General features: G+C 43.6%; 13 protein-coding genes and 1 long non-coding RNA gene across 25 annotated transcripts; 9 read left to right on the top strand and 5 right to left on the bottom strand.

The window, feature by feature from the left end:
- Positions 1–1,941: 1,941 nt before the first annotated feature.
- Positions 1,942–32,927, bottom strand: SBNO1 (strawberry notch homolog 1). 2 transcript variants are annotated; one of them, XM_056504566.1, is made up of 32 exons: positions 32,754–32,927; positions 26,323–26,456; positions 25,759–25,863; positions 24,576–24,885; positions 22,787–22,887; positions 21,574–21,670; positions 20,325–20,485; positions 19,220–19,353; positions 18,985–19,075; positions 17,876–18,037; positions 17,246–17,381; positions 17,061–17,166; positions 15,728–15,881; positions 15,457–15,639; positions 15,166–15,263; positions 14,376–14,527; positions 13,640–13,837; positions 13,197–13,367; positions 12,939–13,108; positions 12,072–12,203; positions 10,817–10,952; positions 10,280–10,392; positions 10,121–10,192; positions 9,574–9,673; positions 8,987–9,061; positions 8,594–8,740; positions 8,421–8,515; positions 8,197–8,289; positions 7,832–7,969; positions 7,231–7,307; positions 6,326–6,519; positions 1,942–5,596 (listed from the first exon to the last, which is right to left on the bottom strand). In XM_056504566.1, the coding sequence occupies exons 2-32, from the start codon at positions 26,452–26,454 to the stop codon at positions 5,454–5,456; spliced, it is 4,176 nt and encodes a 1,391-aa protein (XP_056360541.1). In that variant the 5' UTR covers positions 26,455–26,456; positions 32,754–32,927; the 3' UTR covers positions 1,942–5,453. The 2 variants fall into 2 exon arrangements, with proteins under 2 accessions (XP_056360541.1, XP_056360540.1); XM_056504565.1 differs by lacking the exon at positions 32,754–32,927 and adding an exon at positions 31,843–32,120.
- Positions 32,928–37,256: 4,329 nt separating this feature from the next.
- Positions 37,257–45,871, top strand: KMT5A (lysine methyltransferase 5A). The gene is made up of 8 exons (XM_056504562.1): positions 37,257–37,456; positions 37,765–37,859; positions 39,917–40,073; positions 40,903–41,119; positions 41,786–41,870; positions 42,227–42,286; positions 42,775–42,965; positions 43,672–45,871. The coding sequence occupies exons 1-8, from the start codon at positions 37,267–37,269 to the stop codon at positions 43,880–43,882; spliced, it is 1,206 nt and encodes a 401-aa protein (XP_056360537.1). The 5' UTR covers positions 37,257–37,266; the 3' UTR covers positions 43,883–45,871.
- Positions 45,872–47,015: 1,144 nt separating this feature from the next.
- RILPL2 (Rab interacting lysosomal protein like 2) lies at positions 47,016–51,654 on the bottom strand. The gene is made up of 4 exons (XM_056504564.1): positions 51,223–51,654; positions 50,166–50,320; positions 47,805–47,915; positions 47,016–47,336 (listed from the first exon to the last, which is right to left on the bottom strand). Exons 1-4 carry the CDS (start codon positions 51,652–51,654, stop codon positions 47,312–47,314), a joined length of 723 nt encoding a protein of 240 aa, XP_056360539.1. The 3' UTR covers positions 47,016–47,311.
- Positions 51,448–53,223, top strand: SNRNP35 (small nuclear ribonucleoprotein U11/U12 subunit 35). The gene is made up of 2 exons (XM_056504563.1): positions 51,448–51,730; positions 52,242–53,223. Exon 2 carries the CDS (start codon positions 52,245–52,247, stop codon positions 53,040–53,042), a length of 798 nt encoding a protein of 265 aa, XP_056360538.1. The 5' UTR covers positions 51,448–51,730; positions 52,242–52,244; the 3' UTR covers positions 53,043–53,223.
- Positions 53,224–54,049: 826 nt separating this feature from the next.
- On the bottom strand, positions 54,050–75,090 carry RILPL1 (Rab interacting lysosomal protein like 1). 3 transcript variants are annotated; one of them, XM_056504561.1, is made up of 8 exons: positions 74,554–75,090; positions 71,169–71,319; positions 66,046–66,164; positions 64,919–65,146; positions 62,099–62,271; positions 61,784–61,876; positions 59,388–59,467; positions 56,087–56,175 (listed from the first exon to the last, which is right to left on the bottom strand). In XM_056504561.1, the coding sequence occupies exons 1-7, from the start codon at positions 74,851–74,853 to the stop codon at positions 59,425–59,427; spliced, it is 1,107 nt and encodes a 368-aa protein (XP_056360536.1). In that variant the 5' UTR covers positions 74,854–75,090; the 3' UTR covers positions 56,087–56,175; positions 59,388–59,424. The 3 variants fall into 3 exon arrangements, with proteins under 3 accessions (XP_056360533.1, XP_056360536.1, XP_056360534.1); XM_056504558.1 differs by lacking the exon at positions 59,388–59,467 and having other exon boundaries at positions 54,050–56,175; XM_056504559.1 differs by lacking the exons at positions 56,087–56,175; positions 59,388–59,467 and adding an exon at positions 56,772–58,580.
- A 33-nt stretch (positions 75,091–75,123) lies between these two features.
- Positions 75,124–84,312, top strand: TMED2 (transmembrane p24 trafficking protein 2). Of its 2 annotated transcripts, XM_056504435.1 has the most exons (5): positions 77,669–77,893; positions 79,154–79,346; positions 79,736–79,756; positions 81,618–81,725; positions 82,840–84,312. In XM_056504435.1, exons 1-5 carry the CDS (start codon positions 77,714–77,716, stop codon positions 82,962–82,964), a joined length of 627 nt encoding a protein of 208 aa, XP_056360410.1. In that variant the 5' UTR covers positions 77,669–77,713; the 3' UTR covers positions 82,965–84,312. The 2 variants fall into 2 exon arrangements, with proteins under 2 accessions (XP_056360411.1, XP_056360410.1); XM_056504436.1 differs by lacking the exon at positions 79,736–79,756 and having other exon boundaries at positions 75,124–77,893.
- Positions 84,313–84,904: 592 nt separating this feature from the next.
- DDX55 (DEAD-box helicase 55) lies at positions 84,905–92,138 on the top strand. The gene is made up of 14 exons (XM_056504266.1): positions 84,905–85,052; positions 85,311–85,361; positions 85,450–85,536; positions 86,119–86,210; positions 86,313–86,375; positions 86,790–86,939; positions 87,406–87,595; positions 87,744–87,826; positions 88,182–88,313; positions 89,220–89,312; positions 89,887–90,001; positions 90,675–90,843; positions 91,197–91,489; positions 91,902–92,138. Exons 1-14 carry the CDS (start codon positions 84,945–84,947, stop codon positions 92,064–92,066), a joined length of 1,791 nt encoding a protein of 596 aa, XP_056360241.1. The 5' UTR covers positions 84,905–84,944; the 3' UTR covers positions 92,067–92,138.
- Positions 92,139–92,325: 187 nt separating this feature from the next.
- Positions 92,326–95,846, bottom strand: EIF2B1 (eukaryotic translation initiation factor 2B subunit alpha). The gene is made up of 9 exons (XM_056504269.1): positions 95,750–95,846; positions 95,565–95,666; positions 95,351–95,487; positions 95,158–95,274; positions 94,848–94,960; positions 94,167–94,235; positions 93,428–93,503; positions 93,108–93,233; positions 92,326–92,708 (listed from the first exon to the last, which is right to left on the bottom strand). The coding sequence occupies exons 1-9, from the start codon at positions 95,760–95,762 to the stop codon at positions 92,553–92,555; spliced, it is 909 nt and encodes a 302-aa protein (XP_056360244.1). The 5' UTR covers positions 95,763–95,846; the 3' UTR covers positions 92,326–92,552.
- GTF2H3 (general transcription factor IIH subunit 3) lies at positions 95,796–100,584 on the top strand. Its single transcript, XM_056504267.1, has 13 exons — positions 95,796–95,885; positions 96,020–96,099; positions 96,372–96,478; positions 97,023–97,186; positions 97,450–97,512; positions 97,748–97,777; positions 98,180–98,208; positions 98,294–98,368; positions 98,550–98,603; positions 98,825–98,893; positions 99,012–99,147; positions 99,230–99,266; positions 99,353–100,584. The coding sequence occupies exons 1-13, from the start codon at positions 95,876–95,878 to the stop codon at positions 99,420–99,422; spliced, it is 924 nt and encodes a 307-aa protein (XP_056360242.1). The 5' UTR covers positions 95,796–95,875; the 3' UTR covers positions 99,423–100,584.
- A 766-nt stretch (positions 100,585–101,350) lies between these two features.
- Positions 101,351–109,451, top strand: TCTN2 (tectonic family member 2). The gene is made up of 18 exons (XM_056504244.1): positions 101,351–101,495; positions 102,221–102,334; positions 102,627–102,700; positions 102,836–103,031; positions 103,241–103,341; positions 103,590–103,786; positions 104,018–104,141; positions 104,631–104,766; positions 105,337–105,402; positions 105,797–105,925; positions 106,180–106,257; positions 106,555–106,635; positions 106,949–107,060; positions 107,437–107,540; positions 107,932–108,082; positions 108,703–108,828; positions 108,917–109,005; positions 109,204–109,451. Exons 1-18 carry the CDS (start codon positions 101,414–101,416, stop codon positions 109,308–109,310), a joined length of 2,067 nt encoding a protein of 688 aa, XP_056360219.1. The 5' UTR covers positions 101,351–101,413; the 3' UTR covers positions 109,311–109,451.
- A 752-nt stretch (positions 109,452–110,203) lies between these two features.
- On the top strand, positions 110,204–125,626 carry ATP6V0A2 (ATPase H+ transporting V0 subunit a2). Of its 2 annotated transcripts, XM_056504243.1 has the most exons (21): positions 110,319–110,408; positions 110,795–110,997; positions 111,713–111,791; positions 112,772–112,869; positions 113,677–113,814; positions 114,124–114,224; positions 114,866–114,992; positions 115,904–115,986; positions 116,330–116,423; positions 116,735–116,947; positions 117,481–117,631; positions 118,059–118,198; positions 118,939–119,096; positions 120,014–120,104; positions 120,398–120,516; positions 120,945–121,155; positions 121,266–121,385; positions 121,876–121,995; positions 123,261–123,378; positions 123,786–123,957; positions 124,790–125,626. In XM_056504243.1, the coding sequence occupies exons 3-21, from the start codon at positions 111,776–111,778 to the stop codon at positions 124,890–124,892; spliced, it is 2,373 nt and encodes a 790-aa protein (XP_056360218.1). In that variant the 5' UTR covers positions 110,319–110,408; positions 110,795–110,997; positions 111,713–111,775; the 3' UTR covers positions 124,893–125,626. The 2 variants fall into 2 exon arrangements, with proteins under 2 accessions (XP_056360217.1, XP_056360218.1); XM_056504242.1 differs by lacking the exon at positions 110,795–110,997 and having other exon boundaries at positions 110,204–110,408.
- A 737-nt stretch (positions 125,627–126,363) lies between these two features.
- On the top strand, positions 126,364–175,848 carry DNAH10 (dynein axonemal heavy chain 10). Its single transcript, XM_056504241.1, has 77 exons — positions 126,364–126,875; positions 127,169–127,267; positions 127,728–127,843; positions 128,244–128,400; positions 128,699–128,856; positions 129,555–129,785; positions 130,386–130,576; positions 131,020–131,218; positions 131,893–132,087; positions 132,235–132,405; positions 132,998–133,177; positions 133,507–133,680; positions 134,306–134,487; positions 135,143–135,294; positions 135,665–135,829; positions 136,286–136,493; positions 137,374–137,530; positions 138,662–139,138; positions 139,294–139,452; positions 139,792–139,917; positions 139,997–140,099; positions 140,331–140,509; positions 141,123–141,334; positions 141,631–141,787; positions 142,220–142,453; positions 142,555–142,677; positions 143,394–143,627; positions 144,114–144,337; positions 144,826–145,095; positions 145,713–145,896; positions 146,162–146,296; positions 146,689–146,841; positions 147,397–147,585; positions 147,688–147,834; positions 148,398–148,589; positions 148,756–148,874; positions 149,029–149,187; positions 149,480–149,615; positions 149,731–149,853; positions 150,028–150,162; positions 150,452–150,665; positions 150,911–151,030; positions 151,944–152,089; positions 152,479–152,631; positions 152,916–153,176; positions 153,744–153,916; positions 154,287–154,380; positions 155,233–155,400; positions 155,689–155,877; positions 156,490–156,661; positions 157,533–157,736; positions 158,511–158,591; positions 158,995–159,192; positions 159,800–159,961; positions 160,336–160,510; positions 161,285–161,466; positions 161,663–161,799; positions 162,584–162,801; positions 163,141–163,362; positions 163,868–164,015; positions 164,782–165,061; positions 165,401–165,630; positions 166,082–166,355; positions 166,993–167,097; positions 167,581–167,735; positions 168,468–168,622; positions 168,836–169,019; positions 169,563–169,763; positions 170,839–171,048; positions 171,411–171,506; positions 172,125–172,296; positions 172,703–172,834; positions 173,177–173,388; positions 173,461–173,628; positions 173,840–174,017; positions 174,964–175,109; positions 175,550–175,848. The coding sequence occupies exons 1-77, from the start codon at positions 126,659–126,661 to the stop codon at positions 175,694–175,696; spliced, it is 13,584 nt and encodes a 4,527-aa protein (XP_056360216.1). The 5' UTR covers positions 126,364–126,658; the 3' UTR covers positions 175,697–175,848.
- Positions 175,849–175,954: 106 nt separating this feature from the next.
- Positions 175,955–190,708, bottom strand: CCDC92 (coiled-coil domain containing 92). Of its 7 annotated transcripts, none has more exons than XM_056504237.1 (7): positions 190,564–190,667; positions 186,052–186,108; positions 183,046–183,179; positions 181,810–181,881; positions 179,454–179,590; positions 179,098–179,139; positions 175,968–178,613 (listed from the first exon to the last, which is right to left on the bottom strand). In XM_056504237.1, the coding sequence occupies exons 4-7, from the start codon at positions 181,851–181,853 to the stop codon at positions 177,841–177,843; spliced, it is 996 nt and encodes a 331-aa protein (XP_056360212.1). In that variant the 5' UTR covers positions 181,854–181,881; positions 183,046–183,179; positions 186,052–186,108; positions 190,564–190,667; the 3' UTR covers positions 175,968–177,840. The 7 variants fall into 7 exon arrangements, with proteins under 7 accessions (XP_056360215.1, XP_056360208.1, XP_056360212.1 ...); XM_056504238.1 differs by having other exon boundaries at positions 181,810–181,876; positions 183,109–183,179; positions 190,564–190,656; XM_056504233.1 differs by lacking the exon at positions 183,046–183,179 and having other exon boundaries at positions 175,962–178,613; positions 190,564–190,705.
- Positions 178,106–181,002, top strand: LOC130259668 (uncharacterized). Its single transcript, XR_008841684.1, has 3 exons — positions 178,106–178,170; positions 178,555–178,674; positions 180,769–181,002. It is a non-coding gene; the product is annotated as an uncharacterized LOC130259668 (long non-coding RNA).
- Positions 190,709–243,793: the final 53,085 nt, after the last annotated feature.

The following is a 243,793-nucleotide window of genomic DNA, read 5'->3' as shown; positions in this document are numbered from 1 at the left end:
TTAGGGCAGGCAATAAAAACACCTCACACAACTCAGCTGAAATCCTACATGGCTTTGGGATTCTGTCACCTCAGACTGTTAAAGGTGGAGACTGAACAAGTACTAATAGCAGAGCCCTACTCAAAAAAATCAGAGTATCCTTTGTGCAGAGGCAGATTCCCAGTGAGTTATTGCAGGGCTGGGCTACAGGGAAGGTGCCGAGGCAGCAAACACCCACCTCCAATAAAACCCAATATGTCAATGACTGAAAAATAAATCAAATTACTTGGCAAATAAAAATGTGATTCTGTGACTGCAAGGAAGCTGGCATTTTCCTGGTTATCTTCTCCAAGCCAGCAAGAAGAGACATAAATATGTATGGCATTAGAAATGGCAGCAGAAATGTCTCTTTATCCTTCCCAGTACAAATTAGGTGTAGGAAAGCTAATCCTCCACAGAGGCTCTTCTCACTGAAGTGATGCCCTAAGCACAGCTAAGTTCAGAGGCACCAACCAAAGTCAGCCCTTACAAAATAAAATGTAACTCACGTTGGTTCAGGTATTGACACTGCAGGACATTGCTTAGATGTGAATATACTTCTGTATTTTGGTTTAGCTGCCTGTTTAAAGTGCACCAAATGCTTTACTTTGAGCTTCCACACAGACATCTCAGCATCCTTCACACACAGGGTGCCAAGTTCACAGAATCCTGGATAAAGCAGGGAAAAAAAAATTTCTTCCATAAGTTTTGGCCTCAGCTTAACCCTGTCCAGTTCTTATTCTTGAATCTTAGTGGTGCCTTAAACCTCTTTCACTCAAAAATTATTTTGGGCCAATAAAGAAATAGCAAAGCACATCAGATCCTGGAAGTTCTCTCCATGTTTTTTACACCTCACTCTTTTCAGCACAAGCTTTTAGGGGCAACCTGCCTGCAGCTGTTGTAAGTGGGGCCGAGAAACAGCACCTTGCAGCTTTTTCTTCCCTGTTTTTCCCAAGAAGGGAGTTGCTGCTTTTCATTCTACAGCCGAAGCAGCACCTGGGGCTGCTCCCAGGGCAGTGCCAGCCCTGAGGGTTCCCAGGTCTGGCTCTGGTTGTGTTACTTTGTCCCTCTGCAGCTCCCAGCACCACCACCCCCCCTCAGCTCTCAGCATTCCCCGTTTAAAGCTCACAGTGACCACAGAAACTACCAGAAGTATTTTGTTGCTATTTGCATCTGCACACTTCTCACCCTAACTCTGGTCAGCAGGTTTGGCAAATCACTGAATGCAGGGAACAACTGCAGGGCCACCGTCTTTCCCTGCAGCTGGGGAGGGGCCAAAGGCACAGGACAGCTGCTGCAAGCTCAAGGGCTAAGCAAGAGACAAATTTATGGGATTTCTTATCTCCAATTTCTATATAAATATATTATTCTTACCTGGCAATTAAAAATCTGCACTGTTTTTTCCCAAGGTAAGAAAGTTTCATTACGTTCATTTTGCACATTTAGACATGACAGAAAGCTCCAAGTTTTACCAGGAAATAACAAGTACAGTAGACACATCTTTTCTACTCTCAATCACTGCCATTCTAGAGCACTTCTAAGACAGTTCACATTTAAGATAAAAGCAGTAATAGACTTTGTATGTTAGAACTTAATTCTAGAACTAAGATTTTTGGAACTCACTGAATATACCAATAAGTGGAAGAAAATATAAACGTTTCTAGAATTAAAGCTCGAGTTCTGAAATACTGAAAAGACTGAAGGAAACAATCTGCATGAAAACTCAAATACTTGTTTCTGTGATACAGGCATTGAGAAGTGAACAAGCTTCACTGAAAGATATTGAGTCCATTTCTCTCAAGGGAATGCATTTTACACTAAAAATATAGAATAAACACATATAGCATCAGAAGGATCATGGGAGATAGATTGAAAAAAAAATGATGACAACACAGAACATCTACAATGTACACACACACCCTGGAAGGTTTATATATGCTCTATATATATTTCAAAGTACACACAAGCTGCCCATGTGGCAGGTTGAGAAAATAGGAATACATCTTGGGAAGGTCAGGAAGGAAAAAAACCACAGAGGAAAACAAGAGTTATTTACATTCAATAATTCAGTAGCCTTTAACACCTCTATATACAAACAGGCTCTATTTATGTACAGACTGCACTGGGAGCCGAGTGAAGTTATTCCAAACACAAAAGAAAAATACAAAACCCCTTGATAATTCACTTGAACAAGCGTTTACAGGTTGCAGAGATTTCTCCATTTACAAAGAAAATACTACACATGAACAGAGAACTTGCATCTTTGGGGAGCTTGAAGTCCTTACAGGAGGTGTTCCCAATGAACCACAGAGCCACTGGAAAAAGTGAACACTTGCAGTGCAAGGAGGTTTGGAGGGGTTATAATTGCATTTATCATGCCAGACATATCTTAATTATGAAACTAGTTAACAAGTCATAATTTAGTTGCTGTCAACGGACAGTTAGAAAAGAAAAACCAAAATTTGGGTTTTCAATTCCCAAATCAACTCAAATATGTACCTTCCCCTTCTGCAGCACAATTCCCAAATCCACACAGAAGGTGCTGCTGTTTTGCACATGGCACTGCCCCTGTTACCAGAGCCCTCTGTCCTTTATAGGTTTTATACTTTCATACCCATTTCATTTTCATACAAAGCAGTTTGTATTTCATTTTGTACAAAGCAGATCAATACCCCACAAGCAGGAAAATACAGAGACCACCTGTGCCTGGTAATTTATGATGCAATAATTGGTCTTTTTTTCTTCCCCAGGAGGATGTTTGTCTCACAAGCAGTGCTGCAAAGGGACACCACTCACTGCTCTTACCCCATCCAGGGCAATTTCTATTCCCTTTCTCCCCAAGCTTTATCAGCAACTCATGCAGGAGAGAAATACCAAAATCCACACCCCAAGCACCAAGTAGGAATTTTCAAGAGAGAAAAATGTTGCTGTGGCTTGAAGGCTGTTTGATGTTAAGTTTCAAGATATTACAACAGTCCAGAGCCATGGCTGCAGCTGTGTTAGTAAGTGGATGGCAAAGCCAAGGCAGTGATGGTGCAAGGAGCAGGCAAAGAAGAGCAAGTAGAGGAATGGATTTCTGGAACAGGAACAGTTCTTATGGATCTTGGAAGTACTGTCAGCTCTTCTCCCCCCTCCAGGGGACACAAGTCCATGGAAAGTTTAAAAGGTTGAAGCAAAATAGTATGGGGCTTGCTCATCAATACAGAGAATATCAGATTTGCTCATCCCAACAATCAATGCATAACCAGGCTGACAAGAGCACTTAGGAACTGAGTATATTTAAATCATTATTAAAAAAAACAATAATAAAAAAAAAAAAATCACTAATTGTGAATCTACCACTTCCAGAACTATTTTACTGAGAATCAAGCCTAAAATGTTATGTCACCATCTCAGATGGCAGAAGTTTCTACAGCAAATAACAATTCAGCAGCAGAGACAGGGCAGTCCCCACACAGCCTGCCATTACTGTCAGTTTGGTTCTGCTGCAGTAGTAATCTGTCAACACACTCCTCAAAATCCCAGCCCTGCTCCTGGAATGGGTGCCAATTACATCCCCTGGTGGGTACAGAACACAGGAACAGCCTCCCCCACACCCTGTGCTCTAGAGTTTGCCAGGGCATCATCAGCTCTCAGAGCTATGACAGATCTCAGGCTCCCTTCCCTTGCTCCCAGCAGACTGGAGATCCCCACACTGAGCACCTGCACTCCAGCTATTTACTGAGGTGCAGCAGGACATGGGGAGCAGAGGATTTATTCCAGATCTGCATTTCCAGTTATCCCAAGCATGAGCAGGGGATTCATCCCCCCTGATCAGTTCAGGCTGGGGCTGAGACCACACTGAGCTGCTGGCACAGGGAGCATTAACAGAGCCTCAGGAGCAGAAATTCCATGAGGGAAGCTCCTGCAGCCCTGCTCTTTGTGACCCCTGAGTGGCTCACCAAGTGCTTCAGAGGTACCACACCTGCAGCCATCCTGCTCTGGAACTGAGCCTTCCTTAAAATACAGAGGGAGCTTTAGACAGAGTTTAGTTCCTGCCTCATTAGCGAGTTCAGCTGAGAGATTGGGGCTGCAAGACAGAAGCCTGGTTAGAGCAGCCTGGAACATGCCAAGTCCTGTCGAATTCCAATTGTACAGACTTGTTAGTTTTTTTTGGAATATGGTGATTGCCTAAACAAGACTCCACTTCTTGTTAGTACAATAACTTTTATTTGACATCTACAAGATCATTATCTTGTAGTTTTTTGGACAGGTTTATACAATCTCAATTTTTCAATAGTGCAACCTGTGCAAGCAAGAAATGACAAACATTGTCCTTCACTTTCTTATAAACATCTACTATTATAGGCAAAACAAAACTTACCCATATTATAGATAAGTGACTATTCACATTTGTACATTACAATTTCTTTTAAACAGCTCCAGATAAACTCTACAATGTCTTACAACATATTAAACATAACAGAAACAGCACATACAGCGGAACCCTCAAGTGTTTCCCATTCTCTAATTTACAGCTCAAGTAAGGTTTCATCTTACAAGTGACAAATTAAATTATGTTAATGAAGTAAAAAATATAAGATTGTATGTGAGATGGAAGTGAATTTGCACTTAAGTTTCCATAACCACCTCAGATTAAGGAAATGCTTCAATTTAAGGAAAACAGGCATCCAGCCATCTTTGCAGTACACATTAGGAATACCATTAATACATTAAAAATGAACTAATTTTAATTTAAGATGTTTATCACAAAAAGAACATGTTGTAGACTCAAATATATAACTCCCAGGAGAGAACCAGAAAAAATGCAACACCTGGGTATAAACACTATAAAAATGCAATAACCAATGCTGTACAACTAAGATTGTGTTTCTCTCTGAATTCCTGTCTCGTGTGTTTATGCTGTCCATGCCCGTTTCCAAAGACATGCACTGTCAAACAGAAACTGGGAAGGAACCTGAATGCATGATGTGCAACCTCTAGGTTTCATGCTTTTATAAACTCAAATTGAAGAGAAAAACCCATATATATTTTCTATATATATACTCAATACATGCATTCGAGATCTCCCACAGCAATGGCATCGATGCACTGCGTTAAACCCTGAGCACTGTATGACAAGATAAAAATAAAGCCTGCTTGGGGATTTTCAAGCATTTTCAAACAAATTGTGGTTTGTAGCTTAAAAGGCCAAAAGTAAAAGCAAACAGGAAGCACTACAGAGAGCATAAGGAAAGACAGATGCACCACCATAAACAACTGCTGGCTTTCAGTTCTACCAACCTTTTTAGATCTCTTTATTCCCAAAGTATTTGAGACACAACTGAACTGAAAAAGTTATATTTCTTTGGAATCTGTCCCTGATTTTTATGCGAGTGATATGCTTTTACAGCCTTTTCCTCAAACACCAAAGTCAACACCTGCAGCTTGTCCTCTCAGGCATTGTTGAGGTTGGTGATGCTCTGGGGGTGGTGCTGCTGCCATATCTGCTGCTGCTGCACTGCGAGCTGCTGCGACTGGTCGGACGTCGACAGGAGGTTCACGAGGGGGGACACACAATTTGCAGGAATGATCAAACCTGAGAACAGCAACACATCAATGGTTTCATAACACCAGCATTGAGAGCTCAGGCTGATGATTCCACCCCTTAATTTATGAAGCAGGACAAAGAAGTTCTCATTTTGCCTGACAACAAACTTTATTCTAATGTTATCTACTGTCACCAGAATTCAGCTGTTTTTGCTTTTCTAGTCTCACAGAAGTTACATCACCATGAAAATTTAAACATGGAGAAACCTACTTCCAATATCCTGGAAAATTGGTACTAGAGGAGGAGCTGCCATGGTATTGGCACATCCCACAGGAAGTCTACACTTATATAAACATTTGGAGAGCTTGGTTTCTGAGGTCCCTGTTTTGAGGGCTTTGCTGTGAGGTTTAGCGAAACGACAATCGTCTTGAAGTAATTCTGCACATTTTCAGTAGCTCAAAACCCATGAAAACATATTTCAAAGACCTACTATCCATTGCCAAAAGTGGGGGGAAAAGTGGAGCCATTATGATGTCAAAGAACCTCGGCTGCAGCAGGCTGTGCATGCCATTTTTGCTGCAATCCAAAAAATTTAAAAGAATTGAGACTAAGTGCTCCAAAGCCTGGCTGAAAAAGAAACCTGCCTTCATTAACCTGCCTCAATATGTTGTATTGTAGATTTCTCCAGCTGCAGACAAGCCTGTTCTCTTTTAAAGATCTTTGTCCAAAGCCAGCCCCTGCTCCAAGGAGCAGCAGAGGAGCAGCCCCTGCACCCACCTACGATCCTCTGCCCATCCTCTGTCCTCAGGCGGACGATCTGCATTTTGACGTTGGTGCCGCTGACGGAGGCCAGGACTCCTTCCACCTTCGTCCACACGCTCAGCACGGAGCCACACAGCACGTAGTAGGTTCTGCAGCGCAGCCCCACCTCACACACCAGCCCCAGCCCTGCCTTCTTGCAATTGCCTCTCCTGCAGACACAGAAAAAAGCTTTCAAAGCCATTCTGCAAGCAAAAGGATCTCATTTTGTTAAAAATGAGACTCGTGGTTATTCAGTGTGTGCTCAGGAGTCGAGCAAGGGCTGCACATGCACTAAGGGGAGGATACTGTGAGCTTTGGGAAGGTTGGCCTAGTTAAGCCCCCATCTACAAAATGATTTAAAGCTCTGTCTGTGCAAAGATACCATCACTGAGGTCACCTGAGAGCTGGAGTGTTACAGGACACTGGTATGTGATCAGGGTATTTCAGAAGCTCCAATATTAATCTGAAACTTCTTCCAGTTATGCAGTTCCTCAGGAATTCAGCCATCAGCCGAGTTCAGACACACAGGAGGCAGCAGAGGAGCAGCTGCTTCTGACATCCATCTCATCTCTAAACATTTCCCCCTCAATAACATTTGAACTATCAGACTACAATAACAGAACAGATTAAGGCACTTCAAGCACAAGCTACTCCTGAGTAACTCTGAGTGTAATTTATACATTAACATTCATCTCATGGATTCGGACTTTAGGGCAAGTGCAAAGCTTGATGTTTTCACTCAGGAGTTGGGTCATTTGGCTGGTCATGGGGCAATTTCCCTCACATAAGAAACACAAGATTTTACAGGAGGGACAGAAGAACAGAAGCAGTGATAAACTAGTCCAAAGTGAAACAGGAGAAGTCAAAGCACAAACACTGACCAGTAGGCGTGGGTGCAGGTGTCGGCAGAGGAGTTGTACTGCTCCAGCCAGTGTGGCAGAGCATCCTCAGAGGGTACCTGGAAGAGTCATCCAAAGTGGGAATAAAGTAAAGCACAACAAAATTTACATAGAAATAATTTGGTTATTATCATGAGAAAAAAGGGAGCACCAACATCAGGATGGTGTAGAGAGGTACAGCATCCTACACTGTAATAATTTCAAACTATCCATCTCAGGAGCAAAATGCTTAAACACAGCAGAACCTCAGCTTTTTCAATAATCCACCTAATGTGAGTTTCCTTAAGTTCTTGCAAATTCAACACTTGCCAAATCCAAAGGAACCTCACCTTTCATTACCACACCACAGATAATTTATATTCAGAAAGTTCAGAAATAGATATAGGTATGCCAAAATCATGTAGACCTGCTTAAAGAGGCCCAAATAAAAGCTCTGCTCCGGAGAAAGAAGCCTACTTTTTGACTTGTGGTGTCAAAATTAGACATAAATAAAAAAAAAAAAAACAAAAAAAAAAACCAAAAAGCCCTTATAATTATTTTCAAACTTTTCTAAGTTAAAAACAAACATAACTTTAATGGTTACCTTCTTATATTTCTTTTTCAGGTCTGCACATGTTTCTAGTTTGAGTTGTTTCCCAGTATTTGGTCTGTATATCAAAAAAAGCTTCTTTTTAGGATTCACTTCTTTTACTAGAATTGCTGTTTTCTTGTTATTTCTTATCTGGAAAAAAAAATAAAGGTTTAAATAAGAGATATCAATTTGGGCTCATACTCCTATCAGAAAATATCCTGAGAGGGTAAAAGGTAGAATTTCATACTTAGTGTTAAAAAACCCTTAAAATTAATTTTAATTTAAGACTCAATGTATTTTGCAAAACTGAACAAATAAGTTTTTCACTTTAGCCCCCAAAACGTCTGAACATAATCCAAGAGATGGGAGAATCTTACCTGTAGTGATAAATAAAATCCATCATCTGGACCTGTCTGCTCTGCCCACATCTTTGTTGCTTCATCCCAAGACATTCCTCTCTCCACACTGATCTATAAGAGAGCAGTGCAGGGGGATTTGAGTGGGAACAGACTTCAAAACAGTTACACACATGGGAACACACTGTAAAAACTTCCTGGCAAATGTTATTAGCTCCTACAGAGATGATACAGGATTAACTTACTGTGTACAGCTCCACATGTCCAGAGGTAGAATATCCAGGAGTTAAAAACTTCTTAACATCTGCCTTCCTCACCTTCTCATCCCCAGAGCCCAAATCTGAAAAGGAAGGCAGAGTTTTATTCTGCTGCTCTGTTCTCGCTGAAGTTCAAGTACACTGTGAAATTATTTGCTCACCTAAGATGCCCATGTCATATCTTCCATTCTTTTTAGCATTTTGAATAACTGCATTTAATGTGTCAGAGAAGTACTGGAACAAAGCATTCTGCTGATGGACTTCCATACCAAGAATTCGATTCAGAAATTTCCCTATATTGTTGTAATCTTTAAAAAAAGAGTAAGAAATACATGTATTAGGTCAAAGATTAAGTTTGATAACCACAAGCCCTCAATCAGTATTCAAAGACTCTGACAAACACTATTTAAGCACATTCTTTTAGAAATGCAGAAAACATTAAGTTCTTCCAAAAAGTCACTTTTTAGATGCTTCAGTTCTGCTGCTGGGAATCCACTGTCATGACACAAGATGTTCCCAGGAACATTCTACAGATACATTGAACACCCAAGTACCTTTATCAAGTGTCAGTATTCCAGATCTGTCTTCCACATTTATCAAGCCCACGCCAATCAATCCCTGACGAACATCTAGGAAAGAGAAGGAAGTTAAATCATAGCTGCTCTGCCATCTAAAAATAACCCAGTCAAGTAACTGCTTGTTTAGCCATAGGATCTGATTCCAAAGCCTCTGACACCCCTCACTTGCCATTACTTGCAGTTTCTACCTAAGACATCAATAAGCAGAACACAGCTTTGCCTCCAGTCCCTGCAAGAAGCACAGGTAGGGGAAAGCACCAATGGCACCATGCATGAGAACAGTTCCAGCAGGTAACGGGAAAATGAAGATAAAGATCTGTTTATAATTCAGTGGCCAAGCAGATACAGAACATTCCTTACACTGAGAGTTCACAGATCTGGTTTCAAGTGTGAACTTCAACATTCAGGCAATGTGCACAGACTCCCACTGGGCGTTTACTCCCATCTGTCTCAGCTGATCATTTTAAATTGTAACAATGTTTTACAGCTCTCACAGTATTTCCATTTTTTGCATACTGGAGAAGGATCAAAAGGTAGCTATGGCAGCCAGTGCATTATCTTACCTTTGAAGAAGTCTCCAGGAAAATCAGGAGGAGGTGAGACCATTGGGGAGTCCAAGTTCACAATGGATTTCATAACAATCTCCAGAGCATTTCTGCCATACTGTGAAAGAAAAAAAAATTGCTCTATCAATGTTAGTGTTTGTACCTGAGCCCCAGGTACCAATGGTTTAACAGATATTTATAATTCACAATGAAAAGCTTTTCTGTGCAATAGTGAAGGGAATTGTTTATCACCTTTATGTAGTGTAGTTTATAACTGAAAACAGCCCAATCTTAATTTTTAATTAGAACTGCCAAATTAATCTTTCATTGTGGCCTAAAGGACACACACCATTTACTTAAGACTTTGATTGTTTGCAAGAACAAAAAAGTGATTTACACACGTGTGTTCCACATGGCTTCACAAACAGAATTAGGGTTACAGAGAGAGGCCTTCCATCAGAAAGTGGTACATTAAAGGTAAGGGTTAGAGAGGAACCCTCCTTAACAGGTCATTTGTGGAATAAGCACCACAGCGTAAGCTCTCCAACAGAAACAGAATTGTCACCTTGTTATCAAAATTGAATCTGCTGAGGTCTCGAGTTTCTGTGGCCCGTCTGTCCCCATGGGTGAGGGCTCCCTGTTAGGACAAAATACAACTTTTAAGAAAAAGAAAACTAAATTGCATTTTCTCAAAGGAAAGAGAAGACCTCTTGAAACATCTTACCAAACTCTCCAGTCTTTTTGCAACTATAGATGCAAATCTTTGCTCTCCTGCCAGTTCAGAAATGAGGAACACATACTCTGGAGCAGTCACTTGGTTGGATCTATGAGTTCTTCCTGGATAATTAAATAGAAGCATATTTATTAGATAAATTCTATTTCACTGAACATTTATAATAAAATATGAACTGTGAAGAGCAGGGAAAAAGGTATAACTTAATCCTGCTTAAAGTTAATTTCTGCTGTAATACAGCAAACAGAAGGTAGCACAAAAATACTCTAAAAGTTGTGGCAACTTCTATGTAGACACCTCATATGTGAATGAAACTCCAAAGCTGCAGCCTAGGCTCATTTGTGAGGTTTCTTTCAAAGCTTTCAAGATGATTAGTTATGAGCACAGATAAAGCTGATTCTGTTCATGGGTACAAGAGACTGGAGGGGTCCTTAGGAGGTTGCCTACTCAATCTGATTTTCCACATTAGCAGTAAGTTCAATTATTATTCTGAGTCTGCTGGGTAAGGGCACACAGTGAAGGATTTACCAAACTGCTGGATGGCTCTGTCTGCGCTCCACGGCAGCTCCAGGGTCATGTGAACCCTCCGCCTCTGGTTCTTGGCCCTGCGGTCTGCTTGCAGTGAGATACCAGAGCTGGCAGCCTCTGAGATGATGGCGATGTTCTTTGATTGAGAAAAGAGATGTGAGTTAGTAATAAATCCAAGATCAAGCTTCAGTTTCCAGATTCAAAAAAAACCCCCCTGGTTTTACAACTATTACCAAGCATGGGTCTGGAATGGTTTCACTGTCACAAGGCAGAGGGAGGGCAGCAAAGGTGTGGCTTTCTGTATCAGAGTTAGAAATGCTAATGAACTTTTCTGAATGAAAGGAGTGGGGGGTTTGCTTTACTTTTCAACAACTCCCTGTGCAAACAAAGACTTGCCATCCCAGAGGGCAGGTCTCCCTGACATTGGCCTATACGTCAGAAGGAAAAGGGAAGGGACACAGACTTGCTCCAACAGCAAACCACAGAAAAGACAAAACGTTGCTGCTAATGCCGTACAAGGAAGAGGATCCAGCCATTCCAGTGCCTGAATGCATTTGCCTTGAAAGAATGTAAATGTTTGGGCTGTGCACAAGTCACTTAGAGGAACCCCAGTCTTTACCCTCAAGTGTCACACAGGACTACACAAGTTCCACGCACAGTGACATTTACTCCATTTGCCCTCTTGTGGCAGCACCACCCAAGTGAACCACTGGGAAGAGCTTTCCACCCCCCTCCTCCTTTTATCAGAAGTCTACCATTGTTCAGGTCAGGATTTTCTTTCAGAGTGCAACATAAGGGACAGAAGCCACCACTCCTCCCAGTGTTACTTCTCAATCCTTGTTAAGGTTAACAGGCCCCACCTTTTCCCTTCACCCCTCACAGAAAGTTTTCATACAGTGGTCTTCCCCATTTCCCAATTTAATTATTTTCTCTTTTCAGTGACCCAGATCAATGAATCAAAGATATGAATCACAAATCTGCCTTTTAAACACGTACTTTGAAACAGCTTAAAGGTGCCAGCTTTCAGTTTGGCACATGGGTGCACACCAGGCACAGGCCTCTGAGGTGACCCAAACTACAGCCTGACCTCTAAACACACTGGACTGCTGAACACACGGATTTGAAAAACAAAACAGCAGTGAACTGAAAGTGCTGCTTAACTAGCACTTCCTGTACCTGCAAGTCACTGGTGAATAGCTTAGAGTTACTATGGCATCTGGCACATTTATCTGCAGTCTCTCTCTTCAAGGATTACCTTGTCTCCATCCATAAACCTCTGCTTTTCTGTGATGTTCAGGATTTCAACAGGCACATCGAGTTCAGACCTTGACTCGTAGGAGATGCTGCCATCATCATTGCTCACCACTCTCCCTTTGCGCCCTGTCATCTTTGGAAGGGAACACAAGCTCAGTGTGCCAATACCAAAACCACCCCAGCACCAAGAGCTCCAAGCAATATTATTTATCCATGTACCCACATTAAAATGCTCAGTAATTTACTCCAAGTGCAAAACTACACAGAGAACCTGGGTTATTTTTTGGCTGATGCCATTATCTGCTACGTGGAACACGAGAGAGCAAATCTATGTAGAAATGATGTTGTATTAATGCTACTGTTCATAAGGGATTTACCAGCAGCAAACTAAACAGACAGCTTAGGCTGCCACTGATCTTAACAGGGTCTTTGAAATCACACTGATGCTGCTACTTGATAGAGACAGGTAGCTTAAAGACACGTTTGTGAAGTTATTGAGAGATTAAGAACTTTTATGTGTTAATGGAAGCCTGATTAATTAATCTCCACTGCCTTGGAGGATGAACTAAAGCTCCTGTCTGTTTAATACACACCAGCTGCAAACTGACTACAGCCAGTCAGAGAAACAGATCACAGTAAAGCAAAAGAGAAACTGGCATGATTTATCCAACTAGAAACTATCAAATCTCAGAAATAATGTATCCACCCACTCAGAGCTCCCCCAGTATTCTAACACAATCTTCAAGTTTCTTTCATTCACAGGCATCAGCAGAGTAACCTCTGTTCTCACTCCTGAGATCACTGTCTAAAACTGATAAACAACCTTTTTAAAAACATACTTTTTTTCTATATGTGAACACCAGCCTACCTCTGCGACGTTTTCAGGACCACCCAGCTCATCTATAAGCTCATCCAGTGTATTAGGTGGAAGATCTTCAGCCAGCTTTTCCAGTTTATCCAGCAATTCTTTTTTCATTTGTTGGGCCCTTTCAACAGCATCCTGACTCGTTACAAAGCTGCTGTTTGTGTTACTGTTTGCTGAAAGTTAAGAAAGGCTCTTTGAGAGTTAGAATTTTATTGCCTTACTCCTAGGAAATGAATCAACATCAAAGAAAGCTGCTCTTACCAGACGTGTTGGTACTAGAAGTGGTGGTTCCAACAGTGGAAGTGAAACAGCTGGGTCGTTTGGATCCCAGACCAGAGGCTAGTAAGGCACTTTGAATAGAATCTGGGTCTATGCTTTTCTTCTTTTTCTTTTCTTTATTTTTTTTATGCTCTTTTCTAATCAACCAGGGATCTGAAGTTGAAAAGAAGTTTCAAACATTTACTAAGCAACCATCCATGCTTTTGAAACAAATACATTCTCATTGCATAAAGTGACTTACAGAAGTCTGAATTCCAGTGTACAAAAATCTAATTGAAGTTTCATATTCTGCTAATTGCAGTCTCACTGGAACTGAACTACATGCTTAGTAAACACATCTGTGGCTCACTGAAATGTTTGGGAAGACTTTCTGCTTACTCTGCAAATACAGCTACGTGCTTGATGAAACACTTAGACTGTCTTACCATCTTCATCATCTTCACTGGATTCATCTCTGAAAGGGTTGAAGTCATCATCATCTCCAGAGCTCAAAAATTTGGAGCTCTCATTGTCACTTTCTTCATTGTCTGAAGCATCAGACTCGCTTTCACTCTCATCAGAGCTGCTACCTGCAAGGCCACCTGTTTTGCGGGCTTTTTTGGCTTCTCTGCTTATTTCTTCACCTAATTCCATCATCCCAGAAGAAAAAGAAGTTAGTTTAAACCTTGTAGTCTACACACTTTGAGGTCTGTTTTACCACATAAACTACTCAACTTTTGAAAACAGAACTATTTAAAAGAAGCTAAGTTTTAAGCAAGACCTCTCTCCCAAGTTTTTTATGATCACCTACTCTTAAGATAACCAATTTGGGAAGTGAGTGGTATTAGGCTTCTCTTCATTGAGCCACAAGATAAAGAAAGTTATTTGAGTGACTACATCAGGAAGTGGTCTGACACAGGCAAGGCATTTTGGCATTTGCTTCCACAGCAGATCAACTCAAATTTGAGCAAAATTAAAACTTACAGGTTCTATTGCTTCAGCAGCAATAGAATATCTATTAATGGCAATCTCTAACAACAGCCTTAGCAGATGTGCAATACAATCTCTTTCATGGATGACTGCACAGATATTCCCTTTTCCCCTCCACAAAGTTCACACTACTTAGGCAGCTCTGAAGTTGCCATTTTCACTTTATTATTAGTGTAGGAACTTAAGCATTACCTTTTCGTTTCTTCACTTTGTTCTCCTTGCAAGGGCTGTCTCGGGGTGAATTGTTATTACTTTGAGCAGTCAGGTCAATTCCCAACAAGCTAAACAGCTTCTTCCTGTCAGGAGCTGGAAAGTGCTTTTCAATAAGAGACTGGAATACTCCTCTGTTTAAGAAAAAAAGGTTGCTTAGTGGAATTTGCATTTATTTAAAGTACAAACCTGTAACATTTAACAGCTTGCTTGACTTCTCTGAAGAATGACTTCTTGTGAGTGCAGTTGGGCACTTTCTGTATTATCATCCACATTACTGTATTTGTCACCTTCTTAAAAGTAGGAGACTTTTTTTACAGCACTGTTACAACTTGTTCAATTTGTTTTTGGTAACAAGTGGCACTACTACTGCCATTTTTTTTATTGCTCAATTTAAGTAAAAGATTAAGTTAATAAATTAAAAGCTTCAGCAAGGCAGCCTTGGGATTGGCTCTGGTTCATCTGATCAAAGAGGGAAGTCATGGTCTGTAACTTGCTCTGGTATAAATGCAGCAAGCACTTGGCAGGTGTCCCCATCCTCCCAGTTTGAGGGGAACAGTATGAGCTGTTCACACCTGAAAACATCACTTTGGAATGCCAAGAGAACCAGGAGCTGAGCAGTGCTGCCAGATTTTAGGTACAGGCAGCTTCAGTAAAGGATTCCCAGCCTGCACTGATACACATTTGACACACAGAAAGAAAAATGACTACACACACACTGAGCTGGATGAAGGTTAGTTTTGTAAAGAACAGTCTTAAAATTCAGTCTTACTTTGCTGTAGAAACAAAGTCATTCAGTTCCCCACCACCTTCCTCCAAAGCTTCCAATGTTCTTGCCTCTCCTGTCGACTGCAGGCCAATGACAACGCACTGAAGGACAAATGAACCAGGCACCGTCACTATGACTGAGTTTTAAGTTTATTTTGCCTGAATTTCTGCTCATTAGATACCATGAAGAACAAAATACACTCCTAATACGGCTGAAAACATTTGTATTACATATAATTAATCTAATAACTTGACATTTAAGACAAATGTTTAAAAGAAGTCTTGATCAACTCACTTTGCCATTCTTGATTTCTTCCCGAGCCAGCTGCACCACCCTCTTCACCTTTGAGGCTATGCAAAGGTACTTGAAAAACCTCTGGTGAGCTGACCAGAACTGCCCCCACATGGACTTTTTCATGCGCTGCTCTGCATCGATGAGATCGGCCGCTTGCTGAAACCTCTCTCGAGCACTGACCCACTAGACAAGAAGAGGAGCATTCAAATTTCAACCAGCTTCAACCTCTCAGAACTCAAAAGAGAAAGCAAATTTAACAAAGGGTTCTTACCAGTTTCACAGATTTATTGTACATTTTAACGTATTCCTGTGACAGCAGAACTTCGTCAATTTTGAAGGTTACACCTGAAAAACTCAACTGTCTGGCTATGTACATTCCTCTCAGCTTCATATCCATAGCAACTATTTCCATGGCACCAACACCTCTAAAATAAAGGAACAATTTAAGTCCATATTAGAATTTTCAACAGCAAGAACTTGTTAAAAAACACTTCAAAACACAACCCCATGTACTTTAGAAATGAACAGCTTACAAATGTGAAGGAATATGTTCTCAAAACAATTTGAAATTTAGTCTTTACATAAAACTGTATCCCTGCCTTGCAAATATTAAGGGTATCCCAAAAGGTAAAACTCAGTTACTTTTTTCCCAAATGACCTAGGATGAATTAGGAGACAGTAACTTACAAATTGTAACTGGATAATAAAGCTGGTCCAAATATTAGCAAATACTTGCATTCTAATTTTATAAACTGCTGATGATTTAAAATAACACATACCATTTAAAATTATTCAGATTTATGCTGATATGAAAATTATTTAATTAGTAAATAACTCTTCAACAGCAACACACCTTGAGAGCACAGAAGTCACCTGCAGAACAGCTGACTGCTACTCACAGGCTTGGGGCTCTAACTTCATTATTGCTTATTTGATATGCACTCAGTAATGAAGTGAGGCTACACTTGCAGAGTCCAGAAAAACACACATCATGTAGATGGTAAACAAGATGCATCCTAAGCCCTACTGTGGCATTTTGAAGCATTTAAAATTCTTTTTGAGTAGGCAAAGCAAGATGCTCACCCACCACAGAATGCGGCAGCAGTGTTTTCTACTGACCTCTCACATTCAGTATTATTAGTATGTTCTGAAACACCAAGTACCTTGTAACAGCACAAAGAATTTCCCTGAACTGGGTTCTTATGCCAGGAAGCACAAGATTTCCTCCTGTTAAATTGCCTAAGATGAATGCATAAACATTAGAGGCCTTCCACAAATAGTGAGCCATTAACTACACTGAGCATACTCACTATAATACAGGGTGTTTTCATGGGGAGCAGCAAAGTATTTTGCTTTCCTAACACCCACATTTTTGAGAGGCCTCTTTTCCCAGAAAGCTTTTAAAGCTCTCAAAATTTTCTGTGAACAAAGGCAACATCTTATTTTTCACCACTTATGATAAATTCTGTTTTTGCTAGATTTAGAAGCCAGAGTTCTTAGTGTGACAGGATATGTTTGCAAAGGACTAAAGTGAAGACAAGGAACTGGAGAGCACAATCAGCCACAAGCCTGTGCATTCTTGCTGTAGGTCTTTGAAATTTTACCTTCTTTCAACAGCCTGAATAAAATCACTGAATTCCCTAAATGGAGTTCCTTCCCCCCATATTCCAAGACGGTTCATGTATGCCATGTTTCTTGGCTCAGATGCACCTAAAAAGAGAAACATAAATCTGTAAGAGTGCCAGCAAAACCATCCAGCAACATTTAATACAAACCCAGCAGTATGTACCTGTGGCACTGGCATAAACAACCCTGGCTTTTGGAAGTTTATTTTGAAGTTCCAATACAGCCAGACCTGTTTTTGTTGGTTTTGATGAACCAACAGGACACAGATTCTTTGCTTTATGACACTCGTCAAATACAATCTGAACCATAATTAAGGAAAAGCTTTGTCCCATTAATATATAGAATGAGGAGCTAGAACAGATGGCAAGAAAATCTCCTACTTACAACAGGGGGCAGGTGGAAATTGTAAACTCAGGACACTCGCCATTTTAACTAACAGCTTTGAAAAAATACTTAAATAGCAAGTATTTAAGAACAAAATTGCCAACACTTCAGGTCTTGAAAATGCTGGTGATACTCCAAATACATATCAAAATAAGTCTGCAAAAAATATCAGTGTACTGTACTTAAGGTTCTCAAGGATAATAGTTTAATTGTATAGGTTTTATGTAGAAAAAACCAGAAACTTCACTCTTGTACAAGAGTTATGTGGCAACAAGTTGACGATGATGTTTGGCACAAAGTTTGTAAAACTGCAAGTGTAATGTCAGAGCAGCCACACAAAATTTTTAAAGATTTCAAAGTTCAAATAGCAATTTTGGTTATAATCAAATGAACTCCAGGAAAAGGATACAACTCCATCAAAGTCTTCACCACACCAGTGAAGAAGCTGCTTTAATCGGGTTTTGTATTTACCACCAGACTGACTCTCCCCAATAAGAGAAGAATAAGTAGCAAAGATAACACCTTTCTTCACACTTCCATTATGTTTGGAGGAAATCTTCCCATACTTGAACTGCAAGAAATAGAAATTACAGAAATTAACCAAGAGAGACCCCTCCTCAATCCCTCCTATCAGATGATTAAGGGATGCTGGTGGTCTTAACCCTAAATGTGTGAACACTTGGAGCCACCCAAAACCTCACATCACGAGCAGGGCACAGCTGATGGCAGCATGGTTAAAGGGTTATACAGTGCCTTACTTAAACACAGACTTAAGGAAGACTAAATCTGAGGCTTCAAAAGCTTAGCAGCCACATTCCTTAGCTACATGGTTTCCTTAATTTAAATGGAGTTCAGATTTTAGTTTCAATGTATCCCTTTAAGAGCCAATACCTCAAGCGTGATTTACAGTTGCTACCATAAATGATGATTTCTAAAGCCTTATTTTAGAAATTAAGAATTCACAAAGCAAAAATATCAACTTAAACCAAACTTCTAAGTTCAGTGAATTCAACCAGTAATTACACTTTATAATTTAAGGAGCTAATCCAGAGCAGAGGCAGTGTCTCCAAAAATAACTGCACACACCACTGCTGATTTAATAAATTACTGAGAAAGTCTATTATTCAAGTATTACACATAAAATGCATTACATATAAAATGTGCACTGAGAGATGGAAAGGAAAAAATTCAAACGCTACAAAGCTTTAAAAATGTAAAGAATATTTCAACTTCCAGAAAATACTCTACTAATAGTGTCAGTAGTGGCTTGAAGTGGTTTTTTTTTTTTTTTTTTAAAAAAGCATACATGCTCACTTAATCCTACAAGGGGCCTATTTACATGATTAACTTAAAGCTCTGTGTGGTTCTTTGTAAGATGTAGGCCTGTCAAACAAGATCTAGACAGCAAATTTATTGAAATTAGTACATTCTTGCTCTTAAACCAGTCAACATGCACAGCTCGTCACACAAGCGTACCTAAAGGTTTGCTCAACTGTACATAGTAAAAAGTTTCCACACCTTGTTTAATGAATGCACCAATATGTTTTTTGCTCCAATATCTCTCAAATCTCTTTCAGCATCATATTTCAGATCATTTGACACGCTAAACCTGAGGATACAAAACAAAGCACATTCTGTAAGTTACAGCATGTCCAAAGGCATTTGCTAAAACATTTGTCAGAAGACAGATGACCCTGAATTTAAGTCATAGAGTCACTGGAGTGTCTGCTCTAACAAATCCTGACACACTTACCAGACTGCTCTTTTTCTGCCTAACAAGTAATTTTCATAGATTATTCCAGCTATGGTCCTTCCTTTTCCTACACCAGCACCATCACCTATCAAGAATCCAGCTCTGTCTCCATTGGGCAGGAATGTTTCATGTTGCTGTAGGAGAAAGAATAAAAAGCTTGTACCCATTCTCCAGAACATATCACAGGGGATTGTCAGAAAAAGCAAACATAAGAAGCATCCTATTGGAGGAGACCAGTGGTCCAAGAAAACTCCTGGAAGTAGGAAGAGGGGATTTTATCTAGGGAGAGCACAGCACCCTAACTGCATTGTGTGATCCATTCTCCCTTTTCTTCCTCCAGCACCTAGAACTGTTCTAAACATCTGTCCAGTATTTTGTGCCTTTTCCTAACCCACTGATAGGCACCTGTACAGCCTTTTGGGGCAGCAAGACCCACACATCCTCAGCAGTGCAGTACTCTGAATTCATCCATTTTAAACCAATCTCCTGTCAGTGTCACCAAGCTCTGCTATGCTCTTGGTTTTGTGTGATGATCACTCACTTCTTGATTATCTTAACCCTGATTTCACTCCCTTTCCTTTCTCTTCTCTCCAGCCCCAGGTGTCCCAGCTGTGTCAGTCTCTTTCCATGAGGTAACTTTTCCCTCCTGTGGCCATTTTAGTTGTGCTCTAACTCCACTGCTTCTCTCCCCAGCACACAGAGCACTGCACACCTATCTGGGGTGGGCACACTGAAGTTTAACCAACAGCAAAATAACCCCCATCCTGTTCTCTATTCCCTTCCCAAGGATGCCAAACAGGGCTGGCTTTCTCTGCCTGCTGCTACTGCAGCCACTAAATTATTTCAGAGAAATAAAAATGACTAATACATTCTAAGACAGTTAAGAGATCAGCACTGTGGAAGTGGTTAGAGGAAGTTTTCCTAGGTGTATTACCTCACATTTATCTGAACTGAAGCTCACCTGCCATCTTCTTAATGCAACTCAAACCTTTAAGCTCTTATTATTTTATCTCCTTGTAAAACTGACATAGCTTCACTTGTCAGATTGCAGTTTTTCTTCTTAAATTCTCTGTTAGCTTTTAAGCTGTGCTGATGTCTGGCATACCTGGGCTGCATAAGTGATTGCTTCCAGCTGCAAAGCTGACAACCAACCACTGTCAATTGTTTCCTCTGATATTGATGTCTGGTACCACACATCAGGAGGAGTCACACTGGATAATGAGCTGGTTTCCACTACTGGGTCAGGATGACGTAGACCAATTTTTACTGGTGGAAAAAGAAGGGGAAGGAAGGCAGAAGATGAAAACAAAATACAAAGTTCTGTTGCTGCAGCACAAGTTATTGTATTTACCCAAACAACTTAAAACTGTGATTGCAAAGGCTGAACTCAACAACAAGCATGTTTCATTGCAACAATCTGCCAAGTGTTAAACTGCACTGCATATAAAGGAACACATTAATCTGAATTTGTAACTGCAATTTTAACCTTCTCTTCTCACCACCTTCTCACAATTTTTATGAGATTAGATAAAATTCACTTTAGAAAAAGTTATTGTGTACTTGACTTGTTTGAGAAAAACCAAAATCAGCCTGAACCTTGTCTCCCAAAAAGGCCAGAAGCAGCCTCAGGATGCTAGAATCACAAAAGCAACATTCTTTTCACTATTTATATAATGCCATTTTTGAGCAGAATGAGAGAAGAAAAGATTTAGAACAGGCATGGTCTAATTGCTGACAGATCTCATCAGCAGCAATAAAAATTAACCATTTAGCTACAAACTCCCTGCAAAATTTTTGCCTTCTTTTACAGCAGGTCACTGTATTTAGCAAACAAGATAACAGCCTGTTGTCAATGGGTACAACAAAGAAAAGAGAAAAAAGGGGAGATGGCAATTAACAGCAGTAAAAGATTCACTCAAAAAACAACCAACAGCCAGTTCTAAGTAGTCAGCCAGGAACAATGCAGGAAGAATGTACTTAAGAGGGATTTCACACCAAAAGACTCAAACTAGATTCCTAAGTGTAACAAGTGAGCACTGAAATCCTTTATAAAATTTCCTCTGAGGCACCTCTTAACAGAGGTAAAAAAAAAGCCTGATTTTGGTTCATCAGTCATATCTGTGAAACAAATACTGCTCAATGATACAATGAAGAATTCCTCTTCTGTTTAAAAATCCACTTATCTTCCACATCTAAGCACTAGAGAAGATAAACTTCCTAGGAAAACCCACAACATATTCAGGTCCTGTTAACTTCAGACAGGATCTATTTTCTGTGTTAGTAATTACACAAGAGTAAATAAATTAACTCTCAAAGCATTCAGCCTTTTGATGTAACAGAAGATCAGGTCATACATTTTATTGGCATATATTCAGCGTAGGTCTCTGCATGGCCCATTTCTTCCTCATCTTCTTCCTCAGGTTCCTCCTCTTCTTTTACTGCTGGCACTTTCTAGAATAGATAAATACCTGCGTTAGTCAAACAGAACACTGTTAATATTCCATCTCCTGGAAATTAACATGAGAAAGGAAATGAGGACACACTTGCACTTCACTTTTTTAACACATGTAGGGGACAAATCAGTGAATCACTGAGGAAACTAAACACAGATGTAAATTTCTTACACTCTGAACAACCCTCTAAAGACACAAAGTCAGGGAATTTCCTCTTCTTTGCAAGGGAATCAACTACTCCAAACTCACATAAGCAGAATTAAAAAGAAATTATTCCTACAGTATACTAAAACCAGACTATGACTTAAAGAAAATTGCCTTGAAAACATGAGAGCCCAAATGTTCAAGTACTCCCCTGGAGTCTCCTGCAGTTCCACATCCATGACACCATTACACAACTTGATAGTTAAATATTTCTGTCCAGTATTCTCTGAAACCTGACAGTTACCCATTTACTGCACCCTGACTGATAGAAATATTTATATATTTGTAAAGCACTTAACAGGTGAAAAATCAAATCTATTCTACAACTACTAATGTTTAATACAAAAGAAGTGATCTGAAAAACCCCTTTTTTATGGCAGTCACTGAGGAGCACAGCTCTTCCCAAACACCAGCCCGAGTTGAGCCGTCAGTGAAGATGCCAAAACTCAAGTGTTTACAGCATCAGAATGTAATTTTATTACATTTAGAAAATTGAATGATACTCAATTTATATCTTCAATTCAACTGCCCAGAAGGGCAGCCATGCTAGGGGGAAGTCTCTCAGTTTCCTCATTGCTAGAGATTTTAGAAGAAAATGTTTTAACCCACAGGAAATGCTATGCTTATCACCTTTAATCAGAGCCACACCCTTCTTGGCCCACACCAGCTTCTGCTAAGGACAGTAATTTCTTGAAATTGTCATTTACTATCTAAGCCTGCTCTGCACAGCTGTTAACTTCACTCATCTAACCAAGTTTCATCTTGTGGAGCAACTGACCTTTTGAACAAACAGATGTACTTGACACTTCCACCACACACAAGACAAGTATGAGTAACTCCTGAAACTGGTCACAACTGTTCATGGCCAGCAACACATTGGTTTGGCCAATGAATAATTTGTGCCACTTACCACAGTAGGAGAAAAACTTCTCATTTTAATGTCATTTATCCATATTCTTGCTACCTCTTTTGTGGAAGCCTCCTTCTTCACCGCACCATTGCTTAGGTCAGCTGCAAAAGAAAAGCTGTGCTTTACAGAATTCCCTCCAAATATCAACTCAGATTAACATGCTGGTCTATTAATGAGCTGGAAGAGAAGTTTAAGGTATTCAGGAGCACAGTGATGCTTTAAGAACACAATGTGTAACAGGATCCTTTAAGAAGACCATTTACTAACCTTCCTGTCTTTAGTCACATTTGCAAGAAATAAAAACAGGACTCAGTACACAACTAAAATAATTTGCATATGGATGGATGCAAAATACTGAAAGCAGCTGTCAAACTTCCATCATACCATGCATGTAATAAACTTAGCATAATTGCCCCTAAAAACAATTAGGGCACTTGCACAAATGTTTTCCTCAAAGACATTGCATAATTTAACTTCTTAATATTTTCCCATCAAGAACTCCTGCTGCCTGAATTATATGAAAAGACCATTTTCCTTTCAAGAGCTTCTATTTTCTACAAGTATTTGTCTTTTTTATTAATAAACTCAAGGAAAGATCCAGAAACACAGGAACACAAATAAGATTAGGAATGCAGTTCTAGAAGTTGCAGGAATCCTTTTCTCTTTATACAGAAGCTACAGATTCAACTGTGCCACTCTAACAGTTCCTGTGTGTTGATGTCACCCGTTCTGTGCTTCTCCGAGTTTTCACTTGGTTTAATGGGACTGACTTATCCCTTTCTGCTTCCTCACCTCCTTTACTCCCTGCCCCAACTTCAGTTCATGTCCCAACTTGGGTTTTGGCAGCCACTCCCTAAGAGAAAGCAATGACACAAGGAGGGACATATTCTGCTTTTTGTTTCAGTTCTAACAGACAGCTCCTGCACTGCACTCTCCCTGCATACAGAAAAATAGGTTATGCCAACCACACCTATAAAATCAGCAAAGCTTGTTTCAGAGACAATGAAAATCACAGAAATCCTGTGCCTGTGTATCTTTCAGAAAGAAGCAGGAAGAAAGAGATTTTCAAACTGAACTAGTCTGATCTCAATCTCATGCTAAAATCAGAACAACTTGAAAGAGTTTAAGTTTCACACATATACAGCTTTTTCTTTACACAAGTTGACCACATGTTAGAAATAACATACAAGAAAGTATTATGGAAGGAATCACAAAAATGAAGATTTGTGTGTGGTAATGGAGTACTTGTGGCATTTAACTTACTGCAACATTTCAGAAGTAACATGAAAATAAAGAACAAGTTTTAGACTTAATTTCTTAAACAAAAGATCTGATGCCTCCAATGAAACAGAGAGACAGATTTTCCTTTTGCAGGAGACACTTTACACGAACACCTTGTGTGCTACAAATCTAGTTTGGAAGGTGCTAAATAGAAAAAAGTACTAGTTTGCAGTAATTCCAAGTACACACTAGAACAGCAAGTGGAGACTTCAGTAACATAGCTAATAGACTTCAGTAATGTTCACAAATTCATTTTACCAGTTTTCCAGCTGCAAACTGTCATTTTCCTCATTCCATGCAGTAAATCAAGAGTTTACTTTTTTAGCTTATTTCATACTACTTCACCCTGAATTCTAACACTATTGCAGCTAGAATGAAATTTATCAGGTTTCCTGAACCACTCCATTTTACCAGGATATAGTACCAATCAATGAAAATCCACGATGTGCAAAGATCATTATTTTGCTATTTGTCTAAAATACTGTCATTACAAAGAAAGAAAACTCACTTGCTGCTGTTGCTACCGGTTGGGCAATATTAGGAGGTGGTTTCAATTTCATGAGTTCATTAAGACTATTGTTCTTGAGCAGATCTTTCAGCTGAATCTGGTCCTTGGAAGGTGCAGTGGTCAAGGCATTGCGAACTGCTGGTGCTGCCACCGAGGGCCGGGTGGTTGTGCTGGTCTGGATGATCTTTGCTACAGTGATCGTCTGCCTCGAGGTCGTGACAGGCGTCGTTTTTGTCACCACTATGGTCGTCCCCAGAGTTGGAAGCTGATTTATTTGATTCAGCACAAAGGTTGTGGTGGATGGTGGTTGCTGGCAACAAAGAAGCAGGGAAATTTTTAGACAGTAGTCAAAAAGAAAGAGAAAACTTTATTAGACTTCATTTAGCACACCAGTTTTTAGAAGACACTTGTAGTAAGAAATGTTGTCAAATAACATGCTGAAGATGCCAGAGTAATTAACTTGTACTGCAACAGTCTGAGCAAAAAGTATCTCTCAATACACTGTACATATTTCAGAAGGTTATTTTTAGATTTTAGTTTAAGGTAAAAAAAGGAAATAAAAAATAAATGAAAAATTCATCCCCCAGGTACAAGATACAACCACTACAGTTTCCCCCATGTCTGATAAAGTAGTCCAACCCACTGTAAGACAGACTCAGCACTGGCCAAGGCTCAGCCAGTCAGTGTCACTGGCACTGCCTGTGAGAAGGTATTTGTTTAATAACAGGCAAAAGCTGTTACACAACCAGCAGCTGGGACGGAGGAGTGAGAATATGGGAGAAAACCCTGCAGACACCAAGGTCAGTGAAGGCAAGGGAAAAGGTGCCCCAGGTTCTGGAGCAGAGACTCCCCCTGCAGCCCTTAAAGGACCATGGATGCCAGGAGTGAAGTTGAGCCCAGGACAAAGGAAAGAATGGGGAGAAGGTATTTTTAGATTTGCTCTTATGTCTCATTTTCCTTCTCCATTGTTAACTGGCAATGAATTAATTTCCTCGAGTTGAGTCTGGCTTGCCCATGACAAATTGCTGATCTCCCTGTCCTTATCTCAACCCACGAGCCTTTCAGCATCATTTTTCAGCTTTTGTGCAATTGAGGTGGAGTGATAAAGCAGCTTAGTGGGCACCTGGTGCCCAGCCCAAGTTAAGCCCCTTCCCCATCTAAATGCTAGAGCATCAGCTCTTACCCGGACATTTAATAAGGCTGGAGTAGACACAGTCTCAGGTTCTTGTTTCACCGCAGCTGCAGCCTCAGTCTCCAGGCCCAGTTCTAATGCACTAAGTGGTACTGACTGCAGAGGGAAGAAAGCAAACAAGTCAGCAGGAATAAAACCTTAGGGCTTTTGTTCCAGTCTGTGCCTCAAGTGGCTACACTCTGCCAGAGTGAAGGCCATCGTGGAGCTTAAACATGGCATTTTTCATTACACTTGTCATACATTTCATTGTAGAGTAGATAGTCCCCAATGACATGAGAGCTCTCCATGGATACCTGACATTCTGTCCCCATGTCATGAAGTCCCCATGTGCAGAATTAAGCATATTTCTGTTTGTACTGACCTCAAGTGTTTCAGATTGCTTTTTTGTATAAAAGTTTAAAATTAATTCACAAGTCATTTTCCAATCTCAGTACTACAAAGCAAGAAACTTAAAACTCCACATGCTTCAGCCATTTGCTATGGACCTCATCCCCTTTAACTCCCCCATCACAGCAAACCCAAGCTCTAACAAACCCCTATTGTTCTTGTTTTAACCTGCTGAACAGCTGGAGTTGGTGCTGGATTTGCAAGAACCACATCTGGAGAGTCAATATCAAAGAGATCATTTGGACTGATTCCACTCTCACTCAAAGCAGCAAGCAACAGATCTTGTCCTGGCTCCACCATCTCTGAAAGAAAAAACAAAAGAAATTAAACTGTAAATATAAGTACATTTAATTCTGATTTCCCACCCACCTCACACACAACCCCATTTCCTGGATTTAAGGGCATTCACAGTGCAGTCTCTTGTACACACAGTTTCACTTTCTAGATTTGCTCTGGTGCTTTGGTTAACTTGTAGGCTTTTCAACATACCCACCACATTTAAAAGCAGGGAGAATTAAATAGTCTACTACACAAAATGCTATCATACCCATAAACTTAAGACACCCTTTCTAGTCTTTAAGGCACCACATTTCAAGCATTACAAGGAATTCCAAGAGCAGAAATGGTGAGACCATGTTATGCTAACAATCTGTCTTTGTCAGTGAAACAACTACACTAAGGAAGCACAATTAAAACACATTTATTTTATCTTGTAAGAAGTTAGTGATAAAGAACTTGTAAGGAAACCTTTAATTTTTTACATTTTGCCCTTACATTAGGTTACATTCATTCACTGGAGAAATTTTGTTTTGCATAGTGGAGAGAACAAATGTGCCACTATTATAGTATGTAACTGCTTATTAAATAGGACACTAACATCAGGTCACAGACTCCTTTATGTGTAGGACAAGCAAAACTAATTTCAAAAAGCTATTCTAGACAGCATAAAAACTTATTAAAAAGCCAAATACTCCATATTTAAAGATGAAGAGAGAAGATAACACATTTTACTTGCTTAAGAAGGAAACCCATCTGCCCTAGTATTAAGATAAAAACTAAATGATTTCACAGAATTTTAACTGTTGCTTATACAGTCTAAAATGCACCTCAAGCAGATCTTAATTTCACTTACCCTCCACACCCCTTAACTCCCACTGGGAACAAAACATCGAAACCCAATGAAGGCAAACACCTACTCTAAAGCAGGTGAGAGAGGAAAATTTTGCTGGTATTTTAGATGTTCATTCACAAGACTCCAAAACAGCATTCCCTTGCTTATCCCTTCTACACGCACAGCTAAGCCAAATCCAGCTGGCTGGTCACACATATTCCTCAGCACATTTAGCAGAACAGGTAATTCTTGTAATAAGCTAAGCCTCAGGCACTCAGTTCTTACTCTTCCCAGTTTTAGTCTGTGCAATAGCAGGGAGAAACCTTTTGGTTGTGGTTTCATACTGAGATGGTGGCACCACAAGTGCAAGGTACTGGAACAAAGGGGAGATAAATTTTAAGGCAAAGACTTAAAAATTCTCCAAACAATATCAAAGCAAACAGTTGGTGAGATTGCTACTGAGCACACACAGCCTCATCAAACAGCACTTGTCAGAACCAGATTCTTCTTTCTTAAAGGCATTTGAGGTGAGCAAAAAAATTGGCAGAATGGCCTGGTTTGCTGCTATGAGGTACAGACAATATTAACAAGTATTAAGTCATCTAGCAGATTTAATTGATGTGGCAGCACCATGAAAGGATGTCACCACCCACTAGCCTGTCTCCCAGAACCCTGAATGGGCCAACAAAAGTGGTAAGAATTGACTTTCAGTTTCACCTTTCATTCCAGAAAGATGGTGCTTCCTCTCTCAATAAAGGGGACTATATGTATATGTACACACATTAATTAAGTAGGGCAAATACTTAATTTTCATCAGACTAAAATCTTAGCAGTGACCATCACATCTAAGTTTAGAAGCTTGCAGTATTATTTACTAACTAGAAATAGGTGAGGGGAGGAAGGATTAAGTCTGCAGATTAAATTTTTTGCTTATCAGTACTTTTTGTATTCAGAACTTGAAAGTAGCTACTGAATTTCTCTACAGAAGGGGAATGAACACAGGTCACCCCATCAAAACAGCTCCAAACCACTTTAAAATCATAACTTCACAATACCCATTTGGGAAAGAGGCACAAGCACCACCTTTGCTCAAAGGACAAATAAACTAAAATGTCTAAATGTACAACAGAAAAAAACATCGGTTAAGTAATTCTTTATCTGTATGGAGACCCCACTGCTAAACAAAGATATGACTAAAACTTGGTTGAGAGTTAAGGGACTGCACTGAATAGAGGCACAAAAAGGCAGAAAAAGGCTTTCAATTAGAAGAACTAAGAGAAAATGAAAAGACTGAAGAACTTCTAGTCTGCTCTCACAATATAGGAAAAGCTTTCTATGAAGTTGAGACTCAAAGCAAAACCAAAGTTTAAAGAAAAACCCACATCTTCCCCAGGCCACCCTACAATGGTGTCACAACTCATCACATTTGTTTCAAGTCCAGTTTAAAACATCCACGATGCCACTGACCTTGACATGTTTAACCTTTAAAAACATGATGGCTGAAAACTTAAAACTTTCAGAGTTCAGGAAAAAAAACAAAAACAATTCACAGCAGTAATGCTTTAGATGCTTATTTCAAAGTTTTCAGTAGATGATTGGTGATAGAAACTAGAAAAACAATTCCTGCAATTTCAGAGTAAATATCTCTAGTTTAGAAGCATCCCTTTCTAGTGGAACTGTTTTAATGTAAAAAATCTCCCAGCTGCACCTCTCTCCTGATACCCCAAATTTTAAGTCTTAAAAATTAATGGTTGCTCACAACCCACAAAAGGCTCAGTAAAACAACAGCAGTTGTTTGTCTAACAGTTTGGACAATGAAAGTTTGACTAGTTTCACTAATTTTGTTTCTGTACAGTAGGAACAAAGCTGAATTGTTTGAAACAAAAGGAATTCTGAACTTCTAGAATTTTTACATTAGAAGTCACTGAATACTTAGCATCAATTTTAGACTTTGTGCAACTTCCAAGCACCAATGCTGCCCACCCTCCTCATTTTAACTTAGCAAGGAAATTAAATGAGGAAGGAAAAAACACAGGAGAAGCTGCATTGTGATAACTTAGTTTATTTTCTGTAGCACATGCTGGTTAAGCTTAAAACATTATCAGGCTGAACCAGCTCCATAATCTTGCAAGGTAGGAGGCTCCTCAGTTAACACAAGTGAAAGTGACTTTATCAAGCTCTGCAGCTCAGCCTTGGCAATACTATATAAGGACCTGCTTGCCACATCTTCAAAATCTCTGAAAGAAAATACTTATTAAAAAGTTGTGAATATTACAAGCTGTTCCCTGAGCATTTCATCACTCAAAGAACTGTTTTGAGCATGTAGAATCTTGCAGATAAGACTGTCTATGTTTAGTGAGGTAGTCCAATGTCACTGAGCAAGAATCAGCCTATTAGATAAAACTAAAAGAATGTATTTATAAAATTTCCACAGTAGAATATTTTAATTACTTTATTTGCATTAAGAAAAAGCAAACTGCTGCTATTTCAAGAAGGGCTACCAAAACACACCAAACATTTCTCTAAGGTGCTCTCCTGAAGAAGAATATAGCTTAAAACTTTGATGAAGAGACAGTTGTGTGATCACTGCACATTATGTAAATAATTCCTGATTTAAAGATACAAAACCAGAATGCCATGTTTAATATCATGTCATGTATCCATGCCAACCTGGCTCTCTCTTCTTCCATTTTAGCTTTGGTACAAAGAAACAAAACAAAAAAAAAGAAGAAAAAAGATTCTAAAACACATGTCGAGCAACCTGCTCTGTTTCCCTTGAGAAAGACAATGGTAGAATCCCAAACAATGAAAAGCCTTTTGATTTCTAGGTCTGTGAGTTACACATTGCAACACTGCATGCCTGAAGTGCTTATTTTAAAACCATAATCAATTACAGTATCATAAATTGGTCCAAACCAAACATCACAATCAACCAGGCACTGCTATTCCCAAGCCTGTCACACACCTGGGCTCTGTGGTGCACCCAGCTCAGACCTGGCTGTTAGTGCTTGGCTGGGACACAAAAGCATTCAGCAACTTCTGTTCTTTTACTGGAAAGGTTTATCCCACTGCCTTTTTGAGGAATACCTATCACCTGAACTGTACTGGAATCCATTTATAATATCACACCAATACTGGAGTTGTAGAGACAAGGCAAATTTGCCCTGCAAATTCTCTGCCTGTCTAAACCACGAGTTAGTATTGACCTGAAAATTCCACATGTCCCTTTGCAGCCTCTCACAGCAGAGGTGTAAGGACTGCTGAGCCCCATCCCACCCAACAGGATTCTCTGGATATCCACATGGGTTCTGCTCATTTCACAGCTTTTGCCTCCAGAATGCAACCTGGGTAAAAAAAAACAGTAAAAAAAACCTCAACCAATCCAACCCCTTCTGGTCCTCTGCAAGCCACCATCCAATCAAAGAGCAAAACCCTAATTAATGAACTCACTCATCCTTCCATGCCTTAACCTCAAGACTAGCAGTTAATTTTGCATTTACACGTACAGAGGTGTTCTCACAAAAATCATAAGTTAACTCTAATCCTGGAAAAATCATTCCCATTTTCCCAAGGCTGGTTACCACTGAAACGTGAAAGCTTTCAAGGACATGAGGGACACTTCAGGGCACTGTGGGGTTCAACTCTGCCTCAAGGCTTTTTAATGACTGTTCTACAAATTTTACAGCTGTCATGTTACACAGTCTGGAAATGTGAAATTCAGAAGTTTTGAAGATACTAAAATACTTAACAATGCAATAATTTGGCATGAAATCAGCTTTCAGACTAAAAGGCTGGAAATGGTAATTAGGCCAGTAGTGAAAGTTCTTAAGTAAAAACTCAAAGAAATAAGAGCAGCATGTGAGCACCAGGATCCTTAGTTTTAGCCTAGGAGCCAGTTCCAGATGTGTCTCAAAGCACCATTACTATATCCATGTCCCGCTCCAATGGCTTTTAGAGTAGTTCTCAAGCCAGTTTTGAAACCAAAGAAATAGTCTGGACAAAAGAGACAAACTGCCCACATTTCATTTCTAAATAATGTTAAGATTGCATACAAATATAACATCTCATGGCTGTGAGGCAGATACAGAATACCAATTCAAATGTCATGCTGTTACACAATTTCAATTCTCGCTTTACAACATCAACTACAGATTTTCAATTTTGGAGGAAGGCAGCTTACAAAACATTAATGTACGTTTTTAAATAATTTTAATCCAGACACAGCCTTGGTAGCCTAAAGCCAAATAGCCTACCACTGAGTTAATTCCTAACTTTACACTGTGTCGTTTGATCACACTAATTTTATTTTTTTTTTTTAAGTTACTCTGGAGTTACCAAATATCAATTCAAGATTTGGATTTTTTAAAAAACATTTACAAAATTTGACCAAAGACTTACAACAGCCTACGAGTATCTGAAAGAAAGTACAAGAGTTCTACTTTATACTCTCAAACGCAGTGTGGAACCTGGTCAGCTAAAAATAATAAAGAAATAACCTAAAAAAAGCAGAAGAAAAACCCAAAAGGCCTCTTCCCCATCAGACTGTAGGGGCATTTCTACGTTAAACTATTACTCACCCTAGCAACCTCTGTTTGAGGTGCGCTCGTTAAGAGTCCCTGGACTTTGAGGCCGTGTCTGCCGCCGCGGTTCAGCTCCCCGGGAGCAGCGGGGCCCCGGAGGGCTCGGCCGGGCGGGGAAAGCCCCCGGGGGAGGCGAAAGGAGAGGCGGGGGTCGGCGGCTCCTGCCCCGCAACCTTCCCACCAACACGTGTTCCCGACATAAACTTCCGGGTTGGGCCAGAATCGGCTGCGTAATCCTGTCCCATGCGCGACTTTTTGTTTCCAGATCTTCACCTCTTTAAAGATCCCTTCAACAGCACCGCGATCTCGGGGAAGGGCGGCAGGGCTCCGTCTCACGGCGGCTTTCGCAGCCGCTCCGGCACCATAAATCAAACAGCCCCATCCCCCCCGACCGGTCTCTCCGTTTCAAACCTCAACAATCAGCAGCCGCGGAAAGAGCGCACAAAGGCGCGGGCCGGCCCGGGGGGCTCTGTCCGCGCACGGATGCGGCGGGGGGGGGAGCGGGGGGGCGGCCAAACCCATCGCCGCGCCCGCCCCCGTTAGAGAAGCGCTCCCTCAGAAACGGGGGGCCCCGCCGCCCACCCCCGCACGCCCCCGGGCACCAAGTTCGCGGGACAAGCGGGGCTCCGCCGGGGCGGCGGCGGCGCCTCCCCCGCCCGCCGCGCCGCCCCCGGCCCACCGGGACCCCTGCGGGGGCGGCCGCGCAGCCTTCCGGGGCTGAGGGAGCGAGGGAGACGCGGAGCCGCTCCCAGCACAACGGGTCCTCCCCGGACACCCCCGCGCTGCCGCCGCGGGCCCCGCTGAAGAGCGGAGGGGAGGAAACCCCCGGGGCGGCCCCACAACGCGGAGAGCGGCCAGAGACGGCCAAACAGGCGCGGCGTCAGGAAAAAGGGCAGAGCGAGACTTACTCTCTGTCGTACTCGATCCTCCCGCGGGCTCCTGGAAGTCTCCGCCGCCGGCCCCGCCGCCCGCCGCTTTCTAACTCACAGCCGCCATCTTTGCCCTCCCTCCCCTCACAGGGGAGGGGGGGCCGGGGGGGGGCCGCCCGCACCACGTGACCCGGGCCGCGCCTCCCTCCCCCCGCCGCGTCGCGCGCGCTCCCCGCCCACGTGACCCCGCCAGCCACCGCCCGCCGCTGGCGCGCGCTCGGCACCACGTGACCCGCCCCCCGCCCGCGGGCTCCCTGGTCACGTGGCCGCCGCCGTCTCGCGCCCACCCCCCCCCCCACCGCCGCCGCTGCCGCCGCCGCCGGGCCCTGGCGCGCGCTCCCCGCTCGCCCCCGTCACGTGACATGCCGCGCATCGGTTCTTCTCTGCCCTCAGAAACGGAAAGGCAGAAAGTTCCCCGTTCCCTCCCCCCCAAGAAAACCCGGCGTATCCACCGTCCTTCAAATAAGCGAGGTCCCCGCGGGCGGGCCCCGCCCCGGGTCGGCGGCTGCAGTCGAGCCTTGGCGTTCCGGGCCCGGTTCCCGGTAGGGTGGGGGGAGGGGAAGGCGGAGGCGAACGGCTGCGAGCGGTCACGTGACCGAGGCTCCCGCAAGATGGCGGCTGCCGGCTAGAACGCGGTAGCGCGGCGGAGCTCTCGCGAGATCTCGCGTTTCTCGCTGCATCACGGGGCGGAGGGGAGGGGGGGAGGCGCCGTGCGCGCGCCCCCGCCTGAGGCGGCGTTGGCGGGAGCGGCGGCACTGGGCCGGGCGCGGGGCTCGGGCACCGGGGGCTGCGGCGTGAGGGGAAACGGGGCTACCTCAGCTCATGCCGCCCATGCTGCCGCTGCTGGTGCGTCCCACTTCAAGCGCCCCCTGCTCTCGTCCCGTCCCTCCGCGGCTGGCGGCTCCGAGCAGTCAGGACGCTCCGGTGCCACCCCGCCCTGAGTACACCGCCACCTCCGTCCCCTCACAGCGACGCGGCTCTGCACTGTTCCCGCACAGGAATTCCCCCAGGAGAATGCGGGGGGGGCATCCCTGCTGCCCTCCCCGGGAATGCCTCCCGTGGGGATGTGCTGGCAGATGAGTTCTCCCTTGCGAATGTTTTACAAGCTGCTAATGTGAAACTTGCTGCTGCAAAAAGTGAGTGAAAATCCATAGACCACTCATGCAATTTTCACATTTGGAGACATCTTTTTTGCGCTGGGCCCCCAGAGTGAGAAGACCTGTTAAAAGACAGTCTTCTAATAAAATGCTTTCCCAGTTGTGCAAGAATATGAAAATTTGTAAGAACTTTCACACAGAATTGAGTCAGACATAGATGAACTGTGAGCAATCATGAATTTCCTTCAAATGTTCATTACTACTATTCAATCTTGTGCAAGTTTGATAATCATTAGACACAAATTTAACACGGATTAATATAACCAATAAAAGATTAGACAGATTAAGGCTAAACTATTTAAAGCCAAAGCAACGTTAATTAAACTGATTTAAGTAATTCAGATTAATCAGTGATGCTTCAGATGGAGAAAAAGACGATAGAAGTGTGTGGCCAGAGACCAGAAGACCAACTTAAATGGCAGCTTTTATCTTGATTATTGCTCTCTTCACACTTCAGACGAAGGCATGATGAAGTACAGATCACACGTGCTTAATCGAACTTTAAATCTCAGCAGCTCTGTACAATCGTGAGAACAAAGTGAGGGTTTCCATGTCATGAGTTACCTGTCAGCGTTTGTGATCATCCTCGACAGGAATAGGTGAGTAATCTTCTGGAAATGCTGCTTTCCATTGGTGTGGAATTAGCACACGCACATTTGTCTGCAGGACTCTGTTTCCATAGAATTTTGCATGTAATTCACGATCTCACTGCACTTTCTAGTCAGAGATTTTTTTTTTTTTTTAAATCGTTGGTAGATACAATTCTGAATGTAATTTTATTTTATAATCTATGAAATGCAGTTAGCACATACTGACATTTTACTCAGTGACTTTATAAAATGATATTGCTTAATGTAATACTCAGCAGTTACCCTCAGGGATTGTTTTTACTTGATTTCTAGTGGCTGAAGCACAAATTGTAGGGATTTCATCTTGTGAACGAGAAATTTGTGTAAATGCCGTCATTTATTTTGCAAATTGCTAATATGACAGGTGCTGTGTGAGAACTTGCTCTCAGGTGGGAATATTTAACAAGCATCTCCTTGGTATATTGGACAGAAAATGAAACTATGAATTCAAAGATAATTTTTTTTTTTTTTTATAACTGGATGAAGTGTTCATCTAGACCGAAGAGATCTAGCCTGACGATTTTCTTCCCTTTCTGAGGACATCAACGCCTCGCTCGTTCTTCCTTCCCTTCCCCCACAAAACAATTTCACATTTCCGCAGTAAAACGTGGTGCTCCCGGGAGCTGCTCATGCGGCACTACGGGAGAGAATATTTAGGTCACTGGGTTTTAGCGCTGGTTCTAGCGGGAGCCGCGCTGCTCCCTGTGGATTACGGGAGTCGGCAGCGCTCTCTCCATGTGCATGTCCTGAGTCACAGTGACGGGCGGCCCCAGCCACACTGTTTTGGGCTATTTTCGCATTTTAACTTCTCCTCATCTCCGGCTTTTGGTCGCAGCCAGTTGAGGGGTAAAGCCAACATGTTTTGCCAATTCACAGTGTGATCCCACCGCGCCAGAGCAGCGGCCAGTTAGAGATGACGTTGTTTTCTTTGTTGCTCTGAGAAGAGAATTCCTTGGCTTCCTTTGCCCTCTACTGGTGGCCCGCACGGCTTCGATGCCAACTCGGTTGCTTTGTTTAATATACATATATAAAATTATTATTCAAAATATACAACGCCTGAGCAAAACCACGGTTGAGGGCGTTTCCAGAGCTTTCCCAAGACATTAGGAGGAGTGTTCCCTATTACTGCCAGAAGAAATCATCTTAGTAATTGATGAAGATCTTTTTTTTCCCAGTAGCGTCCCAGCTGTGCGATAAGTACAGTGCGAACTGGGGTGGAAAAATCAGAGCAGTGTCTGCTCTGGTGCTTTTGCAGAGAGCTTGGAGTACCTGCCTTGATGCAAGAATACCATGGACATGGATGTTCGTGGACGTGATGTCCAGAGGATGTCAGCTAGCTGCAGCTTTGAGTTTACAGGAAAATACCCAGTGTGTTTTGGTTGCCTCTCTGTAAAATTCATATGCCTGGTGAGCAAAGACCCAGACATAACAAATTACAGTGCCCATGCAGAGCTCTGTCTTCTGTTCTGTCTTCTCCCAAAGTGCCTGAATGCAGGGCTAGCATAAGAAGAGGAGGGGGTGGACTGGAATGCTGTGCTGCTTTCTGAGGTTCCTCTGCAGTCACACTGAATTCCTGTCCTGTGAGCCCCTAACTGTTCTGGGACAAGTTGGAAAGGCTGAGGCCTCAAGTTCTTGCTTAAGATGAGAAGGGTTTTTTTCTGTTCTTAAGGGAAAGGATGGTTTTCAGCTGAAGCAGCACACTGGCTGTTTATGTCACTGTGGGAATGGCCAAGAGACAAGCAGCAGCCTGTGGCTACAGATAAGCCTTGGGTGGGAATCCACCCCCATGGTGATAGCACCTGGGGCAGCGCCAGGGCCACCACCCCACTCCTGAGCACACTCAGGTAGGCCTTGCTACAGGAGGGGCAATGCAGATAAGAAACAGGAGTCATGCACTCTTGCTCAATAGAAATATTCTGCTTGTCATGAGCACCGAAGTCCTGTGTGGCGATTTCCTGCCTTCCATGATGGCATCCACTTGGCATCCAACCAGATCCCCTGATCCCCGTGCGCTCTTGCCTCGGTGTTGTTATTCTTTGCCATTGTACTTTCCTGATTTCAAAGTGTGTGTGCTAGTCCTGTTGGCAGCTTCTGACCAGGGAATCGATGCTGACGGCAGTTACAGCTCTCCTGGTGATAATGACGGCTCTGTCAACAGGCTTTGTAACATTTTAGCTGCCCTCGTTAAGGAATGGGAATTTCCACACGGTCTTTGATGCTTTAGTGCAATGCTTCAGTATTACCCGCTATCTAGGCAAGCTTGGAAGATGGAACTAATAGATTTAAATTTCACCCAGGAAGATCTAAGCTAAACATTGGTAAAGCAGCCTACTAATATCGCAGAGCAGAATTTTACAATCCCGCCAGGATTAGGGGTCCCCCGAATCCCCACTACGAGGTGGCGGGGGCCGTGTGCCGTGCGGAGAGGCTCAGGAGGGAGGTGCCGGTGCACCAGCAGGGCGGGGGGAGCACTAGGTCTCCCCGCGGAGCCCGGAGGGTCCCGGTCCCGGTCCTAGTCCTGGTGCCGGTCCCGAGCGCTCCCACGCACGTGGCGCGGGCCGGCCGCGGGAGGGACAGTCCCTGCCGGGCCGCCAATCAGAGCGCTGCTTGCCCTCGGCACGGGCCAATCAGCGCCCAGAGAACTCACATTTAAACCCTGTTCCCGGGAGCCGTAGCCACCGCGGTGTGACAGGGAGAGGGCGGGTTATGGCCGCTCGCGCCAATCAGAGACCTGATAGCGATGATTGGCAGGAGATTAAACCAATGGGGTTGCCAAGGGTAACGCGGCGTCTCCCTGCAGAGCGGTTGGCGGCGGCGGGGACGCCTCGGGGACAGTCGGGGCCGCCTGGCGCGGGGGCTCCGGGGCGCGGGGCCGCCGCCGCCGCCATGGCCGGAGGTGCGCGGGGCGGAGCGGGCACGAGCGGAGCGGGGCCGGGGCGCGGCGGGGCCGGCGGGGCTGGGTCCGCGCTGCGCGGGGCATCTCCGCGGCGCGGAAGCTCCTCCTGGGAGGTGCGGGGAGCCGGGGCCGGCGGGACTCCTCCCCCGCGCGGTGTGCGCAGCTCGCCGGGAAGGGGCTGGGCCGCCGCGGCTCGCCCTGCCGCATCCAGCCCTTTAAACATGGCGCAGGCCGCGGCGGCCGGGCGATGACCGCGGGCGGCAGCGCCGGACATGGCTCAGGCGCCGATCTTCCCCCGTTGCTCCTAGGGAAGAACATGCCCAAGACCAGGGCGGGCGGCGTGGAGAAGGCAAGCCCCGAGAGCACCGAGAGGAAGGGCCCTGGCCGCCCCCGGGACGGCGGGGTAAGCAGCTCCCGGGCCTGGGCGGGCGGAGCGTGGCGGCGGCTCCGGGGGGCTGCTGTGCCCTCCGCTTACCCCGGTGCGGGCGAGCCGGGCTGGGGGCTGCCCCGGGATCCGCGGGGCCCGGGCCTTCGGGGTCCCTCCAATCATTCAGAAATCGCTGAACTTTAACTACAGTCGGACTCTTTCTGTGCTTCCCTGTGCCCTACCGCTGACAGGTCCTTGGTTCGCCGTTCCCTCCGTGCCATCTTCCTCGTTCTGTAGTTCTGTCACTGGCAGCTGGCCGGAGACTGCTTGTCTCTTTGCATTTAACTCCCAATGGAAATAACTGTAGCTATTGCATCAAACCCCGGAGCCCCTCAGCCGCCTTTCGTGTGTTTTGATGTGCTGGGAAAATCCCAGCTCTCCGGGGTCTCAAGCCTGGCACAGACAAAGACGTGGCAGCGGCGTCTCGGTTGCGCCAAGAGCGCAGCAGGCAGGGAGCTGGGATTGAAGGGAGGAAGCTATGCTGGAAAAATAGCTATTCGTTTCCTGTTCTTGGTGCATTCAAAGCTTGAAGACTCAGCTGGCAGGTGGACTGCAGTTCACTGCTTTGGGCTTTCTCCCAAAATGCCCATATTTAAACTTCTTCCTAAATCTTTAGGACTTTGAAGCTCAGGGTTCATTGCTTGCACTTGTTAAAACGGAGTGTTTTCATAGATTTCATGCTTTGAAGCTCCAGGGTTTTAATAAGCAAGTTTTGCCTTTCATAGGCTTTTCAGAAATATTGGAGGTCAGGGAGTGTCCGTCTGATTTGCTTTTTCTCAGGCTGTTCCATCGTAATCTCAATCTTTAGAAAAGTTTATTTGTGGGCTAAGATTTCAGCTTTTAACTGGTCTGAGTCTGTGTGAATTATGTACATAGGAAGTTTGTTATTCATGACTACGTTAATTATTAAAATCCTCCTATCTGTTCTATTGTGTACTTTGTTTACTTTTTCACTGTCTATGACTGAAATACTGAGGTATTTGTTTAGTCAGCTATATTTGAGCTATCTTTTTTTAACTACTGGGACCCTTTGTTCCTTACTCTTCTAAAAAAATGGATGCATTTTTTTTTTTTTCTGTTTTAACTGGCTTGCAATGTCTGAAAATTGGTATTGGTTGAGTCAAACTATAGCCAAGAAAAACTCATTCTGCCCAAGTTGCATCTGCTCGTCCAGACGCTGAAATTTCATGGTTGGAACACAGGCAAACATAGCCAGGTGGCAGGAGATCGTAAAAGCAAAGGTGACAGGACTCCACTAATCTTTGCTAAATTTGACACTGCTCACTGTTGGCATTTTGGAGCCTGAGCCAGCGAACAAACCCCAGGCTCTGTGGTGTCTGGCCATGCCAGAGGGTATTGCCATTTACCTGACTGGGCTTTGCATAGACCTTTTACTGGGCTTTTTTGCCGCAAACAGCTTTTACACTTTATTTTTGTATCACATAATGGATAAAATCTAGCACTGTTTATCTGCCATGCTTTGCTGAGAGGTGTCACTCAAGGTAGGCTGTAAAACGGATTCCTGTGCTGCTCAGTTGTGCATATAATTTGCTGCAGCAACATTTGACACCTCCTGAGAGTAGCTGGGTAGCTCATACCTCACTGGCTCTGAGAGCTCTGTACTGGCCCTGGACAATTTTTGCTGCGTTATTCATATTTTTTTTTGGCTTGTGCTCTTTGAGGCCGCCTTCCTCCCCAGAAGCTCAGGCTTGGAGGTTTTTTTTAGCACCAAAGTTCATACTGTGAAGCACAAGGGTGGAGGCTGGAGTTAGCTGTGATTACCCCATCCTGCCACATTTTATGTGAAAGCTCTCTGGGACTGAGAGCTTGCATTAGTTAAGTTCTCAGAGTGCTCAGCACTGTTTTGTTTTCACTTAGAAATCACAACCTCAATGAGGGTGATGCTTCTAACAGTGTAATTTCAATCAGCACAATCCCCTGTCAGCCCTGGTTGCTGCAGATTGTTGTGGATGCCAGCTTGGGGTTCCCAGAACCTCTGTGCTGAACCGATTTTTTGTGTTGGTTTGTTTTAGGAGAATGTGTTTATTGGTCAATCCAAAATCTACAGCTACCTGAATCCCAACAAAGCTCCTGGTGCTCGACCCCCGCTTCAAGAAGAAAACTCTGTCATGTATCACGAGGTGAAATGTCAGGGCAAAACACTAAAGGAAACCTACAGGAAGGGAGCTGGTAAGACTGAGCTTTGGATTGCTTGTCTTGGTGAATGTGCTCCCACTCCCCCAATTCTAAAACTTTCCTCAATGAACAGAAGCAGTGATGAGGAGCCCAAATTGTGGATGCTGAGTGCCAGGCTTCACAGTGCTTCAGTGCAGTGACTAGAAATAGGAATGTTCTGTAAGTTTATGAAGGGAATAAGACCCATCTGGCTTGTGTTTAAAGGTGTATTTAACAGCCTTGGTAATTTGTCAAAGCACTTTGATGCAAACACTTTTAGCAAGCAGGTATTTTAAGTCCCATTTGATGAAGGGACTGTTAGTCTTTTTGGAAACTTGGGGCCTTTAGTTCCTAATTTGGCTCCCCAGTTTTGACAAGGAAGTGAAGATGACTTTAGCTTGTTCCACTGCCGAGGCCTTGCAGCTGTGCTTCTTTCCTCCAGTGAGACTGAAACATCTGTCTCAGCAGATGGGACTGCTAAAGCTGATGATTTACTCTATGTAAAAACGTTATTCAGCTTTAAACCACACTCACCTACCTACCTACCTACCTCTGAGTCGGTTGTCTGAGGAGGATGTGGTTGTACTGGGCTAGGATGCAAAAAAAGAAGCAAATGTTGGTTGTGGGGAGTGTAGATTTTTTGTCAGTGCCAGCCCTTTATCTCTCATGGATTTAGCCTGGGTGGCATTGGCCACTTGGTACCAATATCTGCAGCTGCTGAGCCTAGCAGTGCAGGGTCATTGCTGTCCTTTCTCTCATTTGATAGAACTAAAAGAATTCATTTAAAGCACTCGGGTATAGTTGGTCCTAAGTTCAGAGCCTTACTCGATTTCCTTGCCACCAGGAAAAAAGAATAGTGGCAAAATAGTTGAAGGTGCTGTGAAACCAGAAGACCAGAAGGATAAGGAAGGTGTGTGCAATCCTTCTGTTCCGTCCTCTGATCAAAACCAAGAAACTGTGGAAACCCAAAAGACTCCCCTGCCTGCAGACTGTGCTGAGGAGGCCAATGCAAAGCCAGCTCAGAAGAAGATGGTTAAAGCAAAACGAGGACAAAGGAAAAAGTAAGTGATTTGTGCAATTGTGAAAGGACAGCTCTTTTTCTCAAGTATATCAGGCTTTAAAAACCCTAAAATAGCATCCAAGTACCTACTTTGCAGGGCTCTTGTTTGTCTTGAAAGCAAGGTTAGTATGTTCTATTGTTCCATCACAAGTGAAATATTTGCTGGTCAGCTATGGTAAAAAAGAAATTAATGAGCCATTAAGACCTACTTTCCTGTGGGCAAATGGGAATGTGTCCTGTTAAAAACAGAACAGTTGGAGGCTTCCTGGCTGAGCTGATACTCTTTCTCATGCTATCAGAGTAATGTGACCTAACATTAATGAATTCCTTGCCAAGCAGTTTTCGTGACCTAAATTTTCAAGTGCCTTCTGGCAAGGCACACAGGGGGCCCCAGACTTGTAATGTGACCTTCAGTTGATTTCCAACGACATCTCACTTTTATTATTCAAGAATTAGTCCTGGAATAATGGAAATATCATGGGGAAGAAAAGGGGATGTAGCTGTGGCTTAAAGCTAAGAGTACTGACAAAAAACATTGATTCATACTGATCACCTTTCAACTTGCCAAGCTCAAATAAAAATTTCTTGCACATACCTTTGCTCTAGAGGTGTAACTTAACAAATAGTCTGAAATGTGTGTGTTTGTTCTCTTTTTCTTACTCCTTAGAACACAAGGAAGAACACCAAACCGAAAAGTGACAGATTATTACCCAGTTAGAAGAAGTTCCAGGAAGAGCAAATCTGAATTGGAGGTAGTGCTTCTTCTTAAAGTGACATTACTTGTAATAGTCTGATTAGCTGAAAATTTGGGGAAGCGTACAACCAGCTGTAAATGGTTTCCATTCCAAATGAAAACAGTGTTGTGCACTTGAAGTATTGTTAAGAACATGCTTAAAATTTGGAAATGCTGGTCCAGTTTAGAACAGAATCTAGCTGCTTATGCATTTTGGGGGGCAGAAATCTGTCTTTCTGCCATTCAGTTTGCTGGAAATATGAGATGGTTTGGAACAATGGGTGTCATTGGTGGGTAATTTCCTTCCAGCTCTAGAATAAGCTACAAAAGCTATCAATAATATTATGGTTTTGTTTGTTCTTGTTTATTCTGCAGACTGAAGAAAGGAGGAAAATAGATGAGCTGATTACAAGTGGGAAGGAAGAAGGAATGAAGGTAATTACAGTGCCAACCTTAAGTAGTCATGTAGTGTTTATTATACAGTATCTTGGTGTTAATCTGTTTAAACAGAGAGCAGCAGAACTCAGTCTCAGGACCCTCCAATTCTTTGATGAACATGCAGGAAAACTGGAACACCCAGTCCTTCCTTTTGAGTGAGCAGTGTTGGTCTCTGAAGGATATGTATGTGCAGCCTCACTTTGAAATACTGAGGGGGCTTTAAGATCTTTTTGGAAATGCACTCCTAAGTCCTTTGATTGGAGGACTTTGTGTCCAGCTACCCAATAACTCAGAGTGTGTCCCAAACTCATCCTGCATTTCTTCCACAGTGCCATGCATTGTGCTTCTACAGCTTTGTCTGCAGTGCACACAAATTCCCTTTTGCAGCATTTTTTTAATGACAAATCATTTCCTAGTAATCAGCATATCTGCAATGATGTAAATCAGCTGGGAAATGAGAAAGTGTTTTCTTTTCAACTCAACAGATTGATTACATCGATGGCAAAGGGAGAGGAGTAATTGCCACTAAACATTTTAATCGAGGAGAATTTGTGGTTGAATATCATGGGGATCTCATTGAGATCACTGATGCCAAGAAACGAGAGGCTGTGTATGCTCAAGACCCATCCACAGGCTGCTACATGTACTATTTCCAGTACCTCAGCAAAACCTACTGGTAAGCTCAAGTTTCCAGTGATAGAGGCTTTGAATGTTGCTAATTCTTTGCTTTTTTTCATGCAAAGTTTTTGTTTGTAATGGGAACTGTGAATGATGAAATTTTATGGAGCACTGATCCATGGTCTGAGAGCCTCCTGTATGTCTGGGCTATGAGGTGACTCAAAGCCCTGTTCTTTGAAGTACAGCACAAACTATGTGGAGAGTTGCATGTGCTTGGATGAGGCTTGTAGTTCTGCAGTGGTCTTCTGCCTAAATTTATCCTCTTGTAAAATGAGCTCCTTTATCTTGTTTTTGTTTTGTGAGGAGTTGGTTTGAAAAGCAGGATGGACGGACTCCCTGGATGGACAGACTTTCACTGGGTGTCCTCCAGTCTCTGACACCTACTTCAGTCCAAGCTTGATAATTTGTTTCACATCTGGATTCTGCTATTCCTGGAAACAGGCAGCTCAAACAGTGCAAAGATTTCAGTTTCAGGGTTTTGTGCTAACTTAAAAATCTCCTAGAGCTGTTTCAGTTTCCCTGCCTTGCCATGTTATATCTGTTTAATCATGGTCATTTTGTAATGTAACATGTTCATGTTCTGTTTCTCCTAAATTTTCAAGACTCGTGGATTCCTCCTTCTTTGTCTGATTGGCACTTTGGCTTTGCCCACAAAGGTGCTCCTGTCCCAGGTGCAATCCCCCCTTCTGTTCTTGCTCTTTCAGTGTCGATGCTACGAAAGAAACGAATCGTCTGGGGAGGCTCATTAATCACAGCAAGTGTGGCAATTGTCAGACCAAGCTGCACGACATCGATGGTGTGCCTCATCTCATCCTCATAGCTTCCAGGGACATTAAGGCAGGTGAAGAACTCTTGTACGACTATGGAGACAGAAGCAAAGCTTCCATTGAAGCTCACCCGTGGTTGAAACACTAATTCATCTTCCTTGTTTTGGGGTTTTTATTTTTGGACTGAATGTTCTACAAGGAGTCAATGAATTTTATTTTTTTTGTGCCCTCACTTCCCTCAGCTTTCTTAGTGGACTGCTTATGGTCTTCCAAGCTCCTTAAAACTGCCTTTTTGCTTTGCAGTATTTAAACACCTATTACAGTTTTCCAGGCAGGCTTAAATAATTGATCTTAGATTGCCAAAACTTTTATATCATAAAAGGAAAACCCTCTGTAAAATTTGAATGCTTCTGCATAGTGACCAGTGCCACTTGAGCAGTGAAAGACTTGCACAGAAACTTAATCACTGGGGTTGTGCTTCTGCTTTTGCAAGGAAATCTCACACTCCAGTTTGGGGTGCTGAACTTGGCTTTATGACAGAGTACTGCTGTACTCTGACTTGGTCATCCAGTGGCTTGACTGCCTGTCAGACTGCTGTTCACAGCCCAGTTCTGACAAGCTTCTCTGAGATGGATGCTACTGTCATTCTCAAATAATTTGTGGTAGGAATCCAGTTTCTCCTGTGTCATACATTCTGTTGGTAATGAACTTCAAATGCACTGGCACTGAGGGAAAAGGATGGTCAGATTGGCTGCTTCCTTTGGAGAAATGACTCCCAGCCAAATGAGGATCAATTTTGATAGACTGGGTAAATACTGATTACAGATGTGAAGGTAGAACTTCACAGTGAGAATTGATGTTTGACTTTTACTTATTTTCTAAACTTTGAGAAGGTACCTTTTTTATAGTTGATGGCTGATTCTTGGAGGTGTCTCCCAGAGGATTTTAAAGAAGTAAAAGCTCTCTCCAAAAATTTTTTATATTACCTTCCTATGCTGATTAGCCACATCAGAAGCTATTTATTTACTGTGAATGCTTGAAGTAGAGCATAGTGGTTCCAAAAATAGGAGTCATCTTCATATGCAGCTTCAAACTGTAGTGATGGAGTTCATGCAGTGAAGAAAGTAGATTCCTTATTGCCTGGTCCTGTAGGTCTGGTCCCACTGTCTCACACGGGAGGTGGCACCTCGTGGGTGTTCAGAATGTCACTGTTGGAGAGCCAAATCTGGGATATAGGCAGGCAATACAATGCAGGTCCTTTATGTTAAAGATGAATTCTTACCAGTTGGAATTTTTGCCAAGGCAGGCTTGGCATGTGTGTAGATGAAAATGGCTGTGAGCCATCAGCCACACTTGCTGCTGGGAGATGTCAGCAAGGGATCTGTGGCTCTGTTAATGTCTTCTATTCCTCATGTCTTGAAGGCTGCTGCTGTTCCAGCTGAATGCCCTCTGGACAATCTTATGCTTGCCTATGTGATAGGTCAGATAGCAACAACATCCTGGTTGTGTGCTCCAGCAGCAAGAGAGGTGGCTTAGTGATGTATTTTTTAAATTAAAAACTTGAAGACAATGTCTCTGTAAAATAAAGAATATATTTATTATTGATGAAACGGCTGCTATACTACCTGTCTCCATTGCAGTTCATGAGCATTTTGAAAGAAAGCTGTGAAAATCATTAGCTGTTAAATGCTTTATATTATTTACTGCTTCACACAAGGCAAACTCGTCAGAGCAAGCCTGGGTATTTTCCCATTTCTGAAGAATTAACTGGAGACCTGTTATATTACATGTACTGAGTTTCAGGTAAGCCTTGTTGGCCAACTTGTCTGAGTTGGCACTCATTTTTCTCTGGTCTCAGTAACAGAGACCTCAGCAATGTGTACAGTGTCCTGTTAAACTAGAGCACTTCCCTTAAGTCAAAATTGGAATAATTTTTTAATTTTATTTAAGCATTTACTTGTTCTCTATCAGGTTGAATAGCTTAAAACCTCTGTACTTCAGCATCACTTTTGTAAACAAGAATGGGGAAAGATCTCCCTGTTTTACATAAAAGGAAAATGTCTTCTCTGAAAGCTTAACTGGTAATTGAGTAGCACTGCGTTGGAGGATGGAAATAAAGCTCATGTTGCACTGCTTATGTATCCTTTACTTTTCTAGGATCACATATAGAGATCTATAGATCTGTCTCAATGTACTTCTCACAGGACATGTCGTTTGGATATTTATCTCTGTGCCTCACAGGAAGGCTTCATCTTCTAACAAGGTGTCACAGGGAAAAATACCCTTGAGTTGGGAGCTAAATGCTTTTTTTTGAAAGAGATTGGAAAATACATCCCTGGATAAACCATGGAAGAGGATGGAATTCAGATCACATGTAAGCATCTCTCTTCAGCTCAGAGGTGTATCCTGGCTGTTGCTGATTGTTTCTTTGTTTAATTTTTCTGTGCACAAAGCCTCTGCTCAATGGCAGTGCAGTAACTGCCTTCCCTGCTGCCATGCTCTAGAAAATACACAATGAGGGCATGGCCAAGGCTTGTTGATATTTTGAAGATGGCAAAGGGACTTCAGTGGTTCTGTGCCCTGGCTGAACCAGCTGGCTCAGGTCAACCATCTGTGCTGTGGCCTTGCTCAGACAGTTGTTCCTGACCTCTGAAGGGAGGCTGCAGCTCTGCCTTCTGCTGAGCCACTTTCACATTGTGCAGCTGAGCACATGTGTGAAGTGTCCTATATTTATCATGCTGTCAGTGTAGAAGGAGTGAAAAGACTTCAGAGGCTGCTTTTATTTCTAAAGAGAGTAAGATCACAGTTTGATACCTGTCACTGCTTCTTTTATGTCTGTTCAGACTTTTCTGCTCTGGATATTCTACCTTTCTAAATGGAGAACCTAATTGGTGTCTTTCAAGCTTCTTTTCCAATTCCTCTGCCCTATATGCATCCACTGGTGCTAAATCTCATTACTGGGGCCAATACACAGCTTGTGGCAGGTGATTGAAAGAACAGAGTTTATGCAAAACACAACTGCCTACCACAGAGACCTTCAGCTGTCAGAAATGAAATGTTTGGTGCATCTTCTCCAGTCTGAGCACTGCCTGCACCTCAGTCCTTCATGTGGGCAGAGCCCAAGTGCAGCAGCTTTTCTTCCTTTGCTGTGCTTTTCTCCACTGTTCATCTCACCCCCAAACAACCACACATGAATGGCATGTCTCTCTTAACTTACCCTAATGTAACAAAATCATTTGGGCTGAATGTTTTGGTAGCTGAACAGGATAAGTATGCTGCAGTACAGATCATCACAGGCTCTTTTAATAAGAATAAACCTCAACTTTGTATAAACATTTTATTTTCTACATATGGGTAATGTCTGACAGTAAGAAATATAAAAAGTGTCTGTTTCAAACAGTTTCTGGGAAAACAGAGTAAAATCTATTCTGAGAAAATATTATACAACGCGATTTAATGAGATTGCTCATTCTCTACAGTAGGAGTGATTCTGCTGCTTCCAGTCATTGTCTTTCCCAATGCCTCTGAGGCCCATCAGTGCCATTCTCACCAGCAACATTTAAGTCCTTAAGGATGCTCATTTTCCATGTTTAAAAGAAAACCTAAAAGAAAAAAAATCAACAGCAGAAAGGAAACAATAATGTACAACTGGAAAACAACAGGCAGGGGGCTGGCCCTGTCAATGTGCTATTTTGGGGGACTTCAGGGACAGACCCTGAGCTCATGGGTTCTGTGTACAATGTAAACAAAGCCTGGGGCCAGCTGGGGTGCCCCCACAGCACAGCCCTGAAGGGCTGGCAGGGGAGGCAAGTATTGAATCCTTCTGCTCAGGAATGCTTGTTTTTCCTAGAAAAAAAAGTGACTCCCTGCTTGCCTGGGTGGAGGTTGTTTTCCTGTGCAGTGCTTTTTCCCCAGGAAGGGATTGCTTTATCAGGTTTTTAACTTTACATGGAGAACAAAACAATATCCAGCCAACTGGGCTAAAGTTCAGCATCCATCCCTGGATTCAGTGTGTGAGGAGTGGGCCATGTTCTCACGAATTCTGCCCCAAAATCTGCAGACAGACTTACAGCCGTTTGATGATTGTCTTCTCTTCACTGTTCTTGCTGGTGCCAGCACTGCTGCCACTGGCTGCTTTTTCCAGTTCTTCAGTTTGGTCCCTTTTCTGTGAGATGATCCCACTGGGAAAGGAAATGGTTTTCTTTATATTTTGTGGGCTTGTGCAGAGTGTGACAGTGCATGAGTTAGACCTCTCACTGGGCAGCTAGGACATGGGTGAATGAGTGTTCACAGGACAGGGATGGCAGCCCAGCCTCTTCTTGTAGTGAAGTGAAAATAATGAAGTATTATCCCTAAATACAGCAATGTAATGGTGCCAGGGTTATGCTTTAATGAGAACACTAAAGAAGTAACAAAGTGACTTCTCCACAGAGAAAAAATGGCACATCATAATGGGGGTGAAAGGGAAGTGTAATCACACTTGGATTTGTGCAAAAGTCCACGGGTAAGAGGAGGGTACAGACACAAATGGTGAATTTCTGCAGGGGTGGATGTGTGGTACCTCCAGTGCAGCCACCCAGGCTCACACCAGGCCTGGGAACAGATGGGAGATTGCCAGCTCCCCTGCAAGGCCTGTTCCTCTTTCCACCCTACAGAGGAGAGAAGAAAGGTTTTGCCTCAGCTCCACTTGAGTGTTTCTACACTCCAGAAGCTGTAACCATCTACTCCAGGCAGCAGTTTCAGTTTGACCAAAGGGTGTTTTCCCTGCCTGGAACCGGGTTAGATTTTCCCAGCCTGTACACTCAGTGTTTTCACAACATGTCCTGAGCTGACCTCAGTCATTTGGAGAGCTCAGTGGATCAAAGCCTGTGACTGCAGTAGCTGCAGGCGAAGAGTAGCCAAGCAACACTCAACTGGATATGGGAATAAAACCACAGAGCATTAAAAACTGGTGTGACACCAGGCACGGGGTAATTCTGAGGCAGACTGTCCTCTTGGGTGAATGAGACAATGAGCTCTTGGGTGACAATGCAGAGCTCTAACATCTGCAGGGTAATTTCTACCCAGAAATCATGATGAAAAATGCAGCCCCCAAACACCACCAGCCACTTTGAGCCAGTCTGAGATATCTGCTACCTTGTGTTATACAGAGCTTATTTCCAATCTGTACAAGGCATTTTAGAACATAGATTTATCCTCTTCTCCCGCACAGTTACTCTTTACTACAATTACAATTAGGATTTTATGTGACTGTTTAGAGGGAAAATGGATTTTGGCTTAAGATAAAACACTATGAGGAGATAACCTCACAAATTACTCGACCTGAAAAGCAGCCCTGCCCTGCTCTTGGTGCACAGCACTGTGACTCAAATCACTAAAAACCTGAAAACACTCCCACTGTTACATTTTTAACTTGGCCTGTACTAAATTGTGTAACAGCTGGGAAATCAAAGCAAGAAGCCATTCCACGGCTGCACAGAAAAACATCCAGCTGAGCTGGGGAAGTGCTGTCAGGCAGTTTGTAAATTCATGGATTTAAGTGCAACTTTTTGGCTCAGCCTGGCTGTTACAGACAAGGCAAAGGCTGGGCTCACTGTATCCAGGGAGTGCTGCTGAGATATCCCAGCTGAAATCCAATGTAATGTGCTCAGACACTCCATGCCTAGATTTAACTAGATTAAGAAGTAATTTCTTGACCAAAAGAGTTTATAATCCAGCCTGATGAGAGGGGGTAGAGGTTGGTTAGGAGAGCCTTTGGGGCAAATGAATTGTAACACCAAGATCAGGACCCTTCCCACATGCTACCCTTTGACTCACACTGATTCTCCCTTCAAGGAAGACCAAGCCCTTCTCTGAAATCACTTGCTTTGCACAGTTCAAGGGCGTTGCACAACCCTCTGTTTGCAGTTTTAAAAAACCTCACAGCTTATCATGAATGATGAAAGAGCTAAATATTTTGTTTCTAGATCTGTGCCACACCCCCGTGGGAGTGACGGACCAGAGATCAACCAGCATCGTGCTGCAGGAGGAAGGAAACTTTGACTAAAGCTGAGCTGGAAACCCCCCGTGCTCTTTGGTATGTAGTGTGGCTTTAGACACAGTGTGTGTGCAGCTGCTGTGACTGCACAGATGAATTCCCAGCCTGGATGTGGAGTGGGAGTAATTGTGCATAGGCTAAAAGTGGGACAATTGAGAACTGTGCAGAGGAAAAGGGAGTTTGGGTTTTAAATCATATTGCATAGAGACTTCATTGTTCCCCCATTTTTCTTTGCTCACTTATATGCTCTGGGGAGCACAGGGGTCACTTACAAACCTATCAGTGCCTATCCTGACCTAGGGCCCAAACCTGCCAGACTCTCACCTGATAAGCTTTCCAGACATGAAGTACTTGTTAGTAGTAGTATTAGTTCTCTGCTAACTTCAAGCTTTACCTCTTATAGCACTGTAGCTCCTCTTGCACCACCAGAAGCTGAGCTTTCAGCTGGTTCCTCTCTTGCAATACATCTCGGAGCTCCTGTAAGGTGAACCGGGGCCGGTTGGGGTCTGTGAGGTCTATCACCATTTGATCTGGTCCAAGGCTGCTGGGCTGTAAAAAAAACAGTGGTGGATCTTGTAACATCTCAAAAAACTCAGCATTCAGAGAGTAAAATATCTGGATTTTATAAACATGGAATTTTAGAACTAGTATGAATTCATCACAATCCTGATTTTTTTTCTCCCAAGAAGTTTATTATAGTTCTTCATAATTTTGTATTCCCTTAGTGACTGTGTTCCCCAGCCAAGTATAGGTCACAACTGTGACAGGCTCTGACCACAGTTAAAAGCAGTCTCTGTCCCAAAGAGTTTGCAATTAGTTGTCATGAAGATGCTTTTATCAGATTGTTCTCAGATGATGAGAGAGGCTGAGCCATCTAATGCCACACCAAAATTCCGTGTCAAAGAAAGGTGAGAACTGAACTGCCATTTTTAATTTAAAACCTTTGTAGTAATCAAGACATCCATTTCCCTCACACGGGGGTAACAAAGCCTCAGTGTTTGCATACAGTTGTCTCTATGGGGCCGGCGCTGTGCTGAACACGGTGGGTTTGTACTCTGAACTCTGTGCGTGCCTGCACAACTTTGCTGGGCCAGTCACTGCAGTGAAACTGGAGCGAGGAATCCACAGCCCCGCGACCCGTAACCACCCCGAAGGAAAGAGCTTCAAGGCTTCCATGGCCAAAGACGGGAAGTGACTTTGTGCGACTCGTCCTGCTGACACAAAAGAGACCCACAAGTATCGGCCGGCCCATCTGCTGCGGTTCTGGGTGCGCTCCGCGACCCGCGCGTGGTGCGCCCGTGCCGGGGAAGGGGCCCGTGTCCAGTGTGCCCCGGCAGAGTGCCGGGTGCCCTGACAGAGTCCCAGGTGCCCCGGCCGTGTCCCGTGTGCCCCCACAGAGTCCCGGGTGCCCCGGCAGAGTCCCGTGCGCCCCGGCCGTGTCCCGCACCCACCTGCGGGGCGCTCCCGCAAGCCGCCGCCCGCAGCTGCTCCAGCTCCCGTCGGAGGCTGTCCCGCTCCCGCCGCAGCTGCTCCTCGGCCACGCTGCTCTCGCTCACCAGCGCCTCCAGCATCTCCAGCACCCTGACGATCCTGAACTGCAGCCGGGCGCGGGCGGCGGGCAGCTGCGGCCCGGCGCGGAGCTGCAGCAGGTCCCGGCCCACCACGGAGGAGATGTCGTAGACATCCGCAGCCGTCAGCTGGAACGGGCTCTTCTCCAGGGCGCTCTCCGGGCCGCCATCCTCCTCATCATCCTTATCCTCCTCCTCCTCCTCCAGCTCCTCCTCCCCGTCCCGGCCCCGCTCCATGCCCGCCGCACCCCGGCGCTCCCTCCCTCCCTCCGGTCGGGCCGGCGGCGCTGCCCCTCCCGCCCCTGGCGCTCCCATGGCGGCGGCCGCGGCCCCGCGCCGCTTCCCGCCCTGCCCCTTCCCCTGAGGAGGCGCCGCCCGCTCTCCGCTGCCGGTAAGGGAAGGGAGCTCTCCGGCAGCCCCGGGAACCGGCACCGAGGCGGGTGAAGGCAGCGGCCTTTCCGCAGCGCCACATCGGCCTTGGCGGCTCCGGGAGCGGGGCCGGGGGACTGTCGGGATCCTAGCGGCTGGGAGCGGGGAAAGGGACTGAAATGGGCGCTGCGGCTCCTTTGGCCCGGCAGATCGGCCCCTGCCCGCCGGGAGAGCCGCGGGTGGGGGCACAGGCGGCGGAGGGAGCGGCGCCGAGGGGCGGCGGGGCCTCCTCGGGCGCGGCCCGCGGGGAAAGGCCGGGGCCCCTCAGGCCGGGGTAGGCCGGGGCAGGATCCGGCTCCCCGACACGGCTGTGTCCCGCAGTGTGGACACAAACAACAGCGACACGGCTGGTTCATCCTCGTGTGTCACACTCTGGGGGATTTTTGGATGAACGTGCAGCGGTGCTGGAAGCGCTTGCACAGGCTGTTCCTGGCACAGCCGTGAGCCTGTGCCGTGTGTGTTCTCCCCCACAGACAATGGCTGACTGGGCCCCCATAGCGAAGGAGTACGACCCGCTCAAGGCTGGCAGCATCGATGGAACGGACGAGGAGCCCCACGACCGGGCCATATGGCGGGCCATGCTGGCGCGGTACGTACCCAACAAGGGCGTCACGGGAGATCCGCACCTCACCCTCTTCGTGGCGAGGCTCAATCTTCAGACCACAGAAGAGAAGTTAAAAGAGGTTTTTTCCCGCTATGGAGACATCCGGAAGATCCGTCTGGTTCGAGACCTGGTCACGGGGTTTTCCAAGGGTTACGCGTTTATTGAGTACAAAGAGGAGCGTGCGCTCCTGAAGGCTCACAGAGATGCCAACAGACTGGTCATCGACCAGCATGAGATCTTCGTAGACTTTGAACTGGAAAGAACTCTCAAAGGATGGATTCCCCGGAGGCTTGGGGGTGGGTTTGGAGGCAAAAAAGAGTCTGGGCAGCTGCGGTTCGGAGGACGGGACAGACCTTTCCGAAAGCCCATCAATTTGCCAAACATGAAAAATGATTTCTATGGGGAAGGATCATCAGAGAAAAGAAACTGGTCTCGTGAGGGAACAAGGGACTGGAGAACGAGGGATCGGGACCACGAGAGGAGCAGGGACAAACGCTGGCCAGAAAGGGAGAGGTCGTGGGCTTGGGGTGACAGTGAGAGAGAGAGGGACTCCAAAGAGGAGAGGAGCAGGGGGAGGGAGAGGAAGGACAGAGACAGGAAGGACAGGGATAGAGACCGGAGCAGGGACAGAGATACCAAGAAGCAAAGAGATGATGAGAAGCACCGCTAGGTGACCTGCCCTTAGAGCAGCTCGGGGCTGTGACAGCAATCCCAGAACAAGCTGTGGTGTTGCCACCTTGTGCCTGTGACTCCACTGCCAGCAGCTCTCTGTAGTTCGGTTCCTAATGCAGTTCAGATGTCTGTTGAATTGTTCTTTAGAGAAAATAAACTTTTCTATTAATGTTTTTGAACTGGTGAGTGCTGTAAGAAATGCACCGTGTGTTCAGGCATCCCACTGAGCTGAGCACACACCTTGTCTTGCCTGGGTGAGGAGTTATCTGTGGGTCAGGTGTCCTCTTGTTTGTTATGAAACAATCCCATGCTGGAGACACAGGAATGGAACAGCAACAAACTGAAACTTCTGTGCCCCAAACCAGAAGCTGATGGCTTCATTTTTGTGAAGACACTGGGACAGGCAAGACCTTTATTGATACTGTGTCCTTGACTAGTTTTGCCAGATGAGAGGGAAACGTGGAACCAATCCAATGTCTGTGACACGGGAGGATGAAACCCCTTTGTACAGAGGAATGTGCACCACAGGGCAGTAAGCACATCAGAAAATGCCTCATGCCTGATGAATCCATGGACAGTCACTACAGGAGGGTGTCATGGGTAAATGTGGTTGTGGCTGCACCCACTCTGTCCTCACCCTTCTACACAGGGTTTAAATCCTTTCTGGAAACTGGGTTTGCTGCTGGTTGTAGCTGAACTGGGGAAAACAGAGGGCAAAACATCTTTTTCAGGGCTAGGATGTGTAAATACAGACACATCTCTTCCATTAAGGAGTTTACAGGGCTTTCTAGAAAAGCTCTGTAGTGTTCTTTGTCATCATAAGCCATTCTTAAATATATAATGTATTTTAAATTGTATTTAATCAGTCTTGGAATGGCTCTGTCCTAAACCTTGTCTGGTTTGAGGCTGTATTTCCATGAAGAGTTGTACACAGATGGATCCACAGGCTGCATCCCCCATGGTATTATTTCCTCAAAAAGAAAAAAGACACAATTCTTGCAGAAATACATGTTTTTCAGAAATATTTATTAAACTGTTAAAATGATTTACTGCCCAACCAAGAAAAAAAAATAAACCAACCCAAAAAATGTCAGTGATCCTGCACTTGGCAGGCAGGATTGTTACACCCCTTACCTGCCAGCATCCTGGCCCCTTTTCTAAAAGCAGATTTTCCTTGAATATTGACAAACAATACACGACAGATCTTCAGATCTTTACAAACACTTCCCAGCGCCACCCTTCCCGTTGGCACTTGGGGGTCTGTGAATGCAGCATTGCAGACATGAGAAGGAGTGGTTAATGCCAGCAGGTCAGGAGGAGCTCTGAGGGGTTGAGGTAATGGGCTGCAGGGATGTGGGGAAGGCTGTCCTGCCTCGTGCACTGGTGTGGTGTTGGCTGCAGAGCTGCCCTGACAGAGCCCCGGGCTCTGCTTTGTGTGCATCAGGCCTGTAGATTTCCTTTGTGCTACACCAGCTTAGGTTGGCTCTGTGCAGTTCCATTATCCCAGCTCATTGCTCTCAGCTGATTTCCAAAGGCATCTGCTTACTCAGGCCCACGTTCTGGCATTGTTTGTGCTCACAGCATCCCTCCTGAATGAGCCACACGACTGAACTGCGCTCGGGACAGACTCGATGGAGTCATCCACAGTTGAACTGCCTGATGTGACTGTGCTGCACTTTTTGTTTTCTCACATGGAAGTGAAGCAGATCTTGGCAATTTAAGTATCATTAAATTAAGACACTCCCCCCATTTAAGAGTTTCTCACAAGAGACACCTCAGCCCTGTCCTCACACGAAGCCATGGATACCTGCACTTTCCCACCTGGTCAGGTCCCTCGTGGAGTGTGTGGAGTGCACTGGCACTGGGTGTCCACAACGCTGATGCTGTGGGGTTTTAGTGTTGGAAGGACAACCTTGGTCAGGCCCAGGGTCTCACCAGCTCAGCTGCAAAGCAGATCCAGCCCCAGCCCCTGTTGCTGCTGAGTTCAGCCCTCTAACAGGGGCTACCCAGACATCTGCCACCACCAGAGGAGCAGCCTCACGCACAGAACTCATCTGCTCTGCCCACGTAGTGTTTAGTCAAGAGAAAAGGTTGGGGTCATGTCTAGGTCAGTGAAATAGTTCAGTCAGCCAGCTGAGGATGTGTTTCCTCTGAAGTTGGGCAGTCTTACCTAGACAGGAAAATGAAGTGTGACTTAATTAAAAACCTGTCTGTGGAAAAGATCCCTTTACAGCAGCTGCCTGCTACACTGTGAGGAAGTCCCTGCTAAGAAGGAAAAAATTCCAGAGTTAGGATTCCTCCCTGTAAGCAATTTGTTTTCCGTTAATACTGCAGAACACAAGGCACGCTCACCTCATACATCGGCTCTTCATGCTTTAGGCACTGTAAGCACAAGGGAAATGTACACTCACTGTCCCTCTCAGGGCTACTCCAGTTATCTCTGTGCCAGGTGCATTTCCAAGGGGTGACTGCAAGATGCCGATGCCAGCGGCACTGACAGGACACAGCAGAGCTGTGGGCTGCCACCAAGGGCCTCCAGCTGTCCTATCCCTCTTGAAAAAATTACAGAAATAAAAAGCAAACAACCAATAGTGTTAAGAAACAGGGTAAAAGAGTCCTTGCCCTGTACTAGATATACACTGCAAACAAACTTCTAATAATGGCACAGGTCCTTTTTTGGTTTAAAGAAGCTTGTGTTACTGTAGTTAATGCATGAACCAGATCGTAGACTTGTTACTCTGCACAAAACAAGTCATCTAGAAGCTTCCATGTCCCAGGGTGTCAGCAACTGTTACTACAAAGCTTGGGTTCTTGTTTGCAGCAAACAGTCACCAAGTGAACAGTGAGGGATCCCTTTTGGAGAGTCTGAAACCCCCGAGGTGTGCAAGGCAAGTAAAAGTGACGAGCTGCCGCGACGCTTTACAGAAGCTTCTTGTTACAGGACTGTCGAGATCTACTGCAGCAAACCAAACACCTCAGGCTTTAGTCACAGGTGTTGCAGGGCTTCTTGTCCTTGTTCCATGTAGGAGTCGTCTCTGTTTGAATGTGACCATTCTCCAAAAGTTCCCTGGAAGTGGACATTTTTCTGTGACGCCTGCATACGTTTCTTATCACGAGAGAAGAAACTAAACCTTGCGGGAAGGGAGCAGTGAGGGAGGGAGGGAGAAGAAAGAAGAGTGTTTACCATCCTGGAAGCACTTCAAACACCCACCCCAATACACAGTACAACAAAACACCGAGCAAGAAACTCTGTTTGCATCTGCAGAAAATCAAGGCAGAGCATTGGTGGCAGTGCATGTCAGAATGTTGTTAGGGATGGAGTCATTGCAATCTCAAGCAGTTTGGCTACAGAAGCTTCAGGTAAGCTTTAAATGCTGTTGACTCTACAAGGTGCAGGTATCATTTAGATGTTTGTTCCCCCTTCCCCAGCCCTCAGATAACAAAGCCACACGATCCAGGTTAGTTTCTTGGCATAAGTAAAGTGGTATCTTCGGCATTAAATCTGTGTATTTTACCACAAACCAGAAATAGAATTTTTTTTAAGGTTGTCAGCAGGGAAGTTCACAAGATAAGAAAGTAAGTCTCCCATCTTTTTTCCCAGTGTAGAGGTTTTGATACATAGACTTGATTCCTGCTGAAGTGAATGAATAAATGCACTATGTGCACAAGAGGATGGAGGCTCTGAACAAATGCACACGAGTGTGCACGTCATTTCCTGTCACACAGCTTGGGTGCTCTAAGATAATGACGTACATGAACCAACAGCCATTTAATACAGCTAAAAATACAGCTGGAAAAATCCTTAGTATTGTTTTATTTCTATGGGATGAAGTTATTGGATTAGGCAAATTCAATGTTCATTGTGGGTTCAGTACAAGAGGTGTTAGTGCAGTGTTTAGGCCTGCTGAGAAATGCAAAAGTTGTGGTTTCAGCTACCAAAGGACTGAGTTGGCTGTGGATCCCTTTGGTCTCAGTGCTGGGTGGGCTTCAGGAGGTGAAGATTGTTTTGCCTGCAGTGAACCAAGTGTCACACAGCTGTGATCCAGGACAGGAACTGCTAGATGTTCCACAGGAAGGGACCGTGCCAGTATAAACTCAGTTTTGGTGGTGGTGGGATATTGGTCAGGGCATAAACCTGACCCTGAGTCCACGCTCACCTTCCTCAGTGTTCTCCCTCCTCCCACTCTCCCTTCATCCCCCCAGCACTACCATCCCAACCCTCCCAGCTGCCTTGTGCAGTGCAGGGAGTTCGACCTTCCCTGTCTCTTGATACACAGGGGGCTGGATGATAATCACTGAGAATATTAAGAGTAATTACTTGTTGATTAGAAAGGGAAATAAACCACTACACAAGCTAAATGCACATAAATAACAGTGCCAGCAGGACCTGAACTTTTGCATTTCCTGGCTTCAAATGTGCAGCCTTAATAGTGAAATATTTTTGCACTTAATTAGCCTCATACTTTTCTACCACCTTCATCACAGGAGCTCATGAGCTCACACACATACACTGTGTATTTTCAGGGCCAGAGCCAGCTCCAGCTGATAAAAGAAGTGTTTAGTGACCAAGCCTTTCTACAGAGCACATTTGGTGCTGCCTGCTCAGGGTTACTGTCTGGAAGCTTACACAAAGGACTGCTGTGTTTATACAGTCAGTTTCAAATGTCAAAGCTCAGTAATTTTTCACTTTATCAGAAAATTAATCAGGAGAAAAATAAGTATGTAAATCTCTAAAAGGTTCAGCTTTTTAAATTCCTCCTGAAACAATGAAAATTGTTATTATGGCTAGAAAATTCTCATGGAAGATGTTTGGAAAAAGCCTGTCTGTGTGGAGAGGAAACTGTCGTTGCTGTAAATATCAAGATCACTAAAGCAGCAGTTCAAAGAGACTTTGCATTAACAATTATCAGTATGTCTTCCAGGGAGAGCCAAGAATTGGATGACAGAATTGATTATGAAGAGTTTACACTCTATTCCAAAATACATAATTAGAGACAAAATATACAGGGCATAGATAGAAAGACATGAAAGCAGCAGCCTGTAATTAACAGTGGAAATTAATGTGGAAATCAGGCACTCCATTCTGTAACTCTAACTAATGATTGTAACAAATTGTTAGAAGCCAGTTTCTCAAAAAGCACTGGTGAGAACTCTGAATAGCCTTGCTTAGGAAGCAGAATTAACAGATGCTGGTTAAAACTGCACCGATTTTCCAAGGAATACTGATGGGTTTAGCATGGCAACATTAAGGCAAAAGGTGATAATGTGTCAGTTTGAGGATGAGCATGGAGGACTGGGATGAGTACTGACACTGACTGGTCATTCTGATTGGCACTTTGATCCTCTGGGATCCCACTGGCAGCCAGGAGAATGCAACCAGCAGTGCTTGTTAACACAGGGTCATGCAAGAGGAAAGCACAGTACCAAACATTTAAAAAAAATTCCTACAAGGGACACAAGTCTTCTTATTGGCTGCAATGTGGGATCATCTGGAATCAATCCAGCTGCTACCATGGGCATTATGGCTGTAAAGATCCTGGTCAGGAAAGTACAGACACAGAAGAGATAAGACTGGAGCAAGGGAAAGAAAAAGCATTCCATTAAAAAGAGAAGAGGCAAACATGATACACGGGGTTACTTTGAATTACAACACAGGACACGTTACAGGGAGAGGGGGATCTGCATCACCCAAGACAGCTCTCCTCAGTGAAAAACTCTAGTTTAGAAAAAAGCAGATTCAATTGCTTTTGGATTTCTAAAAGATACCACTTTCCTGTTTTGAGGCAGCCTGCAACCTGGGTTGGATTTCATCAAGGTATGACCACCTCTAGCAATGCAGAGCAGAGTGCACTTTTTTGTTCCAAGAGACAAACAGGCACAGACACAATGAAATGAAGGATGAAGGTGTATGTTAAATACAAAACAGGACTCTGCTGTGACTACTGGATATTGGCACAGGGTTAGAGAGGACCAGCATTACTACATTACAGTTAAAGATTTCTCAAGGGTTACAGTTGGTATTTTCAAGTTAAAATCCAGTAAACTTTTGAAATAACTTCCTAAGAAACCCCGTGGTTAAAGGGCCTGTGTGTCTGTTCCAAAAGAACCTGTGTTACTTCTCATGCAGAAAGATGCCAACTGCAGGCAGCTGAATGCTTTTGGGAGACCTTGCAGCTGCTCTGGCAGGAGCACTTTGGAGCTGGCTCGCAGCAAGACGGGTTCTTTGTGAGGGTTCAGCACTTGCACTGAGCATTAGACAATCCATGCAGCACAGAGCTGAGAGAGCCCAGTGCTCTGTGCCCAGCCAGCCCCACACACAGCTGCCAGCACCATCCATCCATACCTGCAACACCCTCTGTTTGTCTAAGGATTCTCTCTCCTCAGAGGTTCTCCCTTGTGCCAAATATTTTTTTGAACTGTGGACTAATGTCAATTAAAGATTAAGTTGAAATCATGAGAGACATTTCACTTGTGACCAAATGCAGCTCTCCCCAACTCACTAACTGCTCTTCTGAGATTAAAATTGAAAACAAAGGGGCAAACACTGTTGGATCATTAGCAGCAGCCAGGATTTCTATTTTTATGCAGCGTGGCACGTCCTGAGCTGCAGAACTGACAGACACACCAGCTTTTGTAGACTGCAAGAATAGGGAGAAAACTCCTGGCTGTTTGAGGCATGACATCAGTGACAAACAAGCACGTAGTCTTAAGGAGAAAACAAAAGGGTGTTTTCTGCTCCAAACAGAGGGAGCATTTTTAATCCTTGGATTTTTCCTCCTCAGTAAAGCCTCCTGGTTACATTATTTCATTAAAACTCTGTCATGTGATGTGGGAGAGACAAATGTTCGAGTCAGTGAGTCTGAGATCAGAACTCAGAGTTTGCCCCAAATGTGCCAACCCAGAAAAAATGCTGATTTCTGTAGCTTCTGTTTTCCTTTCTTTATGGACTTGCAGCACTGAATCACCTGAGCACATCTTGGATGGCACAGGCTACACATCCATATGGCTCATTCCCTCAGACTCTGTGTGCTGAGGGGAAAAAGGGCACATTGCACAGGCAAGCACAAAACTTCCCTTGAGAGGGCTCCTATTTTTGTACTTCAGCTTTTTGTTTAATCAGGAGGAAAACTCTGAAAGAGAGGGAAAAGCAACTCCACTTTCCTCTGTAAAGGCACTCTGCATGCAGAGAGCAGCACTGCAAGTTCTCATCACATCACTGGGTAACAGAGTTCATGTGCCAGAGTGTTCCCCAGGCAGCCAGAGGGACCCTGGAGAGGGAGAAGGGAGCTCTGGAGACACCTTGCAGCAGGCAGGGCCTGCAGCTGGGGCAGGAGGATGTTGGGACAGGACAGAAGCTACACTTGGCTCCTTTGGTTTGCCCAGCAGTGACATTTCCAGACTTTTTAAAGCCCAAATACAGTGTTGACAACACACAGAGAAGGGAGGAGGGAAGGAAAATAACCCCAACCCCCAGAGAAATCCAGACAGGCTGCAAGAATGAGACAAACCTGAAAACTGTTACCATCCTTCAGATTACTCAGATAGACAGTTTTATATTCCCTTATTTAATATGATAGCTGAGTGGAGAGAGAGCAGAATGAAACCTGGGGACAGAGCATGACATCTAAAAGAAGAAATTTCAGCTTAGCAGAGTCAGAACTAATACCTCACCAACAGGTGCTCTGTCTTACAACCTCTATTTACATTTTTATGCTGCCTTTGCTTCATCAAATCAAACATGGAAGCTGCACAACACAAACTGTGTGAGCTGAAACCAGCCATTTCCTACAAGAGGTGAAGCTTTAAAAAGCTCTAAAAGAAATGTAAAAGAAAAGAGAAGCTTTACAGTGAAGATCTTGTGTGACACAGTATTATCATCATCATCATCAGTTGCAGGATGAGAACTGATGTCCAAACTCAAAGTGTATTTTCTACTCATGTGAGAGGAAAGTTTCTCTCAGCACAGGCAGAAAGCTGCAGTCTACTGCAAATAATCAACAGTGCCCTCCTGACTTCATGGTGTCAGTCCAGATCTTCCTGTGGAATTTACTCTCACAGGGCTGCTGCTGTTCTTAAACAAGGACTGAAGGTTGTGGATATGGGGACAGGATGGAAGAGCTCTTTAAATGGAAACAGCTGTTCCAAAATCACTTATGCAGTTAAAAAATTGAAGCTTTCAGTATCACAAAAATCCAAAGAGTTGCTATGAGATTAGAAGACTTAATTTGGAATACATAAATGTACAGGTGGGAGTTCCAACAGAGAAAAGAATTGGCCAACACAGTGATTTTATAATTAAGTGATACTCTAGTAACAGCACTTCTCTGGCAGTAAGCTTTGGTTCCAACAGCAGCATTAACATTTCAGAAAAAGGTGGGGTTCTTTTAGCCAAGCAAGTGCCCATCCTCTAAGCAACACATTTGCTCAGCAAACAGAAGGTTTTTGTGTGCCCACATAGTGCAAGTCAGGGTCTAAAGGCTTCAGTCAACAGGGAAATGGCCACAGTAAGGTCATGGGAAAATGATAATCCAAGACTGAAAGTTGTCCCAGATCTAGGCAAAAGTTTTGGCCAAAACCAACTGTTGTTTCACATCTGCCAAGTGCTCATTCACTGGCTCTCTCATACACAGTAGGAATGTGGTTTTCTGAATTTTTAAAGTCTTTAAAATTGTCCTATGCAAAAGAAACATTTGGTATTTCCAGACTATATCCAGTATGCTTAGTAAATGTGCTACTTACAGTCGTTTGATTCCAGATTCAGGCTGAGTTGAGGGTTTGGGCTGAATTATGGGTGTAGGCTGTGGGGATCTCGTTTCTTCTTCCATTTCCTCACTTGAAAGAAAGAAAAGATAATTAATGTTCTCCTCCCAAGCCATGGAAGCTCTCTGAGATCTACAATTCAATCTGAGGTAGCACTGCTGATGAAGGAATGCAAAAGGATTTGTTCAAAACCCATTCAAATCAACTGAAGATTTTTTATCAGCCAAGGATCAGCACCAAGAACTGGGTCTCCATTCAATATTTTCTTCCAACAGGAGAAGAGATGTAACCTACCTTTTGTAATATAAAAGCTCCTCTTGAAGCAAAAACACTCTGGATTTCAGTTCATTCCTCTCGTGAAGGACATCCCGGAGCTCCTGCAGGGTGAATCTGGGGCGATTGGGATCTTTCAAGTCCATTGCCATCTTTTCTGACTCAGAGAGACAATCATCATTGTTTGGTTCTGCCTAGGGAGTGAAATGTTGGCTTTAAATTCACTATCCAATTCAAAATGTTCAGCTTTTGGTAAGTCAGTTTTAGGAATTCATGCTTTTAACAAATGGAGTAAATCAAACATCAGTTTTTTTATAAAAACACTGAAAGGTCATGCAGTTCCTTCCAGCTCCTCCCACAAAGAGGTGTCTTCTTATAATATAAACATACAAAGTGGAGATTAAAGTTTCTATCCCCCCTTATGCTTTCATTAAAAACCAGGAGGGGTGTTAGCACCAGATCTGGCTACACAGTAGCAGAAAATTGCAGATGAGGTGTTCATACACATGTATCCTTGCCTCTTCTTTTCCTCTAAGAGTTCACTGGAAGCTTGGATGAATTTTGTCTCCCACCACCCAGCTTCTGTAGCTCCCAATAAGCCACAATTTGCTCTCTAGGTATGAGTCTTGATTCTTCCTGTCCCCTCTAGCACTTGCTCAGAACTCTGTGGCACAAACTGCTTGTGAAAACATGGTCTGTGCAATCACAGGACACCACTGCTCAGATCCTGTGCTGTTATTCCACTCAGTGGCTGCACAGAAATGATGAAAAATCAGAAGGTTCTGGGAAGGGTACTTGGAATTGAGAGTCTGAAAAGCAGCTCCAAGCCTCAAGAGGTCTGCAGGATTTTTAACAATACAAATAAACACAGGACATTCTGTTCCATGAAAATACATTTGAAATGTAGCAAAGTCCATTTGAAATGTGATGTTTTTTGCAAGGACTGAGAGAGGCCAGCACATGAAATCAGAGCTGCCAGGTCAGACACTCACCCTCCTGGGAGGATGCAGAGATCAGAGTCTCAGAGCTCCTGTGTGGCAGTGACAGCTTGCTGGGATACAAGCTGGACATTTGAGGAGTTGAGTAGTGAAATTCCTACACAATCCATTTTTTGTAATCCTGACCCTACTCTTTTGTAAGCTCCTGTGTTTGTGAAACAGTTTTGTAATACACTGATCTGTGGTTTCAAGCTGAACTTTGCCAAGGCTGGTTCAAGGTGAATTTCAGGTGACTTTCAGTGCCTCTCCTGCAGGGATGAGTGATGCTCACTTGGGCACTGTTTGATCACCCTTCTCATCCAAACACATTCCTTTGCACAGGCTACATGGAATAAAGATTGATGCAACCTAACAAGAGCTTCAAAGGAAATTACTCAAACACTTTTCCTCCTCTTCACCCATTAGCTATGGTGTCTCTTCTTTTGCTTGTATATTTGCTCCACATCGCTGCCCAAATGAGCTATTTTTGCTAGGTTTGGCTCAAATCAGCAAAGACTGAGCAGCCTGTGCTGGATGCAAATGTCCTTGACTGAGGCCAACAAGCAGTGTCCATTCTGGAGCATGCAGCTATTCCAGCTTTCTGCTTGCCACTGCAATTCCTGTGGAAGCAGAGTCCTGGCAGAGGGAGCAGGGACAGCTCTCATTAGAAGAGGAGCCATTGCCATGGAACTGATGAGTTAGAGAGAGGTGAAGAATGCATCCTTTCTCCGCAGAGACTGAGGACACTTTCACTCCTGCTGGCCCCAGGCCTGGCTCCCCAGCCCCTTTTACAAAGCTGGGTGTCCTGGCTGAATTAACAGCAATGAAATAATCCTTTCCATTATTAATACAGTGCTTGCCCAACTCAGCAGTGACATGTTAACCCAACTGGCTGTCACATTCCCAGGGGACCAGTGTACCCCATCAGCACTTGTCTCTGCTTTTTGCTGTGTATTCCTGCCTGTTACCAGTGAAATGGGTGTTTCACTGGATGTTTCACTCTCTGCTGCAGTCAGGCATTTACACTGTGGAGCTCTTGCCAATGCATCCAGCTGAACAGCTCTGTGTGACAGAGCTCCTCTAAGTTCTTAAATATCATGACACCCCTTATTGCATTTCCTACTCTACTAAGAGCATAATTAGGAAAGGGAAATGCAGTGCATTTGCTTCAGGAATAAAAAACTAATGTCATAGGCACAAAGGAAAATACTAGGAACCATAAACAGGACTAAGGGATCAATAATGCATCTTTTCCTCAGGAAGCTCTCCTCAAGTTTGCATTTGTGCTGCTCTGATCTCAGCCCAGCTCCATTTGCAGACTGTCACTTTGTCTATTCTGCAAGAACCTGCTCTGCCAGCAGGAACATCTGCTTTTTATGAACATCTGTGCTCACAACACTTCACTGCACAAATTCTAATAGGAAGCAAAAGCAGAAATACGGCCAAAGTTGGTTCCTCTAAAAGTGCCTTGAATTATTTATATTGATTTGGTAGCAGCTTAGTCCTGACTGATCCAAAGTTCCATAAGCACTGCAGGGACCAGGTGTGCAGAGCTCTGCCCTGACTCTGGGACACTTCTGGCACAGTTTCTGTTCCACTGTGGTTCATCTGCCACCATCACCCCCCTGCACCCCTGTGACCCATCTGGCCTTGAATATTTGCAGATCTGGCAAAGCTGAAACTGCTGTTGGTTGTTTGTCTCTGGAAAATCCAGACTCTCTAAGGAATTGTTTGTTTTCCTTTGGGGGAAACAAAATGAAGCCAACACACTGCCACAGCCCTGCCAAAAGGCAAAAAGGTACTTGGTATGAAGTCCAAAGCTTTTTAAAAGGCTGTTTAAAAAGTGATTCAAAGTGCCTCTTACCTTTACTTCCTCCCCATTTTGGCTGGCCTGGCTGTCCTCACCCTGCAGCTTTTCTCTGAGCTTGCCCAGCTCTGCTCTCAGGTTGCCCATCTCCTGCTCCTTGGTTTGCAGATACGCTTCCAGCTCCACCTTCTGCTCGATCAGCGCCTTCCCCTGCGCCTCCACCACCGTGATCCGGTGCCTCAGGTCGTGGTTGATCTTCATCAGCCTGTTCTGCTGCTGCTGCAGCTGCAAAACATCCAGAACAGCTCAGTGTCCGTTCAGCCACGAGCCATGATGGCCCAAACACCATCTTAAAGTAGTGGGTTCCTGTTGCATTTAATCTGAAAAATTCCCCCCTCTCCTCACCCCCAGATTAGTTTTTCTAATAGCTAATTATCTACTCAATTTCAGTCACCCAAATTTAATTGATTTCTAGAGTAAATTCCCCCAGCACAGGGAGTTGTTCAGATAAAAGCAAATCCATCACTTCTGATATTAGTTCAAGGAAAGGGTGGCTTATGGGATTCTGAATCAAATCTTAACCCAGGGGAGAAGAAAGACAAGCAGAAGGATCCTTAGTGTTCAGTTTGTAAGCACTTTGCTTTGAGCTCCAAGACTCTCTCCTAAGGCAGGATGTGACCTGCTGGGTGTGTGTGGACAGCCCCAGCTCAAAAGGCTGCAGCACCTGCCAGAGGCACTCGGGCAGAGCAGAGATCACCTAGGCCTGGCCTTACTAGCACCAGGAAAGTCCCATGGCCTAAGGACATGAGGCAGTGTGAAGAATGGGAAGCAAAATATGGGTAAGGAGGTCATTCCACAGAAAGTGCCAAATCTCATGTTATGCCTGGAGTCCCAGTGGAGTCTGTGACTCATCTGAGGCTAAGCCCTGAGCATATCACTGCTGGCAGGGGTGGCCTGGGCTGAGCAGTGCCCTTCTCATGTAGAGGTGCCCACACTGCATCCCTGGTGTGGCACTGCACTGTACCCTGACCATTCTGGACACTCCACAGCTCTACTGGACACTTCAGTTGCAGGACTATCAATCCACCACTGTTGACACTTTCTATATTAACTTCAAACTCAAAACCAGGCTATGGAAGTGTGAGTAAGAAGGAAGAGAAACAGGAAGACCAAGAGTCACTTACAGCCTCTACATCCTCATTTTTAAGTCCGAGTTCCCGGTCCTTTGCCCTGATTTCATCCCTCTGTTTATCCACCACTTCCTTCAGCTTCTTCATGACTTGCCGCTCTCTCTCTGACATCCCTGGTTAAAAAAAGAACACAGAACACAAACTAAGAACAGTCAGGAGCTGCTGAGCCTGAGAACAATAACAATGAGAAATATTTAAGTAGACTCTGGAAGTTGCCTGCTGGTAGAATTACAGAGATGCTTTAGAGGTTGCTTCAAGGGTAACAGAGAACACAGATGACAGAATCCACTCCATAAAGCTACTGCACAGAGACTCCTTAAAAAAGGAACTGACAGTCCTCAGAAACATTTATAACAGTGAGTGACACTGCTGCATCTTGCTGCCTTAGTAGTTTTACATCAATGTTCACACCGTGCCCCAGGGAGCTTGGTTATCTGTGTGATTATCTCTGGAATCAGCTGGCCAAGGCCCTGAGAAAATTGAAAAAAAGATGGTCTGGATCTTCAGTAAGATGTAAACAACATATCACTGTTGGGGATTGCATCTGGATCCAAACCAGCTGAGGAACACCCAACTAGATTGATTTTTAGTTGTAATCCAGTTTTGTGCTTTATGAAAATAAGATGAAACAGGACCTTCAGAGGATACCCCCACCCTGAATGCAGAACCAAAATTTAGCCTGAATTATGGCCACATTATTTTCTCCTCATGGTTTGCCACCCTTTTCCCATCCTATTGTGTGGTAATTCATATTTAGAGTAACTACTTGAGAGAAAAATACTTAATAGCATTTCACTGGTGAAAGAAGTTTGGAATATTGCCAAGAATCTAGCACTGATTCTGTCTGAAAATAAAGGAAGAGTTAGATTAACCTTAAATCTGACCAGTGAATCATTAGGAAATGTCATAAACCACAAATCAGGAAGCATTCTTCTATTTGCCATTACAGAGATAACTTGGATCTGGCACTGCAGTGATGGGCTCTGAGAGCAGACACAGACCAGAGGTTTTAACTTGGAGAGATGATGAATCTCCTGCTCTGACTTTCCCTGAGAATGGCACAGAGATGTGCAGTTTGATGGTCTTGAACTATCACATAAAATCACATTGCACATCCTTGAAGATGAAAACCCTGCAACCAGGGCAGTGTGTGGCTCCTCTGGCCAAAGCCCAGCCCAGCCAGGAGCTCAAATCCAGGGTCTGCTGTTAACTCTGTTAATTTTGGCAAAGTACTTTGTTATGTGAGTCTTCAGCTTTTTCCATTTACAAACTGCAAGTGGTGCTAATTCACTCTCCACTCTGGGATGGCTGGAAAGCTGCTTCCTTTTTAATATATTAAAGCAGCTCCCACATCAGAAATGTGCTCTGTATGCACCAAATGTATCCAGCCAGGAAAGGCTCTACTTTCTAACATCAGCTCAGACTTTCTGGTTTTGTTCTTCCCTCATCAGAGAAATCCAGAGTTGTTCCCATAAGAGAATTTAGCTGCATGTCTTTAGGAACTCCAGCTCACAGGTCAGCTACAGAATGAGCTGGTGGATAATAGAGCAGAGCAGGACAAACCTCAGAGAAGGAAAGGGAGTAACTGGTGGATGTGCACTCCTGCAGCAGCTGTGACTCCCATGCAGGGAGTGGACCAGAGCAAACAGGGGAAGAGCAGCTCCAACCCTCAGTGCTAAAGGAGCAGAGCTGTGGGACTGCAGAGAGCAGGGAACTGCTCTGCTGGGAAAAGGACTGGTGGTCATGGCTGGCCAGGAATTTGGTTCACAGGACATGTTCCTGTCCAACCCCAGAAAAGAACTGTCAGTGACAGGGTGTTCACATTCTAGTGTTACGTTCTCATCCCTTTTCATTCTATGGTACATTTGCCTGCTCTATTTCTGGACCCTGGTTTTTATCAGCTCTATGCTGCTCTGGGTTCTAGTTCTTCACAGGACAATTTTAATTCTTTGCTGTGGTACCAGCTCATACCCACCAGGGAGAACAAGTGCCACAAACACAAACTGCTGCTTAACTATTTTAAAAGATCCAATTTCTCCATCACAACAGGTCTGGTACTTCTCTGCACCCACAAACCTCACTGCAGGTTCCTGGATCCACTCACTGCAGCCAATCTCAGAGCTGGGGCCTGAAACATCAGCTCTATTTAAAACCAAAAGAATCCAAAACTTTGCCTTGAAGTAGAGAGACTGCAGTGAAACTTTAGGAGGAGGTAGCACTAGTGAATGCAGCTGTATCCATTAGTACTTGTGAGATGCTTTAAGATCTCTAGATAGCAGGTGCTATTTAAAGAAAAAGTACCATTCAGTGCTGACTACTTTTCCTCCCACTGTGCTCATTTTTTCCCTAACATTTGGTGAACCTAAAAGGCTTCAATTGTGTGCACAGATCCCTACAACTTTTATTTCAGGAAAGGGGGGGAAGGAAAGGTGGGGAGTTTTGTGAAACAGTCACATCTCCTTCCATTTCCTCAGGCACTGGGAAAGAGGAGAGGGAAATCACTAAGTGCCCTAAATGTAAAATAATTATCTCTAAATGATTCAAACTCTAATAACTGAAAGATCTGAAATGGCACACCCAGCTGGCTTCCCCAGGCACATCCTATGAGCAGTTTCCTGTGAGTTGCTGTGATCCTGGCATTATTCCAGCAAGAGAAATGAAAGCAGCTGGAGGGGAGGACACCAAAAAAAAGAAAGAAAAAAACATTCTTTATGTTTAGTGAACTAAACACCATCACTACAGGCCAAGTGCCAGCAGAACCTGTGGCACTGCACCATTAGCTAAATAGTCAGCACAAGTTCAGCACCCCTTTTGAAGGGAACTGTGGGTCCTGCAGCACAGGAGGGTCACACAAGTGCTGCCATCCTGCTGCCTGTCCCTTACCACAGCCAGCTGAGCCAGCAGCTCCCCTGCATGGCACAGCAGCCTGCTCGTCCTGTTTGACACACTTGGGTCAAGTTTGCATGTGGCATTTTCCTAGGATATTCCAATCTGTCAGCACCATCAAGCAGTGCTGGGTTTGGGCTTGGGAGGAGTGGCTTTAATGGGTGTTACAGGCTCATCTTTAACCCCTCCCTTGTGTTTTGTGTTCTGCCACAGGTCCTTTCACAGGAACCCTGCCCTGCTCAGACTGCACAGAGCACTCCTGTTTGCAGTCCTGCCTCTCCCAAGAACACTTCATCACACTCAGATGAGGCTCTGAGAATTAATTGGCAGGATTGACTCTCAAGCCAAATCAGTGGCCTCTGTGTAAAATAACCCCAGTCACTGTCTGGTGAGTAAGCAGTGAGCTGCTGATCCCTGGGGCCAGCACTGAGGGGAGATGTGATCACAGTGCTCAACCATGCTCAGACAGGAGCACTGGAGTCTGCTCAAAGTTAGTCCAGCTAACACAGCTTAAATCCTGCCTCTCTGGACTCTACATCAGACTGAAAAAGAGCAGCAGAACTGCTTTCTGACACTATCCAAACAAGTCATTTGAGACAAATCTATCCTTGCTCATTAATGACAACATGTCCTAAAACAGTTAGGTTTGATATAATAGATCCCAATAATTAAACGGGGTTGATATAAGTGAAAAATTTCACTTAAACTGAATATTTTGGCCAAAGAATATCACTGATCTCAGAATCTAAGCTCTGGAATGGGCTTATGGGTTTTGTTTGTGTTGTCATACATGGGTAGACACAGTAAAAATAACAAGAAAAGCACGTCTGGCATTTGCTTGGCTGGCTGGATGTGAAGAGAAGGGCTATATTTAAATGCAAGCACATGAGCTGCAGTGAGCTAGATAGCCACTGGAAGGAAAAAAATAAAAGAAGAGAAAAACAAAGAAAAGAAAGAGGAAACTGGTTCTTTATAACCATGTCTTCATGGTCCATGAGTCATTGCTGCCATTCTGAATTTTGCATGGAGTTTGTCAGCCTGATGTTGAGCTACTTCTTTGCCACTAATTGACTCCTAAATTGAAAGCATTGCACTGTTTTAAAAAGTATCTTGAGAGGTTTAACAATTTTTACTTTTTGAAGGTTTCATTATACTCTTCCCCAGTGCAAGTGAGCAGCATTGAGCCTTGGGGACAGAGCAAGTGCAATTTCCACAGTGTTGGACAGAGTTTCATCCACCTCCAGCAAGCCTGCATTAAATCCTAGCCTCCAAAGCTTGGAATAGAATATTCCCTCATTCTGCTGCTCACTGGAGAGCTGTGATGGCTCAGCTGTGTGCTCTGCTTTCAGACTGCTCAGTCACCCTGCACGCTCCACTCAAAAATCAGGAAATGGGTTTGGGATCTCACAACCTCAAACTCTGTGCTGGGAATGGTGGAGCAAAGGGGCATCTGTTCCTCTGCTCCTGGGAAAGAGCTGTTGGCTGAGCTGTGGGTCAGAGCTGAGGCTGCAAAGTTTCAGTTGCTGCAGTGAGATCTATCTGTACTTGCAGGTGTGTCTTGAACTTCATTCTGCCTCAAGAATGCCCACAAATGGGTTGTTTCAACTCCTTAGGATTTACCCCCTCCCTGGACTATAAATCTTCTGACTTATTCTAAATTGGCTAGAAGTCTTCAAAAAAAGGCAGGTAAATCAAGTAAAACCAGTATCTCCTCTTCCAGGAGAATATCATGATATTCTCCTAGAATATCTCCACATGGGGGACTGATACAATTTTCACAAAGAAATCTCGACGTGCTACTTATCAAACAGTTATCCTGAACAGATCAACAGCTGCCCTTGAATGTGTGAAATAAACTCTTGAATGGATTATTCTGTTTGTATTAAAAAACATAAGGAGGGCTTAAGAATATTTTTTGCAAAATGAGAACCCAAACAAGTGATAGACCAAAAAGTGTATCTAGACTTTACTTCCAGAGAGGCTTCTCAGCCAAACAAAAAGTTGGTTTTCTTTCCCTCATCCTTCCATCTCTTATCTTATCTTCAGTGTCATCATGTATTCAGACATTTTCTATTTAGGTGAAAAAATATACATAAACAAACAAGTCTTCAAAACCCAGATCTGAATTGGTCTACAGGAAAAAACCACACCAGAATATCCAGTCAAAATATTTTGATAAAGTATTGTTTTTTGTAAGAAAGCAAGGACTGAATTTGAAGTAGCAAACTTGCCTTCATGCTTCTGAAATTCCTCTTCTGTGAAATTAATGTCTTTGTGAGACAAGTTTGTCATCAGTTGTTTATTCTCCTCCTGCAGCTGTGCAATTTGGGTAAGAAGATCCTGTGCTTCCCCTCTCCAGACATCCTCCACCAGTTCTAATTCCTATAGGGTAGATCAGGACAACACATTTATATTTTAAAACATGTTAAGAGTCTTTGACTGGACGACTTACAGATCAAACTAGTAATGATCCTACTGATTCTTATGGAAAACAATTAAATGAAGAGTACTTTGAGTTTCTTAGAAGACGTCTGCTTTTCTAATGCCACCACCAGGAAACCAGCCACCACAGTCCCCTTTGCTATTGCTGAATGTAAATACCTGAGGGGATCATTCCTCATGCAAAGCAAGTTACCTAAAGGATGGCTCCTTATGCCTTGCTTTGATGGGAGGACCAGATTAAGGAGGCTGCAGTGTTAGACAAATAATGGAACAGGAGCACAATTCCCTCCTGCACCCCAGGAAGCTGCAGAGCTGTTAGAAATGCCCCCAAAGCATCCCACAGCGAGGGCCAGGCAGTCAGGGCTGGACATGCTCATCCTGACAGAACAGCCTGGTGTAAATTCCTGTTATGAAACACAAGTGTAAATTGAGGAGTGTGTGATCCAGTGCAGCAAGGGCAGAGCTCCTGGTGCACACGGTGAACACAAGCCCAAAGCCCAAAGCCTGCTGCTTCCTATGTAAATTGTTCTCCTGGAATGTCCTGAGTGTGGCTGTGCTAGGGCAGCCTGGCCAGTCTAAACAGCTCCCATTTGTCGGGACAGCGTCAAGAGCAGCTGTCACCAATCCTCATGAAGGTCAAGTCAGGACAAAAAGTAAAAAGTCCTCAAGGAAAACAGTTGTATTTAGAGTCTTGCTTGTTCCAAAAGCTTCTCTGTATATTCCACTTCTCCAGTGAGGGGCATTCCCTGCTCCATTTTCACTCAAGTTCTTCAAACAAAAAGCTGCATGCAAATCCCTGGAGCCAGGCTGAGTCACTGCTGACTTTCACATCCATCCACATGCCCCTTTCCTACCTAACAACAAAACACATTCAGATAACAACCCAGCCAAGCACAGCTCGGGGCTAAAATAAGCTCTGCTCAGAGATTAAAGGACAGCTCTCTGCTTTGAATGCATGCTCTGATAATGGGAAGTCATCTTCATGGTGACTTTTGGGTCCAAATGCCATTTTATTCCAGCATTTATTACTGTATTGCTGCTGAAAGTGTTGCAGAAAACATTATGTGGCAAAGAATAATAAATAGCAAAGGTGTGGTAAGCTACGCAGACTTACCTATTGAAAAGGAAAGAAAATGTCATTAATCACCTATTTTACTTGAAACTCTTTATCTTGAGAGAAAAATAAATCCATATTGAAATTGATATTTCCAAAAACCTGGACTATTTACAGTGATGCTGCCTGTTACAACTCTGCAGCTAAAATAACGCAGTGACCTATTTTAGCAACAAACCAGTACATTCATCACTTAGAAGCATATTGATAAAACCAAAATAGAATGCACACAAACCCTCAAACAACCTAAATGTATATAATTTATATGTAGCTGCTCTGTAAACACACAACTATCCTAAGGTTTGCCTAGGCAAACTTTGTCATTTATTGCTATTGAAGAGCCCAGGGAATTGGAGCAGAAATTAACTTCTGAATCCTCATTAATGGAAGAAGCAGACAGGGGAGGCACATCCATGGGCCAGGCAGTTCCTGCCAGCTCAGGAAGCCCCAGACAGTGAATGCTGAGCCAGGTCTACACATAAAACAGATTCACACAAAGTTAAGTGCTGAAATCTCATAAACTGATGCTTGCAAGGACCACTAAAAGCTTTTCTGGGTGTTTTTTGGAGGCTTTGAGGTCAAAAACTATTTCTCAATATCTGTTTTTTTTCTGTTTATCAGCACCTGTCCTGTGAAAGAGTATTCAAACCCTGGAACAGAGATGATGTGAGACCATAGTTCTGTAGGGACCTGGTACATTGGGAACCAGCTTGATTTAAAAAAAAAAAAAAAAAATAAAAATGTATGTATCATGCAGCATGCAGTTTATTTTCCTGATAAATTCTGTTTAGACTGAATTAAATTGTTTAAACACTCCCTGAGCCACTTCATGGCCCTCAGAGAAGCTGACAGAGCAGAGGTGGTTGTGGCAGAAAGATCAGCTGACAAGTTTAGGAAACTTTTTAACACTTATAAGAACTTCAGAAACATCTACACAGAACAACTTGTACAATGACACTGGGTCAGTTGAGTTTCCACTTCACCAGCAGCCTTTGGTAAATATCCAACATATCTGTATCTATTCTCTAGACCTATTTTCATATTCTTGAGACTTATCAAGGCTTTGTACATTAAAGGTCTTTTACCTTCCTTTTCAGAGACATTGCCCTGAGACTTCCTCTGCAAAATGTTGCAGGGTTTATCCTGTATTTTCCACATGCTAGGTGAAAATCCTTTACTGACTCTTTTTAAAATATAAAACTGGGATTTATCCACTTAAGCCAAATCTTAAAGCTAGGGTCTCTCCTCCAGAATCCCCTGTGTCCTGTTTATCCTGATTCTGTGTGTGGAATCAGGAATGGCATGAGGCAGCAGTGATTTAGCATAGTCATTTACCAGAAGAACCATTTCTTATATCAGTTATCTGGATGGTTTAAAGAGTGGATCTGCCACTGCTGCTGCAGTAACTGGAGAGTGTCCTGCCATAAGAGGGTGTGGGAAATGCTCTCTACCTTGGGCTTTATTTGGGAGTGGGGCCAGGGAACGCTGGGACCACCCCAGATGGAGCAGCAATCTGGCAGAGTGCTCTTCCCTACTCTTCAGCTCTAACTCTGCTCTGAAATCACTTGGTTCTCCATCTCTCTCCTAGGACTTGCCTAACCCGAAGTCTGCGCCAGGAAAACGAGACTGCTAAATCATTCGCAGCTCCAGAGAGGAAAGTGTATTCTTGTCAGTGACCTTTCCTGGCCTAGCAGGAAGCAGCGCTACCCTCTCGTCAGGAGAGGGGATGGAGCAGGAGTCCTGATCGGGGGAAGGAAATGCAGCAACTGGGGAAGGGGTGGAGAAAGGGAAGGAGGGAGGAAACTTCCAGGAGGGAAGGAAACAAAAAACAACAACACGCCCAAAGCCTCAGCGGCGCTAAGGCAGCATCCGCGCAGATCCGTGAGCCCGGCCGGGCTGCACCGCACGCGTGCCCCGCCCGCTCCCGCCGATCCCGGCCCGCATCCCGGCGCCGCGCTTTGTTTTCCCGGCGGCGGCGGGGCCGGAGCGCGGCTCCCCCCGAGCGGCTGCGGCAGCGGGGACAGCCCTGCCCCGCCGCGTCCCCCGCTCCCCGCCCGCACCTTCTGGTGCTTCCGCTCCTTCTCGATGCGGTCCATCCTCTCCAGGCGCAGGCGGTCGAGCTCCAGGCGCAGCTCCTCCATCTCGGGATTGATGTGGTTGCGGCTCACCAGCACCTCCAGGATCTCCAGCACCCGCACCACCTTGGGCATGAGGCGGGCGATGGCCTCGCAGCCGTGCTGATCGATCACCCGCTCAAACTCCTGCCCCACGGCCGAGGCGATGTCGTACACGTCCATGACCGTCAGCTCGGCCGCGTTCTTCTCCAGGGCGGGCTGCACCCCGCCGCCGCCGCCGTCCATGGCTCGCCCGGCCCCGCGGTGCCCGCATAGGCGGCGGCGGGGCGCGCTCCGGGCGGGGCGGTTCCCGTGCAGCCCGGGCCGCGGCCCCCGGCAACTCCCGCCAACTCCGGGCGGCTCTGCCGGGGGTGTTTAAACTTGGCCGGGCGGTGCTGGCGGAGCGGCGGCGGGAGGCGGGCGCGGCGTCCCCGCCACCACCGCCCCGCCGCCCGCGGCCAATGCCCGGCGCAGGGCGGCTCTGCCGGGGGCGGCCCCGCGCATGCCCGCGGCCCCGCTCCGCCCGGTTCCCGGGGCCGAACCCGCCGGGCCGAGGCACGGGGTGCGACTCGGCTTCGCTAGCGGTGGGGACAGGAGCATCGCCAAGCGCTGGCGCTCTCCGCTCGGTGCTTGTGCCGAGCATCAGCGGGACGGCTCTCGGCACCGACCTCTCCTGCGGGAAGGGGAGCCGTGAGTTTGAGGGGGCAGAGCTCGGACCCGCCCGTGTTCGGGGTTCGGGTTCCAGGCGGGGGATGCTGCCCAGGGCTGACACGTCCCGAGCAGGGTGGGCGCGGGGTGCTGTTCCCCGGCTCCCGAAAAGGACAGAGGCTGGCGGATGGCCGCCGGCACATGGAAGGGTTTGAACAAGCCCAGCACTCAGCAGCGGCACACCAGCAACAGGGATTTTGGGCTCTTCTCTACAAGAGCGCAGGAAGAGTTTATTGAGCACGTATTCAGAGAATCAGTGGAGATTTTACACATACAAGCAGTTTGTTGGCATGGATCCACTTGCAGAGGAATTTAAATGAAACCAAAAAATATTTTTCTGGTCAGGTTTTTCAATATTTTTGCTTTCAGATGTGACTGGGAAAGTTTGTTCTTATTTCCGTAGGGTTTAGGAGGAGATGCTCCAGATGAGTCTCTATAGATTAAAGTCAAATATGCCTGGAAATAATTTTAGGTCCCAGTCCTGCCATTTGCTGTATGCAGAGGAGGAAGAATGCATTTATTTTGGACAGGATATGATGAATAACATCAAACACTGGAACTAATCAGGAGAAATAGCAGTGGGGCTGCAAAAGTCTGGAATGACTTGACACGTGCTGCGTGTTGTGAATACAGCATTAATTATCTACTTATGGCAGATGCAAAACGCCGGTGCAAGAGAATGAGAAGGAGGAACGATGAGAAATGTAACACTCAGAAATGCAACACTGTGACTCCCAGACCAGTTTTTCCATGCAATTCTGTCATAACCTTGTTCTGGCGCGAGGTACAAAATATTGATCTTCCTCATGCGCTGCCAGTAGGTACCAGGGAGCCTGGAAGGGGACATCAGTCCCCAAATACATGAGGTTGGCAATCAGTTGCCTAAATTACAGCAATAACCCAGTGAAAATATAGCTATATATTGTTCATGAAACTTATTCCCAGAGTTGGACACCACAGGATATTGCACAAAGTTCCAGAGAGAGCAGGAGGATGAATAATGGTGTAGTCATCCTTTCCTGGCAAAGGTGCTTATGAACACACGAGGAGGAGAAACAGCCTGAGCAGAATATTTGGAGAGCACTCTGCACTACCTCAGGGGAGCAGCTATGCTGTGAAATCATAGTTTTGCCCAAGTTACAGATGAGAAAAAGAGTTTTTGCCACAATAATTTGGTACTATATGAGTTCCCGTTGATCTGTTCAAGTGGGTAGGGGAAAAATATAACAGTGTAGGGAACACGTGTGGAAAGACTAAAACTACATCTGAGAAAGGTGAAAAACCAGCATAATTTGTGGTAGGGGATACAATATGTTCAATGTTGGCCTGATCCAAGCTCACGGAAAACGACTTTGGCAGGAAAAGCCTCTTATCCAGCCACGTACGTGATCTGCAGCTCCTCAGGCTCAGCTTGTCTTGCAGAATTTTGTCCACACTTGTCCACACCCTGTGCCTGCACTGACACAGCAGCTCTGCTCTCACACCTGGAGCTGCAGGGGAGAGCAGAATGTACTGATATAAATCTAGCTTTTGTCGAGATAAACGCGTCTGGGTGTCACCTGGAGTAAGCAACCGGCAATTATTGGCAAAGACAACGCATACATATTTCACTGGAAAGCCGGATTGTGTGTTAGTCTTTAACTCTTCCCCACATCATTAAAACAGCTAGTCATGAAACAAGCTGCCTTGAGCTCAGGCATGAACTTCTGAATTTCTCTTTGGAAGGTTCAGTTGGAAATTAGCGCTTAAGCATGGTCATGCAAGGAATGAGTTTTTACACAGTTACTCTCGGGTGAAGCAGAAACTGGACGTGCTCTGACTGTGTTTCCTTAAGTGAACAGCCCACAAGCTGGATTTCCTTATTAACGTTTTAAACGTTGGCTACTCCCCAAACCTCTCCCTAGCTGCAGCAAGTTCAGTTTCCCGGTTTGCAGCAGCAACAGCCTCGGCCGCGGTGACAGCCGTGGTGCCGGATCCCTAAGGAGCGGCCGGGATCCCTCATGAATCGCCCGGGTCCCTCAGGAGCCACCGCCCCCATCCCCTCAGCGCCGTTTCCCGCCTCCCTCGGTCTCCCCGCCCCGTTGCCGGGCAACGCCCCCTCATCGCCGCTCCCGCCGCCGCTCCCCGCGCTCCGCTCCGATTGGCTCTCGGCGCTACCGTCCCGCCTTCTTTCCCCGCTCATTGGCTGTTCCCGCGCGTGGGTCCCGCCTCCCGCGCCGCGCGGGCGCTGCCTCAGCGCTTTGGCGGTGCCGCTGTCCTTTGTCTCGCGGCGGCCGCCGTAGCGCAGCCCGTACGTGGCAGCGGGGCGGTGGCGGCCAATGAACGGCGGCCCCGTGCGCCGGAAGGGGCGCGGCGCGGGCCGGAAGCGCCGCTCGGTGCCGCCGCCGGTCGCTCCGCCATGTCGCCGGTGCGGGCGGTGCTGGCGCTGGTGGCCGCGCTGGCGGCCCCGGCCGCCGCCTACTTCGTCAGCATCGACGCGCACGCCGAGGAGTGCTTCCTGGAGCGGGTGCCGTCCGGCACCAAGATGGGGCTCATCTTCGAGGTGGCCGAAGGCGGCTTCCTGGACATCGACGTGGAGGTGCGGCGGCGGCGGCGCGGGCCGACCTTGGGGAGCGGGGCCGAACCGGGGCCGGGCCCCGCGCGCTGCGGCCCCGCTGTGTGTGGGGCCCCACGGGAGCGAGCGGCGGCACCGGCGGGAGCGGGGCAGAGCCGCCCGCGGGCTCGGGGCGCTCTGGAGCGGGGCCGGTGCCGCCCGCGGGGCTCTAGAGCGGGGCCGGTGCCGCCCGCGGGGCTCTGGAGCGGGGCCGGTGCCGCCCGCGGGGTCGGGGCGCGGCCGCCGCGCTGTGGGGGCTCCGTGCGGCCGGGCGGCCTCGGGCAGGCCCGGCTGCTGGCGCGGGTGTCGCCCCTGCCGATGCTGCACGAGGCTGTGCTGCTCCATCTGTCACCCTTCCCGTGGGGTTTTCAGCCTCATCCCGCTTGTGCAGCCTCCTCACAGTGAATTATTTGGCGGGTGGAGTGAGCGGAGTTGCTCTCTGGAATCAGGTGCTGCCTGTAGATGAGCAGTGTGCTTCCTCTGGAACCCAAAGGTGTTGTTTTTAATCTGGGTGGTTGACATAGGGAAAGTTTTGAGCGAATATTTGTCTTCAAAGAGGGATCAAATCAGGAGAATACTGAGTATGAACTGCCTTCATCATCTTACAGAGCTGAGCGGTTTTTGTTTGGGATATCACAGATGTGAGAGTTGTTGCTGAGAGTTCTGTATCAGTTGAAAATGACACATGGCTGTGACACAGAACAGGGACTGGAAGCTGTGAGATCCCCTGCACGTGTCACTAGTGGAAGCTCAGCAGCAGTTTGGCCAGATGGGATGGGAATTTAGCATCACAGTGACCCTGAGAGCTCAGAACTCAGGTCTCCAGTCCATTTGAAATGGTAACTGCAACAATGCTTGACTGTGTGTCTAAAGCCGATTGGAGAATGTCTTTTTTTCTTTTTGTTTTCTTTCAGACATCAGAGATAAGGTTTCCCCTGCAGTTGTTAATTTGACAAACAGCCAGGGTTTGTGGTTTGCTTGTTCTTGACTGCTTATCTCGACCACAGGAGGCCAGGGAGAGGGGCTTTTGTAAGAATTTCTTTACCAAGAAGTTTGTGGGGTTTTTAAAAGAGATTTCTTTGCAGGGAGCTGATCCAGTGAGATGTGGGAGGGAAAGATTGAAGTGTGCCAAACCAGCCAGGTTACAGATGGTGTTGGTGCCTGTGGCTGGCAGTGCTGTGATGGTGCATTTGAAACCTCTGTGTTTGAAATCAAAACGTGTGATCCTCTGTTTTCCCCACACAGATTACAGGGCCCGATAATAAAGGGATTTATAAAGGAGATCGAGAGTCCAGTGGAAAATACACCTTTGCTGCCCACATGGATGGAACTTACAAGTTTTGCTTTAGCAACAGGATGTCCACCATGACTCCCAAGATAGTGATGTTCACTATCGATATCGGGGAAGCTCCCAAGGGGCAAGACATGGAGACAGAAGGTGAGGAAGAGTCCTGGAAGGAAATCAGCTCCAGCTCAGGAGCTTTTCCCTATTTGCATGACTTGTGAACTTGTGTAGGGCTCTCAGGATTCCCATTCCTTCAGGTGTAATTAGCTGTTCTCTTGCACAGCTAAAGTGGATGATTTTAGATCTGATTACACAATTTGAGGCAAAATCACCAGAGGATCCCTCAGCCATCTGCAGACACTAATGCTTCCATCCTTTAGCCCTTCATCAGTGCCATCCTTTGATTCCTAGTAGGCTCAGCAGTGTGTAGCCTTAGTTGATAAATGTGCTAATATAAAACTTTTCCTGTAGCTGTGTAAATGACTGTTTTATCTGCAGCCTTTTGTCCTGTACCTGTGTTCATCTCTTACACTTTCCTCTAGGTGGTGGAGATACCTGGGATGGTATGTGGACTGCTTTTTGAAAGCTCCTTAGCATCTTGTCTCTGGCACATGTTCATTCACTAACAGCTAACTTGGCTTTTTCTCTGTAACATTGGTTTGGAGCATGAGAATGTCTTTTTAATAAACTACCCCAAAGGTCTGATTCTGAGCAATGCTGAGTACCTGCAGGCTCCATTGGCAGGTTTATACCCTGAGCAGCTCTTGGGATCAGGTCCTTGCACTGGCCATGGCAGTTTGTCTCCAGGTGCTTTTTTATGGCTGACAGAAGATTTAATCAGTTTAGATGAAATTGAACTAAAACCCTGGACATCCAAGAATGCTGGATGTTTTTGGCAGTGTTTGCTTTCTATTGCTAAAGGGGATGTTGAGTAATCAAAAGCTTTTGGAAGCAATAAGCTGCTCGTAGGTTATGAATTATTACTGATGTATCAGGGGAAAAACTCAAACTTGTCATTTGCTGTAAAAAGAAATGAATGTATTCTATAGCAAGTTCTAAAGTTTATTTAGAAATCACTGGCTGTAGCTGGAAAGGCAGCAAATTCTTGTTTTCTATTTTAGCAAGTAAATAACTTGGGCATTGAGTGCTTGATGTCACTTAAAAAGTACCACATTCCTAACTTTTGATTTTTTTTTAAAGACTCATTAGAATTTTTTATTGAGTCTGCATATATCTGTTGTAAAGAATATTAGTGCAATAAGACAATTTTCTGAAGTGAATTTTTTGAGTGTTTTTAGACTATCCCTGCAACTGTAGTTTCTTCTCTTATTAATAAAATGCATTTACTGCAATGACCAGTTGGCCATGAAAGTAAGGGATTTGAGATTTTAGGAAAATGAGTGTGGTTTGCACAACTATTTAGATTTTAATTGTAACTTGTATGAGTGTTGTTCTCTCGTCCTCTCTTTTGACTGTTCCCCACAAAGTGTGTGTTTTGAATAGCTCTATTTTCAGACTGTGATCTGAAACACTTAATTTACAAATAAAACTGTAGTGAGGTAGCTTCCAAGTCAACTATGCCCCTTGAAAGGAGAATATGTTGGATTTTGTGACTTTTAAAGAGAGCTGATTGCTCAGGGATTGTGGAATGGCACCTAAACCTGATGCTAGAAAACTTTGCAAGTGACTTGCCTAATTTATAAATTTATGAGTGGGCAGTTCTTTGAGCGTGGATGTATTAAAAAGATTCTGTGATTGACAGTCAAACCACTAAATCTTAGATCTCTGAGCCTTCCATTTGCTGAACTGTTCAAGCTGGTTTTGTGCTACTGGTTTGGTATTTAACTCCTCTCCTGCTTTCACAACATAGCACAAGTGAAGGCTGTGCCAGGCCCTCTGGGAACTGTGCCCCCTGAATGCTGGGTTTCAGCTGAACTTGAAGATCACAGGATGGGATTTTTTTGCTTCAGAAAGTGATCTCATGATTTGCCAGCATCATGATCTTGAGCTAAATTCTCAGTCGTTCTATTTTTGCAAGCTTAACAACTAGGAAAAGCTGTCATGTTAAGATAATTTGCTTGGAATATATTGGATGATATTGGCAAAATAGATTTTAGTGTGTGGTATTGATCTCATGCATTCTTCCATTCTGTTCTCCTGGAAAAGTATGTGCACACTGGAAATGTGGGGTCTGTACTGAGTCTAAATTGTGTCTCTTCCTATTTGGATGTGGAGAAATGTTTAACAAAACAGAGACACATTAGGGAAGGTGGTGCTACAGAAACTGGACTTTGCTGGAAGGATAGAAAGTGTTCCTCTGTACTGTCAGACCTTCTGCAGCAGGAAATTAATTACATAAATTCATTGGAATTGGTGTTTTCAGTTATTAACAGACTTTCTGATGCTTTTGAAATTATTCTGCAGCTCATCAGAACAAGCTAGAAGAGATGATTAACGAGTTAGCAGTGGCCATGACAGCTGTGAAGCACGAACAGGAGTACATGGAAGTCCGTGAAAGAATACATAGAGCAAGTATGTGTCTGACTCCAATAGCTGCTTTTCCCCCTCCAGTGAACTTGGAAATGGTCATATTTAAATATGAGTCCATAAAAGCTATTCCAAGTGACTTAAAAAATAATAATTTAAATCCTGAAGAGCTTGCCCATAGGTGTTGCTTGCAATCATCTTCAAATTGGCTTCTCCTCACGTAATGAGCGTTGTTATACAAAATAACATTTGCTTAAGTGTTGTAAATCCTGCAGTTGTTTGAATGGTGTATTCATGGAGATACCAGTGATGATACTATTTAATTTATGTACAAGGACATTAGGGACAGGACAAGGTGGGGATGGTTTTAACCTGAAAGAGAGGATGTTCAGATCAGATACTGGGGAAAATTCCTCCCTGGGAGTGTGGTACAGCCCTGGTTGGCACAGTGTGCCAAGGGAACCTGTGGCTGCCCCATCCCTGGAGGTGCCCAAGGAGTGTCCCAGCCCATGACAGGGACTGGATGAGTTTTAAGGTCTCTTCTAACCCAAACCATTCCATGATTTGGTTCCTAGACTTTGGCTGAATTGTTACTTCACCCTTGAAGTGGATATGGTTTAATAATTGAGCCAAAGTCTCTTTTTAAAATGTTTTGTTGAAATAGAGCAGAACTACTGTTACTTCCATGGGTGAGCATCAAGGGCAAGTATTTGTAATGAGAAAACACAACATTATATAAAAGCACTGTCTCCTCAATTATTTGAAGCTATGAATATCTCCAGTTTTTTGACATTTGTTACTAATGGTCTGATTTAAGAAAAATCTGAATGTTTAGAACCAAATATGATCCTGCAGAGATCAGAAATTCCCTGCTTGACTCCAGCAAGAACCTTGTTTGGCAACTCAGAGGCCAGAAGGGTGAGCAGAATAGAGAAAGATGCTGCAGTATATGTCCAAAGTGGGTTTAAAAACAAACTGTTGAGAAAAATCCCCCCTCAGATCTCATTTCTGAGGCTGCAGGGCCCTTCTGGGACACCTGTGATGACCTGGCACAAACCCAGTTTGTTTTATGTGCAGTGTTCCAGTTTTGTGGCAGAATGTTTTCAGTTTAAATGCTTTGTTACTTACTAACTTTTTTCTTTTTCTTTTTTCCCAACAGTTAATGACAACACAAACAGCAGAGTGGTTCTTTGGTCATTCTTTGAAGCCCTTGTACTAGTTGCCATGACACTGGGACAAATCTACTACCTGAAGAGGTTTTTTGAAGTCCGAAGGGTGGTGTAAGATCCTTCTGTGGTCCCGGATTTCAGTTCACTCCCTACCAAACATCCTGGTCACAAAAAAAAAAAAAAAAAAAGTCATTTAGTTTCTGAACCCTCTTTACTGAACTGTAAAACTTATTTGCTTATGTTCCTTCCTAGTTAAGAAAGAAAAAAAATTGTTTTTATATATCTTCTGTAGCAAAAGCTGTGCTGAAATCTTGTCACTTTATTGGCATCATATTTTTTCCACTGAGATCTGCCCAGTCTGTGTGCTAAGCAAGGTCCAGGCAAGCTGCAAACTCTGTAACTCACTCTAGTAACAAGCTGTTCTGTCTTTTCTAACTTTTTTCCCCTGTTTCCATAAGCACTTGCAGTTCTGTCCAGGGAAACGGTACAAGGCCCTAACGTGACTGTTTGCATTCTTACATCCTGAACCCTGCAGTAGGTGTTATAAAATTGAAATAATCCCTTCTCCACTCACAGAAACTGCCAAGGAAAAGGTTAAAATTCATACCTAGTTGCTATTTAAAATATAGTCATCAGCAACTGTCTTAATGATATCAACTTCTTCCCAAAGTTCTTTTTAATTGAATAGTTGATGTGAAAATGCTTTTTTTTCTCTGCTCATCACCAAATGTTCCTTACACGGTTTTTAGTCTCTCAAAGGTTTTATTTGGAAGCCAATTGTGTGCAGTGTCTTGGCAAACACTTGTGAACCCTTTGGCTTTTGCAGGTCCAAAGCTCAGACTGTTTGCCCAGTGCCCAGGGCAGAAGTGTTCAGGAAATCTGGATTCCTGAGGCCAAAGGGTTCCGAATTCTGGGGGTTTAATCCACGCTATGCAGCCCTTGTATTTAAGTGCAGTGGCAAACTCTGCCATGATCTGATCAGAATTAGCATAATGCTAAATACTGGTGTGTTTTCTTTTTTCAGGCACATGTAGATTTGTTTTTGTATAAAGTTACTTTCCTCAGTTATCTGATGATTGGTTTAAAAATTTGAGAAGCGTCTGATGTGGGTGCTGAGCCAGGATTATGTTGTGACTGATGTATATTAGTTGTAATCATTTTTGGGGGTGGGATGGGGTCTTTTCCAGGGGGGATCCTCTACAAGTAACACACAACAGTTTTGTACAATTAATTTAAAATTTGTTACAGGTTTTCATGTTCCAGGTAAAGTTTTTTCAACCTCGGGCAAACACTTGCAGCAGTTCTTCAGAGAGGTGGCTGTTACACCTTATTGCAACTGTTGTGTGCCAATATTTTTGTGTAAAACACTGAAAATTGAATTCTAAGATGTACATTTAAAAATTGCTCGTGAATCTAAATATGACCCAGGTTCGATAAATAAAGAAATTCTTTAAAAAAAAACAGCTTTGTATTTTTTTTTCTATTGATACCTTAAGGAAACAAAGGGGTTTTTATAAATTGTTTATGGTCATAAACTAAACCACAAGAAGTTCCATATTAACAAGAGGAAGAACTTTCCATTAAGGGTGGCAGATCAGTGGAACTGGCCGGGGATGTTGTGGATTCATTCCAAACCCACCTGGATGTGTTCCTGTGTCACCTGCTCCAGGTGACTCTGCCTTGGCAGGGGGCTCAGACTGGGTGACTCCAGAGTTTTCTCACAATCCTAACGATTCTGTGATTCCCTGCTTTCTTAGAATATCAGCAATTTACCCAGAGTCCATCCTGCTTTGCGGGCAGGTAGAATAAATATCAAGTAACTCTGAACCTACATCTTAGGTTCTGGGTACTCTGGTGGCACAGCGCTGCTGTAAGACCCGCAAAAGTACTTAATACCATAGGCAGCTCGCAATAAAAAAAGGAATTTTTTTGCTAAATCCAAAGTTTGTTTTTTGCCGCGGGGGTGAAACTCTGCGGGCGGTGGCGGAACCGATCTGCCGCGGAACGGGAGGTGCGGCGGTGTGTGTTTCCGCCGAGCTCGCCGCGGCGGCCCCGGGGCGGGGGAGCGGCGGGGCGGTGACACCGGCGGGCCAAGATGGAGGCGGTGACTGAGGGCGGCTGGAGCTCGCTGCCGCTGCCGCTGAGCCCGGGCGTGCTGCGGGCGCTGCGGGAGCTCCGCTTCCACCAAATGACCCCGGTGCAGGTGCGGGGGCTCCCGGGGAAGGGGAGGCCGGACTGAGGAAGGAGGGCTCGGGCGGTGTGAGCAGAGCCCGGGCCGCTCCGGGGCCGGTGGCGGTCGCAGCAGTCACCGAGTCCTGTGATACTGAGAGAAGCGACCTCCGTGACTTTCCCACCGCTCTGCCTGGGTGATGATCACAGCGAGCTCTGATGTCTCGGAGGAGTTTCACCTCTGTGAGATTTCACCGCTTCACCTGCTCATGTGATGCTTCTCTTTTTTCAGTCTGCGACCATCCCGCTCTTCATGAGTAACAAAGATGTGGCTGCAGAAGCGGTGAGAAGCTTTTCCCTCGTCCAGCTCGTTGTTTTCAAGGCTTGTCTCTAGAGCCGAGAGAGGGCTGACGCTCTTTCCACTCTCACAGGTCACAGGCAGTGGGAAAACCTTGGCGTTTGTGATTCCCATACTGGAAATTCTTCTCAGAAGAGAAGAAAAATTAAAGAAAATGCAGGTGAGATTAAAATATTCAGTACTGAGTGTATTTTTATGATGTGCCAATAAGATTTGAGAACTTCAGGAAAAGCATCCATAAGGAAGATTGCCTGCCCACGGAGTGACTGTGCTCAGCTCTTCGGTGTAACAGTAACAATAACTGCTTAAAAATTGGAAATAAAACTGACGTGTTCTCATTGCACTTAGATACAGCTTTTTCTTTGACATGGTCAGAACAGGGTTCTGAGCTGTTGGAAAAATGTCCCAAAATATGGAATACACTGATATACTGCAAGTGAGATTTGAATGCATTTTAGCATCCTTTGACCTTGAATACATTTTAGTGTGCAGGGAACTTCACTGTCATTTGCTGTTAAATGTCATTATTAGATGCTGCTCTTTGAACAGAGATATTTTACACATTGGTTCAAAGTGTTTCATAGACATTTTGGGATGGTTTTTATACTTTATTGTATTTCTGTGGAAATGTTTTGTCTGAAACCAGGCTCAAAATCATGGCTCATATTCACTTAGTTTGGAAGGGAGGATTCTGCCCAAATGTTTCTTTTTTTCCCCACAAATTCCTGTTTTTCACGTGCAGGTTGGAGCTATAATTATCACACCAACGAGGGAATTGGCCATTCAAATTGATGAGGTGCTGTCACATTTTACAAAACACTTCCCCATGTTTAGGTGGGTGAACTTCATCATTTCCATGACCACAGTTCCTTCTGTCACTCATGAACCAGCAAAACTTAATGATGACCCAAATCTTTCTGGTTTATTGTTTTTTAGTCAGATTCTTTTAATTGGTGGAAGGAACCCCATGGAAGATGTTGAAAAGTTCAAGGAGCATGGGTGAGTTGTTTGTTTGTCAGTGTCTCAGAGCTGTGGTTTTCTCCTTGTCAGGGTTTTCAGCCCAGAGCTGTGGTCCTGCTGGTGCAGGGATGGTGCTGCCAGAATCTTTTAGGGTGAGCTGGGGTCTGTTCCTGGAGTGAGGTACAGCATGAGGAGAGGCTCTTATGTGACATCAGCACCATTTATCTGCTGTTTGGGTAAAGAACAGAGCTGGGAAGTGCCTTCAGTGAACATTTCACTTCTCCCTGCTCATTAATTTCCTAAAATTGTTTGGTGCTGATACTGATGATGGAGTTTTGAAGGAATCCTATTTGCCACTGGCTGTTGCATGGAGGTAACAACTATTTCCTGTAGCTGATAGTTCCTTTCCATACTTGCAGTTTATATTCTAAATTGTTATGTGTGCACCAACAGTGGGAACATCATCGTGGCCACCCCAGGCCGCCTGGAGGATCTGTTCAGGAGAAAAGCAGATGGGCTGGACCTTGCAAGCTGTGTGAAGGCTCTGGATGTGCTGGTGTTGGATGAAGCAGACAGACTTCTAGATATGGGCTTTGAAGCAAGGTATTGAAATAATAAATTCTGGTGGTTCTTCTGCAGTTTTAAGTGAGTTGATGTGTGATGGATGTGAATGAGTGTGGCCTGCAGTGGCCTCCAAAGTTAATTTGTTCTGTTTTGTTCTTTCATCTGTGCTCTGTGACTACACAAAGCAATTGCTAAGGGGGAAGAGAAATAGGAAACGTGGAGACTCAATGAATAGAGTTTCCTTTGTTGGAGATGTATGTTAGCATAATTCTGTTAATGCTTGGTTAAATATTATTATTCACACACCAGAATGACTTAAAACACTTTAACCAGTAAGCTTTGATCTCTCTTTTCTCTCTCTGTCAGAGTTAAGATAATTATTTCAATAGAAGTTTGAAATGTGGTAACAAAGCCCATTTTTCTTGTAAAGTCCTGTTTCCAATGATTAAACCTCTTCCTGGGGGAAACCTTGGTACAGTTACATTTTCTATGTGCTTGCTTGCAGCATAAATGCCATTCTGGACTTTCTGCCCAAGCAGAGAAGGACAGGTCTGTTCTCAGCCACCCAGACCCAGGAGGTGGAGAACCTGGTGAGAGCAGGGCTGCGGAACCCCGTCCGCATCTCGGTCAAGGAGAAGGGAGTGGCAGCCAGCAACACCCAGAAAACCCCCACACGCCTGGAGAACTATTACATGGTGTGAGCCTGGGCTCTGCCAGAGCCTCCTCTTCCCTCTCCTTTTTTCCTGGTTCTATCAGGAAAGATTTTAAGTCTTGTCCACTTAGGATCATGTTAAGAGAGGAGCCAAAGTCCATTTTCTTATGTTTTTCTTTTGCATTTTTTAGATCTGCAAGGCAGATGAAAAATTTAACCAATTGGTGCATTTTCTTCGGCAGCACAAACAGGAAAAACATCTGGTCTTTTTCAGGTAATTCTGATTGTGTTTCATTGTGAGAACAGTTTGGTGTTTAATTACTTAAATTCCAAAACTATGCCCTTTGTTTGCAAAGGACAAAAGTATTTTCAAAGTGATTAATTTTGAGAGCTGTTTTTTAGACTATGGTGCCTAAAAAGAGATTAATCATTGCTTCATGTCAGGATTGTGTTATTAAGCAAAACATAAATTTTATGCATTTTTAAAGTAAGACATTACAGATGATTATATTTTAATTATGAAAATTAATGTACATATTTTGAAAGAGCTTGGGAAACTCTAGCTTGACTGTCTAAACCTGATTAAAAATGCAGCATAACCTTTTGCTTTTGTGTCTTTATCACAACAGCACATGTGCTTGTGTGGAGTACTATGGCAAGGCTCTGGAGTCCCTAATTAAACAGGTGAAAATAATGAGCATCCATGGGAAAATGAAGCACAAGCGTAACAAGATTTTCACGGAGTTTCGGAAGCTCCCAGGGTAAGAACATGGGAATGGGCTAAAGCAGCCAGGAGGCAAAACAGGGGCAGGTGGTTTTGTCTGACTATTCTTCTGCTTAGTGTGGAAGGATGGCTCAGGTGAAGGATGCTCCAGGCTGGTTCTGAGTGTATTGATATTATCACAAATTGTGCTGAGGTACCCAAAGTACAACCACAAACAAAGGGAAACTGTGACTGGAGCATCTCCACCCTACTTTAGATAATCCATGTGGCAGCACAGGAGGTGGGCACACTGCAGTGGCACTTGCACCATCACACATTAGCCCTGATGTTTAAACAAACTGGTAGGAAAAATAAGCTTTTCCTGATTAGCAACCAGAGTGGAAAGCCAGGATAATACTTTATTAGTGTATGAGCAAGAACATGGCAACACAGTGCTGTAACCTGCCCAAAGGGAAATGTTCTTTGGCAGCTTTGCAGGATGCTGTTAAGAAACTCTTGCCTCATCAATTGTCATTTGTTTTATTTCATAGGACCTGAGTTTTGGCTTTTTATATTATGAGAGAAATAATTACCAGCAGATTGTAAGAACAGCTGTTGAAAAGAACAGCATGGCAGTTTTGCAAAAACTGTCACTCAAGTCTTAAGTCTTTTATTTAAACATCTATTATAGTACATTCTGTGGTGGATGCAGTGCTGGTTTAAAATTTGAATTTGTAATAGGGAATTGATTTGTTTTAGAAATGTAATATAAATCACAAAAATTTTCATAACATTATGTAGAAGTTTAGTTGGTGAAACCTGCAATTGCCTTATATTTTGTCTCTTAAAAAACCCCAAATGTTTTAAAATGTTTTGTTCCTCGCTCCCCAGTGAAAGTGCAGAGCACACAGCTGTGAGGAGGCTGGCTCTACTCAAATGAAAATACACTTTTTCTTCTTCCTAGGGGCATTTTGGTGTGCACAGATGTGATGGCCCGTGGTATTGACATTCCAGAAGTGCACTGGGTGTTGCAGTATGACCCACCCAGCAGTGCCAGGTACAACTTCAGATCCTGAGATCCTTTTTCTTTCTGTGTGGTCTTGTTACTGTGCTGCTCAGGTATCAGTTAGGAACAAAAAGCTGCATAAAACACATTTAATCATTTCCTGGAGGTTAATGTGAGAGAACACACAAAATAGAGCAGGAGCAAGGGAGGCTGAAACAGTGCAGCTTTTGTTGTCACTGCTGTGAATTGAAATGACTTTTTGTGGTGTGTATGTGTCAGGTGGGTGATTTCTGAGAGTATCAGAGAAAGTGTGAGAGGTGACACTGGGGTGAAAGAGAAGAGAGATGAGAGCAGGGATAGAGCTCTTCAAGGAATGGTACATTGAAAGCTCACAGGAAAGGAGCTTTTCCATGGATTTTAACTTCTGCTGTCATAATGCTTCCTACAACTTGCTTGAACTTCACCCCTTTGCTTTAGCCTAAAAATTGAGTGGGATTGCCACATGTCTCTTGTGTTACACTTTGCTAATTCTTGTTGGTTTGGTTTAGTATTTTCCATCCCACAAGATTTGCCCTTTGCTGCTCAATGCTTCCAAATCAAGCTGAGCTCTCCTGTGTTGTTTCAGTGCCTTCGTGCATCGCTGTGGTCGCACGGCGCGGATCGGCAACGTGGGCAGTGCACTGGTGTTCCTGCTTCCCATGGAAGAATCCTACATTAACTTTCTCTCAATCAACCAAAAGGTGAGTAGGCTTTTATTCTACCCCAGAGCAGGAAAGAGCAAGGGCACAGACTTGCTGATGGGAGCTTTGAAATCAGAATTTGTAAAACTTGGGGTCGTACACGTGAGTGATGTTTTAGCAGAGGTGCAGGATTAAAAGACAAGAGGTGCTTATTAATCACCAAATGGAGCTGGAAAATCATTGCTCCAGTGTTACCTACTGGGTTGTAAGAGGAACTTGTGATGCAATGAGTAAGGAAAGTCCTTTTGTTCCTAAGGATGTAAATTGAGCATTTGCAGGAGGGCAGTGCTGGCTTATGGTCCTGCCCCAGCCCTGCCACCAGCAGCTCACACCCTGCAGCCTCTCTGCTCTTCACTTCTAACTCCTACAATCTCCCATGCCTGCTCCTGCATTTGTGGGATTAATTGTGTGAGTTCTCTGGAGACCTCCTAATGAGACCAGAGCTTGAGAAAGCAGGAGATGAAGATGTTGTCTCTGTGGAGTTGCAGTGTGAGAACTGCTCTGCTGTGTGGGGCTGATGGGCAGCTCGTGTGTTGGAGTGACCACAGGGAAAGGGACTCAGAGCTGACTGAGGATTAACTGGGCAAGAAGCACGTTTGATGTTTCACAGTGCATTTCACACCATTTGGTTGAACTTTTCCTTTGGTTTTGTTGTTTATTTTCTGGTTCCCAGTGTCCCATGCAGGAAATGAAACCTCAGACAAATGTGTTGGATCTTCTTCCCAAGCTGAAGTCCATGGCCCTGGCTGACAGGGCAGTGTTTGAGAAGGGGATGAAAGCCTTTGTGTCTTATGTGCAGGCTTATGGCAAACATGAATGTAATCTGATCTTCCGGATCAAAGGTAATTCCCAGCAGGGCTGGTGCCTCTTACTGTTTTTCTCAGATAACAAAAGCATAGTGGAGGTGTCCACAACCTTCAACTACTCATTCTGGATGTCAAATTCACTTCCTGCACCATCAGAATTTGACAGAACTCTTGTTTTTTTCAAGCTACTAGTTTCAGGAGAAAACACTCAATTATGGAGCTTGACCAAACTCATGAAAGCAGAAATAAAAGTGACTTAGTGTTGTTGCTAGTATTAAGGTATAGAGTGCAAACAATGCATTAAAATAATGTTGATTTTTTTTCCCTTCCTCCATTAAATTAACCTTTTATCCAGCAGGAAACTGACTTTATAATCTTTATTTCAACAGATCTGGATTTTGCCAGTCTTGCCAGAGGTTTTGCATTGTTAAAAATGCCAAAGATGCCTGAACTAAGAGGAAAATGTTTTCCAGACTTTACTCCAGTCACTGTCAATACAGACTCCATTTCATTTAAAGATAAAAACAGAGAAAAGCAGAGACAAAAGAAATTAGAAGAACAAAGAAAAGAAAGAGAGGAAAATCAAGGGAAAAAGAAATTTGTGAAGAACAAAGCATGGTCAAAGCAGAAAGCCAAGAGGGAGAAGAAAAAGAAAATAACAGCTAAAAGGAAGCGTGAAGAGGTCTGTGTCCATTCCCTTAAACTGCAAGTGATTACTGTAGTATTTCCAAGGCCAGAGCCCTGGGATTTTAGTGTGTGGAACTGGTGGCTGTAAAATAACTTTTTAGGACTTGGACAAGCAAAGCTTAAAATAATTATAGATGTTTTTAAAGCCTAATACTAAAACAGCACTGATGTTGGTCAGTAATAGAATTTTTATTTCTCAGAGGTGCAGAAGTATGGCCTGAGGGTGCTTTTTCTCAATTTTCAAAAAGTGTAGCTGAGAGTTACAGTTGCCTGGGCAGGAATTGAATATTATTTCCTGTTTGGGTATTCCTGGCAAAGTCTGATTTGTAATCTTCTCTTATGTTCAGCTGTATAGAATGAAAACCTTTTGGTGTTGTGTTTAATTTGTTGTTTTCAACTTCCAACAGGGCTCTGATATTGAAGATGAGGATATGGAAGAGTTGCTGAATGACACAAGACTCTTGAAAAGATTAAAAAAAGGAAAAATTAGTGAAGAAGAGTTTGAGAAGAAACTAACAGGCAACCAAAGGTTCAAAGCAGAAACTGTTGAGGACATGGAGTCTGACAGCTGACAGTTACTCTAATCACATTTTTACATTAAAACACTGCTTATTTCAATAAAACAGGATTTCTGTAAAAAATGATACAGAGAACAGAGCTGATCTAATTTCTTCATAGAGAAGACCTGGCATCCCTAAAGACACAGAGCCTGCAGCTGTTGAGAACAAAGCTGAAAGCACCACTCTGCTGTGGCAGGAGCTGCAGGTTTCCAGCAGCAGCCTTGTGCATGTTTTAATTTTGGTTTTTTCAAGTACATACCACACCTCAGAATGAGTCTGGATACACCATAAAGGATTTTATTTTACAATATCAAAATACTCCACCCCTCTTTAAAATAATTTAGTTGCGGCCTTTAGAAGCTGTAATAACTTTGGGAATTTTTTCAGTAGTGGTCCATAATTATGTTGTTAATCCTTGCCACGTTCATGTATCATCCTCCAAGTTCTTAGAACCTGATGGTCACTGAAGATGACACATCCTGTGCAGGAGTCTCTGAGTTACAGGTAGAGTTTGATGAGTTCATCACTGACAGCTGAAGGAGTCAACACACCAAGGTCTGTGAAGAGCAGTGTGATCAGTGATGGGGAGGTGTAGTCAATCCAGGGGTGCTCCTCTGTGAGATTCTGAGCTGTTTTCAGAGTGTCTGCTTTGTACTAGAAGGAAACAGAGACCATTGGTTACTACACAGCTGCAAGTTAAATCCTCTTTTGGGCAAGAGCAGTGCTACAGCCTCAAGCAGATGTTTGTGGTAAAACTGAAGGAAGTCAAGTGCACAGACTGGTGCACTTTTATCTTGTGTAAAAAGTACAATTTGTGCTTCTGGAGTTTAGTGGTTTAACTGTTTCTTACCCTCAGCTGCTCCTGTGCACTAAAGGAACTGCTTTAGGAACAGAGTATCAGCATCAGGACAAATTAAGGCTGTACCATGGTGCAACCCCAAAATATACCACAGCAGAGAAATCCAGATCATCAGAGATGCTTAGAAGACAATTTTTCACAGACACACCAGTGTGCACCTTAGCTGGCTAAGATGGAAGCTGAATTTATCTTACCTTAAACCTGTCAGGAACATCCTGCTGATTGAGAGGGAAGAGTCTTACAAACTTGAAACTTTCTGCTACCACATAAAATGGTTTATTTTGGGCTTTGGCACACACAGCAATTTGATTGGTGCCAATCTGTGGAGACAGATGGAAAACAACATTGCAGACTCAGTGCTTGCCTGACAATATTGCCCACTTTCCAACAATTAACAGAATTTACTGGATAAAATCCAAATGGAAGAGGCTTTTCAAAAAGCTTTAAACACTTCAAAGAAACCAAACATTAAAAGTCCAGAGTTTACAGAATGATGTAAGAAACTCACAATTACCTTGTTGATAATGCCTCCACTTTCAACTACACCTTCAGCACCAACTAACACCAGGTCCACTTTCTCCATAATGTAGCTGTTAAAAGGGGGGAAAATCCAAGCTTTACTGGGTAATAGGACAAATGACTTGCTGAACAGAATAGAAATGAGTAATTTAAACCATCTTTTAATTTTCTGCACTAGTTTCATCTATCTCTTACAACAACAATGTAAGTCCACATGTTGTTAAAACATTCTTGGAGTGAGATTTCATCTGCTTCCCTGCAGGAATATTAAGCAGCCATATCTTCCCCAGCCATAGCTGACCCTGGCAACTGTATGCAAATACTGGAAGAAGCTGAGCTGTAACTAGGAATGTTCAGATTGATTGTAGTTGTTTCTTTTCTCATGTATTGGACTTGTACTAAGCAGTGGTAATTTAGCAAATATATTAAGAAACCAAAAAATGGTAACACTTATGCAAATTAGAAAAAAATTAGCACCTCAGTTCTTTACAGTTCTGTACAAATTCTTAGGTCTGGTTCTTTCTTTCATTCCAACATGCAAAATCAAATGCTTGTGTTGCAGCTGACACATTCTAATTGTGCACCTGAAGCTGTAACTTGTTTGGCCTGTTGGATGATTATGACAAACTAATATCCCTGGAGTCTGAACAAGCTGCTTACATATAAGTTTAATTTTGTCTTATTCTCAAAACAAAATTGTGATGAAAATTACTAAACTTTATGATTAGACTTACCCAACTGCAGCATCCAGAATCACAGTCACGGGAATGTTCAGCTTCCTCAGGGCTTTTGCCATTTTTTGCCTATTAAAGAAAATGTTTGGACCTTGAATTTTTTTTTTTTTTTAAAGACAATGATAGGAAAATATTGTATTAAAGACTGTAGTCTGTGACTGCCCTCATCCCCCTGCTGGTAGAACATAAAATTAATTATAGTATAGAAATGGAAGGAATTGTTATGTGCTGTTAGGGCCACGTGTGCAGGGTTTACTCCTTCACTTATACAACAATATCTGCTCTGAAGGAATTATTTGGCATCTCTAAATGACATTGTTAGCTGTATATTTTACTTTGCTTATGATTAGCACAATACTGATTATTTTAGCCCACTTCTTAAAGAGACAATTATAAAGCAACTGTCTCCCATCTCCTAAGGGAAAAGTAGGTGGCCTGGCACTGACCAAAAGTTTGTGAACCTTGAAGAAAACCTAGATAACACTAATTAGAATATCATGTATGGAAGATTAATTACCAATATTTTTTAGATTTTTTTTCCACATGTCCAGAATAATACAAGTGACACTTGCTGTTTAAAGTGCTCCAAGCCTACCAGCTTTTTTTAGGGCAGGACAAGTTGGATGGTAGCTGTAACTTACCCTGTTAACCAAGATAAAAACCAAATGAATGAATACTTGCCCTGCTTCATCTGGCTGTGATTCAGTAACATAAACACTGAATCGTTTCTTGGACTCCACAGCTGCTTCCAGCACCCTGAGGACCACCCTGGAATAGGCGTGTGTCAGTATTCGCTGCCAGGACAAAAAAAAATTCACAAAATTTACTTTTGCTGAGTCTTGGGAAACCTTTACTTTTAGTAGTGTTATAGTTGGCTGTGCAGAACAATGCTGTGCAGAAGCCCCCATCAGACTCTTCTCCCCTCCTGCTCCTCCCTCGCTGCCAGCAACAGCAAAACCCAACAGGAATGACCCTTCCCCGGCCTACTCACTGCACCGTCTCTGATGAACGGGTGACACAGCTTGGCGATTTTATTCCTCGAGAGAGAGACTTTAGTCAGGAAGATCTCCCCGCGCTCGATCATGATTTCTTTGCACTTGGAGTAGTCCTGGAAGAAAGCGCGGGGTGGGCGCTGAGCGGCCGGAGGCTCCCGCAGCGGCGGCGGGGCTCAGCCCAGCCCTTACCGAGTACTCCAGGGACGTGAGGCTGATGAAGCGCAGGAAGAGCTCCCCGCCGGAGGACACGGCCACCGACGAGTCCACCCGCGACAGGGTGTCGATGGCGTCCCGCAGGCTGTTCCGCAGGCCCTGGATGGTCTCCCCTGGGGAGAGGCAGAGCCGCGCGGTCAGCGCCTCGCCCGGGGCTCAGCCGGGGCTCAGCGGGGGGAGCCGGGCCCACCTCGGTCCTGCTTGAGGAACCCCAGCAGCGCGCGGATGGCGGCCACGGCCGAGGCCACATCGGGGTCATCCCTCAGCTGCGCCCTGAACGTCTCGATCAGGTCTGAAAGGCAACGGGGAGGGAGCGTCAGGCGCTGCCCGGCCCCGCATCCCCGTTCCCGTCCGTGCCCACCGCAGCCCCGTTACCGTCCGTGCTCATCGCCGCGCCGCTCCGCTCCGCTCCGCCCGCCGCGCCGGGGCGTGCCCGGATGGGGAGCGCCGGCCCCGGGCGTCATCCGCGGGCGCCGCAGCCGCCGCTGCCCGGCCGCAGCGATGAGCGCGGGTGAGCGCGGCCCCGGCGGGGTCCGGGGGTGCTCCGGAGGGGTTCTCGGCGGGGCTGGGGTTCCTGGTGGGGTCCCGGGCCTTTCCTCCTCTGCTCGGGGCCCGCAGTGACGCTGCCGTGTGGTTCCTTTGCAGACGATGAGCTGAGCCTGCTGATCATCGTTCTCGACACCAACCCGATCTGGTGGGGGAAGAGGGCCCTGGGAGAGGCTGAGGTACGGCCTTTGGGCGCTGGGACTGCTGGTGGCCGTTTCTGGGGGAAATTGCACCATTTTCTTTGACATCTGGACTGTGCTAAGGTTGTCTGCTAAAGCAGGTTTATAATGGGTTTCATAACACCTTTTGAAATAGCTGCGCAGCATTCTGTATTCATTGGGGCTCTTTCTGCATCTTCAGGTTTTTCTAACTGCTGTCGTTTCACAGATTTTTTCTGAACTGTTTCTTTGTAAATGTTGTTGTGCTACATCTGTTCTGTTCTTTTTCCCAGTTCACCCTGTCGAAATGCATCGATGCAGTGATGGTGTTGGGAAACTCTCACCTACTCATGAATCGCACCAACAAACTCGCTGTAATAGCGAGTCACACTCAGGAAAGGTAGAGCTGCTTCTGAACAGTGTAAAGGTTTTGAGTTTCCTCTATCTGTCTCCTGATTTTCTTGTTTGATAACAAGAAACCAAGTTAAAAGTGTCTAATATATCATTGTCTTTAAAAAAGAAATTAGCTTAAACTGTATAGGGAAGAATCTTAATGATTTACAAAGCAACAAAAAGAAGACAGAAGGGAGGTTTAAATAGACTTAAAAATACACAGAGAGAATGGTAGATATGGAGTAGGTATGGAGTGGGACAGTGCAAGTGGCAGAAGTTCCCTTTAGGGGATATTTTTTCCCCCCAGATGTTTGTGAGTCTCAGGATCTACCCCCAGCTGCAACCAAAAAACTTTGCCAGATCTCTTAAGAGGAGGGAGCCAAATGTGGGTTTTAGTCCAGTTTAAGTTGAAGGTCACCTCTCTTCATATCTTCTTTAATGTCTCAAGTATCAAAAGGATTTTAAATTAAACTTCAGAGTACTGTTATCTGCAGCTGATTAATTTATAGCATTTTTTCTTACATTAATATTTTGTTTTTCCTCTGTTTCAGCCGTTTCCTGTACCCTGGGAAGCGTTGGGCTGCTGCAGATCCCTTTGGAGAGGGAGGCCCTTCCATGGAATCTAATTGTTCTGGCAGCAAGGATGGAAAATACGAATTATTAACAGCAATAAATGATGCAATTGCAGAAGAGGTTAAAGACCTCATGACAAAGAGTAAGGAGAAGAAAATTCTAGGCTTAATATGCAGAATTGCAAAACACCTGGACTGTCAGGGAGTTGCAGAAATGTCTTCTATTTTCATCATATGAATTTTAATATGCTTAATTTTAATATGCTAAAGAGGAGTTTATTATGTTTGACACTTCAGGCCTCTGCATTAGTATTATTTGCCAAAGATAAAAATGTGTAGTATTTTGTATTGTTAGGTTCAGTAGCTGTTTTTATATATAAAAGTAACTTTTGCACTTGTATTGCAGCTGACATGAAGGGCCAGCAAACAGAAACCCTGTTAGCAGGATCACTTGCTAAAGCACTTTGTTGTATCCTTTTGATCACTGAATCTTCAAAGCCTTCATGTGTTCTTAAGACTGTTTCTTATAATACTGACTTTTACTATTCTTGTTTTGTTATAATACATAAAACTGAAACATTTTCCTGATAACTGTGGCTTGTGCTTATCAAAATGTGTATTGGCCAAGGTGGTGAATGTGTGGTGTGGAACATGGAGTTATTTCCAAGAATGAAATATAAATTCCTTAATGGCAGCAAATGTAGACATCAACAAAATGGGCAAAGACCTAAAAGGTAAATCCTCTTCTCCTGTTTTCAGCATTGAGTAAATAATTTAATATGCAAATATGCATGTTTGGACACACCCCCATCTCCAAAATTGGCACTAATAAGTAGAGGTATTTTTTGATCCTTTGAAGTTGCCAAATTTAAAAAAGCTTCATCAATAATGCACGTCCTTAGGGAGATTTTCAGTTGTGTGCAAATAAAAATGTAGTATGGAATTAGAATAACTGGAGGTTGGGAGGAATTATTCCATAGATAATTGCCACTGGGATTGGAAATAGTTCCATATAGATGTTTTATCTGACCTGTTAGAAATAACATCCAGTATATTCTGAGGTGTCAGATGCTACAGAATTAAAGGGGTGATACAAACAATGTGCTGATGCATTTCTCTTTCTTTTTAATACTTAGCCAATCAAGAAATTAAATCAAGGATTCTGGTAAGAACTTTTTGCTGTCACAGTTTTCTTTTAGTCTTGAAATCTAGTGATATATGTAGGCTAACAAGTTTAAGTTTTTATTTAGGTCATAAAGGCTGCAGAAGACAGCGCTTTGCAATACATGAATTTCATGAATGTGATCTTCGCAGCACAGAAACAGGTGAAGCTGGCCTATTTTCCATTTATGTTAGCTTTTATTTCTGTGCAAAGATAACACAAATGTTAACTTCTCTTACATGATTTATAGTGCATGTATCATGGAAATAAATCATGACAGTAACAGTGACAGGGCTGTGTGGGTCCTGGCTATATTTGTTTTTCATGCATTTCATCTCTTGCAGAGTATTTTGATTGATGCCTGTGTCTTAGACTCTGATTCAGGTCTTCTACAACAGGTACAGACTTGCTGTTCTTATTTGCTATTTATATTAACTTAAAAATACTTGATATTAGTTCAACATGTTCTTCAGCTCTTTCCTTTAATCAAGAGTGGGTGTGGAAATATGTTCAGTGGATCTGACAGCTCTGACAGGCAGGCCTTGTGCAGTACACGGATATTTTAAATGCCCTGTTAATATCATCAAACAGCAATCTGATCTTTGTCTCTGCTCTGCAGGCCTGTGATATTACAGGTGGCATATATTTGAAAGTGCCCCACATGCCATCCCTTCTGCAGTATTTGTTGGTAAGTCACTTAAAAAACACTTCAGTGTTTTCTGTGTGTCAGATGTGAAATATTACTCACTTCACTGACGAGATAATACAGGAACACCAATGCACAAAATACTTTTCTCTCCATGCAGTGGGTTTTCCTCCCTGATCAAGAGCAGAGATCACAGCTCGTCCTTCCACCTCCTGTTCACGTTGACTACAGAGCTGCCTGCTTCTGTCATCGGAACCTCATTGAAATTGGCTACGTCTGCTCCGTGTGCTTGTCAAGTAAGTTTATAAATATTTAACAGTCTGGTTTCTTACATCTGAATGACCTGTTTTAGTGAAAGACAATTATTTGATTTTTCAGTATTCTGCAACTTCAGTCCTATCTGCAGTACCTGCGAGTAAGTTTTTGTTCTTTGTATTTCAAGGATGGGTGTGGGAATATGTTCAGTGTATCTGACAGTTGCTTTTCCATATTTTTTTCCAGGACTGCTTTCAAAATATCATTGCCACCTGTCATGAAAGCAAAGAAGAAGAAATTAAAGGTAGCTGCATAGCAACATTATGTAAATACATCATTACCTCCTCCAGTAATTCCATGAAATGGAACCTACTTGAGAAACTGATGACACTTTTTATTGGATATGAAAGAGAACTGTATGCAGTGCTATTACTTGTTTCTTAGGGGATAAATATTTAAAATGTATGTCTTCTATACAGCCTGTTAAGTAACAGATCACTGTATTACCATGCAATCTGTGCTGTTTTAAATCTGTAAGAGGAACCAGAAGTTACATCCTGGTAAAGAGACACAGCCTGTGAATTTGAGGGTATTCTGTCCACTGCAAAGTTTCACACCTCCAAGTTATTTTCAAAGTCAGGAAACCTTTGGTTCTTTCTATATGTTGATGTAAAGTTAAAAATGACCATTTCTAATGTGTAGGATCAGAATTGTAGCACTGTGTTGTTCCAGGACTTCAACTTCTTACTAGCAATATGAGCCACCATTTTCAAGACGGTTTGTGAGCTACTTGGAAAAAAAAAAAAAAGAAAAGGTGCTACTTGCCCTGCATGTGTACTCACATGTTCCTCTCATATTCCTGTGACTGTACTGTCCCTGTGGCATTTCTTTATGAATTTGATATCTCTTCATTTGTGAATGAAAAGGCCTCCCTTTGTTTAAAATAACATCAGTAAATGCAGGCTAGCTGGTTAGTTTTCTAGGTTTTATTTTGAAACTGGAAAACAAGAAATTTAGTTGTAATATGATGACAGGCACACTTCTTATTTTTAATATGTGGGTTTCCATCTGACATATGACAAGAACAAAGATTTTTGGATTGGTGTCTTTTCTGGCAGGAAGGTGTACTGCTGTGTACCTCTGAATGTGGCTTTCATTTAAAGGAACAAACAGTATCTCCTAAAGAGAGCTATATAATTTGGTAGTTTAACCTTTCTCCTGAAGGAATAGAGAGGAATTTTTTTTCCACATAGAAAACAAATTATTTTTTCCTTCCCAATGTGTGTACAGGAATTTTTCAGGTCTTGATATTCACATCAGGTTTTGTCACTGTAACAGCTGCAGCGCCAGTTTTTTCTGGGCTTGCCAATGGAAGAAGTCGAGCTTTTTTTCATTGACAAAAGCCATTTTGTGTGAAGGCTTTATTTATAATTTATGTTGTATAAAACTTTTGTAATAAAGACAGTCTCTTTTTCAAATGTGGTCACATATTGCTTTGATATTTAAGGGTGAGCTACGTGATTTTCTTGGAGTTCTGTTGAGTCTCATGGTGTGATGTGACTGACAATGGGATTATCACTGAAAACCAGGAAATCAAACTCTCTAACCAGTTTGCAAGTTTAGAAAATCAACATTACTTTATTCAATGTTGAGGTAGATGGGAAGTGCTCCGTAAAATGTACGGCTATTTATACATTCTAGTGAGCAAAGGGATTAGTATTTATTTGCTACAACTCACATACTTCTCTTATTAATTAGAGAACTTATTCTCTTATTAATTAGAGTACTTATTAATTAGTACTCTAATGCCTATTGGTTAATGATTCTGTCACTTCTCATTCTAATTAGTCCACATGCTCAGTTTCTCTCTTTTGGGTTTGGGGGTTTCTTGGGTCACTGATCTCTTACCAGAATTACCTCCTTGGATCTGATTTCAGCACAATTTACTGATCTAGTTTTATTACTTTTTTCTTGAACTTGGAAGTCCAGCCTGATGTCCTAGTGGTCCATAAATTCTGCATTCTTTCACATTTACCCCCAATACTACCTCCCTCTTCACAAGTCGTGCTGACTCGTCCCCTGGGTCTGAGAGCCCTAAACTTTAATTTCTCACACACTTAGAGCTTGTTTGTTAGCATATTTAGCTTTGTTAGTTTCCGTTCGGAGCAGCTCCCCCGCCGCCGTCGCGCCCCGGCGCCGTGAGGCGGCCGCGTTCCCGCCCTTTCCGTGAGGCGCTTTCCCGCCCTCCCGTTGCCATGGCGCCGCGCTGGCGCCGCAAGATGGCGGCCGGGCGGCCGCTGTAGCGCTATGGGGGCTGCTGGCTTCGGGACCCTGCTGCTGCTGCTGCTGCTGCTGCTGCTGCGGGCGGCTCCCTGCACCGGGGACACCGGTGGGTCAGGGCGTGAGCGGCCGCAGTGAATGGCGGCCTCCGGGGGGCTGAGGTGTGGGGATGGCGGTAGGGCCGCGGCGGGATCTGCCCGGGTGGGTGTGAGGGGAGGCGGCGCGGACCCTGAGGGCTCCCCAGGGAACCCTCCCAAACCCCGACGTGCTCGCCGTGGAGTTTCTGCCGCTGCTCAGCGCAGACGGGGAGGGTGGAGCAGCTTATGTCGGACTTTTCAACATTGGCAAAGTCTGGAAATGAAAATCCAGTGAAGCTCCTAACTCCGAACCCTAAACTTGACATTGCGTCCACAAGCTGAAGGCAGGAGCCCGCAGCTCCTGGATCGCAGGTAGCGGGACATCCCTGGCACAATTCATGGCCCCAAGAAATTAAAAAGTGTAAGCTGAAGTCAGCAAGAAATACTAAATATGATGTTGTCTGAGCTGTGTAGTATCTGCCGGGATGTAAGTGCTATGGTGTTATTTTACTGCCTGTTTACTGGGCATCTTCACACATGTAAACTTGAGGCATAGAAAGCAACACCCAATCCTCCAGCACTTGGCAAGAATGGAAATGCAACCCTGTACTAGGCATTACATGATATTTTCCCTCTGTTTCTGACAATTTAAAGTCTAAGAGAGTAAGAATATAGCCCAAGATCTAATTGTTTATGATCTGTATGTCTTACAGATGTTACCTTTTTCAGTCAGCTTGTTCTTTTCTCTTTTTTTCAGTCTTTCAGCCTTCGTTTATTCATATGTCAGGGCCCAGGGTGAATTCATTTTTCCTTGGCAATTCTTCAGGAGTTAATTTTTCTATAATTTTAAGTCCTAGAGATGCAGAGACAGGTAAGAACACTTCAACCCCTTTCCCCATGTAAATAAATACGTTTGAATTGTTATTATTTTTGACACAGAAATTACTGGACAAATGGTAATGCATGTCATTTAGTGTCTTAATAGTTACAGAAAGAGGAATTTCAGACATTCCTGTGATTAACCCCTTATTTCTCAGTTGATTCCTTGTCAGCTGGGCCTGAGGGTGTACGTGTAGGCACAAGAGGAATTTAAATGTACTTCTCATTTTCCAGTCTTTTCTAAATCACAGTGGAATACCTTTAAAATTTTTCTTTTGTTATAGGAAAATTGCTACTTGCAAATTGCAGTGGAAGTAAAAGAGCTGGAGATTGGAATTTGGATATAACTCCTGGTGTGGTATGTCAAATACTGATTCTTCTGTTATTCCCCTTCATTCCAACTTCTCTCTCAGAAACTGATGAATGGTATAGACAAGAGCAATTTAATACAAGCTGTTAGAGCTGTCAAACTTTATTTTGTGTTTTTTCCCAGAACATTTCCAAGGTGACTGTAAGCCTCAGCAGAACTCTGGAGCTGTGTTTGCCCAATGCCACTGAGTGCTGCCCCTCACCTCTGTGCATGCTGGAAACACTCCAGGTTTTAGCTTGCCGTGGTTCAGTGATGCTGGCACAGCTCCTGATTCAAGCTGAAATATTTGCCAACTCTTCCTTTGCAGGAAATGTTTCAGGTAAGTGCTAAAGAAGAAATGGCATTTTGTTTTGGCTGTTCTTTTCCTTTCTGTGTGGAAAAATGGGGATTTGGGCAGCAATAAGAGATACTGAGCAATCAATGGAATTTAAAAAATGGTTTCTACGCAGAATAAACTGCAGTGTGCATGGTCTTTTTATTTGGATTTCAGTCCACTTAATCTGATTTTCTCTTCTACTTCTGTTATAGAAAATGCAACTATCATCCCAAACCAGGCATTTAAGCCTTTGGGCTCTTGTCCTTGTAACTTAACAGCTGGAGCTTGTGATGTTCGTTGCTGCTGTGATCTGGTATTTATTTCTTATTAATCTTTGATTAAGTGTTTTCAAAGTTTCTAGACTCTCTTGTCTGTGGGGGGAGAGAGGTGCTGAATGCTTCAGACTAGATGGGCCAGAGGGTGTGTTTGGATATTCCAGTATTTTTAAAACTAAATATGTTCTCTCTACAAAGTTGCTCGATTTACCTGTAAATTTGACTTTGTATTGCCATCAATATTGCAATTACTTTGCTAAAAAGTGGCCATTCTTTTCCCTTTCAGGAGTGTACACCAGACTTGCTACAGTTATTCAGTGAATCATGTTTCACTGGAGTGTTTGGTGGGGATGTAAACCCACCTTTTGATCAGCTGTGCTCTTCCCAGTCAATGGAATATACCCCTGAGTGGTTTCCCTTCCTTTGTGTACAGTCTTCTCTTGACAACACACCATTTCTTGGCTATTTTTATCATGGCTCTACGTAAGTCTTAAGAAAATTTATTATCTCATCACACTCATTATGCAAACAAAAATATAACCTGTCTTTATAATGGAAGTTACTTTGAAATTAGGGTTTTAGGGTGTAAACCTTAAATGCAGGTGGAGAAATGTTACTGGCAGTATATAAGAACAGGGGACATGAAAGCAAACCTGTAATTATTTATGTGAGGTGAAGAGTAAAGCACTCTTTAATTTTTAAACTTATTTGCAGTTCTACACCCAAAGTTCCTTCATTTAAGATCCCTCTACAAACTTCTCCTGGGAAACTTTTCACTGGTTACAGAGAAGGAGATCCAATTATAACAGAAGAAGATGAGTATTTTACTGTTCCCCAGGTAATCAATTGGTGCTTATCAGCTTTTGATTCCTCTTGCTTTGTGTGGAACTCTCTGCATCACACTCCTTATGGCTTTGCATCCAATTTCAGCAGCTTGATATTGGGAAGTGCAGAGGTGTATTTGTCCCAAAAAAACCCTCAACCAACCAAATAAAAAACCCAAAACAAAGCCACAGTCATTATTAAAAGTAAACATTGTAATTTCTCATCCCCTTGCCCATCCCTGCAAAAGGTAATATATTTTTTTGAGACACTTGTTGGTTATAATTATTTTCACAAATGAAGTCACAGTGTACTTTTAAAAGTACATTCAAACTACTTTTAAAGCTGTGCTCTCTTTTGTCAGAGGCTGAGGTGTTTTTATAACATCAGATAGCCTGCTTGTCAAAGTGTTATGTAGTGCACATGTGGGGGATTTTACTAAAAAGTAATCTTCAAATGAAAAGCAAGGGGCTGGAAAATCCTTCTTTGTGTGAACCACCTGCAGCAATCCATGGCTGGACAGTGTGTTGGGAATGCTCCCGTGGCGTATCTCCACAACTTTGATGTCAAGTGCCTGACCAGTTTGGAGTCTTACAAGGAAGGCCTGCCCCATGACGTGAGGATAAACACTGGCTCTGCAGGTATGCTGCAGAAATCCAAGCAGGAACAGAGCAAACCCAAGGGCTGTTGGCACAGTTGTTAAATGTAACATCTGTGTTATCTGGTGGCCGTAGTTCAGCATTTGGGGATGTTCTGTTCCTGTTTCTCATGACCTTCTAGCAAGTGTCCCACCATTTCCCGAGATTTGGAGGCAAGAAATAATGGGATGGGTCTTTGTTTCCATTTGCCTGTTCCTGGTGACTCACTTTCAGACTGTTGCAGAGCCCATGTTCTGTCAGGAGGGTGCAGCATCAGCGTTTTAGAGTTAGTGAGAAGTGGTTCCTCTCTGCATTACAAAAGCTTGTACTTATGAAGAGTCATTCTGGAGTTTGAGATAATGTGATTACCAGCATGAACATATTTTATGCTCCATAATCATCTAATTTTGTTAGGCTATATTACCTCTGTAATATAAACTGTGCTTTCAAAATACATAAACAGTCTGGGTCTTCACCAAAATTAATTTTCTAAATAACTTCCTACTCAGTTTTCATAACAACAAGGATTGTACCTTAGTTGTGAAAACAGAAGTCTTTGTTTTTCATTCTCAGACTTCATCCAGCAAAATGTTGTCTATAGAGCCATCACTGACAGAAGCAAATTCATCACTGAAAGTGGTAGGTCTCTTCCATTTAATTAATGTTTCTTACTTAACCTGGATTGTATATGAAATAGATTATTTTGATGTCTAAAATGTTTACATGCTGCAATTCTTAGGAGGAATTTTGTATGTTATCTAAGACTGAAAAAGCAAACTGGCTTCCTACAGAGCAGGAAGTATTTCATTTACTCCAGTTGATCACAGCTGGTCAGGAAATCAGATTCCTTACCTTGCATAGATGGGAGATTGCACCACTGCACATTGAAACTGTGAAATAAATTCTCGAAAAGATGAATGTTGTAATTTCCAGAATTTTGCCAAGGTTTTAATGTGTTCTTTCTAAGCTGCAGTAGCAGAGCTTTCTAATTAGAATGCTTTTCATTATGACCTTTTCTTTTTCCTTCTGCCAGAGAACCTTCTTGCTGCTGAGGTTCTGTGTCAAAATGTAACTTTTGCAGAACATTATAAATTCACTTGGAAAGACGAGAACATTGAGCAAATAAATGTCACTGTCTTCCTTGGAAGCTTATGTGATGGAGGTATCATGACATTTATGATTTTTGATTTATTTATTTGTGTTCTGGATGGAAATTCTGTGATAGAATCTCTTATTTACTAATTCTTAAAAATAATTTCCCTCGAACTCTAGAAAGAAAATTGTGCGGCTGATTTCCATTAAATTGTGTTACTTTGAATCTTCAGTCACTAATGAAGGACACAAGTTTGTGCCCTACATAGAACATACATTTTGCTAATTGATTTATTTAAAAGTCATACTTTTTTCTTTTACCAGAAATCCTGACACAGAGATTCATAGTCGAATTTCTGAGTTTGAACAGTACTGATGGAGAGGACCTGTTTGAGAATCCAGGTATTAATATTTTATTTTACCTAATAAAGTAAAAAAAATGGCACTGTACAGACTCTTATAAGTGATTACATTTTATATTTCTTTTGTACTTTATGTTGCCAGCCTTCACCTTCCTGCCTTACTGCACTGCCAATAGCAGTGAGTGGTTCTTAGGCATAGATATTGATTATTTAAAGTGAGGCCATTCCCACTGTAATGGAAATGCCTTGTCATGTACTTCAAGACTGAAGACATTTAAAACAATGCAAATGCTTACAGATTCTTCTACAGTGTTATAATTTACCCTTCTCTGTTTAGGGTATCAAGTTGGAAAACCAGTGAGAGCTGCAAATCTGAATGCTTCTGATCCTCTTGGAAGCCTAAACATTTGGCATCCAGGTATTGGCTTGTGAGGTAGAAACTTCAATTGTAGTTAATGCTAAAATGTTGGAGCTTTATTTGGCTTTTGGATTTTTTAAAACATATTTTAGTTAAAAATCTCTGCCAGATTTTGCTTTTCTTTCCCAAACTTTCAAAGGTCAGTGAGAAAACCTTTAATGCTTCCTTGGAAAATTGAGTGAACTTGTATCTGGTTTTTAACTCTACCATGCTGAGTTTGCAGTCTAATGTTTGATGTTTTGCACAAAATTGAAAGCTAGCGATCCAAAAGTGGATAATAGGAAAGCTCAAGTAAGATGTTTTCATTTCACAGCTGGCAGTGGTTTATGTGCATCAGCAACTTACAGACCAGTTCTATTTGGAGTAGATTCATACTCTGGGTGCATTCTAGAAGTTGATATTAATGAAGATTGCAGCCTTTTAAGGTGAGCTACACAGGCTGAATTGTTTATCCTTGCTTCATCCCTCTTGTTGATTGTTATGTGTCTGTCTACAAGTGCCTCCCATCAGCACTGGTACATTCTGTTTAAATATTCATGAGTGTGTTTCAGCTTTCTGTGGTTACTAGTCTCACTTCTGGTTTTGATGGGAAATCATAATAATGGTTTCACTCTTTACTCAAATGAGGATTGTGTTGGCTGTAATATTTGGCCATTTCTTCCCTTCAATAGACAAGTTTATTTTTGTTGTGTGATATATCTTTCAGATGAAACTGATTTTAGGATACAGTAATACTGCATCCTGAAGTGGTATGACAGTAGTGATTTACATTCTGTGTGATGTTACATTCTTACTTGGCAGAGGAAATGTGACTGAGAAATTGAATGCATTAATACAAGCTACTCACATTGGAAAGAGAGACAATTCCAGTTACAGTGATCTAAATGACTGGGTGGAAATTATACGTAAGTGAGGCTTGTGTTGTTCTTTGTAGTTGAAATATGCCCATGCAGTAAATAAAGCATGTCAATATAAATCCAAATTGTAAATTTAAATACCTAAAGCTAGTAATGTGTGTGTCTGCATCCATCCATCCATATATGTGTACACACAGCCATATAACTCACTATATCTGTGGATACTGCATATTTTACTACCAGCCTGTACACATATGACTTGGTATTTATCCATTGATAAATTACTCCCTCAGGTGTTTTTTTATAGAGAGAAACATTTTAAATATGTTCGTGTGTGACAGTTACCAGCATTTCACTTGGCTATGAGAATAATCTAATTATGGAATATATAATGTTTCCCATAATATTTACATTTAAATCCCTCCATTCTCCTTTGTAGGTCTTGATCCATTCAGTTCTAATGTGAGCACTGGAGGCTTGAGAGGCATTTGTCCAGATATTCCTGCAAACCTGAATATTCGCATCATCTTTGCTAAAGTGGGAGCAGTGCAAGGGATTCCCCAGCAGCACATTCTTGCTGTGCAGATCAGGTAAAGTGAGTTGTCTGGCTGTCTGACAAATGAATACTTCATTTTGAGTCTTGCTTACCTAACATATCCCAAATTAATTTTACAAACAAAACGGGTGGGTTTTGTTGCTGTTTTTTTACTTGCCTTTCACTTTGCAACCCAAATTCCTTGGATCACAACCAGGTTAGCCTTTCTCCCTCTGAAATGAAAATTTTTAAAAATTATGATTAAAAGCAGATAATCTTTATACTTCACTGAAATATTAAATAAAACACATGATGCTACCAGCAGCAAGCATACAAAAGGGCATCCCATCAGGAGTCCTGTGGTGGAAGCAACAAGATTGTCCTGTGTTCTGGCTTACCCCATTTCTGAGCTCTTGGGAGCTCTGCAAAATGCTTTATTCTTTCCTCAAACAGGGAATTTTCACTCTGCAAACACTTCTCCCCCTCCACCAAGTCAATCCCTATCAAATAAGTGGGATTCTGTTCTGTTTCACCTCATTTCCAGACTGTGCAAGTTCTCCCCTTGTACGATGTGGAAAATCCAGGGATTATCAACCTCCTCATAAATACTGTGTGTTCTGTCCTTTCCTGCTTGTGTTTGTCCAGCCCTCAAAAAATTGTATCTTTTTGTTACAGTTACTCGACAGTCTTGTGGCAGTTCCAGTGTGGGATTGGCTGCAAAAACACCCTCAGCATTCTTCCCATCACAGCTTCTGTTCAGTTCATTGAAGTCCCAGCTCAGCCACCCCCTCCAGTGACAAGGTAGGTTTGGTAAAAACATTGATAACCTCTCATTATGTTCAGCAGATGTAACAGGAATTGCATTGACCAAAAGGTTCCTTTTTTCCAGGTATCACAGGATTTATGCAGAGTTTGACTGCAATAAAAATGAGGTGTGCTGGCCACAACTCCTTTATCCACTGACACGCTTTTATACAGGTAAAATAATCAACAATGTGGGATGCCACAAAGCATGAAAGGCTGTAAACAAAATTAGATGTGGGGAGTTTAGTCTGAAAGAATGAAAGAATACTTTTGCATGCACTTTAATCTGTGTCTTTGGGTTGTTGTATAAACTAAAATTTAGCTCTCACACACTTACACTTCTTTTGGTTTTGTTTTGTTTTATTTTTCCAGGAGAGCCATATTCCCAGTGTCTTGCTAAAGGCCTGTTTCTGGCATTTCTTGTTTTACTTGCAGCAATTACGAGCAACCCTTGGTTTTCTAAATTATGGAACAGATAGGTAAAAATTATGGAGAAACATTCTTGGATTTTGTAGACAATTTATGTGAACATTTAAAGATACATAAAATCAGTACTTTTACAGCATACAGAAAATGGCTGTTACTTAAAACAAAAAGCAATAAATTATTTTTAAGCTCTAGACTCTGTGTTTGGAGTAGCAAAGTGCAGAGTTGACTTCAAGAAGGTGGCAAGTCCAGCCCAGAGGCTGCAGCACAGTTGGGATTGTCCTCATGGATGGACCATTGTCCTCTCAAGCCAGTTCTCTTCTCCTAGAGTAGAAGCTCCTCTTGACAATAAACCCCTTGTGCCCACCAATTTTTGGAGCAGTTCAGCTGTGAAGACCGGCTACAGCTGGGGATGTTCAGCCTGGAGAAAAGGTTGTGTGAAGACCTCATAGCATCCTTCCAGTATCTGAAGGGGCCTACAGGGCAGTGGAAAGGGACTCTTCATCAAGATCTGTAGAACAGGACAAGGAGTAATGGGTACAAATTGAAAGAAGGGAAATTGAGGTTAGAAGACATTTTTTACTGTGGGAGTGGTGACACACTGGAACAAGTTTCCCAGTGAGGTTATGAATGCCCCAGGCCTGGCTGTGTTCAAAGTGGAGCAACCACGGCAGGAAGGGCTGGGACTGGGTGTTACTTTGATCCATTCCAAGCCCACACAGTGTGGCTCTGAGGAATGGTGCTGTGCAGGGCCAGGAGCTGGCCTCGATGATCCTTTTCGTCCCTTCCAGCTCAGCATTTCTCTGATGTTCTCTCAGTCCTGCATTTCCCCCTCTCTCTCTCAGCGGTTGCCGCTCCCGGCAGCTCCGCCGGCAGTGCCCGAGCGCGGCCCGCGCCGCCGCCGGTTGTGGCCGCGTTCCCCGCCCGTTCCCCGCCCCGGAAGCGAGAGCCGGGCCCGCCCCGCCATGGCCGCCCCCGGGCCGCGCTCCGCCCGCCCGCCGCGCTGAGCCCCCCGCGCCGGGAGCGCCGCCGCCATGGGCGCGCTGTTCCGCGGCGAGCCCGTGTGCCTGGCGCAGCTCTTCCTGCAGAGCGGCTCGGCCTACGAGTGCCTCAGCGAGGTGGGCGAGCGCGGCCTGGCCGAGTTCCGAGACGTGAGTAGCGCCGGGGCTCACTGGGGGTGCGGGGAGCCTGAGGGGCCCGGCCTGAGGGCCGAGCCGAGGGAAGGGGTGGGCCTGGCCGCGGTGGGGCGGTGGAAACTGCTTGAATTCCCGTCTGTCCCCGGCTCCCGACTGGCAGGTGTATGGCCCGGCCCTCTGTGGCATTCGCCCGAAAGCAGGATCACAGAATTGTTCGGGTTGGAAGGGATCTCTGAGATGATCCGGTCCAGCCCCTGCCAAGGCAGGGTCACCCAGAGCGGTGACACCGGGACGGGCCCGGGTGGCTGGGATGGGTGATGGGGAGTCAGTGTGGAGCCCCGGGCTCCGCGGCGCTCTCGAGAGGAATGCTTTGCTATGACTATATCCCACCTTTCTCACAGAAGTGGCTTCAACTCTGGGTTACTTGCAGCGAGATCCCCTGACCCAGCTGCAGCCTCAGTGCCTTCAGCCTGAGCGTGTGTGCACATCCATCCCCCACTGACAGACACAAACTCCTGCTCTCCACCTTTACTGAGCACAGGTTCCTGTTCTGGAGGGGCACATCACCTTGCAGGAAGCTCAGTGCCTGCCTGCCTGACATAAAGTTGGGCTGGGCAATAATCAGCCACGTCTCTGCACTGTCTCATCATAATTATATGATCTTTGCTTGCTGAGACTTTGGAACGTCTTCCAAATATGCATTAGAAATGTAGCTTGCAAAATCTTCGCAGGGAAAGCTGGGAAGACAAACAGCTAGTTAGCAAATATGGCAGGGAGAGGGAGACAGATCTGTAAGAATAATCATTTTTACATGACTGTATGTTTAACATTTTGATGTCTTTCTAGTTATCTGATACACCATTTATTGTAGAAATAATGCCTTAGTGGTTCTGATTTAATAGCTGGATAAGTAGTCAGATATTGCATGTTCATATTATGGGGATGTATGTAAAATTTAATATTTCAAATAGACTGTGGAAATGCATCACAACAGTTTTTTAAAATGGTTAATTTGAAGTCATTAAGCAATGTTTTAAAACTGTCAAAATAAGATTAGGAATGTTTTCTCCAGTATACCTTGTTATTTTTTTCTTTGATTAAAATTAGCCAGTGGCATGGATAATTCTGCTTTAATAAAACAAACTTTGTTATTTGATGACTTTATAATCATTTTAGGTTTTTGTGCCTTCTCAGCTGAAAAACACTTAGAGCAGAGAGTTCATGCAAATTGTCTCCAGGAAGTTGCAGGAACAGCTGTGGTTTTTTAGGGGAGGTTACTATTTCAAATCCCTAATAAGCATTTTGTCCTTCTCCTTCAGCTTAACCCAAATGTAAGTGTGTTTCAGAGAAAATATGTGAATGAAGTGAAGAAATGTGAAGAAATGGAAAGAATACTTGGTGAGCTTTATTTTCACATCTGCAGTTTCTCACCTGTGGCATTACTAGAGTGGCACTACAGGTTTCAGCTACAGGTTTTTTTAACCTTCCCAGGGTTTGTAAGCTGTGACATTTATTTACACTACATATAGATTTGGGGTTTATTTAAGCTCAGAGGTGAAGAAGTTGCTAATGTGTTGCTGATAAATAGATGAGGCTGTTTCAGTGTTTACTACTTAAAACTCTGCTAGGAAAAGGGAAGCTTTACTGTGGATTAATCCTTGACAGTAAGATATTCACTGTTTTTTCATGTTGTGCAACTCAATGCTGTTGATTTTCCACCCTCAAAAGCACCTCAAGTTATTAATAATTGTGTTCTCATGATAGTTAATGAATAGAGGAAAGGGTATATAGAGCATTACAGCCAAGATGCAGATGTTTTCAGTGTATCCTGAGGAAAAGTTAAAATTGAAGGATTCCTTTGATTGGAGTCTCTCATCAGAGGCATGTGCTGGTCATGCCAGCAGCTATTTTGGCAGTTCCCCTGCCCAGTGTGAGCTGCATTTGTTGTCAAGGTTGCTTAAGTTGCTTTGTTTAAAAACTTTTTAATTCCAAACATGGGTCAGTGAGCAGCATGCCTGTTTCTGGTAGAAAGTGACACTATTGCACCATTAGCAGAAAGTGACACTGTGCAGCAACAAAGAGGTTCTGTGAAATGGTAAAAGCTTCTTAGAAAATACTTGTTGGGAAAGAGAAGTTTGTTTGCTTCTGCAGACTTCCAAGGCAGGAATAGTTTGTGTTTTATCCCCACCACTCTCTAAGTTCTTCTGTGAAGACTTCTGTGTGTGCATTGTTGCTAGAATGAATGAATAAAATAGCCAGGGCTTGATGCTGCAGTGTGATTAGCACCATCAAGAACAGCTGAAGGTCAACTTTGCAGCACTCTAGGAAGTGTGGGCAATGCAGTTTCCTTTCTGATTCCATTTTTCTTCTCACTCCAGGGTATCTAGTACAAGAAATTAAAAAAGCAGATATTCCACTTCCTGAAGGAGATGTTGCTCCTCCTGCCCCCTTGCTGAAACACATTTTAGAAATCCAGGTAACTTCCACTAAACAGATCCTAAATCTTGGAATTTAATTTCAATCTTAATGACTTGCTGTCTTGCCACTTATGATTTAAGTTATCAGGGTGTGGAGGGTGGGCAGAAGCATTTGTTTTTCTTTTTGTCTGATTCCTTGCTGCCAGTTTGACTTCAAAGCCAGTGAGGTTTTGGTATTAACACAAAATTCCTGTGAGAGGATGAAAGCAAACTCAGGAAGCGTGCAGTAGTCTGTTGTTTTTTGATTGGACTGTTCCAGCCAGACTGTCTGTAGATGCAGTCCCTCAGTCTCATTTATTGCTTTGGTACTTACCTAAGGCTCTTTGTGCATCCAAAATTTCCAGCTGTGTGGGAATTTTGCTTGCCCAAGGCTCTGCAGGTGCTGGTCACACAGCAAAACGTGGTGCTGTTTTCTCTGAATGCTTTTTCTAGTGTTGCATTCAATGTAGGAGCTTGTAAAACACAGATCTAATTTTGAATAACATTCTGTTATGTTGTAATTATATTAAAAGAATAAATGGGTATCTTCCACCCTGTGCTGTCTGCAGTTCTTATTCCAGGTCTGCATTATTTTGACACAAATTAGGGGCAGAGCAGCAGACTGAACAGATGCCAGTGAAGGCTCAAGTGTACTCAATACAAAGCACTCTTTGGTAGATTGAGGGATAAAACCTATGGAGCTTTAGTTAATTAAGAAATGGGAAACTCCTATTGCTCTGTCAAATTATTATGTGTTGAAAATGAATCCTACTCTGTTTCCCAAAATCCTGTAACTGATTCTGTCTTTTCTTTACTCTTTGTCTTAGGAACAGCTGCAGAAGCTGGAGACAGAATTGAGGGAAGTAACTAAAAACAAAGAAAAATTGAGAAAAAACCTGCTTGAATTGACTGAATACAAGTACATGTTACAGATCACACAGAATTTTGTCAGGAGGCCACCTGAGGTATTGCTTGGGGTGTTTGACAGGGATTGCTGTGTGGCATTTTTGTGATTTTCCCTCTTGAATTGCTTGAAAATAGAGGTGTGATTGTGTTATTTTGGAGCATAAATTGTACAGTGTAATTTTGCAGCACTGACTATAATTGTTGAGATCAGTACACTTGAGATCCAGGATCTCTGTTGCCTGAATTGAACTTGGAAATGAGTTTTATATTTTTAATTAAACCATTTACCTCTTCCTTAGAATAACAGTGAAATGAGAGGGATTTTTCTTTCCTGAAAGCAATGAATGTTCTTTCTTTTTATTTGTTAGTATGAATCCCATTTACATGGAAATTTTGAGGAATTCCCTTCTGTGGAAAATGAGCCATTGGTGGATTACAACCGCTCGCACAGACTGAGTGCCTCACTGGGGTGAGTATGGAATGTGCTTTTTCAGGAGTGCTTGATGAGGGGCTGTGAAGAATGGGTTGTTCTCTTAAAAGATGACCTGTAGTGATTTCAGGTGTGCCACAACAAGAGCCTGGCCCCAATGTACCTTTATAACAAACCCAGATTATTTGAAGAGATAAACAGGACAGCGCCAAAAAAAGCTGCCACAAAGCTTCCATCAAACCAAGGAAAATCTCTAAATCAATACTTCCTTCTATTGTTTAAACTCTTTCTCTGTGATAAACAAACGGTGTTTTAATCACCTGGCAGTGTCAGTTATAAATGTAACATTAATTGTGTTGCCTTCGAAATCCTGAATGAGTACTGATGTCTGGCATTGCTATGAGTGGGTATCTTCCAAGAAAAAAAAAAATGATCTCACTATCACAGAAATAATCAGTCAGAAGTAATTCTAGTTACGTGCTCAGGTCTGTAGTCTGTTCATTTTGCAAATAAAAATTTTATATACCAGCTGGCATTTTCATTACCAGCTACTTCCTGTTCAAGGTGTGCTTCCTTCCCTAGCCAAGGGAGATACTAAATTATTGTGGTGATGTACTCTGAATTTCAAATTATTTTTCTTGTAAATGTTATCTTATATTTCAATTTTTTCCTTTTCCTAGATTCATATCTGGGTTAGTTCACATAGCAAAGATTGAAGCATTTGAAAAAATGCTGTGGAGAGTCTGTAAAGGCTATCCCTTTCTTACCTATGCAGAGTTGGATAAGGCTCTGGAAGATCCGGATACAGTGAGTAAACATTATAATGATCACTTTATTTCATTTGTACTTTTCATATGGTTTGGAAGAATTGTTCCTCTGGTCTGTCTGCAGTAAGTGGAAATGATTTCCCAGTGTCCTTGGAGGAAAAACTATTTTGAAAAATTAGAATTTGTAGAATTTAAGATTCAGGGTTGTAGAAGTAGTAATTAATTTGTTGTGGTTCAGGTTGAGAAGTGCAGAACTTCATTGTGGGATTGTGGTGACTTTATGATTGGCCACCTTGGTCCAAATACGTGGCAGAAATGGCTGCTTGGATATTTATTAACTAGGTCTGTAGAGTGCATTGCCTTTTAATAGCCTTTTCATTTGTTCATTCAGTAGTTAATAAAGAGTCAAGTACAGCAGGTTTTCTGTGAAGTTTTTACTGTGAACTTAAAAAAAAATCTTTTTGTAAATCAATTATGGCATTCTAATCTGTCACTTTCTTTTTATTTCTTGAATTCTAATTTGTTACCTTTTTAAAATACTCTTTTCTTACTAAGAACTCTGAGCTAGCAAAATATAATGTCTTTTATTTTCCCTGGAAACTTTTTCTGATTTTCTCTAATATTAAAAAAAGATATATTGATACAGTTGAATTTTATTCAGATAACAGATGGAAGATTATTGCTACTAACACAGCTTTTTCTAGTTGTTCAGCTTTGTTACTTAGTTCTATAATGTCTTTTATTTTCCCTGGAAACTTTTTCTGATTTTCTCTAATATTAAAAAAAGAGATATTGATACAGTTGAATTTTATTCAGATAACAGATGGAAGATTATTGCTACTAACACAGCTTTTTCTAGTTGTTCAGCTTTGTTACTTAGTTCTATAATTGTCACAGTGGAATTGCTGGTTAAAACATAATTCATCAGCTTTACCTTTTTTGGTTTTTTAGGGTGAAACCACAAAGTGGGCTGTTTTTTTAGTGTCGTATTGGGGTGAACAAATCGGTCAAAAAGTTAAGAAGATTTGTGACTGGTAAGAAGTAAATCTAATATGTGTACATTCCTTTCTACTTGGGGTATATTCTAGTTGTTTTTTCCCCTGCATTCCTTTCTGATTTGTGCTGGTTTTTAGACAAGGTTTTTTATGTTAAATTTGTTTCTCCCCTTATTACATTCAGCTCTATAATTATGCAGCGTACAAATAAATATATGAGTCATTTCACTTGCAGTCTTTACCAAGTACAGGCAAAATACTGCCTCTGAGATGAATCTGTTCCCTGGTTATTAGGTGGTGTGTTACAAATTTGGCTGTGGCAGGGGCTGGGTGAGGTTTTTAGTGGAGTTTGGTCATTTAGCACAGCCCTGTGTTCCTGCAGCTATCGCTGTCACGTGTACCCCTACCCCGACACCACCGAGGAGCGCCAGGCCGTGGTCGAGGGGCTCAATGTTCGTATTCAGGATCTTGAAACTGTGAGTAAAGAACAGGTTTCCTTTTGCTAGTGCTGTTCCATCACAGGAAATCACTTGATGTATCACAGTGTTAAATATAATTTCTAACATACATACAGCTTTGGAGCTGGTGGGACAGTAAGTTGTGTCCCTTGTGCTGCACATATCTGTTAAACCTCACAGCATTTGGCATTGCCCTCTGTTTTCAGCAGAGGTTTGCTTGCCCTCCTAAAAACATGGCCCAGCACTGGACATGTACAAGGTGCTCTTGCTGTGATCAGCACAACCACTGTCACATTCTCAGTGATATCTTTGGTTTTTTTCAAACAAAGGTGCTGAATAAAACTGAGGAATACTTACGCCAGGTCTTGTATAAAGCATCAGAATCCATCTATACTTGGGTTATCCAAGTGAAGAAGATGAAAGCCATTTACCACGTCCTCAACCTTTGCAGTTTTGATGTCACAAATAAATGTTTAATTGCTGAGGTTTGGTGTCCAGTGGCTGATCTCCAGAATCTGCGCCATGCATTGGAGGAAGGCTCAGTAAGTCACCTGAATGCTCACTGATGTTAAAGCTGTCAGCTTGAACTAAGTATACACATAAGGAAAGAAAATAATCATTAACAATAGGCTAAAAGTAGGCATGGACAGATGTGGGTCTCTGTATAGTTGTTTTTATAAGCAGAGCCTTTATTTAGTGTATAGTGTTTTTATTTTCTTGAATAACTTCTGTATTGGACCTGAGTCCAGCTGGGCCCACAGTGCTATTTGCAGTCATGCAGAATGTGCCAGTTCCTTTGCAATGGTTTTTGTTTTAAGAGAGAAAATTCATAATAACAAATCTTTGCTTTATAATATTGTGACTGGTAAGTCTCATCTGATACTTGATACGAAGTAAGAGTTAGAATACTGTGCATAATCAGCTTTTAGAGGGGGTACAAAGGGATAAATTAACTAAACTTAGGGCTTAATTTAATGGTATTTTTGGATCAGTGAAACTGCTGATAAAGCAAATGTTTTCACTTTGATTAGAATAAGAGAGATCTTACACAAATCTATCTTCTGTCTGTAATTAGAGGAAGAGTGGAGCTACAATTTCCTCCTTCATGAATACCATTCCAACAACACATCCTCCTCCGACTTTGATACGTACCAATAAATTCACCTCAGGGTTCCAGAACATCGTTGATGCTTATGGAGTTGGAAGCTACGGGGAAGTTAATCCAGGTTGGTCCTTCTGAAAGCTGAGCTGTGAGCAATTGCTGCTTGCCTTGATGCCTTGCTCAATTGGACACTGGCAAAGGCCAAATGGTGACAATCATACTGCTTGTTAGTAGCTGTTTTACAATTTTCAGTAGCTCATATACCCACAGAGGAAGAAGTGGGCTTGAGTTTGGTTGGGTTTTATTTCCTGGGCTGATATTATTATCCTCAGAATTGTCAGCTACTGCTCAACTGTGAAGTTGTCATTGCTACACAATAAACAAGCTTTAAACTGAGTTAAATTTACTGTCTAGGGGAAAGGTCTATGAGTAGGGGATGAAATGTCTTTCAAACTTAAGAACTTGGAGAGATTGAAGTGTGGGATTGCTTGGGGATAATGGAGACAGAATCTCTTGTGCTGTGCCTGAAATCTGCTGTGTTGCCCTTACAGCTCTCTATACCATCATCACTTTCCCCTTCTTGTTTGCTGTTATGTTTGGAGACTTCGGGCATGGGCTGCTCATGTTCTTATTTGCACTCCTGACAATACTGTATGAAAACCACCCTAGGTTGAAGAGAGCACAAGATGAGGTAAAAGGAATTACAAATTATTTACTTCCCATCCAGCCAGATCATTTGAATAGTCGCTGTGTTTCTGGAAAGCACTGTTTTTTTTGCACAGATATTTAATTAGGGTTTTTACCATTCTTTTAGGATTTTCTGTGTTTAAAGCCCCCATATTCCTTGTGATTAATGTAATATTTTAAGCTATTTACTTCTCGTTGAAAGAGCAGAAATAATCAAGTTGTAATGAAAGACTTAGGAAAAATAAATTGATGCTTTTAAGCTTGTTTTTCCTTCTACCAGGACTACTCAGTGATATGTTTTACAGAATGTCATTACAATGACAACGTGAAGAGAAAATGATTTTTCAAATTGCACCTTCTGTTGTTTATAAAAAGAATTACAGTTTGAAATTTATTAAACTTCACTTTAATTTTTCAATCATATGGGTTGGAATGCAGGAACACCTGCATCTCTGATTAGAATTATGTTCAATTAAGAATGCCTGCAAATGTGTAATTTCTTGTAAAGTAGTCCCAGGAAGGAAGTGGCTTAAAAAGACCCTTCCTTAGTGTAAGGAAGTCTGTGGTAAAAATCTCAGTGTGTGTCATGGGAGCTCATATTCCTTAATGACTGTTCACTAATAAATTTTAGATTTTAGAATTTTTTGTGTCCAAAAATGTGTTTCTCTTAGACACACCTAGCTAACTTTTGCTCACATAACAGTCGATATTCTCTATTTTTTCTTTTTTCCCCACTGCTGACAGATAATGAAGATGTTATTTGAGGGCCGGTACGTGATCCTGTTAATGGGGCTCTTTTCCATATACACTGGATTGATCTATAATGACTGTTTTTCAAAGTCAATAAATATATTTGGATCTGGATGGAATGTTTCAGCAATGTTTCATCAGAAGGTTTGGAGGTGAGCAGCATGTTTGCTGTGTCATTAAACCAGAGATGCTTTTCCTGCAGCAGTTTAATCCTTTTGTTCACGTGTTTTGACTGTCCTGTTATGGTTTGACTTTAAAGATTTTCAGAGGAGTAGAAAACACAGGTCTGGTTTTGGATTTATTTGTCCTATTTGTCCATGCTTCTGGAATGAATAGCTGAGCAGCATTAGCCTCTACTAAAAGAAATTAACTATTAATTAAGTAAATTAATTACCTGGCAATCATTAGTCTCTGCACAGCTTTTCTTGATAGTAAAAAGAAAAAAATGTCTATGTGAATTGTCAAATCTACTTTTTCTCAGAGTGGGATAGCCTCATTAATTTGAGGTGTCATTACCCTTTGGTACACAAATGTTCACAGCTTGGATCTCGTGGTGCCTTACAAAACAGGATGTGGCTTCAAATAGTCAAGACCAGTGGCTTTAGTTAAAACTTGAGCAGGTTGTGTGTGCTGTGATACTGAAAAATATATGAAAATAAAGTAGAAACTTCCCCAGATGCAAAAGGAAAAAAAGCTAGCAGTTTTTCTTCGGGTATTTGTCAATGAATTTTATGCAAAAGCAAACTGTGAACTTTTAAAATGAAACTTTGAGTTCTAGGGGAATGTGGAATAAAATCCATAAACTTGGTTTTGAAAGTTGGTGAATGTGAATTAAGCCCAGACTGTGAGGTTCTAGGTTTTTGGTGTTTTTGTGTTTTTTTTTTTTTTTTTTTCCCCCCTGTTTTTTGTATTAGGACTTTTGTGCTTAGGAATCCTTTCACTCTTTAAAAAAAATGTCACAGTGGGTGAGTTGGGTAAAGGATTATAGGAGCAGTGTCCTGAAGAGCTGAAAGTATGTTGTCATTTTGTTTAAAGTGTCAAATCTGAGTGTGTTTTTCTTTCACTCCAGCATTGAGGATGTGAAATCTAATAGATATTTAGCACTGGATCCAAATGTTTCTGGTGTCTACAATGGAGCTTATCCCTTTGGAATTGATCCGGTTAGTTCCATTCTTTTTAATTATCCACTTGTGATGATCAGTCTTTGTCCATTAGATTTTGGTATGAGTATAAGTAAGATAAATCTGACTAAGAAAAGAAATATATTCCTGTTTGCATTCTCTGCTCAACAAGACCTTTTCTTCTGACAAGTCAAATATTGAACTATTTTTACTCAAATTTCCGTTGTGACCTCCATTTGAGGTAGAATTCTGGTCCCCAGTAGAAAAAGGATACTGGTTTATTCCTTCTCTTATGGTGCTCTTCAATGCTGGTTTGGTGTTTTCTTTTTCAGATATGGAATTTGGCAAGCAACCGTCTCACTTTCTTAAATTCTTTCAAAATGAAAATGTCTGTCATCTTTGGAGTGACTCACATGACATTTGGAGTTGTATTGGGGTTGTTTAACCACTTGTAAGTACAAGAAGTTACAATAATACAAACATTGTATTTTTTGTCAAGTCTGGAATTACAGCAGTTAATCTTATAAGAGAAACTGGAATTATTTTTTGAGACCAGAATAAGAGTAGTTGTGAAAACTGTTATTAAAAAAAGACAATAATGGAGAGGTTTTCCTTCACATATGTAACATCATGGTTGTGTAATACTAAAAAAATCCTGAAACAAATTAATACAAGACTTTATTTCACTTATTGGTAAATAAGGATACATGCCTCTTACAGTTTTTATTTTCCACCTGATAAAATTTCACTGAATAAATGAAATCAGCTCTGGATTGTAATCTCAGTTTTGCTGTTTAAAAGTGTTTTGTTTTATTGAAATCATATTTGGGCTGTGTTGGTAAAACATATTTTTATTTTTTCCCCATTTCTACTTTTCAGGCATTTCAAGAAGACCTATAATATTTATTTGGTTTTTATTCCTGAACTTTTATTCTTGTTGTCCATATTTGGCTACCTGGTGTTCATGATCTTCTTTAAATGGTTGGCATATTCTGCAGAGAACTCGACTACTGCCCCCAGTATTCTGATACAGTTTATTAACATGTTCCTGTTTCCTAGTGGTGAAACAAAGAGCTTCTTCAATGGCCAGGTGAGTAATGCTCTTCCAAGCCTTTGGAAATCCTATACTTTAAAGGAAAAGGGGATGGCTTTTCCTGCTTTGGATTTTGTCTAATCTAATTTTCCTTCCCCCCTCAACAGATTCCTCTGCAGAAGTTTTTACTTAGTGTTGCTTTTCTTTGTGTTCCTGTAATGCTGCTTGGTAAACCACTTTATTTGTACTGGTTGCACAGTGGAGGCCGTGGCATAAGGATGTACAGGGTAAGTACTGAAAGTACACACATTTCCTCAGTGTAGGAGAATTCAGCTGCTGTTTTATTGCACAGAGTATGTCCTTACTGGGTATTTCATAGAATGGATTGGGTTGGAAGGGAACTTAAAGCTCATCTCATTCCACCCTCTGTGATGGGCAGGGACACCTCCAACTATCCCAGCTTGCTCCAAGCCCCTCCAGCCTGGCCTTGGACACTTCCAGGGATGGGGCAGCCACAGCTTCTCAGGGCAAACTGTGCCAGGGCCTCAGCACCCTCACAGGGAAGAATTTCTTCTGTATATCTATCCTAAATTTCAGTTTGAACCCATTACTCCTTGTCTTACCAATTTCTGCTCAGTTCAAAAAGTTTTGGACTGAAACACATAATAGCACTTTGTTCCACTAAATCTTTTTGCCTTTGCCTGTGACTACTCTAAATAAATTTAAGAAATGACAGTGGCAGCCTGCTTGAAGAGGCAATACATTCCCATTTTGTAGAGTGGCTACAAGCTTGTCCGAAAAGAGAGTGAGGAAGAGCTTTGTCTCCTGTCGTGTCAAGATCTCGAAGAAGGTGCCAATCATTCAGACAGTGGGCACAGAGAGGGGGATGCAGAGGAGGTAATGTTTGTACTTAATCTCTGGTTTGGATGTTCTTAAAAGCTAATTAGAGGTGGGCAGTCAATAGATAACACATACGCTGTGTGCTGAGCAGTTTGGAAGAAACTCAGCTGAGCCTTTACAGAGACCTTGGTGCCTAAATGCAGTTTACTTATAGTTATTTGTTGCTGTTTCATAATTATTTTTTGGTATCTTCAGTCACATATTACTAACATATTACTAATACTAATATTTCAGTTCATATTACTGTTACAGTAAAACTACAACCTATCTGTAGTAGAAAACAGAAAGTGTTTTATTTGCAATTAAGACTCTGCATTTAGGAGTACAGGTTTTCTTACATTGAAGAGTGGGATAAAAATCCTGGGTTTTGTCTGGTTTTATGGATTCTTAAACTTGAGGCAAGGTGGTGACTGCCCAGCTTCCTGTTAATTAATCTTGGCTTTGCATCTGGACAAAAGTCTTTCTGTGTCTGAAAATTACATCTTGTGATGAGGATTGTTGGTAATGGGGGTTGGGGGACATGGAAAGCATTCCTAGTCCCCACCCACTGCTGCTGTTTAGTTTGGGCAAATTTTTAAAGGTCTGGGCAGATTCCACTGATTTCATGTGAATTGAAAAACAAAGAATTGCTTCAGTTTCCTAATGTGCAGAGTATGTGTAGTTCTTGTCTGACTAGACTAGCTGACTCTTGTTTCTTGTGTATAGAAAATGTAAGAATTATTTGCTCAAATAAAAACTATTGTACAAAGTAAGTGTTGAAATTTTCAGTAATATCAGTTTTGAAACTGTAAGTAAAAAATATTTATATTTAGAACTTAGAGTGTTAATGTGGCTATTTTTCTATCAGTAGCATTACTGATAATTACTCCTGCTTTTAAACATGAAAAAATTGATATTGTAAACATAGAACCTCAGTAGAATGGGAATTAGAATCATGGCTGGTTATAATACTTAAAGTTTTCAGGTATGAGATCATATTCCTTGTAAAAAAGAAAACATAAACTGTATTTGTTTTTATGTATCAGCAAGGTAATACTGGAAAACTGTAGTATCTGATGGTTTTTTTTTAATGTTATCTCTGTAATAAGGATCTTCTGCATGGCACACTTTATTTACTTGGTATAAAAATCAATTTATTACCCTTCAGTGGAATTCTTCTTCCATGTAATAAGAATTTGCTGATGCATGTTTTTGTTCTCTCATGTTTTCTTCTCTGTATTGATACAAGTTAAAATTGATACAAGTGTGTTTTTATCTTTCAGCTGAACTTTGCAGATGTTTTTATGAATCAAGTAATTCACACCATTGAATACTGTCTGGGATGCATCTCTAACACAGCCTCATACCTGAGACTCTGGGCATTAAGTCTTGCTCATGCACGTAAGTGGGGGTGGGTTTTTTGATATTTTTTGTGGGTTTTTTCCTGCATTTGTATTTTTAATGCTCTTAGAGGGAGGCTGGCCTGTTCAAGTAATACTGCTATGTAATACACTTTTCCTTAATTTAAAAAAAAAATCCCTATTTCAACTAATCATGATCTGTGGAAGCCTCCAAAATAAAACTGTGGCTTTATGTAAAATATTGCTCTCAGTAGATCTGATTTTGACACTGAGGTGTATCTTGAAACATTTGAGGGGATGGGGGCAGCTCTCTGGGGAGGGGATTGCTTATAGTTCCCATGTCCAGCAGGTGCTCTTGTATTGGTGTTATGAACAGGTCAGAGGGGCTCAGTGGGTGAAGGTACTCAGTACCAACATTAATTATGGCAACTTTTTGGTTTTTTTTAGAGTTATCAGAAGTTCTGTGGCAGATGGTGATGAGAGTGGGTCTCCGTGTGGATACAAAGTACGGTGTCTTGCTGCTCGTCCCTGTCCTGGCATTCTTTGCTGTGCTGACAGTTTTTATTCTGCTGGTCATGGAGGGACTTTCTGCTTTCCTCCATGCCATACGACTTCACTGGTACGTTGGGTTTTTTCTGTATACCACTTCAGCATATACTTGGCAAAATTGTAGTTGTTTTATTAAAAGGGAAAGTGTAAAATTCAACAATCTCATTGCTACTGAAATACATTTATTTAGTTATATTAAATAAATGGCTTGTTAGTTGGATTTGATTGTTCCTCTGGAATATTTTCAGTAGATTCAAATATTATATTGGCTTATGATGCATTTTAAATTCAACCACATTCACAAAATATAAGTACATTTGATTTGTAGTGTTGCAGCTTTTCATAATGTAGAATATTAGTAACTTGCATAAGTATTTTTAATTTCAGTCTGCTTATCTCATTATATGGTTTCAGTCAATTTATTTGGTTCAACAGAACATTTGTATTAATGAGTGGGGCTGCTGACCCTTAGGTATTTTAATCCTTTCTTAGTCTGGCTATCACAAGCTCTGCACTTTGGAGTGGATTCTGAGCATGGTTAGTTTGAAATCTGATGAAATTTACAATATAAACAAAGGCATGTAGTGCCCAAAGACAGGAGGTGGAGCTATGTACATGGCAGATTGCCCTCATGATAGTGCATTTCTGCAAAATAATTGACTATACCTCACTCAGAAACAAATGAGTAAGGCAGAAGTAAGAAAAGAGCCCAGTTCAGTTCGTGTGGGTCTCCTGAGAAACCTAAAATTAGCCTGGGACTGCGATGGGAAGGTTAAATAGCTGCACAGAAAACAAGAGAGGAATGGAGTTGGTTTTGTTCAGCTTCTTGTGTTGCACAGTTCTGTCCCTTGACAACTCATTATGGATTCATGTACAGATTCTGGTTTTTTGTCTTGTTTCAGGGTGGAATTTCAGAACAAATTCTACTCCGGTGGAGGATACAAGTTTACGCCTTTCTCTTTTAAGCACATTTCTTTACATTTTAATAAAGATGGTGCATTATAATTTGGCTGCTGTCAGCAGAAATGTTTGGAAATGTCTGCAAATAACTGTGTGATTGGTTCTTGCCTATGAATGGTTTCTTGTGGAACAAAGTGGTTTTCACTGATTGCCTTATAATGCAGCCAAACAATTCTGTAAAACATACCTCCCATAGAAAGACACAGCAGATCTGGAGCATCTTGTAAAGTATATAGATATAAAATGTACATTTTTCTTGGTAAACTAATGTTGTAAATTAATTTTATTCTAAAAAAAAAAAAAAAGTTGTTACTGCTTGTCCTGAAACCCACGTAGGAATTTTTTGGAGTCTCTTTATTTTCTTGAATGGTTACTTTTAAGTTATCTGAAAGACTTTTCATTATATTAAACATCCATTACTAATCACATACTTAACCCAGCTGCATCTTGTGCACTTTGGGAACCATTCAACAATGCAATAGAAACAATGTCTGTTTTCAGTCTGTATTCCAGGATGACTATGAAGTTAATAGAAATTTATACACACCAATGCAATGTGCTCTTTTTTGGCCATATTTAAAATTGCACTGGAAATGTTACCTGTTCATTCTGGGTTCTGTCTAGAGTTACTACTTTAAGCTTTCAGAAGCCACACTGATATTTATATTTATATTTATATTTAATGTTATGGAAGAATGCAGGATTTGAAGTATTACTCCTCTTTTTTTCCCCTGTAGCGAGGAATAACTTTTGCACATGGAATAAAGAATTTGCCTCGATCCCTGTTTCTGTTTGGCTGTAAGGACACACCAACAGCAATCCCTGATGTTGTAGAACCTAATTTATGCCGCATAGGTGGACAGGGGTTGTTTTATATTATTTTTGTATCAGTGTGAAAATGGGGATATTGCCATGATATTTTAACATCTGTGCCATACGAACAGCACAAATTAAATTTTGCACTTCTTTCCTACTTATTCCCAATAAAGCCTCGTTTGCGCTGTGCCGAGCGGGGCCTGTGTTTGTCCGTGGCCTTCTCCGGGCCCGAGGCGGCGCTGAGGGGAAGGGGCGCTCGTGAGGGGCGGCCGGTACCGGGGGAACCGGCGCTCGTGAGGGAGGGCGGGCGCTGAGCGAGGGGAAAGAGCGGCCGGTGCGAGGAGGCATCAACGCCCCTGAGAGACGGCCAGTGCCGAGGGGAAGGAGCGGCCGTGAGGAGCAGCCAGTGCCCAGGGGAAGGAGCGGCCGTGAGGAGCAGCCGGTGCCCAGGGGAAGGAGCGGCCGTGAGAGGCCGCCGGTGACCAGGGGACCCGGCGCTCGTGAGGGGCCGCTCGTGCTGAGGGGAACAAACTCCCGTGAGAGGCGCCGGGTGCTGCGGGGAACCAGCGCTTGTGAGGGGCGGCGGGCGCTGAGGGGAGCGAGCGGCTGTGAGGGGCGGCCGCTGCCCAGGAGACGCGGCGCTCGTGAGGGGCCGCCCGTGCTGAGGGGAAGAAACTCCCGTGAGAGGCGGCGGGTGCCCAGGGGCCCCGGCGCTCGTGAGGGGTGGCGGGCGCTGAGGGGAGCAGCCGTGAGAGCCAGCCGGTGTCGAGGGCAAGAAGCGGCTGGTGCCGAGGGATAGCAGCTCGTGAGGGGCGGGCGGTGTTGAGGGGAAGGAGCGCCCGGGCGGGGCGGGCTCCGTACGGGAACGCGGCCGCTCGAGGCGCCTCCTGAGGCGGGCACGGAGCCTCCCGGAGCGGGCTGAAGGCGGGCAGCAGCCGTCGCTCCACCCCGCACCGTTGCCGTGGCCACCGGGAGGCGTCGGGCCGGTCGGCGCCATGAGCCTGGACGACGTGCGGGTGCGGTGGCTGCGGGACCGAGCGCTCTCCCTGCTGGGTCTGAGCGAGCCGGCGCCGTTGGAGAAGCTGCTGAGCCGCGGCGAGGATGCGCGGGTCGTGCTGCGCTTCTTCGGCCTTGGCCCTGAGGGCGGCGAGGATGCGAGCGGGGCGGGCACGGCGCTGCTGCTGCTGCGGGCCGAGCAGCCCGGCCCGGCCGGTGAGGAGCGGGTGGGAGCGGGACCCCTGCCCCGCCCGCTAAGCTCTTCCTGGGCACTGCCTAGCCCCAAATCCCTGTTTGCCCCTCCCTCAAACCCCTCTTCGTCCCATCTGCAGAGTCTTAGCCCCATGATCCCTGTTTTCACCCCTTTTCTTGCCTCTCCATCCCTTGGGCTGTGTTCTGAATCCTTTCTATCCCCCCCTTTCTAGAACTTTGTCCGCTCTGTTTGTGGGATTTGCATTGTCCCTCTGCAGTGTTATATCATGCTTTCCTTCCACTTTGCATTTTTGCAGATGCAGGTGGCACGAATGTGCGTTTCCATGTGGCTTTTAATGAAGTTCCCGAAGAGTTTGTGTCAAATTCTACTGTGTATTTTCTGAGAGATGGCAAAGGTATGTGCCCTGAAGAACTGCAGCCTCGGTGTTTTCAGTTTTGCATTAAACAGCACTTCTCATTGTGAAGATATGATAGAGACTGGGACTGCACATCCAACTTGTTTAAATGGGTAGGAAAACACTCAGAATAGAGCCAGTATCAGGGATGCTTTGTCATGTACCAGCATATCTGTGCAAGATTTTCCTGCTCTGTCTTTAAAGAGTTCAAATCAACTCACTGTTCTTTTGAACAGAAAACTGTTTTCTAATTATCTGGCTGGGTTGTAAAGACTTAGAACCAGCTGATGATGCTGAAGTATTTTCTGCCCTTTCTGAAAAAAGCATTTGCACTACTAAAATCAGCATTAGTTTAGAACATGACTTACACCAAACCTACTAGTGTTTTATTGGAATTGTAACTTATTATGAAAACAACTTTCTGTATCAATTAAATACCTATTTTTTGTATACTCTTTAGAAAGAATTGCTGTACCTAATAACCTGACTGAAGCTAATGAGATTCTTCCTCAAGTGATTAAGTCTGCTGTGCTGACTGATGACATTCTCTTGATGCTAAAGGATGCCATCTCACAGGTAAATGAGTGACAGGTTTAATATATGGAATCTTGAGTGTTTCTATGAGTGATTTGCCTATTTAATATTATATGGACTATGCATAAAAAATATGAATAGTTAATAAGTGACCTTCATATGCCAAAATGAAGTTTTTGTCAATTCTTATTTCTTATTTTGTTTCCGCATTTTTTCCCCTATTGGAGAATCATTTAAGGGTGTGACACCAGACTCCTCTATTTCTGTGCTCACAGATTTTCATAAAGGTGTGCTGGAGCTATTTCCCTGCACAACTTGAAATGGAAAGAGGCACAAATTAAATTTTAGAACTATATCTATATGGTTAAGTGAATTGCTAGTTAGCTGTTTTTTTTTTTAATATGAACCATCTAATCCATGGCACCTGTATCAATCCTAACAGTCTTCACCAGCTCAGCAGCAGGCTGAGAAAACTTCCTCTGATTCAGACAGTGAAAAAGCAGATTCTGAAGAAAGGAATTTGCCTGAGACTGATCCTAGAAAGTCTGTGGAGGACTCTGATGCTGTAATGGGGAGTGAAACTCAGCTGACTATACCAGGTGAAGTGAATGTTTTGCCTCTGCCAGCACTGTGGTGATTAGAGCACATGGCAGCAGAATGAGGTTCACCTGAGAGTGGCTTTATGTAGAATGACAGATTTGATTAAAGGTGCTCTTTGCTGATACCAGCTGTGCTTTTCTCACCCTGAAGTATAGCAGGCAGCATGGAGAAATGGAGGGGTCAGTGATAAGTCTTTCAAAGAGTCTGGAGGTAGAGTAGGAGACATATCCAGTGGTGCTATGTTACCAATGCTGCCAGGACAAGACAATTCATTCTGTGTGCATTTTCTTCCAACAGAAAATCTTAAACTGGAGATGCCAACTGTAAATCTAGATAGAGAAGTGTCTCTTCTTGCCACAGTTCCAGGAGTGGTTCAGTCTCTGAAAAAGTGTGCAGTGACCTGGCAGAAATTAATATCCAGAGTTCTGGAGGAACAACTGAGAAAGGTTCCACAGGTAACTTTACCTGTGTGTAACAAACACCGAGATGCTTTTATTCCTGGAGACTTTGCTTCATTTCCCCACAAGAGCTGTGTTATTTTTTAATTCCTCTTCATGTTTGATTGTTGGAAAACCATTTACTAATTCTTAAAGAGTAGATCAAAATTAGTGAGGAACTGTGTGGCTCTGGGAAGTAGATTATAAATAAAATATGAAGTAATTCCCTGCAGATCCTACCCACACAGGATACCTGTGGAAAACGAAGGGACTTTTGTTATCTGCTCTCTTTTAAAGAGCCAAGAAATACTAAAAGTTGCACTGAGTATTTTTTAACAGACAGCTATATTTTTTGGTTTTTTTGCAAAAAAGTGATCTCAAAAGAAAAAAATTCTTATTTTCAGATTTTGATTCTGCAAACACATATATAACTAATACCACTAAACACACTGAGGAATTTTATGTCTATGAAGTTACCTGTGCAAAAGCATAAGCTTAGGGATATACTCCCCATCAGCAGTTCCCTTCAGTGTGTGTACAGCACCTTATTTAAGGAATCTTTTTCTGTCTGGCTTTTTGCATGTTTGAATCATATCAAGCTTCTCTCAGCATAAAGTTTATTGAGAAGAAGGAACAAATACAATCCTGCTTATAGAACTCACTCTTACATAATGGTAATTCAGCTTTTTTTTTATTTGATTGCACATTACTTGTAGGATAATGGTCCACTTGCAGAGATTTACCTCTGGCGTGAAAAAAATGAAACTTTAAGGGCTCTTACTGCACAGATAAAGCTTCCAGAGGTGCAAAAAATCTTGGAAATCCTACAGAAAGCTGAATCTGGGTTTACTGCAGATTTACAGATACTCTTAAGTGACCTCAGAAGACATCACATGCAAGCTCAAGATAATGCTAAGTTTCTCTCCACTCTCGAACGCCATTTGAAGGTAGCTGTCCTTGAGAAAACTTGGAGTTTGAACTGCACTTACCTGAGTTGGGTTTCTCTGTTGATTTAGTTCACCTCTTGTTTATTTTTTTCACTTTTTAGCTGCAATAAAGATACTCTGCAGATTAACAAATTATATTTAATTTTTAAAAAGAATTGCTTATTTTGTTTGAGTTTCAATGCTTCTAATGTTTGAAAGCTCAGAACTGTGAGCACTTGGTTTGTAGTCCAACCTTGGGAGTTTTGATGGCATAGCTGAACTGGGGAAAACAAAGATCTCTCTACTCCATTTTTTTAGGTAGTTTCTACCACAAATTACAGCTGATGTTTCAAAGTTTAAATTGTATTGAAGTTCATCCAAACAAAGAGTTGAGTTAGCATTTAAAATCAGGACCTAAAATCATTTGGAGCAAAAGGTGCAGATTTGCACATCTTTAACTACATGTGTTATTTAGGCACCAGCATGTCTTCTTGTCCAAGTTATTTATTTAATAATGTTACAGACTTTCATAACCTGAGGCATATACAGAATAAACATTAATTTACTGAACATGAATTTGTATGTTTTCATGACATCTTACCCACAATATGCATTTCATAGAACTTATCAACTGGCACTGGGGTTGATGTTATCTCGAATACAATCCCTTCCCTGCTGAATGCCCTGAGGCTGCTGTGGATCATGTCACGGCACTACAACAAGGAGGAGCGCATGGTGCCCCTCTTGGAACGAATTTCATGGGAGATTTCCGCCAGAGTGCGCAGAGTTGTGGATCTGCAAACGCTCTTTAAGTGAGTGCTGGGTTTCTGTTTAACTGGGCTGTATTTATTGAAAGCTTTCCTTGTCTTGCACAAAGTGTAGTAGATGATACTTCCACCAAAGAGGTGTCTGCATTTTTCAACCATCTGAAGCTGTATTAGAAGATCAATTAAAAATCAATTTATTTTGTTATTTTCAGAAATTACTAAATCAGCCCTGTTCTTGTCTCTTTTGTGTTGAAAGAACATAAACCAATAAAACAAATAGAAAGATAGACGTAAAAAAAATGGCCTAAATATAACCAAAATCCCTCCTCAAGTAATATCTACTTTCCAAATCACATTGAAAATAAGTTATAAGTTTTGCCTAGATCTTGAAGCTGCTGAACCAGGATATATTATTCCAGTTGAGATAAGTTTTTTTATCTATAGTATTTCTATCTATAATATCTTAACTTTGTTAATTTGATTAATAGACAAGACATAGCTGCTGCAAAAAAGAAAATAACAGAAGCCCGGAACACCCTTGAACAATGGAAAAAATGCTATTTTACTACTTGTGTCCAAGTTGAGGAGTCAGGAAGTAAGCGATACTGGAAATTTGACACGAAACGTTTGTTTGAAAAAACAGATTATATGGTTTCAATCTGTCAAGATCTGTATGATATTTTTCAGGTAGGAATATAAACAATAGATAAAGAGATTGTGTAATCACTGTCTTCTGTGGAGGAGATTCTTTTGTGTTGTAGGTGTAGACTTGTTAACAACTTAGTTTTGTGTTTGAGACCTGAGCGGTGCCTTTGATTCCAACAAAACGTGTTTAATGCTGGAGGTGGAATAACTTTTCTCCAAGTACTGGTTGGGGAAAGGTGCCACTGTGTACATGGTATGGACATAAGATACTTGCAGCAACTGTTTCACACATTTGTGATTTTCATGGGTTGCTACCTTAATGATTTAGATAAAATACCATTTAAGTTTATTATAATATAAAATTTGGCCATCTGTGAATCTGTATTAATTGCAGAATAACATGAATGGAGAGATGGGTGTTTAGGCTAATATAAGTCAGGGTAATTAGCAATATGGTCCATCAATAAACTGTGTGTAAAGTGGAATGAAAAGGACTGATAACTGAGTATTATCTATTATAGCAACTAAAGTGCTGGCTATGTAGATTGCTGCTGGGTTTTTTTCAGTGTCTTGTATTAAAATATTTGAAATTTAATTCAAACCGATAATTCTCTGAGTGGTTGATTTTTTTTAAAGAAAAAATTAAGAATAGTGTATTCGGTGGCAGAAAAAATATTAAAAAGAAAGCTTTATGCTATGTTCTTCTGAATGAGTAGGTCGCTGAAGAGCTTCAGAATATGTTTATTCCTGAACTGATAACTGTGTCAGAAAATCCAAAGGGTGTTGATGAACTACAGAGAGAAGTGAATATAGTAATTAGTCCTATGGAAGACCTGACCTTTGATCCTTTTAACATGGAAAGTGCACGTGACTGGGGGTTTGTTATCGAAGAATTTAGAGAAGATGTTACAGTAAGTACTGTATACTGTGATTCCCAAAAAATGGTAAAAACAAGCTTGACTGCTGTTATTAAAAAGTATTTTCATTTTACCACCTTTCTTGGTTTTGCAGAATGACTTTCTAAGTGACTGGGTTTCTTTGCTTTCTTCCTTGTTTAGGATATTGAAGAAAAGATGGCAATATTTATTGATCGATCTTTTACAACCCTTCGATCAGCAGATGTTGCTTTTGACATGCTGATAAAGTACAAACGCATCCAGATTCGTGAAACTATTAATAAGCAGTTCATGAAAAAGTTCAGAGATGTTCTGGAGCAATTTTGTAAAGAGGTATCCAGTTTAGGGATTTCTTATCCACTACATGAAGTTCTTTACCTAATGAAAATCATCAATCTGTATATATCTAAATACCTGTGTGATGTCATTTGCTACCTAAAAGACTAAAAACTTTTATAAATAAACATGATAATTGCTCTCTTTTTTTGGGACCTAGATAGAGAAATAGTCTGGTTAATTTGCTGAATGCGACAAGGCTTGTGGCACCTTATAAACAGCAGCTCAATCTTCCTGAGAAAATTGATTTTTTATACCCTATGGCTTTCTTGTCATGGCCAAGTTCATTATATGATCAGAAGGTGTCATAGATCAGCTTTGCAAGGCTAGAATGTAGAAGACTGGATGTTGGAAAGCTTTTCATATCAGGTTTTTTCTTGATATTTCAAAGAACATTTAACTTAATAAAATGTGATCTTACAGAAAATGCTGCCATAACAGCAGGTCCACGAGACAGACAAAGGAATACAAAATAATTATTTTTGTCCTGCTGCTGGAATTATCTTCAGAACTTGTTGCTATGTATCAGACCGTGATCATGGACAAGCAGTGGGAAACTGATCCTTTGCAATATTTTATTCTCTTCTAGGTTGAAATTGTTGAGCAAATCTTTGTCGAGAACCACAAGGATCCACCTCGGTACAAGAACCATCCTCCAGTGGCTGGAGCAATATCCTGGTCCCGGTCCCTTTGCCATCGCATCACACACACCATTACTCGATTCCAGGAAGAAGAAGAGGAGTTGCTTGCCTCTGAACGTGGAAAGGAAGTATGTTGGGTCTTTTGATACTTGGTGAAGGAAGAAACACTTTCTTCACACACTTCTAAAGATGTGAAAGTGCTCTGTTGTGAGGGGAAATCCCAAGTCTTTGCACACAGCAAGCCATGTTAGATGTGAAAACTGGATTGAAACCTTCCCACTGGAAGGTTACGTAATTCAAGAGCCCAAATTCTCCTGTGTCTGCATTAATTACAGGGTGTTACCTGATCTCTTATCTAATAAAAACCAGAAACATATTGAGAGGCCATATTAGGACAAGGTTAGTTGAACATTTCTTATGGTCTTTAAAATGAGCTATACAGAGTTGTCCTTTCCAGGTGAGACAAATATACCTCCAAGTGGCTGAGAAATTGAAGCAGTATGAAGATGAAAAATACCATCTGTGGAGAGAGAGGACAGAACACATGCTTCCATTGTTACTGAAAGAGAGTCTACTGACTGTTGCCACTGATGGGGCTGCAACAAAAGTTAATCCAGAGACTTCTGAGCAGGTGAAATGTAGGAAGATTGTATACCAGGCTTCTCTGAGGGGAAAAACTAAAACCTACCTGATGGTCAGCGGGAATTTTCTGAGAGTAGTGTTTTGAACACAGATTTAGAAAAAAGTTCTGAGTTCAGAATTGCTTGTGGTCCCTTGTAGTACCTGAATCACCTGGCAAATGATTTAATGTTTTTCCTGTGTGTGTTCTTCTGTGCTGTAATTCCTGTTAGTTTGTAGGTTTTGGTACAACATTTCTAGGACACTGCTATAGTGCTTGGGACTGAAGTAAGGTAGAGGCAGATTTACAGTAGAGATCTTGCAGAATCCTGTTCCTACTAAACTTCTGTCTTATTCTGAATTTCCACTGGGATTTCTGTTGTGACTGGTTGCAGCAGTGTGTAAACAGAGGTGATTTTGTTTGTTTTTTGTAATTGGCAACTGAAAAGGTAGTTCTGTGTAATTTCTGAATCAAGAATGCTGAGGCTACTGTCAAATTTTAAAGGCATTTCCACAAGCTGTGAATGTCAGTCATTCTGACTTTTACCTTCTGCCTTATCAAATGTCTCCAGGAGGTCACCTTTACCTTGTAATGCAAGGTGTTTCTCTCCTTTCTGCTGCTCTTTCTTGTGCTGTAGAGCTCTGCAACAGAGGAGCCAAGTCACAGCCGTGTCACCACCAAGAAAAGTATCTGCTTCACTCTGAATTTTTCTCCTGAAATCCAAGAGATTATCACTGAAACAAAGTACATGGAACAACTGGGGCTTCCAGTGCCAGAAATGGCAAGATATGTGGCACTACAGGAAGACAAATACCTTAGGTAAGGCTGTAACAGAGTTTCTGCTCACATACAGGTTTATGGCTGCATTTCAAGTGATTCCACTCCAAACAGGAACTGGCCCTGAGTCATGACATTTTGGAAATATGAGATCCCTTAGTGATTCTTTTTTTAAGGGTACAATTTCTAATGGCCATGTTGTACTGATAAACTTTTCTCTGGCACTCTTTGTATCCTTTATGCTGTAAGATTGTTATACAAATTAACAGCTTGTCCAAATCTGAGAGGAAAACTATTTGCAATGTATTGTTACTGCCATTTAGATTTCAGCTCATTTAAACTCACTGTTGCATTTAGCACACAGATGTGCCAATGAGTCCCTAAATGGATTTTAAAGTTCACCTCTTCAGTTCACTAATGTGCTTCAAACTGGAGCTATGTCCATAACTTGCTGAGCTGGGGCAGGAGAGGTTTGTCCAGCCACTATTGGAACCATATGAAACTTTTGTTTTCAGTGGGAAATAAATTACATTCCTATTCAGTCCATGTTTTCTGTTTAGTTCTGCAAATTTTGCTTTATATGGAAGTCTGAATAGAACGATGGAAGTTCTCTGCTCTTTGGTAGAGTTTGGAGCTGCTTTTCAAGAAAATTATCGTTTTTCTGTTTTGTTATTTTGTGGTTTTTTACATTCCTTAGGTACACAAATAAATTGAAGGCCATGCTGGATTGCTATCACAAATTGATGGAGATGATCAGTGAAGCAGAAATGAAACTTCTTGATCACTGTATCCAAGTACTCTGGAAAATGTTGAAAGCCGGACACAAAAGACTCACGTGGAAGTCTGTAGGTAATGGAGATACTATTTTAAAATGGCCTTAGATATTTATTTTTAGTTTAAAAAATCTCCTCAGTTCTGCAATCTATTTTTTATGATGGCAGAACATATGATCCAGCCTCTTACCACAGGGGCAGAGTAGCAGGTTAGACAAACTCTGATCCAGGAGATATTTTTTGTGTTTTTATTATAATTAAAACACTGTAGCTAAAAGCTGGAAGGGAGCAGGATGATGGATTAGCTGAGAAAACATCTAATCTCTTATTTTGCAGAACCTTGGGTCATTCTTAGAGATAAAACACAGACTGTGACAGTTTTAGATACATTGGTGAAATACTTGTTAAAAGAGGAAAAAATCTAAATGGTTATGATTTATTTCAAGGTATTGGTGAATTTATTGTCCAATGTACACAAACCATTGGGAAGTTAGAGTTACTTGTCCATCAGATTCATCATATTTCTGAAGACATAAGCAGCAAACTTCAGTCCATAGAATCAACTAATCTCTTTAGGTTTCCACATTCAAAAAATGGTGACAAACATCCTGGTAAGTCTTTTTATTTTAATTTCCAAGCTCTGTTGTGTTTTATTTTTCTCTATCTGCTACTTTGTGGTTTTAGTTATTAAGATCAACACTTTTAATTGTTACCAGAACTAGTTATAGTAGTAATTCAGGGTGTAACAGAGGATGGAACTGGTTTCCTTCGTTGGAAATGGCAGTGAGCTGGTCGTCTGCCAGATCTGTCACTTGAGTGGGTGATGGATCAAATTTCTTTCAACACTTCATAGCTGTAAAAAGGTTGCTATTAAATAATTGAATCCAATTAAAATCCATATTTCAGAGGGCTGAAATATTAATAAATTAAGCATTAATAAATGAAGATATGTTTTATCGTTATATAAGATCAATTTCATGTTCACAAATAAAACTAAGGTAATTATTTCAGTATATAGAACTTAGATCTTTTGCAGTTAATAATGCTATTTTTTGTATCTGTTACAGGAGCAAAAGAATTTTTTGACTATGTTAAGTGTGAACAAGCAAAAGTTGTGGAACAAATGGTTAGAAAGTATTCTGCAATTCCAAAGTTGCTAATAGAAGTGGAAAGACGAGTTGCCAATACAAACAGTGGCAAATCTCCAAAATTAGCTTCCTATTATGCATATTGGGAAAAAAGGATTTATCAGGTGTTGACACAGTTAATTGTGAAGTAAGTCAATTGTTTGCTTTAATGGGTTTCCAGTCATCTTCAGGTTCTCCTGGATCTGTTGATGAGTGTGTGCACTGACATTCTGTTTGAACCTATCAGTGACTTACAGTTTGTGGAGGATTTGTATTTCTACTGATTTTTTTTTTTTTCTATGAGGAATGGAGAACTGATAACAAGGTACAGAGGAAACTCAGCTTCTGAGAAAATGGATATTAGCATGTTGTTAGCAGAAGCGAAAAATAAGACATATTGTCTGCAATGTGTGTAGTTGCACTTTCCTGGTTTATCTCTGAAATCAAGGTTTTGTTCTCCTGAGAACATGATTTTGAGAACTTGGTGTCTGGGTGCCAGGTGCCTCCCTGTACTGCATGGGACATGAGTCCAAGAATAAAAGGTTTTACTTGTTCTGCAGTGGCTGAGGCCAAGGCTGGAGCAAGATACTAGAAGGTTTCTTTTACAACCAATGTATTACTGGAACACAGCATTGCAGCTCTATTGTAAAATCTATCTAAACTTCCCAACCATCTCTTCTTCCCATGATCCATGTTCTGTAATCTGATCCATGCTCAGATGACTTTGCTGTGATTTCTTGTCTGGGCTTTTGCAGTGAAGTTGACCACAGTTTCAGGATCCTTTTGCACCAAAATATCTCCATTCATTCCTTCCAACAGCTTCTTCTAGCAAGTCAAGCTTTTGCATTAAATCAGTTTAGCAGGAGTTTTTCTCCCAGACACATCAGTGTTTCCAGCTGGAATTAGTGATAACTCTACAGATCTAAGCACACACTTGAAAATTTCAGCCTCTCTTGGGAATTTTCCCAGGGTCAGCACCTGATTATTTCTATCTTTGACACTGTATTTTTTTTTTTTCCCTTTCTCAGGAATTTGCAGGCTTTTAATGCAGCTGTTCTTGCAAATGTGCCACTGTTACAAATAGAAGCTGTTTTATGTGTTCCTGAGATAACCCTGCAACCTAATGCCAGTGAGATTGAAAAAATGACTGTGCAATGTATCCAAGACTGTGTTGAAGTCACTAAGGTGATTTTTGATAAGGATTTCTTTTTGTTTGCAGAGTTTGCTTGTGATTATAATGAAGTAATCTTATTTTATGCTTGGGTACACATAAATGTCAAAGGGGAGATTCATATTGCTTTATCTTGAAATCAAAATATCCAGTACATTGTTCTAATTTTTCAGACTGTCTTAATTTTACAAACTGATGATCAAGGGAAAAAAAATGATTCAATTTTTACTCAGGTACAATTGTAATTACTTTTTAGCAGTTTTTCCAGTGTAAGAACATGATTTGTTTCCATAAATCATCAGAAGAAAGTACCTTTCAGATTGCACTGCAGATGTTGTTTTTGATGTTTGAATAATCTAGTGGAATAAGGAATGTGAGTGGCTCCTCTACATTACATTACATTACATTACATTAGAAGCAGCAGAAAAAGCAGTTCAGGAAATGTTGGAGAAAGGCATCTAGGACAGCAAATATCTACATGAGGTATCTGACTTACTGGCAATGATGGAGCAATATTTCCCTGCATAAATAGTTTCACACTGAACTGCTTTCCTGGAAAGAAGCCAAATAATGTGACAATGTTCCTGCCCTCTGCTGATGGACAAATGATTCCAGATGTCAACTGATGAATAAATTCAGTTTAAGTGTGCTTTTTGTGCTCAGATTGTTCTCCACTGCTGTATTCAGACTGTTTGAGCCAATAACTTTTCCTCTTTGTCATGCTATGTTGTTTCTCAGCAGAGATTTTAGAAGCTGATTGAGTAAGGCATGGAAAAGTTTTGTTAGGATGAAATTAACTCTTCTCAAGTTGATAGGAAAGTGTGATCTCTTTTTTGCTGTCAGAAAAACAATTGATTTGAGAAATAATTTATACCACTTCCTACATTGTCTACTAAATAATGGTGAATTCCTTCACTGGAAGGGGAGAAAGCATTGGAACAGGCTGCCCAGGGAAGTGGTGGAGTCACCGTTCCTCGAGGATGTGTAGATGTGGCACATGGGGACATGTACCATTTAGTGGGTGACTTGACAGTCCTGGACTGCTTGGGCTCAATGATCTTTTCAATCTAAATGATTCTATGGATGATTTAACTAAAACCACTCAACAAGGTAACTGTTTTCTGACCCTGTCTTTAAAACTGCAGCATTTCATACGATGGATGCACGGTACGTGTATTGAATGCCCTAATCAGCACGTCAAGGCGGATGAAGTTATCACTTTCAGCTTTTACACTGATGTCTCCCAGAGCCCTCTGATAATTGAACAGGCTGATCTCATCACTCAGAATATCAACAAACTCCTGGCTTCTCTCAGCAAGTGTTTGAACCAATGGCAGAAGTATGACCTGCTGTGGAAATCAGACAAAGATGCACTCCTGGACCGTTTAGCTGCAGAAAAGCCTGCCTGTGTTATCTTTGATGAGCACTTGCAGTTCTACATGAAGGTAATTCAGGAAGTGACTTCTCAGCCCTTGATTAAAGATGAACAATTTATCAGGCTTCAGCTGGCTCCTTTAGCCTTAGCAGTTCAGGAGAATGCTAAAAGCTGGATGATGTCACTTGGGAAATTGCTTAATGACTTAGCAAGAGAGGAGCTGTTCAGCCTTCGAGATGAGATTCAGGTAGGTGTTTTCAGCTTGTTTTTTTGTTATCTTTATCACTTACACTAAAAATGGATCTGGCGTGTTATTTGCTTGTTTTGTGTTTGGCTCATTATTGTAATTCTGACAATTGCTTTGTCAGTGTTGATTCTAGAAATGATCTTTACTTTTTACAGAGATTATCAGAGAATGTGAGTAGACCTCCTGAAACCCTAGACGATCTCAGAGTTGTCCTGAGTGCATTTGGAGTTGTCAGAAGCATTTCCCTTGAGGTGGAACTGAGATGCTTGGACATCAGGGAGAGATACAGAACTCTTGAAATGTACAATATTCCAGTAAGTGCATGGTGCATGTCTCATCAAACCTTTCAGATCTCAGCTAGGGGCACAAATGCCTCAAGTGTGAATGACCAGTGTTTTCCTTTTAAGACGTGTTACAGAATTACAGTGTTGTTGAGGTTTGGAGGGATGTCTGGAGGCTCTGTAGCCCAGACTCCCTTGTCAAATCAGTATGTCCACTTTAAAATAGACATATAGCGCGTGTTTAAATCTGATTAAGATTGCTTTAGTATTGGTTTTGTGTTTTGCAAATTTATAAGGTGGCAACATATTCCTCACTTTCTTGTGAAAGTGTGTGTCTATGTCTTGTGAGAAGTGCTACTTGTTTTGTTTTAGGTACCCAGAGAAGAGCAAGTGATGTCTGACTATCTTAGGGAAACGTGGGAGACTGTCCTTATGGAAGCAGCAGAAGCCAGTCGCAACCTGGATTGTAAAGGAGGTGCAAAAGAAACATTCACAAAGGTAATATTTGTAATTAGAATGGAAAACTATTGGAAATGGAAACTGTTTAATGGAACTATTTAAACACTGTTCTTTTTAGGTGACACAGCAACAAATTGAGGACTACAGCAAAGAGACAGAAGATTTTTTCCAGAAACTCTTGACTGAGGGGCCTGGTGTTGTTGGGGATGATCTTGATAAAGGTAAATGGATTAATGTGAGTGAAGTGATGTTTTGAAAATATTAGTCTTTGGATAATTCAAATTTTATGTAACACCAGAAAATTATGCTTTCCTTATTAACATAAAAACTCATCAGCCAGGAATGTGAACATTTTTAGTACTGGAACATCTAGAGACTGTACAAATTCTGTCTTACTTATTTCCCACAAACCTTGTGATGATTTATCGTGAAAAATTCCTCTCCTTTACCAGGACTAGAACTCATGGCTTTATTTGAAAAAGAGTTAGAGAGACTGGAAAAAAGGCAAAAGGAACTGGGCAGTGCTGAGAAACTTTTGGGCTTGCCAGCAACAGCGTACCCAAACTTAGTAAAAGCACAGGAAGATGCAAAAGCTCTGAAGCAGATCTATGACATTTATGCACAACAAAAGGTGAGTGTCACACCGAGTCTGCAGGGACACACACGTGTTCCTGCACAGACACACAGCAAATGTGGGGGACAGAAGAAAAGGCTGCATAGCCCCCTGGTTACTGCCAGCTCTGAAGCCTTTGCATGAAATAAGCTCTGCCCTCTGAAATTATTTTAATATTAGTGCACCACTATCAGTGTCTCCATGGGAGACCAAACACATCCTCTCATCAGATGGGAACAGACTTCTCCCAGCTTCTAATAATTGTTGGATGGAATTTTATTGCACTTGGTTTCTAATTGATTCAGTGAAACTGCTTTTGGATAGAGGATGTATACAGGTGGCTATATCAGGCTTTAACTACTTTTTAAGAAGTTTTATTTTTCCAAAATTTAAATGCCCTGTAAAGTAAAGTATGGTCCTGTTCTCCAAATTAGTTTTTTACTATTTCTTACACAACTGATTGTGTTTGGCTATGAATCTGTCTTGGACATGAACTTGTTTCTCCCATGAACTTACTTGTTTTACAAACATAAAAATTTTATGTTTGTAAAATGTTAATGCCATTACATTTTGGGGGTCAAAACTAAAAGGAATATAATTTTTTTTACCTTCTTAATGTCCTTGTTTCCAGGCAGCTAAGGAGGAATGGTCTCGGACACTCTGGATAAACCTCAATGTCAGGGTTCTTCAGGATGGAACCGAAGGATTTATGAAAGTCCTTCGGAAACTGCCCAGACAGCTGCGTGGTATGCCAATAGCTGTCCAACTGGACAAAAAGCTGAGGGCATTTCTAAACTCCATTCCTTTGTTGCTTGATTTGAAAAATGAAGCTTTAAGAGAAAGGTTTGTTTTGATTTATTTATATCACTATACATAGAAGTATTTGATATCTTTGTTAGAACTTTCAGTTTCTGTTACTGGGATTATGCTGTGTCCTGGAGCTTGGAAATTTATTTCTGCTTAATGAACTTGTGTAATAGCATGAAAAGTGCTGCAATGACTGGGATACTTCATGTGTTCAAACTAGTTGCTCTTGTTTAAACAGCAGAATGCTAAAGATGAGTTCATTATTATATGTTACAGTTGTTTTTGGTTTTTATTGTATTGTGGTGTTAAACTGATGTGTCAATTTAAAACAGGCATTGGGAAGACCTTATGGAGAAAACAGGAACAAGGTTTGAAATGAAAACAGAAACATTCACTTTGGAAAATATGTTTGCCATGGAGCTTCACAGACATGCTGATGTTATCAGTGATATAGTTGGAACTGCTGTTAAAGAACTTGGCATTGAGAAGGTAATGTCTTCAATTATAGAATCATAGCAAAACTAAAAAGACAAGGATGACAACAATCAGTTTTATTTAAGATTTTTAAATTGGCATGAGAACAAGGTTGGCCATCTTCAGGGAGCTGCCATGAGCTACATGAGCTAAGATCTATGCTCTGTTAAGGAGCTCCTACTGGCACAAGATCCTTGCAGAATTTGGTTTGGCAGCAGCATATTGGATTTCTATGATTACAGTAAGAAAGGTTGTCCTGTGAAAATGGATCTGAAGAAAGATGCATTCTCTTGCTATCATGCTTTGAAATAGACCCTTCTTAATAAACCAGAGTTAGAAAATCTGTGCAAAAATTTTACTGGATTAGCTGTTTCATTTTTTTTTTGCTAAGATTATAGTTCTCCAGTTTTTGAAGACTGAAATACGCATCTTTTTATTCACGTGCAGGTAATGAAGGAAATAATAGAAACGTGGGAAAATATGAAATTCCCTGTAGAAGTGTACACCAAAGGTACTGAGACACGAGGCTTTATTCTGGGATCTGTAGAGGAAATTTTAGAGACTCTTGATGACAACAATGTCAATCTTCAGAGTGTTTTGGGCAGTCGATTTGTGGGTCCTTTTCTTCCAGACGCTCAAAAATGGGAAAAAATTCTGTCATTGATCAGTGAAGTAAGCGAGGTAAGAGGAAAGTGCTGGACTAAATAATTAATGTTTATTATTTATAATCCAAATTTTCTGTTGTACTTCTGTTTCCTCTGACGGTAACATTCGATTCTTAGATCTGGATATCAGTTCAGAGAAAATGGATGTACCTGGAGAGCATTTTTGTTAGTGGAGATATCAGATCACAGCTTCCTGAGGAAGTCAAAATATTTGATCGTGTAGACCTAATGTTTAAACAGGCAAGTAACTGACTTGTGATCAGCATAATTATTTAGTACATTTTGTTTCCAGTTCCATAGTTACTTACAGTCTTCTGTGACATGTAATGCTAAGAATAATGTGCTATAATTCATTGAATATGAGATTGGGGAACCCAGGAATTTTGTGTTTTACTTCACATCTGTCATAACCAGAAGTCTTCTCCTGATTTAGCTAAGATGGGCAGAGGTGAGATCCTTGGCTGGCAGCATGGGGTAGGCAGAATCTCCTTTTCCTTTCATTGTTTACAACTTTTTACTTCTGCCTTGATAAGAAGTTTAGAATTGTTGCTGTTGATTGAGAACCTATGTACATGCTAGAAAGGCTTTCCTGCTTCATGCCACTGTTCCCATACTGAACACATGTTCCTGGTATGAGTATGGCTTACTTTTCTGTTTTCCATGTGCAAAATTGAGAGTACTGTGATTTTGAAATATGATGTTTGATCACTCCTAGAAGAACTGTCGTGTACAGGAGCAAAGTCAGGTATGTGCTTAAGCTGGCCTGACTGGGGATACAGACTTGTTTGGCTTACACTTGCTTTTACACTTGTATCTCCATAAACACACTACTTTCATGTTTTCATACAGCACTGCAGCACCACAAAATAATTTCAAAACCATTTAGAAACCTTTTATTTACTTCTATAAGGACGTACTGTTCAACATTTTCTAAACTTCCTTTTCTCCCTGTATAGATAATGGAAGAAACTGTAAAAGACCCGATAATAAAAAATTGCTGTGCAGCCCCAAATCGTCTGTCAGACCTCCATCATATAAATAATGTGCTGGAGAAATGCCAGAAAAGCTTGAATGATTATTTGGATTCCAAGAGAAATGCTTTCCCAAGATTTTTCTTTATATCTGATGATGAGTTGCTCAGTATCCTTGGCAGCAGCAGTGCACTCTGTGTCCAGGAACACATGATAAAGGTACAGTGTCTGGCTTTCCACAGTGCCTTATACTTTTAGGTGCTTTAAAACATTTAACAGACTGTGCTGTATGTGCTTATAAGGATGCATGAATATTTATGCATACAAAGAGAATCCTGGCAGCATCTTGAAGAAGCTTCTGAATAACCAGGTCAAATGTGATGCACAGTCTCTGCTGCCTCTCACTCTGGTTGGTAGCAGTTATGATAGAGGAACATTCAAGATACACCAGAATGATCTATTATTAAAGAGCTTTCCTCATAGATTGTTGCTTCTCCTAGCTCTTATTTTCTAGGAAAAAAAAAAAAAAATCAGTGTAATTTGGGCCTGATTATTTGCTTGATATTCTGCAGTTCTGCTGCTGGGCTATATATCAGTGTTTGTATTTGATTACTGAGGAGTCAGATCCATTTCTCTGGAGGAGAGCCGGGGCTTGGAGGCTTTGTTTCTAAAATGCCGGTGAATTTCTTTGTTGGTGCATTTCAGATGTTTGATAATATAGCCTCGCTGAGGTTCAGGGATGGTGACAATGACGAGAAGATTGCCACAGCCATGATCTCAGCTGAGGGGGAGGTGATGGAGTTCAGACAGAATGTCCCTGCTGTGGGCAGAGTGGAGAACTGGATGACAGTAGTGCTGGAGGAAATGAGACGGACCAACAGACGCCTCACCAAGGAAGCCATTTTTCGATATTGTGAAGACAGAAGCAGGTGAAGCAATCAGTGTCAAGGACAACACAAATAATCTGATATATTAGTGAGACAGAAAAGTTAAGGCATAATTTTACAATTCCTACACAATTTAGTCTGCATTTCTGTATGTGGAGGGATATGAATACATTCACATGCACTATTTTAGCCAACCATGAAGAATGCATAATCTCTCATATCTATTTTCCTAAATCTCGAGTTTTATTTTTGGTGTTATGTGTTCAGTAAGTTTATCTCACAATGAATATCACTTGGCAATTTTATACCTGGAACAAGCAGATTTTCTACCAGAATAGTTCCTTGGCTTTTGAAATCCCACAGCATGCTTTGATAGAATTCTGTATCTCTCTGAAATGTTTGGCTTGAGTTGTAGCTGTTGCATGAATGGGAGGAACTTATTTTTTGTTGTGTGGGTTTTTTTTTCTGTCATGATCAGTTACTTAAAATAAACAGTAATTCAGCCTCCTTACTATATGTGTTTTCCATAGGGTTGATTGGATGTTGCTTTTCCAAGGCATGATGGTGCTTGCTGCTAATCAAGTGTGGTGGACTTGGGAGGTAGAGGATGTCTTTCGGAAAGTGAAAAAGGGAGAAAAGCAGGCAATGAAATTTTATGCTAAAAAAATGCACAGACAAATCGATGACCTGGTTACCCGCATTACAATGCCCTTGAGCAAAAATGACAGGAAAAAATACAACACTGTTCTCATCATCGATGTGCATGCCAGAGACATCATTGATATATTTGTCAGAGACAGGTAAGCACCACCTCCAGCTCCTGGGCAAACACCAAATCTGGAAGTTGTCCTGCTGTTAGTGTTGAAACACATAATCACAGGATGATTATATGCAGGTGCTTTTGTTGAAGAGCTCTAGGATTCAGGGATACAAACCCAAATATGACTCTGACATGGATTCAGGACGGACATTTTTTTATACCCTTTTCGCTATATAACTATATATTAATTATTAAACCCATATTGTTCTATTGTATACATTGGTCTTATCCAAGCATGAATTATTGTAATTTTCATCAGGTCCCCTAAACATCCTTTCTCATGATTCTTGTTATGATTACATCATTTCTCATAATTCTTATTATGATTAAACAATAATTATATTCAATTACCAAACAATCATTACATTTAACAATCATTTATCATATGATGATTCCGCAGGTGCAGTTTCACATGATCTAATAAAGACAAAGCTCAACATTCATTCCTAGGGCCTAGTTCCCTTTCCCAGCTCTACCAGATCCAACCTTTCTTTCCACCCCCTGAATCTATTGCATACAATTCCCATGAATTTAGAAACACTTTACCCCTACGCTATCACTGCCATCCTTGTGGCTCACGTGGGCTCTGTTGTGCAGCATCCTGCAGGCTCAGGAGTTCGAGTGGGAGAGCCAGCTGCGGTTTTACTGGGAGCGCGAGCCGGACGAGCTGACGGTGCGGCAGTGCACCGGCACCTTCTCCTACGGCTACGAGTACATGGGGCTCAACGGGCGGCTCGTCATCACCCCGCTCACCGACCGCATCTACCTCACCCTCACACAGGTGCACCTCCAAGGGCATTTTGATAACAAGCCCTTGTTATGCTTTGTCACACCCTTGTTTTATTGCCTTTTCCTGCTGTCTCCCAGTATGAACACTAAGTTGTTTGAAATCAGTGATATCCTTCTCACCTCATTCCCACAAAGACAATATAGAAGGCATTCACAAATAGAAGTTCTTTGTACCCGAGGGTTCATTTGTGATTTTGTTACCAACCTAACATAAATCTAATCCAAGCTTTAATTTGCTTTTTGGTTTGTCTTCAAAGGCTCTATCTATGTTTTTGGGAGGAGCACCAGCAGGGCCAGCAGGTACAGGGAAGACAGAAACAACCAAGGATCTGGCCAAAGCACTGGGCTTGCTGTGCGTAGTGACAAACTGTGGAGAAGGCATGGACTTCAAAGTAAGACTTAAAGATCTGTGTTCTCTGATAGAATGCCAATTTCAGCTCTTTGTCAGTGCCCAGGATAAGGACATGCTCTGAACTTCTGCATAAGTATCCCACTTAGAGATACCATGCTGTTTGATAATTAAATTTAATAAAAAATGTTGATTTTTAATGAGTTCTTGAAGGAATTTCAGGCCCTTTCAAACAGGGGAGCAATGACTGTATGGTGTGTGTTTAAGGTTATGATAGGCAATCTGCACTTGGCAAGTAATTATTGCAAGTCCTCATGACTGATTAGCACCCAGAGGTTTATCCACCATTGAGAATTTGAGCATGTTCCAAAATTTTTTAATGCAGAATGTTTTATATAGTCTCTGCTGAGAAGATTTTCTTGGTGTTCCTTTTAGGCAATGGGTAAAATTTTCTCAGGCCTTGCCCAGTGTGGTGCATGGGGATGCTTTGATGAATTCAATCGCATCGACGCTTCTGTGCTTTCAGTCATTTCTTCCCAGATTCAGACAATCCGAAATGCTTTAATGAATGGGTGGAAAACATTCCAGGTGAGCATTAAAAAAGAAGAGTAATTGTGAAGGCTGATCTTGTTTTTCAGGCCAAGATACAGGGTTAGATTCCATCATTAGATCAAAGGGTTGCTGCTTCTGTAATTCGTTTGTGCTGAACATTTCAAACTCCTGAGTATGTACTTATGGTTTGAAAGATGTTAAATCCGTGCTGATTGCCTAATCCTTTGCTAGGTTGCTCCTTTGTGAAGAGAGATAAAAGTGATCTTAATAAGATAATAGCAAGTAAATGGGGTAATAGTATAGTAGTAATGAGGAACTGCAGTAATATAACTTGATGTGGATTGTGAGGCTTTATTTATTGATGCTTATTGGAATTAAAAAACATCAGACAGAAAATTTGATGCTTGTGAAGTATCTTAAAGTAGGTACATTCATCCCTCTGTTTGTATCAGGATGACTGTCTAAAGCTAAATATTTTAGCAGTTTGTCCTAAGTGGGTGCCCCAGTATTACTGTTTTTCTCTTTGAACAAATAGAATTTTTTTTAAAAGTCCCTAATTCACATTGTTCTCATGTTTTCTTATGCCTTTAGTTTGAAGGACAGGAGATTTCCCTTGACAGCCGGATTGGCATTTTTATTACAATGAATCCCGGTTATGCTGGCCGGACTGAGCTCCCCGAGTCTGTAAAAGCTCTGTTCAGGCCTGTGGTTGTTATTGTACCAGATCTTCAACAGATCTGTGAAATAATGCTGTTTTCTGAAGGGTTCCTTACAGCAAAGGTAAGAAAATATTGTTGTTACCCATACCCATGTACCCACCCATGTTTTCATGGCCAGTAGCAATGTGCACATTTCTGATCATTTAAATTAAATCTCCAACAGGTCCTTGCCAAAAAGATGACAGTGCTGTACAAGCTGGCAAGGGAACAGCTTTCTAAACAACATCACTATGATTTTGGACTGCGGGCCCTTAAGTCAGTGTTGGTAATGGCTGGAGAATTGAAAAGAGGATCAGCAGAGCTCAGTGAGGTAGACTTGCTTCTTGGTTTCCCTGGGCATATCATCTTTTTCATTAGAAAGGAGATGTGTTTCCCCATCTAATGTAGGTTGTCTGCTTTGGAAATAGGAACATTGGTGTTATTTGTCTTACTATTTCACTTTGTTCTCATTGAGTTTCATTGTGATCTCTACCATTAGAACTCCAGTCAAAGTAGGGAAATCTATGGAAAATGAGATTTTCCTGCTTGTTAAGTTCAGGATGCAAATAGCCAGGTGAATATCTCTGGATGACTAGCAAAAATTGGTTTTGAACAGTGAGTACTCCAGCTCAGGAAAGCTGTGGTATGGACCACTGCAGCCATTTGGCACTTGATTAAAATGGTAGAAAAAGGCAGTGCATTATTCTTACTTATTGATATGCATAATCCATATAAAGCAACCTCTATTGTTTCCACTAGAAACTGATGACAAAAAACATTCCAAAAGCTGTACTGAAATAATCAAGTTTTTAACAATTTAAAGTTTTGAAGTACCTCATTTTAGCTGCTTAGTTAACTATTTGGTAAAGATTGATTTTGCTATATTTTGTCTAGGACGTTGTTCTAATGAGAGCTCTGCGAGATATGAATCTTCCTAAATTTGTGTTTGAAGATGTACCTCTCTTCCTTGGCCTGATCTCTGACCTGTTTCCTGGCCTGGATTGCCCTCGAGTCCGCTACCCTGACTTTAATGATGCTGTGGAACAAGTGCTGGAAGAACGGGGTTATGTTGTTCTACCAGTCCAGGTATAAAAAAATGTTAATCGCTTGAGGTTTTGCTGTAAACATGAGGCTGCAGGTGCATTGTTGCACCGTGGAGTGGCTCCAGGAAGACTTAGCTGATATAGACCAGCTGCTAACCTTGTCCAAAGAGTCATGGCAGTAGTCTACTGAATCCATGTTTATTTTGCAGGTGGATAAAGTAGTTCAGATGTATGAGACAATGTTAACTCGTCACACTACAATGGTGGTTGGACCTACTGGAGGTGGCAAGACAGTTGTTATTAAAACCTTGTGTCAGGCCCAAAACAAGTGAGTGTAGAATATAAACCAGGCTGTAAAATGGAACAGTCTATATTACTCGTTCCAGTCATGACAGGGTCAACAGCTGCCCAGAGTATTTGCTTGGATTAACATGAGATGATAGTGTGACATTTTACTATTACTTTTCTTGCTGTATCTTTAGGCTGGGATTATTGACAAAGCTTTACACATTGAACCCTAAAGCTATGAGTGTGATTGAGCTGTATGGGATCCTTGACCCTGTCTCACGGGACTGGACAGATGGAGTCCTGTCAAACATTTTTAGGGATATCAACAGACCCACTGACAAGAAAGAGCGAAGGTAGGCAGCTAGAAATCATTGTGGTGATTTTGAGATCCTGGGGCTTACATCAATTAAAAAAAATTGATATGACACTATTTAAAGAAACAAATGCTAAATAAATAGGAAGTGTCTAGGGGTCTTTCTATCTCCTGTGAGTTTCTAGTCTAGGTGAAACTGTGCAGTTATAAAAAATGAATGGTAGACTTCAAAATACCTGGACTGACAATGACACCATTGATGACACCTCTGAATACAGAGATATATTAGCAAAATCAGAGATCAGTCAGTGCCCCATGGCTCTTGTACACAGGTACATTCTCTTTGATGGAGATGTGGATGCTCTCTGGGTTGAAAACATGAATTCTGTCATGGATGACAACAAGTTATTGACCCTGGCAAATGGGGAGCGGATTAGGCTTCAGGCACACTGTGCTTTGTTGTTTGAGGTAAGAAATGACTGTACCATTTGATATAGGGGAAGAGTTAGTTACAGATGATGCTCCAAAGCCTGAAAAGCAGTTACCATTATCTTTATCATTATCTTGTGTGATTATTTTATAGGTTGGGGACTTACAGTATGCATCTCCTGCCACAGTATCCCGCTGCGGAATGGTCTTTGTAGATCCTAAAAATCTGAGATATGAGCCCTTCTGGCAGAAGTGGGTCAAAGGAAGAGAAAATGAGGTGGGAATTGCACTTGTTTGGAGAGTATTTGTATTTAACACTGAATTGAGACAGTTTTTGGTAGAATTTATTCCTTTAAGAGTAATCATATCTGGTCAGCCAGGTATTTATGGGAAGTCCTGCTGTCAAAATTTTTCTTTCCAGCTGCATTATCGTCTTTCTTCTGTTCCTTAGAAAGAGAAAGTGGAATTGGATCGTCTCTTTCAAAAGTATGTGCCCTACCTTATTGATATGATTGTGGAGGGAATTGTGGATGGCAAACAGGAACGGAGGCTGAAGACCATTGTTCCTCAAACAGATTTAAATATGGTAAGAAACAGAGAATAAAGATTGAGCATGTTTAACTAGAAGGAAGAAGAATGATGGAGAAAGTAAAACATTCCTGAAGAAAGCACAAGAGAAGAGTCTGTCAGTTTGCTATGAGCACAAAGAGACACCAAACCAATCAGCACCTAAAAATGCTCTTCTGCTGAACTTAATGCACATAACAGTAGATGCACCTGTAAGAGCAAAAGACCAGCAATCAGCTGAAAACATATTAAGAGTTTTCATGCATCTAAATGGCAATTTTATTTACAGATTGTCCTTTTTCCAACAGGTTGTGCAGTTGACTGCGATGCTGGATGTCCTACTGGTACAGCCTGAAAGTCCTGATGTTCTGGAGTGTTTTTTCTTGGAAGCTTTGTATTGTTCCTTAGGTGCTTCTCTTCTTGATGCTGGGAGAATGAAATTTGATGAAAACATTAAACGTGTTTCCTGCATGACTATTGTTCAGGGTGAGAATGTCCTGGCTAAGCCAGGGGAGCTGCCAGGTAGGATATTGTCATAATTTAATCTGAATCCATTCATTGTAATGGAAAAGTGATAGTTTTCATGAAGGTGCTAGAGTAGAGGAATTTTGGTTGATGCCTTAGTAGGTTAAATGACTTGTAAATAGAAAAAAGTGTTGCCCAACATGGTCTGTAATCTTACCCTTCATTTTCATCTCAATCAGATTGTTTTCTTAGGAAATATTTCAGTGTCCTAAAAAAACTTGCAGTTGCTTAATGATTTGCAGGTCAGCTGCCAACTTTGTATGACTTCCATTTTGATGCATCTCAAAAAAAGTGGGTACCTTGGACGCAGCTTGTTCCTGAATATATTCATAATCCTGAAGTGAAATTTCTTGACATTCTAGGTGAGTATAAGATAAAATACAGTGACAATGTGCTTTTAATTCATAATGTCCCAACACTGAGTGCATGGCACTTAACATGAGACATCCTTTTTCTGTACTGAAGGTCATCTACTCAGGTTCAGTTCCTTGTGATGGCACAAATCAGTTTCTCTAAATTTCTTTTCATAGCAGTTTAGCAGCCATAAAGTTGATGTTTACAGTATTGTGTAATAAAAAAGTGAGTAAAGGATGAAAACACATTTCAGTTAATAAGGCTTATTTAGGAGCTAATAATGCCTTTTAAAAGCTGGAATAGCAGAAGATTCACAGTTTGCTCTACCAGAAATTCTAGAAAAACATCAGCTCATGATTAAGATATTCAGTAGATAAAAATTACATTTTTAGGGCTGTTGTTATTGGTTGGTAGTTCAAGCATTGCCTAATGGTTCTTTTCATAGTTAAGGACAAATTTAGGCACATTCATTTACAGTGATATTCCAGCAAGCACAGGTTAACTTCACTGAAATGAGAGATAAATTTATGATCTCTGAAGTTGCTCCAAATGCAGGCTATTCACATAGAAAAAAATTCATCTCTGTAGAGTTCTGGGAAAATGCTTATGATGCAAATAAATCCTGATTACATCCTTGAAATAGGGATTAAATGGAGCTTAACCAAACCATGACCCTCCTATATGAAAGATAACTTCTCTCTTAGTATACATATATAGAAGAAAAGATCCTGAAGACTGAAAAGAGATGGTTAAGCAATTAAAATTTTCTCTCAGAGTTCTTAGTGAATTGATAATTCAGATTATGTCTTTGTGCAACTGCACGTTAATACTTTGAGAGTGTGTTCCAACCCTATTCTATAAACATAAATCCCCCAGCAGTGGTGCATTTTCATTTGTGGTTGTGTTCCTGCTCTTTTTCAGTGCCCACAGTGGATACCACACGCACTGCTTGGTTACTGGAGCAGATGGTGAAAGTGAAACGTCCAGTTGTTCTTGTGGGTGAATCGGGTACATCTAAGACAGCAACTACACAGAACTTCCTAAGCAATCTGGACAAAGACTATAATGTATGTTTGAGGCATTTTGCCCTGTTTGTAAAGCTGCATTTTCATTCTTTGCCCTTGTGTTAAATTTGCATTGTGGGTTGCAGTATTGACTTGGGTAACATGACTGCAGACTCCAGACCCAAAGTGTGTGACTGATTTGAAAATCCTTCAAGATCAAAGATATTTTGTCCTCTTTTCCCTTGTACAGACTCAATTATAGAAAGTAAAAATATATTATCAAAGTGCTAAGGGCTTATTTTTCTTTGTCATTTTTCTTAGTTCAAGTGAATAATGGACCTGAGCAGCATTTCCTGTATGTCTAACAGCTAATATAAAAAAATTTTTTGAATGCTCTAGTTAAAAAAAAGCCCCAACAAGAACCCATTCTTATCATCTCCTCCTGTTTACAGCTGGTGCTGGTAATTAACTTCTCTTCTCGTACAACATCCATGGACATTCAGAGAAACCTGGAGACAAATGTAGAGAAACGAACTAAAGACAGTTTTGGCCCTCCCATGGGGAAACGTCTCCTTGTGTTCATGGATGATATGAATATGCCAAGGGTAAGCTGTCAATAGTTTTACAAGGTAGTACAGAAGCATTTGGAGTGGCACTGATATGCATGCACAAATCCAGTGTGCATTTAGTTCATCTCAGAGAAGAGGCACTTTTCCCATAGGAGACATTGGGATGAGTGTTCACAATCAGTGCCAGAATTTTACAAAGTATCCCTTAATCCCTGTTTTGTTCTCCTGAGTATGGAACCCAATATTCCCACATTTAAAGCAGTAATTGGTGAGCTGATGTACTGTGCTTTGGTGTATCCTGACTGTTGTGTATCCTGCAGGTTGATGAGTATGGCACACAGCAACCCATTGCCCTGCTGAAGCTGCTGCTAGAGAAAGGTTTCATGTATGATCGTGGTAAAGAGATGAACATTAAATTTCTTCGAGACCTGGGTTTTGTTGCTGCCATGGGCAAAGCTGGAGGGGGTCGGAATGAAGTTGACCCTCGATTCATCTCACTCTTCAGTGTTTTTAACATCCCTTTTCCTTCTGAGCAATCACTGAATTTGATCTACTTCTCCATCCTGAAAGGCCACACTGCGGTAATTTCACTGTTTTTAAAGGATTGCTCAACAGGTGTATTATTTTTAAACAGATGTAACCTCACACAAACCTTTCTTTTCCTCCTCTGTATCTCAATGGGTTTTACATTGTTTAGATAAGTTCTTGTGTAATATGTAAAACATTCAAGCCAGCTGATAATTTACAAACCTGGGGCTTTTCATGGGTTGAAATATATGAATGATTTGATTGCAGTTCCTTTAAGCAAATATACGAAGATCAGAAAACTCTTTCCTGAATGAGTGTGAAAAATGCAATAGAATGCATTACTGCCAAGGTACCTGCAACATTAGATAAGAAAAGAGCAGTTTAATTTTTCTGTTCTAGAAATCATGTAGGAATTCCATTCACTGAGTTTGATGTTATCTTGAGCACTCAGAAGGTTCCAGAGATGGAGCCTACCCTGAACATTTAACTGCACAATGTTCATACTACAGAGAATTTTTGAACCACACAGGTTTAAAAGCTGGAAAGCAGATTATGTTTAATAGCACTGAGTTCTGTCTGGGAAGTCTCATGAAAACACTTCTTCTTTCTCATGTTTGCAGACCTTTAATGAATCCATAGCAGCCATCTCTGACAAGATTACTCTGTGCACTTTGGAACTTTATAAAATGATTGTTACTGACCTGCCCCCTACTCCTTCCAAATTCCACTACATTTTTAACCTGCGGGATCTTTCCAGGGTCTATAACGGACTTGTTCTTACAGATCCAGAAAGGTGAGAATAGAAAAATTGTCATTAGTGGTCCTGCACCTTTTTTTTTTTTTTTTTTTTTTTGTGAATCTGAGTGAAATTGAGGTAATTTGGTACAGGAAATCCATCACATTTGGTTACTTTTTGTTAAACCACAATGATAAATAGAACATCCTAAATTGTGATCTTACTCTCAATGCCAAACACTGATGCATTAGTCTCTCTTAAATAAGATACCAGAGGTAAAAATGCAAGCAAATTAGTTACTATAAAAAGAATCAAATCATAGAGAGTAAAAAGGTCAGTCCAGAATTTGGTCCTTGTTATTAACCATATGGCCTTAGGAATCATGCCAGCTCATTTGGTGCAGTCTGATATTTTGATGTTATTTCAGGTTTCACACAGTGACCCAGATGGTGAGAGTTTGGAGAAATGAGTGCCTGAGGGTTTTCCATGACAGGCTGATTAATGAAACAGACAAAGAATTGGTGAGTTATTTCTTTCAGTTTTTTAGTAGTAACTGACTATTATTATGGCAATTAATTTGCAACAGCAACACTACCACTACCAAGTGCTGGACTCAGGTCTTGGTGTCCAACTGCAGATTTTTCTAAGCAATATGTTGCTCATTAATTTAAAACACAGCCCATGGAAGAATTTTTCCTAAACCAACATGATGATGGCAGACTAAGGAAGCAGATCTGCTTAAGTAATGGAAAGTACCACTTGGTTTGCCTGTCTAGGAAAATTGATTGGCAGAAGGATTGTACCAGAATGTGACTGTACAATCAAGTAGTAAAAGGGATAAAAGAGAATAATGTCAATTTTAAACCCTGAGATTTAGGAAAGAAATTGAGGTAAAGTCTATTCATATAGAAGCACTTTGCTTTGCTGTGGAAATTGCTTACATAAAAAGAGGTAGGCCAAGAAGGCTCCAGATTTTTGTAGTTAAAACTTTCTCCTCTAATATACAAAGATACATCTCCAGCTCAATTTTCACAACTAATATTAACATTAGTCTGCAGAATATTAATGCAGACTTTGAAACTTTGTGAGAGATCTTTCTGGTGAGACATCTATGAATGCTGAAAAGGGAAGTTTATTCATATACTGTTTACACCTATATATGAGAAGGTGTTTTATTTAACAGGCTTCTCCTTTTTTGTTTTGATGTCAAGTCAATTGCTTTAACCATTCTTGAACTGCCAATCAGATCATTTTAGATCATACATAGAACACAGAAGAGGGCTGTAATCTTTGGATCTTCTAGTGACATAAGTATCACCTTGAAATAAATCAGTATTTGAGCAAGAATCCTGACTCATTTCATATCCTTGAAGGTACAAGGCCATATAAAAACCTTGGTTGAAGAGCATTTCCCAGATGACTTGGAGCATGTCATGAGGGATCCAGTTCTTTTTGGAGATTTCAGAACAGCACTGAATTATGCAGAAGCTCGTATTTATGAAGATATCCAAGACTATGATGTAGCAAAAGCTCTCTTTAAGGTAGTGTGCATCAGCTGGGAACTGTGCCTGAGGAACAGGCAGGAGCCTGCCTCAGACTGCAGGAAATCTGTTCTCTTCTGTGTGCACACAGAACTTTATGTGCTTTGATGCCCATTAGGGGTTTGCAGTAATGAAAACTGAGGATCAGCAAGAGAGTCAGCATGTTTCCAATAGTTCATTTTCCCTGAGGAATGGGAAAGGAATAATGCTGCTGAATGGCTATTTTCTTAATGTTATTACTTGTTTCATTTGGTCTCCTAGTAACATTCTGTTCACCTTTCTCTGAAGGAGATTTTGGATGACTACAACGAGTACAATGTTAAAATGAATCTGGTTCTGTTTGATGATGCTCTGGAGCATTTAATCCGTGTCCATCGCATCATCCGGATGGACCGCGGGCACGCCCTGCTCATCGGGGTGGGAGGCTCAGGAAAGCAGTCCCTGACAAGACTGGCTGCTCACACAGCTGGGTGTGAGGTTAGTGACCCTGTGTCTTGGCTGGGAGAAAAGACAAGGAAAGTAAAACTGTGATTTGGAATAAATTGGGGATGGGGGTGAGTCAGTCAAGACCAGATGAGGCTGGCAGCTCTTCCAGAAAAGAAGCCCAGGGGGAGGTGATTGCCAGGAGGTCCAAGGTGATGACAGTGTGTGATCTGGGCAGGAAGCTCTCAGTGCCTGAATCTGGGTTTTGGCACTGGGGAAGGAAAACAAGGATGGGTTTGGTGATGAACGGGCTCATTGTCCTAACTACTACTGTTGATACTTACATGTGTTACAGCAGCACTCCAGTGCTGCTTGAGGAACTTTGTTGTGATTGGTACTGTATTATTTCAGAGAGGAAATGTTCCTCTCAGAGGCTCTTTACTTAAAAAGGCTTGGAAGGAAAGAACAAAAAAAGAGGATGAATACAAATCAATTTTGAAAATGCAAGCCTGCAGGGTTGTACAAATGCACAGTTTTCTTGGTACTTAAACATTTACTGATGACTGGGGCCAAACCAACCCCCTTGATTCAGTCTAATTGAAATTCAGAGTTACCATCATGTCGTGGATCCATCTGTGTCTTCTCAGTGTATGTTTTCATCCTTAGGTATTTGAAATCATCTTGTGTCGAGGATATGGAGAAAATAATTTCCGAGATGATTTGAAAAATTTGTACCAGAAGCTGGGTATTTACGACAAGTCAGTGGTCTTCTTGTTTACAGATGGCCATGTGGCAGAAGAGAGTTTCCTGGAACTCATCAACAACATGTTGACTTCAGGTGCCACTAGCAGCCTCTCTGTTTGTGACTCATAGTCTCAACTTGATACAGCTATTACTGGTTCACCCTGTGTCCTCTGCTGCTTTAGTTACACCTTTCAGTATTACCTGAAATGGTATTGGCCTTAATGATGGCTTTCTGGAATCTTCTTCCAGTCATTTATATGTCTGGAGAGGTTATAGGGTTCATTCATGCTGGTGATGATGCTGGAGGAGTCTCAGATTTCCTCCAAGACTGAGGGAAACTTCAGCTGCATTTGGCCACAATCCCACTTGTCCAATTGGCTTTTGAATAGCATTCACCTGAACTGCAGCAACTGTTCATTTGTATATTTATGTATATGTGTCCTGAAACATAATTTGGTATCTTCTAGTGAAGGAAACAGCTGAAAATGAGCAGCAGCTGGCACTGTGTGACCACCCTCTCTATAGAAGTTCTTACACACTCTGATATGAGAACAGATGAGTTAATTGTATCTCTTTCCTTATTCTAGTTTTCCATGTCCCTGGTATGTCATTGGGTTACTTATGTAGTATTTGCCACAAGATTAAGAGAACAGAAATGTGAATTGATGGTTCACAGACACTAATGAAGATTTTCTTTCCAGTGTCCTGTGATATTTTGTATACATTGCTGAAGCCCAAACAAAAATGCATTAATTATTCCCCTAAATCCCAAGTATGACCTATTTTCCATGAGAGCTATGGGAAGGAGGAGAAGCATAGAGAGATGAATTGGTTCATTCAAAACTACTCAGAATAATTTTTGCAGCACTAGGTTTAAAATTGGTTTCTCATCTGCCCTATCCCCAGCCGTATGGTTTCCTCTTACTGGTTGTTCTCACCAGCATTCTTCTGTCCTTATGTTACAGGAATGGTGCCAGCCCTTTTTGCAGATGATGAAAAAGATGCCATACTAAGTCAGATTGCAGAAGAAGCTGCTAGAGCTGGAGTGGGCCCAGCTAAAGAGAGTATCTGGCAGTATTTCGTGAGCAAATGTGCAAGCAACCTTCACATTGTCCTGGGAATGTCCCCAGTTGGGGAGGACCTGAGAACGTGGTGCAGAAATTTCCCAGGTATCAATTGTCCACAGTGCTTAGTCTCTTCCCTGTGAAATACAAATTTACAGGCAAGAGAAAAATCTCCAGTGGATGCTTAGAAAAGTCTGGCAGCTAAAACTAAGCAGAGCAGGTTTCATGATTAGGGATTTGCATTGCATGTTTATTTTTCCAGTTAATTACCACATATCAGTGAACAATATTGATTAGCATTTATCAGATCAGTTCATTTTGCAGCTGAACAGCTGGAAATCAATTTGGCATCTTCACTGAACTGGAAATACACAGCCTTTGTCTGCAGCTCTCTTCTGTAGTTTATAGTAGAAAGTGTGGTGCTAAATCTTTATGAAACTGGGATGATGGGAAAAGAAACAGTTTTATATCCATAGCCAAAAAAAGGGCATGGTGGGAGAGATACCCATAGAGAGATAAAACACCTGAGCCTGGCAGGTGCTGCAGGTGGCTGAAAGGAGTCCTGGGAACAGAAGAGACTGAAAGAAGGGCACAGGTTGGAGAGCTAAATCAGGCCCTAAAATACCTTACTGCAGCTCCTGACTGTGTCCTGTAGAGCCTAAGGAATGGTTCAGGGGGGTTAGCAGGGCACAGGGCAGAGCTCATTATTTACTGTCAAAATGGAAGTGTGGACTTTGTAGTAAATTCTGTTACTAAGAAGGAGTCGAGACTAATTTGCAAATTCTTGATGTAAATAAAATTAATTAGCGGATTGCCCATCTGATTAAGGGTTCATTTTACAAAGGAATTTTTCAGATGACACTCTCCTTTTATTTTAAGGTCTTGTCAACAACACTGGTATTGACTGGTTCTTGCCCTGGCCTGCCCAGGCCTTGTGTGCAGTTGCACAATCCTTTCTAGGTATGTAACATGTCAGTATTTCAACCCCTTAACCCATGGCATAGCCTGAGAAAATTCTTTACTTTGTAGATATTGTGCATTTCACAATTTCATTTCCCATTGTGCTTATTACCTTGAGTCTAAATGGGTAATGCAAAAACTCAGTCAAAAAATGTCACTGAATGGCAGTTTCTTGATCAGATAGGTTTTTAAAATTGCTAAAATTCAAGTTCCTAACTCTGCAGACAGTGGGGGCTATCTACCAGGATGTTCCCTTCTGGCTCTGCCCTGCTCTTGCTTTTTGCCCCAGAAAAGAGACTTGTTTTGTGCCTGGCTTAGATATATGTGAGAAAGATAGTAATTGCTGTACTCTGAAAAAAGCCACAAATCTTTGAATTTTTTTATTTCTTCTGCCCAATTTTAGGAAAAAACCCCCGCATCCCACCAGAGAGCTTCCAGTCAGTGATTGACCACATAGTCATGGTGCATGAATCTGTAGGGAACTTCAGCAAGAAATTTCTGGAGAAACTGAGACGTATAAATCACGTCACACCAAAAAATTACCTTGATTTTCTCAATACTTATGCAAAATTGCTGGACGAGAAAAATGAGTTTGTTTTAGGTAAGGCTATGTAGATGTTTTCTCCTTTTTAATAAGTGACTTAAATATTCTAAAACTAAAAGAAGTTCTGGTGAGAATCTCACATATTACCCAGAATATACAAAAACTGTTAGCAGTACTATCTCAAGTGCTGTGCTGGCACACAGCTGTGGGGCTGTGTTTTGACATTGACCCAAAATCCTGGCTACATGTGAATGTTCAGACTCTGTCAAACAATGGGCTCTCCTCAAATCCTTTTGTGAATGAACATGAGCCAGAATCTCCAAACCAGACACTCCTCTGCTTGGGGAAGAGTTGTGATGAAATCTAATACCAGCATGGCCTCACTCAGGGTTTAACTTTTCTTCCTCAAGCAGCAATATGAAATATGCTGAAATATGTGAAGAGGATATAACACAAAGAGTGTAATATGACAAATAAGTTGTGGCACAGGGCCACTATGTCTGCTCAACTGACATTAACATCATTTTAGATGGAAGACTTAGGAAAGGAAACTCTTTCAGTGCACCTCAAAAATATTTTCTCTTTGTGAGATTGTCTGTTGCTGTGTGCTTGAAGACAATCAATGAATCACTGACATTTCTCCCTTTTTTTTTTTCCTACCTAGCACAATGTAAACGCCTGGATGGGGGCTTAGTTAAGCTGAAAGAAGCTGCTGTACAGCTGGCTGAGCTGAACATAAAACTTGCTGAGCAAAAGATTGTGCTAACAGAAAAAACAGCTGCTTGTGAGGCTTTGTTACGAGACATTAAGAAGAACACAGAAATAGGTGGGGAGTTTACAACTAAAGTGTTACTGAAGTGTTCCCCGTTTCCCTGCCCTTGTCTTCCCTTTCCAAGGTGTAGGGCATAATGTGGGAAAGGCAGTGGCAAGAAAGGCAACTTCTGATTCAGAAATTCAGTGTTAGAGGAAAATCAGAGGGAAACATGGAGGAAAAGAGATTGTGCATGCCCTGTGTAAAACACTAACTGTTCCTAACCTGGGCATGGGATGTTCCTAACCAGAGGCAAGCTGGCAACACAAAGGTTCTGACTTGATGGTAATTCCTGATTTTCAGCAGAGTAAATCTCTATTAGTGTATTAGTGTATATTCTGTATAAAACTTCAATGATCCATTTATGGTTCTGCCTTTACAATTACTAGCTGAGGAGAAGAAAAAAATGGGTGAAGAAAAAGCTATAGAGATACAGGAACAGAATAAAGTTATTGCTGTGGAGAAGGCAGAGGCTGAGGCAGCACTGGATCAAATCAAGCCTATGATGGAAGCTGCCAAAAGGGAGGTTGAGAAGCTTGACAAGGCTGAAGTTACTGAACTCAGGTGACTCATTTGTGTCTATAGTAGCATAAATTCTTGGAAATACACTGAGAGATCCTTGTTTTCTGAGTCTGAGCCTTAATCTCAATCTTTCTCACCTGCCTGTGAAGGTCAGGACATCAATTGCCTGGTTGCAGAGGTCACAACAGAATGCCCTGATTTCTAGCCCATGCCTTTGCCTTAAGACAGTTCTTGCAGGCCTTTGCTGTTTGCCCCATCATTCTCTGGCCTGTCTGATGCACCAGAACCTGCTCTGGTTTTTGCCTGAACAATGGCTATCCAAACCTGTTCATTCTTCCTCTTTTTTTCCTGTGTAAGTAGGAACACATAACAGTTGGTTATGTGTTCCCAGTTATAACAGGGATACTTTCATTGCAAGAAAATATATTTCCCTGTATTTTCTCTTTAAATGAATATACTCCTCCCTGTGTTTTGATAATACATCTCTTTTTTTGAGGAGTGATACAAAGACACATCCAGTCTTTGGCTCTCCCTGAAACAGTTGTCCCCAAAACAGCAATGGCTCTCCCTTCCCTACCACACTTGTTTCCTTTCTCTCTCCAGAAAAATCTCTGGATTTTTCTTCAGCTGCTTCACTGCCATAGGAAAGAATATCGAGGCTCAGTGTTTTAAGCTTTCCACTGTTGAAATCCTTCATTATTTTGTGGATCAAATTATCTGAGTACAAGAATTGGTTATGAGCTTTTGAGTAGTTAAAAAATTATTGTCTGACTTGGGTTATCTTTTTCACCGATGGCTTTTTTTTCTGTTTTCCAGATCCTTTGCAACACCCCCAAAGCAGGTGCAGGTTGTTCTGGACTGTATTCTGATAATGAGAGGTTACAAAGAACAAAACTGGAAGAATGCTAAAGCAATGATGGCTGACACAAATTTCCTGCGACTTCTGTTGACAACGGATTTTAGGGAAATTCCATGGAGCAATGTGAAGGCTATGAGAGGTGAGTTCCTCTTCTGGGTACTAGCAGTGAATATAGGATATTGCTAATGGGAACAGCCAACAGAGTCTCTTTAATATTCTGACAAATGTTTCCTGTTGTCTGTCACGACATTGGCTGATGCTGCTGGTGGGAAAAGCTATTTCTTTGAGGGTTTTTGCAGTTATTCAATTCACTTGCAATATTTTTGTGTTTGTAGCTCTCTTAAAGAATCTTAATACTACCTGGGCTGAAATGGAAGTTATCAGCAGAGCAGGACTGGGAATGTTAAAGTTTGCTGAAGCAGTGGTGACCTACTGTGATGTAGTTAGAACAGTCAAGCCAAAGGAAGAAAAGGTAAAATATATTGGAATCAAATTCAGAGGAGGTCAAAATGTGATTCTGATGGAAAAGATAATACTTGACCATTTCATAGACTGCCTACTTTATCTATTGAAGTGCTTAAAAAGTGGTGTTTAGGAGAGCTATTGCAGTAGCAGTGAGGCAGGTTGTCAGTCATAAATCACTGTATTTGTTGTGTCAGGATGCTGGACTGTGGGTCCAGTGCTTGAGGGATGAGGGAGGAATATATTCAGTTGGAATTTTGTAATCTAACATGCTCAGAAAAACACAGTTTAGAGCTGCTTACTAAAAACAAACTTTAAAACCCATGGCATTTGGACAGAGCAGAGGTCAGTAGTACACTAAATCCATGTTTCTTAAGCACAGACCTCTTGATTATCCTTTTCTAGGATGACTGGAAATTCAGCTGTATTAAAAGGAAATCTAATGTCCAATAGATGACACTGGGAAATTTTTGTCAAGAAAAGGCTATTATGTACAACTGACTACAGAGAAAGAATATTCACTAGATGATGTGTCTGATTATTTTTGGAGTTTTAGTACTGTTGTTATTAAGCAGACAAACCTCCCTTTTTGTTAAGGCATGAGAGTCCTGCTGACCTCCAGTGCTTTGATATTCTTTGCGGGTAGAAAACTGGAGATTTCTCTGCTTTGGAAGTGCAGTGTCAGACCATGATGTGTATTTGGGATGGGAAGAGGAGGGTGACAGTGTCAGTTATTTTGGCTTGTACTGTTTATTACGAGAACACTCTTATGTTTCCTTCAAAATGTGCTTTAGGTGGCCATGCTAGAACGGAACTACGAATTAAGTAAGCGGGAACTGGAAAGGATACAGGCAGAGCTGGCTGCCATTCAGGAGGAGCTTAAATCTTTGGGGGAAAAATATGAGCTGGCAATAAAAGAAAACCAAAAGTTACAAGCAGAAGCAGAGATAATGCAGAGAAGATTAGAGGCTGCTGACAAGCTCATCGCTGGCTTGAAATCTGAAAATGAGAGGTAAGTCTAGATTCAGAGGATCATTTTTGACACAAGAGGTTCATGTGTCAGGGATAAAATCTATCAGGTGGAGACATTTCTGAAAATGTTGCTTTCTGTGGTGTTTGTTTCTGAGAAGAGCTATTATCTGTTCTGAGCTAATATCCATTAGCTCTTGGAAAATATCTGAGATTAAATGGAAGAAGGTTCAGATCAACTCAGTGTCTGTGGCCACCATAATAGTGAGAGAAAACTGATTCTAAATTTGAGGGTCTGTGTCAACCTGTATCTAAAGTAGCAGAAAATTCTGCACTTAAACCTCATCTTCCTGGTACAGACTCTCCCATATAATTCTATCAGGTGGACAGAGGAATTCAAGGAATTAGAGATACGAAAGGTGAAGTTGCTTGGAGATTGTCTGCTCGCTGCTGCCTTTCTGTGCTACGTGGGAGCCTTCAGCTGGGAGTTCCGTCATGAAATGCTCTATCAAGTGTGGCAAGAAGACATTTTCTCACGAGAAATTCCTGCCAGCCATCCATTTAAATTAGAGAGCCTCCTGACTGATGAGGTGGAGGTTAGCAGGTATGTCCAGTCAGGAGACCCAGGGACTACTGAATGGGGCATTATAAAGTGGGAGTCTGGAGCTGAGTCTGTAGCACAGAATTGGCATTGTGGGTGGAGGTGCACAGCCACAAGTTGTACTTTACACTCCAGGGACATTCACTGAACTTAGACACATGTAGTACCATTTCTAGGAAGTTTTTTAGGAGTTCTCTATAAAATATGTTTCCATAACCCAACAGGTGTGTCTTTTCATTGATGTCAATGGGTTTGGTATTAAACCTAAGCCCAGGTAGCCCATGTATCAACTACCACAGGACTGCTCACCTAAGGCAACAGTCGGTGCTTTGAGTAGTGCAGTTACAGTGAGTCAGTCTGAGCTGTGGCACTGTCCCCATAATCACACACAGTGTGTGTCCTTGTGTGCTCAGTGCACCATTGTGCACCATTTTGCTGACAAATGAAAAGTGCTGCTCTCCCATCGAGTTTTCATCCCAGGCTGGTCTTTGGTCCATCCTGTTCCCAGGTGGGTTTCTCAAGGATTGCCCCCAGATGAGCTCTCTATCCAGAATGGAATCCTGACAACGTATTCCAGCCGCTTCCCACTCTGCATTGACCCACAGCAGCAGGCACTGCACTGGATTAAGAAGAAAGAAGAAAAGAATAATCTGAAGGTAAAATTGGAAGATTGCTTTACCTCATTACTGATTGTTTTCAAAGCTGCATAAATATCTGTCACCTTGAATGGGGAACCAGTTACGTATCACAGAATTATTGAACGGTTTGGATTGGCAAGCACCTTCTAGTTTCACCCCTGGCCATGGGCAGGGACTTCATCCAACCTGGCCTTAGACACTGCCAGGGATGGGACACCTACAGCTTCTCTGGGAACCTGTGCCAGGGCTTCAGCACCCTGACAGAGAATAATTCCTTCCTAATATCTAATTTAACCCTGGTCTTGTTCAATTTGAAGCTGTTCCCCCTTGTCCTGTTGCTAAATGTGCTTGTCAAAAGTCCCTCTCCAGCTCTCATGGAGCCCCTTTGGAAGGTGCTCTAAAATCTCCCTGGAGCCTTCTCCAGAATGAACAACCCCAGCTCCCTCAGCCTGTCTGCACATGCAGAGAGAGTCTAACAAAAGGGCTGGTGTAGATTGTGATTTATCTCAGCTTCATGATGGAGCTTCCACGTAGGACAATAAACACACTTAGTGGCACAGCTAAAACTTTAAAGGGTAATTTCCAAATGGAAATTATTCTCAGCTAATCAGAAAAAAAGCACCTTTACTATTTTGTGCAAGGGCAGTTTATATCATCTGTGAGAGGGAAAACAAAACGCAGCAAAGTACAAACTTCATTAGTGTTGGTAGCTACTGCAAAATAATATTGTTCAGTAATATGAATATCAGTTCCCCTTTCATGTTTTCCCATTGTTCTCTTGCAGATGGCTTCCTTTAATGACCCAGATTTCCTGAAACAACTAGAACAGGCCATAAAGTATGGAACCCCTTTCCTGGTGCACAGTGTTGATGAATACATCGACCCTGTGATAGACAATGTCTTAGAGAAGAATGTCAAAGTTGCACAGGGCCGAGCATTCATTGTCCTGGGGGACAAAGAGGTGGACTATGACAGTAATTTTAAAATGTACCTGAACACCAAATTAGCAAGCCCAAAGTTTTCTCCCTCTGTGTTTGGCAGAGCTATTGTTATCAATTATACAGGTAAGCTCAAGTGTGTACTTGATAACAAAGTAGGGATTATGCTCTTGTGCAAATTTAGGGCCTGGGTTGTTGTCTGAAACCTGGAAGAAACCAAAAAACTTATACTCAGCATCTTATTTAATAGAAAGTCCTTCTCACTTCTCTGTTCTAATCTGCAACTGAGCTAAGTATCTCTTCCTGCCCTGGTCAGGTGAGGATGCTTCGGTAGAATTAAGATACACAGTCATTAACCAGGTCACTCTGTTGCATTGCTGTAGTTTTATGAGAGATGAAATAAGTTGTATAAAAACTGTCCTGTGCTTACAAAACTCTGTGCTCTGTCCATGTGTTGTACTGTAGTTACACTCAAGGGCCTAGAGGATCAGCTGCTCAGTGTCATTACGGGTTTTGAAAGGAGGGAATTGGAGGAGCAGAGAGAACGTCTCATCCAGGAGACAAGTGAAAACAAAAACCTGCTGAAAAATCTGGAAGACACTCTCCTTCATGGCCTGTCAACTTCCACAGGAAACATGTTGGACAATGTGGAATTGGTGCAAACCTTGGAAGAGACAAAATTCAAAGCTACTGAGGTACAAGCTCTGGGCTTTTTGGAAGGGTATCTATAAACAGAATGTAGTCTGTCTTCAGGGAAGTCCTTAACAGGACCTAAGTAATGTTTGCTTACAGTTCTAAAGCAAAAGAATCCATCCTTGGAGTTTTCAGGCCACAGCTGGGCAAAGCCACACTGGGCCTGATCTAGAGGTGGTCATAACCCAGCTTTGGGCAGAAGTTGAACTAATACTATTTCCATGATTTTTTGTAAATCTTTGCCTTTACTTTTCATAAATATACAGGATGGGATTAATTTTATCTAACTTTTCATTTTTATAATTTGTACAATTTCTTTTGAGTTACCTGCCCAGATTTCCTCTACAGTCACACAGAGAGGCAGGCACTGAGCAGCTCTGATTACTGTGATATAATAGATCCACTCTGGATCAGCACAGTAATTCCAGGAGTATAAAATCCCTGTCTGCCCAGGTGATTGAGAAACTGAAGCTGGCTGAGACGACCGCGGCAGATATCGACCTTCTCCGAGATGGCTACAGACCAGCAGCCAAGAGAGGGGCCATTCTCTTCTCTGTGCTGGCTGAAATGGCATTTGTCAACATCATGTACCAGTTCTCACTGGCCTCCTTCTTAGAGGTTTTTGGATTCGCTCTTCGGAAATCCATGCCCAGTCCTATTCTTCCTAAGAGGTTAAAAAACATCATGGATACCCTGACTTTGAACACCTACAACTATGGCTGCACAGGTTAGTGCTGTTTCACCAGGGGCTGAGACTGTTGTGCAAACAAAGGTGAAGCCCTGACTTCAGTTGGTTCATGCTAAAGAGGCAAGTTACCAAGCAGGGAATTCAGTGATGTTCAGGTCTCAGCACTGCTCCTGGTTCACACTTTCCTCCCTGCTATTTCTGTTAGGAGGAACATTGCACATTGCCTGTGTAACTCTTGCAGAAATGTTTTTCTTAACACAGTTACAAATGGTAAAGGCAATCATAGAGCTCACAGGGGCTGTATTTACACTTCAAGTCTCATTCAAAGCTCCAGCTTTGATCCCCCTGATCACAGAATCGTTGTTCAGGCTGAAGAAGACCTTTAGGAATATCAATTCCAACTATCAGCCAAATGATCTTTGTGGGGTGACCAGATCATAAAATCACAGAATGGTTTGAAAGGGACCTTAGGAATCATCTGGTTCCAATCCCCTGCCAAGGGCAGAGATGCCACTCACTCAATCAGGTTGCTGAGACCCCCATCCAAAATGGCCTTGAGCACTTCCAGAGGTGGAGCATCCCATCAACCCCACAACAGATGTGGGATGTGGACTGAAAATTGCTCCAGTTCTACAAGCTTTAGCAGCTGATTTTTGAAAATGTCCTTTTAACATAGGCTTGTTTGAGAAGCACAAGTTACTGTTCTCCTTTGATATGACTGTCAAGATAGAACAAGCTGAGGGCCGAGTTCCACAAGAAGAATTTGAATTCTTTTTGAAAGGTAAAGTGAATATTTTTATGTAAGTATGTAGCTCTATGTAGTAATAGCTAAAAGATCTTTTGAAGATAGATCTTTGACTAGACATGATTTACTACCAGCCAGTACCTCCAGAAGGGGAGCTCTCCCACTGAGGAGAGGTGCACGTGTTGGGTTGCACAAACTGGGGATCCTGCTATTTCTATTTCACATTAGCTGATTGTTAGGGTGTTACATGAGGAAAGTAATCTGTAGTTACCTTCTGACTATGTTGTATTTATTTTCTGACTGTGTACACATAATTTTAGGAATGTTTGCACAGATAAAAAACTCTGGCTTTTGCAAGCACTTGTAAAATGCCATCTTTCCTTCAGCAGGCCAGTCTAAACTGACAGTGCTTCCAGGAACAAATTTCTACTTGGTTCCTCTGTGCAGAGGGACTGTGTGTGGTCATGCATTGGAGGATTTCTGACATGGACACTGACTCAGGTTTCTGAATGTGCCTAGGCAATATTTCCCTGGAGAAGAGTGCCCGAAAGAAACCGTACCCTTGGCTTCCAGATCAAGGCTGGGAGGACCTAATTCGCTTGTCTGAACTGTTTCCTGAGAAATTTGAATATCTTCCAGATGATGTGGAAGAAAATCCAGATGTATGGAAAAATGTACGTGCTTTTTTTCAATGCTGTTTTGTCTCCTAGCTTTTCATCTGGTATTAAGTGTTCAAGTGTGATGCAATGTGTCACAGCACTCCACAGGGGAGATGTCACTGTGGGCTTCTTCCCTCAAGGCCTTTCTCTGCTTCTTGACCTCAGTTAGTGATTGGCTTATTTGCAGAAGAATTAAGGATTATATTATTTAAAAAACAAACTAAAATACCTTCCCTGGTATACTGTAGAATTTTTATTTGTCAGTCTAATGCCTTAGAGGAGTTATTTACCCTGCTGAAGTCAGTGGAAATTTTCTGTTCGACTGTCAACATTTCAGTGGTGTTTTTGTGCTGCTAAATTGTGCTTTGATCTTCTTGTGGCAGTGAATTCTATAGGCTATTGACAAACAAGATTTCCTTTGTTCCTCCTTTAGCTTCATTCCATCTCTTCCTGCAAGCAATCTGTTAATACCTTTTTGCTTTTGATGCTATTTTCTATATCTTAAGAAAATTAGTTGACATAAAGTGAAAGTACAAATGTGTTTCTGGACTTGAATACTTTATACTGAAAAAGTTGGATTTTTTACATTCACCTGAACTTTTAATATTTACTTGCAGCTGATTGACTTTCTTTGTTTTTGTTGTATCTCTTGGCCCCTCATCCATCAATTTAATTTTCTCTTTCCTAGTAATTTCCCTGACAGAGGCACTGGGTTCATTTGCATTGTGTGCTGTCTTTTCTTGCCAGTGGTACGACACAGATGCTCTGGAGCAGATCCCATTGCCAGAGCCCTATGAGGGGAATGTCACAGACTTCCAGAAGCTGCTGCTGCTGCGGTGCTTCCGCGTGGATCGGATGTACCGAGCAGTGACCGACTACGTGACCGTGACCATGGGCGAGACGTGAGTCACTGTCCCCTCTCACCTCCCAGCCACACTGCGCACTCAGAGCTGGAGCTGCCTTCAGCTTTGGCAATGCCTAAAGAGCAGAGCAGGGCTTGTGTCTCAATGATTTCCATGTGCAGTCCATGGTGAGCTTCGTGCGCAGAGCTCTGTTCACACGTGGCAGCTGCTCTGTGCAAATCAGCCAAATCATTTGGCTTCTCCCTCTGCCAGGTACGTGCAACCCCCCGTGATCAGCTTTGATGCCATCCTGCAGCAGAGCACCCCTTTGTCACCTGTGGTTTTTATCCTAAGTCCTGGCTCTGATCCTGTCAGTGACCTCATGAAACTGGCTGAGAGGACAGATTTTAAAGCAGATAGACTCAAATTCCTGGCCATGGGACAAGGCCAAGAAGAGGTAACTTGGATGGGAGGGTGGGGATTTGCTGTGTGCAAGCCATGCTCCTAATGCTGGAACTGATCAAATTTCCTTTCCATAGGTCTGCTCCATTTTAAGTGGAGTTACCTCATGGTTCTGACATAGATTTGTCAGTTTGGGAATAACATTTTACTGAACATGAAAGGGGCCATTTGGCTGACTGGCTGCTGTTCTGGTTTGGGTGAGGGTAGATGCAGAAGCAGATTTTTAGCTGTTAAAAAGTAAAGATGAGAAGATGTTGCTGTGGACATGAGGTGGTTGGAAGTGTTTGCTACCAGAAAGTTCTCCTGCTGCTTCTCCTGCCTTTCCTGTGACTTTCCTTTTTGTTATGGACACCAAGGCAGGATGTCCAGAGCTTAACAGCTGTTTGAATTTACCACTATTTAGTCAGTAGGAGAACTCCTATCAGACTCATTTAGACCATCACTTTCCTAGCAGGAAAACCCCACTGCATGAGCCCATCAGAGGCAGTTTGTTCTCAGGGTAAAGGGAGAGTTACAGATGTTCTTCTCCTGTCCTCAGATCGCTTTGCAGATGCTGCAGGAAGCAGAGATTCATGGCCAGTGGCTCATGTTGCAGAACTGTCACCTTCTGGTGAAGTGGCTCATCCATCTGGAAAAGGCTCTGGAGAACATTACAGAGCCTCACGAAGACTTTCGCCTCTGGCTGACGACTGACCCAACTGAAGGCTTCCCAATTGGAATCCTGCAGAAGGCCTTAAAGGTGGGGAAGCCCCCCCAGGAGGGCAGGTCCTGGCACTGGCACTCAGCAGAACAGGCTGGCTCTGGGGGGCCTGGCCTGAGTGCAGCACACTGGGCCAGGCTTCTGAACTCACCTTTTGTCTTTTTTTAAATCCTTTTTTCTTTGTCCTGTTTATTTTACTGGCGTGTTTCCTTTGGGTGAAAACTGTTCAGCAGTTATTTCAAAGCAGAGGTTTGTGAGTAAACCTGGAAATGTGACAAATGGTCCTTAGTTTTAAATGCTGCCACAGGTGAGGAGTACCTGGAGCAGAAATAGCCCTGTCAGCCCTGCTGCTGCAGTGCAGAACCAAGGCCTGTGTCAGCCTGGCAGTGCCAGAGCAGACATTGGAATAGGGTACTGGCTTCCAGCTGCTACTTCAGGCTGCAGCATTTATCACTAAAAGCTGAGCTGATTATTTTGAAGGCACAGGCCATGATTCTGCCCTAATGTTCTTTTCTGTGGCTGCTTTACTGCTGTTGTGGTGCCCTGTCCTGTGAACATCATTATTTCATTTCACAGATTGGAAAGCAGTGCCTCAGTGGCAGCTCTGGGCTGTTCTCCCACTCCTCCTGCAGTGGGAAAGGAGCCAGAGAGGATCTTAAAGGCTGCAGATCTGCACTTTGTGGGTCTTGCCAGGAGCAGTGAGAACTGAGGTTTTAGAGCTCTTTAAAAAAGCTGCCAGGAAGCAGCTCTGGCAGTTTGATCAGCAGTAAAGCCACATTGTTAAAGCATCTTACTGTGGGCATATAGGGCACATTAAAATATGTGAAGTACTGGTATTTCAGTAAATTATATCTTCAAGTATAAGAAATATTAATGTCTTGCCAACAACATGACTAATTCCAAAATAATATCGAGTTCTCTTTGCATAGGTGTGTTTACCTTGATAAACTTAAAAATATTTTTCCTGAAGAAAAAAATCCATTATTTGATAGGCATTGGGAAAACAATTTTAAATGTCAAGCTTGCATTGTATAGCTTACTTAATGTGATGTATTTACAACTTATTTTCCTCAAGTTATCCAGTAATTGATGGCTTCCCTAATTATTTTGATAGGTTGTAACAGAACCACCTAATGGTCTGAAACTGAATATGAGAGCCACCTACTTCAAAATTCCCCCAGAAGCCTTAGAGCAGTGCCCACATCCTGCCTTTAAATCCTTAGTCTATGTCTTGGCATTTTTCCATGCTGTGGTTCAGGAGAGAAGGAAGTTTGGGAAGGTTGGCTGGAACGTACCATACGATTTTAATGAATCTGATTTCCAGGTAAGAAAACAATTGCAGTGGCTCTTATATTCCTGAGTAGCTCAGATTACTTTTGAAAACACAGAATTTTATCCAGCTTTAACCTTTCTCACAATTAGATTTTACTTAATTTTTTTTTCTGCTTCTGTGGAGTCATGTAGACTCCTAATCTTCTATAATGTCAATTTGGGATGCTAAAAATTAGATTCCAAATAGTTTTTATTACCTCTCTCATGGGTTTCTTTTCAAAAGAGGATTTATACTTTTTAATTATTTCAGAAAGAAGTAATTGTTAGTTTTCAAACAAGAACTGTATTAAAGAAAATCTATGAATATCTGATTTATGAATCTTCTTATCTCACATGTTCCAACCAATTCATTAGGTGTGCATGGAAATCCTTAACACATACTTGACAAAAGCTTTTGAACAAAATGATGATCAAATCCCTTGGAGCAGTCTCAAGTATCTCATTGGGGAGGTGAGTGCTACAATGCCACAACAATTCAGATGGGTGAATTTTCCTTTCTGCATGGGGCTGGGGACTATTTCCTGGGCAGGTTTGAAACTCCAGTGTAGCCCTGAGCAAGGGCTCTCAGCCTCAGGGAATTAGAGCCACTGTGTGCAAGTGCACAACAGGCAGTGACGGTGCTTAGTTAATTCAGAGAGAGCCCTTGGGACCCTGTGCTGGAAGAGCACAGTTGGCACATGGGTATCACTGGAGCTGTACAAATGTTGTGTTCTCAGAGCTGGGGCAGCTGCCCTGCACTGGCAGCTGCTGCACCATGAAGTCCTGCAGGAAACTGTTACTTTGCAGCACTGGATCCCAGCTGAGCATGAGCTGGAACCTCAGGAAGGTACCTGCACATAAATCATCCAGATGGGTCATTAGGAGTGCCCAGAGCAGCTCTCTCCAAAATATTTTCTTCCTGTCCCCCTGAGAAGGGACTGGAGATGTCCTTGGGATCCATAGGGGAGACAATGTTACACCACAGCCACTGCAAAAGCAAAGAGCAATTTTGACCTTGCAATGATTTTTTCAAACTGTATTTTCTGCTCCAAAAGCCAGTGCTGTAACATTGGTGTCACTGATTTCCAGGTCATGTATGGTGGGCGTGCAATCGACAGCTTTGACCGGCGCATCCTCACTGTCTACATGGATGAGTACCTTGGGGATTTCCTGTTTGACACATTCCAGGTGTTCCACTTCTACAAAAGTGACACAGTCGATTACAAAATCCCAGAAGGGAAGGGAAAAGATGACTTTGTTGGTAAGAAATGCTTCTCCTGCTACATTAAAAAAAAGTTTGCTTCCATTGTACATTGTCTGCATCCATTGCTGCTGAACAGAGCACCAGGCACTGCTGGTGTGTGGATTGCAGTGTTGCAATCCTCTGCTTTACAGGAGCAGACCTTTGGAATGTGAGCTTGTCACTGAGCTCCTCTGGTGTTAAAAAAAGAACAAACAAAAAATAACCCAAACCACAAAACCTCAGTAAAGAAGCATGGTAAATTTGTTAAGTGATGTATAATATTTCTGTGGGGGAGTCTCTGTGTGTTTTGATCTATGCATTGCTCCAACACCAGGTTTAGCATTTGATTTTTTTATTTAAGCAGAACAGCAGCAAAGTTGCTGTGGTGTTCTGGGTTACCAGAGTTCCTGGGCTTGTTTTCCAGAGGCCATAGAAGCTCTGCCACTTTCCAACACCCCCGAGGTCCTGGGCCTTCACGCCAACGCCGAGATCGGGTATTACATGCAGGCAGTGCGGGACATGTGGGTTCACCTGCTCGACCTGCAGCCCCAAACTGGTGAGTGCCTGTCTGAATGGCTTTGTGAACAGGAAATCTCCAGGGACGAGTGCTGAGCCCTGGGGACAGTGACAGCAGCTCCTGTGTGTGGGGAGTGATCCTGGGGCTCTGTCCCGGCCTTGGGGAGCAGAAGGAGCAAAGCCACTGCAGGGCTCAGCCCCGCCAGGCTGGGAGCAGCTCAACACCTGCCCAGAGGCACAGCTGGAGACCTGCAGGGCTGTGGGCAAATGTCAGAGCAGAACCAGGGGGAGATTGATGCCAGAAGGTGACTCAGCTCTCAAAGCTCTCAACCTTCTCTCAGATGAGTACAGATTTAGTCTCACCAATATTTGTTGGTTTCAGGTGAAACTGGTGCAGGAATTAGCCGAGATGAATATATTGCAAATGTTGCCAAGGATATAGAAAACAAATTACCTCAAGTATTCGATCTTGACCTTATACGTAAAAGTTACGGAGTTACCATCACCCCCACCACCGTGGTGCTGCTGCAGGAACTGGAACGTTTTAACAAGCTCATTGTTCGAATGGGAAAGTCGTTGGCTGAGCTGCAACGTGTAAGTAAAATCACAGCAGCTCAATGGGGCAGCTGGGCTGTGCCTGCCCTCAAACTGTGTCCATGGTTCCAGGCCTTGGCTGGGGAGGTTGGAATGAGCAGTGAACTGGATGATGTGGCTCAGGCTCTCTTCAACGGGCAGATTCCTGGCATCTGGCGGCGCCTGGCCCCCGACACCCTCAAAACCCTTGGGAACTGGATTATTTTCTTCAGAGCTCGATATGACCAGTACACCAGCTGGGTAAGCAAGTGCCTCCAGAAAGCCTTTTGTTATGTTAACCTGCACGATGAGCTGTGCAGGCTGGTGCAGAGCCAGTGAACACTTCAGGTGAGTACTTGAGCTAGTGCCGTCACTGCATAACTGTGGGTGCAAGGCAGACTCACCCCAGCTCCTCTCTAAGGGCAGTTTAGGGTGAGTACCAGGTGCTGCCCTTCCCTGGCTGTGGTTGCAGGTCAGTGATGGTGAGCCTGAGGTGATGTGGCTGTCGGGCCTGCACATTCCTGAGTCCTACCTGACTGCTCTTGTTCAAGCCACCTGCAGGAAAAACAGGTGGCCTCTGGATCACTCCACCCTCTACACAGAGGTGACCAAGTACAGGAAAGCAGAAGACATCACTGAATCCATTCAGGGTAGGTGTTTTCACAACTGTTTGGCAAAAAAGTAGTTAATTAGTGAGAGAAGGAAATTGCTTGGCACACTAAATTACTTTGGTTAAACCTTGGCAGGCATTTGCCCTGGGTTTCACAGTCCTCATGATTTCCAGCTGGGAAGTAGCTGGGATCTGGTCCTGCAGAGCTCCTGTGTGCATGAAGCTCTTCCCACCCACAGGCAGGGATTTGAACTTACAACTCCCCCTTGCTTGTTCCATATATATACATACATAAATATATATATGTATATGTATGCTTGTGTGTATATATACATGTATGTAAAGACACACTGATTTCTTTAGGCCTAGAAGATTGCCAATCACAGCAGGCTTGTAAGATCTATTTACACCACAAATAATATATTGAAATGTACTTAAGCAAAAAGTACCTATAAATATGTATTATTTATTGTGTAAATATCTCTTTATGAGCTTTCTATGACTAGCACTGCTGTAATAACTAAATATAAGAAGCTGGGTACAGGGAACAGCTAAGCAAGGCTGTGACTACCAGCTCTGATTGGGAACAGAGGAGGAAAAAAGTTTTTGGTTTTTTTTTGTTAAATGTAAATGCTGTACTTGGTATTTGTACCAGAACAATTGTCCTGACCCTTCACCTGCTCTCAGTGTCCCCTAGTGATCAGGCCCAGGGGAGATACAAAGCTCTCTGTGACTTGGGCAATTAGAGGGCACCAAATCACATTTATTCCTGCTATTGTTCATCATGTGTAGTGCAACTGAGACAATTTAATTTGATTTCTGAATACAGCAGGATGATAAAAACAAAGCTCTCAGAAAACTGCACCAACTGCAGTTGGAAGTGCAGTGTGTTTGTGATGACTGTAGTGCCCAGAACAGGGACTGCAGAACAGTTATCTTTTCCAGGAGCTCAGTTTACCCAAACATTGCATTTTCTGCCTTTGCAGGCTGCTATGTTTCTGGTCTATTCCTGGAAGGAGCAGACTGGGATGTAGAGCAGGGCTGCCTCATCCAGAGCAAGCCCCGTGTGCCGGTGGTGGAGCTGCCCATCCTGAGGATCATCCCCATAGAAGCACACAGACTCAGACTCCAGGTACAGCTCCTGAATTCCCTTCCTTCTGCCTTCACACCTCCCCAGCTGGCAGGTGCTGCCCTCTCTGCCCAGAAGCTGCATTTTATCATTATTATCATGCATTATTATCCCATATGAAGCACCTGGTTTAACACTTCTCCTTACACTACCCATCACTACAGTTTTTTTCTTCTAAGGGGGTTGATGCATTTGTTGCCTCTTTTCCCTTCAGGCACTCTGGGACAGAGATCTTGTGACACTCTCACACTCCCCCTGCTCTTTCAATTACTTCCCATCCCCAGTAAAGGACATAAACAACATGTACATTTTATGGGCATTGGCTATTTAAAACCTCTAACAAAACCAGTGAATTTCTGAAGCCAGTCCTGTCTCCTTGGGGCCCTTGCTGTTAGCAGTGTGTGCAGCAGCCCAGGCCCTGCTCAGTGTCTGCTGCCTTCCAGAACACGCTCCGCACGCCCGTGTACACGACGTCCCTGCGCCGCAACGCCATGGGCTTCGGCCTGGTCTTTGAAGCTGACCTTTACACCACCAAGCACATTTCCCACTGGGTCCTCCAAGGCGTGTGTCTCACCCTGAATGCTGAATGACAGTCAAAAACAGGCACTGTGTCCTTCCCCCAGAATGCAGCCCTTCAGAGGCACAGGGAAAAACCCTCAGCCTGGTTGGGGTTGTGTTCACTTAGGCACACCTGACTTTAGTTAGTATTAGTTTGGTTGTATTATACTCCCAATAAACATGTTTGAAGAACAGAGTGGTTTTGGTAATTTGAGTTTCCTTTTGGAACAGCTCCAAGCCAGTCTGTGGCTGCAAATAGAGAGTAAGTTGGTCTCGCACACACAAAGACTAAGTTTTGCCTGGATGGTTGTAAGAAATGTCTTTAATTGCCCAAAGCATCACTTCTGCGCTGCCTGGAAGCAATGCCTCCCACCAGCCCCCAACAAGTGGCAGGGTAGGTCACTCATACAACACATGACCATAAAAATATGGTGCCAACAACCAAAGGAACCAAACCAGCTGCTGGTTAATGCAATACACGTAAAAACAGTAAACCCCAGAGTAACAACCTTGCTTTAACCAACCCCTTTCTGGGAACACAACTTTTCCCTATCCCTCCCACCACTTGTGAAACAAATTCCTACCACAGAGCCAGCAAGGCGCGAGGCTGAGGCGGGTCTGGGGCTCAGGGACGCGAGTGACAGAGGGTGCAGAGGGCAGAGCCTCCCCTGGGATCAGCCCTGCTAGAAGGGTCATGCTGCAGGAATCGAGCGGGACCACAGGCAGGAGAAGAGCTCTGCCAGCCTGCCAGGCCTCTGCTGGGACACTGACAGTGGCCCAAGGCTCTGCAGGGAGACACACACCAACACAGCTGCAGAAAAAGCTTACGAGGGGCAAACTACAGCTGGCGAGGGGAGGGGACAGGGCAGGCAGGGATCCTTCATCAGCTGTCACAGAGAATACATGTTCCAAATTTTTAAAGGCACATCATAAGCTTAGCAGCATTTGGGAGCCAGTGTTTCTTGCTGGTCCTACTCAGAGGCTGCAGACAAGAGTGAAGCAGAGTGAACTGAATGTAAGAAAAATGGACAAACTCGTGCTCCTGTCTCAAAAACTACACACCCTCCCAGCTCCCAGTATGCCTTTCTTTCCTAGAAAAAAATAATAAAAAAAAGAATCAAGTAGTCTAACAGCTGTTGGGTCTACCTGCTGCTTAGGAGTAGGGGAATCTGGTCAAGTGCAAGGCAAGTCCATCCCAATCCACAAGGACAGAAATCAAGGATGCCAGGTTCTCCTGTATGAATTGGTTACATCACTTAAAAAAAATACTCACATTTTAGAGGGGCAGCTCATGTTTCTACGCTGGCAGCAGCCAGCACTGTCTGATGATGCCCAGAACAAGACTAGGATTTTTGGGGAAAAAAAAAAAAAAAAAGTATCCCTTTACAAAAAAAGTGCAGGTTAGAGCATAAAGAACCATTTCCATATTGGATAGCCAGTTACATTTCCTCACTGGAAAAGGAGCTCTGAGCCAGTATGGAAGGTGCTACAAGTGCAGTGTACTGACTAGCATAAAATGTGTCATGAAGCCATTTGATTAAAAAAACCCAAAACAATCCCCACAAGTAACCCAGTGTTTATACTTTACTTATGAGGGTCCTTAACCCTTTAAATGGTGCTTCCCCCACCCATATTTTACTTAAAGCCACAAACCTAAGTATTTAGGATTAATCAAGTAGTGATTGCTGGGACTCTGGGGACGTCCTTAGGTCATTAAAGTGAACGTACACGTGCCCAACTCTGAGTGCTGCTGCGAGAGCGGCTGTGGCAGAGGTCAGTGATGGCTCTGGAGTGCTCACACACACCTGGAGACAAGAGAACCCCTGCCAGGTCAAATGGTAGCAGCCAACACGTGTGCTGCAGTGTGAGGGAGGGGTGTTCTCTCAGGGAGCGCTCACTGACACAGCCCCGTGCCTCTGCCCACACGTGCAGTTACACAAACGGAGCAGCACTTGGAAGCAAGCGGTCAGGTCCCCCTGATTTGGCCATGAAGTGGTTAAATACCTTGCCATATGAACACAGTCCTAGGAGGTTTCGTTAGAGCAAAATGTATTAATGATGTACCCGGGAGGAGTTTGGCATGCATGGGGCATCAAAAGAAACTTCACCGCAGGTGCTATTTACCCTACAGGCTCACAGTGCATAACCAGCACAGAACAGCGCTTCCGTGGTGTGCTCAGACAGTTCTGTCTGTCCCCGAGTGCTTTCTGACCACTTTGCTCCCGTGCACCTGATCCACGGCCAGGGTCTCCACGTCCTGCGGCGGGGCGGGCGCGGCGTGGTGGATGCGGTGAGCCACCCCCACGTGCGCCTTGTGCGGCTTCTCGCGGCCGGGGCTCTGCGACTCGCCGGGCGCGCGATCCGAGGGGATGGGCGGGATCACCAGCGGCCGCTCCTTGATCAGATGCACCTCGGCCGTTTCCCTGGCCAGCAGGAAGGGCGTGGGATCGGGCATGGCATCCACGGGCTCCCGCAGCACCAGCTTCCTGCTCTCCGAGCCTATTCTGTAGGCCTCTTCGAACTCGGGGTTCAGCGGGGTGGACAGGCTCTTCTTCATGCGGCGCCGCGGCGTCTCGGGCAGTTTGTCCTTGGGAGGGGACGGTTTGTACCCGGACAGCACGGGGCTGCCGGACGGGGTCCCCTCCGCAGTTCCGCTGGCACTCAGCAGCTTCTTCTTGGCCGCATGCAGCTGAGAGGTCAGATAGGCAATCGTGCTCGCTCTCTGCTCCAGTTCACTGGACAACATATTGAGCTTATGGCTTTTCATTTTTAACTCTTCCAAATACTTCTTTTCTCTTTCTTTAATAGTATTTTCCAGCACCATTATCATTGCGTTCTTTTGTTCAAGTTCTTTCAACAATTCACTATTTTCAGCCTCTTTGATTTTCAGCTGAGCTTCAAGATCCTTGCACTTACTTTTGAGGTCATCACTTCGTGAACCACCACTGTCTAGAAGAACAGGAGAAGCAGAAGTGTTTCAAGTTAACAAGAGCCATTATGAGGAATACAGGTAATACTCATCCCACACCATCCCTGATTCAGGTTAACATTAGGGAGTTATCTTATCCCTGCTCTTTACCTGTTGTTAATAACTAGGATCTATACACACACACATATATATATAAATAAAAGCTTTGTGGATAATTACAGCACCAGCTCAGCTAAGTTTTAAAAGTAGTCTCACTCTTCTGCCCCTAAAATTTGTGTCCTGAGTTCCCATATAGCAAGCAGGGAACTGACTGTCTAGTGGAGTCAGCAGTTCCAGGTGCTATTCCTGGCTCTTTCACAGATTTCCTGTGTGACCTTGGGAAAAAACTTTTGACATTTACTTCATAAATAACTATGTCTGGAGAGTAGAAAAGAGAATACAAACATTGAAAAAGATTAGTAAATTGAACATGAACACTAAAAGAAAATGCCTTGTATTCCTTACCTGACGAGTCTGAACTCTTTACAGTCAGCTCATAGGTTAAATCTGAGGAAAAAAAAGTTGTTTATTTTTGTTAGAAATCATCATGCAGCCCATACATCACCTGGTGAGTAAATTTACAATGACTGCTTTCAATAAATACAGAATTAACTCCTCCTACTACCCAAATCAAGACTAGAAGATTCACTGCAAATAGGCAAATATGTAAAACAAGCAAACTATCAGCTTTTTAAAGAACAAATAAAAAAATATGGCTGGTTTGCCACGAGATGCAAACTGAAGAGCCCAACTGCACCCTGCTGGTGGCTGTGTGCTGGGGTTTCACTGTGGCAGCAGTCCCTCCCAGGAGGGGCGGGTACCTGTGCAGCGCTGCTGCAGCCGGCGCAGCTCCGCGTGCAGCCCCTTCAGGGTGTTGGCGTGCTCCCGCTGCAGGAAGAGCAGGTTCTTCTGGGCACTCTGCAGCTGGTACTCCAGGGCTGAGGTGGCCATCCTGACCCTGCCAGGGAACACACGTGGAATTGTCATGGTGAGTTACCTGGCACATACAGGGATCCTCCCTCTGCAGCCAGGATCAGCAGGAATGGCTGAATTCTACTGTTAATGCACTGACTGATGTGTGATCATCAAATGCCACAAAAGGTTTTTCTGCTTTAGGACTATTTTGATTACAAGTGCTTTAAGTTCTTCAAAAGCCTAATTATACTGTAGGCTGGAGCAGGGAACTCATTTGTTTGGAGTCAACAAATTTAAAGGATTAACTTCAGACAGTCTAAGTCATTAATCTTGTTACAAGTTAAAAGCAGAGCTCTGAGGAATGGGCTACTGTACCAGTCTTGCTGAGCGTTTCCACTTACCCAGGGGACACAGGGATTGGTAAAATCCTTGGCAAGAACAACGAAGAAAGCACTAAAATGCAGCAGCTCTAAGGAAAAAGGCAGAGCTCAAAGGTGTCTGAGCAGAGCCAGGCTGGTGGCATTGCCATGGATGTGGCTGCCATGGGTGCCCAAACAGAGATGTGGGCGCTGGGACCAGCACAAAGAAAGCTGCAGCTGCTCCTGGGTTTCCTCAACACCGGGCCCAATGACACAGAACAAGAAAAGGACAATGCTTCACTCAAAGAGAAAACACACATTTTTCTTGCTGAGGTTAGGAGTACATGGAAGCCTGTTACACCACTGGGTTTCCCTTACAGATCAGCCTTGGCTACAGCAGTGCTCACAGCCAAAGACAGACACAGTTAACAGAGTGATGCTGACAGACATCCCTGAAGACCTCTGTGCTGCCAGTGTTGTGACTGGTCCTGATAAGGCAAAAGTGGATACAGTGGGAAAGGCTAAATTGTGTTATATGTGTAGAAACCATTACAGTAATTAGGTTACAAGTGTAAGTGAAGAGTCAGAACTCCTGCTGCCTGGATAACCACCTGCAGTGGCATTGCAACCATGCCTGGAATTATGGGACCACACCCAGTGTCCAAGACGGACCTTAAAGGGCTTGTCTTGGCATGGCAAGTGTTCTCCATTGGGACTCTTTGGTATGGAGTTCTTATGGCAAGAATTTTTTCCTACCAGTTTAAAATTGGTGGAGCATAAGCTCAGAGCAAGTGACACACTTTTATTATTCCTAAGCATATCACAGCCCTGTGTTTAATTTTATACTTTTATTCCCCAAAAGAACAGCAGACTTGGTACTCCTGCATCTTAGTGACGCACTGAAGCACCTGGGGATGGGCTGGAGAAATCACACACACACAGAGCCCTCCTGATTTCATCAGTGACCTGAACTGACTTCATCTTCTACTGATTCATCTCTATAGAAACAAATATTAAACTGTAAAAAAATAAAAGGAAGATGTGAAAGATGTTAAGAAATCCACTTTGTGCAGCAGCCAAACAGCCTGGTTACCTTGTAACAGAGATCAAGGATTAAGTTCAGTGCCCAAGAATGAGGGCAGCAGTGCCAATTGTGCTTTGTCCAATGAATGGGTCATTTTCAGTTACCATGGTTAGCTAACAAGAAAAAATTATGGACAAAAACATTCTAAAAAGAGATTCCTAGGGTGGCTAAACAAATTTTGCAACACCCCATCACTGCCATACTGGTGGTCCCTCACAGCCACGGTGCTGGAGGGCTGTTGGAAGGGGCAGTACACAGTCACAGCAATTACTGCGGGGCACCATTAATTCTGAGGAGTGAGGATATTTAATCTGTGATACAGTTTCAAAGTGACATCGTCTGGCTTGCAAAGCTGACATCAGACAGACGGGAGCTTTACTGAATCATCCCATTTCTTCAGTGTTCATCCTACTCTGAGGGACCGAGCGTGACAGCAGGATAAAACCACAGCTGGAGCTCTGACTGTGCCGGACACTGAGGCTCAGAAGGGATTCTGCATCGAGGAATGTATTTTCCAAAAGAAACCCTAAGCTGTGGTAGAAGTAGGTAAAAGAACAGCCTCCACACAATAGGCCAGAGCTTCTGTTCTCACAATGGGTATTAATGGTGGCTTTACACCTGTAACTGTAACCTGAACAGGAAAATACTTGCCTGAATAGGAAAATATTTCATCACCAGCAAAAGACAGTAAGTGTTCACAGCTTAGTCCTTGCAAATAAACATGTTCATTAAAAACTATTTTCTAAACGTTAAAAAAAAAAAAAAAAAAAAAAAAAAAAAAAAAAACAAAAAAAACAAAAACCAGAACAAGGTCCTCACTCTATTAATCTCCTCAACTGCTTTTTCTCTTTGATCTTCTGCATCTGAAAGATCACACCAGGATTACCTGCTCTGAAGAAAACAAATATAATCAGAGGCAAGCAAGTGTTAAAGGCTTAAGAAAATAAGAACTACCAGCACCAGAGCATCATCTTCCTGCAGCAGCACTAAGTTAATCAGTGAGATCAATTAAATCAACCCACAATGAGTTTTAGCTGCAGCCCCTCTGCACTAAGCTGTTTCCCACAACCCTCTGCAGGCTCTCTGTGTTTTCCTTCTCACAGCAGCTGGCTGTCTGCTGTCCTCCCTCCTTCCCTTGAAGGGAAAGGGAAGGCCTGAGGTGAAGCCACAGCCCCCACAGATGTGTGGGCAGCAGATCCAGCTCCAAACCCACTCAGGCCCTTTTACACAGCACAGCCAGCACTGTGAACTCTGCCCCTGTGCTCTGGGAAAGAAAGAGTCTTGCACAGTCACTATACAGAGACAGATTTGCTCTGCCCCATAGTCCTGGGATTGCACTAAGCTCATTTCATCTCAGGCTCTCTGAAACACGAAGGTCAAAAACCACAAGAGAAGCAGCAAATGCAGAAGTCAATGGTGCCCTTTGCAGCCCAGAGGAGCAATCTCCACCTCCCACCACGGGAACTGGTGGAACAAGCTCCCAAATCTGCCAGGCTCTGGCTGGATGCTGGCAGATAAATGACACCAGGGCTGGGAAGAACGCTGTGACTGCATACACAGCACAAAGTTATGTCACTATGGTTTTTCCCCCTTCCCCTTTGTCTCCAAACAAAAAAAATGTTCACTATGTTCTTACAGAGACAGAACTGTGCAATGCAGAGCTTGGCAAAGTCCCCTGGGAACGCAGGCAGCATTTGGGAAGGATGACAGAACACTAAGGGGACACTGCAGTGTCCAGGGGTGATGGTGAGGGTGACACCTCTCCTCTTTGGCAGCAGGACTGGCCCTAAACACCAAGTGCCCAACCTGTCAGTGACAGAGGCTTTGTGCAGATTGTGCAATGCATTCCACCCTTCAAACATCCAGTTTCTCATTTCTCAGGACCACCACACCACCAAATGTTTCTACATACAGCTTAGTGATTGAGCCTTAACTCCTCCAAACAATAGATTCACAATTTCTCTTGAATATAGCCAAGAAGGAACAAATGGAATGAGTCAAACAGAATTCCCTTGGGAACGATAAGTACAACACTTTAATCATGACTACACCTACCTAAGCCATCATCTTCCAGTAAAGCAGAGAAGGTAACTTCAATTGTCATTCCTGTAAGCTCACCTTAAAAAGGAACTGTTCTGTCTCCTTACAAGAGCATGTTCTCTTCAAAAGGGAATATATACACACAAAATCTTATATGGAAAAGGAAAAAAACATTAAACAGGAGCTTTCAAAATGCGACTTAATCACATGCTCATCGTAAACAGTCACTAACATTTTAACAGCCACATCTTGCCTTGCAGAGGATGTGCAGGCTCCAGGCCTTTTTGGATCTTAAGCATTTGGAGAGAGTTCAAAATGTTTCAAGGCAACCAGCATCTGGCTGCCTATCAGATGCCATTGCACAAAATCAGAGCATCTCTATGCCCTGCTGCAGATAGAGACAGGAGGAGGGAGATGCTAATCTCTGACCTTAGATACAAGTCCAAAGGATGGAACGAAGCCCAGACAACAGTGATTTAACATTTCCATTCCTGTTTGGTATCTACTAAACAGAACACAATAACCTCCTTTGATGTGGATGGGGTGACCATCACCTGAGAAGCTGCTTCAGCTCCCTGCCAACTCATAGCCTTGAAATATGTATGGGCAGACATTTTCCTCTTAACTGCTCACTGGCCAGTGCTCCATCAAAATGTAACCAAAACTGCCAAAATATCATTTGCTCGCTATACAAAATACAATTTCAAGAACTAAGTAACGACAGTGGGTACCTCTTGTAAGAACCTCCAAAGTTTTAGGCAGACCCCATTTTAAAGATTGTCACTGAACTGACCAAACTTATCTAAACACAGCTCTAATGCTGAAATTACTGACAGTCACTTTGTTGTTCTTTGCTTAGATCAGCTCTCCATCTCCGAGACATAATGCCATCCCCAAAGTGTTTGCTCAGCTTCTTTCAAAGGACATCACAAAGGAGACCCTGCAGCCTCCACAGCCAACTCAAGGGCTTTGCTCCTTTCTGCTTGGACATTTGTTTTAAGTACCCCACAAACCAAATCTATCACACCACTGCACCTCTACTAAAGCAGATTCAGCAACAACACAGCTCAGTGACAAACTGTTCCAGTTGCACATTTCTGCTCACCCCTCGTTCATCTGTGCAGACTAAGCCAGTTCAACTAGTCCAGTGCTGCTGAAGTCGAGCTCTTTAGACAACACACCCAGCCTATACATCCACCAGGGGACATCCCCTCCTTTCTGCTCCCTTATCACTGAGCACCTCTTGCAGCAACACCTCCATCCTCAGCCTTCTGCATTACAATATAACAATGCTTACACATCATTAGTGACCCAGCAACTTGTTCTCTTGTTTTTTTCATTGGTGTGTTTTAAATCAAGCAAAATTAGTAGTTCTCTCTGGGAGACAATGGAGGGGAAGAAGGAATTGTGCCACTGTCCTCCCAGAGGAAGGACATGATTTCGCTTTCTCAGCTCCTTTTCCATTTCTACTGCATTTGATGCTATTTTACTCAGTGGTTTCTCTGCCTTTCCCATCATTTTCTGATCAGAGGCTGTGTAAACTCTTTACAGTTAATCTCTGAATGTCCTGCAAGCACACATTTTAGTACGATGATTTTTTGTTACTCCTACAGCAGCTGGTATGGCAGCAGGAAGAATAACTGAGTGGACACCACCCTGGTAGCAATGATTTAATTCTGGATGCTCCAAAGGAACCAGCTGGTACTTTTGCACAGAACTCACTGACTGCCTTCATGCCTGACTGTCTACCAGGAGTCAGGAGCAGTGACAGGAATAGTTCACGTGGTGTTTTCTCTGTCCTTGAGACCACCCAACCCCAGAGCTGTCACAAGAGAAGAGACTATAAGGAATCAGATGTTAAAATCACTAATGTGACAGAGTATTAGAGAACCAAACCAAATGGTCCTGCAGTGGCATTTCATAAGACACAGTTACTGTGACCAATACCAAGGTATGCAGAGCTATGGCTGTACAGCTGTCAGGAACAAATAGCTTACTCTGGCAGGAAGTTTTGAAAATTACCTAATTTGAGCCTAATTCACTTTAAGGAGACAAAGAAGGTATTACCTAAATGACACTACTTCAAAAGAACCCCTTTAACAATGATGAAGTGACAAAAAAAGCCCTCACAAGCAAGACTACATCCTCATGTAGAGGAAGAGGTTGCTTCTCTCCTGCTCTCTATCTAGCACATGCTCCTAAAGAATGGCTCTTCTATTTTGTTTACCCTTTCATTGTGAGGATAAAACAGTTTGTTATTTTCATATAACCTCTAGCAAAGCCACAGAATGCAAACTGCACCCCAATCACAACCAGGCAGTCATAACATTGCAAAGACACATCAGTCTTTCTAGTAAACCAACTTCTTTTGTCAGAAGAATGATGAGAAAATTAATATTCAATTCTCCCAGACTAACACAGTACCAATGTTAAACATAAACCCAAACCTCATTCTATTTTTTGCCAAAGTCACTATGAAAGTTCTCCAGCTTCAGTTAAAAATTAATCGGGACTTAAGTTAGTAAGGTGGGCTGTGGGTGGTTTTGGTACAAGGATCTGTTAAGTATAACTCAAAATTCAAGCTTAGAGATCACACCATACTACAGAATAGTCACAGGCTTTTTTCACAGATCACACACTCATGAATACTGCATGCCCTCTTTTAATGTTGTCCTCTATGATCAAGAATCTGTGAATTGCACCAGAAATTGAAGAAAATGTTTTTGTGCAATATAAAAATTTGCCCTTCCTGAAGCCTGCTGAAACACAAACCAGAAGAATTACTAAGCTAGTTTCACATAACCAACTTGGCTGGGCCTTTTCCCGCTCCCAAACTCAACAAAACCCATCACCACACAGACATGTGGCTATTTCACCACCCAGCCCAGACATGACTTTGTCTCACCCATCCCACTCACACACTGAGCAAGAATTTAGTGCTGCATTCCTGAAATGCTCCAGAATCACCTTCCTGGTCATTCAGTGAACCAGGTCAGGGAACTGGTGCAGCTGAAAACAAACCTGTTTTTCCACTGGCTGCTTTCAGGTGGCAGACTCACTATGCAGCACTGTAGATGCCTGGAGAAGGTGAAAAAAATAAAAAATAGAATCTGTAAGCAGGTCAGGGGGTGGTACAGGCAGAACTGCTTCCTGCAGCAGCACCAGCTCCAGGCACTCGCCTGAGCTTGAGCTCCTATTGCATGAACTGCAGATATTATGATTTTCAGAGGCTACCAGAAATATTTGTGAAACATGGCAAAAAGCACTGAAGTCTTAGAGCAAGCTAAAGAAATCTGTCCTGAGAGATAATTTACAGAGAGCAGCTATTATAAAGCAACTCTACAGAGCTGCACAACAATTTCCAGGCAAGTGTAACAGGCTGAGGAGATGAGATTTTCTCTAATGCACTCTGTGATGCTGTTTCATAAGGCATCGATTTTTATTATTTTAGAACAGCAACTATGATCAAACACAAAAATTGCTCTCCACTTTGCTAAAGGTTTGAGAGCTGCTGATGAAGGAAATCTGGTATTGGTGATGACCTAGGTCCAAGTCCTTTCTTCAGCAGTATTTTTTTGGTGTTAAATAGGATGCCAAGACAAAGAACCCAAATACAGGTGCTTTATACCCTCCCTTACATAACCCAGGTATCTCAAACTGAGTCACAGCTCAGATCAAGCTTTCCTGAGCTGGAAAGGAAACAAGCAGCCACACTTCTATTACAAAGGGAACCTGCCGGCTCTGACATCATTCCCACGGCTTTTCCTCACAGACGGACCCTTCCCGAGCTCCACACCTCTGCTCCACAGAAACGCGATCTGCTGTGCCTTTCGTGCCCTCCCTCCGGGCACCGACTCGGATTACAGGCAGCTACTGTTCCCTGACATATTGTCAGCCTTTCTGGAGACAGCTACCATTCTGTTCACAGAGAAGCCATGACATTTAACAGTCTTCAGTCCAGCACTGTTTTTAAAGAAGACTGATTTTAAACTCCACCTCTCTCAATCAAATAATTAAAAACAACAAGCAGCAATGTATTTTAACATTTTAAATACAAACAAAAGGTTTCCTTGGAGTAAAATGAGAACAAAGAACAAACATGCTCCCAAATAGCAGGAAAGAAATAGCAATCCAAAGAAAAGCCTTTTGTAATGATTACTTAAAACCACTCAAATGAACAGCTTGCAGAAGTTCCAATACACTCTGAAAATATCAGTTTCAGCAATATTTAGTCATGCCTCTAACGTCTAGTAGTAAATATATTTATTGTTCCTACTTATAGTACCACAGTCTTTAATATCACCAGGAGAAATGAGCTTGGTAGATAACGGCAAAACATTATTAAACAAAATCATTCACTGCTCACATGGAGACAGACTAACACCCATTATCACACTGCTGGACATCCTGCTTTAGAGGAAGATATTTTTTGCATCACTTGAAAATGAGCAGAGAGACAAATCAGACATTCATTGATGATCCCACAGCCAGACAGGTAAAGGTGACAGAACAGAGGTGAGGGGCAGCAGGTGGTAACCAGGGGTAACATTCCCACTCGACTCCACTCAATGAACTATCTGCCACCTTCCTGTGCTTTTCTGGTGGACATTTATGAACGAGAAGGGAGAGGAGGGTTTGTCTAGCAGAGCCCCGCTGATAAAAGGTTTGTGCCTGAACAAAGGGCACCTCCCACCTCAAGCCCCGGCAGGCTGTGGGCACCGGGAGCGCTGTTCTGGGCTGTGCCCGACCCTTGGGCAGTGCTGCCCCGGTTACACAATGGGCTCACTGCAGCAGAGCCGGGTCTGGGTCTGTGTCTGTGCTGCCCGACTGGCACAGCCCCCGGTGCCCGAGCGCCGCAGGCAGCCGGAGCTCAGCCCTTCAACACCAACATCCACCTACTCTCCTTTTGGTGGCTGTGCTTGCCAAACCAGCAACAAGAAAAATCTATGTCCCACACTCAACTTTTCCCCCTCCTCAACTTATTTGACTGCTGAATTTTCAGTAATGTGCTACTCAACTAAACCCAGCACTTTTAGCTACTAACAGACACATATACATAAATAATCACAGAAAGTATCACTTGTCAGCAAAAAGGATTCTTCAGCATTATAAATTTCCAGAAAGTTGATGACTGTTCTCTCTATAAAACAAACTACAACTTACTACCTTTTTAAAACTTTACTATGCAAAACAAAGTTAAACATGAACTTGAGTAAAATGATTAATAGTAATCTTTTTACCCAATATGAAAACAATCCTTCATAGTTTTGCTATTTTAAACCACTATTTTTAAAGCCACAGAACAGAGATGCCTAAAAATTGCAACTGCTTATAATGTTGAATATTTTATTTTACTTTACATTATGAGCCACATTCTGCCATAACAGCACTGGGGAGCTTGTGTTCTGCCTCCTGCACTTAAAGAACTGACTAATGTGGTAGATCTGGATGAACAAATATATCACCCTTAACACCTACAGCTTCTTGAAGTAGGGCACACTAAGGAACAGTGGGATTTTTGTAGCAAAACACATTTAAAAAGAATTTTAAATTCCTGAAAGTATGCAGCTGTATCTGAAATCCAATGTAAAGGAAACAACTGTAAGAAATGAAATTATTGCTGTTCTACAGTTTGCAACAACTACTGAACTGGAAACTACTTAGAGTATCTGGATTGGTCATGAGACCTTTGTAATTTCCAAGGGGATGAGGAGGGACTAAACTTTACAGATATATTAAGCAGAAGTACAACAAGAGGATGAAAACAAGTGGTTAGCATCAGTTTAACCAATATTCTTTCTTTCAAATTAAGCAGCTGATACTTTCCTCTATTATGACCTTCCAATCTTTGTTGTTTCACTAAAAATGACTGCTGGAGCCTCAGTACAACCAAAAGCTTGAAAAAACAACAATATTACAAGTCAGCCATTATCTGTGTATAAAGCACTCGCTTTAAATTGTCAAAACAAAAAGCAATGTGCAGTTTAAGAGCATAAATGTCAGTCTCCCAGAGGCTCAGTCATAATAACGCACTACAGAATTGTATTCACTAATGAGCAAATTATATGGGAAAAGGCACTGTATTTACAGCCACATCCATTTGTCTTTTGTTTTTTAATTAAGGAGCATAATTGGTATTGCAAAAGCTCAATATAGCTTTTTAAGTGTAAGCATCTTACCATCTAAGTAAAGCCAACAAGTACTCTGGATGCTTCCTATGCACCTGCAATGCAGATCAAAATAGACAATTCCACCCCCCGGGCTGCCTCAGCTTCTGTGTTCACATTTTACCTTCACTGTCGCAGCTTTACCCAATTTAACAAGGTGGGCTCAGGGGCATTCCGCTGCCGTCCAGGGCGGGAAGGGCCCCTCCTTCCTCCCGGCTGTCCCACCCCATGTCCTGCGTAGGGAAACTGCGTCTGGAAGCATCTCCATGTCTGAAGACGCCCTGCACTCCCCTGCTGCCATATCCACAGACGACAGGCGTTCTCTTCCAAAGGAAAAATCTCCTCCTCCCAAATGAAGTGTATTCCCTACCCACTCCAAAATATACACAATCCACCCGTGCAGCCCATTGCAGGCCCCGTGTCGCTCATTCAAACGACACTGTTGTCACTTCGTAAAGTGAAAAGGCGCGATGCAAAAGGCGCCTGCGATGGATGCGGGAGGATGGTGCAAAACCGGGCCCGGTGGCTGCAGCGGGAGGCGATGGGCGGCCGCTCTCCTGCTCCGGGGCACATCCCAAACAGAAATACCGGCACAAATGGAAAGACTAGGGGGGGTACAGCGAAATGCTGGGCAGTCCCTTCCCCCGCTGTGCTCCAGTGACCAGAAAAGGGCCCTGGATGCTCTCAGGAGCGCGTAGGAAGCGCTTTGGTCCAGCGCCAGCGCCCGGCGCACCGGCCCGGAGCCGCCCTGCGCGCACCCGCGCTGCTCGCTGCCCCGCAACGGCCCCGGGGCTCCGACCAGCCCTGAGGGGGCTCCGACTGACACTGAGGGGCTCCGACCGGCACTGAGGGTGTCCTGACCGGCCCTGGGGGGGGAGCTCGACTGACACTGAGGGGGATCCGACCTGCCCTGAGGGGCTCCTACCGGCACTGAGGGTGTCCTGACCGGCCCTGAGGGGTGCTCCGACCGGCCCTGGGGGGGGAGCTCGACTGACACTGAGGGGGATCCGACCTGCCCTGAGGGGCTCCTACCGGCACTGAGGGTGCCCTGACCGGCCCTGAGGGGGACTATCACCGCCTCTCGGGATCTGATCGCGCCCCATGTTCAGGTTATCTCCCCCAGCCGCCGCAGGTCCGGGGCCGCGGCCGCCCCGCCGCCGAACGCGCCCCCACAGCCCCGCCCGCCCCTCACGGGACGGTCTCTCCTGTGAGGCGGGAAAAGGCCCCAGCAGCGATGCCGCTGCCCCGTTCCCCACCCAGCCCCGGCGGTCGCGATGCCGCCGCCGCTGCCGCCCCCTCAGCCGGCCCGGGCACAGCGCGCCTCAGCCCCGCGCCTCCGCCGCCGCCGCCCCGCCCGGCCCCTCACCTGCTCAGCCCCAGCCGCGTCCGCCGCTCGCCCCGCCCGGAGGACCGCGGGCGCCCCGCGGGGCCGGCACTGAGCGGCGGCACCGGCACCGGCACCGGGGGCGGCGGCGCAGGCGCAGGTGCGGCTGCGGCACCGGGCCCGTCGCTCTGGCAACGCGGGCACAGCGCGGCCGCGCCGGCCCCGCCCGCCACGGGAGCGCGCGCGGGGCGGGGCGCGCGCGCACGGGAGCGCGCACCTGGCGGAGGGACGACCACGAGGCGCGCACCCGGTGTGCGGGAATGCGGGGAAGGAGGGGATTCCCGGGAATGCGGGGAAGGAGAGGAGATGCATTCCCGGGACACACTGTCCTGCTTTAAGCCCAGCTGGAAATTAAGCACCACGCAACTTCCCTCTGTCTTCTTCTTTCTCCCCGGTGGGATGGGGAGGAGAATCAAAAGTAAAACTTGTAGGCTGAGAAAAGAACAGGTCAGTAATTGAAAATAAAATGAAATAGGATAATAATGATAATAACAGGGGAAAGGAAAACCACCCCAAAAAATGATGCACAAGGCAATTGCTCATCTCCAGCTGACTGATTTCAGACTGCCCCTCCCCAAACCCAGATCAGCCCCCCTTCCAGGTAACTCCCCCAGTTATGCCACTGGGAATAATGTCCTGTGCTGTGGAATATCCCCTTGGCCAGTTCAGGTCATCTGTGCCAACTTTGCTCCCTCTCAATTTGTTTTGCAAACCTCCTCACTGGCAAAGCATGATACACAAAAAAGAAAAAAAGAGTTCTTGACTTAGGATCAACAGAACTTAACAAAAACCAAAACAGTGTGTTAACAACACCCTTCTCATTCCAAACCCATAACACAGCACTGTACCAGCTCCTGAGAATAACTGAGCTCCCTCCCTCCCTCCCAGCTGGAGTGAGGTGCACAGGTGTGCTGGGAGCAGTGTGTGCTGGTGTGAAGGATCAGGGGGCTTGAAACACATCTGTGAGCAGAAGTTGTGCTGTGTGCTCCAGAGGATCATGGCAACGTGTGTGGATGTGTGGGAAAAAGCCTGCCTGCAGTTTGGGGAGGTTTGTGCTATTGGCACACAATAGTGTGTGAATTTTCCCCAAGCCCACTGAAACCAGCACAGCTGCAGCAGAGCCCAGCAGAACTGTGGGGCTGGAATTCCTGCAGCCTGTCCTGCTCTGCACATGCACCTTCACTCTGCACTGCCATTTCTGCATTAATATCTGAATAAATGTGACCTACCACCAGTAGGGCAGGCTTTGGCTGTGCAGCCTTATGTGGTTGGATATTCTCTGCATTTTCTCTACAAATCAATATTGAAGATGATGGCACAGAGCAGTTACTGGCCTGTGATTTTATCTCTGGCAAATGCACACAAGCATTTATGGATGTAGTATCTTTTCTATGTTTGTAATGGAAATAAAATACTTCATTATAAGGGACTTCAAAATTAAGAGACAGAATCTTGGCTTTTTGAAGTAACCAACAGAAAAGGCCAATAATTTTCATAGTCAAAAGATGCACTATACACAGCACAGGGAAGTATTTCACACCTCCATGAAAATCAAATTCAGCATCAGGCTCAAGCTGCTGGCTCTACCTACCTTCAAGGTGATTCTGTTGTGTATGAGGACACAGAGGATGGATCTTTATGTATTTTACACCTTGCAGCTCCTAAAGCCAGGGAAAAGGCAGCACAACATAGCCTAGAGGAAAATATTTCAAAGAAAATTCATTAGTCCTTAGCAAAAGCTAAAACCAAGGAAGACCAGTTTTAAATAGGTGTTTAGAAGTGTCCTCCTGGTACAGGAGGACATTCAGCTCTGCCAGCAGCAGTGCAGGAAGGCCCTTCCATTTTATCCATCCAGCTTTTTATATAAAACATGGACTCTTAATTTAGGATCCTGTTAGGTGACAACATAGTCTGGGAAAATGATTCAGTTACAACCTGTGCCAAAAGAGAAATGCATTTGCCATCTGAATCATCCTGGCAGAAAAGACAGAAGGATGTTAAATTCAATATGGATCCCTAATAACTGAACACAAATGAAGGAAAACCTCCATCTGTGTTGTTCCAAAGAAGTGCTTTTTATTAATAGGCCTCAAGATGTGACATTTATAGAACAGAAATATGTACCTGTACTCTCTGTAGGGAAAACCTGTTGGAAACCAAGGGATAAAAATACATTCATTCAGAAATAAAACTGAAATAGTACCTGAGCATTTTTTCCACGTGCTCCTGGTTTCTCTGAAATTTTCAGTTCCCAGAAGTCCCAGCCTGCAGCTGTCACCCCAATTCTTTGAAAGGCTGCTCTGCCCTCTCCAGGTGAGCAGCACTGAGCTGCCCCAGTTTCTTCATGTTCAAAATGGAAGGTGAGCATGGTAATTATGTGTCATTAATATCTGCAGAATTCTTTAACAATCCTGAAGAGGAGAGTGCAGTGTAATACAGTTACAGCTCAGCGACTATAACTGGAGGAAGTCCTGACCCCCAACTGCAACCCCTGAACTTTGGAAATAGCCAGAAATTCAAATCCTCAATCCAAAGTGCAAACACCAGGCTCTCAGATATGAGCATTTTGCAGTAAAATCTCACAGTGTTTGTGGTCCCCCAAAATCAGAGATCACAAAATCTTTGTCATGATGTGCAGTGGTGTGGTTCTCTGCTGTCCAAGTGCCTCTCTCCTAATTTTTCTTTTGCTTGCTTTGTTTTTTAAGAAGCAGAGGTTAGAGGGAGAGGGCAGAGCAGAGAGCTGGAAGCAGGAAGGTTTAACCACCTCTGCTGTGTCTCTGCACACGGATGTTGTTTCTCTTTGCTGTGCATCTCTAACATCAACAAGCACAGCTGGCCTGGTTTTGATTCCGGTAATGCAGATCTAAATCCAGCCACCCCCCACCCTATAAAACCAAAAGAGTTTCTCTTAATTAGATCAGCGTGGCTGAGATGAGAATCCAGGATTAGCTTCCCATTCACCCCGTTGGGAAGGGGAACAGCATGCTGGAGTGGCTGTTCTCTGTGAGAGCAGAGAGCTGTGGGATGAGCTCCCTGTCCCCTCCATGAGAGCAGGAGCTCACAGGTTGTAGGATGAGCTCCCTGCTCACAGCAGCACCGGGTGAGGGAGGGCAAGGGGAGGGGATTGTGCAGAGCCTTTCCCCAGAGCTTGGTGTGAAACAACAGCCAGGATCAAACTCAACCAAAACATTGAAACCTCGTGGATGATGTGATCCCTCCCCATTTTAAAGGGGAAGATTTTAAAAATCAGAACCAAAAATATATGTGTGTGTAGAGATAGAGAGAGACCTCTAAGAGTGAATCTTATTTTGTACCTCTGCCGCCAGACATCCTGTTGGAGGAGCATCAGTTAAAATCCTCTCTGATCCTGCTCAGTGGCTCCATCCAAGCCAGCATTCCTCCCGCAGGGCTCTTCTTGAGCGCTGTCTTTGGTCCCTTTGCTGCACTTTACCAACGGCCTCTAAGATAATTAGCAGTCATCAGATGAAAATTAATTTTTAACAAACTTCTCCCTGTGTGGGAGAGGGAGTGGAAAGCTCAGTGAATGGCAGGAAAAGTCTGTGCAGGGAGTGACGATAGGTCCTTTTATCATCCTCCGAAAAACAGCGACATTACCAAGGATTTATTTACAGAAGCTGGGAGGAATAAGGGAGATGCTGTCAGCTCCTTAAGGCAGAGACTGGTTTTAGTTACTGTTTCTCCTTTGTTTGGCCAGGGGGCTCCTGGTACCAGAGGAAACCTGCTGCAGAACAAGGAACATCTGATGGCAAGTGCTGAAATGGATGCCCAGACATCTCCTGAGGAGGAGGAAGCAGGTCAGGATGCAGGAGATGCCTAATCCAGCCTGACATTTGGGGCTGGAGGAGCAGAAGGTGGGAGCTGCTGTGAGCTGCATCTCTGTGCGTGGAGGGGGCACAGCACACAGATCCTCCTGTGACTCAGCTGCAGAGCAGGGAAATGGTGCCGAGCAGAGCGTGGCCAGCTGTGCCCCAGCTGTGCCCCACTGCCCTGCATCGCCTCAGGGTCACGACTCTACAGCCGGGTGCTCAGGAGCACCAGCAGTTGTTTTTAGTAGGAGCCAGCATCATCTGCAAATAGCTTTGCTCTGGCTCTGCCTTGCTCTGGCTCCCTCAGCAGCCACAGGGGTTTTGCATCCCTTGGATCATATATTGCCCCGAAAGCTGATTTAGTGCAAGCTGCCCTTATCTCATCCATTAAACGTGCAAGTGAATTGACCGACTCCCTGATCGTAAAACATTGCCACAATTGCTGGCTGGGAGAGGGCGTCAGCCCCTTACTCAGCTGCCTTATCTCCACTTTACCAACCAGACTCTTAGTAAATCCATTATTTTTCAGCATTAATTCATGAGATGGCCATTAGCCAGAATTCTGTGACTGTATAAACAAGGGCAAAAGCAGTTCCCACCTTTCAATTATACCATGGGCATTTCCCAGAAACCTGGGAGTAAGGCTCCTCATTCCAATCAGAAAGGGTGTAATTAAGGTCCAGAACAGCTTTCAAAAAGCTCTTCAACTACATAGCTAAACTTAGACAATTAGTCCACACAGGAAAAAGGACGAGTTGCACATAGCATAGAAATAAGAGGAGAAGAACAAACAATTTTTTTCCTTGGGCAAAAGAAAACCTGTGAAATCTACATTTTAAGACCTTCCCAAAATCCCCCCCAAAATTAAGAAATACAGCCTGCGGTCTGCAAGCAACCACTGACAGGTTGTGTGTGCTCAGGCTCTGCCTACTGTATTCTATCAAGGATCATCAGGAAAAAACCACTGACCTCTGTGTTGAGGGGACAAAACACCCATCCCGGCGTCTGTCGTGCTGTCAGCCCCGCTGGATGCGCTGGGCCATTACCGTGCATTAGCGCTGTCACACACATTTACACACAAGCCATGACTGCTGCCGTTCAGGTCAGGGATAAAGCTGCTCTGGAGAAGCAGATTCGCAGTGGGAGATGTACCCTTGGGCCAAAGAATCATTAAATTATCAGCATCAAGAAACCTACTGCAATGGGACTTGACAGCTGTACAGTACAGCTGTACAGTACTAGGCTGAGGCTGTTTACTCTGGATTTTTTAAACCTGGCTTACACTGAATTTTTTTCTCCCCCTCTGAATAATTTCCCATCATTGCTGAGTCTGATCACCTTGCACATCCCTGTGCTGCCACAATCCTCCATCCCCTCCTCAAAATAAGCAGTGCCCATGGGAAGAGAGCTTTTGATCTGGTTGGACAAAGAGTGGGAGAAATCATAGAAGTATTAAGCTTGGAAAATACCTAAATATAGGATTCCTTTTGCTGAGATTCAAGGCATGGAAATATTAAATAACCTGCCAGAGCACACTGGGAAGCTGAGCTACATTGCCTGAGGGCCTGCCTCACATTCTAAGAGAGATGATCTCTATTCCTGTGGAACAGAATATGCTCACTGTTAGCTCGGGAAGTACAGATGCCTGTAATCTGTCTTTTAAAAAGAGCTTTTAATGACCAGGAAACAGCACAAAGATCTGAGCTTGCTTTATAAACCCAAGCCACGTACTGCCTGTAAGCACAGCGTTCCATCCCCTCAACTCCGTGGTCTCCAGGTGAGGGAAAACGAAGGGAGTTTATTTTATCTTCCCTGATGGTGGCTGGTAATGACCTGCGAATTGGTGTCATGTGTGGCTTTTTTTCTGGTTTTTTTGCAGGCTGTAAAACAATTAGGCCTGGTCCCCAGCTAGAGCTTTGCTCCTTGTGTCTGGGAGGGTTTTTGTGCTTGCTGCCGGGGAGCACTGGGTATCTGGGAGTTGTAAAGATGTCTGTGGTTTTATTGCTAGATTTTTACAAACCTCAGGTTTGTGTTTTTATTATGATTGCTGCTGTGAGGACATTAAAAAAAAATATCGTGTTTCTCTTTGAGATTACATTTCACTCTGTTGATCTTTCTCTTGACATTTCAGGGAGTTGGGGGATACTGGCAAAACATGCAGGGTAAGCAAAGGAGATCTCCTTCACCCCAAACCCCACCTTTGCCAAACTGGGGAGGCACAGAATGTTTTCATTTATTACATTAACATAAACCTGGGCTGGTGAGAAGCAGTGCCTGGAACAGAGCAGGGCTTGCTGTGATGTTAACAGCCCAAGACAGTCCCATTTTCCCTCTCCTGTTAGAGCTGCTGAATCTTTTCCCAGCCTTCTTTTTTACTCAGCCAAAACTTATCTAAATATTCAGTTCTTGGGGCAACAGACAAATTACACAGCTGTTTAACTGTCACTGTTTCAGACCTGGCTTCAGACTGCAGGGTTGTGTTTCAGATTGATTAGGCAAATGATACACAAAGAGGAAATCTCTCCCTCCCATCTCTTAGCTGAGACTAATGGTGAAGTTGAGATGTGGAGATGTGCTGGCATTTGGCTGCTGTACAGCTGTATCAATTCTCTGTTCTCACTAGTCAGGGGAATTCTAAAATCTTTTCATATTGTCTTAAAGATACAGAGTTGGTTTCCATCAGCTTGCTGAAAAAAAGCAAAAAAGGCACATAGAAACCTGCAGACTCAAAACCCAAGGTCAGTCTCAGCTCGTATCTTTTTATTATGTTCACTTTCAAAGGACCCCAAAGAACTTGGCAGTTATTAAGGAGGTGGTGATAGAGCTGTAAATTACATGGCAGTGCCCTGGAAAGAACCAGTTTCAGTATTTGGAAAGAAGAAAGCTAAAGTCAATTTACTGTATGAGCTGTTGCAAATGCTCAGAATTTCTGATTGATAGGATAAAGATGGGAGCAATTTAGGACAGAACAATTTTTGATGTTGGGAGTTATCCTGGATTATTTATTATCAGAGATGGTTCATTCCAGGCACTGATAATGACAGGGCTGTAGTCACCAAGTCTCAGCCTTAAATAAACTATTTATGTGTGCCATTAAAATGCTGTTGCTCACGTCCTCAGCAGATTTGGCCGGGATGGATTCTGAGATAACACTGGGATGAGTGGCTGCTTGACAAATTGTCTGGAGCCTTTGCAGGGCTCAGGGTGCTGGTTTTCCTTCTGCTCTGTGACCTTTTATCAAGGCAGTTCCCTTCTCTCTCTTTGCCCACCTCCTGCCTGGCTGGGACTGCCTCAGGCTGTGCAAATCTGCAGCGCCTGGAACAGCAGGACGGGGATGTTGGTAGAGGCTTCTTGGCAGCAGAGGGATGCCAGCAGCAGATAATCACCAACTGCAGTCATCGGGTTCGAATAAACACAAAGCTGCTCCGTCAGAGACAGTCTGTGCCCTGAACAGACTCTCTGTGAGCCCTTGCTGACAGCAGATCTGTCCCTGGGGCAGGTTCTTCCCTGGGGCACGAACAGTGCCGGGCTCCGGGGAATGTTTGTGAATAAAACCAGAGAAGATATAAAGCTTTGTTTTTTTGTTTTGTGTTTTTTCCATGCAGGGTATGGTGGTTTGGCATCTGTCAGGCAAACAGATTAAGAACAGATGGGGAAAAATGTGAAACCCTGCTGATCTCCAAGGGATTATTTCAGAAACACGGGGAACAAACGCATGCTGGATTCTGGCCCCTGCTCTTACATCCTTTCTGCAGGCACTGCCCCAAACGTGTTTCGTGCTGGTGAAAGTTCTGCCCCTGTGCCTTGGGCACCTCCAGTCTGCCCCTCTTATGCTGCTGTCCCCTTCCAGCCCCCACCTCAGGCCTTACCTGGGCTGTACCAGGGAGTTACTTGGGGTTCCTTCCCCTGCAAAGTGAAGGACGAGGGCTGCCCCCTGCCCTGAGCCTGCAGGAACAGCGACCGCGACCCCTTCCTTTGTCCATGCTGGAGCTCTGATGTTGGTTTATTGTCCCTCTTTAAAGCCAGCTCAGGTCACCAACATCCTCGAGCGCGTTCCCGATCCCATCCCGAGCGCGTCCCCGAGCGCTCCAGCAGCGCGCAGTTCCGCCCGCAGCCAGCAGAGGGCGCCCCCCGCCCGCGCACAGCGCTGGGAGCGGGAAACGGTGGGAATGGGTCGGGAATGGGTTGGGAATTGGTCGGGAATAGTTCGGGAATGGTTACGGAGTGGGTCGGGAGTAGTTCAGGAATATTTTGGGAGTAGTTCAGGAATGGTTCAGGATTGGCTGCGCGGGCACCGGGACAGCGTGGGATGGACCCAGAAGAAAAGTAGAAGTTCAACCTCAGGGAAGAGCCGAAGTGTGCAGAGACCTTTGAAAATGCTACACCCACTGCTTTATGGAAACCCATCCAAGTTACATCCAATCAGCACTTCGCACTTATCTCTCAATCCCCCCTTCTTTAGGGGACCCACACACAGAAAATGGAGTCAGAATAGTTTAAAGCCATGTACACCACGTCTGTGCTCAATAAATAAATCAGTACCTCAGTTCCTGAGTGGTGCTGTGGGAGATGCCCATGGTGCCTGGATGAGCCTGGGTTTTGGTCAACTGGTTGCTCCTTCCCTTCTGACTGCCCTCTGTGTTGGAGAAAAAAATGGATTTTATTCCTGGCCCACAAAGGAAACCTTGGTCTTCAATGAGCCATCTAGCCAAATACCTGGAGCTGGAAAAGGAGCACAGAGAACGTGCAGAGAAACATAGCTAAGTCTTGGAGAAAGTGCTGCTGCCTTTCACCACAAATGGGCCTCAACAGAGCTCTCCTGAGCAATACCTGGATGACATGGATCCTTCCAGGCATGGAAGCAGCACCTTGTGGGCTGTGTGGTGCTGGAGCTGAGCCTGGACATGGCCTGTGGACTCTGCACCTCACTGGGGGCTCCTATGTCCACCTTGGCTCTTGCCAATACTGCAGGAATAACCAGGGCTATGGGGCTCCTTCACTGACCCCTGGCTGCCTGTGACTGGGATCAGAGCACCCAGGAGGTCCCACTTGGCTCAGCAATTAAAACTCTCTCCATCCCAGAATCAGCACAAGCCAAATCTCTGTGCAACAACTTCAGGGATACATTTTCAGGAGCAGAACCAGTGCCTGTGGCAGCTGAAGTGCCTGGCTGACCAGGGAGGGATGAGGTACAGCCAACATCCAGGTGGACTTTTGGTCCATAACAGAGGCCAGTCCCCTCACTGGCCATAAAAGTCCTACATTAAGCTTTAAAGATTTGTTAGCTGTAATTAAGCAGCTTTCTGGTCCCATCAGCTAGATGTAACAATCCCTCCTAGCCCATTAACAAAAGGAGCTGGCAAGCCTGGATTTGATGACTGACTGAACAATATGAAGAGGTGGTGATTTGCTGGCGATGTGTTAAAACAGGCAACAAATCAGCTGGCAACCTGCACTGGACTGAAACAAAATCAAAGCAAGAGGCAGATGACTTTGAATGGGCTCCAAAGGTCACAGAGAAACAAGCAAAAACTGATAAAGTTCACAGGCAAACAGAGTGAGCAGAAGGAGCACTGCATCTTCTTGGCACTGGGAGCAGTTGGCATCCGACTTGGAACGAATGTATTTCTGAGTTAAAAAAATACATTTATCTGGAGGGAAGCTGCAGGCATAAAACCCAAAATGAACTGGTGCATGTGAGCTTGGCTGTTCCAGCACAGGGAGAACGTGCAGGGACTGTAGTGCTGGCAAAGGCATTGCTGTGGAGCTCCAGTGCCACAAGGATGGTGACAATGGGGACAGAATCACAGTGACTGTCCCCCACGGTGGGTGCAAGGAGTCACAGCTGCAGGGCTGTAACTGCACCCCATGGGTGCTTCACTCTGTCCCATCAGTCACAGGGCAGGAGAAAAGGCAGAAGAATGAGTTCCAGCATTAGAGCTCAGAGTCTGATGGTCCTTACATGAGGCAAGATAGAACCACGCATGAGAAAGAAGCAAAAAAGTCCCTTTGCACTGAGGATGCACCAAAAAGTGCACTTTCCCAAAGTGGAAAAAGCACTGCCAGGCCAGCACAAGGAGTTCAGAACATCCTGGAGGTGGGATGAAGATCCTGGAGGTGGGATGCCTAGAGCAGAGGAGGATGAGTGTTACTTGGTACTTTCCTAATTACAGGATCTGCTATTTTAAGCCATGTTCCATGCAATATTGAAACACACAAGTTTTCATCTTTTGGCAGTTTGGTTGGTACAGCATCTAATTATCCCTGCAGCTTGGGGATGGTAGAAAATGCTTTTCAGACACCCAACAGAGATAAAATAGGTAGAAAATGTGCAAGCATTTCCTTCTCTCTTGGATTTTGGCAAGGGCAAAATCCAGCTCCCACAATACCTCCTGCACATTTGTTTTAGTATTTGCATTAGGAAGCATCTGTAGGAGGCTTGGAGCAACCAAGCCCAGAGAAATGGGAAACACATAAGGGAATGGTTTGTACCAGCTCCTCCCAGTGCTGTGACATGAAGAGTTCAACTCAGTGTATGAGTTGCAAACTTCCTTTAGTTCCTGAGGGGCTGGAGCTCCTGAGGGCATCACCTTCCTAACCCGGACATTAGAAATACCCCAGTCCAAATGCCAAAACAAGAGCTTCTGATGGCCCCAGCTAATGGCACTGGGCTTTTGGGATCCATGGGAGAGAATGAAGATCCCAGCCTGAATGTCTAGGTTTTGTAATGCAAAAATATCTATATCCTGCAAGGCTCTGCATGTCCCTGCCATGGGGTTGTGGGGGGTTCATGGAGGGAGGGATTGTATCAGTGCTGTCTGGTTTGGGTGGAGGAGTGGGTGGTGGATGATGCCATTTCCAATCCCTAGCAGGAATCTGGATGTGTCTGTGCTGGGAAATTGCAAAATAGAACATTGTGCTAATTAATGCCAAACAGGAGGGGTTTGAATATACATCATCAGAATAACCTTTAGCAACCACTAGATGCCTTCCATCCCTGATTGTCTCATAAGGAATTCATATTTATTACGTGGCAATGGAAATACATCTCGAGATGTATAATGCCCAGTGAGGACTGAATTGTCCAACGTGCACAGAATGAAACACCCTCCATTCATTCACGCTCTGGGAGTGCTGGTTTCACCACTGGCAGCCCTCTGCACTAACTAAAATACCTCTGAGCCACTCCAACAAGTTTTTTTCCCAGGTTTGTTTCTCCATGGTGTAACCACAGATTGTGCTCCATGGAAAGCTTTGAGCCTTGAAAAGTCTAGAGTTACTGTAGGTTGCAGTGGTTGGATTTGATCCTAAAACAATGAAACCAAATGTGAAAAAGACACAGATGGCTGTCACCTCTGTGCCATTTGGAGTGGGGTTTGGCTTCCAGCCAGGCAGCCCCATGCCACAGTAATGCAAATAAAGGCAGAGCTGGCTGCAGGGGCACACTCACCTCTGACAGGCACGAGGGATGAAACAGCAGAGGGATTTCAGAAAGGGCAAAAAGGGCACCTGAAGGACAGAGGATTTAAGGACAAAAGGTCATCACATCCTGACTTCACTTAAGGAAAAGGAGGCTTTGCTGTGGCTCCTGAGGTGCTCTTGGGCATGGAGAACCTGACAGCCCTTCCCTGGGAGAGCTCAGTGCCTGTCCTGAGAAACATCAACTCCTTGGGATGGGCACACTCACCTGGAGTTCAGCCCAACCAACAACCAAGAGAAGGGAAGAGCCTGATGAGAGGAGGAATGAGAAGAAGCCATGGGAAAAGAATTCAAATTGCCTTCACCCAGGGTGCACTGCCAAGGTCTAGACCTTGAATTCAGTGTGGTGTAAGGGGATGTAAACAAACCTGCATCCTCTGACTCCAGGGCTGGATTTAGTCCTGTCATGGATTCCAGGAAGACACAAAGGGGTAAGACTGGGCTTCTGCCTCCCATTAAAAATGCTCTTCTCCAGCAAGACACTAGTAATAGAGCAGATATCTCTGATAATTAAACTACTAATCAACCAATTTAAAAACTGCCTGATGGTTCCCATCTCAATCTCCTGTGAGGATGGGGAGGCTTAGAAATTTAATACAATTCTGTGGTTGAGTTAAACATCAGGCAGGTTTCAGACTGTGCTTTACTAGAACCAGATGAATTTCTAAGCTCAAAATCCAGCATACAGAATGCTGATTAAGTTTGATCTGGTGACCATCTGTCCTTGTGTTTGTAGTATGAGTAGCTAAATGAAATTCTGGGAAAAAAAGGGTTATCTTAAATACACACAGGATAAAGCAAATTGAAGAAAGCCCCTTTCACTGTTGCTATGTGAATCTTCTCAGCAAGAGGGGAAGATTAGGTTAGACTCTGAAGTTACATATGCTCAAGTTCAGTTTCTTGGACTCTCAGAAGCTGAGACACCAATCTGTAACTTTTGCTTGAATTGCATCTTGTGAATTTTCATTTAACTGCACACTAAACCCAAGCAGACACTCAGTTGAGTTCTGTAGTGAGAAATGTTTCATGGTCACAGAAAGTCAGTATCTTGGAAGGTGTAAATTGGTGCAGCTCAGTGCAATTTCCCTTCCTTTCCTTTGACTTGGGCCAATAATCACCCCAAATTGTTCCCCCACTCCTTCATCCTTTAATCTATCCATATCTATTGCTTTACCCATCTTTTTTACTTAGAGCAAGTGAAGACAAATTATGAATAATAGCTCAATAACCAACCAAAGTTCAGCTAAGAGCAGAGGTGATTGCTGCCAGACTTTTTTTTTTTTTCCCCAATCATAATGGAAATTTGCTGGAGAAAAGAACAGTATGATAAATGGTGGCATAACATAATGCCCTCCTTTGAAGAGAGCCAGCTAAGAGGCTGGGCCCAGATGCAGACTGAATAGGGAAGAAGAGAAAGTATTGGGAAATGCAGAAAAATAGCTCTGTGGGGATCACAAATGCCAAAACAGACAGAGCTCGTCAGCTTTTGAAAGGAAATGGTTTCTAACATGCAAAGGAACCAGCTTGGGTCCCCAAGCCCCATCTCAAGCCACTGAAGCACCACAGGGAGCACAAAGCAAACCCAAATCCAGTCTGTGCCCTTTGCCAGCCTTCCCCAGCTGCCCAAGGGACTCTGCTCTTTGAAGCAGAGGGTATCTGCTCTTTCAAAGGAGTTGTTCACATGTCAGCACGGCAGCCTGTGACCAGCAGAGATGCTGAGGGTGGCTGCAGGGCTTGGGCTGGGGCAGGACAGCTCCACAAGAGGAGGCAGCTCAGCAGAAACCACAACAAACCCATCTGGCTGAGGTTTGGGGAGCTCCTTGGGTGGGGGAAGCTCTCTGCTACTAGGGGAGCTGCCTGTTCCAGGTTTTCCCACTGCTCATCCCGAGCCTGGCTGCTTCATCTGCTGGTAGATGGGAAAAGTCTGCAGCTGGGATGCTTTTCTGGGGGAAGAGAGAGTCATGAGAAGTCCCTTGTGGGGGGGCATGAAAGGAGTTTGGCATGAAAAGCCAAGCAGATGTGTTTGAAAGTCCATGTTTATTGTCTGGCTGGCTCTGGTGAGTCCCTGCATCCCCAGGCACACGCTCCTGCCTGGGTTAACATTCACTCGAGGTGCTCCTGCCCAATGGCTGGGAGGGAGGTCACACACACAGTACCTGTGCAAATGCATCTGGCTTTGATAAACCCTTGATTACTGTTCAAAGGCTCCAGCTGACACAAGGAAAGCCAAGCATTGGGATCCTTTCTACCTCAGACAACCCTAGGAAAAGAGCACATTGTTTGGACGTCACAGGGCTGCATCTCTGCTTTTTACGTGGCCCTTTTCTTTGTGTTTTCATTTTCTTTGTGAAGTTTAAAGAGACGCTTGTTTTTCTTGCTAATTCTTTCCTCCCGGGTGCTGATAGGGATCTCTGTAACATGAGGCCAGCTGGAAGAAATTCAAACTGCTTTCTAAATGTTGTTATGATAGAGTGTGGGGGACATGCCTTTGAAGCTGCTGGGCTCAGGAGAAGTTAGGGGCAATTAAAGTCTCTTTCTGGAACAAATTTGGAGCCCCTACCTGTGAAAACATGAACCACTAGCTGGTGTCACCCCATGCCAGCCTCTAGGCAAAAGAAAATCTAAGTAGGTGCTACTCAGGTGATGTTTCTGCATCCTGGGAGGATGAGAGCCTTGGGCTCAGCCATGCCCTGGGACAGGGGAGGCTGCAGCCTGGCTGGTCAAACTAAACAGTCCAGTGCAAGTGGAGCTGTGAAGGTGCACTGATTTGTGCTTCACATCTCAAATTAAACCTTCTTTTAAACCAGGAGGAGGAGCAAGGGAATCCTCTCTTTGCCCTCTTGCTTCAAACAAATATTTTCAAGTCTCTCACTGAAAGCAGAATCTGTTGCTGGCAAACTTGTGAGGCAAGTCAAGGCCTTCCCACTCTCCTTCCCAGCTCTGTCTGCAGCCTGGATTGAAAATGCCCACGGATCAGGGCTCTGTCAGCCCCATGGATGCCCTTCCACATGGCACACATTGTTATCAGCATCTTGGCAGAGATAAAGGAGGTAGAAAGAAGGGAGGAGATACTCAGCCTATCCAGCCTAATGTTTATATTACTGATTCAGTCCTAGTAGGGAAAAAACTAAAAAGGAAATAAAGGCTTTGTTCAGAGTCCGACTTTCAGAGAAGCCCAGTGGTTTATGGAGTGCTGGCCCTGTCTTAAAATCTGGCTTCAGTCATGGCTACTGAGCCCTTACAAGTTTTTTCTTCAGAGGAGAAAGGACTTGATGGAACTTGGGCATGGTGGGAGGCTGACAAGCCCTCATGAAAGACATTTGTAATGTGTGGGGCCTTGGAAGCAACATGAAGAGACAGCCAAGAGCCCCGAGGAGCTGGAGAGGAAGAAGCTGCACATGGTCTCTGAGAATCCAGGTCTGCTGGGCTTCACTCCCTCCTCTCCTTCCCTTTGTAGCTGTTTCCTGCACAGACAGTTTCTACAGGCATTTCCTGGGAAGGATGCACAGCCAAAGTTGCATTTAAATGTTTTTTTTTTGTTGTTGTTGTTTTTTCAAACCATTTTTTTCAGAGTTAGAGTGTGTGTGTGGAGCACAGAAGTACAATAAGAATGCACTTTATCTGCACGGACAAAGCATAAGCAAGTCACAGCCAACTCTAACAGACTCTACATCAAATCCCACAATCTCTCAAAACACACAGTGGCAAAAGCAGCACGCTGCCTGCCTGGAGGCAGCCCACTCCAGCTTTCCAGGGCTCTGCTCCATCACTCCCTCCTTTCCCCACAGCAAAGCAGGTGCCCTCTGGCCACCTCCTGGCCCTGGGTGCTGTGACAGCTGCTGTCATCACCCTGTGCTTCCACGTCCCTCCTCTCTCCATCCACCTGCTTGCTCCTGCCTTTTCCATGATGATGGGAGTGTTTTGGAGCAGGAATGGTGTGTTTGTGTGAGTGTGTAGCAGTTTTTGTAAAGGGGCCCAGTTTCCTGGCTTGGAGGAGAAAGTGTGGGGCCATTTTGCCTCTTCTTTGGCTACAGGGAGGCTTGGCAACAAGCTCCAGTAAGGATGGATTCACTCTTCTGTGCCTGCAGTGCCTGGGCTGGGTAGGGCTCCCTTCGTGGGAAGGTTTTAGGATAAAGAGACACAGCTCTGAGGAATGAGAAATCCTTGCTCCTGCCCCACAGGATGGGGATGCACTGGAACACCAGCACCAGGGGCATCTAACTGCTATAAATAATGGCAGCTGCAAATGGAGAAATCAGACAAACAGCTTTGGCTCTGCCTGGTTTCTCTTGGCTCCACAGATGAACAAAACTAGGGTGATATTGGACAATTCTAGTCCCAAGGCAGGGCAGGAAGGTTTGGGAAAGAAAAAGATCCCTCTTGATATCTCCTCTATGCATGATGCTTTATGAGGGTCAGGCACAAGACCTGAAGTCCATGACATCCCCACACAAGAAACGATGCCAGGTTGGCCCAAAGGAAGCAGTTGAGATCTGCCAGCTAATTATTTCATTAGTGATTTTAAATTAATGACTCAGCCAAGGATGAGCACACCCAGCTGTGACACCTGTAATTGAAACTACACAGAGAACAGGATGAATATCCCCAGATAAAATCCAGGGAAGGCACTCCTGCTGCTCTCCCTGATTGAGCCTCTCAAGACAAGTAACAACACAGAGCAGCAGCCCAGGATGAAACTCCCACGAGCAATTAAGCAGAGGGAGCATCCTGGCAAGAACAGTGGCAGGTGAATGTGTCCTAAAAACATCCAGGGACCACTGAGGACAGAACCACCCTGTCCTGAGCTATGCTTCACATCCATCTCCCCTGAAATCACACTGAGTGGTGCTCAGCCCCACATGGGCTGTAATCCAACCCTTCCTCCTCATGCCAGAGGTGCCCAGTGAATCTCATTCCCCTTAACTCCATCAAAACCCAAGGTTATGGAGCAGCAGGAATATGGAGCAGCCTCCAGAACTGCCACCCTCAAACCCCAAAGTACAGAGTGTGTTTCAGAATAAAAGCAGTTTGAGCGGTGTCAGCTCTGCAAGTGTTTGTTTCTATGGAAAATTGTTCCTTTAATGTGAGTCATGGGAGTAATTAAGGGATAAATAGCAGCACTGCAGTTCGTCAACACGCTGGTGCCATTGCAAAAGCAAAGGGAAGTGTACACATTCCTGCAGAGACACAAATCCAGCCAGGGCTGGCAAAATAACTGCTCCCATCTTTTGGGCTTTGGCAGTCTCCTCTGGGCTGCTGAGGATCAGGAATGGCCCTGCTGATGTGATTTACCAGAGAATCTGGGAGGTTGGTTCCATTTAAGTCAGGACACACAAGAAAGGGACCAGTGCAGGAACACAACCTCATAAAATGGGGCAAGCTCAGATGGCTGCTGTTTGTTAAACTTGACAGCAAAAGAAAAACATATTGCACCTTTGCTGATTTTTCTTTATTTTTTTCTTTTTTTTTCCTTTAGGATATACTGAACAAAGGAAGAGCTTGCAGATGTTCCCTATAAAAGCACTGACTGAATGGCAACTGTGACAGTGCTGTTCCAGCCCTCTCTGTGAGATCACCAGGGCTGCAAATCCAGCCAGCATGGGTGGAATTTGGAGGTGGAAGGGCTGTGGGATGGGGAATTGACTCTTCCCAGGTGTAAGAGGGAATCTCCATCCTGGCCATTTGGTTAAACCAGCATCTTTCCAGGCTGGCCCAAAGGTTTTAGCCAAGGAGCTTGTGTGCAGAAAAAAGATTTATCAGAACCCTTTGCTGCTTCTGGACCCACCTCTGTGGCACCAAGGGGCTCCACCAGGGAATGGCCATTCAAATGGCTCCAGGCTGGTACTCAGCAGCCCAGACTGCCCTGTAGGAGATTCCTACATCCTCATTCCTTCTGCCCAGCAAAATCCAGCCCCACCAGCCCCTCAGGGCTTCTGGAGGGTCACTGGCAGCAGCTTTGGAGGGGGATCTGAGGAAAAACTTGAATAGTAGTGAATGCCAGGACGGCTCTGCATTTGCACCTGTCCATGTGGAAAGACACTTTCTCAGCTGAAATCCATACTGTGGCCCCTTCCTCTCTATTCCTTTCTCCTTAGTATTTGCAGATGATTTCAAGCAACTCAGTTTTCCATTCTCTAATGAGCAATTTAAATGCTAAAGGGCAGTGCCTCTCTTGAAGGCCAAGGGAGCTGTGACAGTTTATGCCAGCTGAAGCTTTGCCTTTAAGTAAATGTTTTAAACTTTCCACTAAGGAGCCTAAAATAAGCCATAGCATGAAACATTAAGAGCAAAGAATGAACTCTGGAGACCAGAGGGATTTGGGAAATGAAATGAGATCCATCTTGCTGGCACATTTCCCCCCCTTGTCTATTTTTGGAATTTAAAAAATTCCCCCAGATTTGTCTTTTACAAACCAGCCTTTTGTTCAGTGAGCAGCATCCTGATTCACAGGGAGCAGGTGATCTCTGGCAAGGCAGGATGCAAAATACAGAGCTGGAAACTATTAATATCTTTTACTGCTGGAAGAGCTTGGCACAGGTGCTGCTTGTTTTCTTTAAAGGGGTTTTCAGTTGTGCAACATGCAAACAAATAGGAGAGGAACAAGATTTCTAGTTGGGGAGCAGAGCAAGTTGTGATGAACCCAACTCTTCTCCAGGGCACTGTGATCCCTGCCAGGAGTGAGAAAGTTTTGACCATGCAAGGTGTGTTCACACAGCTCTGCTCAGCAGACAGGCTCAGGAAACCTGGGCTCTAACTCCTGCCTGTGGGATTAACTTTCCAGGGGACCCCAGGCTGTCACTTAAAGCCCAGTTCTCCCTCTGGCTTGCAACCACACTTTCCACTGACTTTAAATGGAGCAGGGGATCTTTGTTGCTTATGAAAACTGAGCTTCCAAACACTTCACTCTCCCTATGTTTAAAACAAGAAGGAGAATATTTTGAGATCAGTGGATAAGAACACCTGGGAGAGCTAATACCTATGTGCCCTGCCAAGATACTGGGAGATTAAGCAAATATTTTGAGGGCTGTAAGATCTTATGAGGTGGGTATGGGGCTGTTTAGTATATCAAGGATATATTTTTCTCCCTCCTTTCATTTTTTTCACAAATGGAAGAACTCAGGCAGAGAGGTGGGGGGGTACTGAGACTCATGAAGGGAGTCTAAATTGAAAACAAAGAGCACATTTAATGGCACCCTAAGACTTGGCCTGAATAGCACCAAAGAAGACATAGCCAAAAAAAGTAAATAAGTTTTGGGGATGCTGGCTGCACAGGCAATTATTCCAAACAGGATATTATGAAGCTGATAAAAGTTTAGAAAAGATTTTCCCTGTAGTGGGAGACTCCATCCCCTCAGTATTTGGGGCAGTATACATTCAGGAAGACAATAGACTGGAGTGTGTGCAAAGAGAATAAAATGAATGATAAAGAGGTTTTGAAAACATGACCTGCAAAAAAAGGTGGAAGGAAGGGAATTTGTTTAGTCTAGAAGAGAGAAGAATGAGTGGAACATGATAATGATCTTCCAATATTTGCAAAAGGGATAGGAACTGTTCTCCAGAACCTTGGGAAGGGCAAGAAGAAATCAGCCTAATTTATTGCCAGGAAGTTTTAGACAGTACTGTAGGTAAAGCCAACTAAAGTGAAAGTTTTAGGATGGGCTGCCTAGGGAAATGGGAAATGTCCATCATGGGAAGTTTTTAGGAAGACACTGCAGCAATTCAGATGTAAACTCAGGTACTTTACAAAACAAATCATGGTGTTTGCAGAGACAAGAATACCCCAGTGTGGGCAGATAGTTGCTTACACAAAAGTATTTTGAAAGTCACCCAGGTGTAACTGCACTGAATAGCAGTTGATTCATTCCAAATTAAATAAGTATAACTGGTGTGGGAGTAACAAACTGCATTTTTGTTTCCAAAATTGCTTTAAAATCTCATCTCTAAAGAGTAAGTAGCTTCTTAAAAAGCACTAATGACAAAGGAAATTACAGGGAAAGGTGACTGTGGTCCTGGCCTCAACAGGAGAGTGCTACAGCACCTGGAGGGCTTTCAAAGCTGGCAGATCACTGTATAAATAATCTAATTCAGACCCTGACTCAGGTAATGCAGCCTAAGAGGATGCACCTTTATCTCTGTCTACTCTTCCTCTCACTTTCTGTGCATGAAGAGTAAAAATAGCAACTTATATATAATTTTACACTCCTAATCACTGGCCTAGGTTGCTGCTCTTGCAGCCCTGTGTTCCTGCAGCATGGAAATGAATCCTGCTGCACTGCATGATGGAGAAAAGTTCAAGATCCACTCACCTGCCAGGCACAGGATATGGAAATGCTGGAAGGGCAGGAATGCAGCACATACAGGGCTCATGGCCACAGCTACTCACTCACCAGCCCAGGCAGAAACCTGCAGGCATCTCCTGAAAAATACCCCAACCCCAGCTCTTTCTGCAACACCTGATCTCTAATTAAAGGCAAAACATCCTTCCCCAACTGAGCCTTGAATCTTGTGAGTGCTGCTGGCTGTTTGGAAATGAGAAGATCTGCAGGAAGTGCTGTTCTCTGATCCTCTCAAAAGGGAATCTCCAGTCTCCTGATGGGAAGAAGCAGCAGCATATTGGCTGAGAGGAGACCACAGGCTGCTGATAATATTTGAAAACCCACACTCAGCTATGTTATACCTCCAAAATCTCCTCCAGGGCTGTTTTTTGAACAGCACCTAGAGAAATTCTGCTAGAGGATGGTAGCACAGGCCAAAGAGTGACTCAAAACCACCTACTCCTTTTAGGATATTAAGTGGTCTGAAAGCATTGGAAGCTCCAAAGGTGAGAGCTGGTTGTGTGGCACTGCTGCATAACAAACCTTCTGGAAGCTCTGGATAAGAATAATGATAATAATTCCTATCTTACAGAGCCTTGCTCTCTTCTGCAAGGGTAAGACTGTGCACAGCCAGCTTCTTTGTGAGCCCAGTGTGAATTAGGATGTTCTCAGGGTGGGATTCACAGCTGCATGACAGCAGCACATCCCTGTGGGGCTGCTGGAATTTGATGCAAGCACTACCCTGCTTAATTCCCTGGAGACTGCCTGCCTGCTCTGATTTGCTTGCCAGAAGGGCTCTTGTGTCTGGGCCTCGCTGCAGGGATGCCCTGTGTTAGTTCCTCTTCCATTTTTCACTTTTTTTTTTTTTTTTTTTTTTTTTTTTTTTTTTGCCTAGGAAACCTCTTGTTAGGCAGGACTGAGCGTCCTTGAAAGCACCAGTTATAACAAACAACCAGGGGCAGATCTCAGGCAAATGCTGCACGAGTCACAGGTCACAGCTGGAAGTGGTTTTAGGGGAAATTCAAAATTACTGTCAAAAGCAGTTCTCTCTCATTTTAATTGTAATTGGTTAATCTCATTTTATTTGCCTTGTGGCTATGGCTGTGAAGCTCAGGAAACTCTCAGGGCCCCTGCTCTGCTCTCAGTTACCCTGGGAGCAATTCTGAGGACTTCAGCAGAGTTACTTTGGGTTTATCCCTTGTGCCACCGAGACCAGAGGCCATTGCTCTGAAGAGTCCTTGGCAAAGGGAGGAATGAATGTGGCAGGCGGCTGTTCCTTTGTCAGAAATGAAACCAGACAAATGGCATTCACTGATTTAACCTTCCATGTGGCCCCTCTGCTGAGCTGCCAGCACAGGGAGTGATGGTTTTGTGGAGCTGGAGGAGAGGAGGGAGGGCAGGGCTACAGCTGGGAAGGTGTGAATACAAAGCCAGGACAGCATCAGCTGAGAATATACTCCATGAAACAGAAAGCAGTCTGCTCCTGAAGGCATGAAGTGCACCATGCACAGAGCCATGGCAAGGTTAAACCTCTCCCTGCAGCACATCCAGGACATTGTTAGTCCAGTGGTACCCACCAAACTGCAGAGGAAACAACCCCTGGGGATGAGCAGGTTGCTGCACACATGGGATGTGGTGAGGAGTTTGGCACAGACCCCAGGGAACACACCAGGCAGGGTGTCCCAGCTCTGCCTCCCCTGCCTCTCCTCAGCACACGTGTGCAGGCACATGGAATTTGCTGTTTTGACTTGCAGGCAAGTCAAGAAGCTGTGGAACAGCGATTGCATCTAGCACCACTCATCATCACCATCCATTGTTCTCCAAGTGAAACAGGCCACGTCGCCAAGCAAAATGCTTGGGAAGATATTTTTCCACTGGACATGTGTCCAAAATAAATACAGGAAAATCTCCTTCTCCAAGCACTTTTCCTGATTGCTTTTCATTTGAATCATTAGTAAACCCGTGATACACACACAATAGCACAAGACTGATGAAAACCCACTTCAACATAGTGCCCCATTTTTTTCCCAGAGATTAATTCTCTTTGTTATTCTCAGCATATGAGAAAAACATTCCTCCAACCTATCCAAAGCCAAAAAAAGATGTGCACATCTTCACATGTGCATCCCTTGTTACATGGATGCTTTTTGCAGCTGGTCATTTCAGCCCCGAAGAAGGCTCTGGTGGGTTCTTGCCATGCTGTGTGTAAACCCACATTTACTGTTGAGTCTGTCTGCCCTAACATGCCATGCTGAGATGAGATCCTGTTGCTGCAGCTTTGGGATTTTGTTTCAAGGGAAGAACAAGGTTCACCTCTGTGACTAAATCTCATCCCAAACAGAATCCAAGTTCACTGCCCTGGTTTTCAATGAATAAGAGCAGGGAAAAATCCCCATCTCTCTGTGAGGACTGAGAATAATGACCACCTGCACTGATATCTGCAGCCAGGGCAGAAGCACAAGGAAAGGAGAGCTTGGAACAGCAGCCATGACTTTCCCTCACTGGCTGTGTCCAGGAGCTCTCAGCACTCATCCCTTCACTCAGTGTCACTTCAGGAAGGGCCCTCCAGGCCCTCAGAGCAAGATGGGCTCATCAAGGCTGGAGCTGAGCTCTGCCAAGATCTGCTCCAAACCACACAGAGCCTCTTAACTCCAGTGGGTCCCACCCAAATGGCCCAGGTTCACTCAAACCTCAAACCAAGACCTGTCCCAGGCTCTGTGCACAAGACCTTCTCTCTTTTTCTTTGTCCAAATCCCTGCCTGCAGCGGATGTCCTGGAGAACCTGGCTTGCAGCTGGAGACCATAATGAAACCTGTGGAATGTTCACTCAACTCCAGTAACCCAGAGATGGGAAAGGCAAATTACAGGCCTCTAGTCCTTGGCTTTTGTGTGCTGGCATTGCTTTTGAATGTGCTAAACACTGTGGACAAGAAATGTTCTGGTTTGCAAGAAAGCAGGTTTCCAGCCAGCTGCTTTTACTTGGTGGGTTTTCTGATGGATCAGTACTCATCTCTGCTCGTCTCCAGTTCAGTGTGACAGGACAGATCACAGGAAATGGATGCACTGAGCTGTGGTACAAGCAGGTGGGACTCCAAGGATTTTCCAGGCTCCATCCCACACCTGGCACACCAGACTTATTTCTCTGATTACTTATTTCTCTGCAAGGCAGTGGGAAGCCCAGGGCCCCACCTGGATGTGACTATATCTAAATGGAAGCCATTCCTGTCAATCTGTCCTGACCTCTGCATGCAGTCCAGCCCCACTGCTTTTTGCAGTGAAGGCCAGAGTGTTTAGATGTGAAACATGCCAGAAGCTGAAGCTAGGATTGTACCACTGCTTATAGAACCAGCATTTCCAGCACCTCCAGTCTTAATTCTTGATCTAATTTACTTTGCCCTGCTTTGAATTGCTTCCTTGGCTTATTCCTAAGAAGGCCTGAGGCAGCCCAGAGCTCCCTCAGCTCACTGCTGTGCTCCTTCCTGGGATGACTTGGAGCTGGTGGCCTGGCAGGCACATGTGCTGCAGTGTCACAGCCTGGGAGGTACCAAACCAGAGCTCTGTGCCAAGGGGAATGTGCTGTCTGGAATGCTCTGTATGTGCTGGAAGTGCCCAGAGCAAACATGGCTCTGTCCCCTGCAAAGGCAGAGTCACAGTCTCTGCCTGAGAAGGGAAACCTTCTCTTTTGGCCATCTGGATTCCTGTTCTGATGAGCACTGACATTCCTGGCAGAGTGTGGCTGCCTCAGGACTGTGCCAAGCCTGTGCCCCTGCTCACCCTGGCCAGCACAAGCTTTGGAGATCTCTGCCCTCACTTACTGCTCCTCCTTTTCTGTCCTGTGCTCACACAGCACAAACTCTCCCCTCAGAGGAAGGTGTCCCTCTGTGGTGGCCTCTGAGCCACCCCACACCAGTAAGGTGGTGGTGCTCCCCAGAGCTGCTGGTGAGTCCAGGAGACCCTGGCATGTCCATTTGGCATGTTCTGCCTGTCCCTCCTGCTCTGCTGCTGCCAGCCCCCAGTGCAAACCAGTGCTCCCAGTCACGGGATGCTGTGGCAGCCCCTTGGCCAGCCAGCACTGTCTTGGGTGAGCCATTCCTTGTCAGGAGGCCTCAGGATCTGAGGGACAAGATGACAGGAACCTGGAAGAGAACAGATACTTTCAGAAAAAGTCCCTCTCCTCAGCAGCCCTTAAACCTCCCAGTCCCAGGACTTCAGTGCAAATACCTGACATTTATACCCATCATACCCCCTCTTCCTGCTCCACAGCTCACTGCTGACATTTCAGGAGCAGTGATCCTGATCTCACATGATAAGCTCAATCTAAACCTCCTGAGGCTGCAGCCCAGAGAGCAAACTCTGCATTTCACCACTGGAAGCTGGGGCTCTGGACTCAGCACTCTGGGAGCACCAGAGCTGTGCTGAGCTGTGCAACAGCTCCAGCTCAACCAAGAGCCTTCCCCTAACTCACAGCCACCGGCTGGGCTGCAGGCATTGTTCAGTCTCTCTCAAGCAGAGCTCACAGCAATGGATTTTGTTTCCATAAAAAGCTGAGGGAGGAGGTGGCAGGGACTGTGGCTGCAGGAACTGGTCATACCTACAAAGCAGGAGATGGAGGGAGGAGAGGGCTGGAGCTGCATTGTGCTGCTCCATCAGTGCTGACATCCCGACAAACCAGAGCTTTGGAACAAATCTGACTTTGTGTTTCCTCCTTCTTCCCACCCTCAACCCACTGCATTATTTCTCACAGAACAAAAATCCTATCTCTTGCCCAGCTCTACCACCAGAACACTAATCCTTTGGCTGTGGTGTTGCATTAAGTCTTGGACCCTGAGAAAGCACTTCCAAGGCACAGTGAAGGCTTTGTTTGTTGGGGTCTAACCCGTGTGCAGCTCCCAGCTGCCATGGTTGTGAAATTGTGCCTTTTCTTTTGCTTCTAAGCAGCCCAGATGAAGCAAGGAAAGGAGGTCTGTTCCGAGAGACTATTCCTAATGGTCTGAAAATAAACCCAGTATTTTTCTTGGCTTGTAAAGGAAAATGGTTACCTTGATTGCAACTTGGTTCTAACACACATTTCAGACAGTAATGAAGACTGCAGATATGAGACTTGTACAGGCTGTGTTACACAGAGGGTTTTTTTCCTTTTTTCTTTCCATTCTATACCCAAAACTCTGCCTGGTATAGCTAAGGACCTCTAATGGCTTTTTGGGAAAAGGCACTTTATCTCAGGTGCTAAAGTTGGGAGCCACCTTTTATTCTTTGCCATACTGACAAAAGGTTAATGAAATAGAACTGGCATTTCATCAAGGCCAGCACTGAAAATTAGGGACAGAGCTGCCATTAAAAATAACCAGATGCATGTGCTTTTACCCCTGACACACCGGTCTTGAAATATCTCCCTTTTGGGCTGTACAGCTTCCAAGGAATAGCAGGAAATTACAATTGTTACACTGGCCAGAGAATGGATTTAATTTGTACTGTTTTATCCTCCCTGTTGGAAACTATCCTCTCTTTTCTTCCACGCCAGCTAGAAAGAAAAGAAAAATTCAGCGAACCCAACACATTTCTGTATGAAGCCTTCCATGCAGTTGGGTCACAGCCCACCTTGAGGTGTGCTTGCTTCCTCTATCAAAGGTATGGACTGTTTCCTTTCTTCAGGGTTTATTGTGACACATCCACATAGGGCATTCTACAGACAAATTTATGGGTGTTCAATTAAAGATAGTTTGAAAACCACTGGTTGGTGAGTTTAACTGGTACACCAAGGTGATGCTAGGGGCGTAGGTGGCTAGGTGCTACAGAAAAAGCTGTTTCTTGGGGTGATAAAGAGCTGGTTAAAGGGGTTGTGCACATGCCAGGGCAAAGCCTGGTGATTAAAGTGTCTGCAAGAAGAAAATTGACTTTTTGGATGCAGAGGAAGGAGGAAGCTGCAGTACAAGTAACACGTCAAACTGTGCAGGAGTGAGTGTCCAAACAGAGGCTGCAGAGCCCTGGCTGGTTTGGATTAGCTCAGCAAGCATCAGACTCTTACTAAGGCAACCACATTGTGCAAACTCAGAGAAGGAACTGGGCAAGTTATGAGCATGTACACAATGGTGAGGTTGCTTCAGCTGAAGGGTAATTACTTGTTGAGCAATCATAATCCAAGTCATTTGATCTCATGTCTGTATGAGAGAGAGAGACTTGCATTCATTTAAGCCACCTGTTTTCCTTGAGTAGCTACAACTCTGGGCTGCACAGGTGGAAAGAGCCTTTGGAAGGACAGATTGCTGGCCTGGATGGATGACAAAGAGCTGCAGATTTATGAGAGATGAGCAATGATAGACCTTTTTTTTTTTTTAAAGATGAGTTTTGTACTCTTGTGACATCACAGTGGGAATTTGGCTCTGTTGAGGATGGAGAGATGATTGCAGTGACTGAGTTACAGAGGATTAATGAACTACTGCTCGTCAGCTGAGCAGTGGTAACTGCCTGTGCTGCTGGACATGCGGTACATCGTGTTAGCTCACAGCTGATTTGAGGTATAATGTGGTTATCCAGAGCAGAAACTGGCCTGAGCCCATAGCCTAAAACCCCTTTGCCTTTTGAAAAGTACCTAGCCATGTTAATTGTCTCCAGTGAGATGGCTTTAACAGCTCATGTGGCTCCAGAGCACAGCGATCCCCAAGCTCACAGGAGGACTGAGGGTGGTTCTGGACTTAGGGACACACGGTCCTGTTCCAGCCAGGGACAGCACAACCCAAGATCTGCACCTGAAGTGTCTTCTTACTGACTCAGGAGGGAGGAATCACAGGAATGTGGTAACAGCACAAAGCTGGGAGGTCTCAAGGAGGTCAGGGAGGAGAAGAGCAGCTCTGCAGCAGGGCCATGGGAAAGCAGTGGAGCTGTTCTGCTCCAGTGCTCCAGCCCCGAGGTGATGTGGCTGGAAGCAGATGAAAGGCGGCTGGTGAGGCTCAGTGAATCACTCCTGTTGGGAACCTTCCCTCTTTAGCAGGGACTGCAGCCAAGAGCTGAAGTGACTCACATAGCAGCATGGGCAGATGATGAAGCAGAGGATGGCACAACTCTGATCAATGCCTGTCATGGGGCCAGGCTGTGTCAGGTCCATCTGCACCCCTGGGGCAGGAGAACTGCAGCAGCGTGCTTGGTGGGGCTGCCATTGCCAATGCTGTTGAGACTTTCTGGCTATCTTTTCTGCTTCCTAAAGCTTAATTTTCTCTTCCCTAGAGAGGAACAGGAGCTTCCAGAAAACCTGCCTCTCTAGCTGCCAATGCAGAGTGTTGAAGGAGGGAGGATGTACAAGGGAGAGGAGAGCAAGACTGAGGAAGTGAATCAAAAGAAGGAGCAGGACTGAGAGGGGAGAGCACAGGGCACAGGCTGCTGCACTGGGGTCTGTGGCATTGCCTCTCAGCCCTGGAGTCAGGTGGTGATGCAGAAAGGAGGGAGAGGATGGGTGGGAGGGAGAGGAGAGCAGACATCCAGCAGCAGGGAGAGCAAGAACACTGCTGTGGCCACGAGGTGCTGGAGTCTGATCAGGCAATCAAGCCTGGATAAGCTGTGCCCAGAGCTTCCTCTCTCCAGGTGCCACCTCTCCAGGCTGTGGCTTACAGCTCACAGGGCCACCACGAGGGGATGCAGGCACAGATGGGGGCTTGGCTGCTGTTTGTGTGATCCCTCCTGGGGGCTGCTGGCTTGACACAGCCTGCAAAAATACTCAGCAATTCCTTGTACCTTTATAGAGGTCTGGACAAAATTTACAGCAAGAGAAAGAGGCTCAGGGAAAGCTGTTTGCATGGTAGGTCCACACAAGGAACACTTAATCCTGGGCTTTGCTACCTGTCACAGTGCATTACACTCCCCTGCAGCTGACCCCCACCACAGAGCAGAGCTGCTTCCCCCAGCAGCAGGGCTGCAGTCACAGGTCTGTGTTTGTGCTCAGGAGGGCTCTTTCCAAGGCATCAGACAAATGGGGAGCTCTGGGAGGTGGGGCTGAGAGTAGGCAACTGTCAAACCCTTTTATAGAAGGTCCCACAGGAATTTGTTTTCCTCCTATTTTTAAGTTGAAAAGGATCGAGTTTCACTGCAGGAAATAGTTCTTCTCCTCCTCCCTCCCACACACCTTTAATTTTTTTTCTACAGCATGTTGGAAGAGCAGGCTGCTGTCTGCCTCAGGTTTCCAATAATCAGGCAAACTGGAACCAAAGCACTTGTTATCTGCAGCCAAAGAAGCAAAGGGATGAGGCTGGAGAAGAGATGCTCCTGCCTGCAAATGTTCAGAGCCTTAGGGTGTCTTTGTTGGTGGGATACACCTTTCCCCATCCCTGTTAATCAGGTTGAGATTGTAATTCGGATTTCACAGAAGAGGTTTCTGTGAAGTCCCTAGAGAAAAAAAATACCCATATTTATTGAGGCTGCCCAGCTTCTTGCCAGTAGAACAGTGTCCCAGGGAGATCCTGGGGAGGGAATGCAACAAGGATTCCTCTAGGAATCTCTTCTGCATTGCATCACTTGCAGGGGTGGACATTTGCAACACCACTCAAACTCAGACCTAACTCTGCATTCCTGCTAGAAACAAACATTCAGTCGGTGCAGAGACCTTGAAATCTCCACGTGCCTGGGCTCTGCTAACATCACAGATCCTGCTCATGGATAAACCTGCACATTTGCAGATGCAAAATGTGCATCCATGAATGGGGGCTCTGGACAAAATGCACTTAAGCCACCAGACTCAAACCTGCAGCTCAACTCCCAGCCTGTCACCGAGGACTGAGAGCAGGTCTGGCTAATGAACAGCAGCCTGATGGTTTTGATGCTCAGCATTCACAGCCCAGGGATTGCTCACCCACTCCTTCCCCATTCTGCTGATACTGATCAATTTTGCTCACCAGGCACACCCACCCTTCCCTCACCTGCTCCAGCTCATTTCTCCTGTTTCCCTTCAGTGACAGCACAGACAATGCCTCCTTTATAGGTGCTTGCACATGCCTGGTGGAAAACCTATTGAGACTAGCACAGTTATATCAATGATCTCCTGTTTATTATTCCTCCTGGCATGGGATTTGCCATTACCTCTCTAACACAGCCAATGTTTTCCATTCATCTTGTCTCAGCCAGTTGTTTGCAGCGGGGGTCTTCAGAAGAGACAAAGCTACAATTGATGGGAAACATAAGGCCAGGCTGCTGCCAAAAGGGGCTTTCCTCAGGGATAGCCTTAGAAATAGTTACTACAAGCTATTTCAACAGTGGCTGTGCACACCTGTTAAAAAAGCTTTGCCTTTGGACCTGTCTTTCTGATAACCTTTGCTGGTTGTTTACTCAAAACACTTTTTAAGTTCACATCCTTCCAATGCAATCAGTATTGGGTAAATAATTCCTTCTCACTCCACTGAAGCCAGTGACTTACTCTAGAGTGTGCCAGAGGGCTGTCACTGCAGCAGGACAGCCCCTCAAATCCCTGATAAATGTTTCTGCCCTATGATGTTAGTGTGGTTTCAAGTAAAGTCTGTCAGAGACTCATCTGCACACCTGTTCCAAGAAAATTCAAGTAGATGTCTGCTCTCCTCACTTCTGTCAGAAGGGCACAGAATAACCAATTACATGCATTTCCCAGGCATCACAAAACACAAAAGGGCATTTAAAATCTAAAAATCAAAGCAAGTTCTTGGATTTTGCTCTGGTACAGAGATTCAGAAACACCCTCTCTGCTCATACTAACATTGTTCTGGCAAACATGGCCACTGCCCTGGAGCTGGGTGTATCCCATGGACATAAAACTTGAACAGGGCTGAATCTTTTAGTTTTCAGCAAGTCAAATGTCACAATGAGAGCTGTAGCAGTAAAGTTGCTGATATAACCAGCCTTCTGCAAAATACTTTGGACTATAAGATTTCTGCTGTTATTAGAGCCACAATACTTCTCCTTTTCAGTCACCAAGGGGCAAGCAGGATGCTTTGCTCTAAAGTGTATATGGTGGAAACTTGGAGTGAAAACTGAGCAAGACACACAGGACAAACGAAGGAGATCAGATTGGAGTTTGCTAAACAAACCCAGCTGGCAGAGGAAAGATGTGGATTAGAGCAGACAAAGAGTGAGAGTTCAGCTGGGGAACAGACCACAGCTATCCTGGAGGAAGAGAGAACTTTTCCAGCCCTCCCTTCCCAACACTTTCACTGGGAAGCCTCACAGATTTTGACCTAGAACTGCCCTCTTCCTCCTCCTCTCCTGCATGGACTGGCTGCCTGGAACATTATCTCAGCACTGCTCAGATCCCACTGGGTTCTCTGTGCCTGCACCTCCCAGGCTCTGCTAACAGATACCTCTGAGTCAGAAGATGAAACCACCACGTTGTGGTTATTTCAGTTCCTTCCCTTTTGGTCACCTTTAGGAGTCAGTAGTGGCTCCTGGAAATAAATCACCCAGCCTGGGTGGAGCCCTCAGCAGGGAAAGATCAAGGTCATTGCTGTTCAGACCCTCCAAGTCCTGGACTCTCATTAGTAGAACAATATTTCTACCTCAGTCACTCTGGTAAATCCAGACATAATCGAAAGCTGCTTGGCAAGATTCACATTCCACAAGCACAGGGTCAGTCCCTGCACCCTCCAAAAGAGCTGGAAGGGTGCTGCAGGCAAGCCCTTCATATTTCTCATGGACCTTCCACAGAAATGTGGCCAGGTACAGCTCAGCAGCCAGGGCTACCCCCACTTCAGTGGGCCAGGAAAACCATGCACATATGGAAAGAGGCCCTGAAAAGAAGATGAAGAATTTAGCAAGTTAGAGAAGAGAAACAACAGGAAATGCTGCTGCTGGCTGAGCATCTTCATTCAGAAGTTATTTGTAAATACAGCTCCTGCTGTGTTTTTGCCCCTTGGCATTACAGAAGAGCTATAAATACAGGTTCTGATTATGCCAAAGTCTGGGGAAGGTGCTGCAGCCTGACTTAAAATGTGGGCTGGCACCCCTTCTGTGCAGAACAGGAATGTGCTGTTCCTCCACACAGGGCTTAACATTTCAAGCCAACCAGAGGGAACAAATGCCCACAGACCTTTTTATTGTCAGCAGAGACTAGCAGTGCCTCATCGACATGCCTACAGCCCCAGAATGTCTTTCCATGAACACTTCCAGCATGCAAACCACAGAAGAACATTTTCATCCTTAGAACACCACTGTGGCAGGAGACTGTCCCAAGGAGGGATGTCCAGGCTCACAGCACTGTCCTACCCTGAGCACAGTTTGTTTTTCTTGCAGGAGGAGGTAGGCAGTGAGGGGCTGGATCCTCTCTCCAGTTCAACCTTCAGAGCATCCACACAGTTCAGTGTTGCTTGAACCAAATGCCAGCCATGCAGGAGGAATGGGATCCCTATGGGATTGGTCCAGGCACTTTGGAGCAATTCAGAAGGTTGCCACCATGAGCAAGAACATACCTGTAAAAGCCATGGGCAGAAAAATGGGCTTTTGTGTGTCTGTGTTCGTGCAGTAGGTTCACATTGATAATTCTGTCTGGATTTGCAACTGTCTAGACAATGGGAAAATTAGCATCATGAAACTGGATAGTTTTGTGAAATGCCCAGCCAAATATCTGGGAAATATTTTTGTAATGGTTCTCCTCAGAGGGAGATATGAGCCTGTCCATTAGAGATGCAGCTCTTTTGTCTTGCATTCTGGTGAGGGGTGGAGGGGTTTTACTGAGCCTCATCTGCCACGGTTTCCAGCCAGACACCCGTGCTACCGTGGAGGAAAATAAGCCCACAGCACAACCATGGCAAATGAGCTTTCTGTAGGCTGGAGCTGCTGCTTTTCTGGCACTAAAAGGGAATTTTCATCCTAAGAGCTAGAGGCTAGGACTGTATGAAGAGTGGTTTACTTCTGGAGACAAACAGCTAGAAGCCAGTGTCTCCCCAGCCTGTTTTACAGCCTGCACTTAAGTCCAAAGGATTTCTAGGCTGCAGGGTAAGAGCTCACAGAGAGCAAACAAAACTCATTCTGCACCTCTTGCCTGGAGCCCCAGGACACAGGGCTTAGAGATCTCTCCTCCTCTCACCCTGGACAAGATACAGCAGCCAGAACTGTGCTCACAGCTGAGCTGGGAAGTGCTTTGTCTCCATGCCACTCTTGCACAGAGCTGTAAGACCCAACACAGTCTGACACCTGATGCAGAGCAGCACCATAAGAAACCCTGGATGTAGAATCAAGGCCAGAAGCAAAACAGGTAAATACGGTCTAGTCCCCAGCTGGTTTGCAATCCTTGGGGTGAGCTCAGTGGTCCCAAAGTGTTGTATTTGATTAGCCCTATATGCTCAGGATTTTAAAGAGGAAGGCAGTTTTGCTCTTCAGATAGTGCGGAAGCAATTCAGAGAAATAAAAGCTTCTGTTTCCCCATTGTATGTCAGAGGAAGATACTAATTATTACCCTTCATATCCCATTGAAAGAATTTCCTACCTATGACAAAATAAAAACACCATGAAGTTAACATTTTTGTGCAGCAGATTCTGTTGTTTGACTTTCCTGAGCTATTTCCTTGCCCCCATTCATCACAATCTTGACTGGATAATTCCACCCCCTCCAGTTTTTGTAGAAGTAATCTTTAGAGTTTTGTGAAGTTGATCTTGGCTCATGGCACACATCCCACATCTGTTTTCCTAGGCCTTACTGTTTGACTCAGAATGATTGCATTTTAACTTCATCCCCCCACTGCTACTGTCAAGTGTAAAACCCAAACTGAGCACTCCCACCGCCCCCAGGGCATACCTGATGTCTGGGAGGCACATGTCCCCTCACCTCCTGGTACTGAACAGTGAGAGGTTACTCTAAGAATGCTGACTGCTTATTTATTATTCTTGAAGATGATATGGTGTGAGCTGACAGCATAGGTTAAATACAATTATTCTCTGTGAGTGAGTTTTCAAAGCTCTCCTCTTGGTTCTTATCCAAGATCCTTAAAAGCACATCATTAAGGATAAGCATGCACACAGAGCAGTGGGATGTGACGTGTTCTTTAACTTGTCATGTTGGTTTTGCTGCCTTTTGAAATCAAAAGAGAGAAACTGCCCATCCCTGTTCTTGGACAAACTGCCAGACGCTTCCAGGAGACTTTGGAGCAAAGACCTGACTGCCATCCCCAGGTACTGCAAGACACAAACTTTCAGGTGGAAAATACTTGCTGAAAAAGCTTGGTCTCTCAAGATTCAGACTTTTCGAAGTTGAAACTTTTAAAACTCCTCATTCTCTTTGAAACCATAAGCTCTTGGCTTCTTAGCACCTTGCTAAATTTCAGCAGGGGTGATTGGAAGAGAAAAATGCTGAGTTCAGTAAGGCAACATGTACATTTGAGATAGGATACAGTCAGACAAGAGCACATCTGTTGGGCACAGAGTCAGAAAATCCCTGTTGGACCTCTGCTGATTCATGACCTTCAGATCAATTTGGTTAGATATGTCTGGGCTGGATATGCTGCCTACCATTCTGCATCTGGTAATAGAGTTAATAAATACTTATTTCAGCATCATCTTTCCTGTGGTATTTTGCTCAGTCCAATTCTGCTACTAGGCAGAACTCAGAAATGAAGGAATCTTCCAGTTAGAGGGGAGGGGTTTATCCCAAGTGCAAAACAATAAATCCAACAGGAAACATGAAGGCCATGGGTTAACAGCAACTCCATGCCAGAATAACCCCCTTTCCCAGCTCTGAGCACTGCAGAGTTCTGACCATCTCTGCTTGGTTAATCCAAGAGCAGGATGGCTACAGAGCTGAAATGGTGACATATCAAAAAAAAAAAAAAAAAAAAAAGGAACTGAGGAGATATTTTCAATGCTGCTAGTTGGTAATTATTCTGAAGAATTAACAACAAGGAAAATACCTTTCACAGGCCACATCACTGTGATTTGGAAAAAAGGTAAAGTTTAAAAACTCCTGCACAGCTCTTTGGTTGCAATTAGGAAATGCTAGCTCAGTCAGGCATGGAGTGCTTCCTTGCCAATGTCCTAGTCTTGTTTTGTCTCTGATAACTCCACATTCTTCTTTTAAGAGACAGCTCATGTTTGATGCTACTGTGTCAATTTACAAGTCTAAATTCTGTCCTGGCATATTCTGACCCTTGGGGGAAAAAAGAAAAAAAGAAGGGCGGCAATTGTTTTACTAGCAGACTTATTGCAGATGATAATTCTTGAGTTTGAGGTGCACATTTTAAACCATGTGACTTTTGCCAATGTTCTTTACAGATCTCCTAAAATGCTACACTGGAAACAGAGTTTGAAAGCTTGGCTAGGAACAGGAGTCCATCTTTCTCGCTTTCATCCTTGGAGTCCTTTTGGAGCCCTTCTCTGGGCTGCTGGGATTGCACTGAGTTCTCCAGCCCATTCAAGGTGTAATGAGAGTGTAAGGAACTGTATTAGTTCCTCACAGCTCCTCACTCCATAAGAAAGCCCAGGGTGGAATACAAGCATTCCTGTCAGAACATGGAAAATTATCAGACAGGTCAGCTGCATTTGAACATACCCCTCTAGACACTGTTGGCCACAACAGGGAAGAGTTTGGAGAGATGGGCTGAGGTTTGGATGCATTTTAGTGCAGCATCAGACCTCCCTGGTAGAGAGCCCTCCTCACCTCACCTGGGCCAGAGCTCCTTGTGTTTCTTGGAGTCAGGAGAGCTCCAAGTCACACTGCTGCTGTTACAGACTGTTCTGCTCCGTCTTACTCATTCCCTCAAACTTCCTATAGTCCCTCCTTTTCCCCATGCACAAAATAAAGATCCTAGAGAATGTAGGCACACCTTGGAACAACTAAAAGAATCGAAGACTTTGTAAAAAATAGGTCTAAAGTGAGAGCAACACATTTACAATGATCACCTGAGCACAGCACTACCAAAAATACCAAAAGCAAGAGAGTTGAGCATTGCTTTTTTTAAACTACAGACAGGCTGCATTAACCACAAAGGAAACCCAAGGAGAGCTGGTGTCTGGGAGCAATAAAACATTTGCATAACATGCAGTGTGCATTCAGTTCTAGCAGGAGGTGCTTGGGACCTCCTTGGTCAGTGAGAGTGCAAACCCAGAAGTTCTCTTCCTAAACAGGCTTGGAAGCAATGCCTCAGGTCAGTGTCCCACCACAAGTACCATTCCACCTTTCACACAGTCAACCCAATTTCCAGGTGACCCCTGCAATACATGCCAACCATTTCTGAATACCAGAAGCAGATACACAGAAGAAATTCATACGTTCCAAACAAGTACAGAAAAGGTTTAACCTCCTAACCCTGTGCTGGAATTAGGGCACACAAGTGCCCTAAGTAGTGGTGCAACACCAGGCACAGAGCACCATCACAGGCTGAGAGCTGCAGTGGTAGAAATGTGCTGGTGTAGCAAACCCAGTCCTGCTCTCTGCACTAGCCCAAAGGTTGCCAGCAGTTTCTCTCCACCACTGTACAGCATATTCCTCCCACGTGCTGAGATTGCAATAAATCCCAATTATTCTCCACTGCAGGCATCACTCAAGTGCTGGTGGTTAGACCAAGAGAACTTAAAGCCACCCCACAAGCCACGCTCATTTAAACACCTCTCACCCCTTTTTTGCTTCAGAGGAGGACATGACTAAGAATGGACACATCAGTGCAGTAACAGCATCATCCAAACCATGTCCTCACACACTGTTGCCACGTGTCACTCAGGGCACAAACCTTCCCCTTTAACATAAGCAATCAGGGCCTGTGTGTTTTAGAGCAAGGGGAATGTGGCTGAGATTCTTCCTTTGCTGACACACCACAGTGCTAAACTGCTGTGGCAGGCACCAGAAGGAACAAATGTGAAGTCAAAGCCATTATAATCTAAGGAAGGGCTGGAGAAACCCAAATGGAGATGTCATAAAAACATAAGCCAGAATTCATTACCCTTGTAACCAAAAAGAAACTATTGATTTGCCAGTTTCCACCATAAATAGCTGTAGCTGAGGGTCTGAGTTTATAAAACATTGAATGACTTACCATATGTTGCACTGGATGGTTTTGGTCGGAAGTCCACTAAAGATCTGTTAGACAGCAATTTCTCCTGTTGAGACAAAAACTCAGAGGTAAAAACTGCCTTGCCAAGCCCAGAAGATAAGCACAAAGACACATTGTCTTAAATCACAGGAGAGCAGAGTGTGCTGGAACAAAGCAAATACAGACTCTTGGGGTGTTTAGACTACAGCCTGTCTGCCTTTTTCCAAGTTGGGTTGAATGAAAAAGCAATTTACAGCGAGTTCAGGATTACTGCAGTCATGCCAGAGTCCCAGCTGCACAGTGCATTGTTTAATCTGGGACAGCAGCTCATTTACAGGTAAAGCTTCCAGGTGTTTACAAGGCAGTGTGGTAGGGAGGAGCTGGCTCACCACAGCTGGTCACAATCCTGTTTTCCCCCATCTCCTCTGTGGACGCCCAAGTCCCTTGCACAAGGATCCCACTGCATTTTATGCCTTTATCCAGTACAGCTTTATCCCTGAAGATGTGGTGGGGATGTGCATGATCAGCAGGACATATCCCAGGTTTTCCTTTCTCTGCTGGGAATTTGCTTAGTTCCCATGCCCTGAGCACCTTATTTACCACAGAAGTAGGTCTAATATCCAGGTTTTAAATTCATAATTCCCTGGACTAGAACTGGTTGGTGGAAGTATGTAAGAAGTATGGAAAAACAGTTCAGACACTACAGATTCTCCATGCTGATTGGCAAACAGATTAATCCTGTTCATCTCTGTGGATGGGTGGGCTGCCTTTGTCACAGGGGACTCCAAAGCAGGTCCAGTTTGAAGAAGGGGGAATCCAAGGTTGGCCATGAAGCTGGGAAAATGGATTATGGCAGAAACTTTCTCACTGTGCACAGCGATGGAGGTGAACAGAGACTCTCAGGAATTCGGCTGAATTCTCCTTTCCCAAGGATTTTGATCACTCTGGGACATCCCCTCAGGATATTTGCCAAGCTTATTAAAACAAACATGGGGAAGCTCCCTGAGGCAGGACCCACAACTTCCCAACCCCTGAAGGTCTCAACCCAGCAGTTAAAAGGCAGGAGGGGAGCAAACAGCAGTTGCTTTGTGTGACACGGAGGGCTGAGGAAATTTGAAAGACAAATTATTCAAAATAAAAAGCAGTGCAAAAACAGATTAGGAAACTACTGTGCCGTGACTATTAATGAAGCGATAGAAAATATCAATCACTCCCTGACCTCTGGAGCTTGCTGTGAGAGAAGAATTAGGAGATTTTATGTTCCAAGTACCAGGAAACCACAGGGCCCTGGTGCCTAGTTTTCAAAAGAACACTGAATCACAGGGAGGAAAGCAGAGTGCTGCAAAGAGCCAGGGCAGAGTTTAAAAATAGCAGCTTTCAGTTTTGCTACTTTTTTCTTCTTCTTAAGTGCCTGGATACAGGATCATGTCAGAGGGTGGATAAAGAGACAGACCAGCCCCTGTGGAGAGAGAAGTGTTCCTGAATGAAGTACTGCCAGTCGGGGGTGTGGGCTGCTCATTTTGCACTCCTGCTCTCCCCTCAGAGGAACCAGCCTCTCCTGATCCTCCTGTCTGCCCAGCAAAGAGCAGGGCACCGGGGAGTGGGGACTGGGGAGCTTTTCATGCCCAGCAGTGTGTGCAGAAGCCAGTGCAAATGAGCAAAGCCAGGGGCTGAATGTGTGATCCTGCCAGAACCTTCTCATTCTGGGCACATGCAGGGCCAATTTCCCATGGAATTAAGGGCGCTTTTGAAATGCTGTGCAAGGAATTGGATTTGCTGAGACATTTGTGCTGATGCTCTGGGTCTGTGGGCAGGGAGAAACCATGTCTGGCTGCTGTACACTGGCAAATGTGCTAAACCAAGAGAAAAGATTTCTGACTTCTGATATTGCTCCAATTTCTCCAGCCCTCAGACTCTGTTCTGTGTACCTCTTGAAAGGCCAGCAGGCCAAAGTCACAGCACCTACCAAAGCAATCACGTGGAGAAGTTGAGTGTTGGTACTTTAGACAGGCAAAGGAGACAGGTAAGTATCTCCTGAAATGGACAGTAAACAGTCGTGCAGTGGGGTAACAGGGATGGTTTTAAGGCAGAAATGGGCAGGGACTGCAGAAAGAAATGAAATCTCATCCAAATAGACTGAAAACCAGATATATCTTTAGGTAGCTGATCTCAGACAAAGCTCTGTGCTTGCAGAGAGGCAGGATGCCCCTGTGGGCCTTTGCTTTGTCTGTGAAAAAGGAAGAAAGGCACAGCTGATGCTCTGGATAAGGCTGTCTGCATCTGCCTCTCCAGGGAAGTCTGCTGTGCCTTATGACTCACTGCTCAGAGGATGCTCTCAAATCTATAGAGGAATAATTCGTGTAATAAGGGCAGCAAGTGCAGGGAGCCACATAAAATCCCTTTTCCCAATCAAGCAAGCAGAAACACAAACCCTTTCCCCAACCTTCTCAGGGACCAAACAAGCAAGTTTTTCACTGCAGTAAGCTATGACTGAAATGGAAGGTGGGGAAAGAGAAATACTGGCTTTGTCACTTGGTTAATAGGAGTACACAAATCACTTAAACTGCTACCAGTTCAATTGTGAGACTGAATCATTGCAAGTTCAATTTCTCCTGACACCAGCAAGGACTTCCAGGCTCTAGTGTGGACAAGAACCAGCATACACAAAAAACTGAGGACAGTTCAAAAGCAAAAACCTTGTATGGATAATTATACTGACCGAGTCCTAAAGGAACATTTTAACTTTACAGATATGCAGAAAAATCACAAACATCTGGAATCCAAAGTATTTCCTTGTAAAGGAGTTTCCACTGGAATCTCATCTGTTCTTGCTGTTATTTGAGACAGGCTGCTGACCCAACCAACTGCAGTGACCTGCATGGCACAGAGCTCTTCACTGCTGTGGCTCATGGAAGAACCCAGTAGTGCCACAGGGCAGTGTGATTGCCATGTCTCATGCACAGATTGTTAAGCAGAAAATCTCCTGCTTCCACAGAGATAAGGAGCCCCATGTGTCCTAGAGATGCTCCAAGAGACACCCAAGGTTACTTGCTCCTGCTGTCCTTCAAAAGAACCAAGCCAGGATGTATTAGGAGCAAATCCAGTGGTGCAGTGTCCTGCTCTCTGAGCAGACCTGAAAGATTTCATTATGTGGGAAAATCAGATCCAGTTCATCCACTGCTTCCCTCAGCCTTGCAGGTACAAAAAGCTCCTTCAGCCCAGCTGGCCTGGGTGTTCCCTTGCTCAGCTTTCAGTGGAGATCAGTGTGACTGCTGACAAAAGCAGTGCAGAAATGCCCTATAATGCAGCCCTAATTGTAGAAGAGCTCTCACCAAATTGCCACTCCAGGGACTTTCTTGCAGTTTCTGCACCTAGAAAAGACTGACTGGGATGTAGCAAAACTGTCACCCCAACACAGGGAGGCAATTCAGAACAGGAGCAGGACTCCATACAATATTCCCCTCTTTAAAATGTAGATATTGCAGCAGATTGGAAAAACAGGTGGCTTTTCCTCTGAGAACATATACCAGGGAGCATGCTAAGAAGCAGGGCCAAGATGAATTAACCTGATCAACTATAGTAAACTGACTGTAAAGTACAGGAAACATGAAGCACTGCATTTTCTCATTTGTGGCTTGGAAGATAAATTTGCAGTTGAGCTTCTTTTGGAAGGCTCAAAGCAACACACTGCTGCATCTTCATCTACCATTGCACTCTACCAGCACAGATCCCTGGATTTCCTTGTACTTTTTAGCCCTCAGCAGTTGTGAAGTACCAACAAATACACATTCTCAAGCCTGGGGAGTTTTCTGGTTTTAATCTGGAAGATTTCAAAAGGTTTCACAAGGGCCAAAATAAAAAGGCATTTGGATGTTTCCTAGACAAAACCTTCCATTCTGCAGGAAGAGCTGACACTTTAAAAGACAACCAACCAACCACAGACATTGAGAAATGGTGCAAGACATCTTTGAGTTTGTCTTTGCCAATGCTTTGACCTTGCCACAGCGACCAGACAGAGCTTGCTGAAAAGTTCTCAATACTTGGAAAAATAGTGGCACCACTCTACCATCTCTCATCCAAAGCAACACATGAACACATTGTACTTCTGGAACAATTCTGGCCCTTGGCTGCATTTTGGGGCTACAAACACAGACAGCAGTGGAGGGGGCACAGAAGAAGAGTAGAGAAAGCTGCTGGTAATGATGGATAGTATTTTTAAAAGAGTTCAGTGTGGCTGTGCAAGGAACAAGCCAGGCACAGGGAACACTGGACCATGATCATGTTTCCTGGACTGAAATCCTGATGGATTGCTGTACCCCTTAGTGGTGGCTGCAGAGTAGGGTTTATAGCAGTATAAAGCTATTTCTGAGAGAATGACACTGTTAAGATACGTGGTGATACAGCAGCAAAACCCAGAGTCTCTGGCACAACTAGAAATGTAAGAGCTTTCCAAGTGTTATGTCCCTTTATGGAGAGGATGTGGCTGTGAACATGCACTTTGTTATCATCATAAAAAAAAAAAGCCACCAGCATCTCCTGACACCTCCAGTGCAAGCATTTGTGGTAACCCAGTAATTTGTAAGCAATTAGGGCACAGTGTTTATGTTTAGAAATCCTTAAGCAGAAGGGAAAAAGGTCTTCCAAGGAAGTGGCACTTATATCTTCCTGGCAACTTCTCTGTGTATTTGCATTACAGCCAAGGGCTAATCTGAAGTAGCCTGAGTGTTCTAATCAGGGATCCTGCATAAAAAAATCCTACTGAAGTTACAGATTTTTCTAGCTCAGGTTGGATCAGACTCCTGGTACCAGGCTGGCACCTTCTTTGACAAATATAAGAAAATACAAAAGAATGAAACATCTCAAATTTCTTTCTCTGCATAGAGAGCCTTACCTAAGATGTTTTAAATACCTTTATCAAAGAACAAAGCTCCAGTGGAATATTGTCAAGAATAAATTTGCATTGAGAGCAGAAACATGGATGCCCAGTGGTGAAAGTCAGTTCAGGCATGTTTTGACACTGGAGAATTCTCACATCACAGCCTGGTCCCAGAGTAACCAGCAACAAAAAATCCTTTTTGCAATAGGTCCAGTGGTTTGGATCATATTAATGCCAGGAGACACTTGACCTGGCTGTCTTGCCAGCTTCCAGGTTCATGCTTTCCTCCTTTGTTCATCAGATATTTGAAGCAACAGTATCTAATTCCTCACCTGTTTTCAAGGAAAAAAGAATCCCCTTGAGAGGCTTTCTCTGTTCTCTTCCCAGTTACACTTCCAGCTGGTTTTTGCCTTTTCATTGCTAGTTCTGTGCAAATCCAGGTCAACTCTGAAAGTAACCCCCTGGCATTTAAAAAACCCTCCACTCTGATTTTAGATGGAATTTTGAGCCTTTCCAAAGAAATTCTTGTGATTTGCCATGGAGATCCTACAAATCATCCTGTTTCTAGCACTGGATTGGATGAGAAGCTGAAGCATAAATTTGCCAGGTGATATAAACTGTGTTTTCCACATATTCATGCATTCAGATTAGTTCTCTGCTAACAACAACTCAGCAGCAGTAAAACTGGCTATAAAACTCCATCATCAGGTATTCTGGAAGCCAAATCTCTGAGGTCTTAAAATGACTGCCTATTGCCCAGGCCTACAGAGCAAGACCAAATTACTGCAAGGAGCTCACTTCATTATCCCTGCACTGGATGAGCTGGACTAGCACTAAGGCCCCAGTGTCAGGCATTGCAAGGCAGCCCCTGCCCTTGGGAGTTTGAGATCCAAACCAGACAAAGCAGAGAATAGTCCTGAATTCCCTTTTCCTAGGCTGGAATATTTCAGATAAATAAAGCTGCAGGTTTTGGCAGGCAGCATCCAGCTCTGAACAACTTGCTTTGTATCCAGACTGCTTAAAAGATACCAGGGTGAATTCTTCCCATTGATTTTATTTTGGGAAGAGTCCCAGGTCTTTGATTTAACTTTGATTGCACATTATAACTCTGCCAAACAAATATCCATCCAAAAGAACAGCACTACCTCTAGCAGATCCTTTGGGATTTACACTAATGTCAGTGGAGCTCAGGCACCTTTTGTTTTTGTTTCTCCTCCAGGACCATGTGGCCACCACGATCCAAATGGGAAACAACACTTTCTGTGCACTCAGGAGCAGGGCTGGGGTACCACAGTTTTGACATGACATCAACACAGCCCATGCCTGTGCTCCTGACAGGGCTGGAGCCCTGGGAGCCTCCCCCAGGAGCACAAAACAGTTCCTCATGTCTCATTTCTGCCTCAGTTTTACTGAGGAATTTTCCTGCTGCACTTCAGCTGGAATAATATTTTAAGTAAATAGTGATGACTGGAGAGGCAAGTTAAGGGAAGGCATCTAGTAGCTGGAAATCAGGTCCATTACGCTGTATTAAATATTAAGCTCAGTGTTGTAAGCCAGACAATTGCATACTGAATTAATAATGTTATTTATTCCATTTAGTGGATTATGGAAGACACTTAATCATTGTGGCATTTTAAATCAGAACTGGCATCAACAGCTCAGCTCTAAGAGTATTACATGGAGACACAGAGATGGATTGAATAGCTGGAGGTGAAGAGAGTGAATGTGTGAAATACAGCAGGTTTGGTAATAACAAAGTTATATGGCCTTGATTGTTCATTTGGATACTAATGCTCCAGCAGCACCTAAGAAAGCATAAGCAAGTCCCCAAAGATAAGCTGGACCTTCTATAATATCTGAAGGAACTTAACTTCTTTTCTTTTTGTAAAAGAGTTATAAATTTTCAAGCAAAAGCCAAAAGTGTCTGCTCAGTCAAAACATAAAAATGTCATGGGAAATTCTGAAGCTTTTCTTTTTCTGGCGAAGTAGATAAAATAATAAAAATATCTGAAGATGAAAAAAATATATTGATACAGCTGTCTGAAAGGAGTTTCAGTTTTTGGTTTTTTTTTAAACCCAGAGTGGTCAATTATTTTTCCAGACTTCCACACTGAAAATCAAAGAAATTTTTGCAGGAAGTTTCAGCAGTAGGAATCCTACCTTTTGAAATATAGGGATTAAAATATTAAAAGGTCCAAGGTATCTCCTCTCTCATTATTATTTTATTTTTTTACTTCCTAATTTTGGGCTCTCTGATTGCCATCTTTTTTAGCCATATGAAGAAGTGGCTCCCCAGGCATTGTGCAGGAATCCACATTTTTTTCCCAATCACTCAACAGGAACACCCTATCACTCCTTAGGCATATTTCTCAACCTTAATCACCTCCAATTGCTATGGGTTCTAAAATTCAGTCTACTGGAGAAAGAAATAACTGCTCTGCCATTTCCTGCAGCTCTGATTTTCGTGCCTTTCATGGAACAATTTCATTGACTTCACAGGAGCCTATCTGGATTTACACCTGTACAAAAACGAGGCAAGAAAGCCTGACCCTTGGTGTGGAATATCAGGTTCATAAATGAGTTCTGTGTCTCCAAGAATCTCCCCATTTACAAAGGTGAACAGCTGTTGCTATAAATCAGACAGTCTGAACCAGCCATTAGAACTTCATCCAGATGATCCGTTTAAAATATACAAAGGCAACATTTTGGAAATAAAAATCTACCTTCATGTCCTCAGGGACACCTTCTGTTAGAGAAAAATCTCATAATTCAAGGCTAAAATTAGTTCACTTTAATGCTGCTTCAGGAGAGCCATGATCCTCAAGAGTAGCATCACCTTGCAAAGGCCTGTTAGATGACTTGAGGGATTCCAAACATCTGGTAAATTGGTAAATACTGCATTGGAGACATCTAACATCTTTTTCAACTTCTCTGTGGGTGTAACTCTGCTGTTAGCTGGAATGGCTGTATCTGGTCCAGTTCCCATCAACCATTTTCTGTTTGAATAGGAAACACTTGCTAAAGTGTGGAAACAGCTGGCAGAGCTGGCTGTGCATGAACAAAACACACTCTTGTTTCCGACCACAGACTGGCCTTCAAGTTCCAACTGTGATTGCCAAGGCTCTTCTTGGCTTTTTGGATGAGACCAGGTCACCCAAGATGTCCAGGCTAGCTGTGTTAAGGGCTGGTTCTTGGAGCATAAGGCTCACTGTCAGCAGGGATAAAGCTTTGTGTGATAGAGGGGAGCAGGACGAGCAGCCCCATTTTATTAGCTGGGGAACTGAGGCACAGGAAGATTAAATTATTGGCCTGTGGACATTTACAGTGAGAGAAAGAGACTCATGTATCTTTTTCTGACAGAAATACCAACATGCAAGTGTTTTCTACACAGCACTCAGGAAGCAGGACAGGCTGCTGGAGTAAGCTCCTGCTGCTGGGGACAGTGTTCATTCAGGTACCTGTGCTCCAGGGTCCTTTTGGCACCCAGCTTCCCTGGGACACCAGGAATCCACCTCATCTCCTGCTCATTAGTAACTCCCTGATTACACAGCACGTCTTCTGCTCTCAGACACACCAGGAGCACAAATATAGCTAAATATAGCTGTAGTCCTGGATGGAAAGGCTAAACCATGTACCACTCTTCTGATGGGCTTTGTCATTTGTCTTTCTCAGGGTTCTGAAGCGTTAGGCATAACAAGAAAATGAGGAAACCAATGAAACACAGACAGAGCTCTACCCTAAATCCCCAGACAGTCACACAGAGTAACAAACTCAGCTCCTTTCACTCAATTCCTTATGCTCTTCTGAGACCATGCAAAGGAACTTTATGATATGCTGGAAGGGATGAAGTATTAACTACCAAAAACTAGACTGAAGTAACTGAGAGCCTGCATTATTTTCTCTTTGATATATACTTATGTAAATTCAAATAAATATGCTTAAATGTAACCTGTCTTCAATTCTAGCAGAGCTTATTAAATCTATTTATGCAAGACAAGCTAGGCTCCATGGAATGCCAGGAACTCCCCTGACATTTGCCTTCCTACTTAATGTGATATTCTATGATTACACATACCAGAGCCTTTCATTCAGGCATTTTAATTTACAAATACTTTTTACATTTCTTAACACCCCTGTGGACAGGCATTAAGAGTCCACTTTATTCAGGAGCAATCCATCGAGGTGCAGCAGGGCAGCTCGTTTTGCTCCAGATCACGCACTGAAATACCAGCAGAGTTTGGAAAACTCCTCCCATGTCACTCAGAAACACAATTTCTATTAAGAGCAGACACATTCTCTTAATGCTGGGCCAAACATTCCGAGCAGAGATGCAGAGGGAAAGCTTAGTAGCAGGCAGGCCATAGGAAGGAGATCAAAACTAACATCCCCAAAGCAGCCACAGTGAGTGACCACCCTCCTTTGCCAAGGTCACTCACCAAGCAAGCTCTCCATGGTGAAAATCTGTCAGACATTTCCTCCATTTCTGCCCAGAGCCAAGTTACCTGCTAAAGGAGAAGATATTACTAAATGGCATCAACTCAGTCTTCCTACAGCAATCTGCACATTTCAGTACAATCCTGACTCCTCAGAGGACTGGCAACTCATTGCTCAAGCTCTTCTTCTCTTGTTGGCTCTATTATTTTTAATGTACTTTAATAATTAATTGCTTCTCTCACAGTCCCTGAGATAAGGTCTGGGTAAGCCCAGTCTTCAGGGCTGGCAGAGAAGCCTGCCCAGCCTGGTAAGCACCAAGGAGCCCAGGTTCCATCACCCCCTTAACACTCTGCAACACTTCAGCTATTACTTACAGTCCTTGAAAACAACACCTATGAAGAGACTCCCCTTCAAACCCATTTTCAAACAAAAGAACAAACAGCCAAACACCTTCCACACAGGAGCTCAGCTCCCAAGGACACTTTTGCCTCACACCTGCAGGACACGAGCCCCAGCACAGCTGCCTCTGGCAGACAGGTGAAACTTTCTGTATCAGACTTTAAGTGAAGTGCAGAAACTAGAGACATTCTGCACATCCAAACCAAGCTGTGTCTGTATTTCCTCACGTTCTCCCTGTAAGTGGAGTGTAATTATGCACACAAGGAAGCCCCTGCCCTGCCTGGGCTAGGAGAGCACCTCCAGCTTTGCACCAGGATTACCCAGGAGAGGCAGTCAAGAAGCCCCTCCCGAGAGGTCAAATTCAGGTAAATGAGTGCTGCTTTAGGGCAACAGAACACCAACAGCCCCCAGGTGTTAGAAACAAACCACCTACTTTGCCTTTGCTTGGGCTTTATAGTGAGAGGGTGACCTGGCTCTAGAAGGGAGAGAAGATAAAACCCAAGGTGCAGTTTGCATCTGTAGGAAGAGATCTGGGCTGCTGCAGAGAGAGCTGGGAGATAAACAGCCCTGGGGATAGCTCAGAATGAATCCTGCACCAGCATTTTTGTTTGCAGGCCTGTTCCTTGCAATGTTTTAGAAGGATAAACCCAAAACTGCCGTCCCTCCATGTAAATAAAGGGATTTGTCGTAAAGCTAACAGATCCTGCTCTGAAGTAGTTCCCCAGAATATGAAGTGACAATGAGGTGCCTAAGAAAATAACATTCCCGGTGCCTGGGAAAAGCCATTCCCAGGATGGTAACTTTCCAGCTGTGATCAATATGGGCTTCAGAGAAAACAGGGCTGAAATACTCTGTGTATGGTCTGCACAGGGAGAACAAAGGCAACAAATAAAACTGAGGTATTTGTAAAAGGTCTGTGTCTTACCCCCAATTATCAGCTTAAAGGTAAGTTCTTGCAATGGTTACAGCCAGCCAGTTGCTCTCACACACATCTGGCAGACAAGGAGCTGTAAACTGGTGCTTGTAGCCTTTGCCCACCCAGGAGATCATCCTGAGAGGTCAGGTCCATTGTGCACCTCCACAAACTCTTCAATTCCGTTTGTGCTATTCTCTGGCTGCCCCAATGCTGCAAAAGGTGACTGAGATTTTTTGTTCCAACGCTTTTACAGTTATATTGTGCCCGAAAGGTTGAAGCAGAGAAACATGAGCCTGTGGCCTCCAAAACCCTGGGGCTCCACCAGAGTTTTGCAGTTCATTTACACTGAGTCAGGATTTGCTGCCAGGTTTGAACCCCCACTGCCTCCCTCTGCTACCCTTCTGGACACATAGATTTCTCCCACAATTTCCCCCATCCTTTCCCATGGGCTTGTGAGAACAAAGAAGCTCATGTTTGACAATTACTCCATGCAGAATCATTAGGTGTGATCATAGATTCTAGCAATGGAAACCATTTACCTCATGTAAAGCCATGTCCCACTTTCCTGGCCCAGCCTGCCACCTCCCTCTCTTGCTGACTGTGGCAAGTTGGGCAGAAAGTGATTGACAGTTTTTAAGAGCTGTATTCTCACAAAACCAAAGTTAGGATGGACAGAGAGCAAGCACACTCATTTCATGAAGAAATACACTGACAGCTCTTCCCCCTTGTGTCACTTCACAGACTCCAGGGCAATTGCAACAGCACAGAACATGGACTCATCCATCCAGGGGAAAACAAGGCTTCCTTCAAACCCTCTTTTATTTACTCCAGTCAGCTGTGCTGAGTGTATTGATTCAATCAGCTATTTCCTTAACCATAAAACCAGATGTGCGCCGTCACGGCCCATCTACGGGGACTGAGTCCATGCCATTTAGAAATGCAGAATAAAAATAAAAAAATCCCAAGAAAGCTGAGATATGCTGATGTTTGGAGCTCTCAGTTTCCTAGGTAAATTGCTTTCTTTTGAGTCACATTTATTTTTGTTACCTCCAAAGAAATGCTGTTTTAGCTGCATTTCTTGGAAACAGTGTTGAGATCTAATGGGTTGTTACTGATGTGAATTCTCAGGGTGGAGAATAGAGGGAATGCAGTATTATCTTTGCTTCTGGGCATCAGCAACTTCTGCAAGCAATGTGGTGCAGTGCATGCCATTCCTTGCTAGAGCAACTTATTACCTTGCTCCCTAATGAGATGAGCTGTTCAGCTTAAAAAAAAAAACCAACACTGGAGCCCTCTGGACTTAGTTTAGCTCTGGACATCTGGGTAGATGTCCAGAATTAGGGAGTGAATTAGGGAAGCCACATTGCTCAGGTTTCCTCTGTTTCTACTCAGGCCATGTTCTGTTGTTTTCCTCTGTACTTTTTAGGGACACTGCAGCTGAGGCAGGTCACTGCAGCAGTTCCTCCTTGCAAAAAGTCACCAAGGAAATGTGGTTTGTGTGCTGGGTACCAGGTCTCCAGGTCAACTGTTTCCCAAGTGAGTCTAAGGAGCAGAGGAGAGGATCCCCATGGGGTGTGTGAGGAGTTAGCCATCTGCTGGGTCTTCAGCCCAAAGGATGCTGCAGGTGAGGCAGGTGGGGTGCACACAGCCACAGTCCCACAGCCTGCAGATCCTGCCCTTGCTGGGATGGAGACACAGGGTGAGCAAACATCTGCACACAGGAGGCCATGCCCCAGCTGAGCCTGCAGCTACAGAGAGGAGCCTTTGTGCAGGAACAGGCTGGGATTTTCTGGCTGGAGGGTTCTTTTTGCAATGCAGCTGTAATATGCTACATGCCAGATTGTAGACATTCCTGGGGCAGCTTTCCAGAACGTGAATAAACTCAGGATATATGAATAAACCCAGCACACAGTGTGGGCTCTGCAAGGCCTGGAGGTAGCATGGCATTGCCTTTGCACATGCACAGCCTGGAGGGATTTCGTCAAGCCCAGATGTCCCCTTCCATTCCAGGATCCACATGTGCTGATCAATTCTTGCTCTGTACTGCAGAAATTCCCTCAGAGTGTCATACCTCCCCAGTGCACAAAGACTCATTCTGATTGCACTGTCCCTTGGCTGCCTGTGCAACATAACACAGCTCTGAAACACCACAGATACCAGCAGGGGGGCAATGGGAACACGAGACAGGGCTGTGCTACTCATCCTCTACACGGGATGCAGAGTGTATGAGTTGGTCCATCCTGGGGTGCCAGTCACAAGGGGAAGAGTCACAAGTGATTCACTGCATAGAGAAGTGTTACTTCAGAAAATGATTCAAATTCAGGAATTACCAAATAGCATTCAGGCAAGCCATATCCTGATGCCTACCTAAACAGCATCTGTCCCGTGACATTTAGCATTGCCTGGGAAAAAAAAAAAAAAAAAAAAAAGAGGGGAAATATGGCAGCAGAGTCAATACTTTAGAAAGACAAAGTGTAAATGCACCTCCAACAGCTGAGTACTCTCAGTCTCTAGGGAAATGTGTCTGCCCTGCAGATGAGGTTTCCTCTGGTGCAAGACCCCTCAAAAGAGTCAGTGGGGTCTTTCTGTTCATACAATCATAATGCCTCTGTGTCATTGAGCACCACTAATTAAAACCAAAAGGAAGGGAATATTTTGCAAAAATGTCTTGCTATTTTAACTCCCCTTAAGAGAGTTTTCTGACATCTGAAGTATGGAGCTCTGTGTGGGCATAGGCACACACATAAATGAATCTAGAGATGTCTTGTGCCCCTGTCATAACTGTCACAAATGCAGAAACAAGTCAAGAGGAACAACAAGCTCTGGAAAGTCATACAGCCAAACACTGGGTTTGAAAACAGGGAAATGTCCATGTACAGGTCTGCTCCTGACCTGTACCTCACACTGTACTATTTTGTGTGTTGTTCTTTCTCTCCCCCAGAGAAGACAGAAACCAGACCTTAAAACATTCACAATGAATTTTCAAATCAATAACATGTGAGACTTTGTCTAAAAGGTAAAGTTGTTGTAGAAATCAATGTCAGAGAGAGCGCTTTGCCAATTCAATTATACTTGCTCCTCTCAAACTGACATTAAAAAAAGTCAGAGAGAAAAAGATGTGGGTTTATTTCAGGCCCAATAAATGTTCCTTGAACTAACATCCCAATTTTGTAAATATTCTCAGGGCTTCTTACGCCAGCTCCCCTCAAGGGGTCATAATTAACTTTAAATAGGGTTACCTTGTTTCAAAATCAGTCTAATGTCAAGCAGTGTTTCTGCTTGTGTCCACAATTTTAAAATAATGTTGTATCCATTAAATAGCATGAAGGCTTCCCAGAAATGGGAACCATACGTCAAAATTTAACACAAATAAGTGTGATTAGACATGGCAGCTGTCTAGAAAATATTCAGCTATTTCACTGAGTTTTGGGTAAAATGTGAATGATTGTACCAATTCCAGTAAGCACAGAACCAGAAAGGCTCCCACATTACCCTCTCCTTCTCAAGGCAAATTTCATTTTAAGATTGACCTCAAAGCAAAAGCAAACAGCAAGATAAAAGCATAAACAGTTGTGCCTTCTGCTGGCTTAGCTGGACTTCAAGGAGTTTGTGATTTACTCTCTCAAAGCCATGTAGCACACAGCACCCAGCCTAACTGAATCCAGGCTACTGTGGGAAGGGCTGAACTGAACATGAAAATCTCAAGGCATAGAATGTCCTGGCACCCAGGTAAAATGTTTGTCCAGTCCTTGCCAAGCCTATCAATAATTTTCCCACAGCTGAAAGCAAATGACTGGGAAGTAAATGCCAACACCAGTAATTCAGGTGCAAAATCAAATTCTGAATCACCCTCTCTTCTCTTGTATGAGAGAAATATCCTATAAATATACACCAAATACAAAATCAGTCACAGAAACCCCTGGAAATCTGTACTTGGTTATCTTGAAACTAAAACACGCCAGGAATTTGGGTAAGTTTTTGCTTACAGACTATCATTATTGGCACTTGATCAGATGCAGATAAGTTAGGTTTCCAGCTTGGGAAAAGAATAATGCAAAAGGAATTGGAATTGATTAATTTCACATGTTCCATTTCAGGACAGGTAGAGTTTTTTTTAAGCAAACATTTAAGCATTAATATAAATCTGTGCTATAGCAGCACTGTAATTTATAAGAAAATTCCAAAGCTTCCAGTCTGTGAGTTTTTGCAATAATTTGAAATGTGGGGTTTATTCAATTAAGTATCAAGTGAATAAGAATCTGTTGAGCATTTATTAGTGTTTCTACAAATACTTGATTACATGCCTTGCTTGTCCCTCAGCAAGCGAAGAATGGATTTCAGTTTCCAGAGGAGAGTATGAACAGCACAGGAGCATGTTATGAAAGGATGTGGCTATTTGGAGTAATGTGAGAGATTCTGAAGGAAAAACAGCTTTGCTTTTTGGAACAGATGTCAGAACCTACTGCAGGCCATAACAATTGCTACTGGCACAGCTAATCACACACCACTGCAAATTTCTTCTCCAGACCTTCAGCTCAACTTAGACAGCATAGAAAGAACATTAGGGCAAATGGAGAATGAAGCAACCTGCAAGGAAGGGGCAGACAAGCAAAGTGAGGAGCTTGCCAAGAGAACAGATCAGGGAGGAGGGTGTGTTCCAGCAGTTGGTGTTTCACAGGGGTGTGTGCCAAGTCTCCTAACTCACAGGTACCTCAGAGAGAAGTTTGGGACCACCACTGCAAGCCTACTGCCTGGGGAAAAAAGGTGGGAGATCCTAGAAAATAGAGTATTGCAAAAGAAAACTACTTAGAATCTAAGAACCATTTGTGATTGCTTCTCCCTGGAGGAATCACTTCAGGGAAATCCATGTTCATTACTGGTGCCCTACAGACTCTGTGACAGAGCCTCCCTCCAGCACCTCGTTTTTCTGTGCTGAAACTGCCATGTTCATACCCTTCTCACTGGGACACTGCACACAACTGAGGTTGGTGAAAAAATCTGGAATCTGCAAAAAGAACGTTTCTAGGAAATGGAATTATATCACCAGGATTTATGATGAAAACCTCAGCAGACAGAGAACACTGCAGGACATAACCCTCAAAACATTCCCACCAAGCCTTCTTTTCTCCAAAGATCTCTGCTTATGCTGTAAAATACTTTAAAAATACTGCATGGTCAATAAAGCAATTCTTGACGTACAGATCAATAGATCAGCTGGAAACACTAAAAAGAAATAAAATGTTTTTAGGCTATTGTCTCTTCTGTTGAAAAGGTTCCATATCTGTTTTTTAACTTAAAATGTTGCTAGACAAGAGGGAAGAGATATTAAAACCTTTCCAGACATTAAAGTATTAGAACACACTTTAGTTTTGTTAGAGAAGAAATGCACAATAGGAAGAGAATATCCTTGCAGTATCTTCTCACAAATTAACTGGCAGCTCTAAAAGCAGTTGCCTTCCAAAAGCCTGGACTGATGTTACATCTGATCTCATGAAAATAGCCATAAAGTCTGACTTACCAAGATGACTCTGCTGGCTTTAAGCCTCAATGAATAACATAACCCTAAAAATAGAGTTTGAGTCTATAAAAATCAAAACAAAGTTTGATGTAGAGACAGTTTTGCAAGCAAAAATGAAAATATTGAATTCTCCATCAGGAAAACACATATAATAGATCAGCTTGGGAAAATCTGTTTGAACACCATGAACTTTGTGGATATCAGTATGAAAGGCAAAGCTTTTTGAAAAATAGAATCTCATTTTTATTGATTGTCAGAAAAGGGAAATGTTCCTTCCACAAGGTGATGAAAAAATCCTGTTGGGACCTGGCTGTGGATACTGGGATTCATGGGCTCTTGGGACTTGTTTTAACTGAGCTGCTTCTGCATGGTGCTGATATTTCTGTCCTCAGATGTCCCTGTGAGCCAGTCTGTGCTGCCATTTCTATTTACAGATGTGGAATAAAGACAGACAAGAGTCAAGGGCCAGATTTCCAACTGCACTTGTTTATGGAAATTAAAGGATTTCTTGAAACACAGCTCAAACATGCCTAGACAGGGCTTGATTTCCTTCCAGCCCACTCCAGTGGGAAGCTCCAAAGTAGCATAAAATACAACACCTGAACATGATGATGAAAGGTTAGAACCATCTGTTGCAGAACCTGCTGGCTACTGTGATCCCAGTGGCTTTCCTGTGCTCATCCTCACTAAGACAGCCTGGAATTCATGCTGGCCTTGAGACTGTGAGAGGTGCAGCTTCTAAAATGCAGCAGTGAGAATGCCATCAACATCTGTTCCAGTCTGTTCAGATGTCAACAACCACACCACATGGGAAGGTGTCTTGAACACTTAACAAAACGTTTCCATGAAGTTTTGGGGAGGAATCTAGCTTTTCATGTGAATGCTGAGGAGGGCTTAGTAGATCAGGGATTTTCTGCCAAAGAACTCTGCCTCTACTCTTTATGAAGCTTGATGAAACTTTTAGACGTTCTCTTTATGACTTCTGAACTTCTTTAAAACCCAGTGTCCCTCTCTGGCAGTAACAATGCTCAGAGCCCTTAAGAGAGACTGTCCAGAGATGCAATTACTTAGGGCAAATCTGAACCGTTTTTTAGCAGTACATTTCTCTCTTAGTTTATGCTCCTTCAGTTATCCCATGGTGTCTTAGATATAAACTGAGGAGGTGCAGAGCATTCAGGCTTGTTGTGTTCCTGCACAGCAGATCCCTCAGTGAGGCTGCAAGCTCCCAGCAGATGGGGGAGAAATTTGGGTGTACATTCTGCCAACAAAGTGAGCAGCCTTTAAACATACAGGGTTTCAAATGTGATTAAAAGTCCAGGTAGCCTCCAAGCCAGAAGAGAATAATCTCTCTGTCTCTGTGAAGTCCCTTCCTTTCCAGAGGCTGTACTGCTGTTGAGGCCCAGCCAGAATGAAAGATGCTTTGCATGACTTCCAGTGTTTACTCTGACAGGAAGCACAGTATCCTGTCTGGCTCTTGGTATGCTCA

Source organism: Oenanthe melanoleuca, chromosome 15 (assembly GCF_029582105.1).
Source record: "Oenanthe melanoleuca isolate GR-GAL-2019-014 chromosome 15, OMel1.0, whole genome shotgun sequence".
Classification (NCBI taxonomy): domain Eukaryota; kingdom Metazoa; phylum Chordata; class Aves; order Passeriformes; family Muscicapidae; genus Oenanthe; species Oenanthe melanoleuca.
The sequence above is the reverse complement of the archived record's forward strand: the minus strand, read 5'-3'. Positions and strand labels throughout refer to the sequence as shown.

What these genes read in the sequence shown, in the direction of transcription:
- SBNO1 (XM_056504566.1), bottom strand. Translation starts at nt 26,454, where the DNA reads ATGGTGGAGCCAGGACAAGATCTGTTGCTTGCTGCTTTGAGTGAGAGT. An exon ending in ACCGGTAGCAACAGCAGCAA is followed by an intron (nt 22,888 to 24,575) that starts GTGAGTTTTCTT and finishes TTTCTTTTGCAG; the next exon opens with CTGACCTAAGCAATGGTGCG. An exon ending in CAGAGCCATCCAGCAGTTTG is followed by an intron (nt 10,393 to 10,816) that starts GTAAATCCTTCA and finishes TTAATTATCCAG; the next exon opens with GAAGAACTCATAGATCCAAC.
- KMT5A (XM_056504562.1), top strand. Translation starts at nt 37,267, where the DNA reads ATGGCCGCTCGCGCCAATCAGAGACCTGATAGCGATGATTGGCAGGAG. An exon ending in AAACGAGGACAAAGGAAAAA is followed by an intron (nt 41,120 to 41,785) that starts GTAAGTGATTTG and finishes CTTACTCCTTAG; the next exon opens with AACACAAGGAAGAACACCAA. An exon ending in TACCTCAGCAAAACCTACTG is followed by an intron (nt 42,966 to 43,671) that starts GTAAGCTCAAGT and finishes TTGCTCTTTCAG; the next exon opens with TGTCGATGCTACGAAAGAAA.
- RILPL2 (XM_056504564.1), bottom strand. Translation starts at nt 51,654, where the DNA reads ATGGGAGCGCCAGGGGCGGGAGGGGCAGCGCCGCCGGCCCGACCGGAG. An exon ending in GAGCTACAGTGCTATAAGAG is followed by an intron (nt 47,916 to 50,165) that starts GTAAAGCTTGAA and finishes TTCCTTTCCCAG; the next exon opens with TGGGATCATCTCACAGAAAA. An exon ending in AAGACAATCATCAAACGGCT is followed by an intron (nt 47,337 to 47,804) that starts GTAAGTCTGTCT and finishes TTTTTCTTTTAG; the next exon opens with GTTTTCTTTTAAACATGGAA.
- SNRNP35 (XM_056504563.1), top strand. Translation starts at nt 52,245, where the DNA reads ATGGCTGACTGGGCCCCCATAGCGAAGGAGTACGACCCGCTCAAGGCT.
- RILPL1 (XM_056504558.1), bottom strand. Translation starts at nt 74,853, where the DNA reads ATGGACGGCGGCGGCGGCGGGGTGCAGCCCGCCCTGGAGAAGAACGCG. An exon ending in GGAATTTCAGAAGCATGAAG is followed by an intron (nt 66,165 to 71,168) that starts GCAAGTTTGCTA and finishes TTTTTTAACCAG; the next exon opens with GGATGTCAGAGAGAGAGCGG. An exon ending in AAAATGGGGAGGAAGTAAAG is followed by an intron (nt 62,272 to 64,918) that starts GTAAGAGGCACT and finishes TTCACTCCCTAG; the next exon opens with GCAGAACCAAACAATGATGA.
- TMED2 (XM_056504435.1), top strand. Translation starts at nt 77,714, where the DNA reads ATGTCGCCGGTGCGGGCGGTGCTGGCGCTGGTGGCCGCGCTGGCGGCC. An exon ending in TCCTGGACATCGACGTGGAG is followed by an intron (nt 77,894 to 79,153) that starts GTGCGGCGGCGG and finishes TTCCCCACACAG; the next exon opens with ATTACAGGGCCCGATAATAA. An exon ending in TGAAAGAATACATAGAGCAA is followed by an intron (nt 81,726 to 82,839) that starts GTATGTGTCTGA and finishes TTTTCCCAACAG; the next exon opens with TTAATGACAACACAAACAGC.
- DDX55 (XM_056504266.1), top strand. Translation starts at nt 84,945, where the DNA reads ATGGAGGCGGTGACTGAGGGCGGCTGGAGCTCGCTGCCGCTGCCGCTG. An exon ending in GCCTGGAGAACTATTACATG is followed by an intron (nt 87,596 to 87,743) that starts GTGTGAGCCTGG and finishes TGCATTTTTTAG; the next exon opens with ATCTGCAAGGCAGATGAAAA. An exon ending in CTAAAAGGAAGCGTGAAGAG is followed by an intron (nt 91,490 to 91,901) that starts GTCTGTGTCCAT and finishes AACTTCCAACAG; the next exon opens with GGCTCTGATATTGAAGATGA.
- EIF2B1 (XM_056504269.1), bottom strand. An exon ending in TCACAGCCAGATGAAGCAGG is followed by an intron (nt 94,236 to 94,847) that starts GCAAGTATTCAT and finishes TTTCTTTAATAG; the next exon opens with GCAAAAAATGGCAAAAGCCC. An exon ending in ATTCTGGATGCTGCAGTTGG is followed by an intron (nt 93,504 to 94,166) that starts GTAAGTCTAATC and finishes CCCTTTTAACAG; the next exon opens with CTACATTATGGAGAAAGTGG.
- GTF2H3 (XM_056504267.1), top strand. An exon ending in GGGCCCTGGGAGAGGCTGAG is followed by an intron (nt 96,100 to 96,371) that starts GTACGGCCTTTG and finishes TCTTTTTCCCAG; the next exon opens with TTCACCCTGTCGAAATGCAT. An exon ending in ACTTGCTAAAGCACTTTGTT is followed by an intron (nt 97,513 to 97,747) that starts GTATCCTTTTGA and finishes CAGCAAATGTAG; the next exon opens with ACATCAACAAAATGGGCAAA.
- TCTN2 (XM_056504244.1), top strand. Translation starts at nt 101,414, where the DNA reads ATGGGGGCTGCTGGCTTCGGGACCCTGCTGCTGCTGCTGCTGCTGCTG. An exon ending in TGACTGGGTGGAAATTATAC is followed by an intron (nt 107,541 to 107,931) that starts GTAAGTGAGGCT and finishes TCTCCTTTGTAG; the next exon opens with GTCTTGATCCATTCAGTTCT. An exon ending in ACTGACACGCTTTTATACAG is followed by an intron (nt 109,006 to 109,203) that starts GTAAAATAATCA and finishes TTATTTTTCCAG; the next exon opens with GAGAGCCATATTCCCAGTGT.
- ATP6V0A2 (XM_056504242.1), top strand. Translation starts at nt 110,292, where the DNA reads ATGGGCGCGCTGTTCCGCGGCGAGCCCGTGTGCCTGGCGCAGCTCTTC. An exon ending in CTCTGGAAGATCCGGATACA is followed by an intron (nt 114,993 to 115,903) that starts GTGAGTAAACAT and finishes TTGGTTTTTTAG; the next exon opens with GGTGAAACCACAAAGTGGGC. An exon ending in TTGGGGTTGTTTAACCACTT is followed by an intron (nt 120,517 to 120,944) that starts GTAAGTACAAGA and finishes TCTACTTTTCAG; the next exon opens with GCATTTCAAGAAGACCTATA.
- DNAH10 (XM_056504241.1), top strand. Translation starts at nt 126,659, where the DNA reads ATGAGCCTGGACGACGTGCGGGTGCGGTGGCTGCGGGACCGAGCGCTC. An exon ending in AATGAAGCTTTAAGAGAAAG is followed by an intron (nt 141,335 to 141,630) that starts GTTTGTTTTGAT and finishes AATTTAAAACAG; the next exon opens with GCATTGGGAAGACCTTATGG. An exon ending in ATGACCAGTACACCAGCTGG is followed by an intron (nt 173,629 to 173,839) that starts GTAAGCAAGTGC and finishes CTGTGGTTGCAG; the next exon opens with GTCAGTGATGGTGAGCCTGA.
- CCDC92 (XM_056504233.1), bottom strand. Translation starts at nt 181,853, where the DNA reads ATGCAGAAGATCAAAGAGAAAAAGCAGTTGAGGAGATTAATAGA. An exon ending in CAGTTGAGGAGATTAATAGA is followed by an intron (nt 179,591 to 181,809) that starts GTGAGGACCTTG and finishes GTTCCCTGGCAG; the next exon opens with GGTCAGGATGGCCACCTCAG. An exon ending in GCTGCAGCAGCGCTGCACAG is followed by an intron (nt 179,140 to 179,453) that starts GTACCCGCCCCT and finishes TTTTTTCCTCAG; the next exon opens with ATTTAACCTATGAGCTGACT.